Here is a 226,414-nt window from a genome sequence, read left to right on the forward strand (position 1 = left end):
GCCAGGCCGGGCCCGGGAGCGCAGCCCCGGCGGGCGGGCGGGCGGCGACCGCGGCGGAGGGCAACCCGGGGCGGCGCCAGCGGGCCGGGGAGGAGTGGGGGCCCGGCCCCGGGGCGGTGGTGCGGGATGCCACCGCCGCCACCTCCGGGCTGCGTTCGCTCTTCGCGGCTGGTGCCCGTGTCGGGTGGGTGGCCGGGCGCGGGCTTCGCCCCCCAGCTCCCTCTCCGGGGCTAGCCCGGCCGCTCGGCGCCCCGAGGGGGCCGGGCCGTCCGGTGGGGCCGCGGCCCTGTTCCGCGCTAAGAGCTCGCCCTCTCGCGGCTCCCCGGCCCGGCCGCCGCCGCCCCTCTCCCAACCCGGAGGCGCCCCGGGGGCACCATGCAGGCGCAGCAGCTGCCGTACGAGTTTTTCAGCGAGGAGAACGCGCCCAAGTGGCGGGGGCTGCTGGTGCCTGCGCTGAAAAAGGTGAGGAGCGCGCGAGACCCCGCTTCCCGGCTGCAGCCCCTGCGAGGGCGCCGGGCCGGGGCTGGGGAAGGGCTGGGAGGCGGGGCGCGCGCGGAGCCGTCTTTTTTCCCGGTCTCACCGCCTCCCAGAAAGGACGGCGCACACCGAGAGGTTCCCTCACACTCGCTGGCTCTCCGTGTTGACATTCGCCCGGTGTGGTGTGTGGGAAGGCCGCAGGGAGCCTGGGAGAGTTTGTCCGAAGAATCCCACCGCTGAGAGCTTACTGCCCTGCCCCTGATTCAGAGACGAGAGTTGGAGGAGCCTCCGTTTTCAGTGGAGGTCAAAGCAGGCCACTTTTCTGCCTTCTCGGTTTTAGGTGTCCAGTCTGCTCGTCTAAGTGGGCTCCAGAATGCTCTGGCCATAATGCTTGCTCTAAGTAATTGCAGAGCTCGCCTGCCAGCGGGAACAGGGCCTGCTTTGCTCGCCCTCTGTAATCACTCTTCATTCCCCTGAATTCCCCGACTCCTCCGATTCACAGGGGCGGGTGCACATGCCACTGGCCTGCCTGCCTTCCTTCCTTCCTTGCTTTCCTTCCTTCCCTTTCTCTCTCTTTTTCTCTCCCTCCCCGCGCCCCCGCCCCCCCCCCGTGTCTCTCTCTCTCTCAGAATCTTGGTACTGTCATTCGGTTTGTTGATTAGAAATTTTAACATTTCTGTGTTTCTTCGAGTTTGCCACATTGTTATCTAAAGTTATATACCCCGTGATCTGTACTTTTACACGTCTTAGTATAATTAGGAAATGTTGTTACATTTTCAGAGCTTCTGAAGCAACGTTGTGACTTAATAATACACTAAAACATCAGCAGCTGATCTCTGAATGAATATTAAAAACTATCAGATTATTTTTGTTTTCCTTTTACCTTTTCTTATAAATATAGGGATAGCTTTACTCTTTTAATAGTGTTTCTAAATCCCCATTTCTTGTTGCTCGAAGAATGTTTCATGTTATCTGATTTAAAAATATTTTTATTCCTCACTGAGAGTTGAGATTATAGTGTACCTTTTCTTTTAAACATTTATACTTTAAAAAACTGTGTTTTAAGAGGTATCTGATATTTCTCAAAGGCCAGCAACTTTTACTTTCCCTTTTGCGATGTTCTCCCTCTCCTGGTAGCTCACAATGGAACCTATTTGGTTTGTTAGTAGAATTTGCTCATATATTTCAAATATAAGTTACTGACTTTTTTGCTCAGGTATCTGACTAGTCACAGATATCTCTGTGATAATGGTTGTCTAAGAAAACCAAATCTTTGCCATATGCCTTACCTGCTTTATTCATTAGAAATCCTGTCAGGCTCTCACTCTGTTTACTTTTGCTTTACCTGCAAGCTTGCCATCTTAGGTTGTAATAGAAGGGGAGTAGGAAGTCTCAGTGATGCTAGAAGCAGGTATCCTGACCAGGGTGGGGAAGAGACAAAAATTATTGAAAATATATAGAAGAACTAATAAAGCACTATCAGTTTGGGGCTGTTTTGCTTGGAAGCAAGCAGCTCCTATCCCATGGGAGTCACCATTAAACCCTATCAGTTGAGGGTCCTATGAGGTAGTGAAAAGAGCACTGGAGGATTTAGCAGACCAGGTCTAACTCTGCCACACTGGTGGCCCGTGCTGAAATCTGTCCACAGAAGCATTTTTTTTGGCTGGCATAGTGTTGTTTTATTTTTAATGTAATCAGATGCCAGTATTTTCAAATGGGAGGTATTACATAAAATCTGAATTTTGAGCTTTTCTTGGAGAATAGGAAGATCTCTCCACATTGGGCCAGCATTCAAGCAAGGCAGTAAGCTGCTGGAGCTGAGTAAATGGCTGCCCTCTTTAAACAAGGCATCTATCTATCTCAGATTTTCCACAGTCCCCACCAGTCCTCTTTGCTTATTTATATAAACCCGCTTTGACTTTAAGCAGAGATACCCTTGCTTGACAGTAGAAGTGATGGGAGAAGGTGGAAGTGTACACAGTCTCGCTGATGTGTGAGATTCTCCCAATTCTTATTTAAAATATCCACTAAAGATGATTTTAAGCCACCAAAGACAGGTTGAAAATATATTTGGTAGCTCAAAACCTGCATTTTCATCTGCTTGTTAGACATTTCCTGTGGATATCTCCATATCTTCTTTTAGACTTATTGTACTTATTGTATACTGTTTGCAGATGCATCAACTTGTGTTATCTAACCTGAGGCTCTTTGAACATCCAGGTTTTCTTCACCTGGACGGCCTTTTGCCTGGCCTAACACCACTCATCCTCTGGACTCTCTAGACCTCAGATCTTTTCTCAGATCCTCAGGCCTGAGTTGGATAGTCTTTCTTTCAATCTAAATATTCTTTTAGCACCCTAGCCTAGCACTTAACAATTAATTTTAAGGTCCTATTTCTTTCCTGTTTAAGTTCCCCACCCCAACTAGATTGGCTGGTCTTTGGGAACCAAAGACCTCCATGTATACAGTGCCTGCCACCTGGTTGGCACTTAAATTTGAATGAAAGGGTAGGGAAAACCCAAACAAAACGATCAGCTCCCTCCCTTTCACCTATTAAAAAAATTCTTCTTGATTTATTAGCTGTATTATTTTATTTGACTGGTTCAAAACTTTGGAGTCATCTCTGATGACTTATTACTGCCCACACCCAGTCAGAGCCTGTAGCTTCATTCCCCTTGACACGTTCTTTTAATCTATTCCCCCTACTCCCACTGCTCTTGAGTCCCCTTTCCCAGACTGCTGCTGTAGCCTCTTTACTGAGTTCACTGCCGCTCACCTCTCCTTTATCTATTTTTCAAATTTCAGAAGTTATAGGACACTTCTGAATGTGTCACACTCTTGTTCAGAACCGTTGATGTCTTTTGAGGGCATAGAATGAAGTGTATGTTCTTTGGAGTAAACTTGATGGTGGTCTATGGTCTGGCTTCATCCTGCTTTTCTGGATGGATTGCTTACCATAGTCTTTCATATACTTTATGCTTCAGCCAGACTGGACTACTACTTTTCCTGAAAATCCCCAGAAGGTCTCAATAAATCTGTTAGTCTAAGTCCTACCTTATCTATTGCATAAGCATATTGTGCCTACTGCAGACCAAGTATTGCTCTCAGCACTAAGGATTAAAAGGTAATTGACATCATCCAGAAATGACTAAGTTCAAACATGATGGGAAGTGGCAGAAGATGAGTTTGGAGAGGAAACTGATTTCTAGAGAATTTTTTGTATGTTAAGCTAAGGAGTATGAATTTTATCTTGAGGGGATAGATGGCATTGAGGAATTTTAAATAGGGGAGTAACATAAAATTTCAATTTTAGAAAATCCACTTTGGCCATAGAATAGAAAATGGATTGGAGAATAATGAGACCCAAGGTAAGGAGAAAAGTTAGAAGAAGGCTAGGGTTAATAGTCCAGCCAAGAGATGATATGCATTTGAATTAGGATGGACGTGTGGAGATGGATTTTATTTGAGAGATGTTTAAAAGGTAGAATTGACAGGATCTGGTAACTCACTGATTGATTGGGGGACATGGTAAGAGTAGGAGGATTCTTAAGTTTCTGGTTTGAGTGCCTTTAGTCAGGATAGAGAATGTAGGAGGAGAACCTGCTGGGGTGGAAAGAGTGGCATTATAAGATGAGTTTTGAACTTGTTGATTTAAAAGTCATTTTGGGTTATCCAGGTGGACTTGTCAAACTGGCAACTGGTTGTTGTTATCTGGTGAAACAGATTTGGGACTTCCAGGTGTGTGAGTAGAGCCTGAGCATAGACGAAGCTTATATCCTATGAAAGACTTACATATGAACGTTCATGGCAGTTGTGTTCAGCAAAAAATTGGAAACAACCCAAATGTCCATCAGCAGGTGAATTAATAGACAAATTGTGATATAGCCATACATTGGAATACTTCTCAGCAGTAAAAAGGAACGAACTATCGATATACAAGACAACGTTGCTGAATCTCAAAATAATTAAGCTGAATGAAAGAAGCCAAAGAAACCACCCCCTGCCCCCTCAAAAAAACACCATATTATATAGTATAAATGTCTAGAAAATGCATCCACAGTGACAAAAAGCAAGTCAGTAGTTATTTTGGGGGGAGGCTTTTATGTTCATTTGTCTTGATTGTACCAGTAGTTTCAGGAGAGTATACATATATTAAAATTTAACAGATTATACAGCTCAGATATGTGCAATTTATTGTATGTTAATTGTACCTCAAAGAAGGTGTTAAAAAAAGTAGATGAGGCCACCCACTGAAAATGATTAGAGATAAGAATGAAATAAGGCTGGCATCAGAACTGGGGAAATAGAATGGACAGTAGGGTGTAGGGGGAGAGCAGAGGGAAAGGCATGAGTAAAGGAGATTAAGGAGGAAAGAGTCAGGTAGAAAGAATGGGACCCTAGTGTCTGAGAGGCTGAGAATGGAAGGAGTTTCAAGAAAAGTGTCATTAACTGTATCAGGCTATAGAAAAGTCAAATAAGGGGCCTGAAAAGTGTTAGTTAGATTTGACAGCTTAGGGGTCACTTATGTCCAGGCAGTTTCGGTGTGAGGATAGAAGATGGAAGAGCATGGAAAAAGAATAGCAAGAACAGATGAGTTTCTTCAGATTTTTTTTTCCCCCCTAGAAGCTTGGAAATGAAGGGAAAAGAGATACTTCTGTGACAAGAAGGGGATTCACGTTGGGGAAGACACTTGTTTTTTATTTGAAGGTGATGGAAACTTGTGTATGTTAGGAGGCTTTGGGGAAGGAGCTGATCGAGAATGCTAGTGAAGATACTGAACAAGATGAGCTCAGGAACACAGCAGTGGGATTTGCCTTGAATTATTTGCCAGGTACTATTTTAAGTGCCTTGCATGTGTTCTCTAATCCTCACAGTATACTATTATTGTCTCTATTTTATAAGAGAGAAAACTGAGGTTTGGAAAGGATAACTTGGTTACAGAGGTTGCACTTTTAAGCAGTATTGATGATGATCCGCTGCCTCTGGCAGGAGTGACGACATCCTTTCTTCTGAGGTGGGAGGAGGTGAGATAAAATGGGTTTGTAGGTTGGGGAGCAGGTAGTTCATGCTCGGTAGCCACTATGTTCATGATGGAATGAAAGGCAAGATCCTTTACGTAGAGTGAGGAAAGAGAAATGAGTAAGGAGTTTAAGAAGCATAATCTAGTTTTGGAATTGCTGCTGTGGAGTCTGGAGAAGGAGCCAGCCAGTGAATGAGAAAGGAATTGCTCAGCAGTGCTGAGTGTGGAAGTTAGAAATTTGGAGTAGCATTCACTGGTCTAGTGGTTGTGAGATTTTCCTCGGGCAGCACTCATCAGTTTAGGTAAATGGGTAGAGAAGGGTAGTTGGTTGCAGGTGGCTGCAGTAGAGACGAAGAGAATAGAGATATTTCAGATGATTGGAAGTTAAGCTATAAGAGACATAATGGAGGTGTAAATGAGAGCTCCATGGATTAGAAATCTCAATGAGTTAGAAGAGGAGGGTAATGGGAGCAGGTAAGGAATTATTTTACAATTTACACCTGGATTTTATAATTTACATTTTACCGTTTGCTTTATCACATGCCTATCCATCTCTCTATCCATCCACCAATACATCTTACGTTTTGATGGATTTCAAAGTTGTGGACATCGGTACACTTTACCCCTAAACACTTCAGCATGTATGTCATTACCTTAGAGTTCAGTATTTGCGGTTCTTTTTGTTTTTTAGGTAAAATTTACATATAATGGAATACACAAATGTTAATTGTACCACTTAATGAATGCAAATGAATACAACCTATGCCTCTACCAAGATATCGAGCATTACCATCACTCCTGAAATTTCCCTCATGTGCCTTCTCAGTCAGTTCCTGCCCCCAACCTCCAGAAGCAACTGCTCTTCTGATCTTCTATCATCCTACCATAGGTTAATCTTATCTGTTCTAGGATATCATACAAATAGAATCGTACAGTATATATTTTTGGAAAGGCTTTTGAGATTGTGTTTATGAAGAATTCATTCCTTTTTTCTATCATATGAACACGTCAGAAGTTTATCAAGTGGATGTATACCAGGGACGTTTCCAGTTTGGGGCCATTATGAATAAAGCTGCCATGAATGTTCTTATACAGGTTGTGTTGTAGAAATGTTTTCATTTCTCTAGGGTAAATATCAGGAGAAATGGCTCATAGTGTAAGTGTCTGCTAGTTTTATAAGAAACTCCCAGACCTTTTCTCAAAGTGGTAATACCATTTTATGTCCCCACCAACAATGTATGAGAGTTCCAGTTGCTCTACATCCTTGACAGTATTCAGTGTTATTAGTCTTTAATTTTAGTCATTGTGGTGGGTGTGTAGTGGTATCTCATTGTGGTTTTTTTTTTTTTTTTTTTGCGGTGTGCGGGCCTCTCGCTGTTGTGGCCTCTCCCGTTGCGGAGCACAGGCTCCGGACGCACAGGCTCAGCGGCCATGGCTCACGGGCCCAGCCACTCCGCAGCATGTGGGATCTTCCCGGACTGGGGCACGAACCCGTGTCCCCTGCATCGGCAGGTGGACTCTCAACCACTGCGCCACTAAGGAAGCCCAGAAATATTTTGTTTTTTGATGCTATTGTAAATTGTTTTAAAATTTTATTTTCCAGTTGTTTGCTACAAGTATATAAACAACAGGTGAAAATTTGGAGAGCAATAAAGAGAAGTTGCAGGGTGACAGATGTGCCCAGGCCTAGAGAGAATTTAGTCCAAATGGGAGATGAAGTAGAGAGACTTCTAAGGGGAAAGAGAGAGGGAGTTTCAGAAATTTTATATTGTTATCAATTGGAAGTCCTTAAATATGCATTGAGTCCTTCAGTATGCCGAAAATGCATGAAAAAGAAAGGCATTATGAAACTCAAAAAAGTTGTTTAATAAAGATGATATATCTGAATAAAAAACAAAAGCATGTAGCTGACTTTTGTATATTGATCTTGTATCCTTTGACCTTGCTCGTAGTTGTTTTGTAGATTTTATAGAATTTTCTACATAATTATGTCATCTGCAAATAGAGTCTGATATTTATTTCTTTATTTCTTTTTCTTATTTTACTGACTAGGACTTCCATTACAGTGTTGAATCAAAGTAGTGAGAGTGCTCATCCTGCCTTGTTCTCATTTTTAAGGGAAAAGCATGTCTTATTTCACCATTAAGAATGATGTTAGTTTTCATTGATGCTCTTTATCAGATTGAGGATTTCCCTTCCACTTGTAGTTTTCTGAGAGTTTTGGGGTTTTCTAAAATCATAAATGGATATTGAAGTTTGTCAAGTGATTTTTCTGTGTCTCTTAAAATAATCATAAGGTTTTTCTCCTTTATTCTGTCAATATTATGGTAAATCACATTAATTGATTTTGAATGTTAACCTACATTTTCTGGATAAGCCATAGCAGATAGTATTTCATTGATTTCCTGCTTTGTGTCAGTATTCTAGGCACTATGCTTGGTACTTTACTTACTTATCTCTGTTCTACCCATTGACTTTTCAAGGTGGTGATTTTTACAGCTGAGTTTTACAGATGAGGAAATGGATCCTCAGGCAAATTGCTCAAGATCTTGTGACTAATGAGTAGAATCAAGATTTGAACTTAAGTCTGTTTAGCTTCAAAGACAACTCTTTCCACTGTACTGTGTTTCTTCCTTTGGGTAGGCAGTATAATACAGACAATGGTGTTCTAATTGTCCTGCACCTTAGGTTTTAGGGAAGCAGTGTCTTAGGAGGGAAGGAGGCTGAATGAAGAGGGTTTTGAAACTCCTTGAGTTTGGCTGAGAAGCTTAACTCTTTTACATATTGGGGCTCTGTGTAGAATTGCATTTGACAAAAGGATTCTGCTGTATAAAAAAGTAATAATTTTAAAGGTGGTAGATAATGAAAAGACAGCATAGACCATAAAGGAAAGGGCTGAGAAGTAATGGTCTTGGGATGGCAATAGGAAGCTAGGAGACTATCCTTGTATGTTTATATTTGGGAGTGAAGGAAGTGACATTTTAGTGGAAGTGGGAGTTAGCCAGGTGAGGATGAGGAGGAAGTGTGTTCCAAGGGTTTGTGGTCCAAAGAGTCTTTGGAGTCCAAGAGGAGCTCAGCATCTTAGGAATTCTGAGTAGCTGGAGTCTGGAGCGTGGGGCCAGGTCTTGTGAACCAAATTGTTGCATTTTATCTTGTGAGCAGTGAGGAACCACTGAAAGATTTTAAGCAGGATATTGATAATTAGATATGAATTTTGAAGGATCACTGTCTGCTCTGTGGAGCCTGGATTAAATGGCAGCAGAACTGTAGGCAGGAAGGTAGGTTAGGGGACTTTTGCAGCAATTCATGGAAGGGATGATGGTAATCTTGACTAGGGCAGTAGCTGTGGGGATAAAGAAAAGTGGACAGATTTTTAAAAATTTTTTTAATATTTTTTATTTTTTATTTTTCATGTTTAACAATCTTTAATTCAAATGTGAAAGTTCAATACAAGCCGTTCGTAGGGCTTGGGACTCGTTCTTTAAAAAACAAGAATGGAGGAATGCAATAAAATGATCTTTCCATTTGTTCTTCAGAAACTTGCAAGGAAAGGATAGATCATGGGGCCATAAAAGATCCATTTAAGTCATACCCACTTTCTCCCCCTACCAGTAGTCTTACACCCATTCCATAATCTTAATACACATTCCTGAATGAAGATTTACAGTTCAGCTTTGCTTACATAGCCATTTAAAAATACTTAGCACCGGCTTGCTTCCTATAATGCCAAACAAATCAAATCATGAAACTACTTCAATATGCATTTCTTCTTTTTAAAACAAGGGGGTACTTAAATGTAGAAAGCAATACTTAGCCTACAAATACATTTCCCAGAAATGGCATATGCCATTCAAAGGCCTAGACACCCTTATGCTTTCCAAGTGGAATACCTAGCCTAATGTGCATAGAAGCATGAATGGCAAAGTTGAAGATCAAAGTCTTAACTATTTTTTCTATTTATTTGAAGCACAGTAAAAAAAAAAAAATTGGTACACTTTGGAAATCAGTGGCACAAGGTACACTGCCATAAATTGAGGGACAGTATACAGTTAAAAAAAAAAGCAGGAAAAAAGGAAAAAAAAATCCCATTTCAAACACTGCATTCATTACATAATTTTACCTGCCCAGATAGACCATTTACAAATATTAGGTCAATAAACTGCTAACATCCATAAAAAGGTAGCTTTCTTACTAAAATGCAAGAATTTAAAAGATTGGTATCTAAACAAGAAAAGACAAAAACAAACTGGAATGAAAGCCTAGATACCACATTGAAAATTGGGGATTTTTGTTTGGGCCTTCATACTCTTCTCTCCCTCTACCATATCCTGCCGGAGTTCCAGGCCTCATTCCTCTAGGACCCTGTCCACCCACAGGTCCCGCACCTCCCTGCCCAAAGTGCTCAGTACGCATGTCGCTTCATCATGGAACCACTCATTGTTGCCGGTGGAACTCCAGGATTAGCTTCATAACCTATGCCACCACCACCACCTAGAGGTGGAAATTTCTGGCCTCCTGAACCATAGGGATCTCCCATGTTCATTGCTCCTCCACCACCCATTCTCGTGTCTCTTTCTCTCGGGTCCATGTAGCCCATCCGGATCCATGTAGCCCATCCGGCTATAACTTTCCTCTCTTTGGCGTCTCATTTGTTTTTCCATCTCACGTTGACGAATCATCATCTCTTCTTCCCTCCTACGTCTTTCCTCCTCTTGCCTTAATTGCATCTCTTTACGTTTCTGCATTTCTTGATTGTGAAGTTCTTCCATGCGTCTTAATTCTTCCTGGCATCTCATCAGATCTTGACGCAAAAGATGTGCCTGATGCTCATGATAGGCATCTTCCATTTCAAAAAGTGGACAGATTTTATTTTATTTTTATTTATTTTTGGCTGCGTTGGGTCTTCATTGCTGCGCGTAGGCTTTCTCTAGTTGTGGCGAGCGGGGGCTACTCTTCATTGCAGTGCACGGGCTTCTCATTGTGGTGGTTTCTGTTGTTGCGGAGCGTGGACTCCAGGCGCGCAGGCTTCAGTAGTTGTGGCATGCGGGCTCAGTAGTTGTGGTTTGAGGGCTCTAGAGCGCAGGCTCAGTATTTGTGGCTCACGGGCTTAGTTGTTCCGCGGACTGTGGGATCTTCCCCGACCAGGGCTCGAACCTGTGTCCCCTGCACTGGCAGGCGGATTCTTAACCACTGCACCTCCAGGGAAGTAGTGGACAGATTTTAGATTTAGAGGTAGATTGGTAGTTGAATGACAGGGTAGTGAGAGGAGTCAAAGCTGATTCCCAGGATTATGGCATAGGAGTCTAAGTGGTAATGGTGATGAAATGGGGGATACTGGGAGAGGAACACCTTTGGAGGGGAACTAGGAAACCATCAGTACTCTGGGAATGAGAAGGTGAGAGAGAATTGTGATAGGAGGAATTTACACATTGTGGGTAGTCAAGCGTGCAAGCATGGAAGGCATCTTTGTTGGATTGTCCTTATTAATTACAGGCAGGTACAACATGAAGGCCCTGATGATGTCTTTCAATGTACATTTCAAATACCATCTCCTCTACAAAGGCTTTCTACTACAGTTCCATCCCCTAAATAGAATGAATCTCTCAATTTCTTTAGTACTTTATACTTCAGTTTTAGTACTTAATGATAATCTGCCCTTTAAAGTTTGTTTGTATCTGTGGCTTCTCTCCTCCACTATATTGGGAGCTATTTGAGAGCACGATAGACCCTACTCACCTTTGTATTCCCTGTAATGCTTAGCATATTTCTCATGTATAGCAGGTGCTCAGTACATATGTTGAATTGTATGAAGTTCTGATCTTGTCCCCTCAAGAATATACTTACTAAGGAGTTAGTTGAGATCTTTACCAGTCAAAAGGCATTGGAATTGTCATGTTTGGTGTATCCTATTTTAGCAAATAGGGAAACAAATAATTCATTTGAAATGGCAAAATAGAAAAAAAAAAGTAATGCTGCAAGGGAGAAGCAGATGCCAAGATGGGATTAAGCATGCAAGAAATTTATTAGGAGAAGTGCGTGTGAGAGAAAATGAAGACAGGCAAGGAGAGTTGTCAGACTGATGTAAGTCTGACTCCAAGTGAAGGAGAGAGGTAAGGAAGGAAGTCTGGGTGAAAGTGTCGTAGTTCTAAGGAAGTTCACCGAGACCTCAGAAGTCCTTGAGCCAGAGTTGCCTATCACAGAAATTCCTCATCTCCCAGGACTAGGGCTGCCTCAGTATGCCTGTGGTGCTCTTTGACTGGCAGCAGCCAGTGAGAAGTGTGGCCTCCATGCACAGTGATAGATTTCAGAGTGCAGCAGCTGGGGCCCACAGTCAAGTATTTCCCCTGGAGTCAGAGATCTGAGAGGCTCATTCTCATAGCCAGCCAGGGTCATGTCTGTGGCTATAAATTGCCTGATTTGGGAGAATTTAATTACAGTATTCCCTCAGTTAAAGTGGTAATTTGTTCCCCCCAAACCCCTTAAGCTTTAAGAAAAAAATACCTTAGAATGAGTTCTAAAAGTCAAAACTTAATTGTCATTGATATTAATAGTACACAGTTAGCTTTAGTAGTTATCAAATAAAGATTGCATTTCATATTCAAGTTTATTTCATAATTAAACCTTTAATGTACCAAACCACAAACAAAGCAGTAAAGATGAAAGAAAACAATGCAAACGATACGTGTATTATTACTATATGAACTAGTGAACCAGGAGCACTTCAAGCACTTCAGCAGTACCTTGAGTAGTCCAACCATCCAGTTATGAAGATGAGTGCTTGTTGACTTTCCTTTCTAGACTGAGCTACCTCAGGCAGACAAACACAAATCAGTAAAAGAAATTACTCATAAAGTCAAATTCTGGAAATCTCCCATTGGAGTTGGGGAAGGGAGCATACACTGGAGAAAAGAAGTAATTTAAAGTTTTGGTTTTATGGACCCTGAATTACTCAGATATTATTTTTAAAGTAGGTATTTTAAAATTGTAATGGGAAGATGATTTTGAAAAGAGTTTCAAAATTTTCCTGCTGATTTTGACTGGTTTGGTTTTATTCACCAAATTTGTTGAGTATTTATTGTATGGCAAACATTATGGACAACTAAAAAATGAAACATAATTGTTGCTTTTATGAAACTTGTATTTGGTGGTTAAAAGAAAATCTGTAATCTTCCCATATGTGTTAAAACACTCCAATCCTAGTATACAGAAAGTTTGGTTCAGGGTTAAAAATAAAAATTTTAAAAATAGATAAAAAATAAATAAGTCTTGGAATTAAAAAAAAGTTTTTTAAATTAGCAGAGACTTTATTTATTTATTTATTTATTTTATTTTTTATTTTTTGCAGTACGTGGGCCTCTCACTGTTGTGGCCTCTCCCGTTGCGGAGCACAGGCTCCGGACGCGCAGGCTCAGCGGCCATGGCTCACGGGCCCAGCCGCTCCGCGGCATGTGGGATCTTCCCGGACCAGGGCACGAACCTGTGTCCCCTGCATCGGCAGGCGGACTCTCAACCACTGTGCCACCAGGGAAGCCCAGCAGAGACTTTTTGTAATAAGCTAACTTAAATTCCAGTTATTCTTTTATAATTCCTGAAACAAACTTTTCCCTTTCTATATAGACAAGTCCCATTTTCTATTTTACTTACAATCTAAACTATTTGCAAGTAAATTGATTTCTGTGTATGGCTCAGTAGTTTGTAATGGAATGTACTTACTGATAATTGCATTCACAGCTGTTTTGTTTAAGGACTTTGATAGGATTCTGATTTCTGTCCATGTGTTTAATAACTTTCTCTCTTATTTATTGTGGTAAAAAACATATAACATAAAATTAATCATTTTAACCATTTCTAAGTGTAAATTCAGTGCCCAAAACTGCATGCATAAAGTTGTGCAACCATCACCACTATCTATTTCCAAAACTTTTCATCACCTCAAACAGAAACTCTGTACATATTAAGCAATAACTCCTAACTTCCCCCTCCCCCCGCCCCTGGTAACCTCTAATCTACTTTTTCTGATTTTATGAATTTGCCTATTCCAGATATTTCATGTAAGTGGAATCATACAATATTTGTCCTTTTGTGTATGATTTATTTTAGTTAGCATAATGTCTCATCCATATTGTATCAGAATTTAATTCCTTTATAAGGCTGAATAATATTTCATTGCGTGTATATACCACATTTTGTTTATTAATTCTTCTGTTCATGGACACTTGGGTTGTTTCTACCTTTTGGTTATTGTGAGTAATGCTACAGTGAACATTGGTATACAAGTATTTGTTTGAGTTCCCATTTTCAATTCTTTTGGGTATATACCTGGAAGTGGAATTGCTGGGTCACTTGGTAATGCTATGTTTAACTTTTTGAGGCACTGTCATACTGCTTTCCACAGCAGTCACACGATTTTACATTCCTACCAGCAATGTACAAAGGTTCCAGTTTCTCCACGTCTTCACTTATATTAGTTATTTTCTGGGGTTTTGTTTTGTTTTTTTTTGTTTTTAATTGCCATCCTAGTTGATGTGAAATGATACCTCATTGTGTTTTGGTTTGTATTTCCCTAATGACTAATAATGTTGAGCATCTTTTCATGTTCTTAAAGGCCGTTTGTATATCTTCATGGAGAAATGTCTGTTCAAGTCCATCGCCCATTTTTAAAATTAGGTTGTTTGTGTTTTTGTTGTTAAATGTTAGGACATCATTGTATATTCTTGATATTAGACCCTTATCGGCTATATGATTTTTAAATATTTTCTCCCATTAAAACACAACCAAAAAGCTGTCTTTTCAGTTTCTTGATAATGTCCTTTGCACAAAAGTTTTAAATTTTGATGAAATTCAGTTTATCTATTTTTTTCTTTCATTGTTTGTGCTTTTGGTGTCATATCTGAGAAACCATTGCAAAATCCAAGATCATGAAGATTTACCCCTAAGTTTTCTTCTAAGAAATTTATGTTTTAGCTCTTACATTTAGGTCATTGATCCTTTTGGGGTTAAATTTTGTATTCGGTGTGAGTTAGGTGGAACTCACACCAAATACATGTGGAAATCTGTGGAAAATTCATTTCCACAGATGTGGAAATGAATTCATCCTTTTGCATATAGAAATCTGGTTGTCCCAGCACCATTTGTGGAAGAGCTTGATCTTTCCCCACTGAATAGACTTGGCATCATTGTCAAAAATCAATTGACCGTAGATGTATAGATTTATTTCTGGACTCTCTATTCTATTCCATTGGTCTATGAGTCTGTCTTTATGGCAGTACCACACTGTTTTGATTACTGTAGCATAGCATTAGTAAGTTTTGAAATTAGGAAGTGTGAGTCCTACAACTTTGTTTTTCTTTTTTATGATTCTTTTGGCTATTCAGCAATTCCATATGAATTTGAGAATTGGCATTTCCATTTCTGCAAAAAAGGCTATTAGAGTTTGATAGAAGTTGCATTGAATCTGTCGATTATTTTGGTTAGTATTGGCATCTTAATATAAAGTCTTCCTACCCATGAACACAGGATGTCTCTCCATTTATTTAGGTCTTCTTTAATTTTCTTCAGCAATATATTGTAGTTTTCAGGGTAAAATACTTCCACCTCTTTGGGTAAATCCATTCTTAGATATTTTATTCTTTTAGATGCTATTATTCTTTTAGTTGCTAAATGGAATTACAGTCCTAATTTCCTTTTCAGATTGTACCTTGTAGGTATATAGAAACACAACAGCTTTTTGTGTGTTGATTTTTGTTCTGCAACTTTGCTGAATTAATTTACTAGCTCTGGTAACTTTCTTATGGATTCTTTGGGACTTTTCTACATATAGGATGATGTCATCTGCAAATAAAAATAGTTTTACTTCTTCCTTTCCATTTGGATGCCTTTCATTTCTTTTTCTTGTTTGATTGCTCTGGCTAGAACATCTAGTACAGTTTTGAATAGCAGTGGTAAAGTGGGCATCCTAGTCTTATTCCTGATCTTAGGGTGAAAACTTTCAGTTTAGCTGTGGGTTTTTCATAGATGCCCTTTGTCATGTTGAGGAAGTTCCCATCTATTTCTAGTTTTAGGAGTGTTTTTATCACGAAAGGATGTTGGGTTTTGTCAAACGCCTTTTCTGAGTTAATTGAGTGATCATGTGTGTTTTCCTTTATCCTATTAATGTCTATTATATTGATTTTTTTTTTAATGTTGAATTGCTTCTGCATTCTTGGGATAGATCCCAGTTGGTCAAGGTGCTGTTTTAATATGCTGTTGGATTCAATTTGCTAGTATTCTGTTGAGAATTTTTGCATCTATACTCATAAAGCATATTGGTCTGTAATTTTCTCGTGATGTCTTTATCTGCCTTTGGTATTAAGGTAATGCTGGCTTCACAGAATGAGTTAGGAACTGTTCCTTCTTCTTCTGTTTTTTTTGGAATTCTTCACATGTTGGGTAAAATTCACCTGTGTTGCTGTCTGGTCCTGCATCTTTCCTTGTTGGAAGGTTTTTGTTTTTGTTTTTTTTTAATTTATTTATTTTTGGCTGTGTTGTGTCTTCGTTTCTGTGCGAGGGCTTTCTCCAGTTGCGGCAAGCAGAGGCCACTCTTCATCGCAGTGCGCGGGTCTCTCACTGTCACGGCCTCTCCCGTTGTGGAGCACAGGCTCCAGACGCGCAGGGTCCGTAGTTGCTTAGTTGCAACTTAGTTGCAACCGCGGGCTTAGTTGGTCCGCAGCATGTAGGATCTTCCCAGACCAGGGCTCGAACCTGTGTCCCCTGCATTGGCAGGCAGATTCTTAACCACTGTGCCACCAGGGAAGCCCTGTTGGAAGGTTTTGATTAATGAGTCAGGTTTTGATTACTGATTTCTTGTTATATGTCGAGATTTTAAATTTCTTCTTGAGTCAGTTTAGGTTCATTTGTGTGTTTCTAGGAATTTGTTCATTTATTCTATATTATCTAGTTTTTCGGTGTGTAATTGTTCATAGTATTTTCTTACAGTCTGTTTTATTTCTGTGAGGGCAGTGGTAATAATGTCCCCACTTTCATTTCTGATTTTAGTTATTTTTGTCTTTTCTTTTTCTTAGATGGTCTGTAAAAGGTTTGTCAATTTTGCTGGTTTTTTTCAAAGAAGCAGCTTTTGGTTTCATTGATTCTGTCTATTGTTTTTCTGTTCTCTGTTTCATTTATCTCTAATTTTTATTATTTCCTAGCTTTGAGTTTAATTTCTTTTCTAGTACCCCGACATGTAAAGTTAGGTTGTTGATATCTTTTTTCTTTTTTAACGTAGACATTTATAGTCATAAATATCCATCCAAGTGCTGCTTTTGCTATATCCTGTAAGTTTTGGAATGTTGTGTTTTCCCTAAGTATTTTCTAATTTCCCTTAGGATTTCTTCTTTGAACCTTTGGATGTTTAAGAATGTGTTGTTTAACTTCTACATATTTGTGAGTTTTCCAGTTTTCCTGCTGTTGTTGATTTCTATCTTTATTCTTAGTCAGAAAAGATTCTGTCTGATTTCAATCTTTTTAAATTTATTGAGTCTTTGTTTTGTGGCCTAACATATGGCTTACCCTGGAGAATGTTCCATATGTACCTGAGAAGAATGTGTAGTCTACTGTTACTGGGTGAAGTGTTCTGTATATGTCTGTTAGGATTATAGTGTTCAAGTCCTCTACTTCCTTATTGACCTTCTATCTAGATGTTCTGTTACTGAAATTGGTGTATTGAACTAATATTTCTCCCTTCAATTTGGTCAATGTTTACTTCATATCTTTTGGGGGTCTGTTGTTTGTGCATATATATTTATTTATTTGTTTAAAAAAATTTTATTGAAGTATAGTTGATTTATAATGTCATGTTAGTTTCAGGTGTACAGCACAGTGGTTCAGTTGTGTGTGTGTGTGTGTGTGTATGTATTCTTTTTCAGATTCTTTTCCCTTATAGGTTGTTACAAGATACTGACTGTAGTTCTGGGTGCTATACAGTAGGTACTTGTTGGTTATCTATTTTATATATAGTGGCGTGTATATGTTAACATATATGTTTACAATTGTTTTATCTTCTTGATGAATTAACCCTTTTTTCAAAATAAAATGTCCTTCTTTGTCTCCTATAACAGTTTTTGATCTAATGCCTATTTCATCTGATATTAGAATAACCACACTAATACTCTTTTGTTTTCTGTTTTCATGGAATATCTTTTTCCATCCTTTCACTTTGAAACTATTTATACTTTTGTGTATAAAGTGAGTGTCTATAGGCAGCATATAGTTGGATCATGTTTTTTAATCCATCCTGCCAATCTCTGGCTTTGATTGGAAAGTTTAACCCAATTAAATTTAAAGTAATGGCTGATAAGGAAGGACCTCTGCCATCATTTTGCTTTTTTGTTGTGAAATTTTATACCTTTTTTGTGGCTCATTTCCTCCATTACATACCGCCTTCTTTTTTTTTTTTTCTAATTAGTTTGTTGTAGTGAACCATTCTGATTTCCGTCTCATTTCCTTTTGCGTGTATTTTTAAAAAATATTTATTTATTTGGCAGCTCTGAGTCGTAGTTACGGCATGCAGGATCTTTAGTTGAGGCATGTGGGTTCTTGGTTGTGGCATGTGGGATCTAGTTCCCTGACCAGAGATAGAACCTGGCGGAGTCTTAACTACTGGACCATCAGGGACATCGCTTGTGTGTATTTTTTAGATACTTTCTTTGTGGTGAATTACATTTAATGTCCTAAATTTATAACAGTTTAGTTTGCATTGATATGAACTTAACTTCAATAACACAGCTCAGTCTTACCCCCTTATGTTGCTGTCATCACAAATTACATCTTTATACATGTGTATCCAATATCATGGACTCATAGTTATTTTTTATGCATTTGTCTTTGAAATCCTATAGGAAATACAGCAAAGTTAGAAACCAAATGTACAGTAATACTCGTTTTTATATTTGCCAGTGTATTTACCTTTACTAGAGACCTTTATTTCATCATTTGACTTTGAGTTGCTGTTCAGTGTCCTTTCATTTCAGCTTGAAGGACTATCGTTAGCACTTCTTGTAGGGCAGGTCTGATGGTAGTGAATGCCCTCAGCTTTTGTTTATCTGGCAACATCTTAATTTGTACCTCATTTTTTTTTTTTTTTTTTTTTGTGGTATGCAGGCCTCTCACTGCCGTGGCCTCTCCTGTTGCGGAGCACAGGCTCCATACCCGCAGGCTCAGCGGCCATGGCTCACGGGCCCAGCCCACTCCGCGGCATGTGGGATCTTCCCGGACCGGGGCACAAACCCTTATCCCCCCCATCGGCAGGCGGACTCTCAACCACTGCGCTACCAGGGAAGCCCTGTACCTCATTTTTTTTTTTTTTTTTTGCGGTACATGGGCCTCTCACTGTTGTGGCCTCTCCCGCTGCAGAGCACAGGCTCCAGACGTGCAGGCTCAACGGCCATGGCTCACGGGCCCAGCCGCTCCGTGGCATGTGGGATCCTCCCAGACGGGGGCACGAACCCATGTCCCCTGCATTGGCAGGTGGACTCTCAACAACTGTGCCACCAGAGAAGCCCTTGTACCTCATTTTGAAGGACAGTTTTTGCCAGATATAGAATTCTTGGTTGACATTTTTTTTCTTTCCACACTTAAATATGCCATCCTACTGTATTTGGGCCTCCATGGTTTCTGATAAGAAATAAGCTGCTGATCTTATTGAGGACCCCTTGTACATGAAGAGTTGCTTCTCCTGCTGCTTTTAGGGTTTTGTCTTTGTTTTTGACAGTTGGATTATAATGTGCCTTGGTGTGTGTTTCTTGGAATTTATCCTACTTAGATGTTATGGAACATTTTGAATTTGTAGATTAATGTATTTCATCAGATTTGGGGTGTTTTCAGCCATTATTTCCTCAAATGTTATTTCTGTCCCTTTCTCTCTCCTCCTTCTGGGACTCCCATAATGCATGTTCTGGTCTACTTGTTATCTCACAGGTCCCTTAGGTTTTGTTTACTAGTTTTTAAAAAAGCATTTTGAACATATTTAAGTCAGTTGTTTGAAAGTTTTTGCCTAGTTAGTCTGATGTCTGGGCTTCCTTAGCCAGTTTCTCTCAGTTAATTTTGTTCCTTTGAACATGCCATACTTCCCTGTTTTTTTGTATGCTATGTGATTTTTTTTTCTTTTTTTAAAACTGGGCATTTGAATACTATAATATGGTAACTATTGAAGTCAGATTCTTCCCTTTCCCCAGGGTTTGCTGTTTTATTGTTTGTTTTTTGTTTTTATTTGGTTTTGTTTTTGATTGTTGAAGGCTATCAATATGTTTGTTTAATGACTTTCATAAGTGATTGTTTTTTTCAAACACAGTATTCCTTGATGTGTATAATCACTGAAGTCTCTGTTACTTAGCCTGTGTTTCCATAGTATTTTGACAGAGATTTCTTTGAGCTCCAGGAGCTAAAAAAATCAACCAACCAAACAACAACAGAAACCTCTCCCAGTCTGTACAGATTGGCTCTGTGCTGGTGCACTCTTGTAACACCTTGTGAATTGCCAGTGGGACATAGCACTAATAATTAGAGTAAAATTCAGATCTATATCCTGAGATTTGTCCATTGTGCTATGTAAGATAAAGTTTTCTGCTTTTCACAAGAAAATAATTTCTATTTGGTTTGAATTAGTTGTGTCGTAGTATTTGGTTTTTAAAATTCTTAGTTCTTGACTTAACAAGCAGAAGGTACTTTCAGAACCCTTGTTACCCTGTTCCACTGGAGAACCCAATTAAATTCAAGAAATATTTGAGGAGCTTCTGTATGCAAAATCTTGTGATTGGCTTCATAGGGTAGTAAAAGGATAACCAAGATTTTGCATCAAAGTATTTATAATATAGTGAATGATAAGACAGTTCCAAATATAGATATCATTTAAAGAACTAATATAGTATCTTCAAAAAAATAATGCAGCACAAATGTGTAAATCTTTTTAATCATTGGATAAATGGTTGAATTAACTATGTTCTAGATATATACACATACATAACATAACTTTGAGGAGCTAAGGCTAGGGTAAGAAGTACTCCTGAATGGATATAGGCTGCTTCAGTATTTCTTAAACATCTTCGTTTTTTAAAGTAGTAGTCTGTGAAATTCTATCAATTGTACTTTCATTTAAATTAACAAATATACTTTTTTATAAAATCACAAATACGGTTGACCCTTGAACAACACAGTTTTGTACTGTATGGGTACACTTATACATGGATATTTTTCAGTAGTAAATACTACAGTACAACACTGTTGTTGGTTAGTTGAATCTGCAGATGCAGTGGAACCATGGATATGGAAGGCCTGCTCTTAAGTTACATGTGGACTAAACCCCGAGTTGAATGGCCAACTGTACCTTTAGGAAAATTTAAGCTACATGTTATTTACATTAGTTTATTTAGAGTGCCTTTCTCAATATCTGTAACTGAAATCACACCTGTTCATGAGAGATTGAGAGTCTTAGTGGGTGGAAAGGGAGACAGTGGGTTATTTAAGCACATTCAGTGTATTTTGGAGGGTGGCAAGGCTTTGGGCATTTAGGACAGCATGACAAAAGGGATAGAGAGAGGAAGGTGAGACACTGATATCAAAGATGACATTTACATTGTTGGAAATTTTGACTAAGGTCACCTTATATATGGGAAAGGGGAATAATATGCTCTTACTCCTCCCTCCCTCCATTCCTTCCTTCCTTCCTTCCTTAAAAAACCACAGAATTTCCTGCTCTCAGTTTCTAGAATTCAAAGTTCTATCTTAGAACTTTGGTTATGTTATATAATTTCATTAAGTAGATTATAATTTCCTTAAGTAGACTTTTCTGAGATTCTGAGGATTTAATCTCCATTTTATAGCATATCTGTGGGTAAATGTGTTCTCACCATCAAACAATCTCTAGGAATAGCAATCAGTTTATAAATTTGAAATAATTTTGAAAAGATAACTTCCATTAGAAAGTTTCTACCTTAAAATAAGCATTTCAACAATTAGTATCAAATTTACATAACATTTTTGTTTTATATTGTATACTACAGTGTTCTTTTTTAAATTATTTATTTATTTATTTACTTATGGCTGCATTGGATCTTTGTTGCTGCACGTGGGCTTTTTCTAGTTGTGGCGACTGGGAGCGGTGAGTGGGCTTCTCACTGCAGTGGCTTTTCTTGTTGCAGAGCATGGGCTCTAGGCGTGCAGGCTTCAGTAGTTGTGGCATGTGGGCTCAGTAGTTGTGGCACACGGGCTTAGTTGCTCCGCAGCATGTGGGGTCTTCCCAGACTAGGGCTAAAACCCATGTCCCCTGCATGGGCAGGTAGATTCTTCACCACTGCACCACCAGGGAAGTCCCACTACAGTGTTCTTAATTGCATTGCTACTTTACATTTTTACACTTACCTGTTTGCTATTGAACTCATCAACAGTTAGTAATCCATAGTAGCAAATTCTTGAAAATACAATTAATTTATAAACTCATCTTAGTCTTTGGTAATTTTTTCAAATGTTTTTCATATTTACATTTTTTATATAGTTAATATACTTTTCAATATTGAACATGACAAATATAAAAAGTATCCTGTTTCATTTTTTAAATTAAAAACCATAATGCTTTTAAAAGTGATTTTAACTTACAGAACACGATCACAAAATTCAAAGCACAAAAGATTATACATTGAAAATCTTCCATCTCCTCTGCTCCACTTTTCTTGCATTCTACGCAGGGGCAACCAATTTACAAGTTTCTTGTGTAGAGATTTTTCCATGATAAGCTTGTGTATGTGTATATATGTGTGTGGTGTGTGTGTGTGTTTGATACACCGTTTTTAGTACCTTTGTTTTTCCCCCCCCTTTCAGTATATTTTGGAGAGCATAGCAGTTAAGATTATCACCTTTATTCTTTTCTATGGCTTCATACTGTTATTTAGTTGTACTATAATTTAACTAGTCTCTCTCTCTTTTTTTTAATTAGGTCATGTCTTTTATTAACTAGTGTGCAGTTACTTGTCTTCTGGTTTGTTGAAACAATAGGTAAGACAACATTTGCCACAATACTGTGTGTCAAAGTGGTTCACCATAAAAACTCCAGCACCACGTTCATCTGAAGGGCGCTCCCGATGAAGGTGACTGATTTTGCCATTCTCCTCCACCTTATAGTATTTCAGGACAGCCAGCTTAACCTTCTTTCTCTTATGCTTGTTCTTCTTGAGAGTGGTGTAAGACTTCTTCCTTTTCTTAGCACCACCATGAAGTCTCAACATTAAGATGAAGAGTGGACTCCTTTTGAATGTTGTAGTCAAAGTACGTCCATCTTCCAGTTGCTTGCCAGCAAAGATCAGTCTTTGCTGGTCAGGAGGAATTCCTTCCTTATCCTGGATCTTGGCCTTTATATTTTCTGGTGTATCTGAGGGTTCAACTTCAAGAGTGATGGTCATCCCCGGAAAGTCTTCATGAAAATCTGCACCTTGGCAGCATTTCTGCCGCAGATGACAGATCCAAAAGCTAACTAGTCCCTTATTGAGAAATATTGAGGTCACTTTCTGTCTTTTTGTATTATAAACACTTGTAGCAAAAACTTGTATATATGTCCTATCACATATGAGTGAAATGTTTCTTCATGTCTCTTGCCCATTTTCTAGTTAGATTGTTTGCTCTTTTACTGTTGAGTTTTGAGAGGTCATTATATATTTTGGATAGTAATCCTTTGTTGGGTCTGTGGCTTGGAAATGTTTTGTCCCACTACTTACCTTGTCTTTTTATCCACTTTCCAGGGGATTTTTCAGAGCAAAAGTTTTAAATTTTGGTGAAGTCCAATTAATCAGTATTTTACTTTTAAAAAAATATTTATTTATTTATTTATTTTGACTGCACTGGGTCTTAGTTGTGGCACACGGGATCTTTGTTGCAGCATGCGGGATCATTTTAGTTGCAGCATGCGGGCTCCTTAGTTGTGGCATGCGGACTCTTAGTTGCAGCATGCACGTGGGATCTAGTTCCCCAACCAGGGGTCAAACCTGGGTCCCCTGCATTGAGAGCGTGGAGTCTTACCCACTAGACCACGAGGGAAGTCCCTGTCAGTAATTTTCTTTTATGGGTTGGTGTCAAGTCTTAAGTACTCTTTGAATATCCATGGATCCTGAAATTTTTTTCGTGTATTTTTTCCTAAAAGCTTTATAGTATTACATTTTCATTTAAGTCCATGATACATTTTGTGTTATTTTTGTATAAGGTATGAGACTTAAGTTGAAGTGCATTTTTTTGCCTATGGATGTCCATTTGCTCCAGCACCATTTGTTGGAAAGGCAGTCCCTCCTTCATTGAATTGCTTTTGTACTTTTGTCAAAAATTGGGCATATTTTTATGGGTCTATTTCTAGGTTCTCTCTTCTGTTCCATGTGTTTCTCTCTATCTGCCAATGCTACACAGTTTTTATTACTGTAAAATAGGTCTTGAAATGGGGTAGGATGGTTCCTTTCACTTTATTCTTTTCCCAAATTATTTTAGTAATTCTAGTTACTTATCCTTTTCATATAAATTTTAGAATAATCTTGTCAATATCTACAAAAAATCTTTCTTGGGATATTGGTAGGAGTTGTGTTAAACCCATTTATTAATATGAGGGAGTGGGAGAATTGGCATCCTTACTATGTTGAGTCTCCCATTCCATGAACATAGAATGTCTCTGCATTTATATTTAGATTGGTTTTCTTCATCAATATTTTGTCATTTTTAGCATACAAGTCTTGTGCTTGTTTTGTTAGATTTGCACCTAATATTTTGGGTTTGTGGGGTTTTTTTAATTTTTATTATTTTATTTTGTATGTCCATGTGTTCATTGCAAATAGAGTTGATTTTTTTACATGTTTACCTTGTATCTTATGACCTTACTGAATTCACTTATTTGTTCTAAATTTTTATTTTTTTGATTTTGTAGATTCTTTGCAGTTTCTACCCAATCACGTAGCTGACAAATAGGGATGGTTTTATTTTTTCCTTTCAAATTTGTGTTTTTTATATCCTTTTCTTGTTTTATTGCACTGGCAAGAACTTTCAGCACTATGTTCAATGAGTATGTTGAGAGTGGACATTATGTCTTTTTCCCCAGTATAAGGGGAAAGTATTCAGTCTTTCACTCTTAAGTGTATCTTAAGTATACGTTTTTGTAGATGCTCTTTATCAAGTTGAAGAAGTTCCCTCCTATTCCTCTTTCTCTGAGAGGTTTTTTTTCCTTCATGAATGGGTACTGAGTTTCGTCAAATACTCTTTTTTTTATTTACCTCAATTGAGATGAATTATGTGGTTTTTTTTTTTTTTTTTTTTTTGCGGTATGCGGGCCTCTCACTGTTGTGGCCTCTCCCGTTGCGGAGCACAGGCTCCGGACGCGCAGGCCCAGCGGCCATGGCTCACGGGCCCAGCCGCTCCGCGGCATGTAGGATCCTCCCAGACCGGGGCACGAACCCGTGTCCCCTGCATCGGCAGGCGGACTCTCAACCACTGCGCCACCAGGGAAACCCTGTGGTTTTTTTCTTTAGCTTTTTAATGTGGTGGATTACATTGGTTGGTTTTAGAATATTGGTCTAGACCTGCATCCCTGGAATAAACTCTGCTTGGTCATAGTGTATGATTCTTTTTGTATATTGCCAAATTTGATTTGCTAATATTTTGTTAAGGATCTGTAATTATGAAGGATGTTGGTCTGTAGTTTTCCTTTTTTGTTCTGTGTTTACCTGTTTTTTTGTGGTTTTTTTAAATCAGGGTAATACTAGCTTAATAAAATGAATTTGAAAGTATTCCCTTCAATTCTATTTTCTAGAAGAGATTGTGGAAAATTGGTGTTAATTCTTTAAAAGTTTGCTATAATTTTCAATGAAACCATCTGGACCTGGAGAGGTTTTTGGATGTTTTGAAATTACCAATTCATTTTATTTATTTAATAGGTATAGGACTATCCAAATTATATTATTATTATTTTTTTTGTGTGTGTGTGGTATGCGGGCCTCTCACTGTTGTGGCCTCTCCCATTGCGGAGCACAGGCTCCGGACGCGCAGGCTCAGCGGCTATGGCTCACGGGCCTAGCCGCTCCATGGCATGTGGGATCTTCCTGGACCAGGGCACGAACCCGCGTCCCCTGCATTGGCAGGTGGACTCTCAACCACTGTGCCACCAGGGAAGCCCTATCCAAATTATTTACTTCATATTGGGTAAGTTGTGGTAGTTTTTTGTTTTGTTTCGTTTTGTGAGAAATTGGTTCATTTCTTCTAAATCATCATTATATGTTGGTGATGAGTTGTTAGGATTAGAAAGGCTCCCCTAGACACCCGAACAGTATAAGGATGAAACATTCTTCATGGTTTTATGATGAAAATTATAATCTTTTAGCTATTATAGCTCTCTGAAGAAAATGTTCAATCAAAAGATTAAATCATACAAAGCATTTAACATTTTCAAACAGTTGCCTAGTCACAAACTTTTAAAAGAGATTATTCATAGCAGTAAGTTATGTTTATCAAATATTTGAATAGTGTTTCCTTACTGTCCTTTCGTAGTTGCAGGGTGTGTAGAGATATTCATGTTTCATTCCTGATTTATTCCTTATGTTGGTAATTTGTGTCTTCACTTTTTTTTTTGTCAGTCTTGCTAGATGTTTGTTGATTTTTTTAAAATAAATTTTTATTGGAGTAGAGTTGCTTTACAATGTTGTGTTAGCTTCTGCTGTATAGCAAACTGAATCAGTTATACGTATACATATATGCACTCATTTTTAGAGTTCCTTCCCATTTAGGTCACCACAGATCATATACGGTAGGTTCTCATTAGTTATCTATTTTATACATAGTAGTGTATATATGTCAGTCCCAATCTCCCAGTTCATCCCACCTCCCCCTTTCCCCCATGGTAGCCGTAAGTTTGTTCTGTACATCTGTGACTCTATTTCTGCTCTGTAAATAAGTTCATCTGTACCATTTTTCTAGATTCCACATAAAAGCAATTTTATACGATATTTGTTTTTCTCTTTCTGACTTACTTCACTTTGTATGTCAATTTCCAGGTCCATCCACGTCTCTGCAAATGGCACTATTTTGTTCCTTTTTATGGCTGAGTAATATTCCATGGTATATATGTACCACATCTTCTTTATCCATTCTTCGATCAGTGGTCATTTAGGTAGCTTCTATGTCTTGGCTGTTATAAATAGTGCTGCAGTGAACATTGGGGTGCATGCATCCTTTTGGTTGGTTGTCAGTTTTTGATCTCTTAAAAGAACCAACTGTTTCACTGATTTTTCTCTGTTTTTCTGTTTTCAGTTTTATTGATTTCTACTGTATCTTTATTATTTCCTTCCTTTCTCTTGCTTTGCTTCTAGTTTGCTCTTCTTTTTTTGAGATTCTTGAGGTGGGAACTTAGGTTATTGACTTGTGGCTTTTCCTTTTGAGGCTTTTCCTTTTTTTAAATTTCTTTCTCAGCAGTTTTACCTATGTCTCACAAATTTTGATATGCTATATTTTCATTTTTCTTTAGTTCTGTTATATGTATTTTTAAATTTCCCCTGATAATTCCTCTTTGATCCATAGATTATTTATATAAAGTGTGTTGTTTAGAGAGCTGAGTGGCGGCCGTGGATACTCTGGGTGCCTGCTGTGCATGTGTGTGGCCACCTGGTGTGCACAGGCTCTGGCAGCAGCCACAGGCTGGCCAGACTGCGGCAGTTTTCTGGATGACAAACAATGGTCCAGCACGGTGTCTCAGTACAACCAGGAGGCCGGACAATGGAACCAGTTCTGAGCCGCCTGTTGTCAGGCCTGAGGTCCTGTGGTGGGAGTGCCAAGTCCAAACCACTGGACTAACAGAGAACCTCAGACTCCAGGGAATATTTATCAGTGTGAGCTCTCCTGGAGGTCCTCATCTTGACACCAAGACCTGGCTCCACCCAACTGCCTGCCACCTCCAGTGCTGGATGCCTCAGGCCAAACAACCAGCAAGACAGGAGCACAGCCCCACCCATCAAGAAAAATGAGATGACAAAAAAATATGGTACAGACAAAGGAGCAAGGTAAAAACTTACAAAACCAAATAAATGAAGAGAAAATAAGCAACCTATCTGAAAAAGAATTCAGAGTAATGATAGTAAAGGTGATCTTAAATCTAGGAAATAGAATGGAGGCATGGATCAAGAAAATACAAGAAATGTTTAACAAGGACCTAGAAGAACTGAAGAACAAACAAACAGTTATGAACAGCACAGTAACTGAAATGAAAAATACACTAGAAGAACTCAGTAGAACAATTGAAGCAGAAAAATAAGTGAGCTGGAAGATAGAATGGTGGAAATAACTGCTGAGGAGCAGAATAAAGAAAAAATAATTAAAAGAAATGAGCACAGTCTCAGAGACCTCTGGGACAACATTAAACACACCAACATTCAAATTATAGGAGTCCCAGAAGAAGAAGAGAAAGAGAAAGAGTCTGAGAAAATATTTGAAGAGATTATAGTCGAAAACTTCCCTAACATGGAAAAGGAAATAGTCAACCAAGTCCAGGAAGCACAGAGTTCCATATGGGATAAACCCAAGGAGAAACATGCTGAGACACATATTAATCAAACTAACAAAAGTTAAATTCAAAGAAAAAATATTTAAAGCAGCAAGGTGAAAAGCAACAAATAACATACAAGGGAATCCCCATAAGGTTATCAGCTGATTTTTCAGCAGAAATACTGCAGGCCAGAAGGTAGTGGCAGGATATATTAAAAATAATGAAAGGGAAAAACTTAAAACCAAGATTAGTCTACTCAGTAAGGATCTCACTCAGATTCGATGGAGAAATCAAAAGCTTTACAGACAAGCAAAAGCTAAGAGAATTCAGCACCTCCAAACCAGCTTTACAACAAATGCTAACAGAACTTCTCTAGGAGGGAATCACAAGAGAAGAAAAAGACCCCCCCCCACAAAAATCCAAAACAATTAAGAAAATGGTAATAGGAACATACATATCAATAATTACCTTGAATGTAAATGGATTAAATGTTCCAACCAAAAGACACAGGCTGGCTGAATGGATACAAAAACAAGACCTTTATATACACTGTCTACAAGAGACCCACTTCAGACCTAGGAACACATACAGACTGAAAGTGAGGGGATGGAAAAAGATATTTCATGCAAATGGAAATCAGAAGAAAGCTGGAGTAGCAATACTCCTATCAGATAAAATAGACTTTAAAATAAAGACTGTTAAACTGTGACAAAATGAGAGAGTGGCATGGACATATATACACTACCAAATGTGAAATAGATAGCTAATGGGAAGCAGCCACATAGCACAGGGAGATCAGCTCGGTGGTTTGTGACCACCTAGAGGGGTGGGATAGGGAGGGTGGGAGGGTGGGAGACGCAAGAGGGAAGAGATACGGGAACATATGTAAATGTATAACTGATTCATTTTGTTACAAAGCAGAAACTAACACACCATTGTAAAGCAATTATACTCCAATAAAGATGTTAAAAAATAAAATAAGTAAAATAAAATAAAGACTGTTACAGGAGACAAGGAAGAACACTACATAATGATCAAGGGATCAATCCAAGAAGAAGATATATAACAATTGTAAATATTTATGCACCCAACATAGGAGCACCTCAATACATAAGGCGAATGTTAACCTAAATGGGGAAATTGACAGTAGCACAATAATAGTGGGGGTTTTTAACACCCCACTTACACCAATGGACAGATCATCCAGACAGAAAATAAATAAGGAAACACAAGCTTTAAATGACACAATAGACCAGATAGACATAGTTGGTGCTTATAGAACATTCCACCCGAAAGTGGCAGAATACACTTTCTTCTCAACTGCACACCAGACATTCTCCAGGATAGATTACATCTTGGGTTACAAATCAAGCCTTGGTAAATTTAAGAAAATTGAAATCATATCAAGCATCTTTCTGACCACAGTGCTATGAGATTAGAAGTCAATTACAGGAAACAAAACTATAAAAAACACAAACACATGGAGGCTAAACAATACACTACTAAGTAACCAAGAGGTCACTGAAGAAATAAAAAAGGAAGTCAAAAAATACATAAAAACAAACTACAACAAAAACATGACAACCCAACACCTATGAGACACAGCGAAAGCAGCTCTAAGAGGGCAGTTTATAGCAATTCAATCTCATCTCAAGAAACAAGAAAAATCTCAAACAATCTAACCTTACACCTAAAGCAACTAGTGAAAGAAGAAGAAGAAGAGGAGGAGGAGAAGAAAAAGAAGAAAAACCCCAACATTAGTAGAAGGAAAGAAGATTAGAGCAGAAATAAAGGAAATAGAAATGAAGAAGACGGTAACAAAGATCAATAAAACTAAAAGCTGGTTCTCTGAGAAGATAAACAAAACTGATAAGCCTTTAGCCAGGCTCATCAAGGAAAAAAGGGAGAGGTTTCAAATGAATAAAATTAGAAATGAAAAAGGTGAAATTTCAACTGACACTGCAGAAATACAAAGGATCATAAGAGACTACTATAAGCAAGTACATACTAATAAAATGGACAACCTGGAAGAAATGGACACATTCTTAAAAAGGTACAACCTTCCAAGACTGAACCAGGAAGAAATAGAAAATATAAACAGACCAATCACAAGTAATGAAATTGAAACTGTAATTAAAAATCTTCCAGCAGGGGCTTCCCTCATGGCACAGTGGTTAAGAATCCACCTGTCAGTGCAGGGGACACAGGTTCCATCTCTGATATGGGAAGATCCCACATGCTGTGGAGCAACTAAGCCTGTGCAGCACAACTACCGAGCCTGCACTCTAGAGCCCACAAGCCACAACTACTGAAGCCTGTGTTCCTAGAGCCTGTGCTCTGCAACAAGAGAAGCTACCACAATGAGAAGCCCATGCACCACAACAAAGAGTAGCCCCTGCTTGCCACAACTAGAGAAAGCCCGCACGCAGCAACGAAGACCCAGCACAGCCAAAAATAAATAAGGAAATTAAAACAAAAAATCTTCCAACAAAGAGAAGTCCAGGACCAGATGGCTTCACAGGCAAATATTATTAAACATTTAGAGAAGAGCTAACACCTGTCTTTCTCAAGCTCCTCCAAAAAATTGCAGAGGGAGGAACACTCCCAAACTCTTTCTACAAACCACCATCACCCTGATACCAAAACCAGACAAAGATATCACAAATAAAGAAAATTACAGGCCAGTATCACTGATGAACATAGACGTAAAAATCCTCAACAATATACTAGGAAACAGAATCCAACAACACATTAAAAGGCTCATACACCATGATAAAGTGGGATTTATCCCAGGGATGCAAGGATTCTTCAATATACACAAATTAATGTGATACACCATATTAAGAAATTAAAGAATAAAACCATATGATCATCTCAATAGATGCAGAAAAAGCTTTTGACAAAATTCAACACCCATTTATGATAAAAACTCCAGGAAGTGTGCATAGAGGGAACCTACCTCAACATAATAAAGGCCATATATGACAAACCCACAGCCAACATCATTCTCAATGGTGAAAAACTGAAACCATTTCCACTAAGATCAGGAACAAGACAAGGTTGCCCACTCTTGCCCCCTTATTCAACATAGTTTTGGAAGTCCTAGCCATGGCAATCAGAGAAGGAAAAGAAATAAGAGGAATCCAAATTGGAAAAGAAGTAAAACTCTCACTGTTTGCAGATGTCATGATACTATGCATAGAAACTCCTAAAGATGCCACCAGAAAACTACTAGAGCTAATCATTGAATTTGGTGAAGTTGCAGGATACAAAATTAGTGCACAGAAATCTCTTGTATTCCTATACGCCTATGATTCCCTGGTGGTCCAGTGGCTAAGACTCCACGCTCTCAAGGCAGGGGGCCCTGGTTCAACCCCTGGTCAGGGAACTAGATCCCACATGCTGCAACTAAGAGTTCGCATGCTGCCACTAAAGATCCCACGTGCTGCAACAAAGATCCCGCATGCCACAGCTGGGACACGGTGCAGCCAAATCAATCAATCAATACTTTAAAATTAAATAAAAGATAAAATTTGCCTGTATACTAACAACGAAAGTTCGGAAGGAAATTAAGGAAACAATCCCATTTACTATTTCAACAAAAAGCATAAAATACCTAGGAATAAACCTAGCTAAGGAGACAGAAGACCTGTATGCAGAAAACTATAAGACACTGATGAAAGAAATCAAAGATGACACAAGCAGATGGAGAGATACACCATGTTCTTGGATTGGAATAATCAATATTGTGAAAATGACTGTACTTCCCAAAGCAATCTACAGATTCACTGCAATCCCTATCAAGCTACCAATGGTATTTTTCACAGAACTTGAACAGAAAATTTTACAATTGGTATGGAAACACAACAGACCCTGAATAGCCAAAGCAATCTTGAGAAAGAAAAATGGAGCTGGAAGACTCAGGCTTCCCAACTTCAGACTACACTACAAAGCTACAGTAATCAAGACAGTATGGCACTGGCACAAAAACAGAATATAGATCAATGGTACAGGATAGAAAGCCCAGCGATAAACCCACGCACTTATGGTCACCTAATCTATGACAAAGGAGGCAAGAATATATAATGGAGAAAAGACAGTCTCTTCTATAAGTGGTGCTGGGAAAACTGGACAGCTACATGTAAAAGAATGAAATTAGAACACTCCCTAACACCATACACAAAAGTAAACTCAAAATGGGTTAAAGACTTAAATGTTAAGACCGGACACTACAAAACCTTTAGAGGAAAGCATAGGAAAAACACTCTTTGTTATAAATCACAGCAAGATCTTTCTTGAACCACCTCCTGGAGTAATTAAACTAAAAACAAAATAAACGAATGGGACCTAATTAAACTTAAAAGCTTCTGCATAGCAAAGGAAACCATAAACAAGATGAAAAGACAACCCTCAGAATGGGAGAAAATATTTACAAATGAAGCAATTGACAAGGGCTTAATCTCCAAAATATACAAAACAGCTCATGCAACTCAATATCAAAACAACAAACAACCCAATCCAAAAATGCACGGAAGACCTAAGTAAACATTTCTCCAAAGAAGACATACACATGGCCAAGAGGCACATGAAAAGATGCTCAACATCACTAATTATTAGAGAAATGCAAATCAAAACTACAACGAGGTATCACCTCATACTGGTCAGAATGGGCATCATCAAAAAATCTACAAAGAATAAGTGGTGGAGAGGGTATGGAGAAAAGGAACCCTCTTGCACTGTTGGTGGGAATGTAAATTGATAACAGCCACTATGGAGAATGGTATGGAGGTTCCTTAAAAAACTAAGATAGAGCTTCCCTGGTGGCACAGTGGTTGAGAGTCCGCCTGCTGACGCAGGGGACAAGGGTTCGTGCCCCGGTCCGGGAAGATCCCACATGCCGCGGAGCAGCTAGGCCTGTGAGCCATGGCTGCTGAGCCTGTGCGTCCGGAGCCTGTGCTCCGCAACCGGAGAGGCCACAACAGTGAGAGGCCCGCGTACCGCAAAAAAAAAAAAAAAAAAAAAAAAAAAAAAAAAAAAAAAAACTAAGATAGAACTACCATATGACCCAGCAATCCCACTCCTGGGTGTATACCCTGAGAAAACCATAGTGCAAAAAGACACATGCATCCCAGCGTTTATTGTAGCACTATTTACAATAGCCAGGACATGGAAGCAACTTAAATGTCCATCAACAGAGGAATGGATAAAGAAGGTGTGGTACACATATACAATGGAATGTTACTCAGCCATAAAAAGAAATGAAGTTGGGTCATTTGTAGAGATGTGGATGCACCTAGAGTCTGTCATACAGAGTGAAGTTAGTCAACAAGAGAAAAACTAATATCATATATTAACACATATATGTGGAATCTAGAATAATGGTACAGATGAACCTATTTGCGGGGTGGGAATAGAGAGGCAGATGTAGAGAACGGACATGTGGACACCAGGGGAAGGGGAGGGTGGGATGAACTGGGAGATTAGGATTGACATATATACTACCTTGTGTAAAATAGTGGGAACCTGCTGTATACCACAGGGACTTCAGCTTGGTGCTCTGTGATGACCTAGATGGGTGGGATGGGGGAGGTGCATGGGAGAGAGGTCCGAGAGGGTGGGGATATATGTATACCTATAGCCGATTAACTTTGATGTACAGCAGAAACTAACACAACATTGTAAAACAAGTATACTGAAATGAAATGAAATGGGTTGTTTACGTTCCAAGTGTTTCGAGATTTTCCTGTTAACATTCTGTTATTAATTTCTAGTTTGTTTCTGTTGTGGGCAGAGAACATATTCTTTCTGATTTCAGTTCTTTTAAACTTGTTCAGATTTGTTTTGTAGTCCAAAATATATTCTATCTTATTTTGTGTTACTTGGGCACTTACTTGATAAGAATGTGGTTTCCTCTGTTGTATGGAGTGTTTTATGAATGTTGAATAATTCTTGTTGGCTGATGGTGTTGTTGAGTTCTTTCAAATTCTTTGTGATTTTCTGTCTAGTTGTACTAATTGTTCAGATAGGGGTGTTGAATTGTTCAGCTGTAACTGTTGATTTGTCTCTATATTCTCCTTTCAGTTCTATCAGTTTTTGCTTCACATTTTAGAGATGTGTTGTTTGGTGGATACACATTTGGGAATGCTATGTCCTCTTTTTTTTTTCCATAAAGTAAAGCCTTATTTCTTTGTTTTTACTTTATTTATTTATTTATTTATTTATTTATTTAGTTATTTATTTATTTATTTATTTATTTATTTATTTATTTATTTATTTATGGCTGCATTGGGTCTTGGGTGCTGCACATGGGGTTTCTCTAGTTGAGGTGAGCGGGGGCTACTCTTCATTGCGGTGCGCGGGCTTCTCATTGCAGTGGCTTCTCTTGTTGCGGACCATGGGCTCTAGGCGCGTGGGCTTCAGTAGTTGTGACTCACGGGCTCCGTAGGTGTTACTTGCGAGCTCAGTAGTTGTGGCTCACGGGCTCTAGAGCGCAGGCTCAGTAGCCGTGGCGCATGGGCTTAGTTGTTCTGCAGCATGTGGGATCTTCCCAGACCAGGGCTTGAACCCGTGTCCCCTGTATTGGCAGGCAGATTCTTAACCACTGCGCCACCAGGGAGGCCCATGGGAATGCTGTGTCTTCTTGATAGGTTGACCTTTTCATCATTATGTAATGTCCCTTTCTGTCCAATAAATTTCCTTGCTTTGAAGTCTACTTTATCTGATATTAATATTGCCACTTCTGCTTTCCTTTGATTAATGCTTGCATGATATATCTTTTTCTGTTCCTTTATTTTTAACCTATTTATATCACTATATTTGAAGTGACTATCATGTAGATGGTACATAGTTAGGTCATGTTTTTTAATCCACACTGTAATCTCTGCTTTTAATTGCTATGACCATTTTCATGCAGTGTAATTACTGCTGTGTTATGGCTTAGCCTGCGGGGGGTTTTTTCTGTTTTTTTTTTAATGGAAGTATAGTTGATTTACAATGTTGTGTCAATCTCTGCTGTACAGCAAAGCGACTCAGTTATACACATATATACATTCTTTTTTTATATTCTTTTCTGTTATGGTGTATCGCAGGATATTGAATATAGTTCCCTGTGCTATACATTAGCACCTTGTTGTTTATCCATTCGAAATATGATAGTTTGCATCTACCAACCCCAAATTCCCAGTTCATCCGTCTTCTTCCCCCCACCCTTGGCAACCACAAGTCTGTTCTCTTATGTCTATGAGTCTGTTTCTGTTCTGTAGATAGGTTCATTTGTGCCATATTTTAGATTCCACATATAAGTGATATCATATAGTATTTTCCTTTCTCTTTCTGACTTACTTCACTGAGTATGATAATCTCTAAGTTGCACCCGTGTTGCAAATGGCATTATTTCCTTCTTTTTTATGGCTGAGTAATATTCCATTGTATGTATGTACCACATCTTTTTTATCCAGTTGTGTCGGTGGACATTTAGGTTGTTTCCATGTTTTTAGCCTGCCATTTTAGATACTATTTTCTGTTTGTTCAGCTTTTCCTTTCTGTTTTCTTTTTCCTGCCTTACTGTGGGTTACTTGAACACTTGTTAGAATTCCATTTTGATTCCTTTATTGTGTTTTTGAGTATTTCTTTGTATCACTTTTTGTGTGGTTGCTCTGAGTATTACATGATGTATACAGTCAACCCCTGAACAAAGCAGGGGTTAATCTGTGCATAACTTATTGTTGGCCCCCAGTATCTGCTGTTGCTCCGAGTCTCCAGGTTCAATCAACCATGGACCGTGAAGTACTGTAGTATTTACTATTGAAAGATATCCCCCTATAACTGTGGAGAACCATGCAGATCAAATCCACATTGTTCAAGGGTAAACTGCATAACTCATCACAGCTTATTGGTATCATTTCATCAGTTTGATTGAAGCATAGAGAAACTTTATCTCCCTCCCTTTATGAGATTCTGTTTATAGGATGATTGCCTTCGTATAGAACCACATGAGACAGTATTATAATTTTGCTTCAACAATCAAACATAATTAGAAAAGTGAAGAAGAGAAGGAAAGCCTATTGGATTTACCTATATATTTTCTTATCATGTGTTCTTCCTTCCTGGTGTTCTGAAATTCCTTCCTTTTGTTGTTTGCCTTCTGTTTAGATAACTTCTTTTAGCCATTCTTTTAGGGTAGGTCTGCTGGCAACAGGTTTTCTTAATTTTGTTTCATTTGAGAATGTTTTGACTTCCTCTTCATTCCAGAACAGTATTTTCATTGGGTATAGGATTCTGGGTTGATAGCTCTTTTCATTTAGCACCTAAAAAATATTATTTGACTTCCTTCTGACCTCCTTGGTTTTAGATGAGAAATCTTCTGTTATTTTAATTGTTTTTCTAATGTAGGTAAGGTGGTTTTTCCTCCAGCTGCATTCAAGCCAGTCTATTTAGGAAATCTACTCTTGCATGTGTGTATGATTTTTTTGTGTGAAAAAGAATTTTTTTCCCAGCTGAAGTTGTATTACATTGCTCTAAAATAGAAATGACTTAGAAAGTTTAGTAAAATTACTTCATAATGAAAGTACTACTTTTTAGATGGTAATGGTAGTTTTACTTAATTCTTCATAGCAGCTATAGCTACATAAACTAACTCTTAAAAAGGTCTCCAGTGAAGTAAAAAAAATTACATTTATCTATTACCCACCCCACCCCTTTCTAAGCCAGGGTACTTTATATTTTCAGATTCTATTAGCAAAGGTAATTTTTCATTCCACTGACCCTATTTGAAATTTGGAATCGAATATTTCAGTCTTTAATATATGTACTGTAAAATTACCAAGGCTTGAAAGTAGTGAAATCTCTTTATGACTATATTTTAAGTTATCTGTGTTATATTAGCATTTTACCTGAGGTAGTTTAAAACTTTGCCTGGTCGGAAAAGTATAAGTAACCATTTCTGGTTCTTATTTTCAGATCTATATAATAAACCAATTCTAGTTTGCTTTTGCTTTCTTGGATTTTTGTCTTCTATTCAGTATTTAGGTTGAACAATTATGAAGTTGGTAAAAACATAACTTAATGCTCTTATTGATACCTTATTAACAGTTGTATGTGGAGTGAATTCTACCTTTTAGAATGATTAAAGTGTTAAAGGACTCAACTTTTTACAGAATTTATTTTGTTGTTCTACCATTAAGTAACTCTTAATTTTTTCACATAGTCACCACTGTGGGAAAAAAATATCATGCATAAATGAAAACATTTCTTCTGTGGTTTCTTTTTTAGAGTTTGAGTATGTGATGCTTTTTAGCAATTCATAGTACTAAGCTGTTTTAGTCTGGATACTTCGGTTACAGCAAAAATACAAGTTTAAAAATAAAAGTATTTTAAAATACAAGTATTTTTTAAAAATAAAAGTTTTAAATGGTTTACATTTAATAGCCGATATGTTGGTAACTATGGGCATCTTCATATTGGTTTTATAACCTTCTTAAAAGTAAAAAAATAACTTAAAAGATTGAGACCTTCCTGTGACTCACTTTGTGGGATCTTGTTCCCTTTTAAATAGTAATAATCGTTCAGTATTCAAATTCAGATAAAAATAATACAGATACATTTGAAATAAAAGTGAAAATCCCTTCCTCTATCCCATCAGGCTTACTCCCCAGAATCTACATAGCCTAATCTTTTATACTTTAAAATCCTTGTTCTTTCCTCTCAGTAATGAGCTCTTCTCCCTTTTAAAAAATAGAAGCAAACAACAAAAAAAAACCAAACAAGATCTTAAAGAAAAATTCAGTATATTACAGATCACAAAGAAAGTTTTTCTCTTTTTCAGAGTCAATGTGTAGAATTATGCCTCACCTTTACCTGGTGGTACTTGGAGAATCCCTGGGGAAGCACTCAGTTCTGTGCTCATAATTTGAAAACTCCTGCTCCCTTTGTGCTTCTGGTAATTAAAAGCAAGAAATTAGTTGAACATTTTATGAAGGAGACGTACTTCTGGTTTTTAAAAACATGTATTTAAAAAGTAGCCCTATATTTCTAATGTAAATGTTGCTTTGTCAGAAGTGTCAATATTTGGAACAAACTTTGGTAATTAATTTTTAAATAAGTAAGATATAATTCAAACCAGGCTTAGTTAGGATGGGTTTCCAGAATGCTGTCAGAATTCATATAGTGCTACATATAAAGTTATTTTCTATATTATCTAATCAGTTGTTTTAGGCATACTGCTGAAACTACTCCAATGAAAATATATGTTTTTCTTGATTCTTTTCATTCTTTCTTTTCTTTCTCTCTTTTTTTGGGTAAGAGCTTTACTGAGATATAATTTGTATATTATACAGTCCACCATTTAAAGTATATAATTCAGTGATTTTTAGTATATTCACAGAGTTGTACAACCATCACTACATTCAATTATTAATCCTTTTCATCACCTCAGAAAGAAACATTGTATCCTTCAGCTGTCACCACCCCCCCCCAGCCCCAGGCAACCATTAAGCTACTTTCTGTCTCTATAAATTTGCCTAGTCTGGACATTTCATATAAATGGAATCATATAATACGTGTGTTCTGTGACTGGCTTCTTTCACTTAGCAGAATGTTTTAGGTTCATCCATGTTGTAGTATGTATCAGTATTTCATTCCTTTTTATAGCCAAATAATAGTCCATTGTATGGATATACTACATTTTATTTATCTATCCATCAGTAGTTGGACATTTGACTTATTTACATCTTTTGGCTGTTAAGAATAATGTTGCTATAAACATTTGTTTAAAAGTTTTTGTGTGAATGTAATATTTTCAGTTCTCTCAGAGTGGAATTGCTGGGACATGTGGTAAACTTCATGTTTACCTGTTTGAGGAGCTGCTAGACTGTTTTCCTAAGTGGCTGTATCAGTTTGTACTCCCACCAGCAGTGTGTAAGGGGTCCAATTCCTCCCCAGTCTCACTAACACTTAATTATCTTTTTGATTCTAGCCATCCTAGTGGGTATGAAGTGATATGTCATTGTGGTTTTTATATGCATTTTCCTATCAAATAATAATGTTAGACATCTTTCATGTGCATATTGGTCATTTGTATATCTTCTTTGGAGAAATATCTATGCAGATTCTTTTCCCTTTTGTTAATTGGGTTCTCTGTCTTTTTCTTGTTGATTTGTGAGTGTTCTTTGTATATTCTGAATACAAGTTCCTTATCAGATATATGAATTGCAAAATATTCTTCCCATTATATGAAACAGAGCATTCTTATAACATTGTGATTAATACAGAAAAAATAATTTAAAGCTTATATAAACATTTAATTTTCAGTAAGTGAAAATGTTTAGCACTTGAGCTGTTCTAATCATGGGTTCATCATTAATGTTTCAGTTTACTTCAAGCTTGTGCCTTAGGTCAGTTGTTCTCAAACATTATTAAGCATTAGAATCTCTTAGGGGGTTTGTTTTAGTACTTTGCTGGGACCCACTCCCAGAATTTCCTAGGTTCAAGAAGGTCTTGTGTAGGGTCCAAGGTTTTACATTTCTAACAAGTGATGCTGATGCTCTTGGTTCCTGAACCTCTGCTTTAATGATCTCTATGAGCCATCATAAAATATTAGAGAAATACTGATAAGTAGCAATTTCTACTTGTCTACTAGATAAAATTTAGATTTACCCTCCGTATTTGCACATATAATTTGTATATATTTGCATATACATAGTTTCTTATACTATTTAACTATGGTTAAATATTTAACCATGGTTAGTGGCTGAATTATTTAGTTTCTTTCAAAATTCTTGCATACATAAAGTATACTTTTCTTCCTAGGGTTGTCTCCCTACAGATCCTCACAAATTTCCCTGAATTTAAGAAAACATCTAATAATCAAAGAATGTTAGAACTTAAAGGAATTTTAATCATCCAATTAATCCCTTCTCTCCTTGCCTCAGGTAGAGATTAATTAACTCACTTGATCCAAGATTACATAGCTAATTAATGGTGCATATAGGTAGTTCTTAGTTAATTTATTTCCAATAATTCTTTTTTGTTTGAAGAAAAGTACAAATTTATATCAGCTCATATATTTTTAGTGATTTTCAAATATAGATCTCCTTGGTAACATTTCTTTAGATATTGATAATAAAAAGCTTAATATTTTTGAAATGACTTAAAACTTGATTCTGTGCTAAATGGTATTTTATCACTTTACTATATACCAAAAACCCCACGAATTTAGCCTGACAGATAATTAGGCTTTAAAAGGTATGAATTATAGGTGTTTTTGTTTTTTCTTTTTCTCCCAGCTTTATTGAGGTATAACTGACAAAAACTGTATATATTTAAGGTGTACAATGTAATGTGATGTTTTGATATACATTTACATTGTAAATGATTACCACAATCAAGCTAATTAACATATCTACAACTCACATAATTATCCTTTTTTGGGTCGTGAGAACATTTAAGAAGTACTCTCTTAGCAAATTTCAAGAATACAATATAGTATTATTGACTGTAGTCACTGTGCTGTATGTTAAATCTCCAGAACTTATTCATCCTTCATTACTGAAATTTTGTACCCTTTGTATAAGGGGTACATTTCCCCTTATAAGTGTCTTCTCTCTTCTGATTTTAAACATAGGAAGCATATGAGGAAGAAGATAGATGTTAAAAAATGTGTGCTAATGAAATATGGGACAAATTTCCATGAATAAACTCATGTAAAACAGAGTACAGTGAGCAGGTTAATTATTTCTTGGAGACATGTTACACCTATGAGAAAATTCAGAGGAGTGTTGAGAAAAGGACATGTAATAGAAAAAGTATAAAGCTGCCTGCCCTGTGCCCTCTCCCCCCCTCCTCCCAGCGCCCCTCCGTCCCAAAAATCTCCCTGGCCAAGTCTGCTTAAGGGAAAAGACAGTCTTGCTTTCACCAGTCTAGGTTATAGGCTAGTAAATACTCACTTTAATAATTACAGAAATACTAAAATCTTTTTTTCATTTAGCCCTTCACCTTAATAGTTAAGTTTTGGGGGGCTGCCCCCAAATTAATCTGCATTGTGTCTTTTTTTTTAAGTTTTTAAAAAATTTTATTTATTTATTTATTTATTTATTTATTTATTTATTTATGGCTGTGTTTGGTCTTCATTGCTGCATGCAGGCTTTCTGTAGTTGTGGTGAACGGGGGCTACTCTTCTTTACCGTCGGTGTGCTTTTCATTACAGCGGCTTCTCTTGTTGTGGAGCACAGGCTCTAGGCATGCGGGCTTCAGTAGTTTTGGCACGCAGGCTCAATAGTTGTGGCTCACGGGCTCTAGAGCACAGGCTCAGTAGTTGTGGCACATGGGCTTAGTTGCTCTGCGGCATTTGAAATCTTCCCAGAATGGGGCACGAACCCGTGTCCCCTGCATCGGCAGGTGGACTCTCAACCACTGCGCCACCAGTGAAGCCCCAATACTATTTTTTAATTAAAGTATAGTTGATTATGTTAGTTTATATTTACAATATTAGGCATATAACATAGTGATTCTATATTTTTATAAATTATATCCATTTAAAGTTATTATAAAATATTGGCTATATTCCCTGTGCTGCACATTGTATCCTTGTATCTTATTTATTTTATACATAGTAGTTTGTACCTCTTAATTTCCTACCCCTATCTTGCTTCTCCCCCCAATACAGTACTATTGTTACTTATTTTATTGCTTAGTTGTTCCAGCTTTGGCCATTAGGAGCTCTTTCATGTTGGCTTCTGTTGAAAACTGCTTTATGATTCAACTTTTTCCTCAGTTCTTCCCTTTTTTGAGGGATGCCTAATATAGGATCAGTGTTTTATGAAAAGTGGGGTCTTCTGATTAGCCACCTATATCAGAATCATCAAGGGTGTTTAAAAAAAACAAAACCACATTTAACATCACTAATCATTAGGGAAATGAAATTGAGTACTACAGTGAGATACCACTTCACACCCACTAGGATAGCTATTATCAAAAAATCAGAAAACAATGTATTGGCAGGATTTGGAGAAATTGGAACCCTCTTGCAGTACTGATGGGAATGTAAAATGGTACAGCTGCTGCGGAAAACATTATGGTGGTTCCTCAAAAAACTAAACATAGAATTACCATATATTCCAGCAATTCTGCTTCTAGGTGCAAGCATACCTTGGTTTTAGATCACTGCAATAAAGCAAATGTTGCAGTAAAGCTAGTCACATGAATTTTTTGGTTTCCCAGTGCTTATAAAAGTTATGTTTCTATTACACTGTGGTCTGTTAAGTATGCAATAGCATTATGTCTTTAAAAATATACATATATTAGGGCTTCCCTGGTGGCACAGTGGTTGAGAGTCTGCCTGCCGATGCAGGGGACACGGGTTCATGCCTCGGTCCGGGAAGATCCCACATGCTGCGGAGCGGCTAGGCCCGTGAGCCATGGCCGCTGAGCCTGCGCGTCCGGAGCCTGTGCTCCGCAACGGGAGAGACCACAACAGTGAGAGGCCCGCGTACCACACACACACACACACACACACACACACACACACACACACACACACAATATATATATACACATATATATATATATATATATACATATATTAATTAAAAAATAATGCTGTTGGGAAAATGGTGTTAATAGACTTGCTCCACACAGGGTTGCCACAGACCTTCAATCTGTTAAAAAAACAAAACACAAAAAAACACAGTATCTGCTAAGCATGATAAAGTGAGGTATGCCTGTATATACCCCAAAGAGTTGAAAGCAGGGACTTAAACACACATTTGTACACCAGTGTTCATAGCAGCACTATTCACAATAGCCAAAGGTAGAAACAACCCAAATAGTCATTGCTGGATGAATAAGTGGATAAACATAATGTGCTATGTACATACAATGGAATATTATTCAGCCTTAAAAAGAAATGAATGAAAAAATTAATGTAACCTCTCACATCGCTAGGCTAAAGAAGAAAAAAATCACATGGTGATATCAGTAGAGGCAAAAAAAGTATTTGACAAAATCCAACTCTCATTCATGATAAAAACTTAGCAAACTAGGGGTACAGGGGAACTTCCTCAACTAGATAAAGAATAGGTACAAAAAAACCTACAACTAACATCATACTTAATGTTGAGAAACTCAAAGCATTTCCACTAAGATCAGGAACAATGCCAAGATGTGCCCTCTTAACACTGTTTTTCAGCATCATACTGCAAGCCCTAGCTAATGCAATTAAGCAAGAAAAGGAAATAAATGGAATGCAGATTTGGAGAGAAGAAATAAAACCATCATTGCTTGCAAATGACATGATTGTTTATGTAGAAAATCTGAAACAATGGACAAAAAAACAACTCCTGAGAATGGACAAAAAAACTCCTGGAACTAATAAGTGATTCTAGCAAGGTTGCAAGATATAAGGTTAAATTACAAAAGTCAGTCACTTTCCTGTATATCAACAATGAACAAGTGTAATTTAAATTACATAGAATGTAGAATGTATAAAACCAAGAGTGAACGCTAAGGATTTTAGGTGGTAATGATGTGTCAGTATAGATTCATCAATTGTAACAAAGGTACCATTCTGATAGGGGGATGTTGATAACAGAGGAAGCTATGCGTGTATGCAGGCAGATGGTATATGGGAAATCTCTACTTTCTGCTCAGTTTTGCTGTGAAACTAAAATTGCTCTAAAAAATAGTCTTTTGATTATTAGGAGTTATCAGTTTAAAAAAGAATGAAATCTGGGGCTTCCCTGGTGGCGCAGTGGTTAAGAATCTGCCTGCCAATGCAAGGGACATGGGTTCGAGCCCTGGTCTGGGAAGATCCCACATGCCGCGGAGCGGCTAGCCCCGTGTGTCACAACTACTGAGTCTGCGCGTCTGGAGCCTGTGCTCTCCAATGGGAGAGGCCGCGACAGTGAGAGGCCCGCACACTGCAATGAAGAGTGGCCCCCTCTCGCCGCAACTGGAGAAAGCCCTCACACAGAAACAAAGACCCAACACCACAAAAAATAAATAGATAGATAGATAGATAGAATGAAATCTGATATATGCTGCAATGTGGATGAACCTTGAAAAGATTTTGTGAAGCAAAAGAAGCCAGGCACAAAAGGATAAGTGTTGTATAATTCCACTCATATGAGGTACCTACAACAGTCAAATTCATAGAGACAAAAAACGGTTACCAGAGACTGAGGAGAGGAGGGAATGGGGAATTATTGTTTAATGGGTACAGAATTCCATTCTGGGATGATGAAAAAGTTCTGGAGATGGATAGTGGTAATGGTTGCAAAACAGTGAATGTGCCTAATGCCATTAAATTGTGTACTTAAGAATGGTTAAATGGTAAATTTTTTGTGTATTTTACCACAATTTTAAAAAAGCAAAAAACCTCAGGTAATTGTTAAGCATGGTTTCGGTTAGAACCACTGATATATGGGATTATATAATGCAAAGTGGGATAAACTGGATTTTGTTGGTACTATATCTAAAGAGAAATTTGTCAAATTGATGAGTTCAAGTACATACAATCTTCATCTGTTTTTAATGTTCAACTGCTATAATTTGTACCTCACTGCATGTGGTAATGTGAATAGTGACTACTTATAATTATTTAGCATTCTACCACTTAAAGTACTTCTCAGTTATATGACTTCATTTGATCAAGTGTCCTCTGGAGATGGGTAATGATATTGCCTTTTTCAGGTGAGAAACTTGAGATTTAGGAGATACGATTTATCTAAGACAACAAATACATACATACACACATACATACATACATACATACATACATACATACATACATACGTACAGGTAAAGTCAGACCTCCAAGATAGATCTTCTGACAGCAACTCTCATTATTTCCCCCATTGGCAGTCTCCAAGAAAATAGGAGGTCTTGTTTAAGTTATTAGAAAGATCCCATGGATTGAATTGTTTTGTGAACTGAAAAAATGAAGTTTTTAAATGAATCATAAGACTTAATACTTTATTTTGCAGACTATCATTTGACAGCTCTATTGTTCTTACCATACTGCTTAATATTTACAAAATCAAGATACACTGCTTCTATATAAGGAAGTATTTTTATGAAGCAAAAATGTGATACTTTATAATAAATACTAATTAATGCTAGTTATCAGGAAATCTGAAGCAGATCTATCATTCTGTGGTATTGTTTTCTTCTCTTGCATTGAACTAATCTCTGTACCCAACCATTTGTGCATACTATGCTTTTCATTATTCTTTTAGACCTTCCCTGTGAAGAATGTATTCATCACATTTGAGCCCAAGAGTCAGTAGGCTCCCTTCTTTGCCAGGGACATTTAACCATGTTCTAGAATAGTAGAAAGATGTAGGGAAAAGCCATTTCTGATATTCTAGTTTAATACTCATACCCCCATAGCCTTCCTAGCTACCATCATGGAATTGGTGTGGTAAGGGAACTGTGGGCTACAGTTTTCAAAGTATTAAAAAATGCCTCTAGGGGGCTTCCCTGGTGGCACAATGGTTGAGAGTCCTCCTGCCAATGCAGGGGATGCGGGTTCATGCCCCGGTCCAGGAAGATCCCACATGCCGCAGGGCGGCTGGGCCCGTGAGCCATGGCCACTGAGCCTGCGCGTCCAGAGCCTGTGCTCCGCAACGGGAGAGGCCACAACAGTGAGAGGCCCGCATACCGCAAAAAAAAAAAAAAAAAGCCTCTAATTTCTGCTGGATAGTATGGGATCTGTAGGAGGAAAAAAAGTTTTATTGTTTTTTTGTGACATTTTTGTTTTAACAGTGATCTGATATTTACTTCTTGCTATTTTCATAGGAGCACAATGTGATAAACTTATTAAAAATAAAATTCCAGGCTTGTTTACCCATATATTAAACTGATTGTTTGCTAGTTTCATATCTCAAAGATACCTCAAGCATAATGAAGTCCAGATCATCCAGATTATCATATAATCATCTCAACAGATGGAGGAAAAGTGTTTGACAAAATTCACCCTCCATTTATGATAAAAACTCTCAACAAAATTGGTATAGAGGGAGTGTATCTCAATAAAGACTATATATGACAAGCCCAGAGCTTACATCATACTCAACAGGGAAAAGCTAAAGGCTTTTTCCTTAAGATCAGGAACAAGACAAGGGTGTTCACTTTTGCCACTGGTATTGGTACTGGAAGTCCAAAGCAATGAGATAAGAAAAATAAAAGGCATCCAATTTGGAAAGGAAGAAGTAAAACTGTCACTCTTTGTGGATGGCATGATTTTATATTTAGAAAACCCTAAAGACTCCACCAAAAAAATAAAAACTGTTAGAACTAATAAATCAATAAAGTTGAAAGGTACAAAATCAATATACAAAAATCTATTGCATTTTTATACACTAACAGTGAACTATCAGAGAAACTAATAGAGTAATCCCATTTACCGTTGCATCAGAAAGAATAAAATAGCTAGGAATAAATTTAACCAAGGAGATGAAAGGACCTGCACACTGAAAATTATAAGACATTGACAAAAGAAATTGAAGAAGACACATGTAAATGGAAAAATATCCTGTGCTCATAGATTGGAACAATTTTTAACATATTGTTAAAATATCTATATTACCCAAAGCAATCTATAGATTCACTGCAATCCCTATCAATTCCAGTGGCATTTTTCACAGAAATAGAGCAAACAATCCTAAAATTTTTATGGAAGGAACCACAAAAGATCCCAGATAGCCAGAGCAATCATGAGAAAGAACAAAGCTGGAGACATCACGCTCCCTGGTTTCAGAATTATATTACAAAGCTATCATAATCAAGACAGTATGGTATCAACATAAAAGCCATGTAGATCAATGGAACAGAATAGAGAGTTCAGAAATAAACCCCCATATAGATGGTATGTTAATTTGCAACAAAGGAGGCAATAACATGCAATGGGCAAAGGACAGTCTCTTTAATAAATAGTGATGGGAAAACTGGGCTACTAACTTATCATACACAAAATTTAACTCAAAATGGATTAAAGACTTGAATTTAAGACCAGAAACCATAAAACTCCTAGAAGAAAACATAGGCAGTAAGTTCCTTGACATTGCTCTTGGAGATATATTTTTGGATCCGACTCCAAAGGCAATGGCAACAAAAGCAAAAATAAAAAAATGAGCTACATCAGGGTACCCAACCCCCAGGCCGCACAGCAGAAGGTGAGCAGTGGGCGAGTGAGCGAAGCTTCATCTGTATTTACAGCCATTCCCCATTGCTCGCATTACCACCTGAGCTCTGCCTCCTGTCAGCATTACGGTGAGTTGTATAATTATTTCATTACATATTACAGTATAATAATAATAATAGAAATAAAGTGCACAATGAATATAATGCGCTTGAATGTACCACTCCAGCACCCCCGGTCCATGGAAAAATTGTCTTCGACAAAACTGGCCCCTGGTGCCAAAAAGTTTGGGGACCGCTGAGCTACATCACACTGAAAAGCTTATGCACAGGAAACCATTAATAAAAGGCAACCTAGTGGATGGTAGAGGATATTTGCAAGTCATATACCCGACAAGGACTTAATATACAACATATGTAAGGAACTCATACAACTCAATAACAAATAAAACAACCAGTCTTATTAAAAAGTGGGTAGAGGGTCTGAATAGACATTTTTCCAAAGAAGATACACAGATGACCAACCATGCATATTAAAAGATGCTCAACATCACTAATCATCAGCAAAATGCAAATCAGAGCCACAGTCTGACACACCTTATACCTGTAAGAATGACTATAATCAAAAGGACAAGAAATAACAAGTGTTGGTGAGGATGTAGAGAATAGGGAACCTTTGTGCACTGTTGGTGGAAATGTAAATTGGTGCAGCCACTATGGAAAACAGTTTGGAGGTTCCTCAAAAAATTAAAGATAGAACTACCATATCATTCAGGAATTCCACTTCTGGGTATTTATCTGAAGAAAATGAGAACACTAATTTGAAAAGATTCATGCACCCTTATGTTCATTGCAAGCAAGATATGGAAACAATCGAAGTGTCTATCAGTGAATGAGTGGATAAATAAGATGTAGGATGTGTGTGTGTGTATTCACACACACAATGGAATACAATAGCCAAGATATGGAAACAACCGAAGTGTCTATCAATGAATGAGCAGATAAATAAGATGTGGGGCGTGTGTGTGTATACACACACACAATGGAATACTAATCAGCCATAAAATGAATGAAATTTTGCCATTTGCAGCAACGTGGATGGACGTTGAGGGTTTTATGCTAAGTGAAATAAGCCAGAGAAAGACAATTACCATATGATTTTACTTATATGTGGAATTTTAAAAACAAAACAAATGGACAAACAAAATAAAACCAAACTCATAGATACAGAGAATGAATCTGTGGTTGCCAGAGGGGAGGGGGGTTGAGGGGTGGGCAAAATGGGTGAGGGGATCAAAAGGTACAAACTTCCAGTTGCGGAATAAAGTCACAGGGATGTGATGTACAGCATGGTGGCTATGGTCAGTAATGTATCACAAATTTGAAAGTTGCTAAGAAAGTAAATTTTAAAAGTTCTTATTACAAGAAAAAAGGTTTATGACTTTGTATGTGACATATGGTAACTAGTCTTATTGTGGTGATAATTTCACAATGTATACAAATGTTGAATCAATATGTTGCACACCTGAAACTAATTTAATGTATGTCGATTATACTTTTAAAAAGAAGATATCAAGCATAATGAACTGAACTCTTAATCTCCTTGTCCTCGCATTTACTAAAAAATCTGCTTCTTACAGTTTTCCTCATCTTAGTAAATGCATCTGCATCTGGTGCATCTGGCCAGTGATGTGGGCCCTACCTAACCCTCTCTAATTTCATTTCCTTCACTGTCCCCTTCATGTCTGTACATGCTGTTCCCTTTGCCTAGAATATCATTCCTCTCACTTCACCAATCCGCTTTTTACCTAAATTCTACTCACCCTTCAGGTTTCAGCTTTAATCTTTATTTCCAGAACCACCCGGTTAATTTAGGCCCCTTTTGTAGCTTCAGGACATCCTTTAATAAGAATACCAGTAATAGCTGCAGCTAACATTTAGTAAACCTTGACTGTGTACTGGTACATAATATTATCAGAAGGATTAAGTAATTTTTTAGGGTTACTCCATGATAATTTAAAGAACTGAGTTTGAATTTAGACAATTTACCCCACATTTAACCTCTTCACTACTCTGCCTCTTACTGTGTAGTTACTTTTGTGATTACTTGTCTTGTTCCCCTCTTGTACTTCTAAGCTCTGTGAAGGCAGAGACTATGTCTATCTTATATTCCTAGTATCCTAGTTGAACATATGCATAAGTGCATTGTCGTATTTGAGATGTAGCCTCATTTACTCAGAAAGTCTGAAAATTGTTAAAATTTACAAGAATGTCACCTGGAATTCACAGATGACATTGACCATTTTACTTTATAGAAATGAAAGTATAAATGTGGAGAAATCTATTTAGTTCATCTCATAAATCAATTTACTGTTAGTGATTATACGTCAAGGAACCCGATCTATTTGGAGAAGATTGAATTTGAAAGAAAATTTCCCCCTGCCTTTGATTCACTAGATTTTAGAATCTAATGCTTAGAGGTTATGGGCAGTCAATTGGTGAGTTTTATTAGATATTTTAGTCACAAACTGCCATCTGTTGGTATTTTGGGGAAAACTGTCAAAGGATAGACAATGGACACACATGTGTTATGACTTGGTATTCCAGCTTTAAAGATGCCTCTTAGAGATCAAAACTTAAAGTAGAATAGAATGAGTGGGAGCCCTAGGGTAAAAAAGATGGGAATATTATAAAGAGCTCCTACCTGTGTCAGGACATCACTGATAAGGGATTTCTCTTTTGGAAGATTTTTGAGTGTGAGGATTAAGAAAATGCTTTGAAGAAGAACTAAAACTCCATCAGAGATTCTTTTCTTGAGCCAGTTCTTTGTTTTATTGATGGGAACTCTGTTATCACAGAAAGTAATAAAAATTGTCTAGGAAGGCCATACTCATTGTTTTTAAAGCAAAATAAATGAAAGATGATGTAAACTTGGCACTTGACAGGTATTTGGAATTTGATGTGCATAGTTATTTTCTGTGGGAAAGGACTTTGAATGTTGTCTTTCCCATCGCTGATGTACACACAACAGAAAAGCAATCATGAAATTTTTTATTTAAATGAAAAATAAAATGAAAAAATTTAAATCTACATTTTATATTTACATGAAGTGTTACAAAAGTGCATAAATATGACAGTTATTTTCAGTACAGGTTTTTTTGTTTTTGTTTTTTGAGAGGGAGGGGTAGTTTGTTCATTCTTCCCCCCTTTTTCTTCCCTTTCATCCACATTCCTGCCCTGCCAGGTCCTTCTAACCCATATTAATAACCTAGGTTATATTATTCCATATTTTTCTCCATGTTGTCGTGTTCATGTACAGATGTATGTAATACATTATACATACATACAAGTTTGTATGTGTTTGTATTGTGTGTTTGTGGTTTTTTGAGTGTTCCTGTACTTTAAAGTTTTCTGTCTTACTCAAGAACACCTTAAGGAAATCTGTTAAATGGCAAAGCTCTGATTTATTCTTTTTAACAAGTACAAAGTTGTATTAGTTGACCAGGGCTGCCATAACAAAGTACCACACACTGGGTGGCTTAAACAACAGAAATGTATTTTATTACAATTCTAGAGGCTAGAAGTCCAAGATCCAGGTGCTGCCGGGGTGGATTTCTTCTGAGGCCTCTCTTCTTGTCTTATGGATAGCTATCTTCTCCCTGTGTCTTCTCCACAACCCCAAAAATAAAATATAATAAAAAAAAAACAATTTCAACTTTGTTTCCTTAGGTATAGTACAAGAACCTTAAACTAAGGTATTAAACTTGAATTTCTTACCTTCCTGAAAAATATTACCCTCTTCTAGTATTTCCTATCCTAGTGAAATTAGTGGTTCTCCCTCATTGCTGTTCTCACTACCCCCAAAATAATTATCCAGACTTACCTCCTCACTTCTTTTACATCTGCCACTGCTTCTACATTGTTTCAGGCCTTCATTGTATCTTTTTTTTTTTTTTTTTTTTTTGTGGTACGCGGGCCCCTCACTGTTGTGGCCTCTCCCGTTGCGGAGCACAGGCTCCGGACGCGCAGGCTCAGCGGCCATGGCTCACGGGACCAGCCGCTCCGCGGCATGTGGGATCTTCCCGGACCGGGGCACGAACCCGTGTCCCCTGCATCAGCAGGCGGACTCTCAACCACTGCGCCACCAGGGAAGCCCCATTGTATCTTTTTACACAGCCTGCAGCATCCTTCCAACTAGTTTTGCTTTCTTCACTTTCATCTTTGTTTTAACCCATCCTTTATACTGACACCAGAGAGATTCTTCAGCAAATAGATCTAATTATGTCAATGTCTGTTTGAAACCCTTCTATCATTTTCTTCTGCCCTGATCATTTCTCAACTTCTTAGCATGACACACAAGCCTGCCCTTTCCAGTCTTAGCTTTTCCCAGGTGCAGTCTTTGATCCAACTCTTACAGTTTCCCCAATACATCATTTTGTCTTGGCCTCTATGCCTCTTTATATGTTACCTCTTTTAGTAAAAGCCCTACTCCCTTTTCTGCTTCCCTGTTGCACCTTGTTCATCCTTTATAATCCAGTTCAAGTGTGTTTTACTTGTGAAGACTTCTGATACTCCTCACACACCATCAGCAAGGATCACTCTTTTTTTGGTTATCATTGTACCGTAAATATAACACTATTGTAACCTCATAACACTGTGTTAAGTCACTTGTTGACATGTCTAGCTCCTCTGTGAGCTGAACTCTTTGAGGGCAGATGTCATGTTCTCATTTGTCTTCGTGGCCCCAGCAATGAGAGGAAATTGGCGGGGGGAGAAAAATGTTACATACATGGGCCTAAAGGCTAATTAACAAGCCGTAAGAAATGCGAAAATATTTTCAGTCAATTTTGTTTTTGGAAAAAATTCAAGTTCCCTGATTTGTTTTATTATTGTTACTTTTAATTGTTTTTTAAACAAAGGCTTTTTTGCTTTGATTTTTAAATAAACCTCAAAATGAGGAGAAATAAGAACCTAAAACATCATACATTGACTAATTGTAACAATGAGAAATTGATTTAACAGTCCAAATCTTTATTATTTGCTGTGGTAAAGGTTTTGAGCATACCAGTTTTATTTCAAATTCTGTTATATGTTTAAATAAAAGTAGCAGACCTGGGCTCAAGATGTGACAAAGTACAATCCAGAAGGTTTCTAATTCTTCAGAGAGCCATTAGCTAGAAAAGGCTATGAAAGATTCATCAGAATTCAACTTAGTGTTTTCTAGCAGTTTACCCAAGGGGTTCCTGAATACAGTTAGAGGACTCATGGATCAAACAGCTAGGAATTGATATAGATCTAATCCCTTTGCTTTTCCAGATTCCATAAATCTGACAATAATAGCCAAAAGTTGCTTCTGAATTTGTTAGAAATTACTAGAGACAAAATGAACTGTCAAGACAGAAGCCGGCAGTCCTTAAGAAATGTTTAAAATTCAGTGGGTGGTATCTTTAACTGAATATGATGATTATTCCTTAATTGAATATGATGATTATACCTCAAAAGAATTACTGTCATGATCATATAAAATTCTTATTCATGGCTATCATTCATTTTTTAGTGAAGTTTTTGCATTTACTTTACTTAAATTACCTAAGATAAGTGCATTTAAAGAAGCATATGAAGTTTTCTATGTCAGTAAACCTAAGTATAAAATATAATGTTTTTGAAAACTGCATGTAAAGGAAAACCCCCATCAACTTTAAACCCAAGTCTAAGTGCATATTATAATCGCTCTCATGCATACACCCTTAGTGAATGTTAGTTGTAGATAGCTTCTAAAGGCTGTCATAAAATTTGGCAGTGTAACCTATTCTGTATAGTCTTGAATAATTTGGATCATTTGATCTATTAAATATCTTTGAGTACCATTTAGATGGAATGGAACACTTTAGGTGTAACACTATCTCATAGAAGCGTTTTTTTATCCTATCTGTATAAGGAAATGGAATGCTACATCTGTCTGCTCATTAAAGAAATCTCTTAACACCATCTTCCTTGAAAGAATAAAGAGCGAAGTCTGTATTTCAGGAATTGGTGTTCTGCTTGTCTTTAAGCATTTACCATTGTACATGTTTTTCAGTCAGAGATTTTGAAGTATTGTTTTTAGAGAATTAAAATAATTTATTAGTCTCTTGTATGAATAAACCTTATGATTCTGATTTGACAGACTTAAGATGTGATAAAGGTTAATCTCCAGAAATTTAGGTGAACAGTTGGCATCATGCATTATTTTCTATTTAAGCCTAATTCTTTGTTTGATTTATTTACCTGATAGGTTTTATTTGGCTATTAGTAACCATCAACGAATAAAACTGAATTTGAATTTCTAAAATTTCGTGTATCATACAAGGTGTCGAGCTTAATTTAACATTTTAACTATAAGTGATAAGCAGTATCACAGTTTTTGGTTTGTTTTTTTAAACCATAGCATTTCACCACTGTATTTATATACAGTTCATTTGATTCTACGTAATAAACATTGATTTTAGTTCTGACTGCCTTTATATATTGAATGGTTTCTGCCGTAAGGGTTTATTCTCCTGAAATCAACCAGACTTCTAGCATTACCACCACCCCTTTTCACTCTTAATTCTGAGGAAGAGATATTTTCTTCCTTTCACCCCTATAACACAGAGGCTTTGAGTATTCCCTGAATGTCAGGGGTTTAGAGTGAAAAGCAAAGAGAAAATGATTCTGTAAGTAGATAAACAAGGCCTTGCGTAATGGGAGCATCAATAGAGGAAATAGACAAGGGAACATGTAATTATAACTCAGTAGGACAAACCCAATAACAAAAATGTGATACCTAGTACAAGGATTAGCACAGAGCGGAGTGTAAGACCCATAGAGCAGGGGCTGTTTTTTATTCATCTCTGTATATCCAGTATTTAATAGGTTCAATAAATCACTTAAATGAATGAGATTAATTCTGCCTTAGAAAGAGACAACAAGCAAGAAAATCTACCCAAATGACACGAGATCTGGGGTTTGAAAGTCAGATAGGTAGGCGAAACGGTAAGAGAATGAATGATAGCCATGGAGAACAGTGTGCGTGAAAACTGCATGCCATGTTTCACAAACTGAATAGTATGAATTGCTTCAGCATAAAGTGTAAATTGAAGAGCAGTTAAAGATGGAGCTATATTAGTGAAGAATTATACAGTTTCTATGGGTTTCTTTGAAAAACAACATTTAAAAAATATAATCTGATCAATTTACATTTTCTTGAACACTTTCTAAAATGTTTTGAGGTACCTAAGCCACTTCCTCAAAAGGCTTGATATTTTTTATTTATTTATTTATTTATTTATTATTTATTTTTTATTTATTTTTTTTTTGCGATACGCGGGCCTCTCACTGTTGTGGCCTCTCCCGTTGTGGAGCACAGGCTCCGGACGCGCAGGCTCAGCGGCCATGGCTCACGGGCCTAGCCGCTCCGCGGCATGTGGGATCCTCCCAGACCGGGGCATGAACCCGCGTCCCCTGCATCGGCAGGCGGACTCTCAACCACTGCGCCACCAGGGAAGCCCAAGGCTTGATATTTTTTAAAGTTAATTAGAATTATTGTTGATTAAATATTTTCATCCTTTTTTTATATATATAAATATCTTTATTTTTTGGCTATACTGGGTTTTCATTGCTGGGCGTGGGCTTCCTCTAGTTGTGGTGAGCAGGGGCCACTCTTCGCTGCAGTGTGCTGGCTTCTCATTGTGGTGGCTTCTCTTGTGGTGGAGCACGGGCTCTAGGTGCACGAGCTTCAGTAGTTGTGGCACACAGGCTCAGTAGTTGTGGCTCGCCTGCTCTAGAGCGTAGACTCAGTAGTTGTGACGCATGGGCTTAACTGCTCTGCGGCATGTGGGATCTTCCCGGACCAGGGCTCCAACCCATGTCCCCTGCATTGGCAGGGAGATTCTTAACCACTGTGCCACCAGGGAAGTCCCTAAATATTTTCATCTTAATATTTATTATCTCTAGCAATTTAGCTTTATGTCAGATTTTTAGTATATTTACAATTTTATGTAATACATGGGATCGTTTGTGTAATCAGTGATCATTTTATCCATTTTGAATGATTTTACCTTTTCAGATGATAAGATTTATAGTGCTGCATTTACATTTATGACATGCTGATGTTTCTTAAAGTATGACCGCATACTTCAAGCCAAGCTTTAGGGACTTCCCTGGCGATCCAGTGATTAAGACTCCACACTTCCACTGCAGGAGGTGTGGGCTCGATCCCTGGTTGGGGAACTAAGATCCCATATGCTGCGTGGTGCAGCCAAAAGAAAAAAAAGCCAAGTTTTATATAGAAGCCCACTATATAAATAGATACAGTCCATGGACATTCTACTCTTTATGCTGATGGAGCTACTAGGACTCCTCCAAGTTGACAGGGGTTTAGTGGAAAGAGCTTTGGCCTAGATACCAGGAGGCCCAGGTTCAGCATTACTAGTTAGCTACAGGATTGTGGGTGTATCCTTTTTATTATCTACTAAGTAAAGGGACTGAGTGAAATGACTTCTAAAGTCTCTTTTACTTATAAAAGTATGTTGTTTTATAAATCTGTAGCTATATTTTATGTGATGCTGGAGCCTTGAATAGGAATGTAACCCCAATTATAGCTACATTTTCCGGGACTACATCTTGGTGAAACCAGGGGCTGTCTGTACTGTTTTTCATTTGTGAGATATAGTTTCTCTTGTTCAACATTTATAATAAGCTCCTCCCCACTCCATGTATAGTTGAGATTTTGGTAGGATAGGTGGAGATATCTAGCAAGTAATTTGGTATATGGGTCTAAAAGTCAGGAGAAAAGTCAGGACTACAGATAGATTTGGAGTCATCCACGCAGGTGATAAAAATATGGAAGTAAATGAGATTAGTTGGGAGAGAGAACAGAAGAAGGGAGCAGACAGACAAGGGTGGACTCCACATTTGAGGGGTGAGGGAAGATATGGAACTCTATAAGGAAAAAATGGAAAAAGAAAGAAATAAGAGAAGCAGAATAGATTGTGTCACTGATAATAAGAAAAGAGAGTTTAAAAAAGTCGAGAGTGCTCCACCAAAAACAACAACAACAAAAAAAAAACCCACCATAAAGTGTTAAGATTCACTTTTCAAGGAAGATAAGTCAATCATGAAGGTAAAGGGTATCTAAGAAAACAGTTTAAGCCAATGAGGGCATGCAATTCAATGGATAAAAATAAAACTGTTGTCAAAAGTTCCAGGGGGTTTTTTGTTTCATTTTTAAAAGGTTTTTAAAAATTATGCTTAGTGTTGAAGAGGAATCTGTTTACAAGTTTCGCTGCCTACACAGATTAGTCAGAATGTGATGACCTGGTGAACAGAAAGCTGAGAAACATGAATTCTGGGTTCTAGTCCATACTCCATCCATTATTTTAACTGCACAACCATTCAGTCATCTAATAGGGTGAGAGATTTGTAAGCAGATCAGTTACAATCAGGTTGGTAATAGCTATACCCAAAATGACAAAAAGTACTTGGGCAGATGATTTAAGCCTTTTGGGGCTCAGTTTCTTCACCTGTAAAATAATAGTAAATTGTTTTAAACATCATAATTAATGTAGCACCCCTCACACAGTTCTGAATTGTCATGTTATTTGCCTCTAAAATACTTTTCTTTAAAAAGTATTATAAGTGCATATATATGTTCATATGCATGTCTATGTACTTTTAATATATATTTTAAAATTCATTATATGGTATACTTTATAATAAAATTTCTCCATACATTGAGGCTGTCAAACCCTCAGCTAATGAGGCGTATGTAGTAGGACAGACCATACTAAATGCTCTTGGCTAGTGAGTACTGTATACTTTCATCCAATGAGAGATCTGAGAGCTCTACTGTCCTTTAGAGAGTTGAGCATATTTTGAAACATGTATTGTTTGTCTCCTGAAACTGATTTTTCTGCCCCTTTTTAAAGTAGGGAACAGTTTTGACCCATAGTGAGTGACAAAGGGATGCAAGTAAAGACTATCATGCTGGTTATTAAAATGTAAATTTTACCAAAACTGGTGGCCTAAGATGCCTCCAAAGAAATGGTCGAGGAAAATGAAGGTAAAGATTATTGGGCATGGGCTTCCCTGGTGGTGCAGTGGTTGAAGGTCCACCTGCCGATGCAGGGGACATGGGTTCGTGCCCCGGTCTGGGAGGATCCCACATGCCGCGGAGCGGCTGGGCCTGTGAGCCATGGCCGCTGAGCCTTCATGTCCGGAGCCTGTGCTCCACAACGGGAGAGGCCACAGCAGTGAGAGGCCCACGTACCACAAAAAAAAAAAAAAAAAAAAAGATTATTGGGCATTTATGAATGAGTGACCATCAAGTTATCTTCCTGAAGCATAGACAGTCTCACATTGTCAAAAGTGCCCATTTTGTGTCCTTTGATATAGGATGACTTTGTGTTCAACAGACATTTATCAAACTTGTTTTATGTGCCATGTACAGCGCTAGATGCTGGAGTTACTTTGATGAGTAAGATATATCCCAGTTACTTTGGTGAATAAGATATATCCCTCTTGGATTTTGTCATTGGGTAGGAAAGATAGAGTTAAACAAGGGACCCATAGGAAGTCAATTTTGCCCAAGCACTATGTTCACTAAGTGTTCTAATTACAACTGGTTCTTGGCAAAAACCATATAAACTGCATCTTTTATCCCCATCTCAGCCTCTCCCTCCCTCTCTATATTCCCACACTCCAGGATAACCATGGTTTAAGAAAAAAAAAAGGAAATTATGCAATTAAGTATCTGAATCTCTAGAAACATGTTAATAAGCACGTAGGGTGCACGTGGCTGGGGAAAAGGTTAAGAATTCCAGACTTGGGTCATAACATTCAAATCTGTATTTGCAAGCTAGACCATGTTCTTGAATACAAACCCACACTTAAAAAAACAAACTTACGGGCTTCCCTGGTGGCGCAGTGGTTGAGAGTCCGCCTGCCGATGCAGGGGACATGGGTTCGTGCCCCGGTCCAGGAGGATCCCACATGCCGCGGAGCGGCTGGGCCTGTGAGCCATGGCCGCTGAGCCTGCGCGTCCAGAGCCTGTGCTCCGCAACGGGAGAGGCCACAACAGTGAGAGGCCCGCGTACCGCAAAAAAAAAAAAAAAAAATTATTTGTTTCGTTTGTTTAATTAGATGAAACAAGCCTACGTTTTAATTACTTTGTTTTTTGTTTATAGGTTCAGGGGCAAGTTCATCCTACTCTTGAGTCTAGTGATGATGCTCTTCAGTATGTTGAAGAATTAATTTTGCAGTTATTAAATATGCTATGCCAGGCTCAGCCCCGAAGTGCTTCAGATGTAGAGGTATGATAAATTTTGCCTTGTATCTAATATGTGTGTTTATTGTAATGTCAGTGAAGGGGGAAAGAGTTTGCTTTTCAGTTCCACAAAATATATATATGTATTTTAAAAATAATGACTGGATTTATTTTAACTTTGTATTGAGTGTATGATAGCTTGTATATGTTTTTGCTGTCAAACTATTCCATTATTTGCTTTTAATCTAAAATGAACTTTTAGTGGCCTCTAAACACTGCTTCTTGATGCTAGGATGACAAATATACCTTTAAGAGTGGAATTTGTCAAGTGTTTTTATTTGTTTGTTTTTTAAAGCCAGCTATCATTTCAAAAACATTTCAATTAATCCTTTGATCTTCAGTTGCTAGGTGTATTTTAGATAGCAGTGAACCACTTTCCACCAATTGGAAGGGAGGGAAACATCTAAAAATCTAGGAAGGAAGTTCTGTAATCTCCTACAAAGGTGACATGGCTCCTCTTTTTTTAGGGCTTATAGTTTAGTGGAGATACAGGTAGGTATATGGGCGATAACATAATGTGATGTACTATGAGAAAAGGGTATGTGGGAAACGAAAAATGGGTAAACTAATAACACAGGCTTTGGGGCTTAAGGTTAGCTTCTCAGAACAAGAGCCATCTAAATGGAGTTCTTGAGGAGTCAAGATTGAGAGAAGAAAGGAGGTTTGAGTACCAACTATAGAAAACGGGAGATAGAGCTGGAAATACAAAAGGAGTTTTCTGGCAATGATGAAGGATCATTTGACTTTAAACACCTTGAATGTATAGTATACAAATCTTTGCATTTCTGTGACATTTCTTTTGCAGTACTCGTTTGGGCACAAAAAAGATGGTTGAGTTGAATGGCATTTCACCATGCATATATAATGGCAGAACAGTAGGGCAAGAGAATTGTGGAAATTGGTAGTAGCAGTGCTTTACAACCCTTTTCAGGACACACTAGAATGTAATCATGATTTTGCAGTACACAGTGACTGGGGAGGAGGTGTATCTCTGTCTACCCCAGGCCCTGCTCTGTTACCCTGAGGGGTGAGGGATTGGTATATAGTTATATTCAATAGGAAGTTCAGCTGTGAAAAGAGCATCAGAGAATCAAATTGGATAAGGAAAAAAGTGAAATTTAAAAACAGCTGATATTTGAGTGCTTGCTATGGTATCATACACTTGTTTAGACACTTCCATGTTTATGTTTCATTTAAAGTTTTTAGTAACCCCATGAAGATGTTGCTGTCTTTTCCTTTAATAAGGTATAAGGTCCAGAATATAAGGTCTTGTTCACTACCAAATCCCCAGCACCTAGAATATTGTCTGGCACTGAGAAGGCGCTCAGAAATTATATATTGAATGAATTAGTGTGGAAACTGAAGCACAAAGAGGTTAACTAAGTTGCCCATGGTTACAGCTAGTAAGTAGTGAAGCCAAGACTCTAACCCAGAAAGCCTAAGCTTTCTGGGCATAAATTCTACTAAACTATTCTGCCAGGTAGGAGAGGGGAAGGTAGATTGGCAAAACGTGGAGGGAACAGTACTGGATTTCCCAATAAGATCAGAGAGCTGATAACACTAGAATACCTGAGTGATAGAAACAGAAGAATAGATTGAGATCAGAGACAGAGTTGTTAGAATTTAGGATTTCTAAAGTAACATAGTTACAAAAGCAGGATGTGGCCATGTGGTGGTAGCTGGACTAGACATGAAAGTCCCTATAATGAAGTGTTCAAGGAGTTAAGAGGTCAAAATATTTTATGTGTCCTTAATTTAAACAACAGAGTCACACAGGATGATGGCAGGACTTTACATGAGAGTGGAAGAGTGATATTCCAGAATCAGCTTGAGGAGTGGAAAAGATGCTAAATCCACCTTCATGTGGGTTTTGGGACAAGGGCATTTCCTGCTCTAGAAGTCTTTAGGGGAGATCCAGGTTTCAATTGAGGCAAAGAAATACTGAGCAACACTAAGTTACAGAGGTTGTGGATGTAGAAAAGATTGTGTACTATGGAATAGTAATTCACTTTGATTTTTAAAGTAATTCAAAGTAGGTTTATACATTTTTATCCCATTTTTCCATTGAATTATAAGTAAAATACCTTTTATTCATAATTTCCTTTAGGCACTTATTAACATTGGGCTTTCAGAGTAGATCTTGAATAGAAATGGTTGCCTGACTCTCCTTGTTAACAACTCCGTTTGATCTTTTGGACCCTGATTAGGTTCTCCCACAGTGTTCATAAAATGTAGCATCCAATCCTATATGTAGTGTATTAGAATGGGGTTACAGATCGTATCATCATTCTGATGTTAGTATATTCCAGGTATTTGCTAGTTTGAAAACACTACAAACCGAAATTCAGCTCTTTCCAAATAATGTTGTACTATACCTGTGTTTATCTAATTTTCTCCTTTTCATTAATATAAAAACTAACATAATTTTCCAGTATTGAAGGAGATCTCCATGAGTTCTCAAAAATTACTAATGAGTCTCTCAGTCTTCCACTTGCACAGATTTAATCATTATGTAGGTACTCACGATTCTAGATAATAAGGGATATTTCATGGCTTTTTAATACTCAGAAAACTTCTGAGATATTGAAGATATTTACCCTCTGCCCTGTTGTGCTATTTTTAAGCAAGTAACTTGGACGTTTAAAATAGATGTAGCCATGGGATATTCCAGTGAGCTGATGTTGTGGTTGGGAATGGACTTTTTGAAAGAGAATATATGACAGTAATAGAAGTAGCGATCAGTTGTGTAATAGGCTTTGTAATTTCAAAGTACTGTTATAGACATTTCTATGCCCTTCCAACAACCCTGTGGAGTATAGTTATTGTTCTCCTTGTTTTATATATTAGACAGTCAACCCGCAGAATGGTAGAACGGATTTTTTAAAAAGATGGAAATCTAGTTCTTTTCCAATCAATAGTCAAATACCCTTCTTTGTGTACCATTCCTGGAAAGGTATTTATTTAAGAATATGGAGATTGGAGATATTTAGATGAATATAATAGTGTCTTCAGATTCTTTTATCAGGAAATAATTTTCTTTAATTTCTCTAATGCATTTATGGAGCTTTCTTTTAAAATAATAAGGGCCATGACTTTAGCAAGCCCTTCAAATAAATTTTGAGATAAGGGATAATTCATAAAAAAATTAATTTGAAGGCCGTATAAAAAATGTGCTTTAAGAAATAGAGCAGTCTGATTTAGTGGAATATGTGAATTTTACTTATGAAGAATACATTTTGATTACTTTAAAGTATAAGCATAATTCAAAGTAGGGTGGCAATTCTTGCTTAATATTCGGCCCCTAGGGGATTTGTTTCAATGAAAAAATAAAAGTGATTTTTAGTTGACCTATAGTTTTAGGAAAATAGATACTTCAGAAGTGCTTGAAAACTAATGGGTTACATACATATCTATAATCTTGCTTATGCTAATTTAAAAGTTTTGATAAATTGTGCTACAGATTATCACAGACTATGAACTATCGTAGTTCAAATGAATGGGATTTTGTTTTGTTGCTGTAGCTAATGTTCACTAATCCATGGCACCAATATTTGAATATCCACTATTTGTCAGGCAGTGTTCCAGATTAATAAGGTAGTATATATAAACTCCCTGGGAATGCAGAGAAGGGGTATATATTATTTGGTCCTGTCTTTTTAAAATAATGTTTTAAAAGATAGTGTATAAAAATTCCTCCAATCTGGTTTGCTCTCCCTCTCCTCATTTTGTATATTTAGTCATTTTAAAAGTAGAAGTAAAAGCAGTAGTATTTTTTCTGATATATCCCTGATAAAGTATATTTTTATTTATTTATTTAAAATTTTTATTTTATTGAAGTATAATTGAGTTACAATATTATGTTAATTTCTGCGGTACAGCAGTGATTCAATCATACATATATTGTTTTTCATATTCTTTTCCATTATGGTTTATTATGGGATATTGAATATAATAGTTCCCTGTGCTGTACAGTAGGACCTTGTTGTTTATCCATAAGTATATTCTTTTTTTTAATTAATTAATTAATTTTTGGCTGCGTTGGGTCTTCAGTGCTGCTGGTGGGCTTTCTCTAGTTGCGGCGAGCGGGGGCTACTCTTCGTTGCGGTGCGCGGGCTTGTCATTGTGGTGGCTTCCCTTGTTGCAGAGCACAGGCTCCAGGTGTGCAGGCTCAGTAGTTGTGTCACTCGGGCTCAGTAGTTGTGGCTCGTGGGTTTTAGAGCACAGGCTCAGTAGTTGTGGCGCACGGGCTTAGTTGCTCTGTGGCATGTGTGATCTTCCCGGACCAGGGCTCGAACCCATGTCCCCTGCACTGGAAGGCAGATTCCTAATCACTGTGCCTCCAGGGAAGTCCCCCATAAGTATATTCTTTTAAATTTCTTAAGTCTTATTCTTTCGTAATTGTACTTGTTCTTTATTTCTCTCTGGTTGACTAGACATTTCCATTTGTAATATCTTTTTTTCCTGTTTCCCTTTCTTGCCTGTGTGTCCTGTATTTAACCAACTTTAATTTCTTAGGACACTGATAACATTTTTCCTCTCATTTAACTCAGGCTTTCTTGGACTCTTTTTTTTTTCATATATATATATTATATATATATTATATATATTATATATATATATATATATAATATATATATAATATATATAATATATATATATATACTCTTTCAGATTCTTTTCCCTTATAGGTTATTGCATAATACTGAGTATAGTTCCCTGTGCTATACAGTAGATCCTTGTTGGTTATCTGTTTTTTTTTAACATCTTTATTAGAGTATAATTGCTTTACAATGGTGTGTTAGTTTCTGCTTTATAACAAAGTGAATCAGCTATATGTGTACATATATCCCCATAACCCTTCCCTCTTGCATCTTGGTTATCTGTTTTATACACAGTAGTGTGTATGTTAATCCCGGCCTATTAATTTATCCCCACTCTCACCCCCTTTCCTCTTTGGTAACCATAAGTTTGTTTTCTGTGTCTGTGAGTCTCTTTCTATTTTGGAAATAAGTTCATTTATGTCTTTTTTTCTTTCTTTTAGATCCCACATATAAGCGATATCATATAATTGTAATTGTCTTTCTCACTTAGTAGGATAATCTCTAGGTCCATCCATGTTGCTGCAAATGGAATAATTTCATTCTTTTTTATGGCTGAGTAATATTCCATTGTATATATATATATATATATATATATATATATATATACCACATCTTTATCCATTCATTTGTTGATGGACAATTAGGTAGATTCCATGTCTTGGCTATTGTAAATAGTGCTGCAGTGAACATTGGGGTGCATGTATCTTTTTGAATTAAGGTTTTCTCTGGATATATGCCCAGGAGAGAGATTGTAGGATCATATGGTAGCTCTATTTTTAGTTTTTTGAGGAACTTCCATACTGTTCTCCATAGTGGCTGCACCAATTTACATTCCCACGAACAGTGTAGGAAGGTTCCTTTTTTCCATACCTTCTCCAGCATTTATTATTTGTAGACTTTTTGATGATGGCCATTCTAACCGGTGTGAGGTGGTACCTCATTGTAGTTTTGATTTGCATTTCTCTAATAATTAGCGATGTTGAGCATCTTTTCATGTGCCTTTTGCCCATCTGTATGTCTTCTTTGGAATAATGTCTATTTAGGTCTTCTGCCCGTTTTTTGATTGGGTTGTTTGTTTTTTTGATATTGAGCTGTATGAGCTGTTTGTATATTTTGTAAATTAATCCCTTGTCAGTCTCATCATTTGAAAATGTTTTCTCTCCCATTCTGTACGTTGTCTTTTCATTTTGTTTATGGTTTCCTTTGCTATACAAAAGCTTTTTAAGTTTTATTAGGTCCCATTTGTTTATTTTTGTTTTTATTTCCATTACTCTAGGAGGGGGATCCAAAGCGATACTGCTGGAATTTATGTCAGAGAGTGTCTTGTCTATGTTTTCCTCTAGGAGTTTTATAGTATCCGGTCTTACATTTAGGTCTTTAATCCATTTTGAGTTGATTTTTGTGTATGGTGTTAGAAAACGTTCTAGTTTTATTCTTTTACATGTGCTGTCCAGTTTTCCCAGCGCCACTTATTGAAGAGACTGTCGTTTCTCCATTGTATATTTCTGCCTCCTTTGTCATAGATTAATTGACTATAGGTGAGTGGGTTTATTTCTGGGCTGTCTTGTTCCATTGATCTATATTTCTGTTTTTGTGCCTGTACCATACTGTTGTGATGAATGTAGCTTTGTAGTATAGTCTGAAGTCAGGGAGCCTTATTCCTCCAGATGTGTTTTTCTTAAGATTGCTTTGGCTATTCAGGGTCTTTTGTGTTTCCATACAAATAAAAAAAATTTTGTTATAGTGCTTTGAAAAATTCCATTGGTAATTTGATAGGGATTGCATTGAATCCTGTAGGTTGCCTTGGGTAGTATGGTCATTTTGACAATATTGATTCATCCAGTCCAAGAACACAGTATATCTTTCCATCTGTTTGTGTCTTCTTTGATTTCTTTCATCAGTGTCTTATAATTTTTGAAGTACAGGTCTTTTGCCTCCTTAGGTTGGTTTATTCCTAGGTATTTTATTCTTTTTGATGTGATGGTAAATGGAATTGTTTCCTTAATTTCTCTTTTTGATCTTTCATTGTTAGTGTATAGAAATACAACAGATTTCTGCATATTAATTTTGCATCCTGCAACTTTCCTGAATTCATTGGTGAGCTCTAGGTGTTTTCTGTTAGTGTCTTTAAGATTTTATATGTAGAGTGTGATGTCATCTGCAAACAGTGACAGTTTTAGTTCCTTTATTCCAATTTGGATCCCTTTTATTTCTCTTTCCTTTTATCTTAGACTTTTTTCCCCATGAGCTGAATCCTTAATTTTGAAAGTTTGCTTTTCCTTTCCCATTCATTTTTTCTTTAACTTTCTTTCTTTTCCTTCACACCCTAAAGAATCTTTGTAATTTCTAATAAGTTTGCCATTCACATTTTGATTTCCCAAGTGATTTCACAATATTTTCTACCCTTCTAGACAGAAAAAAAAAAATTCTTCTACACATTCTAAGCCTTTATTACTATTAATAGCACTTCAAAAGTACCTCCAGGTCTGAATATTTACACTGAAGTGTAGGAATTTTTATAGATCCTAGAATGTTTCTATTGGAACTGATCATCAAGATTATCTATTTAGACACCTTTATTATGTAAAGGAAAAGACAAAGTTCTGCTAATAAGAGACAGAGCTGAATTGCAAACCTAGCCTCTCTATCTTTTATTTTTCCCAAAGCCACTAAATATCAATCAAGGTGGAGTTTCTCAATTTAAAACAAAACTATTAATCTTGAAAGTGGCATCTTGAAAGAGTATCTTGAAAGAGTAATAGACTTTATTTAATTCATGAATCTTTCATTGATCATTTCTTCTTGGGCTTCTTTACCTTAAATTATATAAGATAATTGTAAAAATAAATTTTATTTTGCTCTAAAATTGTAATTAAATTTGCCACTACAAGAGACAAAGTATTTCTTTCAGTCTGGCCTTTCCATATTCAAAGCATCTTTTTTGACCCTATTAATCTTTCCCATGACCTTTGGTATTACCTCATAAATATACAGTCCAGTAATACACTAATAAGTAAGTTTAAAATGTTTTCTTCATCATTATTATTTTCCTTTTCTTGCCTTCTCTTTTAGCATTCCTGACTTTCCTTCCCCTTCTTTCTCAAAACAATAGATAAACTCAGAGAGTTAGGTTGATAAAATTGAGATGGGCAAGGATTGCTGTTCTGTTTTCTTTCTCTTCTACCTCAACCCCTGCCTACAGTTTGCCTTGTAATACTACTGATGATTTTTCTTCAAAGATGTATGTTAAATGTATTTAGAATTATTAGATTGAGTTCAGCTTCTGTTCTGTTCTGCTGCTTTCTATCACCACTATTCAGCAGTGCTTTTTAGATTCTAAGGCATCACCCCTTATGCCCAACTAACATTTTGATAAGTGAATAGGAAAAATCAGTACATTGCCTGTAGTAAAAGGTCTTGTTTTATGAAACTTTGTTCCAGTGTACTATGTATATGATGTATAAGGATGTAATGTAAAATGTATTAAGAACTTACTATTTCTTACTATGCATTGAGGTCCCCCCCACCAAAAAAATGTTAGTCAGCCATAGGGCTATACTATTATAAGGTTTTAATCATGGTTATACCTATTTATTCAGTTAACCATGGGTTAAACCCATCAGTATGAAATTTTTAATTGGGAATCATGGTAAAGTTAGTCCTAAATCTCTTGTCATTTTTGGATTATCAAGTCTATAGTATTGACTTGGAAAAAAGGAAAAGAATTCTTGTTTTGGACATTCTTTTCCACCCTTTTCCTCCTTCCTTTATTAGTCCTTTTTCACCTGCCGAACTCCCCCAGTATTTTGGACCTTTGTATTGCCTTTATTATATGAGGGTATAGTGTCCTAGCAAATAGCTTTTCAACTAGACATTTGAAAATGTTTGTAAACTCCATTTTTAACTACAATAATTTCTGTCATTAGATTTAAAATGATCACTTCTTATATTTAGAAGCTGACTTATCCTTGAACATAGATGAAGAGAAAATTTCTTAAATTTGAATGGGTTGAACTATTTTCAGTTTATAAATTTGTTATTAACATGTCCTGGAATCAATGTTTCCTTTCCCTCCACAGAATATCACATAGCAATCTCTTTTTCATTTTCCATCTTAATAGCAATAGGAGTGATGTTAAACAGTTTTTATATATTACTAACTAAATACGGAGCAATTTAAAATACATGTTAAAATTGTGTAATAGCGACCTCTACTGGTTTTAATTATGGTATCCTGAAAGTGGATTTTAAAAACTTCAGAGCATGAAAGTACCTTTTGTTTGAAGTGAATTATATTAGTTTATTAAAGTCGGGAAATTCAGCTTTTACATTAACGTGAGTTCTTTCACTTTCAATGGAAATTCTAACTGGATAACTGCTGGATTAAAATGAAATATCTTGATAAAAATTAATAACCTGTGGAAGATTCAAACTCTAATGATAAGCTACAGTGGATTAAAGTGCTGTTGCTAATGTAAACCCTTGATTTCCATGATTTATAAATAGTTTTGAAGTCAAGTACCTTTGCATGATGGATAAAGGAAAAAATTCTTAGACGTTTCAAGTAGAAAATGCTATTTTAGCTTGTAATTGGTGTTGAAAGAAAGGACAAATGAGAACTGGATTTAGATATTTTCTTTTTGAGCTTAGGTCTTGTTCCTTGAAATTTTATATAAGTAATGTTTTAAATAGCGTCTACTCATTCTTGTCATTAGCTTTATCACAGTGAAGTTGAAATTCAGAATGTGATTTTTCCCCTAGTTAATAGAAGGAACATTAAGTCTCTTAATTGCATAATTAAGAAACTAGTACATTGGCAGTTATGGTTTTCTCTTAGCTTAGGTATGTTTGTAGTATAAATTATACTACATGTGAAAGCCTGCTTTTGGTATTCTTTGATTTTAAAAGTAAATTGTAAGTGAAGAACACTATTTAATATATTTGTTGCTTAGTTGTTATTTTCCTATTTTCCAAGGAACGTGTTCAAAAAAGTTTCCCTCATCCAATTGATAAGTGGGCAATAGCTGATGCCCAGTCGGCTATTGAAAAGAGGAAGCGAAGAAACCCTTTATCTCTCCCAGTAGAAAAAATTCATCCTTTGTTAAAGGTAAAGCTGAAATACTGCCTTCTTGCCTTTTAAAAGCAAAATAAAACCCATGATTTTCAAACACAAAGAGTATGTTTTATGGATAATAGAGTCAATTGAAGAGTGACATTCTCTTGTTTTAATTTTTCCAGGAATTTATGTCATGGGGAGGGATGATATAATAGGAAACTATAAGTTGGACAACATGACTTAAAGTAATTTCATACCAACAGTAATAATCAAGCAAATTGAAAGCACTAAGAAAAGTTATAATTGTGGATTTTGTTCATCTCAGATGTTAATAGAACCTCAAAGAGAACTTGTAAAACTCCTTTTTTTGTTGGCTAGACCTAAGTGTCCCTATAAATCCTTCACATAGTTAGATGTGTAGGGACCTCTGTGAGACTGCCATAGGGCTATGTGTAATCTCTGAACAAAAATTCCATAAAGATCACCTATACTATTTAGTCCTATTTGTCATTTATATTAGTCAGTCAGTCAGTTGAGTCTCTCCAGAACTAATAGAAAAAATAACTGCTGGAAACTCTAATAATGTGATTTCTTTTTTATTTAATACAATAGACAAACTATTGATTAACTCACATCAAAAATATAGGTATGATAATAATTAAAACCTTAATAATACTTCTCTGATATCAATAATTTTATGTGTACTATAGTACAAGTAAAATGCTAACGCTTGCATACATTATCTCTAGGTTTTATTATTCAACAGAGTTAATTATTATCATCCCCACTTTGTAGATGAGATAACTGAGGCAGAAAGTGATTAAGCAACTTTTAGTTCACAAGACTCTAAGTGAATAGCATTAGGAAATCCAAGTTTGTTTGCTCCTGTACAAGATTTAAGGCTGAACACTTGGGTGATTAAGACTATCAAAAGGTTACGTTTTGTCCTTTGTTGTTTGAATAGGAATATCTACCTATATCTTACTAACTGGTCTGAGGAAGTAAGTTCAAGTTATAGAAAATTACTAAGCTGTTAGTCATTGCACTTCTTTATAATTCTCTTTTCATGATTTTTATAGCCATACATTGAATTATATTCTAAGAGAATTAACAAATTGAGGTATGTGCATGCTGTATTAATGATTCTAAATGTTGCATTTTAGGGTTTAATTGTGGGTATCATTTCAATTTATTAATATATCCATATCACTATAAACAATAGTTTTTACATATTCTTAAAGGTAAATGCAACCTGTTCCCAACTTATAAGTAAACTTTTTTTTTTTAAGTATAGTTGATCTACAATGTTATATTAGTTTTAGGTGAACAACGTAGTGATTCAATATTTTTATAGATTATACTCCATTTAAAGTTGTTATAAAATATATAAGTAAACTTATTATTTTGAAGGTTTTTTTCTTAATTGGATTGTTTAGAAAATAGAATTTATTTTCCTATAGGAATTGGTCGGCCCCACAAAAGCCCATACTCTCTTTGAAGTCTAATAATAGGACTATTTAATGTGCCCTTAATAACCACTGTTGTTCAGCAAGACATAGCATGAATTTTTTTTCCATAGAAACAGCCCAGATACCAGGAATGAATGTACCACTAGGGTTTTTAGGAAGCCCAGGTTCCTTTGGAAAGAAGGATAGAGGTATAAGGATAGTAGATATTCCCAGATACCAATAATATATTAACTCTTGTTCAGCATAAAGGAAAAAACCCTCATTTGTCATTGTTAATTCCAGGTATTCTGAATTAGGTAACAATGAGCATTTTTCCCCTCCCCCAAACTTGGGCTTCCCTTCCTAGTTTAGGGATTAGCTATTTACTTATCTGTACTTCTTAAGTATTTTACATGATCATAGGTAATTTTGCCTTACCTTTTCTTAGTTTACATTTTCAAATAGCAATATGTATGTTATTCATAGGTGAACTACTTAAAATTAAATGCTATTAATAATCACAGGCCTCAGTAAAAGTTAAGCTAAACTGTATACACTTTTAAAAAAATCAGTGTGTCAAATTTATAGTAAGTAATTTTAAACATGCTTTTCTTTTAATTTTTCAGGAGGTCCTAGGTTATAAAATTGACCACCAGGTTTCTGTTTACATAGTAGCAGTATTAGAATACATTTCTGCAGACATTTTAAAGCTGGTGGGGAATTATGTGCGAAATATACGGCATTATGAAATTACAAAACAAGATATTAAAGTGGCAATGTGTGCTGATAAGGTAGGATACTGATCTATATGTTTTGTTCTTAAATTTTTATTCATGACGTACTGGGTGCTAACATACTACTCAGACAGAATAAAATTATATATTGTTTGTTAGGGCATACTTTTAGTAATCTAATGGCAAGAACTCCAGATATCACTTTATGTAAATAAAGTATTATATATATAGTATTAAAATGTGTTTAAGTATGTCATGTAGCTTTTCTTTTATGTGTTGCTGCATGTAAGGTTAATAACAATAATCTCTTATTAGTGAATTTCTTAAATTTTTATTTGGATTGGAAGATTTAGAAGATTATGGATTTACTTGAAAAGAATATTCAAAAATGTAAAAATACTGGGTTGGCCAAAAGGTTCATTTGTAAGATGGCTCTAGTAGAGCTTAGTTGTCTTTAACTTCATTCGAAACTCTTGTTAGATTGTATTGTGACAGCTGTCATTTCAGTGTGCATTTAAAAAAAACTTATCAAAGTTGGTGGATTTTTGTGTAGCCATTTTAATATTGAAGATGTAAGAAAAACAACATTTTTGGCATATTATGCTGTATTATTTCAAGAAAGGTAAAAATGCAACTGAAACACAAAAAAAGATTTGTGCAGTGTATGGAGAAGGTTCTGTGACTGATTGAACATGTCAAAAGTGGTTTGGGAAATTTCGAGCTAGAGATTTCTCTCTGGATGATTCTCCACGGTCAGGTAGACCATTTGAAGTTGATAGCGATCATATGGAGACATTAAATGAGAACAGTCAACGTTATACCACGCGGGAGATAGCCGACATACTCAAAATATCCAAATCAAGCATTGAAAATCATTTGCACCAGCTTGGTTATGTTAATCGCTTTGATGTTTGGGTTCCACATAAGTTAAGTGAAAAAAATCCTTCTTGACCATATTTCGGCCTGCAATTCTCTGCTGAAACGTAATTAAAACATTCCATTTTTAAAACATATTGTGACGGGCGATGAAAAGTGGATACTATACAACAATGTGGAATGGAAGAGATCGCGGGGCAAGTGAAATGAACCACCACCAACCACACCAAAGGCCGGTCTTCATCCAAAAAAGGTGATGTTGTGTATATGGTGGGATTGGAAGGGAGTCCTCTATTATGAGCTCCTTCCGGAATACCAAACGATTAATTCCAATAAGTACTGCTCCCAACTAGACCAACTGAAAGCAGCACTCGACGAAAAGCATCCAGAATTAGTCAACAGAAAATGCATAATCTTCCATCAGAATACCGCAAGACTGCATGTTTCTTTGATGACCAGGCAAAAACTGTTACAGCTTGGCTGGGAAGTTCTGATTCATCTGCCGTATTCACCAGACATTGCACCTTCGGATTTCCATTTATTTCGGTCTTTACAAAATTCTCTTAATGGAAAAAAATCTCAATTCCCTGGATGACTGTAAAAGGCACCTGGAACAGTTCTCTGCTCAAAAAGCTAAAAAGTTTTGAGAAGGTGGAATTATGTAGTTGCCTGAAAAATGGCAGAAGGTAATGGAACAAAATGGGTGAATACATTGTTCAATAAATTTCTCGGTGAAAATGAAATGTGTATCTTTTATTTTTACTTTAAAACGAAGGAACTTTTTGGCCAACCCAATACTAAACTCTTGAGTTTAATTTCATTGCCTAGCTTTCTTTAGATACTACTTGTATGGTTTTACTATGATTATGTTAAGGACAAACATTTATTGAAAGTTAAGCATATATGCGACTTATCTCATTTGGTCCTTATGATATCCCTCTAAGGTAGATGCTCTTATCTACATTTTATAAAAGGGAAACTGAAGTTCAGAGAGATAAAGAAATTGGTCTAGAATTTTCTGAGAAGTTTCAAAGCCTAGACGTCAACTCCAGATCTGAGTCTTAAGTCATTGCACTGTACTGCCTCAGTAATTTTATTTGATAAAAATGAGTTTTCAGAAAAGAAAATATTTTCTGATGAAACGTCTCACTCCCTTTTTTCCAACTATTATTGATTCAGAATATTCTTTCTGATTGCTGAATCCACTTAAATATATTTTAGTATATTTGTTCTTTCAGAATGTGAAAATCACCTCATCTGAAGGATTTCAAATGTTTTTATTTTTTAATGCATGAGTATTTGATTTTAAAATAGTTATTTTTCAATGAATATAAAATATTTGATACTTTTAAACGAATTGATAAAATATTTCTGAGTATGTAGTACGTACTCACACAGAGAAGAGATGCAAGAGGAATATAGAACGAGACTGTAGATTTGATGAAAGGGTACTTATATTTGTGAAACAAGCAGAAAGTAATACAAGATAAAATATTTTATTGTGTTATAGGGATAATGATGTCAAAGTTCACAGGAGGGAAAAGTTAAGGTTTAGCAAGAGTAGTAATAGTAGACTTCTTGGAAAAAAACAGGACTTATTTTGACCAATCACCAACAAATGTAGGAATTATTCAAATATGAATTATATGAGGCCCTGGAATGAAGTGGTGATGTCAAAGTTAAGAAACAGAGGAAACTAAGAGAGAAATCCAAGACAAGATTTGGAAACAAATTAGAAGTAATACACGGTTAACAAGAGAGACAGACAGACAGACAGATACTTGTATTGACAGAGAACTTGGAAGAGGCAGTTTGTGATACCTGATGTAGAATTTTGTCTTAGAGAAGCTGTGGAGGGGGAAATGGCATTATATCCGAGAAGAGGTAATTGTGTGTCTGCTTATTATCATTTAAGAACTGTATTCAAATAATAGCTTAGGGTGCTTAACTTCAAGTTGGACTACAGATTGATATTTTATTATACTTTTTTTCTATCTGACTGTAGGTATTGATGGATATGTTTCATCAAGATGTAGAAGATATAAATATATTATCTTTAACTGATGAAGAGCCTTCCACCTCAGGAGAGCAAACTTATTATGATTTGGTAAAAGCATTTATGGCAGAAATTCGACAATACATAAGGGAACTTAATTTAATTATAAAAGTTTTTAGAGAGCCCTTTGTCTCCAATTCAAAATTGTTTTCAGCTAATGTAAGTATCATTGAATAAATGTATATCATTGCATGTGTTGTTAATTTTACATGACCACTCAAATTTGAATTTGTATAGCTCATGATTGCTAATTGGTCCATTTTTTAAAAGTAGTGGGATTTAATTCATCATGAGTATGATCAAAAATAAAGTTGCTACAACAGTTTTGATAAATTAAACATCAGAAATTAAAAGACAAAATCTAAACTAGACTGATTGTGTAAGTACAAATGAATTCACAGACTCTTCCATGTACTCCAAAGAATAAAACCTCTTGTTTAGGTGGAGATTTCTATGTTTAATTTGGCTCATTTGCATCATTGAACCAACGCTTCATCAGGGCTGCCTATATTTTTGATGCCATACTTGGCAATGGGGATTCAAAGATGAATAAAAAACTGTTTCTTCTGTCAAGTTTAGTCCAGTCAAGACAGAAATGTAAACTTTAAATTAAATTGCAATACAATGTGGTAATTACCATAAACAGAAGTATGACAACAGTATTTTGGGGAACACAAAGGAAGGTGCCAGTAACTGAAAATTAGAGAAGGGACTTCCTATCTTACAGTAGTAATTAAACCAACCTGATTGGGTCCTGGAGAAATGCTAAGTGAGAACAGTTGAGATTGTCTAAGGGAGTTGCATTCTAGTAATTTCTAGAACTGTAGCTACATAGTCACAGGTGACTGATGGAGAAGTGGTGCTCACAACAGAGGCTGAGACTGGTATTCACTCACTGTTATGGCAATGAGCAGACATTAAAAAATAAAGGAGTAGATTTTGAGTTGCACAAGTCTGTAAATATAGTAAAAAACCATTGAATTGTTCACTTTAGGATGAATTGCATGGTATGTAAATTATATTTTAATAAAGTTGTTTAAAAACAGAAGGTGGTAAAGAATAGGCAAGATTTCTTAGGACACAAAAATCAAGAACCATAAAATTAAAAATTAATGAATTAGACTTCATTAAAATGAAAAAAACTTTTGCTCTTTGAAAAGCATTGTCAGAAAAATAAAAATGTAAGCCACAGATTGTAGGAACCTGTTTGAATTACATAAATCTAACAAAGAGTTTGTATTCAGAATATATAAAGAACTTTTGCAGTTCTCAATAATAAGAAAAACAGCCTGATATTTTAGGTGGGCAAAAAATTTGAACACTTTATAAAAGAAGGTATACCAATGACCAAAAAGCACATCAAAAGATGCTCAACATTAATAGTCATAAGGCAAATGCAAATTAAGACCATAATGAGACACTACTACACACTCATTAGAAAAGCTAAAATTAAAAAGACTGACAATACTGAATGTTGAAAAGAATGTGGAGCAACTGCTTTTGGGAATGTAAAATTCCCACATTGCTTGTGAGAATGTAATCTGGTATAAATATTTAGGAAAAGAATTTGGTAATTTCATATAATATTAACCATAAGCTAGCCATACAACCTGTCAATTCCACTACAAAATCACAGTTGGGTAAAACATCCATTCAAAGTTCAAAATAGACCAGTGGATTTTAATGTACAAAATTTATATAGTTTCAGATTCTACGTTGCATCTAACCTTTAAGAAACTACCATTTATTGACTTGTATAATATCATAAAAAGATATTCACTCCATATATATGAAATTTCCAGAATAGGCAAATCCATAGAGATAGAAAGTGGATTAGTAGTTGCCAGAGACTGGGAATGGGTGTGTCGGGGAAGAATGGAGAGGGCTACTACTGGATACAGCCTTTCTTTTTGAGGTGATGAAGATGTTCTAGAATTTGATGGTAGTGACGATTGAACAGGCTGTGAATATGTGAAAGTACACTTTAAAAGGGTGGATTTTATGGTACGTGACATATCTCAGTGAAGAAACTATGCAGAAAAAGAAAAGGGTATCCACAATTATTTGAATAGACTCCTCCCTTTTCCAACTACGTGTCTTTGTAAAGCTAGATTTTCTTCATATGCTTTAACCAAAGCAACGTGTCACAACAGATTGAATGCAGAAATATACATGAAAAGCCAGCTATCTTCTATTAAACTAGGTGTTAAGAGATTTGCAAAAATGTAAAACAGTGCCATTCTCCTCACTAAGATTTTTGGTTGTTCTAGAAAAATATAGTTACTTTTCATAAAAGAACTCTTTATTGTTATTTTTAAATGAATTAAATGTTTTATAATTTTCTTGGTTTTAATTTCTAATATAGTAAATGTTGATAGTAAATAATTTCTAATATAGTAAGCAAAAGCCCTTTGGAGTTTTCAATAATTTTTACGAGTGTGAAGGAGTCCTGAGAACAAAAAGTTTGAGAACCAGTGACCTAGAGAAATGTGTTTTGCAAACTGTACTTCATTTCCAAAGGAATTCTTTGTCTTTTACTTATATTTGTAAGTTGTTAAAATTTCTCACTGTATCTGCCATGTTAAATTTCATGATTATAAAATGACTTACTGGCTCAAAATTTGTTTTATTATACCACCTAACTGAATTAATGTGTTCTTCATCCCAACAGGATGTAGAAAATATATTTAGTCGTATAGTGGATATACATGAACTTAGTGTAAAGTTACTGGGCCATATAGAAGATACTGTAGAAATGACAGATGAAGGCAGTCCCCATCCATTAGTAGGAAGTTGCTTTGAAGACTTAGCAGAGGTAAGTAATTATACACCAAAAAAATCTGCATCTAGAAGGCCGGACATTTGAATTAAAATTGGAATCTGAATTCTTGTTTCCAGCTAACATAGACATTAACTGCTGACTACTCAACTATATTGCCTCTTCCTCAAAGGGTCATTGTCAACATTTGTTTCCATTATCTCACAAAACTTAGAAAAAGTAGTTTCTCATCATTCTCATCATTATAAAAAACAGATCCCACAGCTGACACTTAATTGGCTATCTTATCAATGAAGAGGCCACAGAACTTGGACCTGAGGTCAAACTACTTGTGTTCCAGTCTAAAATCTGCTACTTAGTAGTTGTATGTGTCCGTGGGCAATTTACTTCATATCGCTAAACCTCTCTATCTATATTTGTAAAAGAAAGATAATAATAGGACCAGGATTTTTTGAAACTTAAATAAAATAACTTTCCTGAAATATTTAGCTAACCAGCTTCATACAGCTACTCAATATATGGTACCTGTGCATAATTATTTAGAATAGGAGGGATGAAGTGAATAGGAAAATCAAGTCCAGGACCTAGATGATTCAGATATCATAGGGGTAGAAAAATGGTAACCTTCTCCTTGATATTTCAAGTGCTAAAATATTGAGTTAGCATTCTGAAATTTCTAGCTCTTGCTTTGTTCTCATTCCAAAATCAACTATATCTTTTATTATAACTCAGGGTCGAGTTTGTAAAACAAAAAATTTAAGACTTTCAGGCAAAATAATATGCTAAGTTTAAGCTTCACTACAGCGCCTCAGTGTTGCTTCAAACATACAGAAGTCATAAAGTATAAAAAGGAATATACATAACTAGACTCAAAAACAAGGATGTTCTTCAGCAAGAGGGAAAGTTGTACTCAGAGGAAAGTTGAGGAATACAAGAACTAATGCTGAGAAATGTAGTAGTAAATTTTATAAGCTACTGATTTTTTTTTTTTTTTTTTGCGGTACGTGGGCCTCTCATTGTTGTGGCCTCTCCCGTTGCGGAGCACAGGCTCCGGATGCACAGGCTCAGTGGCCATGGCTCATGGGCCCAGCCGCTCTGCGGCATGTGGGATCTTCCCAGACCGGGGCACGAACCCGTGTCCCCTGCATCGGCAGGCGGACTCTCAACCACTGCGCCACCAGGGAAGCCCTGAATATTTTTAAAATAAATTTATTTATCTTATTTATTTATCTTTGGCTGCGTTGGGTCTTCGTTGCTGCGCGCAGGCTTTCCTCTAGTTGCGGAGAACGGGAGCTACTCTTCGTTGCGGTGCACAGGCTTCTTCTCATTGTGTTGGCTTCTCTTGTTGCAGAGCGTGGGCTCTAGGTGCATGGGCTTCAGTAGTTGTGGCACACAGGCTCAGTAGTTGTGGTGCACAGGCTTAGTTGCTCCATGGCATGTGGGATATTCCCAGACCAGGGCTCTAACCCGTGTCTCCTGCATTGGCAGGCGGATTCTTAACTGCTGTGCTCCCAGGGAAGCCCGAGCTACTGAATATTTTAAAAACCAAACTGTTTTTTTTAATTTAAAAGGGAAGGTAAACTAAACTTCTCAGCACATAAAATGGGCTTGTATTCAGAAGATAAGAAAAACTAAGCAACTGTAAACTCTCTTTAAAATTTAGAAAAATTTATAGATAATAACAAACTATATTTGATTTTAAAACATTGAGGAAAATCACCAAAAGAATAGAAATACTACCTATATCTTACAATGTACAAGAACTATAGGAACACTTTTTAATCTTTTCCATTGATAATAGGAAAGAATAATGAAGTAAAGAAAAACAGTGATAATGAAAACAAACTACAGTCATCCCTTGGTATCCATGGGGGATTGGTTCCAGAAATCCCCTCTCCAACATCAAAATCTGTGGATGCTCAAGTAACCTCATTTAAAATGACATAGTACAGTTGGCCTTCTGTATCAGCAGATGTGGAACCCACAGATACAAAGGGCTGACTGTAATATGATACAAATAAATCCAGCTACATTATACTACTATGTTAGTAACTCAGTATATGTAAACTGATGAAACTCGCCTATTTAAAAAAAGTACTTATTTTTTATTTTTAAAAGTCCATTTTTTGCAGCTTGTAGAGACACACCCAAAACAGAACCACAGAAATATTTAAAATAAAGGGATTGGGCTTCCCTGGTGGTGCAGTGGTTGAGAGTCCGCCTGCCAATGCAGAGGATACGGGTTTGTGCCCTGGTCCAGGAAGATCCCACATGCCGCAGAGTGGCTAGGCCCGTGAGCCGTGGCCGCTGAGCCTGCACGTCTGGAGCCTGTGCTCCACAACAGGAGAGGCCACAACAGTGAGAGGCCCGCGTACCGCAAAATAATAAATAAATAAAAATAAAGGGATTGAAAAGTCAACATATGAAAGCAAAAGGAAGCTAGTATATAAATATCAATTGATATAATTAGGAAAAGTAAGCTTGGTGGGGAGGACATTAGAGAGGAACACTACCTAAATAGGAAAAGGGACAATGTCATGAAGATATAACAATCATGAATGTATGTGTACCTGATTATAAACCCTCAAAATATAAGAAATAGAAACTGACAGAATTATGAGAAATGGAAAAAAATTTACTATTATGATAGGAAATTGTAGCACATCTCTATCACAAACAGGAAAAAGATTAAGGCTATAGAAGTTAAAATAAGAAAATGAACAGGTTTGATTATGTATATATGGATGATTCTAGATTCATTTCAAGATACCAGTTATATTCACAAAAATTGGTTATAGTAATAGATAAAAAAGGAAGTCTCAAATATTACATAATAGCATACAAACCATCTTTTCTGACTATATGAAATTAAATTAGAAATCACAATAAAAAGTTTTTAAAATACTAGGAAATCTTAAAAATGAATTTCTAAATATCTCATGGATTAAAGAGACAGTGACGATGAAAATTACAAAATACTTGAAATTGAGCAAAAGTGAAAGTACTATATGCAAAACCCTGTAAGATGCAACTAAAGCAATGCATAAAGAAAAACTTACAGTTTTAGACATATATTTTAAAAAGTAGATATAACTAAAAATAAATGAGTAAAGGTTTCAGTCCAAGAAACAGGAAAGATAAGTTAAATTGGAGAGATGGTAATAATAGAAACAACATAAAGGAAGTAATAGAAGAACAGGATTAATGAACTAGAAAGCACACAACAGATAGAACAAAACCTCTGATAATGTTGATCAAGGCAGGAAAAAGGAAAAGCATAAATATTAGGAAGAAAAAGTTATAACTACAGATTGCAACTTTTTTAATCATTCAGGAATGCTGAGATCCATTTGAAAATTTTTGAGAACTGGGATGGAGTGGTTAAGTTTTTAAAAAATATAAAATAGGAAAATTGACAAGAAATAGATACCCTAATTAACTTAAAAACCATTAAAAATTGAATAATCAAATCTATGTTTCAACAAATGACATGAGGCATACACTAAGTATTAGGAGTTTTACCAGTCTTCAAGAAACAGGTAATCTTACTCTTGAAAACTGTCCCCTGCTCCATTCAGTTTAGAAATAGCACCATAAGGTATTCAGAAGTAAACCCAATAAACATACGCAAGATTTTTGTTAAGAAAACCACAAAATAGATTCATAAGGAAGATAAAAAATAGGGACACAAAGGGCAACTCAATTTTTAGGATTATATATCAATACATACATTATCAAAACTGGATAAGAGTAATACAAGAAAAAAATATGAACCACTCTCACATACTGACACAACTGGCAAAGAAAATTAATCAGTTTATAATCTAAATAAAAACTGTGGCCAGTATGATATATCTTAGGAAGTTTACTCTTAAGTGGTTTGAAATTTTTAAAAAGTTAATGTTATATTTCACATTAACATTAAAATCTCAACAAATAAGAAAAAGCATAGAAAAACATTCATTCGGGAATTTCTTTAAAATGTTGAGCCAAGTAGGAATAGAAGGGACCTTTCTTAATCTAATAAAGGATATCTATCAAAAACCTATAAAAGATATATTTAATGACTACGCTGTAGGAGAATGCCACTCACTACTTCTTTTCAACACTCTAATAGAGATACTAGCCAAAAGACAGAAAAAGAAGAGAAAAGACAAAATTGTCCTGTTTGTAGTCAACATAATTGTCTACACAGCAAATCCAAGAAAATGTATATAGTGTTGTAACTATTAAGCAAGTTCAGTATAGTTGCTAGATAAAAGACCAACATAAAAATTGCTAGCATTACTATACTCGGTTCCAACCAAGTGAATGTATAATATTAAAGGAAAAAGGCTCCATTCTCTCTAGAAACAAAACTGTAAGGTATTCAGAAATAAACCCAATAAACATATATATGCAAGACTTTTGTTAAGAAAATCATAAAATAATGATATTCATAAGGAAAATCTGAATAAATGGAAATACCATGTTCATGGAAAGACTCAATATTGTATTGATGCAGTTGTCCCCGAATAATCTATAAATCAGCAAGCTAATCGTAAAATTCATGTGGAAGAATGAAGGGACAAAAATAACAATTTTGAGGAAGAACAAGTTGACGGGACTTGTCCTATCAGATTTTAAGATTTATTACAAAGCCACAGTAAATGCGATTTATTACAAAGCCGCAGTATTAGTTGTAGATACAGACAATTAGTGGAACAGAATAGAGCACCCTGAAAAAAAATACACATACACACGATATGTGACAGATTACATTTTAATCAGTAGAGAAATAACAAACTAATTAATAAATGATGCTGGGTCAAAACTGGTTTTCCATGTGGAAAGAAAATATTCCTTCCTTAGCTCACATCATACAGGAAAAACTCTCAGTAGTTTAAATAAAATCTAAAAATGAAAAGCAAAACTTTAGAAGTTCGGAAGAAAATACAGGAGAACATATTTATCACTTTGAAGTAGGAAGGGTTTCTTAAAGAACACATAGAAAGTACAAACCATAAAAGAAGAGATTAAAATTTTTAAACTTCTGTTCATACACAAAAAAACAAAGTTACGAGAAGCACAAAAGAATGAAATTGAACTCCTTACCTCATACCATATGTAAACATAAGTTCAAAATGGATCAGAGACTTAATATAAGAACTAAAATTATCAAACTCTTAGGAGAAAGCATGGCTAAGTCTTCATGACCTTGACTTTGCAAAGGATTCTTAAATATTACACCAAAAGCATGAGTGAGAAAAGAAAAAAAATACATAATTTAGACTTAAAATATAAAACTTGTGTGCTTCAAAGAGTACCATCAAAAGTGAAAGGACAGCACACAGGATGGGAGAAGATATTTGCAAATCATATGTCTGATAATAGCTGATATATCCAGTGTATATAAAGAACTCTTACAAAAAAGACAGACAACTCAGTTTTTACATGGTCAAAGGATTTGAATAGGAATTTCTCCAAAGAATATATAAAAATGGCCAACAAGCACATGAAAAGATGTTTCGCATCATTAGTCATAAGTAAAATGCCAATCAAAACCATTATGAAATACCACTTCACACTCACTCAGATGGCTAGAATTAAATTTTTAAAATGAAAGGAAAATACCAAGTTTTGGAGAGGATGTGGAGAAATTAGAACCTTCAAACTTTGCTGGTGGGAATGTAAATAAAACGGTACAATTGCTATGGAAAACAGTTCTTCAAAAAGTTAAAGAATTACTGTATGATCCAGCAATTCCAAAAGGTTGCATACTGTGTACTTCCTTTTTTTTTTTTTTTTTTTTTTTTTTTTTTTTTCCTTTTTTTTTTTTACGGTACGCGGGCCTCTCACTGTTGTGGCCTCTCCCGTTGCGGAGCACAGGCTACAGACACACAGGCTCAGCAGCCATGGCTCATGGGCCCAGCCGCTCCGCGGCATGTGGGATCTTCCTGAACCGGGGCACGAACCCACGTCCCCTGCATCGGCAGGCGGACTCTCAACCACTGCGCCACCAGGGAAGCCCTGTGTACTTCCTTTTATATGACTTTCTTGAAATGAAAAAACTATTGAGATGCAGAATAGATCAGTGGTTGCTGGGGGCTAAAGAGGCTATGATGGGAAGGAAGAAGGTGTGGCTATAAAAGGGTGGCAACAAGAGCCATCCTTGTGGTGATGGAAATATTTTATATTTTACTACATCAGTGTCAATGGCCAGGTTGTGATATTGCACTATATTGTACTATTGTAAGAGGTTACCACTGGGGAAAACTGGGTAGTGTGCAGACAGACAGAATCTTTCCGTATTATTTCTTACAACTACATGTGAAATCTAAACTATCTCAGAGTAAAAAATTTACCTAAAAAAAGATATATTTATACAGAGTTTTAAAATAAATGAACTGTAAGGAACTATATGAATCAAATTGGATAAATCATTAAAACAACTTTGAATATAAAAACCAAATTGCAGAAGAATTTATTGTTACTATGTACATTACAATATTTATATAAAATTTGAAAGCATTGCCTTGTTTCTTGATACATATGTAATTATGATATAAAAATATACTTGGAAATAATAAAATTCAAATTCAGGATAGTGATTTCCTCTGGGGATTAGCAGGAGAGGAAATTAGCTTCTGAAAGGGAGCCCAGGAGGATCAATTACATCTGTACTGTCTTATTTCTTTAAAAAAAAAAAAAAGTGAAGTGTTATAAAATGTTGAGCTTTTTTTGAGCTAGATGGTGAATATGGTTGTTAAACTGTTTTCTGTACTTTTCTGTATGTTTGGAATAGTCTATATTTTTAACTGTTAATACACAGTTGTGTGTATCAATAATTAAATTTTTAAGTGAATCCTATAAGTATTGCATTTAACCAGTAAACTGATCATAATATCATCTATTAATTTAGACAAGGATTCTTAGAAGTGCTTGCCATTCTACAAATTTATCCTCAAGAATAAAACTACGTGATAAGAGCTTGGATTTCCAGTTAGTTGTCAGTTTTTTCTCTCTCGAAATTAGCTATTTTAGAATGATAATACTAGATACCATTTATTCACCGCTTATTAAGTGCATATGCTATTGCAGGCACTTTGCGTGTATCTCACTTAATTCCTAAAACAACTCCTTGAAGTAGATATCATCTACATTTTCCAATGAGGAAACTTGGCTTAGAGTAAATGTTGATAGTTTGTCAGAGGTCACACAGCTAGTAAGTAGTACAATCAGAAGTGGAACCTGGGTCTCTCTGATGCTAGAGTCATGCTTTTAAGCCACTACACTGTCTGTATAGTCTTTACTTTATATGTGTAATTGTCATAAAAATTCTATAATAAATTAGAGTTTATTGAAAGGGGAGGAGGACAGACATTATCAGCTCTATATAAGTTCATGAATTCAAGAGACCCAAGATATAAGCATCCAATCACATTTTTATTCCTCTCTCCCATCCAGTCTATTCATAACCTGACTCCCTCCTGCTGTTATTGTTGAAAACCTACTATCCATTCCTGTAAGATCTGCAATGGACTGCAATTTCCATTGTTATATTATTACAGAAATGTTCAGTTGAGAAGACAGTTGAAGGAATTGAAATGGCTCAAGGAATTTAGGATGACTTGGAACTTTATATCCCTATTGCATTTCACAGAGAACAGAACTGGGGTCTTCTGATTTCTGATCTTGTGTTGTTATTATTGAATCTTTCCTTAAAGAAAACAGTCTGAGAAACAACATAAAGGGTAATTTAAAAGTAAACATTTGTTCTGTCATTCACTCCTAACTTCATTCTTCTGCAGTCCTCCACTAGATGTCCTCTTCCTCTTTCTAGAATTACCCTTCATAGAAATGAGCTCTTGCTACAATCTATAACACCATCTTCATAATAGTTTGGGGGTTTTGGCTTTTTATTTTTACCTGGAATAGAGCACAGGATGACGGAGAGTAGAAATCCTACCTCCTGATAAAATCACAATACCTACTCTTTTTTTCCTCAGGAATCATCAAAACCAGTAGATTCTAACCTTTAGAATTGTTTAGTTTATTAATGATTGGTGATGGTAAAATCTTTTGGCAATTTGGATTAAATTTTTATTGTTTTGTGAAAAATATGCCAATGAATTTTAGATGACATAAACAGTTACCTCTGGCTTGCAGAATGTGTTAAGTAAGTCTATGAACAAGAAATAACCATGAGAAAATAAATGTCTGGCACCAATATTCTAAATGTTTATACTTTACCTGTTGTGGATATCTATGTTCTTTATTATTCAGGCTACACTTAGTTTTCCACATCTAAAAATCCCCCCATTCTTTTGACTATGTTTGTTGATAATACTCTACTAGAACCCTTTCATGAGAGGTGTCATATAAGAATCCCATTACTCATCAGAAAGAATTGATTTACTTTCTTAATTGAGAATATTAGGTTTATTCTGTTAAAATTAACAGCAATGTAATTTTGTTTAGAGGCTTTAAAAGAAATATATAATTGTGCAGGCATAGGTGTGCCCATAATTTAATCTTCTTGTGTTTATGGTGGTAGGTCATTTATACTTTACCTTGGAGAAAGATTATTTATGTTTTGCCTTCTTTATTTTCTAAGGAACTGGCATTTGATCCATATGAATCATATGCTCGAGATATTTTACGACCTGGTTTTCATGATCGTTTCCTTAGTCAGTTATCAAAGCCTGGAGCGGCACTCTACTTGCAGGTATAGTAGTTTTTAGATCAAGATATATGATGTCTGAAAAGTAAACTTAAAAATTAAATCACTTTATTTTCTAGTCAATAGGCGAAGGTTTCAAAGAAGCTGTTCAGTATGTTTTACCCAGGCTACTTCTAGCCCCTGTTTACCACTGTCTACATTACTTTGAACTTCTGAAGGTAAGAAAACTTTCTTCTACTTATAAAATATTCAAGTGTGTTACAGTTTTTTACCAGTTCATTTGTGTGTGAATCATTATGTGAGCGCTCATGAACATGTCTGTATCTATTTTCTTTTTCTAGTTAAGAAGCAAATGTAAATGAATCTATAGAAGAGTGGCATATTTTCTCCAGTTTCAATAGTGAATTTTAAAGCAATCATCAGATATTTTTATCTTGTGCCCTTACTTTTTGTTTACATGGTCGAATGCTTGGAAACAACCTTGTATTTATGCATCCAAGTCTCCATTTTGGGACCTCAGCAGATTCAGGGACTTAGATAAGGAACCAGTGTGGGGATAATGCCAAAGTAATGGAGAAGATTAATCACCTAATTTTCGTAGCTTAAGTTTGCAACTGTGTCTATAGAACTGCTTACTGTTACTTTAGAAGCAGTGAACTATAGTAATCCTAGTAAAGAATTCCCATTTGATTAAAATACTCAATTTAAAAAGCACCAAAAAGAAAAAGTTGTGCTTTTTTTTCCCTCTTTTCCTATTATGCACTGAAACTAACTAGGGAAAAGGGAACCTTAGTCTGTATAAATTATAATTCAATAGTGTAGCTCCAGGTGATTTACTTTTAAATATCTTATGTATCTAATGATGTCTGCTTTGGATTATGGATAATATGTCCTAAAAAAAATGAAATTTTTTTCAAAAATTTTAAATAATGAATGAGATAATAAAGATATTCTATTTAATGACCTAACCCCATAAATACAAAATAAGACATGCATTAATACTATTATTATTTCTTTAGTTTTTAAAAGAATGTTTTATTAAAGAAAAATTCTGTTTAATATCATGTATAATAACATGTATTATTAGAAATCAGATTTATAGTTTGCAGGAATACATGAAGGCTCTCTATAATGAATCAATGAATGAATAGAAAGCCTGAATTTAGCAAACTGGAGGAACTCAGATTCTTACATTTTCCTTCCATTTTCCCAGGTGTCTCTACATTGTAGTAATTTGGAGTTCAGTTAGATTTGTTAAGTAGGAATGTTTGAAGTTGGAAAGAACTAAGGAAGTTAAAGGACTTGATCACCAGGCAGAATTATGGAGCTCTTAGCTCTCTGTTCTAGGCTGCGAACAGAATACCATTTATGGTCTTCGGTAATATAGGATGATTATTTTAAGAGGATAATCAAGAGGAAGCATTTGGTGTGTAAAATCGTTCTTTATAAAAATTCATTATGACAAATCATAACCTCAGAATGGGACATTGGCAAACAAGTTTATTATATAGATCCCTCCCTCATAATGGAATCTGTAATAATGAGATTTTTACCTGAGACTACAATGAAATTCTGATGGATTAAAGGCCATATAAAACCTTGAAGCAGTCATTAATTAATAAGTAAGAACAAGAAGCTTTGATGAAGTTTCAGAAGGCTATAAATCCTAACCATCTTAATAGTATAAGAGAAATTAATTATTTACTCCCCCAAGTATAGGCAATTAAATTTTTTTAAATTATAAGTTATGGTAATAAAACTTTTTAAAATTAAATTAATTCATTTATTTTTGGCTGAGTTAGGTCTTCATTGCTGTGTGCAGGCTTTCTCTAGTTGTGGCGAGCGGGGGCTACTCTTTGTTGCCGTGTGCAGGCTTCTCATTGTGGTGGCTCCTCTTGTTCAGAGCATGGGCTGTAGGCGCGTGGGCTTCAGTAGTTGCAGCACGTGGGCTCAGTAGTTGTGTCTCATGGGCTCTAGAGCGCAAGCTCAGTAGTTGTGGCGCTTGAGCTTAGTTGCTCCATGGCATGTGGGATCTTCACAGACCAGGGCTCGAACCCGTGTCCCCTGCATTGGCAGGCGGATTCTTAACTACTGCACCACCAGGGAAGTCCCCCCAGTTTTTATTTTATAATTGCGTCAATCAGCAACTTAAAAGATTTCTACTGGTAAGCACATGTATTCCTAGTTCATATTACTGCCTAAATTTCATTGCAAAATTAAACAGTATATTGAGCAGGAAACTTTTCCCAATTAATTCCACAAATTGTCATCTCTCCTTTTTATTCTGCATTCCCTCAGCACTAATGTACTGTTTGTATTTATTATCTTTAATTTGTATTTGTTGGTATGTTGCTTAAATAGTTTTATTGAGCAGTATTTCAAAGTGTATTCTATAGAATGCTAGTCCCATAAGATACTCTAAATTAAAAGTTTGGGGGAAGGAATTCCCTGGCGGTCCAGTGGTTAGGACTCCATGCTCTCACTGCCGAGGGCCTGGCTTCAGTCCCTGGCTGGGGAACTAAGATCCCACAAGCCACGCAGTGCAGCCAAAAAGAAAAAAATGTTTGGGAGGAATGTTCAGTGGTCAGATATGTTTGGGGAACACTGTATTCTTAATTATACTCCTAGAAATTTTCAGTGTACATTAGAATATTAAAGGCTTTGTGAAATTGTGCAATAAAGCAATCTAAAGCAATTAATTCCCAAATTAATTAGACCATGGAACCCTTTGAAACTGTAATGTATTTCTGGAGGTTACTTTGGGAACCTATCGTAGAATTCCTCTATCAGAAGAACTGAAAGACCTTCTAACACTTAATGGTCTAAGATTTTTTCCAGTAACGTGATTCTCACTAACTCTAAATTTTTTTCCTCTGGGTATTGTCATAACTTCAAGTGCCAGTGTGGACTAGGTGATTCTGGACTCAACAATGATTAAATAAAATCAGCTCAGTGGGAAGCAGCAAAATGCTAAGACGTCAATGACAATTGGTAACTAACCATAATTTATCTATGGCATGGAGTGGCTTTTGAAAGACTAGATAGGACTCTGATTTTTTTTCTGACTCTAGCCTGGTAGCCTACTAGCTGAGTAGCTTGTAACAAGTCACCTCACCTTTTGAGCTCTGGTTTTCTTATCTGTGAAATGCTCTTATCTCACTGGGTGGTTCTGTCAACCAAGAGAACGTATGTAAAAGTACTTCATATGCAGTAAAAAATATAAATACTGAGTATTGTCATTACTAGAAAATTTTCTTCTTGTCTTGCAGATATCTTAAACTAACATTTTACTACCTTCATCTTTCACCATTTCCCCACTTCTCCTGCCTGCCCAAATTTGTATTCCATTTCTTTGCTAATCAGCTCATATCCCTTCACCAGAAGCCTCAGTACCATCTTTGATTCTTCTCAGTCCCTTATTAGCACAGCATCATGATTAGATTACAGAAATGATTCTGGAATCCAGTCTATTCTCCCATTCCACTGACACTGCTTTAGTCCAGACCCTCAGCATGTCTTTCCTGGGTTACTGTAGCAGTTTCCTATATGGTCTTTGTGTCTCATGGAACTCCCAGTTTGAAAAGTGCAGTTGGTGCCCTGTGAAGTGGGACACAAAGTCTAAATTCTTTAGCCTCTCTCCAGCCTCATCTTTCAATATTTGATGTTACTTACCTTATGCTTTAGTGATAAAAAATTTCCAAGCAGCTCTGGATATGTCAAATCTGTTCAGGATTCCATATCTTTCTTTTTTTCTATTTTCCTGGAATTTCTCTTCTATTTCTACCTTCCCGTTTCATCTGAAAAATTCCTGCTTGTCAAAGAGTTTGTTCAAATGTTGGTTCTCCGTCAAGTTTCCCAGGCTGATCCTTTGACTAAGCTCCTTTATTCTCTTCGTATCTCTTTATAGAACATGTCCCATTTTTACTGTCTACCTTGTCATTAGACTGTATACTCCATAAAGAATGGAACTGAGCCCTATGTATCTTTGAATTCTCATGCCTAGTAGTGTTTGGCACTTAGACATTCCATAAATGCTTGTTAAAAAATGAATAGCAAAAATAAACTAAGTTTTCCTTACAATTCCTATAAATGTTTTATATTTGTAGGAATAGTTTAACTGTAAATATAATTACATATATGTATATAATTACATATATATTACATATATATACATAATATGTATATAATTACATTTACTTTGGAAACTTAGAATGCCTTCAACTTTACAAATTCAGAAAATAAAAGTTTAGTTATTAACAGTATGACTTTAATGCCACTGAAACTGGAAAAAAGAAATACTTCCCCCCCCCCCACAGCAAGTTAGTTTGCAGTCAAGTCTTTGGAACCTGTGATTAATTTTTTTTCACATTAAAGCTAATTTTTATGAAGTTAAAAAAATAAAAAAACTTCCTTTGTGTCCTTTTGAAAACCTCATTGTTCCAGTAATTTGATTTTCCTATGTGAAGTTTAATTTGCTTTATTAAACCAATTTAGAGTTGTTTCTTGGGGCTAAGTAAATATGTTGACCAGTATTTTGAAGGTTACCAAATCAGTACATTGTTCAGTTCATCAAAAATGTTAACTTTTTCTTTGTTCTTTAGATATATTATTTTATCCTCTTAGGGTATACTCAGACAAATGTTAGAAAAAAATCATCCAGGGTGATTTTGAGCCAATCAGTTCCCTAGAAAATTACCTGTTCTCTTTCCAATTTGCTGGGTACATATAACCTAGGGGAAAGTAAGTCTCCCTCAATTTAAAAAATCAGGTTCAAATCTATATTGTTATTTGTGCATTAGTGTGTTAGTTTCCGAGGGCTGCTAGAGCAAAGCAACACAGACTGAGTGGCTTAAAAACAACAGAAATTTATTCTTTCACAGTTCTGGAGACAAAAAGTCCAAAATTAGGGTGTTGGCAGGGCCATACTCTTTATAAAGTCTCTAGGGAAGAATCCTTACTGCCTTTTCTTGGCTTCTGGTGTATCCCAGCAATCCTTGGCATCCCTTGGCTTATAAATGCCTTCAGTTCAATCTTTGCCTCCATCTTCACATCACTTTCTTCATTTCTTCACATTCTTCTCTGTTACCTCTGCATCCAAATCTCTTTCCTTTCTCATAAAATGCCAAGTCAGTGGATGTAGGATCCACCCTAATCCAATATGACCTCATCTCAACTTGATTAATCTGCAAAGACCCAATGTTCTTTTTTAAAAAAATTTATTTAATTAATTTATTTTTGGCTGCGTTGGGTCTTAGTTGCTGCGCACGGGCTTTCTCCAGTCGCGGCGAGTGGGGGCTACTCTTTGTTGTGGTGCGCGGGCTTCTCATTGCAGTGGCTTCTCTTGTTGCGGAGCACGGGCTCTAGGCACGTGGGCTTCAGTAGTTGTGGCTCGCAGGCTCAGTAGTTGTGGCTCGCAGGCTCTAGAGCACAGGCTCAGTAGTTGTGGTGCGTGGGCTTAGTTGCTCCACGGCATGTGGGATCCTCCCGGACCAGGGCTCGAACCCGTGTCCCTTGCATTGACAGGCAGACTCTTAACCACTGCGCCACCAGGGAAACCCAAGACCCAATTTTCAAATAAGATTATGTTCACAGGTACCATGTGTAGAACTTCTTTGGGGAACACAGTTCAACCCATTACAGTTAGTTTTTGGTATACTATAAAAATTAAATTCATTTTTGTTTTTGTGATTCTCCAGTGTATATTGGCTTTCTTAAACCCATAAAAATATATTTTTTGCATGGGCCAATTAATCATTTCCTCCTGATCTTAGATTTTAACATTTAATTTCAGTCCAGCAAAAATCTAGTGAAAAGCCAACAATTGCAGTATTTTTCAAATAGATGTATTATAAGCAGCTAAAAACTCATGGGAATTCAAAATTACTAACAATCTTCTGAATAAGACTAAATGTACATAACTGAGGTTGGGGTTATCATGTATGCTTTCCCTTAAATGAAAAAATAATAGAAAATTTAACACTTAAAACCTCCATACCTTTCTTAGGTTTCATTGATAATAAAAAGTACAAGATTAGGAAAATAATTGAGGGAAACATGTCGAGGTTTAATTTTCACACATCACAACAACCCTCTGTTTTTAGGTAAGATTAAATTAAGAACCAATGGAATAGTAAATATTTTAGTGGATGTTAATTCGTTATAACAGTGCAGTGCTTGTCTTGATCACAAGCTTTACTTTAGAAAATAAGAGACACTAAAGACTTTAATATGAATGTTCACATGGTTAGACACTTGCTATATGTTAAAATTTAACATTAAATTTTCTAATATTCCTAGATTTTTGTGTGCTGACTGACTTGAAGAATAGTCCTTAACATTTCCCCTTAGCATCATAAATATTGCCAAAATTGTAGCCCCAAATGCTTAAGTACAGAACTGTGGGAAAGGTTACAGATAAGAACTTAGAACTGAATGGTGCAGTGAGTGGGAAACTTAGGCTTAAGAACTGAGAAATGTTAAAAGTAGGAGACATTTTTCCTCGCAGAGTATTTTTTTTTCAGTATATAAAACAATTGGAAAAGGCAAATATAAATTGTGCTACATCATTCACTTTAAACACCCACTAATGGCCTTCACATAGTGCACCAGAAACTCTTTGTAAAGAAATATGCTCTGAAGACCCCTACTACAGGTATCTTGTATGCATTTGTTAATGGCTTTGGTTTGTTACTTTTTCAGTTTGGGAGCTGGACAAGTATCAGACATCTTCTACTCTAGATAATGTTTTGTCTACTTTTTTCATGTTCTGCATCTGGTTTAATTGCTGTATGTTTCAGACCATTTTTTAATACTGCCCATGAGCTGATGCTTAATACCAGCAATAAGAGGAGATTTAGAAAACATAGCTTCTCTCTGAGTATCATAAAAGTAAGTCCAGAAGAGGTCTGTCTAGCTTCCATTCCTTTGAACTAGCTTTCTAAATTTAGAAATTCTTTTCCAGAAACCGTGGGCTCAAAGCAGTGAGCTAAGTGGTATCATATCTGACCACAGATGTTGAATGCCTAAAGTTAAACATAGAATAGTATAATTCAGGAGCCATTATAAACAAATAGCTGACTAATATATTACTCCAGCTTTAAAATTTTAAATCAGCTAAACTGCTGTGAGGAACATTCAGCTTTGGTGATTTTTTTTTCTCTGATAAGAAAAGAGAGATGGTTTTGAAAGGTATTTTATTCCATAAATGAGATTATCCTAACATTTTTTTAGGGTTGATTTCCTGTTTAAAGTTTCAAACTCACTTCACCTTTCAGATTTTAACTTGCTTTTACATTACTGCATTTTCTGCCATTTTTCTCTCATTTCCTGTTTCTGGAACTCCAGTTACATGTATGTAGAACTACTTTATGTTGTCCCACAGATCTCTGAGACTGTTCATTTTTCTTAAATCTTTGTTCTTCAGAGTGGTAATTTCTATTGATCTGTCAATAGAATTGTTAGTTACTATACTTACTCTAGAATTTCCATTTGGATTTTGTTTTATAATTTCCAGAGACTCCCTATCTGTCCACTCAATAAGACCATGTTTTCCTTTGATTTTTTGAATATGATCACAAAAGCTACTTTGAAGTCTTTCCTAAACCACCCCCCATCTGGGCCCCTTGAGTCAGTTTCTATTAACTGGGTTTTTTTCCTCGAATATGGGTCACATTTTCCCAGTATTTTTGCTAGTTAACAACTCTGGATTCTGTTGTGTTGAGGATTTCTGGGGTTCCCTTTGTGGGTTTTGGTTTTTGTTTTGTTTTGGATTGTTGGGTTTTTACTCTAGTAGTAGACAGTTAACTTTTCTGGACTCAACTGCAAATTTGTCTCTTCTGCGTTGTGCAGCAGCTAATATCTCTGTATCACTTTTTAGGATTTCCATACACTGCTTTTTTAGCTTGACTCTTTCCTGTCTTCCTTACACATGTATGATTTGACAGACTAAATGTTTGGGCAGAGATAGTGTTCAAATTTGGGGGCACAGTATCTGGTTCCCTTACACCTGGAGATTCCCCCTTAATTTCCAGCCACTCTGCCAGCCTCAGGCTCTATTCCCTGGCACCTTAAACCAGTAACTCTTCAGCTTAATGCTCTCTGAGCTGTGTACAGTTGGGGAATAAACTCAGTTTAAGAAAAGCAGAACTTATCCATTATAGCTCTGTCTTTCAAGAGTAGATTCCTCTTTGGTCTCTGCCTACTTTTTTGCTAGACTCCTTGGGGTCTTTTCATGCATGCAGAGTTTAGGAGTCAACCAGGCATTTGAGTAGAGTTTATTCTCAGATTTTGTGTCTCAACCCTTCTGCAATTCATTCACTTCCAGATTTCCCCCTTCAGTTTCCTTTTAAATTCTGCTCTCTTTCATCTCTATTCTGTAAAGCTCCTCTTCTCCTCTCCTTCTTCCTCACTGTCATCATGGGAGGTTGGAGAAAGCCCTAATCCCACAAGTGTACACTTTCTAGTTGCAGCTTTTCAAGAGCAATAGTATTTCTGGCTTATGCTTTCTTTCAGATTTTTTCCAGTGCCTATAAATATTTTTAATCTCTTGTTTAGATTGAATAATTGTTATCTACAGAGGGTTCTCCAGACTTCTTCACTTCACCACCATTACTGGAAGTTCTTGCATTTTTATAGCTCTTCTTCAGTATTTGTTATGGCTTTGCTGTCTGTAACAATAGGAAGGGGGTACAGTGAAGGGCTGCAACTCATATTCCACAAGTAGGCAAGAGAACTGCTAATGTTAGAAAATGTATTCTAATAGATTTAAAGATATAAGTAGCTGGATCCTGTTTAATATACAGTTTGAATATTGGGCATGTTTAAAAATCGGTTGCACTGATTATTTTTTTAATTGCTTTATTTGTTCTTAGATCATCCTTTATCTTTTTCCTCACCTAGATGACTTGCTTGAGCTTAAAATATTCCCATACAGAAACAGTACACAAATTTAATCCAATTAGCAGGAACTCTAAAAACTTTTTACAATTATCTAGGATTGTTACAATCTGAAAACATAATAGTGATACTTAGAAACATATTTCCCTGTTTTACTTTTTTTGCTGTTGTGTTATGACTTCTTCATCAAATAAACATTGTGGTATTCAACTTTTTTTTCCCTTTTTTAGCTGGAAATTCACCAAACTCTCTCCTTTTCTTTAAAAAGCTAAAAATAAACATAAATTTGGCCTTACTGTAAAAAAGTGATTCTAAGTCACAATGAAAGGAGCTTGGTAACGTTATTCACCAGCATTTTGGCCTTTCAGTTATAGTGCAGTTTCTTTCTTCTTTTTCTTTTTCTTTCTTTTTTTAAGGTGTAAGATGTTTTTTTTCATTAAGTGCTTCTCTATTTTAAAAAGTTTTCAGGGACTTCCCTGGTGGTCCAGTGGTTAAGACTTTGCCTTCCATTGCAGGGGGTGCGGGTTCGATCCTGGGTCAGGGAGCTAAGATCCCACATGCCTCGCAGCCAAAAAAACAAAACAAAACAGAAGCAATACTATAACAAATTCAATAAAGACTTTTAAAAATGGTCCATATTTTTAAAAATCTTAAAAAAATAAAAGTTTCCAGAATTTCTAATACTCTAATATTTAACTGGTAATTAATAGATAATAGTAAATAATACTTTTATCATTATCTGTCTCTATCATTCTTTTTTTTCATAAATTTATTTATTTATTATTTTACTTTTGGCTGCATTGGGTCTTCGTTGCCGTGTGTGGGCTTTCTTTAGTTGCGGTGAGCGGGCTTCTCACTGTGATGGCTTCTCTTGTTGTGGAGCACGGGCTCTAGGCGCACAGGCTTCAGTAGTTGTGGCATGCAGGCTCAGTAATTGTGGCTCACGGGATCTTCCCAGACCAAGGCTCGAACCCATGTCCCCTGCATTGGCAGGCAGATTCTTAACCACTGCACCACCAGGGAAGCCCCTGTCTCTATCATTCTTTTGATCATATATACTGAAAAACTTTTTCATAGACAGTTTTAATTCCTATTATATATATTTAAATGTTTATATTAATTGCAGTTTTCCACCTGTCTGGATAGCAAAGAAAGACAAAAGAGATTAAAACCAATTTAGCAAAATCTTAAAAACTGCCAAATACGGATGAAGTATATGAGTATTCATCATTTTATTCTACTTTTAAGTATTTTGTCAATTTTTATAATAAAAATTATAAATACTCATTTTAATTAATTTAAGAAACCCCAAATAAAACTATATAAAATAACTATAAACTTCAGCTAGTATTAAAAAATTGTTTTTTAATTACAAACTTTAAACTCACTGAATCAACAGTAAATATTTTTTGTTTTCCCTTCTCTTGGTCGAATATTTTTAAAATTAATATTTGAAATCTCAATAGATAAAGTATGATGCCATTTACTTTTTAAAACCATAAAATCTTGTCATATGATTTCTTTGGTAATTGCACATTTCAGACTAGAAACTGAACTTACCATCAGTCTGATTGCTAAAACCATTAGAAGCCCATTTTAAGAGAGAAGATACTCTGATAGGTACAGTATACAGAAAGTTGAAGAGCAGATATTTAGCTAAAAACATTAAATTATTACTTTTTAAAAAAACAGCTTTATTGAGATATAATTTACATGCCACAGTGTTCTCTATTAAAATATGCTTTTTTTGTTTGTTTGTTTTCAAATTATTTCTGCTCCCAAGTACCTGTAGGGGAGAAAGTTTTTTCCTCAGCCCTCTTAGAGTCTCTGGCTGGGTCTGAAAAGGAAACTGACAAAGATTAACAGGAGAAAAGCATACAGATTTATTTAATGTAAGTTTTACATGACACAGGAACCTTGGCATACTGAGTATTTTAAACTGAAGGAACTTGACAAAACAGAACCAGGGAGGTCGCTGACCTTCTCCCTCCCTCCTGCTGTTTTCTCAAACTCCTCCAACTTAAAATACTCAGTATGCCAAGGTGCCAAATTGGGGAGTAGTGTGTCCTGAACCCTATCACACCCTTCTCCTCCCCCACTCCCGTCCTATCATTTACTCATGAAGTGTATCTAGAAAAGCAGTGACCTCTTTGCTATCAGGTAAGAAACCTGTCACACCCAAGGTTACTTTTAGCAGCGCATGAAGAAAATCAGGAATTTTGCTGGTCTCAATAGGATTAAAGAGATTCAATGAAGAGAGGGGTATGAAAAAGGAAATGGGGAAATGTAGACTGTTTATTGTCCAACTATCTTTTGAACTACTCTACTTCTTTATTGTGTAAACAAATCAAGTTCACTTTCCTGAAAACTTATCTTTCCCAGCAAAACTATTCTTTCTGCACTCATTCACTCAGTGAAGTGGTCCTACTATCCATCTGGTTACTCAGAATAGAAACCTGGAAGTCCTCAACTCTTCTCTGTCATTCTCCACATCACATCCACTTCGTCACCAAGTAAGTCCTTTTCATTCTTGAAAAGGATCTTCTTTTGGATTCATCTTCTGTTCATTTCCTCTCAGTACTCTATGAGGGCCATGATCATCTCATCTGCCTTCAGTCCTGCCTTCCCCATCCTCACCCCCCCCCATTAGCTGTTTCCTGGGTAACCAAACCAAAGCCATCTTTCTAAAATGCAAATTTGATCACATTAGTCACTAGCTTAAAACCCTTAATGGCTCCGCAGTGACCCAGGTTAATGTTCAAGTTCCTAATAAGGCTTGCAGTCCTGACTTGGTCCCTGTTGACTTCTCCAACATCTTAACTCCTCACCTCTCCCCACCCCCATCCTTCCCAGCCACCAGGTTCTACTCTTCAGCCAGTTTCTCTCAGCCTTGGTCCTGAATAACTCTTTGATTACACATGCTGTTTCTTCTTCCTAATATATTTTTTGTACCTCTGTTTCCCCATACCTAAACCATTCTTATCCTTCGAACCTTATAGTCATTTCCTTCTGGAGGCCTTCCTTGCTATCATCTCTCCCTTTATTAAGTCAGGGGCCCTTGCTGTGTATTTCCAGAGTGCCCTATATTTTCCCCATTATAGCACTTTGTCATTCATCTGTCTTCTCTTTTACACTCTAAGCTCTAACAGCAGTGACCAGATTTGGCTTGCTCACTGTCATATTTTCATTACTTATAAATAATGGATAAATAATGGATGGTTAATTAAATATTTGTTAAATTAATTCTGATTGGAACTTCACTGGCTTCCCCTGTAGATCAGCCCTTTTGAGTTTCATTCAGCTACTATTAATATTCTAAATAGTTTCTAAAAGTGTACATTTAATTATCTCAATAGAACTTGTGACTTTCCTCAAAAACTTAGAGAATTTTGCTTTTATTTCCTAATAGTGAACTGTAAGTCAGGTTATAATTTATATTTTAAGATTTCACTTTTATATTTTCAGCCATTGGCTAATTTAATAAAGATTGTTTCATTTAAATTACAATTATGGATTATGTATAGTGTTATACTATTTATTTCATGTATTATATACCACCTTGGTAATGGTCATCTTGCTTGTCTTGGGGGAAAATAAGGGTTAAGTAAAAGAAGATCAAATTCTGTTAATATCATTAACATCACATACTGGTTGAAATTTTATATATTTTAGGAGAATTATCTGCATATATGAAATCACTTTAACTCAAAAAATAACATTTGGGGGAAAGGAAGGAACTAGTTATGAAATTTACTTCATGATTCCTATCTTTGCTTGTGTTCTCACATTTTGTGATGAACTCTTATATATGTACACAATATTTAAGATAAAGATAAATCTTTATTTTTATGTTCCAAATCTTAGACAATTATAGTGTATATTTCTTTAAAAAAATTTTTTTATTGAAGTCAGTTGATTTACAATATTGTGTAACTTTCAGATGTTCAGCACAGCAATTTAGTTATACTGTGTTTCTTGATTATATATTTTGTCATCCTTGTGCATTGCAGTTTACCTATTTGAATGGAATAGGTTTTATTCGGTGAATATTTTCTAAACAAGTATTTCAAGTCATTTCAGTTCTTTGGGTAGTATATTGAAAAGGACTGAGAGTTGGGAATCCTGGGTTCTGGTCCTGCCTGCCTCCATCATCAAGTAAAATAGCAGTTTCTTTATTCTATAGTATTTCTTGTTGGAGAAAACTAATTTCTAGAAATAAAAACATATGGATTCAAGTTTGTTTTTAAAGAGAGGAGCCATTATATGTTTGTGAATTAGTTGAACTCATATAAATTGCATCAGGTACAACACTTTATTTTTTTATGTGTAAACCAGTCTTGAGTTTTATTTGTCTCCTATCTTTTTCCAGTTTAAAGCTTCTTAAATTTAATACTATTTATCTCTCAGGGTTTCCTTTGGGCATGCAATATACCATATTGACTACTGCCCCTTCTACTTATTTCAAAAGGACCCTCCCCCCCAAAAAAAAAACCAAAAAATTACTGGTAAAAGTGGCTCCTTTCTTTTGAAAATGTAAATTTTATCATCTCTATAGATCGTATGATTTACCATTGTGCTTTAGAATATGATGCTTTGGGTAAGTTTTAATACATTCTCATATACGGCAATGTAATATCAGGACTTGATAATTTTTTTGACTATTTAGTAAACAGCATTTGTAAAATTAAATTGTTGCTGTTACATAATGTTATTAAATAGGCACCCATGAAAAGCATGGTATTGAATATCACTTTGGTAACAAGAGGATGCTGCTTTGTGGAGTCTCATTTACATACTAATTGCCATTGCTTTGTTTCTGTAGCAACAATAAGCCACCCCTTTGATGGTGGTTAGCTTGAATTATTCTGCACCAATGCCCTGTTTAAATCAGCTATGTTAAGTAAAAGAAGCAAAGAATGCTTATAAGGAAGGTCATTTATTACATTGAAATTTGTTTTAGATGCTTGACTAATGCTGTGAAGGTAAATATTACATTTAAAAATTATTTCATCAGTAAAGTTTTATGGTTTTTAAAATAGACTTTGGGTTTGTGCTTTTAAAATATATTAAAAATATTTTTGAGATACCAGTATATTCTGTATGTGAAATGCTATAGTTAATGATAGATAAATGACCCAGAAACTTGAAACATCTTTAGAATAGAAAATCAAATGCATGTCTAAATGGATTTGTTACTTTCAGAGTTCTTTTTATGTGTTAGAATTGTGTGTTTTGTATGACTAGCTATGTTTGCCTGAATTAATAATATTAAATATCAAAGGATAGAATGTAAAGGACTCAATAATATTCTGTTGTGTCAACTCTTTTTTTTTTTTTGCTTTGTACCATATTGACTTAAATATTGAGTGATTAAATTCTGAAACAACTCAGTGAAGTAGTTTACTCTTTAGTGGTACTTTTATTAAACCATCTAGAATTTTGCCCTTTCTTACTGAATATTGCTTTCATTGTTAGATTGTCTGCTGCCTTTGAAGCCTAAACTTGATAAAGTTTATGGTAATATTTTATTTGTCTCCAAAAATTCTGCCATATGAGAGGTAAATAGTTTAGAATCATAGAGATGGAAGATACTTTTAGAGATTACCGAGAGTCCAGCCTTCAGCCTACCATTAATATCCATTAACTAAAAACCTAGTATCTTTCTTTATGAATACTTGGCCATTGGCTTTCTTTAATCTAGCTGGCCATGGTGAAGAGAAATACTATGAGTAAAAGATATTTGCATATTTTTTGTAAGGTAGCTATTTTTAAGTCTCTTATCCTTTAGCAACTGTCTCCCTCCCCCAGCCCTTTTTTGTTGGAAATTATGTGAATAGATTTTTGTTTTACTTAACACAAATGAGACTGTATATTTTTCTAAAGAGTACAGATTATGCCTCAGTGAGTTTTAAATAATGGATATAAGAAATCTGAATAATAAAACCTGATTGTTAAATAGATATTACAGTATATTTATTACTTCTGGAATATTTGAGCATTCAGATATTTTAAGCAAATTATTTTTATAAAAATTGTCTGGAGCATTGAGTAAGAATATGTTTACTTTTCATAGGTCATCAGTACACATGTGTGTGTGTGTGTGTGTTGTGTGTGTGTGTGTGTGTGTATAACCTGTATCAGTTGAAACAAAAAAGGAATTTATTGTTAATCTTTAAGAGATACCTCTCCAAGAACAACGTTCTTAAAGTACTAATGGATAATGAAGCTCTTTGAAAAGTAAACCTTTGTAACTTACTATTTTTTATGGTTTTATTTCTCAAGTCTTTTTCCTTTATGACCAAGAGTAAGTGTTCTTAAATGTTGCACGAAAGCTCTATTAATAAACGTTATTTCTTAACTTTTCCTTTTTGGTGGCCACAAAGAGATTTATAAGGTTACTGAATTATTGTCACTTACTGTCACTCATACCTCAGTGAATTGCTTGCTTGAATTACCGCCACCTAGTTGCATTGATGATTAGTAGTTATTGATGACTCAATTCTTGTTAAGTACAGACTTTCTGTCTGGCACATGTGGTATCTTTAGGCACTAATTGAAAATGTGCTTGAGTTTCACTAACATGTATATTCCTAGTTTTACTCAAAATCTTAACATGTGAATACTGACAAAGTTCTTCATGATACCAATGTTAATTCTGTAGTAGAACTACAAAGGAAAGCAACTTACACCTATATTGTATGTTACCATTTACAAAGTGCTTTCATTTTTAATAACAACCCCACAAAATAGGCAAAAAGTGCTTTCATTTTTAATAACAATCCCATAAAATAGGCAAAGCAGGCGTTTTATAAGCCTCATTTGACAGATAGGAAAAGCGAGGCTCAAGTCAAGTAATTTGCCCCAAGGTCACACAGAAAGTAGAGTCAAATTTTGATCTTAGGTTTTGTGTCTTCAACTTCCTCTCCACTATATTGCATCCTTCTCTGTATATTTATCTTCCTCGGCATTCCATTGCTTACAACCATAATGTGGGAATCAGAAATCTAAGACCAAATTACACACTTCAAAGAAAATCTCATCTGTGTGTCTACTGTGGTGCCAAGACCTATGATAGTAAAAAGATAATTTATGTCCCTCATTTCCTTTCAGTAATATTTATCTGAGAAGCTGCACATTACTGCCTGTCAGAAGGTGTGACATCTGTTAATACTGTTTCTACATTTTTTGTTTTTTTTAATGTAGAAAACTTGGTTGCATGTTGATATGGATAGTAATATAAAGGAAGAAAAAGACTTCTAAAAAGAATAATAGGGACTTCCCTGGCGGTCCAGTGGTTAAGTCTCCACACTCCCAATGCAGGGGGCCCGGGTTTGATCCCTGGTCGGGGGACTAAGATCCCGCCTGCATGCCTGGCACAGCCAAATAAATAAATTAAATATATCTTATGACAGGTTTAAAATTTTTATTGTGGTAGAAAGAGTTAATCAATGTTATCTTTATCCTTAAATAAAATGGGATTATTATTTTTTTTGGCCAGAACTGTTCTGCTAATTCAGATTTGTCACTTTTTACTTTGCAGCAGTTAGAAGAAAAGAGTGAAGATCAAGAAGACAAGGAATGTTTGAAACAAGCAATAACAGCTTTGCTGAATGTTCAGAGTGGTATGGAAAAAATATGTTCTAAAAGTCTTGCAAAACGAAGACTGAGGTGAATATTTTCACTTTTTTTATAATCCTCCTTTTCACCCTGAATATTGTGGTATAAATTCAGGGATCCCAGTTCCCTCCTCAAGTAAACAATGAAGAAAATACTTTTAGTGACAAGCTTGGTCTTTCAGAGGAAGTGACATCAAAGCCAAGAGAATTTGTTATTGTTTGAAAAACCTTTCATATTTGTGCATTTTCCTTGCATACTCCCAGACAAGACCTCCTGAGAGTCAACTGGTAAGCTAAAGGAGAGATAGAGCAAAATGTATTGGGTAGATTTATGTCAACGTCATTGTTCTGTCAAAGTAAAATTAGTAGTGTCTTTTATTTTAGGGATTATGTAACTCAAGGCATTAATTCAGATAATATGCTTCCAGTTTCCTAATTATAATATATACATGGTTTTTAGCTTTAGGTATTGTCTACTTAAGCATTTCTAGATAAATTTTTTAATCTTTCTTTTTTTTCACTATATTGGGCTACTTTTTAATACTTGTCATTCTAAATATTTCATAGCCATGGTAGAAATAATCATTCTGTAGCTAAATTTATAGGGTAGAATTTTGTCAATTGTCAGTTCTTTTTAGAGCACTAAAAAAATGCCTCCACTGTGTTGCTTTAGTTTCCAAAACTGCAATTTTGTAACACTAATATATTTGGAGAAATAGTGAAAACCTTCTCAGTGCAACTTTTTAAAATACACTTTTGCACTGTCATTTATTTACATGAATTGTAGATTCCCTGTCATCTTTGTACTAACCATGTTTTTTCCTTTATCCTAGTGAATCTGCATGTCGGTTTTATAGTCAGCAAATGAAGGGGAAACAACTAGCAATCAAGAAAATGAACGAGATTCAGAAGAATATTGATGGTTGGGAGGGAAAAGACATTGGACAATGTTGCAATGAGTTTATAATGGAAGGAACTCTTACACGTGTAGGAGCCAAACATGAGAGACACATATTTCTCTTTGATGGCTTAATGATTTGCTGTAAATCAAATCATGGGCAGCCAAGACTTCCTGGTGCTAGCAATGCAGAATATCGTCTTAAAGAAAAGTTTTTTATGAGAAAGGTACAAATTAATGACAAAGATGACACCAATGAGTACAAGCATGCTTTTGAAATAATTTTAAAAGATGAAAATAGCGTTATATTTTCTGCCAAGTCAGCTGAAGAGAAAAACAACTGGATGGCAGCATTGATATCTTTACAGTACCGGAGTACACTGGAAAGGATGCTTGATGTGACAATGCTACAGGAAGAAAAGGAGGAGCAGATGAGGCTCCCTAGTGCTGATGTTTATAGATTTGCAGAGCCTGACTCTGAAGAAAATATCATATTTGAAGAAAACGTGCAGCCCAAAGCTGGAATTCCAATTATCAAAGCAGGAACTGTTATTAAACTTATAGAGAGGCTCACATACCATATGTACGCAGGTAAGGAGTATGAACTTGCCTGTCACTTTTATCCTCCTGCTTCAAGCTGATTTTTCTTTGCTGCACAGGTCATTATGCCTAAAATAGAAAGCAAACTGACAGCAAAAGACCTCCACATTATCAGAGTTCATTTTCCTTTGACTAAAAATACCGTCACTTTATATTTCTTTGGAATTTTATAATCTTTCTACCACATTTACATATGTTACTTTTAACTTTGCAACCAGAATTATAAATAAAGTTACTGGGCTAAATTTACCCAGTTAGACAGTGGCAGAAACAAGACTAAAAGTAGTGATAAATCAATCATCACTAGGGTCTAAAAATCTTTTTAGTCCTTTACCTCTTTCTTTTCTTTCTTTTTCATTACTGAGATTATAAAATCAGTAAAAATTCTAATTGATATCCATTACCAAAATTGTGCCGGTAGTACATTATATATACAGCATTGCTTTTTCTTAATTTCCATTCCTAAAATTTATTAAATTTAGCAATCCTGGGAGTCATTTAAGTTTTCAGTGTTTTTTGCTTTTTACAACTGATGTTATTTAGAGAAAGTTTCACCTTAGCAGGGCAATTTTTAGAGACAAACGTAGGAGTTTGGAGGATTCCTAGGGGGTTGAGACATGTTTGTCTTTAAATAGGCTGCATCAAATATAGTGTTTGAGAGTAAGGAACAAATATAATGATCGATTTTTTAAAGTAATTTTATTTCTTCTAATAAAGTAACATGATAATCCAGTGTTCTTCAACTTCCCTACATAGTAGGAAGTTTGACGATTGTAAAATACTGTGGAAAGAGCACTCACTGAATTTAGATTCACACCTTCACTCTATCACAGTTCCTTAAGGTTTTAGAACCTTCGTTTTCATCTCAAAAATCAACATCATAACAGCTGTCTTAGAATATTGTTGGAAAGAATAAATGAAATATTATATGTGAAAACTCTATAAATATAAACTTATTTTCAAAGAATGCTTTTATTACAAAGACATATAAAATCAAACACAACTCTTATAAGTGCCATTCTTAAATAGTTGAATGTGTAAGTTAACTTCCATCCCCCAACTTTTTGCTTAAATATATTTCTATCTCTAGGATATGTGTGTTTCTGGGGAAATTTCTCCAGTTTTTAAAGTCCTTCAAATGGGTTCTCAGTTTTCTCTGGAAACTATTCTGGCACTAGTTGAATTTGGTAGTTCTTTTGCTAGTCTTTTCCATAGTGAAATAATAGTGTTTTCCATAGGCTAATTTTAAAAGCAGTTTGGGCTCTTTAAACGTATACCATTTGGTAGTAGCAGGCAGTAACTGAAACATGTTGAATATAATGAAAGAAGATTCTGGGATTCCAATTTTACTATTGATTTTTCACCTAGAAACTTCTGTAGTCAGTGTATTCATTTTGCTGACCCAAAAATTAAAAATAAATCAAAGTACAGAAAATTTAAATAAGCTGCCGAGGATTCTACATGAAAAATAGATTATTCTGTCATCTTTTTTTACATATGAAACATTTTGAGAGGTACAATTTTCAGTAATTAATATGACTTATCTATTTAGTTGATGACCATCAGCTTCTTTAAGATCTAGAATACAGCTTAAAAAATGTTTTTATTCATTACCTGAAATTTGTAGTTGCAAAAGTTATTTCTTTGCTACTTCTGAAGGAATTTTTAAGGTTATAAAGGTTCAGGTTACTCTTCTAGCCACATTATTCTGATTTTTGTGTCTTGGAAGATTCACAGAGCTTTTTATCATAAACATTCTAAACTATTCATCGTTTTATTTTAAGTACCTTTGTTTTGGGTTCTTAGACTATTTAGAGTAGAATTAATCCTTAGATTCTTATCTATGTGAGGCAGAAGTTTGTTTTTTTTTTTTCCTTTCTGTAGGCAATACAAGTGGCAGGTGCTAAAGAAGACTTACTAGTGTTTACTATCACAAGTCAGTGGTATTTGATTTGGAAAATATTTTCAAATTTCAAAATTTTTAATATAATTGTTTCTTTAAAACTCTTATTGTTAATGATAAAAATTTTCTTTACTGCTTGCTTTATTTCACAAAACTGACTTATGATTATTAATAAGCAGTTATAGAACTACAATTAAATGTTTTTTTTTCAGGGGACTGTGCCTTTTATTTATTTTTTGGATGAGGACACTTCAAAACAAGCAAAACTAGAACAAGCATAGTTTGATAGTTTTTCTTAAGTCTTGGCAGTCTTTTCTCCTTAACGTACACAATGCTAGCCATGTCTGTAGACACAGTACTTTTGCTGTGGTGTTTTATTAGTTACTTTTGATAGTTGCTCTCATTTACATTAATTTTTAGCTTTTGAATAGAATAACTTAAATGGTTTTATTTCTAGTTAATATAAAACAATTTATAGAACTTTGCAAAGTTAGGTGTATTCAAATTTAAATTGACAAGATTTTTTATTTTTAAAATGTTAAAATTTTTCTAAAAATTCCTTTCATTAGTTTCTTGAGGAATAAAAAGCCACTGTTGGGTTCAGAAGTGTTGTAGCTAAGTTTTTTGACATTTTTCTTTCCTATCTTATTTTGAAGCTTAATTGAATATTTTAATTTATGTCATAAATATATTACTAGTGTAACTAAAACCCGTAAGCAGCTTTCATGAATTGTGATTTACCATACACACGGTATGGCTAATAATTAATAAGTATTAATTATTAGCTTATTTGACTTCTGTAAGGTCTGTGACTGAATATATTACTGGCAATATAGAATGTGTTTTTAATAGACCATGTATGAACTTGTAAAATGTGAAAGCAGCTATTTTTTAAGGTCTTTTCCAGCTCAGATGGACTCTTAGTCCTCACTACAATGATAATAGATCAGCTATTTGTTTAAAGAACTGTTGGTCTGCTCTATTTAATTTTGGTTCAGTTGGTTGATACGTATTTTATCAGAGAACATACAGTGCAAGTTGTGGCTTACTGAAACAAAAACTAAAATTTAACTTGCATATTTTTATTACATTGTATAGAATTATAATAAAAGACATTGGCTGTAATAAATGAGAAAAATCCAATAACTAATAAGCACTACTTTCAGACATTATCATAAAAAACAGAAAACTTGTTTAACCTTACTTAATTCAGACTTCATTGTGGCTTCAACCAGCTTGATCACTCAAGTGTTTTAACAGTAATTTATGAAACAGAGCTATAGATCTTAGATGATCAGCCCTTCACTTTATAGACCAAAAAACCCAAGGCCCCTGAAGTTTGTGATTTGCCAGAAATCGTATCAGTTAGTTGCAGAAAGACGACTAGAAATTAGGTTTCTTGACTCTTGAAATAGAGTGTACTTTCTACCATGTTACGCTGACTCATGAATTTTTTCATTTTTAGAATATAATTTTTATTATGTATATTGAATAGTAAAAATAAAGAGAATTACTTTCTTGGTTTGAATTGTCAGTAATATAAACAGCTTCTTCACTTACGGGCAAACACAGGTCTACTATGAAGATATAGTCAGAGTACTGTTATCTTTCTTATTGAAATAGGTAATAAATTCTGACTATAGATAACTTCTATTTTAATGCATAGATTTTAGTTTATATTTAGATGTTGGTCATTATAATTTTAGTTTTTAACAAAATCCAGTCAGTCTATTGGTGGTGTTTGCTCTGTAAATTTAGATGAATTAGAAGGTGCTTAACTGTTGCTCAAAAGAATTGCGACAGGATTTTATGTGGGATCTAATTTATAGTGCCTCAGGTCCAGTGTTTCTGGACATAAAATAATTAGTTAACTACATCAGAACTTCAGAATTCATCTGAAATGGTGTGGGGGGAAATTGTATAGTTAGGTGGATCATTCTGCATCTGGTAAGGATGTGAAGAGACTTTTACCTACAGTAAGAAAGCACAAAGCAATATACATAAAAAGCAGAAGATGAAAGTAGGAATTTCACTTCTGTTACAGAGTTATAGGAAATAATTTAGTGCAAATTAATTATTGAGACTTTAAAACAACATGGGTGAAGAAATATGGTATGTCTGGTTTTGATAGTCTCTCTTAGAGAAATGAGATGACTTTGCGGTAGGGGTCTTTCAGAACTGACATATGGAAATAAAAGTTTTTCATACTGAATTGTGGGCAAAAGGTGTTTCCCATGCATGGTGAATTTCTCTTTTAAAGAAAATGGTATTGAAAAAATTTAAGCCAGTTGATATTTTTCTTTAAAGTATTTACTGCTATTTTATGCCCTCATGTAGAAAATTTGCAAAAAACTGCATTAGATTTCTTTGGAGTTTGTGTCCTGTATAAGCTCAGTTCGGGTGCTTTAACTTTTAAAAAAATCTTTTGAACAATTTTTGATCTATAGGGCAGTGCTGTTCTATTTTTAAACTCTCTGATTTTTTTTTTAAGTGTTTGTGCGTCAGCATAGCGTCTGTTTCCTTTTTTAAGGAATTCAAGAGTGATTGTTTATAAATCCTTGTTGAGGAGCTTATTGTTTCTTGTAGCGTTTTAAATGGCTGTATTAAAGGGAGAATTATCACATGAACAGACATCCTGATTAACGGTGTTTCACTATGGTGGTTGGGGGAGGGGTATTTACATAAATAACTCTATGTAACAAATATTTCATAAATTTATTGACCTTGCCAATAAAACTGTGTTAAAAAAGGATTAAATTTACCACCTCAAATCTAGTATGCTGTATTCTGAACATTAATGTAAATATACTCTAATTTCCTAAGATTTTGAAGAATTGTACAATAAAATATTATCAAAGAAAATAGCTTTAGAATGAGGGAGACAGGCAGCTAGAAGGCCAGCAGAAAAGAGAAAACACGGCTCATATTTGAAATAGCCTGGGCCGAGACCGGGGACTTGATGGTAGAGTTGGCAGGTACTTGTACACACAGAGAGGTTGGGTAGACGGAGGCAGAGCAGCTAGTGAACATGGTGGACATCTGAGTCCAGGGCTTTGAGAGTAGAAAAGAGTGTTACCTAAAATGGTGAAGAAGAAAAACCACAGAGGATGTTTTTGCCATTGCTCATATTGAAATCCATTAGGGGTTGTGTTTGAGAAAGAGGTTTTGTGGAATACATCCACTAGCGATAAACAGAAAGAGGAGAATATCGAAATAGTTGATTTGCATTTTCTCCACAAATATTTGTGCTTATGTTTTAAAACCAAATCAGCCTGGCTTTTATATTTTTAACGCATTTGCCTTCCATCTGTCTCTAAAACATCACTTTATAATACAGGTGGATAACAGAGGCAGTGTAAAACTTAGCTATTATCATTGTCTGATAAATGTAAGTAGGTACTTTGTTTTCCTACAAAATTATATAACCTCTCCTTATTGATGGGTACTTTTAAAATATCTAATTATCTTAGTCCTTTGTATCATCAATAAGATAAATGTTTCCAGTGGTTAGTGTGACATTATATGTGTCACTATCACTGAAATGGGGAAATCAATAGAAATAAAAATAGCTTCTGGAATATGGAATTTTGTGCAAAATTTCAAATATAGATGTTATGTCCTCTCTTAATATAAGTTTTTCATTCATTAGCAATTTCCCACTGCTTTAGAAACTAGCAATAGAGCCTAAATTAATACAAGCCTGGGAATATATGCAGCCTTTAAGATGTTTTTTGAAAGTACTTAAACTCTTGCCAATTTTTCTTGGTTTATTTTTAGCTTCTGCTGGTTTTTTCTGTTGGCAAGACTGCTCTAATTTCTAATGAAGCTAAAAACAACTTAAACTTGAGTCACTTTAGAAGTTAATACAACAGTGATGATTGTGGGAGTGTTTATTTCACCGCCAGCTTCAGAAACTCCTCTTCTGAATAGTGTACAGGAAGGTACAGCTGCTACTTCCTAAAATCTGGAAGAAGGCTTAACAAGAATTACAGAATCACAATTAGACTGCTAATTTCTCAATGACTTTAGTGCCTTTAACCAAGACTAGCAGTTTACAGCTTCATTCTGAATCATTTATGTAAATTTCTACAGTGATTATGTAACTCATGGATTCATTCTTTATATTTAGCTCTCACAGCTTTGGAAACCTTAACAGATCCTTTAATCCAGGGAGGTCAGGTGATATGGCAGAAAAAAGCAGTAAATCAGAAATCACACAATCTAGATTCTGGTTCCATCTCTTTCACTCTATTGTGTGACTTTAGATAACTCTTAGTTACTTCTGTCATATGTAGAAGGGAAAACAGCAGCCGCCCTGCTCACTTCACAGAAATCATATGGAATGAATTATGTGAATGCTCTTTGAATTCATTACGTAACAGACATCAGGAATTGATGTGATCCCTTTTGACTGATGTGGCACTGAGGCACATCATGACTTTCCCAGCATTGTCATCAGTTAATAAAGCACTGAAATGGCCAGAAGTTTTGGTAAAAGATGAAAAGGCTGTTTTAAAATAGTTTGCCTTTAAAAATAGCCAGTTTTCTTAAAACATACTTTAATTCACTTAGAACTTGCTTTTATTGTTTTTCAACTTAAAAGTATCTTTGATATCCCACAACTTTTTAGCCTGACTTAGGTGGCATTTGAGAAGAAATGGATCTGGATATTGATTTTAGACTTTTAGACTAAAATAAACTTTTCTTTTAAAAAAGGGAGAGGTTACCCTTAATTTTGGAACACAGCTCAGGGATATATTTGGAGCATTCTGTACTAAGGGTCTGGCCTCTCCAACAGTGACAGCTCAGCATCTCTACAGTGGCCACTGCTTTTGCTTCCTAAGTACATGATGTTTTGAGTAGCCTCACCTTTACATATAGATTTGCAGAACAGGAAGAAGATTCTTGAAAGGGAGGATTGTGATGAAACCGATATAAATCTCTGTTTTAAAATCTTGTACAGCCTTCTGTTTTAAAATCTTTTCTTCTGGTTGAGACATTAGTCTTTAACGTTTGAGGAACTCTGTAACTGAAGACAAACAATAAAATACCAACAAAGAGGAAATTACTAAAGGATTGTATCTATTTAAATCACTTTTATCAGTAACCCACTCTAGCCTCAGAAGGTATGAAGCTAAAGGAGAAGAGGGCCATTTAAAACCAATATATTTTTATTATGTAAATTTTTCTTTAACTTAAAAAATTATTATAATCTTAAATTGAAGGTTGTCTGATATTTAAATCAATTCATTATCTTGATGACCACATATACCAATAGATTGGAAATAGATTTCTATTTTATGATAAATCCATGAATTTGACTTTGGCCAGGGGGGGAAGTTAATATAGTTATTTTATTTTAATGCTCAATTTAGGGTGATTCTTAGACAGAATCAGACTAAATAGAGATTTTCCATGCAAATGAATTTGATTCTTGCTAAATCCTATGCTAATAACAGACATTGTATTTCTTATAAAGAATCCATAGTGTGTAGCCTAACAAAAATAAAGGTAGTTGCTACTCTCAATAAATTTATCATTAAATTAGAGCTTACCATTCCTTAGTGATGTGAAGCAGGAAAAGGATACTCCCAATAAAAAAACTCAAGTTAATGAATTCTCCCCTCCTCCTTTTTAAAGACTCTTACAACTAAATGTGGACCTTGATGAAATTTGAGTTACAGTGAGTGGTGAGTGTTTTTTTTTATTCCCCATCATGGGAAGATGTCTCCCGCCACCTCCAACTCCCTTTATGCAGATGATAGCCCAGGTCTCTTGTGCTGATGACAGCAGCCTTTCTCCACAACTCTGGGAGAATACTGTCAAGGAGAGACTCAAGTAGGCAGGCCTGGAGAGGTGATCACACTCAGTCAGCTTCCTGTTTTACTTCATGAAGTATGAATGAAAAGCAAATCCTCTCATGGACGGGGTTGAAGACTCCCGCTCTTATGATTGAACTCTCATTGCGTCTGCTGGCAATGAAAGTAATTAAAAGTTGTGAAGAGAGCCAAATCAACATATTCTTACACATTTAATAGTTTTAATAACTTAAAGGTATTTATAAGCATCTTTTAGCAGTTTTAATTAAGACTTTTAGCACATAAAACAATTTAGAAACTATTTAACTTAATCTACATTATAAGATCCAATTTCCAGTTGTATGCTCTATTAACATGATTTAAAGAAATCCAGATAACTAATCCAGATAAACTAGTCTGAAGAGCAGGAAAAGTAATGGGTTATTGCTGTGGCCTTTCTGTGTACAAGGGAGATAAACCAACTGGTGATGTTCTGAGATCCATGTAGCACATGGAAGCTTGCTTTTATGCTCTGCCTTTCTTCCCTTTGTATTCCTGTGGCCAGTAATGCGTTTATTATCAGCTAGTCAGAGTGTGCAGAGGTCAAGAAATAAGTTGATGTAAAATTTTAGTATCAATGATTTTGCCACTAATTTAGGAAGAAACTAAAGTTAGCAGTTGATTTCAAAGTCCAAAGTATTCTGTGTGGTCAAAACATTTCGAGACTTAAAATTGACTATTTAATCTCTTTTGAAAATGTAAATAGTAGTTTTAATCATTCTGAATAAAAGATTTTAATAAGATATTTTTCCTTTTTCTTCATAGATCCCAATTTTGTTCGGACATTTCTTACAACATATAGATCCTTTTGTAAACCTCAAGAACTACTGAGTCTTATAATAGAAAGGTCTGTCAATTTAAAATGTTTAAATTCTTTGTTCTTTTTTTAAATGAGATTGAGCTAAGATATGGAAATATATTGAATGAGCTTTAAGTTGTCGTTCATGAATACTTTAAGAAGAAAATCTCTTGGATGACCATTTATTTTATAATAATATGTTAGCTTTGATTATTTAAATACAAAAATAGGCAGACTTTTTTACATGGAAACTCAGTATGTGAAATTTCAAATTTACAGAATTAATCAAGTTAAAGACTATTAAAATGTAGAATTTAGGCTCTGGAAATTCAAATTTTAATAATTTAAATGTTTTAAACAATTTTTCAAATATACCACATGTTGAGGAAAATAGAGTGAACAAGTACTATAATCAAGAAAAGTGTTTCATGTACCCAAAGAGCAGTCAGCTTTTCAGAACTTACCCTTAAAAAGTTTTATGTTGGCTGATTTAGAGTAATTACACAAGCCAAAAATGAATATCATTCCCTTAACTTTATAATCACACTTATTTTTAGACTTTGCATGTATTCTTTATTACATGTCTAGTTGGTTTTATTTATATTGGCAAGTATTAATTTCTTCTTAAAAAATTAAATCATTAGTCTTTACATTATAGAATCCTCACTTGTCTTCACTGATGTGTATATCCTTAGTATTTTTTACAGTGCTCTCTTGATTGTGCTGACTAGTGAAAAGATTTGTCGTTTTCTGTTTGCATAATTTGATATCATTGATCTTTTCATTAGTTTGTTCTGTTTTATGTTAGGTTTGAAATTCCAGAGCCTGAGCCAACAGAAGCTGATCGCATAGCTATAGAGAATGGAGATCAGCCCTTGAGTGCAGAACTAAAAAGGTTTAGAAAAGAATATATACAGCCTGTACAACTGCGGTAAGCATTAAATAAATAACTGAAGTAAATAAGCTTTTGTTGAATTTTTGTTTCAGAGTTAAATAAGGATGTTTCCCAAGCAAGGAGGAAGTAACATGTAAAATGAGTGAAGTAAAGAGGAATTATCAGAAATTACTGTATAAGTCTTAATTAACGTAGAATTTTGAAAGTGGTAAGCCACTTATAAGATTAAAGTTGACCCTTGAACAACATGGGGGTTAAGGACACTGACCCTTGGCACAGTAGAAAATCCACAGTCAGCCCTCTGAATCTGTGGTTCTGCATCCACAGATTGAACCACCTGCCTAGGGTGTAGTACTGTGGTATAGATTTAGTGGAAAAAAAAAAAATCCAAGTATAAGTGGAGCCGTGCAGTTCAAACCCTGTTATTCAAGGGTCAGCTGTATTTAATTTGGTAAGAGTTACTCTGTTTTCATTTATACCACTCCTTGTGATAAATGTTTATGTCCGAGTTCCCATGTAATTTGATTCTTCTTCTGTGTTAATGCCATAGAGTATTAAATGTATGTCGGCACTGGGTAGAGCATCACTTCTACGATTTTGAAAGAGATGCAGATCTTTTGCAGCGAATGGAGGAATTTATTGGAACAGTAAGAGGTATTTTTTTTTAAGTGCCTTAGTTTTATATGTAATAAAAGTACCAATATGGTGACTATCAACTGACATCACTACTGCTCAGTGTAGTTAAGAGGTGTTTGTAATGATGCCAGCATAACCAACAGGAAAAGTTAAAATTTTTTGCCATTTTTGACCTACAAATTGTTTAATAATCATCCTGTTGATCCAATGAATTTTCATTTAGTAAATCAACTTACTGATATTTTGGAATTGGATAGAAAAAGTCTCAATTTATGCTGTCTTAACACATCTGAAAATATGTGTACCAAAGGACAATTAGGAACTGTTGTGCCATTACAACACCACGATGGAGGTTGACTGGGACACAATTAGGTGACTAGTGCATAACATATCAGAGAGGCAGCAGAGCGGACTGAACTGAGAGCCGAGAAACAAGAGTTCTCTTCCAAACACTGCCACTCATTAGATAACTGACTCTGGCAAAATCATTTTGATGCTTTATACTTCAGTTTCCTTTTCAGTAACATGAGGAGCTAGGCTTGATGATCTCCAGTTCCCCTTCTAGTTTTAAAGGTACTTTGATTGTATAGGTCTAAGGATGTCCTAGACAAACTTGTTTCTATTTCCATCATACACTTTAAATGAGAATCAAAAAATAAAGGATTAAATAATAGTACTTTCATGCATAGTACAGAATGAAGCCACATGAAAAGCTCACACAAAATGAAGGAGTCCTCTGCACTGTTTGGTTTATAAAATGCAAAGTTTGTTAGATTACCAGCTAATGTTGTAGGATCTTTCATTATAAATCTTATTTGTGCAAGATATATCTTTTTTGGAGAGGATTATAAAATAATATTTTGAACTGAAGTAGAACAATAGAGGTGAAAAGTTTCTACAAATAAATTACTTTCTCTTATTTAAAAAGGATGTGAAAGAATATATACCAAACTATTAACAGTGGTTATCCACTTGAAGAAAACTGAGATTGGGATAGGGAATAGGGAAATGGTAAAAGGGAACTTCATTTTTTAATTTTGATCATTTGAACTTTTTATAGCAAAGATATATTCAGGTATCACTTATACGATTTTAAACTATTTTTTAAAAATAAAATATTGACTAAAATGTTTAAACGTTCTTTTTAATGTAATGTTATTTCAGGTAAAGCAATGAAAAAGTGGGTTGAATCCATCACTAAAATAATCCAAAGGAAAAAAATTGCAAGAGACAATGGACCAGGTCATAATATTACATTTCAGAGTTCACCTCCCACAGTTGAGTGGCATATAAGCAGACCTGGGCACATAGAGACTTTTGACCTGCTCACCTTACACCCAATAGAAATTGCTCGACAACTCACTTTACTTGAATCAGATCTATATCGGTATGTAATTTGATGTTCAAGCTGAAAAATCCTTTCAAATGAGTTAACTTTTAAAATGAAATGCTGATTTCTGCCATGTAGGATTGTTATAAGACATAAATGAGATAGTATATGAAGTGTCTTGTAATAAGGCCTGATGTATGAAAGGCTCCTCTTTCACTCCCTCATCCTCTTTGCTCTTATCTGGATTTACAGCTTCTCTCTTTCTGCAGTCACCCTTAGTTGGTAAAGCTAAGTTCAGATCCTGGCTTTACCAATTGTTGGCTTGGTATCCTTGGGCAACTTTAACCTTCTGGTGTAACTTTTATCCCTCTGCTGTTTAGTTTCCTCAAGAGTAAAATGGGGCTAATGATGGTACCTACTCCTGGAGCTGTTGTGCAAGGTTTAAAATAGTCCATACATTTACAGCACGTAGCACATTGCCCAGCACAGAGTAAGGGCTCAGTGAGTTAGCTACTGCCATTGTCATTGAGAACTTAAGTCATTGCCATTTAGCCTTTTATAGTTTTCCTACATTGATATAATTACTATCTCAAAAAAAATGTTTCTAGTTTTAAAGTTGGACTATTTAGATTTCAAACTATTTAATTTTGTAAAAACTAAATGAAAAATGGAACTAAATTTATAGATCTCCCACCAAAAATCATCACTGTTCCCAAAATCAGTGTTAGAATGTATTTTATTTCTTTCCCAGTACCCTTCCCAGGAGGGTTTTTTCCCCCTCCTTTAGGAGGGGAAAAAAAAAAAGATTTATGAATGCAGCGATTACTATACCCTCATTGGACTGATTATTATAACATTATCATTTATTTAAAAGAATTATCCCAAACTACTTTCTCACCCTAATTTGTTAGATAATATTTATAAGTGCTGGGAAAGATACTATGAAGAAATCCCAACCTTGCCCAAAGCAAAATGCTACTGTAAAGCAGTAAAAAAAAAAAAGTACACAGGTACATGCATACAGAGTTTTTTTAAATCTATAGAAAAAGATGCAAAATTATAATGTTTTTGTTCTTGTTTTCATAAACCTTTTATCTCATTTACTTAATAATACAGTATACTAGAGGGAAAAGTATCACATAGAATTATGTCTTGATGATTTTAGCGCTGTACAGCCATCAGAATTAGTTGGAAGTGTGTGGACAAAGGAAGACAAAGAAATTAATTCTCCTAATCTTCTGAAAATGATCCGGCATACCACTAATCTCACTCTGTGGTTTGAGAAGTGAGTATTACTGATCTTCTTACATTTCATAGCAGTTATGTTATAAATTTCACTGCAGTTCTATTTGTCTCATGTCTTGTTTTGTTGTTGTTGTTCCTCTCTTCCTCCTTTTTTTTGCACTGAGTGAATAATTTTCTAATGCAGGTTGGTTTTTTTTTTTTTTTTTTTTTTTTTTTTTTTGCGGTACGCGGGCCTCTCACTGTTGTGGCCTCTCCCGTTGCGGAGCACAGGCTCCGGACGCACAGGCTCAGGGGCCATGGCTCACGGGCCTAACCGCTCCGCGGCACGTGGGATCTTCCCAGACCGGGGCACGAACTCGTGTCCCCTGCATTGGCAGGCAGACTCTCAACCACTGCGCTACCAGGGAAGCCCTCTAATGCAGCATTTTAAGTTACTTTATTAATGATTGTTTTTAGGTTTGCCACATACATCATAACAGAATTAGCTTCAGATTTATGCCAGAATTCTAGTGATATGTAGAAATGTTACTCCTCTGTGGCTCTATTCACTCCCTCCCTTTTGTAGTATTGTAATATATGTGACATATAATTAATGATGTAGATCTAACAATACATTGTTATAATTATTGCTTTACTACCATTTGCCATTATTTTCTTAGCCTGTTACAGCTTTGCTCTCACCCACTCTTTGTGTAGTTATTGGCAATGTATTTCACATACATTACATTTCTCTATGTTATAGGCCCAACAATATATTACATACACATTATTTTATACAATTGCTTTTTAAATCAGTTAAGAAAAGCAATAAGGAAAAAAATAGGCATTTATAGTGTTTTTTATAATCATATAATTACCTTTACCAGTGCTCTTTGTGTGGATTCACATTACCATCTGGGGTCACTTGCTTTCAGCTTGAAGAACTTGCGTTACAATTTCTTGTATGGTGGGTCTGCTAGCAACAAATTCTCTTAGTTTTTGTTTATATGGGAAGATCTTTATTTTGCCTTCATTTTTTAAACAGTACCTCTGTCTTCAAGTTTAACTATTTTTTTCTTCTGCCAGTTCAAATTGACTATTGAGTCCCTCTAGTAAAATTTTTTTTTTTTTTTTTTTTTTTTCTGTACGTGGGCCTCTCACTGTTGTGGCCTCTCCCGCTGCGGAGCACAGGCTCCGGACGCGCAGGCTCAACGGCCATGGCTCACGGGCCCAACCGCTCCGCGGCACGTGGGATCCTCCCAGACCGGGGCACGAACCCGTGTCCCCTGCATCGGCAGGCGGACTCTCAACCACTGCGCCACCAGGGAAGCCCTAAAATTTTTATTTTAACTATTGTGCTTTTCAGATCCAGAGTTTCCATTTGGTTTCCTGTATAATTCCTGTGTCTTTTAGGATCCTCCCTATTGGTGCACATTGTAATCATACCTCCCTTTACTTTTTAAATCATACTTTCCTTTAGTTCTGTGAACAAATTCAGAATGGCTACTTTGAAATCTTTTTTTGTTAAATCTGACGTATCAGGTCTGTCTTCCAGGCAGTTTACTGTCGCCTGTGTTTTCCCCCGGTGAAGCCTGACATTTTAGAGGTCAGAGGGGTAGGGAGCCCTGTGTTCTTAGCTGTCTGGGCTAACTGCCCCCCCACCCTACCCAACCCCACAAGGTTCTCTGAGGAATGAGGGTAGAGGAAGTCTTGGTTCAGACACCACAAACTCTTGCCTCTCTTACTGAATTGTTGTACATTTTCCTGAATAGATGTTTCTCTGTCTTCTTTTTTATTTATTTACTTCTTTATTTGTGGCTGCATTGGGTCTTCGTTGCTGCACGCAGACTTTCTCTAGCTGCAGCGAATGTGGGGCTACTCTTCATTGCGGTGGCTTCTCTTGTTGCGGAACATGGGCTCTAGGCACGCAAGCTTCATTAGTTGTGGCACGTGGGCTCAGTAGTTGTGGCTCACAGGCTCTAGAGCACAGGCTCAGTAGCTGTGGCGCACAGGCTTAGTTGCTCCGCGGCATGTGGGATCTTCCCGGACCAGGGATCGAACCCGTGTCCCCTGCATTGGCAGGCAGATTCTTCACCGCTGCACCACCAGAGAAGTCCCAGTAGATGTTTCTTTATTTGCCATTTGCTCTTAGGGCCATTTCCAGAGACTGCTAGAACTTTATATATATAATTATATATATAATTTTCACCAGTTTCCCTGAGGAGTGAGTAAACAGAACTTCTTACACTGTCATGTCAAAAGTCCATAATCTCAATACAATTTTATAATTGGAGCCAGATATTAGAGTTTTATGTATTGGCCATATTTTGTATGATCTTGACCCATATTTTATAAGGGTGATATGAAGTTTCCACAGATCATATTGGCATTATCAGAACACAAGACCAGTGACATAAAGGAATGACTGGAATGTGAGCTAGCGTGTGGATAAAGACCAGAAAGCAATTCCTAATGAGAAATAAGTCATCTGAAAGTTAGGACTTCCTTCTATTTATGTTATTACTTCTTAGCCCCTAAAAAGTAAAACTTTGGAATTTGCCCGCTAACTGTTGCTTCCTGATTTCTTCTTTATCAAGTCAAATAACTACACTTCACTTGCAAAAGCGCTTTTCCATCATAATAATTAAAAGTTATGTCTATAAAGAGGAAACATAATTCGTAAGACATACAGACCATTTTCATTTCTGTCCTATTTTTTAATATATTACTGAGAAGGCGGCCATTTCCTGATCTTTTTCCTTTCTCTTTTTGCTTTTTTTAATTGTGGTAAGATTTTTTTCAGTGTACAAATACAGTATTATTATCTATAGGCATAATGTGCAGCAGATCTCTAGAATTTATTTATCTTGTGTAAATAAGTGCTAATCAACATGAAAATTTATACATGTTGATTAGCAACTCCCCATTTCCCCCTCCCCCAGCCCCTGGCAACCATCATTTTGTTCTTTGCTTCTATGAGTCTGACTATTTTAGATACCTCATGTATGTAAATCATGCAATATTTGTCCTTCTATGACTGGCTTATTTCACTTAGCATAATGTCCTCAGTGTTCATCCATGTTGTCACATATTGCAAGATTTCCTTCTTTTTTGACTAATATTCCATGGTACATATATTTCTCATTTTCTTTATCCTTTCATTTGTAGATGGACATTTAGGTTGTTTCCACATTGGCTATTGTGAATAGTGCTGCAATGAACATGGGAGTGCTAATATCTCTTTGAGATTACAGTACTTTTGGATAAATACCTAGAAATGGGATTGCAGATCATATGACAGTTCTATTTTTATTTTTTTTTGAGGAGCCTCCATACTGTTTTCCATAGTGGCTACATCATTTTGCATTCTCACCATTAACATTGTACAAGGGTTCCAGTTTCTGCCTTTTCATGGAAGAGGTTCTTGTTCATTTGCCACAGTGGTTTTTAGCCATAGATGTGCATTAGAATTGAAGTCACTTCTGGATAAATCATCCCAGACTTACCTGGTTTTTATAAAAAGCTCCACAGGTGATCTCATTGTGTATACCTAGTTAATATCAACTGAATTTAAAAAAGATGTAAACATATTATACTTGTATCTTACCTTTTAAAATGTCTAGATAACTAGTTAGCTGGTATATGATTTGTAGACATCTAACGCTTTAATGCATAAACATGTTATGTTTAATTTGATAATAAGGCAAATTTATTTTGATAGTTTTGCAGTGTTTTGTTTTTCACTGTTAGATCAGCCTCACCAGGGAATAGTGTAATCCACAACTTTACATTTTTGTTAATGTTTAATATTGATTTATATTTATTTTTTCCATATGTGTATTTTATTTTTTCTTAGATTGAGTTGTTTACTATCACATTATTGAAAACCAAGTTTAAAATATTTTCTTTACTGATAAGTGATTAGTAAATAAAAATTTTTCTCAAATATTAGAAATAGAGAATAAATGCTCACTGAGGAATTCTTTTTTGAGCATAGCTTCCTTTTAGCTATTTACTTGGATATATATGTACTTTCCAAGGATTCTTGGTATTTAAATGTAAAGAGCTTTTGTTTTCATTGACTTTTTTATTCTTTCTAAGTAATTAAAAATTTTTTATTCTGAATGGTGGTAAAATACTTTCATTCACTTTTTAACATAGTGCTTATCTAAAGAGCTGTTCTTAGAAATGTAGGTAATTATTTCTGTATGTCAAAGAAAGAAATTAAGCACTAATCACTAAAATCTTACAATTAGATGAAGAATAAGAGGCAGAGAATTCTTAAATTTGAGAATAAGTTTCCCTAGAACACACCCACATCCTAAAGACCAGCATACATTCAACAAGATGATAGACTGATCAGAGAACTCCAATACTGAGAGAGAATGCACCAAATATAATAGGAAGAATGACTGACCGGTTGACTGTATCAGTCTGGAAGACAGTGACAAGCAGCATGCCTGACTGAAGGCATTGCCTTCTCTTCCATTCACCTACTATTTACCTGCCATTCTGAATACGTATTCTCTACTGTTACACTATAGCTGCCCTCCATTCCATTTTGTTTGCTAAATTCTTTAACTCATATCTTCGTTGGGAAAACTCCAAATTTTTTAATTCACTTTTTGTCTTTGATTCCCAGATGTATTGTAGAAACTGAAAACTTAGAAGAAAGAGTAGCTGTGGTGAGTCGAATAATTGAGATTCTGCAAGTCTTTCAAGAGCTGAACAACTTCAATGGTGTCCTTGAGGTTGTCAGTGCTATGAACTCATCACCTGTATACAGACTAGACCACACGTTTGAGGTAGGTTTGCTTATCTAAAGGTGTTTTTTCCATTCCCTGTTCCTAGGAATCAGGATGTTAACAATTATGACCTTTAATTTTTACATGCCTCATCTGTCTTTTCAGTAACAGCTGAAATGATGGAATTACCTAAATTTTGTATTGAATTGGTTGCTCTTTGTAAATTAGGCAGTCTCATTAAAATGCATTCACAGGTCCTAGCCTAAGTTAGAAGAATAAAAAGATTTCAGCACCTTATTTGTAATATAATGTACAACTAAATGCTCACATACTTGTTTGAGGAATGGCAAGATAAAATAGATTTCTCTCTCACACACACACTTTTTCTTTAAGTTTGTACTAGGGTCTATGAAGATAGTCTCTTTGAAGCAGTATTATCATTCTTAGCATCAAACTGATACTGTTGTGTTCGGGCTTTACTCTAAGCCTGGCATTTTTTGGCAAAACCTGTGATTCCTTTTGTAAACTTATATTCCCTAAACATTATTTTTTTTTATTGTAGCAAATACCAAGTCGCCAAAAGAAAATTTTAGAAGAAGCTCATGAACTAAGTGAAGATCACTATAAGAAATATTTGGCAAAACTCAGGTCTATTAATCCACCATGTGTGCCTTTCTTTGGTGAGCATTTCTTCTTAAATTTTTATCATGTTTCTGGACAAAACAACAGTTATTTCATTAAATGACTGAGTAAACACATGTCTAATATTCCAGCAGAAAATACTTAACAAATATTTAGCACCTGAATCCCCTTAGAATTTTTCTCTATGAGGACTTTTTTAAGATGAAGCCCAATGTGTACATTCCACTTTTTATTTCCATATTGTGCAGCCATTCAATATTGTATAATGCTTACTTCTGTTTTAATATTCATAGAAATCTTTTTATTGACTTTTAGTAAACCAAACACTCTACAGAAGAGGCATGGCCATATTTACCCATACTTGATAATCATGCTGCTTATAAACAGTCTCACATGGCTAAAAATCATAGTGCATGTGCCTTTGGGCCCACACCTTCTACACATCAAAATTTTACCTATTCTTTTTTCCTTCCCTTCTGCACCAGAGTAAGGTAGTGCGTTTTCTTTCTTTTAAGACTGAAACCTACCATCTGAATCTTCTCCCTTTCTATAGGTTCCTCTATCTTATTCCATCATTTATTTCCTGTATTTTATTTATTTAACGTCTTTATTAGAGTATAATTGCTTTACAGTGGTGTGTTAGTTTCTGCTTTATAACAAAGTGAAATCAGCTATACATACACATATATCCCCATATCCCCTCCCTCTTGCGTCTCCCTCCCACCCTCCCTATCCCACCCCTCTAGGTGGTCACAGAGCACCGAGCTTATCTCCCTGTGCTATGTGGCTGCTTCCCACTAGCTATCTGGGTAGTATTTGGTAGTATATATAAGTCCATGCCACCCTCTCACTTCGTCCCAGCTTATTTCCTGTTATTTTATATCTTCAGTATCTCTTTCACACTGGTTTCTTTTCTCTGCTGGTATGTATGCTCTCATGATTCTTCCTCTAAATACTTAAAAAAAGTATGCCCTCAATTACATATCTGGTGTTTAGTCTTTTTAGTATGTGGTGTATTTTTTTCTAGCCTTTTCCTCATCTCTATTTATATATTTTCCATATAGCTTTAAGTTATACTGCATGTAACATTCTTATGTCCTGATATTTTTTCAATTGACATTTTTGTTCAGGCTTTATAACCAACCAGTTTTGTACATATACATATTGTATATAGTTGTAATTGTGTGACAGGTACACATTGTTTACTTTTTTCACTTACCATATCCTAGATATATTGTGTTTTATTAGTCTTTATAATTACCATTTCTAATGGCTACATGATATTCTTTAAAGTTGGTATGACAGTTTATTTAACTGTTACCCTATGACCTGACGCATATGTTGTTTCCAGCTTTTTTGCTTTCCTAAATAATGTTATAATGAATATCTTCATATTTATACCTTTTTTATGTATTTGAGAATATTTTCTTGAGCTAGATATTTTACCAGTCTGCCTTTTAGTTGTTATTCTTTGAAATACAGTATTTTTAAAATTCTATAATCTGTCCATTTTTCCCATTATGATTTCTATTGTTTCTGACCGTAGAAAGTTCTTCCAGTCTAGTAACTTAACATTCAGTCATATTTTCTCCTAGCTTTATGATTTGACTTTTAAAATTATATTTAACTCTTCAATCAAATTGAAGTCTCTTTTAGATATCATATGAAATATTCAAATTTGTTTCTCCACCAGATTGTTTATTTGTTGACCCACGTTTATTGAATAAGTCTTCATCCCCATTTACATATGGTACCTCCTTCTTTAAAAATATTGTTTCCGGGCCTCCCTGGTGGCGCAGTGGTTGAGAGTCCGCCTGCCGATGCAGGGGATACGGGTTCGTGCCCCGGTCTGGGAGGATCCCATATGCCGCGGAGCGGCTGGGCCCGTGAGCCATGGCCGCTGGGCCTGCGCATCCGGAGCCTGTGCTCCGCAACGGGAGAGGCCACAACAGTGGGAGGCCCGCATACCGCAAAAAGGAAAAAAATATATATATATATTGTTTCCCATTAACTTCTTTTTATTTTATTTTATTATATTTTAATTTTATTGGAGTACAGTTGATTTACAATGTTATATTAGTTTCAGGTGTACAGCAAAGTGATTCAGTTATACCTATACATATATTCATTCTTTTTTAGATTCTTTTCTCACATAGGTTATCACAGAATATTGAGTAGAGTTCCCTGTGCTATACAGTAGGTCCTTTTTGGTTATCTGTCATATATAGCAGTGTGTGTGTGTTCATCTCAAGCTCCTGATTTATCCCTCCCCCCAACATTTCCCCTTTGGTAACCATAAGTTTGTTTGCGATTTCTGTAAGTCTGTTTCTGTTTTGTAAATAAGTTCATTTCTTTTTTTAAATTAGATTCCACATGTGAGTGATATCATATATTTGTCTTTCTCTGTCTAACTTCACTTAGTATGATAATCTCTAGGTTCATTCCATTAACTTCTTATGCTAGTGCCCCAGTCTTAATGATTGGCACTTTATAATCAGTGATTCTCAACCAGGGCGATTTTTGTCCCCCAAGGAACATTCAGCAATGTCTAGAGGCATTTTTTTGTTGTTCGAGTTGGGGGGTGCTAGAGGCCTCTAGTCAGCAGGGGACAGGAATATTGCTAACAGCCTGCAGTGCACAGGACAGCCTGCACAACAAAGAAATATCCAGTTTAAGAGGTCAGTAGTGCCAAGGGTAAGACGTCCTGCTTTAGGGACTTCCCTGGCGGTCTAGTGGTTAGGACTCGCCACTCTCACTGCCGTGGGCCAGGGTTCGATCCCTGGTCGGGGAGCTAAGATCTCACAAGCCACATAGCTCGGCCACAAAAAAAAGAAAGAAAGAAAGAAATCCTGCTTTATATTTATAATATTTTCATATATAGTAAGATTGGTTTGTCAACGTTTCTTCAGTATTTTCTTTGCCAATTTTGTCTCTTTATTTTTCCAAATGAACTGGGGTGGGGGAGTGATTCCCCAAAATACAGTTGGAATGATCTATCAGTTAATTTGGAAAGAACATTTATGATAATTAGCTTTTTCCTAGGTTTTTTTTTTTTTTTTTTGCGGTACGCGGGCCTCTCACTGTTGTGGCCTCTCCCGTTGTGGAGTACAGGCTCCGGACGCGCAGGCTCAGCGGCCATGGCTCATGGGCTTAGTTGCTCCACGGCATGTGGGATCTTCCCGGACCGGGGCACGAACCCGTGTTCCCTGCATCGGCAGGCGGACTCTCAGCCACTGCGCCACCAGGGAAGTCCCCTAGGTATTTTTGATCATGAATGGTATTCATGTTTTAATAGTCAATTTCCCTTAATTCCAATAATTATTAATTTCCTGGGATTTTCTAGATATTTAATCATGTCTACCGATAACAATAGTGTTTTTTGATTTTATAAGATCAAAATTTTTTGATTTTATTTCTGTGTTAGGCCTTACAGCATTAGTCACAACTTCCCAAACAAAGGTTAAACAGTAATAAAAAGAAGTTCTGTTTTCATCTCTGTTTCAGCAGGGATAGGTATAATTTTTTTTTTTTTTGGATAGGTATAATTTTGCTATTTGCTTGATTCGATGCTATTTATTATGTTAAGACAATTTCTTTTCATAGTTATCTTCTGTGTTTTTGTTGGCAGTATACATTTACCTTTATAGTTTGCTGTCTTAGTGAGAGCAAAATGATTTTTCTTATTTAGCAAATTAAAATTATAGGTTTGCTAATACTGAACCTTTCTGTTAACCGACATTAAGCCTTTTATATTCATGGTTGATTAATCTTTTAAATATACAAATGAATTCTATTCATTATCATTTTATTCAGGATTTTTGCATCCATCTTTATAAATGAGATTGGTTTGTGGTTTTCTTGTCCTATATTTATCAGCTTTTGTTATTCTGGTTATATTTGCTTTGTAACATGAGTTAAGAGCTTTCCATCTTATTCTATTCCAGAATATCATGAAATGATCTAGCCTTTAAACTTTGAAATATTCCAACAGAAAAACCATCTGGGCCTAGAATCTTTTGTAGTATGTAATTCTATAATAACATTTTCATTTCTTCCTTAATTTTTTTTCTATTTCAGTTTTGTTTGCTACACAGTTGTCTCGTTTCAGTATTTTAAAAGTACTAGCATTCAGTCTATAAAAATGCTACTTTTAAAATTGCTCTTATTTGCAATATGTTTTTCTGTTTCTATTTTTACTTGTTTGTTTTACTGCGTTTTTCTTCCAAACAATAAAAGTTGAAACAGTTATTCTCTCTGATTTTATAGTTTTTATGATGTATTACTTTTTATCATTGTTAATTTATTCCGTTTTCTGAGGATTTTTCCCCCTAAATTCTTGATAAAACTGTTGAGTTCATTTATTTTCTCTTTCTGATAAAACATTGAAGTCTATGCATTTACTTTTAAGTGTGGTAACTATGGTGCCAGTTGATACAGGGGAGCCTGGGAAGGACCTCAGTCTGATGTTCATTTCATTCAACCTGTCAACAAATATTTCTTAAGTACCACTGAGTATCAGGGGCTATGTCAGGTGCTTAGAGAAAAGTGAAATATCATAGTCACTCAATACAGTCACTGAACTTATAGTCATGCTACTCATGATATCCTATGGCCCCTGTTACACAGAGGTGAAATGAAACCACAGGGCCTGTTCACTGGACTCATGTTTGGCCCCTGCTACTCCATTATATCACCTGATTGGTGGGCATTTATTCATACAAACGAACTGTATTCTCTTTCAGATCTTTATGAACTAATGTAATTGATTTTCGTTAACATGTTGTTAAGTGAAAAAGGAAATTTCAGACCTGTATTTAGAGTAGTATTCCATTGTTTTAAAGTGAGCCGTATGATTTAGTGAGTGATTGTAGGTGGTTTGATAGGTGCAGACAGCCTGCCTGCCAGCCTTCCTCCCCATTTCTACTTATCTTCCTGATTATTAAGTCCCTGGTCAGTTCTGCTGCTCTAGGAGATTTTTGCTATTTCCAAGCTAAAGGTTAGCCAGGTAGCCTTTCATGGTTCTGACCTAATAGGTAGATATTATTGCTGCTGCTTAGTTCCATTTCATCTATATGGTCAATTGTAGAAACTTCTTCTAGATTCTTATCCTTAAGTCTGGATACTGGATTTTTTTTCCCCTCTATAGGAGGCTCAGGGGTAGTATCTGACACTTACTTTCTCTATCATCTTAGCAGAATTCTTACTCAGATTTTTTGCTGGCACTGCACTATTTACAGAATAATAAAAGTCAGGCAATTTCTCCTTCTAAGCCTTCACCAGGCTACTGGTCTATTTCCCAATTTTTCTCCATACACTACAATTCTACTACTAGAATTAACATGTATAGGCAAACTAACATTTCCTCTCAGGTAAAAGGATGTAGATTTCTACCTCAACCAAGTCTCACCTCTCTGCACAAAACTCCAAGCCTGTAACATCAGCTTTGCTCTTTTCCTTTCACACTGCTCTAATCTTGTGTCCTCCTTCTGTTTCTTGTCAGTTTGTTTCATCTCCACTCTTGCTTTCCTGTCATTTTAGAATTGACTGTGTGTCTCTTGTATCCTGGTCTAGTCTGCAAATGCTTTCTTTTCTATTCTGAAATAGTGTGCTGCTTTTATTCATTCAGAAATACCTGTTGAATGCCTGTATGTGCCAGGCCCAGGGCTAGGTGTTGAGAATAGAGAGACAAGTAAAACATAGTCTTATCCTCGGTAAGCTCCCTTGAAAGAGCAGAAAAATAAATTATAGTGCTGTGTAGTAAATGTAACACTGTATTGTAGAAACGTGTAAATCAAAGTATGAACAGAGTGCTCTGTGAACCCTGAGCAGCCACTTTTTCCCGAAAAGCTTGGGAAGGGTGTCAGCAAAGAGGTGAAACCTCACCCCTCTTCATCATTTGTCATAATGCTCCGCTTTTTCTCTCCCTAGAACAGCTGTCCCTAGAGCAGGGTATGTAAAATGATCTTTTTTAAAAAAATTAAGCTTTAACAGTTTATAATATTCACGTCTATGTACATATTTGCACTACATTTTTTATTATACATATACACAGAGAGAGAGAGTGCATGCTTAAACATTTTTTTACTGATGTAGTTTATGATCAACAAAGTTTGAACACCACCTCTTTAATTATTTGTTCTCCTTTCAACTAGCCTTTAATTTGTCATAAAATAATTCCAAATTTTATCCTGAACTCTCCCAAAATGCTACTTGTAAGCATTTTCACAACTTCTTTCAAGTATACTTTTAACACCTACAATATCCCACAATTTATTATCCCCATGTTACCCAGGTCAGTCATTACACCACCACCCAGTCAGTCCCTCAAGCACAAAGGTGAGAGTCTTCCTTCCCACTGTGCCTACCCTCTGCCCAAACCACTTAATCAGTTCTTGTGGCATTCACCTCTTAGATATTTATGCACTCCACTCTATCCCTGTGGGCCCTAAGGTAGCCCTCATCATCTCACCAAGATGACGTTTACTCTTATCTGAGCTTCCTGCTTCCAGTCTTAACTCCTTCTAACCCATCTAGCCTCACAGTACAACCAGAATAATCATTCTAGAATGTAAAGATGCTGATAGTCTCCTAATTACCTACTTGGATAAAAAGCTAAGCTCTTTTAAAAAGGCTCTTTGTGACCCTGTACGGGTGCTACTACCCACAGACTCTTCATAGTTGGGCCATCAATTTGTGGCCAATATGGAAAGTTAATTTTGGCTCCCATTAAATATGTGTACTGTCACGGACGTTTGTCAGACTGAACATTGAGCTAAGTGGATCATGCAACTTAGTGTAGAGGAGAATATAACCGACTGCAAGTAAAAAAGCCAGTGACAGGCAGATGTGGAAAATAAAAGAGCCTGTGCTTACTAGAACACATGGTCAATTTGTCTTATGGATATATAATCAAGAGTAGCCTAGGTGCTGAGAAATAGCCAAGTAACTAATACACTGAATAACTGGATGCTTTCTAGAACCAAACAGGCATTGATGTCTATCGTGTTTCATTATTGCTAACCGTTCACTATTGATTTTGAGTTATTTAATCTTGCCAAGAATGTAGCCAGATATTCTCGTATTTAAAAATTTGCCTCGGGAATTCCCTGGTGGTCCAGTGGTTGGGACTCGGCGCTCTCACCGCCGAGGGCCTGGGTTCGATCCCTGGTCGGGGAACTGAAATCCCACAAGCAGTGCAGTGCAGCCAGAAAAAATCCAAACGTTTGCCTCTACCACAAAACCATTTAGAACCACTAATCTATGATTAGAACTAAAGTGCCTGTTGCTTTGTTCATCCCTCTCCTCATCCAGTGGCTAACCTGCAGTGATGGAGAAGGGATTAGAACTACTGATTCCTTGCCTCTGCCTATCCTCATTTCCTGCCACTCTTCCTCCACCCCACAGACCAAACCCCTAAAGTCTAGCCATTTCTGAGTATGCCTCCAAGCTTCACAAAAACCAGTGCCTTCAAACACGTGGCTGCTTTGCTTAGAATGCCCTTCTATCTTATTCTGCTTATTAAGCTTCTATTCATTTTTTGAGATTTACTTTAAGCATATTTTAATCTGTGATGCTTCTGCTACTCCCAACAGCTCAAGGCAGAGTTAGGCACATCTTGTTTGTGCTCTCATAGCATCTTATGCATTAGTACTAATTAATATAGCACTTACCAAATGGTACTGTAGTAGCCCACATTCAACACTCTGAACTCCTTGAAGTCAGGAACTGTTTGTCTTGTTCATCTTTGTATCTGCGGTCCCTAATGCAGTGCTTGGCGTACAGCAGAGACTCAGCAAATGTGTACTGAGCGAATGAACTCAGATATTCACACTTTTTTTTTCCCCAAAGCATCATAGTCAGTACTTCAGAGGAAAAGGCAGAAATAGGATAGGGCAAGAATAGCAACAACAGTATCAACAATCCCAACCACAGCTAATTAAGCATCTACTTTTGTCAGGCCCTATTCTAAGCCGTTACATAAATTTACTCATTTATTTCTCACAGCAACCCTGCTGTCCTCATTTTAGAGATGAGCAAACCAAGGCTAAGCAACGTGCACAAGATCACAAGAGGAGAAAGCAGCAGAGCTGGCTCCAGAACCTTTATGCTAGAACAGAAAGGAACTAAAATGCCTGCTATTTTGTTCATTCTCCTCCTCATCCAGTGCACAAACTGCAGTGATGGGGAAACAGGAGCTCCCTTACCAGGTTGACAATTCTAGAAGTACTGAAGACCAGAATATACATAAATCATATGCAGTCCTGTGTTTGATAGGCTTGCACATCCGCCCACATTTTCATGAGTCAGCCTATCCAAACAGTACTACCTCTGAATTACAAAGCCTAACAACCTCTTGGGGGCCTCAAGAGCTGAGTAAGCAGAAAATATGATCCTCTAAATTTGACATTATCCTGTTTTGCCAAAAATATGTGTTAATAGTGATGGGTTATTCTTAAAGTTCCTTTAACAAAACCATGACTTATGTTAAATAACATATGGGTGTGGGGGTGGAAAATTGGTTATTGCTCCTGAAAATCTATTAATTTTGTTAAACTTGGTCTCCCTTTTTCCTGGGTATTTATAGAACTTAAGTCACAGAAGAATTTGATACTTATAAAAATCTTTCTCTTGATATTTTTACTTAGCTTGTTGTTTTTCATAGAATGGAAATTTGTGCCTTAATTCTTTGGTTATGATGGTTGAGATGGTACAGTGTAATATGCCTATAATTACTGAGAAAGAAAAAAACTAGCCTTTTCCATTTTTATCCTGGAAATAATTTATTATCTCTTCTAGGAATTTATCTAACTAATATCTTGAAAACAGAAGAAGGCAACCCTGAGGTCCTAAAAAGGCATGGAAAAGAGCTTATAAACTTTAGCAAAAGGAGGAAAGTAGCAGAAATAACAGGCGAGATCCAGCAGTACCAAAATCAGCCTTATTGTTTACGAGTAGAATCAGATATCAAAGTAAGTTGAATTATTTGAGGACACATATTTCTGATTAAGTTTAAAACCACCTGATAAGAGGCAGGTTTATTTCGGAGAAAAAGGAAAATAAAACTTAAATAATTCCAATTTTCTTACGTTAAATGTTTTCTTAAATTATTTTCATGAACTTTAAACTGAATTTAAATTATTTAATATTAATAATTGTTTTTCTTGGCATCTATTTTAGAGGTTCTTTGAAAACTTGAATCCAATGGGAAATAGTATGGAAAAAGAATTTACAGATTATCTTTTCAACAAATCCCTAGAAATAGAACCACGAAACCCTAAGCCTCTCCCAAGATTTGTAAGCATTCATACATTTATATTTCTTTTATATTTATATATTTTTTACAGTTGTCATCTATATCTGGTGGTTTATAGTTTTCTATAAAGGCATTTAGAGATGACGTGCACATGTAATGGATAAAAATAGTGAATAAATGCTTAATAAATATGCTCAGGATTATTCCACTTAGTTCCAGGTAAATGGGCACTAATATTAATGTGAATAAATCCTAATATGATAGATGAAGAAGTTGAGCAAATATGGCCAACTTAACAAAAAATGTTATTCAGTATTTATGTTAAGGGCAGGAAATTTGATAATTTATACTAATTCACTTATAATAAATATATGTACTTATATAAGTACTTTTTAAAAAAAAATGACTTATGAGAACTTTTAACCATGAATCATTAGCCATAAAAATAACAGGCTTGGCTAAAGATACTTTTCTGGGGGTGAAATAAAGTTTCCATTCTTTCTTATTACTAGTAACTGCCTGGCCAAGTTTATGTACAGTATCATCATCTCACTGTTCTGAATATAATCCCTCTTATTCATAAGAAAGTCAAGAATCAAGAAGTAAACATAAATGGCTTCTAAGTAACCAAGATAAATCTCATAATGTCTGTGAACCAAAGCTTATGAAATTACATCACAAGAAAATTTCTCAAGGCCTAAAACAGTTTTTTAAAAGATGAATTAAGGGCTTCCCTGGTGGCACAGTGGTTGAGAGTCTGCCTGCCGATGCAGGGAACGCGGGTTCGTGCCCCAGTCCGGGAAGATCCCACATGCCGCGGAGCGGCTGGGCCCGTGAGCCATGGACGCTGAGCCTGTGCGTCCGGAGCCTGTGCTCCGCAACGGGAGGGGCCACAACAGTGAGAGGCCCGCGTACCGCAAAAAAAAAAAAAAAAAAAAATTAAAAAATTAAAAGATGAATTAAAAACAGCAAATTGGAAATAGCTATATAGTATGCTCCAATGAGACACACTGATATCATTGAGAAATGATCACTCTGTAAGAAAAAAAACGCCATAAAACTAACATAAACTGATGAAAACTCAAGCAGTTTAATGCATTTGTATGTAAGTAGCTCAAATGATCCTGATGGCATCACTGTATTACAGCATAGTAGGCTATCATAGTTCATAACAATGATCCTGGCTTTTCTACCAAGGTTGAATTAGTTCAGCATAGTCTAAAAAGCCAGAGAAATATACACCATATCTTAGAAAGATTTCCATCAAAAATATTAAAATAACAAATACTCTGGTATTTATAGGACTAAGGCTCAGTTATTTAAAGAAATTAATTCCCTAATAATTTAGATAGCCAAGGCTTTATGGAAATGGGGTGTTAACTCTTCAACTTGGACACTTTGATTTGAATCATTATGTAACTTCTTTATTAGTGCTTTGTGGTTTTCCTAGATACTAATCGAATTTTACCAAGCATTTATAGAAGAACCTTCTTTTCCATTATGGTGTTGTAAGTGTTGTGTTTCTTTTGATATGTCTACAGCCAAAAAAATATAGCTATCCCCTAAAATCTCCTGGTGTTCGTCCATCAAACCCAAGACCAGGTACTATGAGACATCCCACACCTCTGCAGCAAGAGCCAAGGAAAATTAGTTATAGTAGGATCCCTGAAAGTGAAACAGAAAGTACAGCATCTGCACCAAATTCTCCAAGAACACCGTTAACACCTCCTCCTGCTTCTGGTGCTTCTAGTACCACAGATGTTTGCAGCGTATTTGATTCTGATCATTCAAGCCCTTTTCACTCAAGTAGGTGCTCAAGTTTTAAGTGCTTTAAGTAATTGTTAGTATTATATGTGCTAGAGGTAAAAAGGAATCTGTGTGTATATATATATATATATATATATATATATATATATATATTTTGTAAATTTGTAGGTAAATCAAATGCCATTTCAAAAGCTGTCATTATAGAAATATAAAATAAATTCTAAACTCCAGCAGTTTATCTGTTAGAACAACCCTCTTTAAATGTATTATACTTTACAGATAGGCCTGGTGATGAAATTGGTAATTGAAATCTCATTTGAGCATTTGTTTTCAATTGGTGAATTTAAAATGCATCTCTAACTTCCGGAGGAAACAAAGATAACTCCTAAAATCTGCATGGAATGTCAATCTGATACTTTAAATGCTGCCTCCAAAATTATATTTGAATACTGCTCAGTTCCTGGTTCCTTTCCAACCAAACTCTGTAGTTTCTAATTTTGCAATGTATCGAATTCAAACTCCTACTTAACACTTTTTCAGTCTACACCACCCAGCAGGTGGTGTATAGCGCCGGCTAATACACTCCTTCCTATGCTTTCAAGCCCAGCCATACAAATCTCACAGACTGCATACTGTTGCTCATCCCTTTCCTAGTTCTAAATCAGTGCTGTCCAACAGAAATATAATGTGAACCACATGTGTAACTTTAAATGATCTTTAGCCACATTTAAAAAAAAGCAAAAAGAATTAGGTGAAATTAATTTTAGTAATATATTTTATTTAACCCGGCATATGCAGAATGTTGTCATTTCAATATGAAACCAGTGTAAAAATTTACTGAGACATTTTACAATCTCTTTTTTGGTTCTAAATCTTCAAAATGCAGTATGCGTCTTACACTTATAGCACATCTCAATTTGGACTAGCCACATTCAAATGCTTAATAACCACATGTGGCTAATGGGTGCCAAACTGTACAGCCCAGCCCTAGCCCTTTGAAGAGGCTACCTTTTATAGCTAGAGCACCATGCTTCCATTAATTTTTTAATCAATTTCACGTGGAGCTTTAAATCTCTACTAAGAACCCACAACCTTTTTTCATCTGTTCATTATCAAATCAGAGTTTGAATTCAGTCGGCTTTCACCCTCTCACAACCATTTCCACATGCTCTTCCCATTGGCTGTCCTAGCTCAGTGTACAGTTCAAGTTCTGCCCTAATAGTTGATGTTATAGAATCTAATAGTGAGAGGCAGCATGACGTTATTATTCGGTAGGAGGTTGAGGAGCACTGACGTAGGACTTAGGAGTCCTGGTTTGTCATCCCAGTCTGCTAGTGAGCTTTCTGATTTTCAATAAAATACTTTTTCTGTGCCTTCTGGGGATTAAACTAGATTTTTAAGATTTCTTCCAACTCAGAGAGTCTAACTTAAAAAAATTATTCTTTGGACGTATATTATTTTGAGATTTGGTCCACAATCCTGTTTATTTATTCCCGTGTTGTATATATATTTGTAGTTACCCAGCAGTTTGTCTTATCTTTTTACCACCTAAAGTGTATTTGTTTTAAGAATTACCACACCTTGGCCTTGTTTAGCTACTGAGGATTATGAAGTCATGTTATGCACATAGTAGGCTATCAGATATTTTTTATAAGTTCAAATAAACACCAGGTTAAAAAAATTCCCATTTATTTTCCCCAATTTGACAACCTCCTAAATTAAGTAATAAAATAAAAGCAGCACTTTTCACAGTATACCTGACTTAAAATCCTTGTTTATTGTGACCCATTTAACTGTTTGAAGGGTGTTTTTCCAAGAGCAGTTGGCTGTGATCTATATTATAAAGATTCCCATGAGTGAATTATTGAAATCACATGAAGGCCATTAATTGCAAATTCTATTTCTCTTAGTTTAAGTAGCTAAAAATGGAAGATGTAGAAAAACAGGAGATAAGCCTACTACATTCCCTACTAGTGCTAAATCTTTAAATTATTAGTCAAACAGGGAAAAGGGAATCATTTTGGAATGCAGTGCTCTGGATCAGTGCTTTGTCATATGTGACAGTGGAAGAATATTAACTAAAAATAGCTAGACAAGTGGAGAAACCTTAGGCTTTGTAATCTTAGCCCTGAAGATTTTTTCAATTTCTCTTCCTTTGTGAAAAAGAAAACCCCTATTACTACTCCCTTTGTTCTTAGTAAAAATTGAAAATAACTGATTTTGAAATTAAGTAAGCCAGTATAATATAAAACCATCTGTATGCTCAGTTAGTCCCTTACTTAAAGTTCATTAGTGGCCTGTATATATTAAAGGTCCTCATCTGCTTTTGACCCCACTCTGCTCGACAGATCTGCTAGTGTTATTGCGGGGGGTGGGGGCCGGTGGATCACCAGCACGTCCAACCTGGTACTCACTGTGTTGCCACTAGAGTGAATACCTACTTCCTTGCTTCCCTCAGGGCCTGGCAGGAAAGAGCTGCTATACCTACATTCTTAAGTCATCTGAACATATTCCACTCCATACAATGAGGCAAAAAGTTCCATTGCTTACGTTTTTCAAAAGGCAGAGTTTGACTAGAATTTTTGATCAGTTATAATAGTTCTTTTTTTGCTTCTTACAGTTTTTTTTCCAAAAATAACTTACTTTAAAAACAAAGATTAATTTTTTCAGCCAGTATCTGTTGCATATCTCATTTCTTGCTAAGCAGTGACATACCTTCTCTGTAAGGGCTTGCAATCTTACTGAGATGTTAAAAAAATAATCATAGTACAAAGAAAATCATAGTTAAATGCTTAACCATTGTTAAGTGCTTGATTCTGTTTGTACTATGATTTTTTTCATCTCTCAGTAAGATTGCAGGCTTAACCAGAGAAGATGTATAAGTGCTAATTTATTAGCAAAATGCTAAGTGAGTGGCAAAGACATTAATGCTGTACAAGTTTACACAAAGATGACCACAGAGTGGGCAAGAATGGTCACGGAAAGCTTTGTGGTGAAGACAGAGAGGGAAGGAAACTGGCCACCTACCTACTGCTGCTACATACATCCTCACATTCAGAACCCTGCTCCACACCTTACCCTGACCAGGTCCACCTCTGAGGTGATGATGACAGTGGCCAGGAGAAGGGGAGAGACCACCCAGCTTTGCATCTGTGGCTATAGCATGGAGGGAGGAGGATGAAGTGCTCTTGGTACCTTCCTGTTTGAAGGTTGCCTGGTCATAAAAGGAAGCCATAGGTCTGGCTGGTCTGTGTGCTGCAGATGAGCTTTAGCCCCATCCCTTAGTAGGGAAAGCTTTAACAAGAAAAAATGTATTCCAAGCATTTGAAGCTGGAATGCAAGGCTTTTCCTCATAGAAGATTATTATAAGTGATTAGTTTCTGATTTCATACACTTGCATTTAACAGGCTATTGTGAGTTTAAGAAGTTATTCATGATTTATATAATTTTTTTCTATAGGAAAATGCTTATTCCTATTCCAAGAAAGACTCAATTATAAATTGGAGATTATCTTCAATAGTGGCTTCAACCCTGGTTGGACATTACAATCCCCTGGGGAGCTTTAAAAAATACCTATATGTCCAGCCCACGCTTGAGTTAAGACTGGCATTGGCACGTGGGCATCAGTATTTTTTTAAAAGCTCCCTAGCAGGGTCTAATGTGCAGCCACGATGGAGAACACTGATCTGTCTGGGATTTGTATTTAACAAATTGATACTACTTTTTGATTAATTGGGTTTCACTCCTAAGTCATTATCAATAAATTTGTTCAGTACCTAGCTGACAATTCCTAGTATATATTTCTTGATATATATAATGTTTAATTCTGAGAGTTTTTAAATAGCATTTTCCAGGCAATAAGACCAAGCAATTCGTTTGAAGTGACAAATCAGAAAAGTGCCCCAAGTTTACACATGAATCTAAGCCTGTGCTATATATAAATATGATCAAAGCCAAGTCTACATCTGCGTGCACAAGTGTGTATGCATAGGTGTAATCATTCTTTCTAAAAGCCTGCAGTTGGTAACTGTCATGAGCTTTGTCTTTTGATTTTATTCCTGTATTGTACTAAGTATACGACCATGTTCTTGAGGCCTATCTCCAGAAGGCATATTTATTTCCTTTCCAAGAAAACTGGAAAATACATAAGTAGTAAACACTAGAGCAGATAACTCCCTTTAACCCCTATTATGTTAGTGAAGAGAATCTAATTTTTAGTAAACAGAATCTTTGACACAGCAGCAGCATTATTTAATATCAAAGTATAAAAATGAATTTTAATCTTTTGAGAGCTAACTTATTAGAATTAGCTGGATTGCTACCCTTGGTAACCAGAGCCTCCAAATGAATATCAGTACATATGGAAAGGAGGTAATAGGATAGATTATTTGAAATTGGAGCTGTCTGGGAAATAAGAACACTGTATCTATCTGTATAAGCAATCAAATGAATAATTCCGCCCACTGAACCTGGGACGTAAAATTATCCTCATTCTGAGCAAAGAAGCTAGAAAAACAACAGCCCTAATTATTTGAGTGATTGCCTATTGTGCAAAAATGAGAGAAACCTGAATTTTTAAAAATCAGCTCAGTCTAGTGCTATAGGTATTGCTTTAGTCTCTTGGATATTATCTGTTCAGTATGTTGGTAATATGAGGCAGTGTAACCTAAACACCTATATTGATTTAGAAGCAGTATAGATCTTCTAGCCTTTGTCTCAGTTTTTCTACTTTAATGCTCTTGGGGCTAGTGTTGCTGAAATTAGACATTCAAAAATTATCAGAGTTTCCTATATAAAATGTGTCTAAGCACCAAAACTGCTTAATGATTTTTTTAAGTGTTTAAAAATATAGAAGGAAAAAAGCTATATCACTTTCAAGCTTGTTTGTAATATCCAAAGCTGTAGTTATTTTGTGATGAACATACGCCCCAAGAACATTTCCAAAACTTTATAATAATTATAGTAGTAAGAAATTTCCTTTTATGTTTCACTTTTTATAACATAAATTTATTATTTACTACTTATTTTCACAAGTTTGGTTTTTCAAAATAATCCTTAGTAAATGACATATTTCTATAGGTCCAGCTGAATTCTTTGCTCACATTAGGTTTATACATTTTCTGAAAGTCTTCCTCTAATATACAGGATATTGTATATAGTTTTCTCATGAATGCTTTTCATTTAATTATTATGGCATCAAGTAGTGAATCTAAAAGGAATCTTGAAAATTCCCAATGATATTAATGCAATTTAATTCTTTATCTTTCTCAAAAGTAAGTAGTAATGAGCTTTTGCTAAACTGTTCTACCATTCTTTAAAACTAGAATGACAAAAATAACATTTCTATCATAAATAAATTTTTACAGATGAGTTTGAATATATCAGTGAAAGAAAAAATATATACTTTTTCTTGTTTCCTTTCACAGGCAGCGATACCGTCTTTATCCAGGTTACACTGCCCCATGGCCCAAGTTAGTATATTTGGTTTAAGACTCATAATTTTCGCTTTGGCTTTAAAGATTAAACCAAATGTAACCTTTCCTGCTAAAACTCTTCTTGGGTCTGGCAGTATTGGTACCTTGCTTTGCAGCATCTTAGAAGTGAGGCCTTCACTTGTGCTATCTTTTGATCATAAATTATTTGCTTAAACTTACATATTTTTCATGCTTTTTGTAAAATCTTTTTTCTCTTTTGAAAGAACATTATTATATGGGTGGCTTCCACATTTAACCATTTCTCATTTCCAACTCTGGAGTTCTAAACATATTTTAATGCTCAACTTTTAAAAAAAAAAGCAAGAGCATGCATGCGCATATGAGAATGTTGGCAGCTACGTGCAGTGTCTAAGTCACTTAGCCTGGGAACAGCACAGATTGTAGGCAAATGACTATTATTTGACTTTAGAACAGCTATCTTATCATTGTACCTATCTGTATTATATAATCTAAATACTCATCACTTATAAGCAAAATAAAGTTCCAATGTAGGTATTTGCTTTTAATTTTAAAGTAAACTAACAATTCACAAACTATTCCATAAATTTTAAGCTAATAGATTATTTTTTGTTATTCTTCATACAAATGATTTCAGAATGTGTACAATGGAAAATATTCTTATAAGCTAAATTAACTTACATAATCTCTTAAGAAAAAAGGTAGGTGATCAAAATGTTGTTCATTTAAATAATATCAATACACAAAGTACTCTTTTTAAGTTCTATATTGTTATAACATTTAATTGGCAAAATAAAAACTGTCAATGTTTAAAGGAGAAGAATCTGCCAAATATAATTTTGAACGACCATTTAAGTGTTTTTTCATATCTTTTTCATTGTGCTGATAAACTAGTTAACAACTTACATAAATGTTTTTCAAAGTGTAATTATTTATATGCCTATATTAAGTCCTTGTCATTATAAATGTCTGTAAGATATGTTACAGTTAGAGGCTTTACTTACCTTTTTGGTGCCAGTTTATCAACTTACTCCTAAATCAGGTTCACCAGATTTTAGTGTAATTTCTGTTTTTATTATCAGCACCTGTCTCAGTCATCTTAAATACCTCCATCACAATGAAAATTTTTGGATTAGAGTATGATGAACCTGACTTTGCTTCCCTGCCAAGGAGAACAATATCTAAGTATACTGCGGAGAGACCTCTCCCCCAGACACTAGATTCTCTCCCTGGCATCCTTTGAGGGGATTGCTGGGAGAGACATTGGAGAGAGTGGTTAAGATCAGAAACTATCCCCAAAGACTATCCAGTGAAGGCAAGAAAATTCTGTACTAATAAAGTCAGAGGAAAAAATGAGCCCATCAAAAAAGCTTAACAGAAATTACCATTCCAAAGGTTTTTAATAGTTTGCTGTCTCTCCCAGAAATCTGAGACTCAGATCCAAATAAAAAATTCCAGTAATAGATTAACAGTGGGAATGTTATTTTGTTCAAGAAACATAATAACAGAATATCTTAGGCAGCTTTTTTTCTGAAAATTCTGCTAAGAAATTTCTGCATGCTTTTATAGCAGTTTGCTTTAGTAAAGGAAATACTATTGGTTGTTGATTTATTGAACTGCTTTTGATACTTCTGTACATTTCTTTTAATAAATATAAGCAGTTTCCAAGTTTTTTCAGGATTGATAGATGAAATAAAATTCCTGTGAACTTTTCAAAAAATCTAACATCCTACAGGATCTGCTTCAGTATCATCTATAAGTTTAACCAAGAGCACTGAGGAAGTGCCTGTCCCCCCTCCTGTTCCTCCACGAAGACGACCAGAATCTGCCCCAGCGGAATCTTCGCCATCTAAGGTAAAGTAGAAAACCTTGTTATCTGGAAACTGGAATCATTACAGTTACATTATAATCAATTGCTTGTGTCTTGGTTTAGTTCTAGCTGAATTAATACTCAGAGTATTTGGGCTTAATAGAGTTTAAACAAGGATTAAGTATGGATTTACGATGCAGTAATGTTTATTTCCTTTCTTCTGAAAGCAGTTTTTTGGTAGGTTTTCTAAACCCTTGTAAATCTAAATTATGGGTACTGTCAAGAAAAAAGTTTAACCTGTAATGTAAGAGTAATGCAGTCTCAAGCAGTTCTTTAAAAGATACAAGAGAGAGAAGGAAAGAGGTCTGAAGCTCGATATGAAAGCATATTTTAAATGAAATGGTATCTTAGTGCTAAATATTACCTATCTGAGCCCTTAATAGGTGAATGTGACATGCTTTTAAGTGGGGTTTTCATGAAAATTCTGGGTCAGAAGAGACCTTAAAGGCTCATAATAGCTCTTTTTTCTACCTCTTTGAATTTCTTTCTTTGCCAGTTGTTAACATGACTCAGTGTTCTCAAAGTGTCCAAGAGCAGAGCATCTGGGCAAGTCAGGACACTCTTTGCAGAATATCATGAAATGTTAATATAGTAAGTTTAGAATTGTAAAGTTGACAGGTAATTTGTGTTAAATGGAAATGATCTTATATTAGATTCATTAATAGATAAGCAGTAGCAAATAACAAAATTTTGAGAAAAATAAAAACTTAACACTGAGGGAAAAATAATTTTTTTAATGAATGAACTGCCGTAACCTCCAATTTAAAACATGGCAAAACGACCTGATCCACATCTAGGGTTCTTCCAATAGCATATTTGAAAACCGTGGCTTAATTCTTAATATATTCATGGTGCTACATAAATTAAATTATTAATAAATGTCTTTTTTTTTCCCATTTATGTTAGATCATGTCTAAGCATTTGGACAGCCCCCCAGCAATTCCTCCTAGGCAACCCACATCAAAAGCCTATTCACCACGATATTCAGTATCAGACCGGACCTCTATATCAGATCCTCCTGAAAGCCCTCCCTTATTACCTCCACGAGAACCCGTGAGGACACCTGATGTTTTCTCAAGCTCACCACTACATCTCCAACCTCCCCCTTTGGGCAAAAAAAGTGACCATAGTAATGCCTTCTTCCCAAACAGCCCTTCCCCCTTTACACCACCTCCTCCTCAAACACCTTCTCCTCACGGCACAAGAAGGCATCTGCCATCACCACCATTGACACAAGAAGTGGACCTTCATTCCATTGCTGGGCCGCCTGTTCCTCCACGACAAAGCACTTCTCAACATATCCCTAAACTCCCTCCAAAAACTTACAAAAGGGAGCATACACACCCATCCATGCACAGAGATGGACCACCACTGTTGGAGAATGCCCATTCTTCCTGAGTTCCTCTATTCCAGGATGTACATTTTCCTGGCCCCAAATCCATTGCTGGCAATGGATGCACTGAACGTGCCAGCACTGAGGAGTTAAAATGAGAACTCCAAACACTAACGACTCTACTTCAAGATGCAGTATAAGACAATGAATTTTAACCTAGATGTAATTATAAAGTGAAAATGGTGTTCATTTAGAATATGGAAAGACTGATCTAGAGGAAGTGGACAACTGATTGCACCTGAAAATCAAGTAAAGGGAACTTTTTCCAGCCAGTAGGCAGGAGTCCTCTTTTTGTGAAGTGATCTTTATCATTAAAGGGATGAAAAACACAGTCTAGTGTCCAGCAGGCCCACATGATGACAGTTTTTGTAATTCAAAATATTATGCACTTTTTAAAAAGAAATCTTAAACAGGGATCTTCAAATCCTCCTTTGTTTTCCTTTGCTTTTGTTTGTCCTACTTTAGAATATTTTCTTAAAAATCATTCAGAGGACTGTGAGGAAAGGCTGTGGTACCTGACCTTGTTGGAATCAAGGCCCAGCACTGTACTACAGTCCTGTTTACAGATTATTACAGTGAATTGAATGGGTACCGAGGCTTCACCAAAGAGGTACTTTTTTTTTTTTTTTTAAGAATAATTATACTGATTTTAAGAGCATTCCCCTACCCAGCCTCCCTACACAAACAAAATGTGGTGGTGTTGCCTTCAAACAAGAGAAGTTTTGTGTCATTAACAATGACAGAAGAACTTTTAAAACAATGTAACTGTCAAGTATATGATTTACATTTAGGAGACTGTTAATCTATGCTAGATTGTCATTTTCCCCCCTTTTCCCACAAAAGTTTACTGGTAATCCATGTCATGGCTTGTAGCTGTCCCTCTAACCATACTATGGAAATGCAGTCACCCAGTGTGAAAGGAGTACTTGCTGGGCATCGCTGACACCGTTCATGTTTTACTAATAGTTGAGTGATCAGCATATCTAGAATTACCTTGCATTGCCTAAATCATGTGTATATAGTGAATGTTATATAATATACCTGGCAGGTCTGTTTTAATTTAATTGAATAAAGATACAAATACTTTGTTTGGCTGGCATATATTAAATTATTATATGAGAAAATGGTTGATTCTTATTTCTTTCAGTTGAAACACACAAACACTAAGCATAAAAGCACGTATTGTGGTACGCCTTGGTTTCTAGTTCTGGATGTATGTATTCATCTTAAAGAATGATCTAAAGTTGCAGTTTGGCATGTAGGAAAATATTTGGTTAGAATAGGATGGGTATCTTTTAAGCAGAGCTTTGTAAGGTTTTTAATTTCCTAGGTAACATGTATACAGTCTGTTAAAGTTGATATTAAACATTCTACCTTGCTTGAGGTCTTTGCTCTTTTGGAACTATTCGTAATAGAACATCTACCTACATCATTAATATCATAATATGGATTATTCATGAAGCCTATGTACTGATCTTCTGAGTCTAACAAATACTGTGATTGAAATGCATGCAACTTGTTGAAGAGAAAAAGTGTTATTAATCTCCACTATAGTATCTGTGAAGTGTGCAGTATTCCATCCTTAGAGTCATCAGTTCATCAGTATATGCATGTGTCCTCTGAATAATGAAGCAACATTTCAGCAATTCTGTTAACCATGCCATTAGAGACATTTTTAGAAGTGCTGCATCATGGTGGAAACCTAGTACTTTAATAATTTTCTGTGATATTTATTAGAGCATTTAATGTACATCACAGTAGTACAACATATAGTCCTTTAAGACCAGAGTGTTAGTTGCATCATCATTTAGCAGTCCATCCTGTCATATACTTTATTTATTTGTTAGAGTTGAGTCATTTTTTTTCTAATATTTGTACCATTCGTATTATGGTAGCCACTTTTCTCTTTGTAAAATGTCTCCTTTTAAAAGTCTCCCCCAAAATTAATTTCAAGTCTCCTCTTGTATGCAAAGTGTCCATAAGACCATTCATTCAACAAGTATTTATCTAAGCCTACTTACTAGTGCTGCTACAATTAATCATAATACACATTCCAGAATTTCCATGACTTTTTATTAGACCAGCCGCATCGTCCCTAGGATTTCCCTTTATATGTCTTACGCGCACTTCTCTTTTTAATTACCCCACCCCCACTCCAAATGAGAACCTGAGAAAAGTCCCATTGGAGCCCATTCAGTATCTCTGGCCAGTGTGTTAGCCTTCAACAAGGTAATGACCTCTTTTCAACCTGCCTGATTGTATAAAGAAAAAAAACTCAGATTTGAAGTTCTAATCATTACTTCTCCCAAAGGGAAGCATTCTTCTACCCTCGTGGTTCTAGGCGACCGCTTCACTGTGCATCAGCTTTACATGCATTGTGGATAGAGGATATTTTTATTCTGAAGTGTAAAATTTGGGTAAAAATATTTTCTGCAGTGGTAACTGATTAGAAAAATTCCAGTTGGATGCCCTTAAATGGAGTTGAGAGAACTGTATCCTTGCCTTCTTCACATGTGAAACATTAACTAGCTGGCAAACTTACTCTTTGTAGTAACTAAAACTTCCAGGGACAGGAAGTGGCTGAGAAGACAAATGCATCACCACAAAATTCTGCTTTTGAATTCAGGACATTACAAGACAGTCAATGCAGCGTGACTTTTCCTAAATCACGTTCCAAAATATGGAACATTTCTTTTAGAAATGAAAGTGCTCTTAGATGTTTCATTATCTTTGGATCACAAAATGAAGAAAATATTTCAAGGTTGAATTTACCTAAATGGGCTGATAACCAATATAATAGAAAGGGAGTCTTTTCACATCTAAGTACTTTTAAAAACAGGAAAAGATAAGTATATGTTTCTAAATTTATTGAAAGACAGGTTAATTACTCTTTCTAGATCTCCAAATGTGTTTTAAGACTACAAATTATCAGGAAATGTGCAAACATCAAAAGTTTGCTTCATTAAAGGTTGTTGGGTATCAAATTATGTGTTTAGTAGGTTACTGTGCTCTAACAACTCAAGAATGTTTTAATGTATCTGAATTTAGCAAGGAGCATGCCATGCTAATTATACTCAAATTAACAGAACAGTGTAGTGAACCAGTACTATTTCAGTTGGAGGCTATATTATGGTTCTAAATTCCTTAATGTGTTTTTTCGTACATCAAAAATTAAGCAAACCAAAAATTAGTTGGTATCTATGATCACAATCTTGTCTTAATTCTCAAATTTAGCTCACATTAGTCATGTACCTCATCATTTGTCTTTTCATGACAGCTTAAATTCAGAGTTTTAAGTGGCTCAGCAAAACAGATAATGGAAATGGGGGGAGGTGTCTCAATTTATTAGTGTTATACATATTGAGGAAAACCTTTTTTTTTCCCTCCAGATTCAGAAAGAAAAATTTAACCGTTTATTTCTCGGTATTCTGCTGCTATAGGTAGGTTCACTTATTCTTTTAACCTCTATTGTATGACTGTACCCAAGTGTAGGTCCTATTGTGTTGCACATAAATCTTTACCAGTAAAATAAGCATCACAGGGTTAATACCAGTTTGTCTGAAAGAATTATGCAGTAAAATTATTTATAAGGGAAAGTGATGACTTAGTTTATTTATTCAGTATTTTTCTTTTGAAACATCTCATTACTTTTAAAATCATTTCAAAATTCCTTATACATGAGCCAATGAAATATTTTGAGCGCTAGTTAAGAAAAGCATGAAGTCTATGATAAATCTAAACAAAAGCACTTGTAACTTGTTTTGTAAATTTCATGCCTTATTTTCCATTTTTGACACCATAAAGTGCATTTTCTGTCAACTGTGAGCAAATTTCCCTTTTGCCTTTAATGAAAATAGTGCATTAAGTAGCCAATTGCTGCAAAGTTATAAAGCAAGTTAGCTAAAGGTGGATCACATTGGACTACCACTCAAAGAAACAAGATGCATAGTGGATGGAAGTCACATGTGGTGTGGCTTTATAGGGAGAGTGCACCTGTGCCAGATGCATGCCACTTTCCGTAGCTGCCAAATGTGCCTTTAATTAAGAACATCTCTGATTTTTTTCTTCAGATCAAGTCAGCATTTGGGGGCGGGATCAGGGCAGGGGACTTTGGGGTGCAAATATCTGGTGAAACCCACCAGAGAAGAAGCCTTTGTTTGTCAAAGTGACACGAATAACTTCAGTTGAAACGTCTTTATGTATATATACGTGTATTTGCCTTTGTTTAGTAGCACGGTTATTTGCTAAAATAATTGTCCAAAAAATTGCTCTGTCAGTCTTACTCTGATGTAAAAACAAAGTTTGGTCTATACATCTAATATGGCCTTTGTACCTAACCATGTTCGTAGGTAATCTTTGTACTCTGTGTGCAGCAGTATTTGGTTTGCATTTAAAGTGAAAATAACGGCTGTTATTTTTCTGGCATTACTAAGATAAACCGAAAAATAATAAAAAAAAAAATGCCTTACATAGCCCACAAGTGTATTATTTTTGCATGTATTTATCTTAGGAGGCAATATTTTAATGTCATTAGTGATTCTCATTTTAGCTCATACTTTCCGTAGAAATAGTTTGCTCTTAATCATGGTCTTGCTTTGGAGGTGCTTTTTCCTGTATCACAGTATTATAAAAGAAGTTGAATACTTCCTTCTGTATCAAGCTCTATGATTGTAGTGAGTGGGAGGCCCTTGGGATGAAAATTAGTACTTTAGTGACCTTGGGTGTCACCTGGATGAAGCTGCAGGGGAGGGCTGAGGCATTTGTATTTCATAAAAGAAGTTTTAAGATACCACAGTTCCTTGACAGGCAGGTTTTGCTGAGACCTGCTGGAACATGGCAGCCTGACATTCAGCAGTTCTTTCTAGGCTTGGCATAAAAAGATACAGCTTACAGTTGTACGCTGTAAAGAATTATGCAAATACGAGGTCATTCATGGTGAACTACAGAACGTGAAAACTGATGAATCCTTAAGAGATCTAATACCTTTATTTTAAAATTGAAGTAAGTAACATGACTTAGCCAACATCATGTGACAGTCAGTGATTGAGACCACTGACTCAACTTTGATTGCTGGTATTTGGAGGACTGCTTTCAGGAATAGTCAAAATTCATTGTTGTTTTTTTTTCACCCCTGGTTTAAAGACACAAAATCATCAGTTTGTACAAATTCCATTGGTAGGCCACTGTGAAATCCAAGTATGTATTATTGAGTATATTCTAGATAATCAATTTAAAAGCTATAGGAAAATAACAGTATTGATCAGTCAGACCTGATTCCAAATTTGCTCTTAAAACATCACTTCTTTTCAATTTTAACCAGGTGGTTTGTTTTTTCACTTATTTTAGTCACTAGCTCATCACAGATTCAGGGCACTTAAGACTCTAGGGTTCAGCCACCAGCAGAGCCTACCTTTTTGCAGATAGATGCATGTAGCAAGGAGGGCTTTGATAGAGTACAATTCCAAAACAGTTTATAGCCATTCTATTTTAGGGCTCTTGATTCTTATTGGAGGCAAGAAGAAAACTACAGCCCATTTTTAGAAGCTGGTTTCTCTACCTTCATGACTCATCTAGAAAAGGAAAAATTGTGGTGGTGGAGTACAACAAGCAGGTGCTTTGGAATCAAATTTCTGTGTTCACATTCTGGTTCCATGACTTACTAGATGTGTGACTTTGGAGAAGTTATTTAAATAATCTGAGTCTGTGTTTCTTCATCAATATTTGAGGTCAATAGATCTACTCTTTGGGACTGTTGTGAGGTTTAAAGGTAATACGTATAAAACCCAATGCCTTTCACAGAGTGAGTGCTTAATAGTAACTAAAGTCATGAGGGATATGTTTTCAGAGTTTGCCTGCTTTTAGATATCTTTTAAGAGGTTGATGGTTCATCCTGAAGTTCCCATGATTTGATTCTTTACCATACAGCTTCCTTTGATGTTTACACTTAAATTGGTTTTGAGTGACCTTAGTTATAAGCATTTGTTAAGGGCCCATCTGACTATTCAAATATTTATTGTTTCAGGTACAGTTTTGATGTTAGGAATATAGTGATGAACAAAACAGACAAAAATCCATATCGTGGGATGATTAATCTAGTGAGGAAATGTAGACAATAAGTAATAAGAACAAATAGATATATGTTAGAATGTTGTAACTGCTATGAACAAAAAAGCAGGCAGGACAAGGTGACTGGGAATGTAGGGGCAGGGGAAGTGAAACCTAACCAGGATGGTGAGAGTCAGCCTCATGGAGAAGGGGGCATATGAGTAAAGACTTGAAGGAGGTGCAGGAATGAGACATGCAAGTATCTAGGAAAAGAATGTGTGAAGTCACAGGGAACAGTCAATTCAAAAGCCCAGAGGCAGGAGCATACTTGATATATCTGAGGAATAGCGAAGCTACTGGTATCTGGAGAGGAATGACTGTGAGTGAGCAGGCGGTGCCGTCAGAGGTTTGATGGGTCCAGATCACTTATAATGACTTTAGCTTCTGTTTGAGAGAAATAGAGCCCTTAGAGGGTTTGAGCAGAGAAGTGACATCATCTGATTTACATTTTAATGTTATCACTCTGACTGCAGTGTTCAGAACAATTAGGGGTTAAGAGTGGGACTAGGGAAGCTGGTCCAATAGAAGGCAGATTGGCCAGGGTGACAGCAGAGGAGGTGGTGAGAAGACGTCACTGATAGACTGGATGTCGGGTTTAACAGAATTGTCACGGGTAACTCCCAGATTAGGGCCTGAGCAACTGGAAGGACAAAGTTACCATTAACGGATGTGGGGAAGATCTGGTTGAAGCAGGCTTGGACATGTTAGGTTCAATAAATATATAAGACACCTGAGAGGTGCCAAGGAGGCAGCTGGAGATGTGGGTCTGGAGTTTGGGAGAGAGTTAGGGGTTGAAGATATAAAATTGGGAGCCACTTTCGTAAAGATCATATTTTAAAGCCAGCAGTCCAGATAAGACCACCAAAGAAATGAGTACAGCCTGAAAAAAGAAGAGATCTAAGCCAAGAGCCCTGGGGCTTTGTAACCTTAAAAGGAGGAGAGAGCCGCCTCACTCCCGAACAAGTAGACCAGGAAGGAATGAAGGAGAAAACCAGCGCCTGTTGCATCCTTGAGGCCTAGTGAAGAAATTACTGATATTTCCGAAGAAGGAAGTGATCAGTGCCTCAAATGCTATTTGATGGGGGAGTAAAACGACTAAGAATGGACCGTTCATTTAGCAAGGGTGAAAATCACCGATGCCCTTGACAAGAGTGGTCAGGGGAGTGCTGTGGGTGGAGTGAGTTTAATGAGGAATGGGAGGAGAGACGTGGAGCAGTTTGCTCTTTCAGGTTTTACATAAAAGGAAGCCGTGAACTGAGACAGAGTTAGAACCATCAGGAGAAGGTTTCTTTTGCTTAAAATGAAAGAAATAAGAGCCTGTTTGTATGCTGAAGGGTTTGCACCAGTTGAAAAGGAAAATGTGATGATGAGAAGAGGGGATACGATCTACTGTGAAGTGGAAACAACACACTTAGAAACACAGATGGGATCCACAGCGGTCCTTCACATAGATCCCACAATCTTCAGATGAACAGGTTTACGTACATGAGGAAGAAACACAACACATTCAGTCTTCCTGCTAAGAATTAGAGCACTGAATGCTGCTATCTCTGGAGGCAATGAGACAAGAAGAAGGAATAAAAATATCTCTATAGATATTTAATAAGTTTGATAACATTAAAGATTGTACACTAAGCTCTTTGAAAGCAACAGTAAATTTTGGAAAATAAGTTATTTGGTTTAGGTACGAAAATATTGACTATTTTGAATGTCTGACAATTTTCCAAAACAATATTTTCTGCACTGCTTACAGCACATCCTTATGTTCTTGTGTTTAAAACTTAGTCTGGTGTCACACATCAATTTCTAAATTTTTCCCTTAAAATATAGGTGTCTCTCCATCAATTTTCTCAACGTTTTTTCAACCTGTTTCCCTTTTTGAAAAACTCTTGCCCATTTTTCTGTCAACCTCTCCCTACCACGTGAGATCCACTGGCCTCTCTGCATAGATATTCGGATCCTCACAGGCTGAGTGGGGCATGCACATCTTTAACTTAAATCAGCTCTCAGGATATGAGAGTCCCATGTGTCCCCAGAGCACTACTGTTTTAGGCTCAGGAAGAAAGTTATTAATGGTGATATTTCAAGAGAAAGTCTAGTCTGAAAACTAGACTTAATTTTATTATACAACTTAATGTAAGACAGTCATTTTATCATGTTTCTAAGTGCATGCAATTGATTATGTAGAATATACAGTCAATTTTACCACTTTATTATAAAAAACACTGATCATGTATATATGTATATTTTTAATCAAAATCTTACTATATATAATAGTAAAGGTCACCGATGGTAAATTAAATAATTGAAAAAGAATCATTTGGGTTTTCATGAACTATCAGTTTTCTGTAACCCAAGGTAAGTATAATCCTTTATTCTGTCCTAAAATTCAATCTATGTTTAGAATCTGAGTGCTGTGGTTTATATACTACATCATTCAATTTATTGGTCTAAGAAGTAGTGGCTTTAAAATTTCAGTGGGCCAAAGAATCACCTGAGTGCATTTAAAATGCAGATTCATGGGCCCCACTCTGAAATATTCCAGTAGAGTGGGACTGAAATAGTACCCAGGAATCTGCATTTTACAAGTGCCCTCATAGGGAAGATAGATTAGTACAGACTTGAAGGAGGTGAGAGAATATGACAGACACGAGGTGCTATAGAAACCGTTCAAAGGGTTTTCCCTGAGCAAGAAAGTGGCTTTGTAATTTCAAGCAAACTATGTCATATGATGAAATACCCCACCACGTGGAACCCCGGAGTGTTCGTCCGTAAATCCTCAGCTCTCCAAGGTCCCAGTTCTGGCATCAGAAAACAGGACAATCCTTGCTTGGGGTTCCATACAGACCCCACAAGAACACAGAAGGGACCTGTGGCCACTGCCAGCCTATGCAGAAACAGCCACTTCATCTTTTGGTGGAATGCTTCTTTCTGCTTATTCACTCAAACACTTCCAGGAGCTGTCTGTGCTCTCCTTCTCTGGAGGACTGGAGGCAACAGATTTTATCCATTGCCAAGCTCTTTCCCACCCTGACTTCATCCCTAGTGCAACATTACATTAAATATCATTAATCAATATCATTAAATATCCTATCTCCTCTGTCAATTTACAGTACTACCTAGAAAGATTATGAAATGGGTCAGTACAGCACAGAAAAGAGTAGCAAACTTTTTTCTTTTTAATGGAGAGATGTTTTCTAATGCTAGATGCTATGACAGTGGCAGTGGTGCCTTTACCTGCTTCTGAAGACAACTGTATTTTATTTCCTTGGCGATTGATAGTTTTCTTTAAAAAAAAAATGAAAGGCAGGAAAGTAACGTTGACAACCCGGAAACTCTTTGGCAAATTATGAGTAGAAATTAATTTCTGTGGCCTCTGTATTTTAGAGCACCAACATTAACGTTGGCATCAACCGCTTACTAAGCACCTAGTATTCTAGAGGTGGAAAGAACTTCAAAAGATACGGTACAGCTCCTGCCCTTGCAGAGACTTACATTGTTGTTGGGAAGACAAGACACACAGATCAAAAGATAGACAAGTTACACCACTAGAGGCCACAAAAAGATTAGGAGGCTTAAACTGGGTCTTGAACATTAGCAGAGAGGAAGGAGGCCAGAGTAAAGACATGAAGCAAGAGTGAGCCTGAGCAAGGTGCATGGCTTCCCAGGAAACAGGAACAGCCCAGCTTAGCTGAGGTACAGTAGTTCAGTAGCACTGCAAAGAGGGAGCTGGTAGCCAGAGAGAAAACCTGGAGCTGCACTGGAGAGAGAGAGCCTTGAATGTCAAGTCAAGGAGTTTGGAATTTGACCACAGACAAATCAGAACAAAGAGTTTCACACAAAGCAATATTTGGGAATATTCACATGTTAAGAGATGTGTGGGATTGATGGGGGCAGTTACAAAGCTACCAGAAAAAAATCCAGATATCAGATGATAGAGACCCAGAGAGTAGCAGCATTAATTATTACTAGTTTTATAGGCTACTTTCCTAAAATATTACTAAATTGAGTTGTGCTACAGATGTAGCATCAAGATTTTTCAAAGGGTGTTATCAAAATGAAACTTTGGGATGTATGTGATATTTTTGAAACCATCCCAGTAATTGATCATTTTTATGATAAACAATATGAAGCAGAAAGAAATTTTGTTTTTTACATTTTATTTAAGAGGTTACTGTCTCCTGTTTCACTTTTCATGTCCAGTCAATTTCACACTATGCTTTTAAGCACTGACCCCCAAACATCTTTGGCCTGATAATAGAGAGAAATCTAATTTCAAAGGAGTTCATTAATTTGAAAAGCTTGGCTTCAAATATTATTGGAAACTCCAAAAAGTTGGCAGTGATCCTGTAACTGTTCCAGACGCCTACTGTTCCAAATGCTAATAGATGGGTTCCTAATTAGTCGTCAGACAAGGAGAAGAAAACTTGTAACACAAGTGAAACTTCCCCTGTTTTATCAAACAGTAGTCACTAGAGGAACAGCCCCTGGAGAAGTCAGCTGGAGTACCAAGATTCTGAATGAATAGTAACCTATGCCCCTAATTAGAACTGCGGAGAAATAGAGACAGATTGTTTCAACCTAATTTTTTTCTATTATGATTCTGATGTTTGGGGCGTGTCAAGGATGTGGGCCATCTTGGGCATACCTATGTGGAAAGAGAGTACATTTTATTACCCCATAGCCAGGCAAACCTCATTGCAATGACTTCTCTGCCTGCACTGTAAGACCTTTCTTTACAACTTCTGGAAAATAGAATAAGGTAACGCTAGTGCTAACTTTTCATTCTGGCTTGGTGTTTGTAGCAACCACTGTGTATAAGCCATTGAAGTACTGATGTTGGCGACAAAATGAGTGCTTTTTCCCAGTCCATGTGGTCATGAGTGTGTGTGACACTCAGGATCACTGGTGGATCTTTGAATCCTCAGTACTCAATAAAACACCGACTCTGGATTCGTTCCCATCTGCAGCACAACCCACATGAGGGAGAATGTTTCTTTGGCCTCCCAGTTTCTAGAAAACTCACTGTTCCCTGCACTGATTTTCATAACCATAGAATAAGAGGAATACTACTCTTAAGGTTCTTTTCCTATTTGGAGATCAATATGTCTTTAAGCTTTGAACCTTCTGTGTCATGGTTTAAGCACAAATTTTTCCACAACTCATATTTGCAACATGTAAAGTACAATTCTATTAACTGATCCTTTGCCTTAGGGATGTTAGGTATTTGCCTTGGGGTTTTTGAAAGACATATGGCAAGACAGAACTGGCCCCTAACATAGTGTATATTAGTCTGAGAACACTGGGATGAATTAATACGCTAAATGCCTAGGAAGCATAAAATTCACATCCATGTTAAATATGAACATGCTCAATATTATACTGGGGGAATGACCTCAAGGTGGAAGTTTCTGTTCTTACAAACGTTTATTTTCCTCCAAATTTATTGTGCTTTTCTGTAATGCTGTGAAAAGTCTTCATTTCCCTTTTCCCAGGTGGTGTTCAAAAAGCAAGCTCTCAACCACAGACTAATCTTCATCTTTTCAATGTCTTGTCTGTTGATATAGTTTCATATGTAAGTATTTATATTAGTTTTCCTCAGGGATTTATACATCAGTATATATATATATATATATATATATATATATGTATATATATATATATATTCCTACACAGATATATACAAGCTTTTTATCCTCATCTTACCACTTGACAATACAACTTTAAGTATGTTTTACACAGCTGTTCCTTGGTCAAGGTCATTTGCAAGAGCAAGTCGGTTTCTGAAGAAATCTTGTTTGGTGGGTGAAGGATCCATTGAGGGATTCTCATTAGTTTTTTCCCTGTATTCTGATCCACTGGACCTAAAATCTCAGCACACAGATAAAGTACAGGTTGATTTGGTTTTAATTGTTTTCAAATATTTTATCTATCCAAATTGTTTTGCAATTGTAAAACAGTTGCCTCCTAGATCTGGAATCATTTTTACTTCCCCTGAATTTCATGACTCAGGACATGAGTAACTAAGATTTGCAGTGAACATAAAGAATTTACCTTTCTAATGCTTTATGGGGACAGTTGTGACAATTGTGTATGTCAGTGTGAGAAATTGTGTAATAACATTGTAAAAGGGGAATAAAGGCTTAGAAAATTCAATAAATCCTATTTTGATTCGATCAAGTAACTACTCCACAAATTAGCAAGGCCCTTAAATTTTAAGGGATGGAATTCATTGTTCTCAACCAAGGTTATCAAGGGCCTTTACTTAATTTGGGCATTACATTACAAACTCTTGCTTTTGCTTGTTTTCATTTTAAAATGAAAAATTTATTGAAGCCAACCACACATATATGCTACATTTGGTAGAATGCAGAAATTAGTACAGTAATCAGATTAGGGAGGTTCTATTATCTCAACCACCACATAGGAGGCCAAGCCCAATCAAGAGGCAACAACTCAGAACAGTCCAATGGAGTCCCCAGTCGAGGGTGTATTCTTCCTCTCTCTTGGTTAAGCCAGTTGGGTAATCCATTCCAGCTCTGCACCTTCTCCAGTTTGTTCATGTCAGAAGTCCCTAGAGGGAGGAGGCTTTCTGGAAATAACCTCTGATAAACTAGGCTGGGGCTCTTTGGCTAGCTTAAACCCTGAGCTAAAATGAGTAAAACTAGCCCAGTGACTTAAGAACGAATATCAAAAGACCTCATGCAAGGTGTATGACAGTGACATTAGACATGAAGTTCTTTGTCCAAAGCTCCTGCACAACTGAGCAAGTTCTCCATATGCCAAGGCAGAGTCAGGCATGCTTCCACTATCCACAAAAGAAAGATAAGTTCTTTCACTATCATTGATACGCTTTGAGTGTCCTCATTGTTGCTATTAGATAAGTTAATTACCACTATCATTTACTGAATTAATTGGGCAGAGTTCAGATTCCTTTACATTATTCAAGGAAAGAAGTTGGATCCACACAAAGGCTAAAACCCTGATGTCTGGAAGCCTGATGACTGATTAGAGTTTTTTACTTTTTGCCCTGATATTTGGTATCACAGATGAAACCCTAGCTGCCTACCACACTTTCTACATCTGGTCAGTAAGGAGCACTTTTCCGCTATGTCCCAGTGCATATTCTCTATCCAACCCGAGTACATCTGGGTATTCATTCAATAAGATGACAGCTGGGTGGGGTCAAAGTCCTCTTCCTTTTCAGCACAGAAGACCCCTTGGAACTCTCCCTTGAGACCACCTCCACAGGTCCCACCCTGAAGCTCCAGGCCTTCTCTCAGAACTCCCAGCTACCTTCAGTTCAGATCTTCCCTGGTTAGTACACTGCACCCAAAATGTTAGGAAGATAGATTTTTGACCATGTCATTCTTTCCCCATATCTTCTGTTATCCAGAAGACTAAGAACGCCTAAAGTTTGGGGGGCAGGAAGTAGGAAGCAAGATTTGAATCTGGCTGGTGTTTCTTCTCAATTGTTTTCCCACATGACAGTTTCTCATCAGAAAGTCATTGCTCAAAACTTAAAATCTTTACCTTCCATTTCCCCTCTTAGCTACGTCTGATCTCTCCAAAACCCAACAACATGTCATACTTTGATGGTTCCAACATGCAACTGTTTCGTGTTTACCTGGAAATGGGAAAGCTTTGATGTCACCACCAGCCCCAAGGACCACAGAAATCTTCACCAGTTGCGTTCCCATTTCTGAAACAAATGCCAAAATCGCCCTGTCTAGTTTTCAAAGTCCACAAACTCAGCTTAGTTTTTTCTTTAACTGCTCTTCTCACAAACCACCTTCCCTATGTCTGCAGGTGTGTGAATGGCTCCACAGTTCTTGATATTAACTAACAATTTACTAATGGCTAACTTGTTAATCGTTTTCAAAATCCAGCATTCAACTGTAGCTATGACTAAAAGCTCATTTTTATCCTTTTAAAGATATTTTTAACTGATTTCTTTCTAATGAAATATGGCCACCTCAACTCATGGACTCCTCCAAAGGTGTGGCTCTCGAGTAATGCATGCCTAAATCACTGAGACATAAGCTGCAGAATCTAGGAGAAAGAGCTAGTGTATTTGCTTTTATCCCCTTTCTCGATAAAACAGAAATAGCTTTTGAGTTCCTGGGGCCATTTTGGCTGACTGCAGGGCAGACCTGGGAACACATAAAGGGCCAGGCAGGCAAACGCTTGCTGGGTAAGGGTAGGATGGCTACTAGTACATTCCGACACAGCCATCCAAATATTTGACGGAAAAGAACGGACCTGTCGCTAACTTTCCTTCCACTCAACTGACAGAGATGAAGAAAAATCACAAGTTGGGTGGGTCGTACAAGTAGCAGTTTGCTACGGTAAGCCTTAAAGTTTGTTTGGAGCCGGGGAAGGGAGGAGGGCTGGAATTAGTGCTGCAGGACCCTGTGACTTAAGAAGGGTTGGTTTTCCGATGGAAAGACTCTGCCTTGAAAGCTTTAAAAACATGCAGATGGAGAAGTAAGAGAGCAGGGGAACACCCATCCTGTCGGCCAAGTCAGTTGGCCCAGGTAATCAACAGGGTGACAAATGAACGTTCATTTAATGTATATCTGTAGAGAGGTTACTATGTTCTAGGTACTAAACCTTGTAGCTAGGTTACTCTTACATTTGGATCGTAAGCTCCTAATGACAGTACCTAGAACACTGAAGATCCTTAACTTAGTGACTGATTTCAAATGACCTACTGAGTGACATCTGTAATCAGGTTTAAGTAAGTGTTATCCCTTCAGCCATCTCCTTCAGTTTTCAAGTTACACAAGGAAGTGAAATAGGAAATGAGAGAGAACCCCAAAGTGGGTAAGAATGGAGGAAGAACTTGACATAGGCTCTAAGGAGGTAGAGAATGAAGGTGAGGGTAAAGTTATCAATTGATTCTTTAGTAGTCCTTCTTTCTATTACATGGTCTGTTCCATAGCCAAGGCTGAGTAGATGCAAAGACAGCTGATAGGACACAAAAGAAGTGGACTCACTGACACTCAATCATATGGGCCCCTGGAGAAGTGCTCTCTCTGCAGTGTGTGGTTAAGAAAATAAGAGATTCTGATGCGACTGGTAGAGGGAGGGTGCTGACTGGGAAGGAGACACTCTGAGGCATGTGAGTTACAAAGTGCTAAAGAGGAAGAAATGGGTGAGGAAACAGAATTAATCATTTGGAAGCCATATTCTTTGTCTTCCACTCCCCCCCAGAGTTGAGGATAAAAAGAGAAAGCATCTACATTCCCTGCCCCTAGACTGTTTTACGTAACCCTTTTTCCCCCATGCACACCCCCAACCAAGACTACTTATTAGCCTAAGTGCAAGATTTATATATAAAGATGAAGTAGCATCTGTCTCAGACTTCAGGACACTCTAGATTTAAGTTTTTGAAAGCCTCCAGAGAGATCCTTGCAGAATGGGATAGTCTGCCTACCGTCCTGCTCAAAGGCAGGGGGGCAAGGATTCAGTCCAGCATCAGTCTATCACATTAGGTCTGCTCCTGTCTTCTAAGAATCGTCATTGAAAACTTTTTAAATCATTTAACATTTTCCAACTTTAAGATATGCAGTCTTTATTCTGACCAATTCTGGGCAGCTCTCAGGGACACATGACCTGGCATCTACCCAGGACAAATGTGTCCGAGATAGAAACAATCAGAGCGTCATCCTTTTCCCCAAATATCTTGGGCATTTTTCAGGATTTTTTTTGTTTTATGATGTCAGCTTGACTCTCCCTTTTGAATTCTTGTGGGTAGGAGCATTCGGCCCTCCCAGCCTCAGAGGGAAGAGAACCCTTTCTCAGGTTTTCTGTTGCATCTGGCTCCATGCCTAGCTTCGTCCCGAAGCAGCATTCTGGGTGGGTGGGGCCACCAGCCAAACAAGCCCCTATGGATACAAAATGTGTGTCAGCGCAGACGGGAGTGAGCCTCCAGAGGGCCGTGGGAGAGGCAGGTGGCGAGCCCCTGATGTGACACACGTGGCTTTTCTGGCACTGGTCCCTTTTGGGCCTCTGAGGCCAGCCTCTGACATGACTCCAGTACCCAGGATGAACCACGTCTTGAAGTCCCAGAGCTTGCTGCCAGCCTGGCCTCCCGACACATGGGAGGAGAATAGGCTGATTCTCCTTCTTTCTGCTTCCTCCCTGTACCTGTCCGCATGCCTGGCTTCAGGGTGCAAATTCCTACTAACAGCTGGGACCAACCAAGCCACTCACAATTCCTAGGCAAGCATCTCGCACAGCACATGCATATAATAAAGGATGTTCCATTAATGAGAAGAATCGAGGGTTCTCATCTGAGTTAAGAGTCACTGACCTTTCTGTGCTACACTGGGGCCTCCCTGCCCTTCGTCTCTACTTCAGCATAACGGAACAAACTTTCCATGGTTCTTGGATGAAAATATTCAGCAAAAGCTACTAGAGCTGCTGCTTTATCCCATGCCAAGTCCCCAAAGTGCCCACCGCAGCACCCTGGACACGAGGCGATAAGCAAGCATCACATGATGGTGCTCACAGTTCTACACAAGATGTAAAAAGCCAGGAAAACCTGCCAGAGGGAGCAGCCATCTGTGTGGCGCCACCTTTACTTCCATCCGTATAACACTTCAAATTTGAAATACAAAGGCAGTACCAGGATTGGTGGCAGCAATTGGATTGATGCAGGAGGCACTCATCTATGAAAAAGGATAAGAGGACTAAGGGGATCCATCTGGCCCTCTAAAAGGGATCCCAAAAAGCTGCAAGAGGGCTGAAAGCAGTTAACCAACATGAAAATTTGGAGAGTCCACAGCAAGTGCTCAGCACTGAACCAAGGGCTGTGGGAGGCTATAGAAAGACAGAATCTGGTCTTCTACATGGTGAGTCTTTAAAATTAGAGGTCCCAGGCCACATTAATTTCTTGTTTCAGGTGTTAAAAAGATGTGATCACCCAGACTGATCTACAATAAAGTCAAACTATAGATAAAGCAAATCTCAGGACTAGAAAGCACTCAAGTGGCAATGATCTCCCACCCAGCGTGGCAATCCCTTTCCCAGCATCCCTGACCAGGGTCATCTAGCTTCTCCTTAAGAGAACCCACTCCCTCATGAGGCAGCCAGCTCCAGTTCCAGGCAGCTGCAGTTTTAGAAAGTTCTTCCTCTTACCCACTGCTCCTAGTTCTGCCCCCTGGATACAGAGAGGACAAGCCCACTCCCTCTGCCTCAGGTAACTAGCAGAGTGTTTTCCTGCATCTCTGAAAAACGGGAATTTGTAAAGGAGCCGTGGTGGATCCATTACTCATTGCTCTCTAACAGACAGCACCCAGTCACTATAAATGGCAGTGGGCAAAAAGTGGCTGTTTTCCTGGGAAGTACTGTGGCTTAAAAGTAAAAATAAGTTAAAATAAAAAGATAGGCTCAGGGCTTCCCTGGTGGCACGGTGGTTAAGAATCCGCCTGCCAATGCAGGGGACACAGGTTCGAGCCCTGGTCCGGGAAGATCCCACATGCCGTGGAGCAACTAAGCCCATGTGCCACAACTACTGAGCCTGTGCTCTAGAGCCCGCGAGCCACAACTACTGAGCCCGTGCGCCATAACTACTGAAGCCCACGCACCTAGAGCCCGTGCTCCGCAACAAGAGAAACCACCGCAATGAGAAGCCTGAGCACCCCAACCAAGAAGAACCCCCAATCACTGCAACTAGAGAAAGCCTGTGGGCAGCAACAAAGACCCAACGCAGCCAAAAATAAATAAATAAATAGATAGATAGATAAGATAAAATAAAATAAAAAGATAGGCTCAAGCAGTGTCCTTAGGAGTTTGGAGCCCTCAGAAGATTTCAGAAGCCTAAATCTCAGGGTCAGGCTGGAGAGCTGTCTGCCTCCAGTTCTCTCCACCCTGTCAAACCTGTCAGTAGGGGGCTCTCCCTCCCAATGCAGGGGGCCCAGGTTCGATCCCTGGTCAGGGAACCAGATCCCACGTGCACACCACAACTAAAGACCCAGAGCAGCCAAAATAAATAAATATTTTTTTAAAAAACTTGACAATAGGTACTGGGTCAGGAAAGATCTAAATCTATGACCATAGAGAGAGGGGAACAATTCTCAGCTCATTACCCCCTGAATAAAGCGGATCTAGCAATAGTCATGCATGCACGGGGCTACTTTAGCAAAACTGTAAGGGGACTCATGGAGTGGGGCTGTCTGACTGCAGTAGTTTCTCCCCCTTTCCTTCTTCCAGTCACAACAGGTGGACCCAACAATCAGAGACCTACTAATCTCAGTACTACCCTCCCTATCAGAGAGAAATTAGACAAACCATCAAAAAAAAGTCCTCACTCCAGGCCTGCCCCCAATTCTTCCATCAAGACCATTATCTAAATCAGGAGAAAGTGATTTCCCTGTGCTTCGTCACTTAGCAGCAGCTCTGTAAAGTCAGCAATAGTGTCTTTAACTTTTCCATCCACTAAAATGGTAAGATTTACTGTTTAAAACTCACTTCAAGAACCTCCTCTTCCAAGAGAAACTAAGTAGCAGGCAAAATCTCTCTAAGGGAGAGGGAACAGGCCTGAGGACCAGTGGAGAGAGAGACAGCCGTCTTCCAGGCATGCGATGGCTGGACTGGAGGCCCCCCCACCATCGAATGCTAACGCTCAGCTCTTTCTTCTTACATTTCATGCTGGGGTTTGGCCATGGTCTCCCAGTCTGTGAGACAGTGCTAATAAGTGCGGACCGAAAATGACAGGTGGGTGATTCCACACAGCAAGGACCAAGAATCTTAGAAGGACCACAGGAGGGAGAGGCCTTGTTTTTGCCTCCTATGGAGTATGGAAACTCCATTCAAGTGATTTTTAAACTAGGACCCAAGCCAAATCCATTCAATCATTTCTGCTAGGGAAAACACTGGCAGAAGTCCCCAAAAATATGCACTAGCAACCAGGATGACTATAGGCCCCTACAGGCAGAAGCGCTGTGATGCCTTAGAAAACTTTCCACAGGTGGGGAGATCCTGCTGGCGCACCCATTACACCCAACTCCAATAGTGGATCCCACTCCTCCCAGCCAAAGGGGATTTCCTAGGGGACCTCCTCTGCTCACTCCCCTCAGAACACACGACTTTGGGAACAAGGAAGTAGGGCTAAAAGACAGAAGCAGCAGAGGACAGAGCTGAGTTTGCTTTTACTCTACGAGATCACAATGAGAAACATCTTCACCTGGCAGGAATCGTGGCTACTGGGTGCAGGCACTGAGCTTGAAGCAGTTGTGTGAAACCAGGCTACTTGATACTTATTACTGTTAAAACCTCAAGACTTAGCCCACAGGGAAATGAGTTACAATGCTGTCTTGTCTAAGGGCTACTCACTTCTTTTTAAAGAGCTTGCGGAAGGAGCTGCGAAAGCCCCCTTTCTGGTCTTGCCTGGGGTTTTGATCGCTGAAGGATGTTTGTTCACTTTCTCTTTCTTCCTTTGGACAGAATCTCGTGGCGTCTTCTAAATGCATCTCCTGAAAACACAAAAGAGGGGTGTATTTTTACTCTTTTCCAAAGTTAATATTGATCCTGACTATGGGACAATTTTTTTAACTTGTCACTTTCCTCTCCCAACTCCAAAAGGCTAATGGCGGGCACCCTATTCCAACCAAAGCAAACCTAGGCTAATGAAGAAACCAATAGTTGAAAAGAGGATAATTTTCTGCTGGGTATAGAAGTATTTTCTACATATCAAGGCAAATAGTCTAGAGTAGGGTTATGATATAACCCTATAAAATATAAAACCTATAAAACCCTATAAAATAGCTACTTAACTTTGAACCAAAAAGAGAAGCCAAGAAGTCAAAGCAAAAACCACCGTGAAACGTTCATGAATTGGATCAGTGAATGCTTGCTGATAGAGAGCAAAGAGTGGGGACAAATTTTTTTCAAGAAACATATGGGTTTGACTTTGAGACCTTAACTCAGGGTTGTAGTAGCAGATCTAGAGAGTCTCTGAGATTCTATGAAGATTCATAACTAAACCACGGAGATCAACACCTTAATGGCTTAGTGTAGCGTTTCTGAAAGTGTGGTCCTGGGGCTACAGGATCAACTGGGGCCTTTATTTAAATGTAGACTCCTGAGCCCCAAGCCAGACTATCTGAACCAGAATCTCTGAAGTTAGGCCTAATGTTTTTGCACACTTAGATTTTGAAAACCAGCAGTTTAAGGTATGTGCCAGCCCACCTGCACTTAATGTTTATATGAATCACCTGGGAATCTTGCTAAAATGCAGATTCTAATTCAGTTGGTCACGGGTGGAGCCCAAATCCTGCATTTATAACAAGCTCCCAAGTAATACATTTACTAGTAGCCCAAGGACCATATTTTAAGAAGTGGGCTTTTAGGGACTTTTTAGGACTAAATCTATTAATAGTTTTAGGAAAATCTTTCTGTGGAATCATGATCTTGATAATATCTTGCATTTGTATAGCATTCCATACTTTACGAAGCATATTCACAAACTTTCTTATTTGGCCTTATCCTCACAGCAACCCTGTGAGGTAGGTATAGATTGTCTTATTTCACAGATGAGAAAACTGGAGGCACAGAGAAGCCAAATGAATTGTCCAAAAGCACACAGCTATCTGGCAGCAGGGTCAGGACTAGAACCGGGATCTCCTGACACCCAGTCAGGTTTTCTTTCCACTAAAGCATAGTGTCTTCTTTCTTGACTCTTAGAGACAGAACACTAAAGACTAGGATTTGGTTGGCTCTGAGGGCAAGGGTGGAAGATACACAGAATATATTTGAGGAGTTGGAACCCTAGGAACTTTGCACATCTCAGCAGGAAAGAGCTGATATCTTTAAAGATGGGGCTTTTGAAGGGTTAATCTTTTGCAACTAAAACCCCATCTCGCTCTGATTAATGGTTTTTGTCTATCAATTGTTGAGCTTCCAATTTTTCACACAACTAGGGGAAAAAAGACATTTTTATGAACATGTGAAATAAAAGCATTCTTTGCAGCTTAGACTATACTAGTTATAAGGTTTTGTATGTATATCTCTGCCCATCCCAAGTCTCTTTGAATTGGCACTATTATTTCCTTTCTACTTCCCTTGTTAATGAACTTTTAAACTTTGACACACACCTGTGATTTGTCTAAGAAATTTTACCTAACAGAATTTTATAAAGTTCAGAGTTGAAAATCAGAGGCAGAAGGAAATCTGAGAATCCTGGGGAAACTCAGCAACCTTAGCTGGGCACACTAAGGCGTTTCTGCCCTCTCAGGAAGCAGACACAGACTTTGATTTCTGGAGTCCAGGTGGGTGGCAAGCTCCAAGGCTCTTCATGTTCCTCTGGCCTAATGTCCACCACTCCCACCTGGGACAATATTTACAAGGAAAAACTCACCCTGCCGTTTTTGTAAAAGGCCCATGAGCCTTTTTTCATATTTCCCTACCCCTCTCTTCACTTAGCCAACTTTTAAGCAGCTTTTAAAATTGAATTCAGACGTTCAAACTATCTAGGAGACTTCTCTGACCATCATCACCTTAGGAGGGTTTAAATACCCTCCCATGTGCCTCCACCGTTTATTATAAATCTGTGTTTATGCGTCTCCTTCCTGGGCTAAGCCAGTGGCCTTGGAGGGCAGAGACTGGATGCGCTTTATTTCTGAACCCTCATCACTTGACACAGAGCCTGGTGCGAGGCAGGTGCTCAGTGTTTGCTGAAAAATGAATGAATGAAAGGAGTCAATGATCTTCGATCTCTTCCCACTCACTTGGAAATAGAAACAGGTGGAATGCAGGGCCCTCATACCTGGGAGAAACCCTTTCTCACCTAGGCAAAGGATCCCTAGTGCTGGATGCAAGGGATACGTCGTGCAGGTAAAGGCAATCCTGGACTGTCATTTTCAAGATGTATCAATCAATACAGAGTTGCCCTGTAAACCCTAACCACCACTTCTAAAATGTTTAACAGGTAGGATGGGGGCACAGGTTAAAGCCACACTGTTACTCCATTTAATCAGAAATTGCCTTTGTTCCAATCACGTGCAGAGAAATTATTTGCTCAGGAACTATTAGTCCTTTCATGGATGTGTATTTAAACACCTCTTTAAATCTCCCAAGGCTTGCAGACACCAAGGTTAGATATCAAAATACCAAACATCGATATAGAGGCCAAAGAAGGTGTTTGTGAGTCAATGCTTCCTTGACTATTTTGTGTTGTCCTCGTCCCACTGGAGTCTGCCAAGTAAGGTGACACCCTTTTCCAGGCAAAAGGAAAGCAAGCGGAAATGAACTTTGCAATTTTGCAGGGAGTCCTCAGTGAGACAGGGCAACTTGCCTCCTCCCTAGCTACAAACAAGGGTGCAGGTCGGGAGGTACAGTAGGCTGGCACACAGGGCTCGATATTTTGAACGTGTAAACAAGGGGTGCGCCTAACAGGCAAAGGAATAAACAGACAGGCCTGGGACTTGTGTGCATTGCCCTGCATGTGCAGTGCAGCTGGGAGGTGCCACAGCTTAAGCAGCAAGGCAGAGAACACCTCTAACTCTTTCACTTGGGGTGGGGGGAGGCGTTTTAAGCAGGTCTACTAGGAGTCCTAGTCTTTCGGTCGTCCTACATATATAGGTAAGGCATGCTCCTGTGTCCTGCACTGCAGAATGGGCGCTAACGCTCTCCTCCGAGGGCCACTGATAGTCAAGCCTTTAACCCGGGCTCTCCCTCAACATCCTCGCCCAGCCCGGCCTCTGCGCCCCCGCCTGGCCAGCCTGCTTCCCCTCCACGCTAGGTGAGCCCAGGCTGCACCCTGGAGATCTAGGCCCGGGGTTGCCATTGCTGTGGGTTTGGGTCGGTTTTACTTTACCCTCCTTACTTCCAAATAGGTCTGCTTTTCGCTTTGGGACCTCTGTTGGGGAAAGAAGGTTCTGGGCGCGCCGCGGGCGGAGGCGGCCGAGCCGTGCGGCTGCGAAGCGCGCTCGGCCTTGAGCGGCGCGCGGCCGCCGCTGCTGCTGCGCGTGCTGTAGAGGCGCGGGGCCACGCCCTCGGGGGGCGGCGCGCGCGGGAACTCCTTGAGCGAGCGGCTCAGGGGCTTGGTCTTGCCGTGCGCATGCGCCGCCGCCTCCAGCTTGTAGGCGCCGCTGCTACCCGCCGGAGACGTGGCGCTCTTGGGCAGGGGCTGCAGCGGGTGCTCGGGCCTCTCGGCCTCCACGGCGAAGCTGACGGGCCGCAGGAAGCAGATGTCCAGGCTGGACTCGGAAGAGGCGGGCGAGCAGTTCTCGAAGAGGGCCGGCGCCTGGAAGGGCTCCTCGTCGTAGGGCGCGGGCAGCGCGAAGATCTCGCCGCCGTACTCGAACTCGTCGTAGGCCGCGGGCACGTAGCCGCGGGCGTCGGGCAGGAGCTCGGCCGGGGCGCGCAGGGAGCGCTCCACGTTGCCCAGCTGCTCAGCCGGAGAGGGCTCGAAGTCCATCTCCGGGATGGCCTGCAGGGGCCCAGCGAGCGCCTTCACGTCCTGCTCGGCTGCACAGAACTGCCCCGGCGCCAGGAGGCTCTCAGGCCTCTCGTGCTTTCTGCCCTCTATCTCCCAGTCACTGGGCTTTCCGGGCTGCATGCTCTCCATCAAGCTTTGCTGTTGTTGGCTTTTCTTCACTGGGGGCATCAAATGTCTTTAAAAGGGAAAGAGAATACAAAACAAGTGTGCTTACGGTTTGTTAGCGCACGCCTCTCACCGAGCAGCGCAAGACCGGGACCAACAAACACTGCCTGCTGGATACCACTTAGGTGCAAACTGCCGACTCCCTCCTCTCCGTCCCTCCCAGCCGCCTACGTGTGTTACCTACCAAGCGCCACAGGCTTCTCAGATTAAGGAGTCCCCACGAGCTCTGGTCCCCCAAGTGGGAGAGTGAAAGTGACCATCCGTGAAGGGGATGCCGGAAGTACCCGTCTGAGCCCGGAGGCACTGCTCAGAGATGGCTGGTAGGCCAAGGCTGCTCATCATTCCCCATGTGGAATCTCCGACCCTTCCCACCACTTGTCAAGGCCCCAAGGCACCTCTTTTCTCTCTTCTCTCCCTTTCTTGCCCTAGCAGAGTCATGTAAAATCATGGAAACAACTTTTGTTCAACTCGTGGATCTTAATGCTTAAGAATTCCCAGATGAAGTAAGTGGAGTACAGTCTTGATAACCGTTGAATCTGAATGTTGGTGTGTGGGGTTTACTGTACATTTTACTTTTCTGTATGTTTGAAATTTTCATAATAAACTAAAAATTGCTCGTGGCTACAAAGCATGCTATATAAGTCGTCTCAAACTTCCACCCAAAAAAATATTACTGAAATGAAAAGGCTGTCACTCTGAATATGCCCAATTTCATGGAGGGTTTTTTGTTTAATCATAGATAAAGAATAACATTGGATACTTGGATAGAAGACCCATCAGATTGGATGTGGTTTGCCAGCTCTGCTGGAATTAATTGCCAGACAGATGTGAGTGGACTACGACACACTGACCCAAACTGGTTGTGCTAGTTTATTTATTCATACTTAGTTCTACCACAAACATGCATAAAGAATGCAGATGTAAACGCTAACACTGAGTATCTTTCTCTGGTGGTCTTAAGATGAAAATGAGGTCTCACATTTACAGAGATGAAACAAATAGTGAAATGAAATATTGACTTGAATTCTCTTTTAACTTGGAAGATTCTTGTTGGGTTTTTTTCTGGCTATGTTTCTAACACAGAGTGCAATGGCAGCCATCTTCTTCAGTCTGGATATAATCTCTAGGGATTTCTTTTTTTGGCTCTATTTGTCTCACTTCAAAGTAGAGAGTCACTGTTTTAAGAGCTGAAGTGATCCACAAACTAAAATTCCACTTCCTGTCTCCCACTCCCCACCCAGGAAAGGTATTTTTTCTGTAAGGAGTTCTCTCCTTATAGGACTTCCAGGATTTTCTCTATAGTAAGAAAATCATCCTGGGCTCTATTTATAGAAAAGTGAATGTCTTATAGGTTTTCAGAATGATTATAAAATTTCTCCCTTCTGCCTCCACATTTGCACTTCCATCTCTCACTGACAAGTGTTCTCAATTTTAAGAGATAAGGGCAGAAAGCAAACAGGATTTATTTTGTGTTATTGATCAGTTGCTCCTTCCAGTGACTAATTAGCATTCTAAAAACTGTAGGGATTAAACATTGAAGTAATCTCAACTGCCTACCTCTCACTTCATTGTAGTTTTAGAAAAGTAGCTTCTTGCATGATTTCTAAATTTTCCTTAAGATAATAAAACCCAAAGCAGAAATTATAGCCTAAGGAATTAGTTTCATGAGAATTGTCTATATTTGGTAAATTGGGGGTTTGGAATTTTGAGTTTTGGTTTCCCTTATTCTTCCAGAAGTCCTAGTTTCAAAGGTGGCCAAGTTGACATCCTTCAGAGGTAAAATGAGTTCCAGATATGTAAATAGCCTAATCCTTACCCTGAAGATCATCAAGAAGTTGGCTGAATGAGAATCCAGCTTAGTGTGCAAGAGGGTTGTGTGCAGCGACTTTAAAAGACTGTCAAATCCATCCACTGCCCAGAACAGCTTTCAGAGAAGCTGTCATAAGTGAAGAACAGAGATCATGAAGTCCCTTTCTGAAGAAGCTTCAAGGAGAATTGGGAAGGGCTAAACAGGGTTTAGCCCTAAAGGGTTTCCACCTTTCTGAGGGGTTGTAAAATGCCTTCCTGTCATCTTACAGCACTCCCTTCCACTCTGTCATTGTCCAAACCCAGAGAGACTCATGCTGTAGGTGGAGGGTGGTTATGTGTGATAGAATTGTTGGGAGTAACCTCCAGCCTCTAGGCCTGCTCTTTAACATAAGTGCCGTCCTCTGGGATCCAAACTTTGCGTCAGCTGCTTGCCTGCCACATATGGGCCTGATGGGGCAAGAGGGAGGAAGGAGTCCTGTAGGTCATACTCCTAATACAGGCTGGCCTCTGCTACCCCACACGGACCACCTGGGAGGGGAGGGCATTGTCAGTAACCTTTCCACAGCAACAGGTGCTTACGTGACAGCAGGGCCAGAACTGGGAGCAGGAGAGTAGGGTTGCAGCATCTCTTCGGAGTGGATCCCACTGTCACGGACAGCCTCGGGGCCTGCAGTGGGAGAAGCATCTTGCCCGGCATTTGCACACTGGGAAGCCAGCCCTTTGTACAGCTTCGCCATGGATGACCTAATGGAATGGAGGTAATTATTCTCAGGGTCTACAATGGGAAATCAGCTCTCTGAACACACATTATACCAAGAAAGGCAGACTATTTCTCAGATGAAGCTCAGCTGTGAAGTTCTCGGTCTCTCCGGGGCTCTCTACAAACCAGGTTGCTTACATAATAGAGTGCAAGCTGGATGCTGGGTAGGAGTAGGGATGCTGATTAATTGGCTGAATTGAGTTTGGGGGTAAGGGGAGTATAAGGAGAAGTCATCCATTAGAGGAGCCCTGGCTTGGGACATAGCATGTTTCACTGGTGTAAAGCACGCACAGAAATGATTCTGTTTTCCTCATTGGATTGGGATGAGGTTGAAAGAATTCCAGGTTATTAGGAAGCTTTGTTACGAGTTGCTTCTGTTCCCTCATAAGCCCAGATTTTCCTTAATCAGTCCTTCCTGTTTCCTCTTAGTGTGAAGTCCTTTCAACCACCACCCCCTCCCTTATTTGTTTTATTGTTATCCATAGCACTTAAACCATCTAACTTATTTATTAACTGGCTACCCAGGTCTAGAAAGTAAGCTCCATGTGGCAAAGGTTTTTGTCTGTTTTGTTCTTTGCAGTATATTCAGTTTGCTGAACAGTGCCTGATATACAGTAAGTGCTCAGTAAATATTTCTTGAATTAATGAAAGAAATCACATTCTGGCCTTTAAACTGCAACTTTAAACCTGGCAAGTTTAGTGAAACAACTATTTTTGAGGTGGTTAGCAACATGAGATAATAGAATAGAAGGTCTGCATAAGCGTTAGAGTAAAAGTGCTTATTTTTCTAAATTAATTTCCACCGGGTAGTAAGTACCTCCCTCCTGTAACCAACCAGGTCACCTCTCTTCCCTCCCCTGCTCTCTCTTCTCTTCCGCCTCCATCACTGCATTTCAGCCGCTTTACATTCAATGTGGTTACTTGTGACAAACACTCACATTGACCGTCTGTATCCCTGTTCTCAGAAACCTTTGATCAGCCCTCTAGACTGTATCATCAGAACCTTACTTCTTGAGTTTTTTCCGTTTCTGAATAAGCAAATCCTCATTGCACTGAAACAGCAGGGTGTAGTGTGAGATAAATACTCGCAGGCGTTGAACACACACAAGAAGTAGGTAATAGTCAGGGTGTTCCTGCTCTGTGAACTTCAGGACGTTCTGGATGGAGGAAAAAAGGAAGCAGCATTGCATAGTTAGAATGAAAAGTTGTTTCGTCTCTTCTGTACCTTGCCTTGATCTGTTGTGAGAGTTTGGTAGGCATTTAATCAAAATGATGTAAATAGCCAATTGAATTACAAACTGAAAAGTCAAACTTGCTGTTCTCTTTGTCCATCACACCAAGGGAAAATAATAGTCACTATTGCTCCTGTTCGAGTTGAATTTGAACATAATTCCATCTGAAAAATTAGAAGGATCTACTAATTAGATCTCTGAAGTAATGGAGCCATTCTAACAATTACTCTCTATAGGCACTGCCTTACAACCCAAAGGAGTCAGACCAATGGTGAGAAGGTCAGGCATCAAGGCTGGAAGTGAGGGGATGTTTATGATCAAGCCTGGCCTAGTGGCCCCTCCTGTTACATTGCCTGCTGTGCTATAGTGGAACGTGCATGCTGGTTGGATTTGGGAAAGCTGACAGTTATTGAGTGCTTCCTATTGCCAAGCACTAAGTCCTTTACATTATCTTCTCATTTAATTTTTACCACAACCCAGTTAGATATATGCCATTGTTACTCCAATTAACAAACAAGGAAATCAAAGCACAGTGAAGTTAAGTAATCTTCACTGGGTCACACATCTAATGAGTAGCAGAGTCAGGATTTGAACTCAAGTCAGACAGCAGAATCTGGGCTCTTATTTACTTACTTACAACCTGCTTGCAAGACCTGGGTTTCAGGCCTATATTTTTTTCACTGACCAGGTGTCTTAACTTGGGCAAGTTACTTCTTTGGGTCTCCATTTCCTTATCTAAAAAAATGTTAATAATGATACCTATTTCATGGGATTGTTGAAAAGATTAAATTAGACAATTACTGTGAGAATGATTTTAAGATCTAAAGCCACATACAATTGAAAGTCTTTTTATTATTAATACTGGGCTACTTCTACCTGAGACAAACCCCAAGCATTTCTGAGATGCTTTCACTGAATTACTTAAGAAGATCAGTCAGCAATTAAACCAGAACAGGTGGGTGGTGGGAAGAAGAGGGGCTGGTAGGGGTGCTGATGAGTCTCTCTTTCTCAACTCTACTGCCTCCAAGATGCTACAAACCCTGCGGGGAAATGGTGTGAAGAAGTCAGCTCATCAGCTTCTCCATGCTTCTCCTGTGACACAAGACATAAGCACGATGTATTGTAGACCCTTGGACGCAAGCCAAAAGAAAGTAGTAGTCAGGGGTGAATTTAGATGGCTGTAGAACCAAGGTGGAAGGGACTGAATAGGTATCCAGGGTCTGGCAGGAGCTGCCATAGAAAGATCCTGGATCAGCATAGGTGTGAATTGCTGGTCAATGAAGATAGAACTTCATTTTTGGCATCACGAGCCAAAAATTTTTAGAGAATGAGATTTTAGCTCATACCGCAAGGTGGAGATGGGGTAATCATAACAATCTAAATCAGTTAAACGCTTCTTAGAAATATTAATGATTCCTTGACCCTTCACAGTGTCTTTCATTGGAAGCGAAAAACAACTGTTTAGCATGAAAATCAGTTTAGTGGCTTGACCAGCCATACCTACCTGCAGATGTATCAGATATTCAGGGATGCGCTGAACTATGTGAAAAAACAGTGTATAGATGTCAGACTTAATCTCTTCGTCACCCTGAATGAAAGAAAGTTGGAGTCAGTCTTCAGTGTCCCTCCAGCTCTGGTTGTCAAACCCCATTGTCAGTTCCCCCAGAGTAGGAAGGGTTTACTCTCTTCTCTGAAGAGAATTTTCTTCATCTAGAGTGTCATGCAGCATTGATCTTTTGGGGGACATGCTCAAGGAGACAACTCTTCTCTAGCAGGGAGCATGTCCTATACTTCTTTAGAATCCACCCAAGTTTCCCAACGACTCCCTCCTCCTCCCCACCCTCCAACACCATCTTAGCACAGTGGGCATTCAGTAAATTATGTATGAGTTGACTAAATTCATTAAGGTTCTTCAGCCAGTAATCTTTACAGTGGTTTACGAATAGGCACTAAGGGTGGACTGGAGCCTCATGAGAATGGGGAAGGGAGTATGATTAGAAACTGGTCGGCTGGCCTGGCAGCAGGAAACATGATGGACCTTTTCCATGTCCCTTCCCCTCCTTTCCCTTTCTCAAATATTTGCTGAGCGCTAACACGTGGCTGGTATTGTACTGGGTTGGGAGCAGTAGGGGGTCGAAGTAGAAAGTTAATAGAGCCTCTCACCTCTTGTGAAACTTGATTAACTCTTAGCTTTAGAGCTCCTGATACGGTTCTTTTCTATTGACCTAAAATAACTAGAATTGTCTTATATTTATATATGCTTCTTGAGCACCTAATATATCATTGCAGAAGCAATACTTAAAGCAACATGACTAAAGCCATTTTATAATCTTATAAACTGACAGATACAGGATAACATGAATTTAATATTCAGTTCATATTGTCTGAGCCTGTAAAACCCAAAACCCCTCAAGGCTGCAAGCTGCAGTCTGAAGATCTCTGCTTAGAATAGCTGTTTACTTTGTCTGTATTTCCCATGGAATGGAACAGAAGGTCATTAAGGAACAGCAAAGACCAAAGCAATGGCACTGATCCTTGAGTGGGCTCCTTTGACCCCAGGGAGGAGTGTCAGTGGCTCTGTTCAAGCCATTCCCCAGCCTGGAGAACAAGCTCAGAGTGCATGTGCTGTAGTTTCTGGGCAGATGAGCAACATCATATAGTCACACACGTAACCAAAGGACAGTGCACACATACCTCCTTCAGAACAACCACGTGAACCAAAGAGATGCATTCTGGCAGGTCCCTCAGGTAAGCAACATAATAATCCAAAAAATTATTCTTGAAAACAAGCAGAAAAAGGCATGGTAAGAACCTGGAGACCAGAATGATAACAACTATTATGTTTACAGAGTCATGCATATTAAATGGAGTACTTTGCAGAGATGATTTTAATCATTCATTTAATGTGTTTAGTAAATTTTTTTTATTCACCTTAAAAAATCTTTTTGGTTTTAAGGAAAATATTCCTGTGGATTTGGAAAACAAAACTCAGTATCCCTGCTTTAACGAGAGAAAGTGAAATGATAAACCAAAGCAGAGGGAAGGGGCCATGTAAGTTGAAAAATAATTTTCAAAGCTGTTCAATGATAAAAATGCATATTTTGTTTTTTAATTACTTTCATTAATGATGAAATGCTTCAATCATCTACATCGAAATGAGGAACTTTGTCCAACTCACCTCATAGTTTCTAGACCAGGGATTCTCGACTTTTTCCACTAATTGCATATTCACCTATGGAATATCCCCTCAGGAAAACAGTTCTCACCTTTCAAAGTTATACTCCCATAGATATAACAATTTTCAGCTCAAGAAAGCATACTGAATACAAATGAGTAAATGTGATATTAGAGGGATAGTATTACATCCACTCTATACAAGTAAATAATTTGTAAATTTTGTATTATTAATCACAGCTGAGAATCCTCACTATGCAGAGGTTAACTGCAGGCAAAATCTGGCTTGCAGACCAGTTTTAATTAGCCCACACAATGTTTTTAAAATAAGAAAATTTCACACAAAATTCTGGATTTCCAGCTTCTCTTAAAATATCAGAAGTTCTGGTAACTCTAGTCCTTTTCCCCTGCGTAACAATTGGATAAAGCTGAGTAGCTATTCTTTGTTGAAAGCATATGTGCTCCACTTAAGCTCACTTCCCTGCAGTCCACATTGTTTTACATTCAGCTCACTTCAACTCACTAATGTCACTGTCTGGCCCTATAGGCATTTGAGTTTGCAACTTGTGGCCTAAATCATACTTTCTTTGAAGAACATTATAGAGATTTCAAACCTTAGCATCCTTTCTCCAGGGAAGTGAAAACAAAAAACATTCCAGACAAATAACTGCCCATCACATTTTTAAAAATCTCTAGGAAATGAAATTGTGCTTGAAAGTACATACATATATACAAACTCTCATATATTTATGTTATATGTATGTATGGATATATATGTGCATGTATATATATTATACACAAATACACACACATACATACACATACACGTGCATATTCAATGGGGGCAGTTACAGTACAGTGGAAAGTGATGATCTGGAAGTTAAAAGACTTGGGTTCTAGCCACAGACCTACAAATATCTAGATAGCTGGGTGATTTCAGCCAAGGCTTTTAATTTCTCTGAACTTTATTTCAGTATCTGTAGAATGAGGAGGTTAGACTAGATCTCAGGAGTTCCTCTAACTCTGAAATTCACTGATTCTAGATTCTCTATTAAGAGAAACAGACAAGGGAGACACAGACACATATAATTCAAGTTTATAAAGGATTAAGAAAAAAACTTACCTCATCATTTGTTAACTTAAGGAATAAATCTCCAAGGACCCCTTGGCGTGGCCACTTCAAGACCCTTTCCTGCAGAGCATGAAGCAAATCCAGGTGCTGCTGGACAAGGTACCGTAAAGAGCCAGGGAAGAGGCTTGGAACAGAATAGACACACAAACCAGGTGTAGAGAAGAAAAGGCTCTACAAGAATATATGGAGCAGGTCCCATTTTCCCAGCCATTCAAAATATGTTGAGTCACAGGTCTGCCTTTAGTATTCAAAAAAACAGTCTGTCATCGTCAACCTCACAGCAGATATCCTCAGACTATAGAAAGACCCCTTTACTGATGGCTCCTATACGAATGTTATTGAACTAGTAAAGGGCACATCACTCTAATGGCCTTTTTAAAGCTTACCTGGTACACTTTTATTTACGTGACAGTGGAAATTTTAAGGGAAATCTTTTTCAAAGTTTTAAAGTTATTCCCATTTGATGTGCAAATTGTCTATTCTAATTAATGTTGCAGATGAGGACACTAAGGTGGCCCTGGGTCATTCTCAGCTACTGGGTAGGAGACTGTACTTAGATAAGGAGGAATTTTGTTTAAAGCTGGCAACTGAAAGCTCGGGATGAGGGCATAAGAGTGTTCCTTTTCCCCTTTCCTTCAGTTTCTAAGAAGAATCTGGGCAAGGATGGAGTCTTGCTGGGGGCGGCTACAAACTAGGCCTGGCCTGCTACTCCCAGGAGTTTTGCTGAGCCCCCTTCCTGCACTCACATCCCCCCAGCCATCTCAGTGTGCCTCATTTTTTTCAGAGGAAATGAGGGAAAGAAGAGAGAAGTCAGAGGAGGATGGGGTGGAGAGGAAAGACAGAATCATAGGAGGAAGAAGAAGGGGGATTGGATGGAGAAGGGAGGTGAGCAGCGGCCTGTAGGAGCGAGGAAGGAAGAAGCAGGAAGAGTGAAGTCTTATTGGGCGACAGCAAGGATTTCAGCTCCAGCTTGGTAACTTAGGGAAATTGAAAATAGGTTCCCCTGTGCTTTTTTTTTTTTTTTTTTTCTTTTTGCGGTATGCGGGCCTCTCACTGTTGTGGCCTTTCCCGTTGCGGAGCACAGGCTCCGGATGTGCAGGCCCAGTGGCCATGGCTCACGGGCCCAGCCGCTCCGCGGCATATGGGATCCTCCCAGACCGGGGCACGAACCCGTATCCCCTGCATCGGCAGGCGGACTCTCAACCACTGCGCCACCAGGGAGGCCCTCCCCTGTGCTTTTAAGACCACAAGGTTTTTGGGGGGGTTTGTTGGTTGGTTGGCTTTTTTGTTTGTTTTTTCTTTTAGGTAAGAAGTAGATTTATTAATATCCTTTGTAAAGAGGTTGTAGGAGAATGGGGTGCAAGAGGGGCTTCCCTGGGGCGCAGTGGTTGAGAATCTGCCTGCTAATGCAGGGGACACGGGTTCGAGCCCTGGTCTGGGAGGGTCCCACATGCCGCGGAGCAGCTGGGCCCGTGAGCCACAACTACTGAGCCTGCGCGTCTGGAGCCTGTGCTCCGCAACGAGAGGCCGCGATAGTGAGAGGCCCGCGCACCGCGATGAAGAGTGGCCCCTGCTTGCCACAACTAGAGAAAGCCCTCGCACAGAAACGAAGACCCAACACAGCAAAAATAAATTAATTAATTAATAAACTCCTACCAGCAACATCTTCTTTAAAAAAAAAAAAAAAAAAAAGAATGGTCATGTCCCAGGTCTTGGGCGGGTCCCTGGGACAGGCTGCCAAGTAAGGGTCCTTGGCTTCGCGCAGCAAAGAATTCAAGGGCTAGCCATAGTAGAGTGAAAGCAGAGATACACATCCATAGGCAGAATGCAGTCTGTCTCAAAAGGGGAGGGCGGCCAAGACCACAAGTTTAACAAAGATGAAAGTGATGGTCTGCTTGTTGCTGAGAACCAAACTTATTTGGATATTTCCCCAGGGTCTACTGAGAGTAAATTAGTGGACAGTTGGGGTGCTTTGCCAACCGCAAACAAGCAGACCTTTGTTGAGAACAGAAGGAAGGACGCCAGTTTGAAAGGAGGTGTTTTCAGCCCATCTCCAGGCAAAAAAGACTCCCCCGTGGTCGTAGCTCAGAGAAGACACACAAATGCCAGAATGGGATACCCAGCCTCCTGTGAAAAGATACAAGGATTCCTTCCACCCCGATCTGACCACCCCCTGTGCCTCCACACATGCAGAGCCAGCTGATCCATAAGCGTGGGACGAGAGACCTGTGCTAGGCTGGTGCAGTGGGCTCAGAAGATCTAAGTAATCCCTGTCTAGACCAAAGGGAATTTGGAGGAGTGGCTGGGAGACAGTCTTGACTGGGAGAAGACCTTAAAGCTGATGGAGGAAAGCACAACTGATCAAACTGAAAGAGTGAAACACTGCACCAGCAAAAGATCTAGATGTGAAAGATTTCTCCCCACCCAGAGGCTGACGGTGACTTTGGGTAATATTCCTGGTGTGACACTGAGACATGTTAGGGCACCGTGGTGAGATATGACTTTCTGATGGGTTGTCACTGTAGGTTATATAATATGTCTTGGGTTATCTCTTTTCTTTTTCTCTCCTTCCTTCCTTTCCTGTCCTGTCCTTTCTTTTTCTTTCCTTTCTAGAAAGCTGCCTTCTGCTACACTGTGACCAGTGTACTTGCAGAGTTGGCAGCTGGTAACTTGGTTAGAGTCCAGATGTCTCCTGGACTGTCCACTGGGCTAACAGTAAGGTTTCAGGATGAAGGTCAGAAAAGGCTAAGTCTCCCATGAAGCATCATGGAAGCATGTAAGTTACATGAAGGGCAATGGTTTACAGTGGGTTCTGTACCAAATATTGAAAACAGGCTTTAAAAATTTTTTTTAATTTAATAAGGTTAATATTTGAAATCAGGGAAGAGTGTGGACGAGGTAAGCCAGGAAGTGGAGAGCAGAGGGAGAAAGAAGCAAGAAGCATAGACACACTTAATCTATTTCACTATTTTGCCTGGAGCCAGACCTGATTCCCAGAAGCAAGTTTTTCATTAAGACAAAAGTATTACATGCTCAACTTATTTTCTATTCCTTACCAGGAGTGAGATTATGGCAACATGAGTAGTTTATTCTTTCTAAAGCCTTCAAAGTAATTTCAACTCCCGCAATACAGTACCCAAGCAACGAGAAAAATAAACTAAAAGCAATCAATGAAAATCCAGTTACAGTTTCAAATTAATAACTTAGCTCTTAAGTCAAAACAGCTCCTGAGCTTCAGCTGCAGGGTGAGGCATCGATAATTAAAATATGTGCCACCTGGTGGTGATCTGAAGCACACAGCTCTCTGAGTTCTTGGTAGAGGTGGCCCTGGAGTTTAGCTTTTAAGGCTAACTGGCAGTCCTGTGGAGCTGACTTTGTCCTTCCTGATAAGGGTTCAGACAGGACTGTTTGAGCCTGAGGTTGTGGCTCTGTGTGCGTGAATCATACCGGAAAAAGCCAAGAACTCCAACTTCTGTGATCCTCCTACAGATGAACAACAGCCTGCACGTTCCCCTCAGGCGTCAGCTGGCAGCCTTTGCCCCTGCAGCGTCAGGCCCTTTTAGCCAGGGGCAGGGCTGGCTTGAAACAGCCTGAGGAGACTCCTGAGTGCTTCATGTTTTTCTGCGGAAAACCTGAAGTTTTATTTTATAGGCTTGAGAAGACATGGCAACCTCAGGTTTGAGTGTCAGGTATGTAGTTGCAGTGGGTGTTGTTTTCACCCCCAGGTGACTTTTCAGTGAGGGTAGAAGATGCAGAAGGCCTGCAGTTTGTGATGGGAAAAATAGTAAATGTTAATAAATAATTTTTATCTTTGCATAGGAGGAAAAATGCCAGTAGGGAAGAGGAATAATCTCATTCTGTTTTGTATTTCATTCAGCTGGTCTACTTAAATAAAGTACACCTAGAGGCTTCAGAAAGCTTTAAAAAAAAAAAAAAGAAACATAGTGAGTAAAGGAGGAGGATGAAGATCTAACCCCAGGTAGGAGAAGGGCAACACTGCAAACCCCAGAACCAGAGATTAGCACTAAGAGTACTAAGTTGAAGCTTTTCTCTTCTTGGGCTATGAAAACAAAAAAGAGGGTTGCTTAGCAGATAACTAACATGAATAGCATTATCATGGATATGAGAAATAGCCATTGTCTTACTTTTACTGAGGATGGCATGATAGTTTTAATTTTTTTTAATCTCAGGATTTGGGGGAAAGGCCCACTTCTTCCTCAGTAATGGGTCATGAGAAGTAGAAGTGAGGGCAAGTAGAAAAGAGCTTCCGTGAGCTAAGAATATATCCCTACCTGACAAGTCAGCTGAGATCTGAAGTAAGAACTTATGGGCGGTTAAGAGAGAAGCATAAGTTGTGAAATAGGAAGAGACAAAGTCGGCTTCTGGCTGAGGCACTTGGCATATTGCTGTTAGTCGAGGTGGTATCTTTGCAATCACGTGGTCCTTAGGGAAGCAGTGTGATGTTGAAAGTGCAAAAGACACAGGGTCAGACAGGCCTGGGCTTGAGTTCTGGCACCTATTGGTTTTGTGGCTTTAAAACTCTCTAGACCTGAGTTTCTTCATCTATAAGGTAGGATTCACAGGGTTCTTGTGAAGATTTCATGAAGTTAATATACATGAAGTGCCAAGCATGGGGCCTGGTTACTGTATTCCAGAACAAACAATCCTCTCTTTCTCTCTCCTTGCTCCATCCCCACATTCTCAGAGACTGGAAAGAGATGCTGCTGGCTTAGAATCTTAGATGTGGAGGCAAAGCCCATCAAAAGGTATACGGAGTTTTAGATTGGTTTTTAATGTAAACTGAGCAAGTCTTTGGCAACAGCAAGGTAGCTAGAGGCCAGAGAGACTTCTCAGAGGGCTGAAGGGGCAATCTGGGAGGGTAGGACAAGCTCGATTGGGGTGAAGGAGGGGGAATCAAGTGGCCAGAAGGGAAAGGAAGGACCAGCAAGAATCTAGGTGGCCGCTGAGAGAAAGCAAAACCCAATCCAGAGCCTCTCTTGTTCACAGCTTTAAGTGTCACATTACCCTTTCTGCTCCTTGCTGCTTTCTGTTTTGTTTACTTCATAATTCTTTTCTTTAACAATGAATATTCCTTTTTTTAAAGAAATTTATTCCTTTTTATTTATTTATTTTTTACATTTTGGCCACACCGTGCGGCATGTGGGACCTTAGTTCCCCAACTAGGGATCGAATCCGCGCCCCCTGCATTGGAAGCACGGAGTCTTAACCACTGGACCGCCAGGGAAGTCCCAGTGAAACAATTCTTGAAAATAGTTAAGCCACTGGTGGATTTGTCAGGGAATATTTTCTTACCTCAATCACTCAGATAGGGGGAGCATTGCGTTTTGGTGACTGGGTGTACAGCTGGCAGCTGCAAAGCCAAGTAAGATTGGCGGGGGGAGTGGTGATAAGAATCAGGAAAACATAGTTAGGGCATCCCACGGTTTATGAGCCGCCAGTGTATATTACCCGACAGAATGCTTAGAGTCGCGATGCTGTATTTGTCTCCAGTAGTCTATCATCCAGACTTTTCATTTATTTGGATTGGCCTTTTCCTCAGTTGATCTGGATTATTACATCTTTATTACATTAGTCTTTTCCCACCAAATCATAGTTTCTCTTTCCTGCTTTCTCTCAACAGAGAGGCAAGCAGAGCAAATCTGAAGTTTGGAAAGAGAGATAGATGGAGGAGTGTTGTACCCTTGGGGCTAGCAAGCTGTTGTAACACATCACAGGCCCTCTGGAAGCACTGCGCCACAACACAGGTGCACACACACACGACTCACACGTCATCCAGGATCACGTGAACAAACAATGAAAAAGGTCCAAGTTCATAGCTATATCAGCCCTGTATCATTTATCTAATGGCCACTTCAGGCCTCCATTGCATCCATTCCCTGTACTTTCATGAGAAGTGATTCCAGGGGGTCTTCCAGGATCCCAGTGGAACATGCAGATGGCAACAGACAGGAATGCCTCCCTCACTGTAGCATTTATTCCTCTTTTAGGTTCTTAACAGGCCAGGGACACTGAAAGCCCCAGAGACCATCATTTTCTTATCTGCTCAGAATCTAAATTTGAGACTTGCCAAGGGTTACCTGCTGTCCCTGATATTCTCTTTTCAAAGACTATTTCTGGAACTCTTTACAGGTCCCAGAATTCCCAAAGTGGAAACAATAAACAACTTACCTTAAATTTTAATCAACCTGAAAAGCAAAGGCAATGAATACAAGGATACCTTCTCTCTTTGGAATTCCTCTTTCCATCTGACCCCTGGAATGTTGCCTTGATCTTCAGGATCAGAGAGATGTTAATGACATATTTTCTTTCTGATTCAAGCAGTTCCAAAGCCACAGTCTGTCTTTTAGCTTTAAAAACAAACCAAGGAGGGAATTTTAGTTAACCACTCTTCCCTGAAACCCCATTAAATGTTAGAAAGCAATCAAGAGATATTGAAAGCAATATAAAGAGAAACCAACAAGTTTTTGGAAGATGTAAAACAGAATGGATGCATGTTTATTAATTCAGCAGAGTAAAGGGCACAAAACCCTTTACTTTGGTGTTTTCATCTGAGGATGGGAAATCGGCTAAGAAGCAGAAAGGCTCAAGGATTGGAGGCACCAAGGCACCACAGAACGTACAAATAAGGGGCAATGCTGTAAACAGGAGAAGTAATCTATATAAAGTGCAATTGAACCTCCAGCTCCCCATCCCCATGCCAGATGGCTTCCTCATTTCCACCCGGTGGGAAATGAGAAAAATTAAACTAGAGAAGCCTGAGTCTCTGGTATCTGAGCTAACATCAGAGGGCAGAGTTGAGATGCTTAAGAGTGAAGTAAGTCAGAAAGAGAAAGACAAATACCGTATGCTAACACATATATACGGAATTTAAAAAAAAAAAAAAAAAAGGTCATGGAGAACCTAGGGGTAAAACGGGAATAAAGACACAGACCTACTTGAGAATGGACTTGAGGATATGGGGAGGGGGAAGGGTAAGCTGTGACAAAGCGAAAGAGAGGCATGGACATATATACACTACCAAACGTAAGGTAGATAGATAGTGGGAAGCAGCCGCAGAGCACAGGGAGATCAGCTCGGTGCTTTGTGACCGCCTGGAGGGGTGGGATGGGGAGGGTGGGAGGGAGGGAGATGCATGAGGGAAGGGATGTGGGAACAGATGTATATGTATGACTGATTCACTTTGTTATAAAGCAGAAACTAATAAAAATAAATAAATAAATAATAAAAAAATAATAAAAAAAAAGAAAACAAAGGGACTCAGAGAAGGCTTGCATACGGAACAGTCAGACTCCTCTCAGCCTCTTCCAATGCAGGTCCCAGAATGCCAGCAGCCAGACTTACACTGTCCAGGGAGGAGAGGGGAGGACCTTCCACTGGAGAAACTGAACTGCCCAAGTGAAAAAGATCTACAAACACTGACATAAAGAGGTCACCTATCAAAAAGGTAATTTGCCACCTGTTTAGCAGATAATGAAGCTCACTTATTGATAAGCTTAACCAACACAGAATTTTCAGGTTTATTTAAATTTAGGGCTTTTTTCTTGGATATAAATAATTAGCTAAGAATCCTCAGACATTTAATCAATCTTACATCATAAAAGAAAGAGAAGGAAAAAGTATACACTTATTTTTAAAAGGAGGAGGGGGACTTTCCTGGTGGTCCAACGGTTAAGACTCTGTGCTCCCGGGCCTCCCTGGTGGCGCAGTGGTTGAGAGTCTGCCTGCCGATGCAGGGGATACGGGTTCGTGCCCCGGTCTGGGAGGATCCCACATGCCGCGGAGCGGCTGGGCCCGTGAGCCATGGCTGCTGAGGCTGCACATCTGGAGCCTGTGCTTCACAACGGGGGAGGCCACAACAGTGAGAGGCCCACGTACCGCAAAAAAAAAAAAAAAAAAAAAAAAAAAAGACTCTGTGCTCCCAATTCCAGGGGCCCGGGTTCGATCCCTGGTCAGGGAACTAGATCCCGCATGCCACAACTAAGAGCCCACGTGCCGCAACTAAAGATCACGCATGCCACAATTAAAAGATCTCGCCAGCCACAACAAAGATCCCATGTGCTGCAACTAAGAGCTGGAACAACCAAATAAGCAACAACAAAAAAATTTTTTAAAGGGACTTCCCTGGTGGTGCAGTGGTTAAGAATCTGCCTGCCAGTGCAGGGGACACGGGTTCGAGCCCTGGTCTGGGAAGATCCCACATGCCACGGAGCAACTAAGCCCATGTGCCACAACTACTGAGCTTGCGCTCTAGAGCCCCCGAGCCACAACTACTGAGCCCGCATGCTTCAACTACTGAAGCCTGTGCACCTAGAGCCCGTGCTTGGCAACAAGAGAAGCCACCGCAATGAGAAGCCCACGCACAGCAACGAAGAGTAGCCCCTGCTCGCCGCAACCAGAGAAAGCCCGTGTGCAGCAATTATGACTCAGTGCAGCCAAAAAAAAAAAAAAAAAACTACAATATGATACCAGGACACACCCACAAGCATGGTTCAAATTTAAAGGCTGGTCATACTAAATATTGAGAAGGATGTGAAGCAACTGGAACTTTCATTCATTGCTGGTAAGAGTATAAAATGTTCCAACCACTTTGGTAAACTGCTTGACAATTCCTTTTAAACTTAAACATAATCCTATTCTATAATCTAGAGATTCCACTCCTGTGTATACACCCAAGAGAAATGAGGGCATACACTAAAAAAAAAAAAAAAAAAAAATCTGTACAGGAATATTCATGGCAGCTTTCTTTATAATAGCCCTAAACTGGAAACAATCCATATGTCCAGTATCAGGAGAATGGAAAAATTATGGTAAATTTATTCAATATGATTAATAAAAAGGAATAAACTGCTGAATGAATTACACACAACACATTATGTTGAGAGAAAGAGGCCAGACACAAAAGACTATATATTATAATATTCCATTTATATGGAGTCAAGAACAGACACAATTAATTTATAGTGACAGAAGTCAGAGTAGTTGTTCTGTGGGTGGATATTGCCTGGAAAAGTGCATGCGAGAACATTCTGGTGGTAATATTTCTATTATTAGAAATATTAATATATTTATTATATTATACAGGTCTGTATATCATGACCTGGGTAGTGATCACAAGGGGGACAGTGAGCTTAAGCTTAAGCTTTGTGAATTTTACTCTATGTAAATTAACCATCAATAAAGTACTGATAGAAAAATAGAAGCATGAACTCTTTTTAAAACATGGAAGCAAGCACCAGAAAAAAACTGTCAAAAGAATTTAAAATGGTTGTTACTGGTCTTCATAATAAACCTTTTAGTATTATTTAATTTTTCATGTATTTTATAATAAAAAAAATTTTTTAATTACCTCCCACAAAACAGAGGGATATGCCATTGTCTGACATATATCAATAGTAAGTGCTCAGTGATGATTTATGATTTGAAGGAAAGGAAAGAGGGAAAAAAGGAGGAAGGGAGAACAGACCTTATTGCAGCGTTTGGTGTTTTGGTGGTGGACTCCTGATACAAGATTCATATATTGAACATTCCCTATCACTGAATAAATAGATCACAAAATTCTGCCCTCTTCTCCACTAACCTTATGCCTTTTTTACAAAACACTACATTACTAAATGTCATGGATACCCAGAATCAAGGTGGTGGTCCCAGTTGGCCGTGTGACCTCAGGTGAGTCCCTTTACCTCTAAAGACTTTAGTTTGTTCATCTCAAAAGTAAACCAGAGGCTGGGTGGTCTCATAGGTCCACTGCATCTAAATTGCCCCTTGGGGGCTTCCCTGGTGGCGCAGTGGTTGAGAGTCCGCCTGCCGATGCAGGGGACACGGGTTCGTGCCCCGGTCCGGGAAGATCCCACATGCCGCGGAGCGGCTGGGCCCATGAGCCATGGCTGCTGAGCCTGCGCGTCCGGAGCCTGTGCTCCGCAACGGAAAAGGCCACAACAGTGAGAGGCCCAAGTACCGCAACAACAACAACAAAAAATAATAATAATAAATAAATAAATTTCCCCTTGGGACTTACCAGCTAAAGAGGTTTCACATAAAATGTTTTCCAAGGAGCTGTGTCTGCCCTGGCCAGCTTCCTTGAGTTTATCTGGGTGGTCCTTCGTGACATATTCTTCACCCCATTCTTTACTATCCTTTGGCTGCCTCCACACACCAGGTGGAAGATGGCCCTTGTGTTGGATATCAGCCGAGAGGCAAGACTTAAGGTTTTCTTCTGCTTCTGGAGTTGTTGGGTTCATTCCTGAAAAATAACGTCTGCCATCAAGTTCTGATTGTTTAACGATTATATTTGTTACGAACTCTTAAATATTATGCCTCTGCTTGGGTACAGCTATCCCTTGAGGATTAAATATACCAATTAAGGATTAAAAGCCTCCACAATTGCAAAGCATCACCTTTCTCTGTTTATGGTCTATGTTCTCACTCTTTGTACGCAGTCTCTACTGAATAAGGACTTTTAAAAAATAAATTTATAAAATAGTGTAACTAACTTATAATAGTATGTATTGACTCCTCATACCTGCTGCCTTTCAGGTGAGCACACCAGGGAAGAAAATACAGACAGAGGAGGAAGAAGGGTGCCAAACACAATGTCTTATTTTGGAATTTGTCCTTCTTGGCCCTAATGATGGTAAGTTTCCCAAAGGCAGGAGGAAGGGAGGGAGGGAAGATGAAATAATTTATAAAATTCTAGTGAATTACCTCTTAAATAAACAACTTTTAAATTACATAAACTATAAGGTGTGTGGTCCTCAGAATACTTATGTCATGCTACCTACACCTGTGAGTTCTCAGCAAGTGTAAGTTCATTGGTAACTAAAATGAGCCCGAAGGAACCAAGAATACTGGTTTTGTCTCAAACTTCTCTGCCCCTTCTCTGTCTTTGGGTTTAACTGAGTCACCAACCTAGTCCAGCACACGTCTTGGAATCTTAGTAACCATAGTGCTTTACCTCGCTTGGGTTCTTTCATGCCTGGTTTGGGACTTAGGGAGTAGAAACACGGAAGGTAGAAGAAGGGAAAGGGGGGAATTGCTAGAAGAAAAAAGAGCTCAGAGAAGAGCCACTCACCAGGACCCATCATTCCCTTCACATTGCTATCTCCTACATGCATGGATCTGGCCTCTTGAGCTGCAGAAGAAGGAAAGCTTTCAGTCGGTATTCATTTCACTATCATAGACTGGCACCTTCTATGAGCTAGGAACTGGGATAGACTCACAGAGCTTACCTTTGACTGGGGGAGCCAGCGCAGTTAAAAAAGAAAAAAGAGAATTACAATATAGTATGACAAGTACTATTTTCCCATTTCTAAAAAGATATAATAAGTGGTACTTAACTCATAGATAACCCTAAGAATTAAATCAGATAACATTTCTAAACTGCACACAGCAAGAGTTAATTATCGTGTAACTATGATGGTGAGGATGGTAATGCTGAGCAGAGCCAGAACAATGCTTTTAAAATGTAAGGCAGACCCTGTCAAGCCTCTGCTTAGCCCTCCAACAGCTTCTCGTTTCAGTGCGAAGGCCAAAGATCTTAGATTGATCTTAAGGCCCTGAAATATCTGCCCCCCTCCCCTGCCTGATATTTTTCTTTCTTTAAAAAAAAAAAACCCCACACCTCCTATTGTCTCCCTGTTCATTCTGCTTTAGCCCCGCTGGTCTTCTTGCTATTGCTTGGGCATATCAGTTATGTTCCTACCAGGACCTTGGGGCTGTTCCCTTCCCTCCACCCGATATCCATAAACTAACTTTCTCACTTCCTTCAGGTCTTTACCTGGCACCCTCTCTAAAATTACACCTGTGTTTCCTTATTTGTCATCTTATCACATCTAACACACTACATATTTTATTTGTCTTGTTCATTGTCTGCTTCCTTCAGAACAAGAACTCCAAGAGGGAAGGACTTTTTGTTGTTTTGTTCATTATGACATCCCACCACCTAAATCAGTGCCTGGAGTGGATGGATGGATAGAAGGAAGGGTAGTGGGACGGCTACACCTTGGCTGCAACCTCATGAGAGACCTTGAGCCAGAGGCACCCAGCTAAGCTGTGCACAGATTCCTAACTCAGAAAAACTGACATAATGAATGTTTGCTATTTTAAGATACTGAATTTGGGGTCAGTAGATAACAATGGCACCATTTTATAATTAACAATGGGTAAGCCAACCCTTTCTAAAAGTTTGGTCCTTTGACCCTGAGTTTTAACATAACCTACCACCAATCATATCCAGAATGTCTTACTACAGCACATTATCCCCAAATTTCTGTAGCAACTCAGTAGAATAAACTATGTTATATAAGCCATACCCATATAACAAGGAAGAAAGGAGAATTTGCCACCAAACAGCGAGTTTAAATCCACCTGGGCACTTTGCAAGTATAACTTTTAACCTTTTATCTTGTGAACATGGTCGGCTGCCCCAGGCTTGACATTGATCTGACCTCTACCTTCCAAGTCCATTCTATATTCTTCCCTAACAAGATCATCCTTTTAGGTCGTGCTCTCTATGACACGGAGCAAAGAAAGTAGGACGACCTGTGATGAACCCACTGCCCAGATGGATCAAATGAGTTTTCCCAGGCTGTACCTATTGAGTCTCTAAAATAACTACTCAAATGGGTAAAAACTAAAAATAAAAAAGCAAGTCTGTACTTTGAAGTTAATACCTATTAAAAACCACTTGATTAGGAGTTTTAAATTCAGTTATCCAAAGCACATTTATTGTCTTTGAATATATGAGCCACATTGTTTCTTAAGCCATAAGGGTAGAAAACCACCAGTCCTGCCCTTGAGGAGCTTACAATTGATCTAGAAGTCACTGAGCCTCTTTTGGAGACTTTTGACATGAGACCAGAATAAGAGGAAAATTCATCCAATGTTAATATCTACATTCATGCTCCTTTGTATAAGGTGCTTGCTAGACATTGTTGAGGATACAAAGATGTAGCAAACATGTAATCGAACATGGTTAATGACATCGCTTTAAAGCCAGTCTCTTCAGTACTGCCACATGCAATTATTTTCTAACATCTGTTCCATCATCCCAGATCAGGGATGTGCCTGTGGCTGTTTCAGCCCACAAACAACACCAGATCAGTTTTCCAGACAAAAGGGAGTACAGAGTTAGATTGTCACTGACATCACTGCCTGCCAGTTAGAGCAGATATGAATTTCTCATATCCGTGAAAACTTGAATGAAAAAAAAGGAGAACACACAATTTTATGTCTATGCAGAGAGACAAGGATTGAGAATAATGAAGAAAAGAAAGCAATTTATTAGAGTGAATAATTTTTAAAATTTTTTCTCCTATGGCTGGTAGAGTATTATTGTGCAATAAGTTATTTCCAATCCATTTGAAACTTAGAATACCCAGATTAGTATTTTCCCCCAAAAGAAAATCTTTTAAAATTGGGCAGACTCTCCCCATCTCTTAGATCCCCTGGATTCTTCTACATTCCAGTTACAAAAGGAAAAATTCTGAGCAATACACCATTTTCCTCTAATAAGGATGGATGATGTAAGCCTATTCTCAACGTTACTTAAGCCCTAGGAACCAAGGAAGAACTACTTGGCTAATTCAGTATGATGTGTGAACTGTACCTTTTTCATAGGCCTGAGAAGGCATAAGGTTTGTAAAGTCTTCACTTGGAAGAACAGGTTCAGGGATATTGATGGAACGGAAAGGACTTCCTTGTGCTTGAGCAGGTCCGGCCTGTGAGCCATGTTCTTCTTTTTGAGTTTTCCTAAGGAAGGACAACAAAGGATCTTAATACATGATGGGGTAAGGAGAGCAAGTTCAGAATAGGTCAAGAAAACTTCTGAACCCTACAAAAGTGCTGTTTTTATAAACTAAAAACAGTTAAATACTAGCAGTTTGCATGATTCATTACCAAAGCTGGAGAAAAAAAATCAAACATCTACAAATCACCTTCTAATTGTAATATCTATATTCATATTTTTCTGTTACTGGCTTCCCTGTGGTCAAGATCTTCACAGAGTTTACAGCGGTGTCAATTTGCTTGGGATGATTTACATTCTCTTCGCAAACCAACACAAAGGTAGCAGGAAGGAGCAGGTCCTCAACTGAAAACAATGAACCATTCTCCAGGGTCACACAGATATTATTTCTATTTTAAATCTGATAATGTTAAAACACGTAACAATGAGGATTATGTCTGTTTATTGGTGAAGCTTTACTTGATTCAACCTGGTTGAGATAAATATATTTTATGTTTAACATAAATATATTTTCAATGGTCAAAGTCAAATAATAGTATTAGAGAAATTTCAGAAAACAAATAAAGAAAGAAAATCACTGGTGACCCCACTATCTTAACACAGTCATAATTTAAATATATCTTTCTAGTTGTTATTTTACATGTTTTTACAGTTGAAATTAAATTCTACATGGCACTTTACATCCTTTTCATTTAACTTCCTATTGTATTAAGTGCATTTTCTATTACCATTCATTTTTAGTATTAACCAACTTTTATGCTGCATAACCTCCATCACATGCTAGCCCATGGAGCCCAGTGGCCAGCTGTACACCAAGGGTGGGGAAGGTGTTCCTGGTGCCTTTGTACAAGCCATTGCTTATGGGTTTGCCTTTGGTCAATTTTTTGGTCAGACACTCACTTGGGTTTAACTTTTCGAGATTCTCTTCGCTTCTCCTGTTGAAGCTGTTCAATTTTCTGTTGCATTTCTTCTTGTTTGGAAGTGATGGCCTGGATCATTGACATGGCATTGCTCAGCTCTTCCTAAAAAATAAGAATTGATATGTATTTAACCTGGTGTATGAAGTAGAAGTAGATAACATGATATCTAGTACACAGTAAACTTTTAATACATACTTGTTGAATCAATGAATGAGCGATAACAATTTTACTTCTATTGTAGCTTCTAATTTTAACACAGAGATCCAAGAAAGTAAAAACATGATATAGATATTTTTCCATGAAAATCAGTGGATGGGTCAGAGGAATACTCTTGTATTTGGTTGCTAGGCAAAAAGGCAAGTTTTCTATTTCTGTTACTAAAACCAGGAATCTCTCTTCAGCAGGGAAATAGAAGAGGGGCCCACCTTAAAATAGTTCAGTGAATTCTTCATCTCAGTAACTTTTTCTTCCATGGAACATCTGCAGCTCTTAACCTTCTCTTCCAAAGCATATTCTCCATGTTGAATTCTTGACAGTTCTTGCATTGCTTCTGTGAAGCCAGTTTTGAGTTCAGAGGCTAGAGCCTGCAACTAAATAATACACAAAGAGTGAATTCAGTTTGCTATAAATTATTATAAATGGTATCACTGACACCTCGGACGTTTCTCTTGTTTGAGAAATCAGGCTCTTGAACATGTGCAGAACTCATTTACTAGAAGACTAAAGTTTGGACAACTTAAGGAAACCTTGGCCCCATTCATCTAGGAAGAAGAGGATCTTCTTTATATCACACATGCTGAAGTTTGATAGTGACAAGAAAGCAAGCAATTTTAATTAAGTTGGCAAGTGCTTCTGCAAGCTACTATTTATTCTCACACTTTTGATTAAAAAGAGATTTACTTGAAAAGCAACATATGCGTGTGAAAGACAGTGTTGATCTGTAACTCTTCAAATTCCATGAAAGAAGGGATGTTGAAGAAATTCAGATATTTTTTCCTTAAAAAGTGAAACGATAAAAAGAGTAATAATTAAGCATATCTGAATATTTCTTTGAAAGGGAATAAGTTTTTTTTTTAATATTCTTGGATGATATCATGGAAAAGGAGATAATGGTATTTCCAGTGGCAGGAAATAACTACAACAGTAGAAGTTCAGCACATTGATAGTGATGTGAATTATCTTCAGCCATCAAGCCCAGTTGTGTAGGAATGCACACTGGATTTTTATTGTCAACTTCCAACCATGAAAAGGGTGTCAATTTTGGAGTCAGATAGGGTATAAATCCTAGCACTCTCCTACAAGTACTAAAACCTCAGGCAAGTTGGTTAACCTCTTTGTAGCAGTTTCCTCATTCATAAAATAGCTGTGATAACATTTCACTAGGCTATCTTGAGAATTAAATGAGTAAATGTAGGTAAGGTGCCTGCCACAGCATATGCTTGATACATAAAATGTGTTCAAGAAATTTTAATTCTTTTCCCCCTTTAAGTAGCAAACCAGAAAGTTAAGCACAAACAAATGTAGAGAAAATGGAGCACTTCTAAAGTTCAGTTTTATTTATTGAATAAATGAAAAAAACATTTTCAACAGACAGAAAGTTAAGATAATAATAACAATAAGATAATGATAACATTACTTTCATGATATTTATGATCTTACACTCTGCTAAGCAGAGGAATGCTTAGCTCCAGATTGCTTTTTACAACAGAACTTTTTAGAAGGTTTATTCTACAATTAAAAGTATCCACCAAGTATGCTTGTTTTAAAGGGATGGAAATTAAAGTCCAGGTACCTTAACAAAATTTCTTCAAATGTGTATTTCTAAACACTTTTAGAATCTGATTATCCAAATGGTTCCAAATTGCAGTGGCATCTCCAATTATAAAATGACTTACTCTCCTACACCGTATTTGCAAAATATAGGGTTTTGTGGTTCACTGTGCTTCACAAATTTTTCTTTCGAGGGCTAGGAGGAGGGGGAAATAAGAGAAACCAAAGGGGTCATTCTGAGGGAAAAAGCATGCCCTGTCAAGTGTTTGGAGCTGAAAGATTGGGAAACAACATGAACAATCTGTTTTTCATTCCAGTCATTTTTAATTTTAATTAATCTCTGTGATGGATTTCGGCACATGTCCTAATTCAGTTGTCATGATTGATTAAATCACCAGATCAACTACATTTGATCTGGTAATTTTCATTATATAAATTCATCTTCTGTGAGCAAAATGAAATCGATGGCCATATAAAATCAAAGCAAAACCTAGGCAAGTTTTAAAATTGAAGGAAGGAAGCCTGACATTCACTCACATTTCCTGCTTGAAAAAAAAAAAAAAAAGGGAACCACTTTCCAACAGAAATAGGTTTCATTTTCACTGCTCCCTTAGGTGGATGTGTGGAGTTTTCCCCAGAAGGCAAAAGGAAGCAGCAGGGTCCTGGGGAAAGGATTTTCCTCACCTGTTAGAACCCCAGTTCTCAAAAAATTATCAATACATTTCACTAACAGCCAGGTTGTATAGGGACTTTGGGAATTCTGAAACCATTTAGAGCTACGAGCCCATTTCCTTTCCATGTATTACTTTGAGCTCCCTAGATACCTGCCACTGAAGTAACACTACTGCTTTATAAACGGCTTCACAACCACTGATCAGCCAGGGAGCGGATGCCATAGTGAATACAATCACACACCTGAGACAACAGGTCATTTTTAAGGTGCTTGGGGCTCTTAAAATATTTAGCTGCTACAGACTGGTTTTCTGGTACCAACTGGCCATTCATTTGTGAATAAAAAAATACTCTGAAGACATGGACTTGTCTTTTTTCTGCTCTCTCTGCAGCTTTCTTATTTGACAGCCCGCAGCCCACCCCCAGGATTAGAAATGGGTGTCTACCTTGTTCTCCAGCGAGTTGAACACGTTCCTCATCTCGTTGATTTTTTCATGAAGCTGCTCTAGAGAGGTTATGATCCCTCCATCCTGCCGCTGGAGGCGGGCTCCCACTGGAGGCAGGTGCAGGGAAGACTTGTACTTCAAAGCCTACGGTCCACAGAGGGCATCTTAGGCTCAAAGAAATAGGGGAGGGGAGTCCGAATTCTTCCTATTTCATGCTCTTAATTTCTGTTTCTCAATTTCTTTTACTTTCTTGGCTTCTTAACTCTTCTCAGGATGAATTTTAGTCAATGTCTTCCCTTTTTGTTTTTCCACCAAAGATCCCTCAAACTAAATTTTCATAAATTATGTAAGTTGTTCCAACTTGTTTTTTACACAGACTTCTCTCTTTCCTTTGCTATGAAGCAAATTCAGGGACTGGGCCTGTGCCTTGAGAACTCTGCAAAGTCATAAATGTCAAGATTTGAGAAATCTCCACAAGGTATGCCAAATTCCTGCAACACCTGACTAAAGGCTCTACAGGAGCAAAAGCCCAGGTATTTTGAAGCAGCACATGATGGCAAGGATGGCAAGGTAACTGCTTTGGCTTCCCCCTAAATTGCGGCTGCTACAGAAGGAACAGGTTCTTTCTGCCAGCTGCCACTTCCTAATTGTAGGCCTCTATTAATCCAATGCAACAAATTAATCCATTGCAATTAATTTAACGCAGTGATTTAAAACACAAAGTAGGTGAGTCATTTGAACAGTCAAGAGTAAATTTCCCAAATCTACTCGTCTACACTCCCTGCAGAGGTTGATCCTTAAAGTCATTCTTAGAGGGCACTATTGAGGCTGCTGTGAAGCCCATTGGGCTGGAACTTTATCTTATCCATCCTTGGGTGCACCACAGGTCTAGCAGAGTTAACGTCTCTGGAGTTAGAAGAACATTCCTCAATGGTAAAAAGAGACCGAGGCTCAAACAGGGCTTACAAATCCTAGAAAATGTTCAATGGCAGTTTTGATGATGAAACCTATTACTGCAGGACTGGTTCCCATAGTTTTTCAGTTAGAGTTTCTTTGGGTACATAACTCATTTTCTTAAATTATTTTCATTACAGAGAAAAATAAAGAAGAAAATAGAGAGTCACCTCAAGTCTCATTAATATAACGATTAACATTTTGGCATCTTTCCTTGTAATTTGTTCTGTGAATATAAATGCAGATATTTATATTGTTGAAATCACACTAAAGATATATTTTGATTCTGCCCTCCCTTTTTTTTTTCTTTTGGCTAACATGCTTGTAAGCCCTTTCCCTTAGCCTTCAAATTTTTTTCTAAGTAGGTATTTTTAATGGCTATATAATATTCCATCCTATAGATGTGCCAGAGTTTACCTACCCATTTACCCTTGTTGGAAATTTTTGTTGTTTGTAATTTTTCAATATACAATAATGCATTGGAATAGAATGCTTTTTATTTAAAGATTTGTATGTATTTCAGGTTATTTCCTTAGGATAAATTCCTAAATATGAAATTACTGTGAGTCAAAGGATGTTAGGTTGTATTGACCCAAAGGACAATCTACCGTATTAGAAGGAGACAACATATTTAATTAATTAATAATTATGTAAAATATATTTGACCAGAGGGTTTGAAAAGTTATAACAGTATGGTTGTATATTCTTAGAAACATTCTGTATGATGTGCAATGTCCTAAATTAGTGTATTTGGAGAAACATGTCTCAGACAAGATGTATGAAACATAGGTAGTATAATTGGTGGAAGCTGAAGAGTCTACATTGCTAAGGCTACAAGTGAGGCAAAAACACAGCTGGAGTTCAAATCATTAGTGTGAGGGTTGAGCTAGAAATAAATTGCGCAGTTGCCACATCTGTTGCCTTAATTGGGGACCCCCGACCCCCACTTCTCATGTTAATGGAATCATAATTTTAGAATACATATTCAAAATGAAGTAATCAAGGCTGAAGCAACACAGTGTGACTCTCGAGAAGATATTGGGGTGGACTTGGAGAGGGCCATGTGCAGTGGACCAAGGACAGGAAGGAAAGGGGACAGACTTGGATTCAAATAAAAGGAAGTATGTTAAGCTAAGGAGCAGTCAGCGTGTCCACACTGATTCACCTGGTCCACAGTAATGCTACCTGGAATGAACTGGGAGATAGTAGTGCTCATTCTCCTGTTGCCTTCTGTGACCTGATTTAGGTCATGGTACCTTACTGTTACTGAGGAGGTCACGTCCATCGAAAGAACAGGGAACCAATTTGGGGTACAAACATTTTAACACCTTTACTGCATTTTAACTATTAATTTTCATAAAAGGTTCCACCAATTTACACACACACTCATCAGATCTAAATACTATTAATTATTGTATTTTTTTAATTTGCTAATTAGGTAGTCAAAAAGTAACACTCCTTTTTTTTTTTTTTTGCGGTACGCAGGCCTCTCACTGTTGTGGCCTCTCCCGTTGCGGAGCACAGGCTCCGGACGCGCAGGCCCAGCGGCCATGGCTCATGAACCCAGCCGCTCCGCGGCATGTGGGATCTTCCTGGACCGGGGCACGAACCCGTGTCCCCTGCATTGACAGGCGGACTCTCAACCAGTGCGCCACCAGGGAAGCCCAATGCTCCTTGTTTTAATCATTGTTTCTTTGAGTTTCAACCTTTTCTTCCATTTATTAGCCATCTGTAATCTTACTTTGGAAAATTACGTTCTTTGCCCATATTCTACCGGGGTTTCAGAAGTTTTCTTTTTATTAATTCTATGAACTATTTATACATCATTAAACCTCTGTAATATTTTGGTAGGAATTTTTCCAATTTTGTTATTTGTCTCTGAATTTGTTGAAAATATTTTTACATTGGGAAAATTTTTAATTGTGATGTGATGAACTCTCTAACCTTTCCCTTGTGATTTCTTTTCTTTCTTTCTTTTTTTTTTTGCGATACTAGGGCCTCTCACTACTGTGGCCTCTCCCGTTGCGGAGCACAGGCTCCGGATGCGCAGGCTCAGTGGCCATGGCTCACGGGCCCAGCCGCTCCGCGGCTTGTGGGATCCTCCCAGACAGGGGCACGAACCCGTGTCCCCTGCATCAGCAGGCAGACTCTCAACCACTGCGCCACCAGGGAAGCCCCTCCCTTGTGATTTCTTCCAGTGCTTTTTTACTTAAAAAGACATTTCACATCCAGAGACAAAATAAATATTCACTAATTCTAAACTTTCATGGTTTTTAAAAATATTTAATCTTTCATCCACTTTTGAGTTTATTTTGATTAGAGTATGAATTGAGAATCACTTCTTTCTTTTGCAAAGAACCAGACAATTTTCCAAATACCATTTGGCACCAGCCTAAATGACTGCATCAGACCTCTTGGCTCAAAGCGATATATACATCTCACGATATTCATTCTTTCATTCAACTAATATTTATTGAATATGTGTTGTATTCCAGGCACTATACTTTATTCTGAGAGTTCCGCAGAGAGCAAAATGTACTAATCCCTGCCCTTGGAGCTTACATTCTAGAGAAGGAGACAGACAGTTAAAAAATAAATCAGCAAGTTAATATTTACTATAATGTCAGGTAGGGATGGGGGAGTCTATTGAGAAAATAAAATAAGGAGATAGAAAATGGCTGAAATGTCATATGTTGCCTCAACTTTCGATGTCACAGGATTTTTTTGTTTTTTAATATTTATTTATTTTGGCTGCGCCGGGTCTTAGTTGCGGCATGCTGACTTCTTCGTTGCAGCATGCATGTGGGATCTAGTTCCCTGATCAGGGATCGAACCCAGGGCTCCCGCATTGGGAGTGCAGTCTTACCCACTGGACCACCAGGAATTCCCGACACTTCAACTTTCATATTTTGCTCTCCCTTTTTAGTATAGATTGTACCTATTATAGTTAATTTCTCCCTGCATCCCTCCTTCCTCTTCCTCTTCTTCTTTACTTCTCCTCCTTTATCTTCTTTTGGTTAAATGTTGCTTGGAGTAAACAGACTGGGGCTTAGGAGACATTCTTTTAAAACAAGGATGGGGTTATAATCACAGGATCACAGAGGCCATATAAGCCAACTTCACTTCTACTGCTTCATTTGTTCCTCTGTGAACAGATGTACTTGGATTTGTGATACAATAAGAGAATGAGGCCACCCCCACTGCAGCTATATTTAGCCAACATTCAGGGAGTGACCTACATAAAATCTATAATAGACTTTAAATCATACCTGAGTTTAAAGAGATAGTCACACTCATTCAAATGCCATACAAAGGTCAGATGTTAACAGAGGGGAGGTGGGCAGGGAAGGCTTTTGGAGGTCTTAGACAAGTAAAGCATCAAATCAGCACTTAGTGAAGACTCACTCTGGTTTCCAGACCTTTGTTCAGGCTAGTCCCTCTGCCTGAAATACCCTCCCACATATCCACTTACCAATGATCAACTCGTCCTTAAATGCCTGCTCCAAATCCTTCAGTCAATATTAATTCATCCCTTGTCCATATTCCATAGAATTTTTTTTGTTTTGTTTTTTTGGTTTTTTGCAGTACGGGGGCCTCTCACTGTTGTGGCCTCTCACATTGCGGAGCACAGGCTCCGGACGCGCAGGCTCAGCGGCCATGGCTCATGGGCCCAGCTGCTCCGCGGCATGTGGGATCTTCCCAGACCGGGGCACGAACCCGTGTCCCCTGCATTGGCAGGCGGACTCTCAACCACTGCGCCACCAGGGAAGCCCCAATATTCCATAGAATTTTATCAATACCTCTGTTGTAATTCTTCCAACAGCCTACCTTGTATGAGCTACTTATTGTATGGACACTTAAAAATCAATGAGAATGTCTGTTTCATCTGTTTCATCTCCCTTTAGGCCAAGCAGAAGACTTTGCACATAGTAACTGCTCAGTAAATATGCATTTAGTTGAAATGAGGCTGTTTCCTTCGCCCCTTCTGATTGCTGGTCTGGTTCTAGGAGCAACATGATTAAAATGTTTTCATAATCTTGTGCTGGCTTGCCCTAGTTGGGTCCACAGCAATGATCTCTTGCATGATATTTTTGGGAACAAGTTGTTATTTTCACTTTACTGTTACTTAAACTCAACAAATCTAAGTTACATTTCCCCCAAACTACCTGCTCCTCTGGATTCCTATATCTCTATTTGGGAGACCACTCTTTTTCCTAGTTACCAGGGCTTAAAACCTTAGAGCCAACTTTGAAATCAGCTTTTCTCCCAACCCCTATCAAACCCTGCCAGTTCTTTCTTCCTTCTCATGTATTCCAGATAACAATGTCTTAAGTCTAGAGAGAAGCATGGGTTTCCCTAACCCAAGCTACTTTTACATTACAAATTATGTCAGAATAATCTCTATGATTTTTAAGGACAGAAATTTACTTTAAATCACATGTGGAAGATAGAAGCCCAAGAAATGCTATGTAGAGAGCCAAAGCAGCCCAGTGTGACTCCCGTTGCAAACATATTACATAAAATTTTGCAGAACATTTATCTCCCTTGTAAATCAAATTATTCCCATTGTTTAAAAAAAGATTAACTTTTTTTCTGTTATCGTATTTGAACACTTGCAATATTAACCCCCTTTTATTCTCAGTTCTCCCTGCTAAAATAAGAAACTAAGAAAAATAGATCTCTCACTCCTTCTGACTGAAATGTTATCGCACAGTGTAATAGCCAGGTTGATGGAGGCAACAGGAAGAAAAGCAGCGTTGATGTGGGAGTAGTGGTGCTGTAATTTATAAACCGGATAAGTTGTCCTTTAGTCATCAGTTTTCTCAGAAGTACAATGTGAATGGTACTCTCGTCCCTGCCTATCCCACAGCCTTAAGTGAACAAATACAATGATATATGTAGAAGCTTTTATGAGTGCTAAAAACATTTATATGTAAAGGACAGTCATCACTGTGACACATAGGAGAGCTCAAAACAATCTGTGTCTTTACCTGGTAAATCTGTGTGGAAGGATTATTCATCGGCTTATGTTCATTCTCTCCTGTAGGGAGAAAGAGCTTTGTTTAATCAACACAATTCATTCTATCCCTATTCTCTTCAGACACATGCAGGGAATAAGGGGACTTATAGGATCCTAAATCTGTGCCTACATGACAGGAAGCCAATGATTCAACCAGAACAAAAGATAAATTGGTGTAGGTGATTTTATATTACATCCTAATGACCAAACCATATCTACCTGATGTAACTCTTACAGTAGAAAACCATGCTCTACCGTGGTGGGGAAGTTTCTCAATCAAACTGAATGACGAGTAATCATTAAATAGTCAGAAGGGAATGCCCATGAAGGGTCTCTCTCTTATTTTGGGGGCTGACTGAGGTTTACTTGAGGGGATAGTTCCACAGTCAGGAAGGCATCTATTCAGTTGTCACTTTATTGTTCTCAGGAGGCCTCTGTAAAATATCCCTTACTTCTCCTGCCTCTGATCCTTGCTAAACCTCTGAACTTTGCCCTTCTGTCACTGCCCTGATCAGCTAAGGGAACCTTGCCATCCTCCTGGACAAGAGGGTTGAAAGAAGGGAACTGTCAATGCAAAGGGTCTGGGAATGATGCAGGTAGAAAGAAAACAATACTGTCTACACCAGAGACTGTGAAACACAGGTCAAACACAAAGGAAGTAGTAGGTTATAAAAACCATTTATACCTAGGGAGGAAAAAAGGTTGACCTAGAATGTACCTTTTGGAATCACATTGGTTGGCTCTAAAGATGAGGCAATCCATGTAAAACATGCGGCCCACACGAAGCCCTTTAGTCATGCACTTAGCTACATCTCCTTTGTATGAATTGTATGAATTGAATCACATTGTATGAATCAAGCAGTTTATAGATGAAACCCCTGGTTGCAAATATTTGGTTGTATGAATGTGTATATTGTTCTCCTAAGACATGCGGGTATAGGGAACCCTCCCTTAGAGGAACCAGCCTCGGTATGTTAAGTTCATAAATAATACGTAACCTCAGCCCAGAATTTATACACACTGAGGGCTGTCCCTATAAAATCCAGATGGTTTGAGGTTACCAAAATTCCCCACACAAGCTTGAGTAAAGATTACTTAGCCCATTTTATGCTATGTCCCAACAGCCTGGTATAATGTCAAGAACCAGAACCTGGGAACAGAGACCAGGCTCCCGAGTCAAACGTTGATACGTTGTGGTTTGTAGCCTGACTTCTCTATGACTGTTTCTTCACCTACTGGAGATGATAATAGAACCTACTTTTATATGGTTGATTCTATATGGTAAAGATTAAAAGAGAAAGCCCTATGTTTCTAGGCCAGCCTAGGAGGTGTTGGATGTCTGTTAGTTGAATATGTATCTTGGCCTTATTCAGCAGGTCGTTCTGAGGCAGTCCTAAAGTTATTGCTAAGAAAAGTAACATAACTACTCAAATTGTATGTATACATGTCGCATTTCCTGTTTCCCCAGCACCAAGTCTATGCTCTTCGTGGTCATTCTACTATGATAAGGAAATGAGAATAGTCAAGTTAACATATTACCATGTTTTGAGACAAGGGCAAGACAAGCCCACAACCTACATTTCTTAAATCCTGAACCTTAAAGCAAGACATAGAAGAAATCTAACCTTGCTTTGTTTTGGTTTTTTCCATGGTGCCTGTTGCTTCTCTCCTCCAGCTTATTCTTCAACATTGCATCTTCATTGTCCCTGGATCAGGCCATCCCCTCTTCCTCGGACCTGTCAATTGAAATCAAGAGTAAGGGAACAGGTGAAGTGACTGGATTTACTTTATGTGTTAACTTTAAAAAACTGAAATGAACACAGCTCTTAGAAGCAACAGGCGTTATGTGCAATTTCAGAAGAGTGAAAACATTGTTGAGTAAATATTTGGCTTAAAACTCAAAGGTAGGGCTTCCCTGGTGGTGCAGTGGTTAAGAATCCACCTGCCAATGCAGGGGACATGGGTTCGAGCCCTGGTCTGGGAAGATCCCACATACCGCAGAGCAACTAAGCCCATGCGCCACAACTGCTAAGCCTGTGCTCTAGAGCCCGCGAGCCACAACTGCTGAGCCCACGTGCCACAATTACTAGAGCCTCTGCGCCGCAACAAAAGAAGCCACCACAATGAGAAGCCCGAGTGCAGCAACGAAGACCCAACGCAGCCAAAAATAAACAAGCAAAACAAATAAATAAATAAACTTATATTAAAAAAACTCAAAGGTAAATATCTTGTCAACAAGTATGAAATTCATTACTTAAAATTATGGTAGCTTTTAAGATACTATTTTGGGGATCAAATAAATTAATTTAAACACATTGATTTTATTAGCAGGGTATAGTTTAAGGAAATTAACTTGAGCAGGCATAAAGGCTAATATATCTGTTTCTATTTAATTAAATAGTAAGTTCCTTGATGGCCTTATCCCCACTTTCTGCATCTGGTAGACTTTTTTACACCAGGAGATGCTTGTCAAATGTAGCCTGGCTGCTGTGACCATTAGACATGAAACTGCCAGTTCAGAATGAAATCTAACAAGCAAAAATAGTATCGTGGACATTGGCCCTCTTTTTATCCATCTAGAATTTCCAATGGTTGGGGAATTCCCCAACCTTATGAGGCTTGATCAGAGGCCTCCCATTATATAGAGGCTGAAAGTGCCAGGTTCTCCTAGCCTCCCTTGCAGCTAAGGTATGATGGGCACATGGTACTGCTTTGATACACCCACCCCAATTGGCAGTTGCAGAAGAATTTCCTAAGGCAGATATACTTGATATACTTTCTACTTTCTTAGAAATAGAAAGAATTCTTAAGACAGCAGCAGCAGCAGCAAGGGGGGTGGTGGTGACCATGATCTGGTACAGACAGTTTAGGTAACTCAAGCTGCTGCTGTTCTTGGTCCTTTCCTCACCAGAACAGCTGTACTACATGATTTGGGGCATTGCTGTTGGCCGCATATCCCAAACTTGGTTCTCCAGTCTCCTAGCAATTCTATGAGCTGCCCATATCCTTTCAACAAATTCCTTGGCTGCATAAATTAGCCAGAGCTATTTTTTTACTGCTTTGCAACTAAGAAACCTAATTGAAACAATAAAAATATATTAACACTATCCCAGATTGAGAAGACACAAGTTAAGACTTTGTTCATTGCTCTAGGTAATCCATAGTGATAAAATGCAGATCAGTATTTGCCTAGGGCAGGAGGTGGGAGTTTAACTGGGAAAAGGCACAGTGAACTTTTTAGAGTGATAAAAATATTCTGTTGCTTAATTGTGGTGGTGGTTATACAGATGCATAAATTTGTCAAAATTCATCAAAATGTATATTTTGACTGGGTGCATTTTATCCTGTATAATTTATACCTCAAAGTAGAATTGGTGTTTCATTCATATATTGAGGTCTGTGAAGCAAAATGATAAATTGACAGTCTGGAAGGTTCACATGGATGAAAACCTGGTCAATAGCTACACAGTTATAAATGAGGGATCTAAAGGAAGGCCCAAAGTGAAGGCCATATGCCATTTGGAATCTTGTACATTTTTCATGTGAGCATGGAAGTTATGTCAAGGTAAGGCATCTTCCCTAGCTATCTGAATCTCTTTCATAGCTTATATAAGCATTACTAAGATGAAATGTTTCTGCTCCTTAGCAATTGATTTGATATTTAATGAATTCCATGATGAATATAATTAAATCACAGAATGTTAGAGCCAAAAAGGCACTGAGAAAATTATTTGATCCGTCTTCTTCATTTATAGGAGAAGCAACTGAGGCCTGGAGAGGAGAAGAGAAGTGACCTGCTCAAAGCCACACAGCTTTGAAAATAATTGTTAGAAGTGATTTCTGTTACTATTAGGGGGAAAAAATCTTGAAATATGTGAAGCCATATTTTAATGGGATTTTATGGATAATTAATTCCAGCAGATTTATTGATCTAATCTACAACTAATTAAAAACAAACCCCAAAACCTCCATCTATCTGAGATAAAATGTAAATTTATGCATTTTCAGAGGTAAGACATCATCAGGCTCACAAGTGTACAAATAGTTGCTGATTTCAAGAAGTAATAAAAGGTATGTGGTTACTAGAAAATAAATTAGAAATTTTATTTTATTTATTTAATTACAAAAGCAACCAAACCACATTGTAAAAAATTTTTTAAATATAGAGGGAAAAAACCAACTATAACCTCTACTTAATGATCACAGTCATTTGATTGTATTGCCAGTCAATCATTTTTCTCTTGAAGTTTTACCTGATTGTTAATGGAGCCTACCTATAATTTTTTATCTACTTTTCCACCTACATTATAACATAAGCATGTTACTTTCTTTTACAAATTGGACCATTATTATTCATGTTGTTTTTATTGTGGTCATTTGGGTAGAGGGTACGAGCGTTCCTCCTTAGTCCCAGTCAGTGTTAACAATCTGCTGGAATTCTTCCATTCCTTTCTCCATCCTCATAGAACCACATTCAAACATATATACAGAATATACATATATGGGGTGGAGCTGTCATTGTAGTTCATACTGTACCTCTCTGCATCATCTCTCTCACTTAATACATTGTAGCAGTCCTTCCAAGTTAATTGGTATAGATCTAAAAATCACTTTTAATGGCTGCATAATATCCATGGTAGGAATGACCTGTGTTAATCATTCCTGTATCGATGGGCATTCCTCTTATTTCCATTTTGTCACTGAAACAATGCTGCAACAAACATCTTGGTACATAGAGCCATATATATTGGTGCTTTTATGTATGTAGGGGTTTAATAGATATGACTAGGTTGCTTTCCAAAAAGACTATATTCTTATTTCCTCCAAGAACACTGCATGAGTACCTTTTCTCCTGCATCCCAGCCAATAGTGGACGTTAACGCTTTTTAGTTCTTGCTAGTCAGATGGGTGACAAGTGATATTTCATCTTACTTTTACTAATTTCTAGTGCTATTAAGCTTATCTACATATACTTACTGGACATTTAGATTTACTCTTTAGTGATTATTCCTCTGCTTTGCATATTTTTCTATAGGGTCATCTGCCTTTTCCTTATCAATTAATGAGGGCTTTTATGTAATATAGATTAAATATTTATTTGTCACATGATTTATGAATATTTATCCCATCTATCTTTTTGTCTTTTGACTTTGTAGACACTTTTGCTATTGACACTTTTTTTTTTTTTTCCGGTACGCGGGCCTCTCACTGTTGTGGTCTCTCCCGTTGCGGAGCACAGGCTCCGGACGCGCAGGCTCAGCAGCTGTGGCTCACGGGCCCAGCCGCTCCGCGGCATGTGGGATCTTCCCGGACCGGGGCACGAACCTGTGTCCCCTGCATCAGCAGGCGGACTCTCAACCACTGCGCCACCAGGGAAGCCCTACTGACACATTTTTTTAATTTATGAAGTCAAATACATTTTTTCCTTAATTGCTTCTTGGTTTCTTGAGTTGGTTTTAAAAGCTCTCCTCAGCCCCAGAGTTTTTGTTTGTTTGTTTGTTTGTTTGTTTTTTGCGGTACACGGGCCTCTCACTGCTGTGGCCTCTCCCATTGCGGGGCACAGGCCCCGGACGCGCAGGCTCAGCAGCCATGGCTCACGAGCCCAGCCGCTCCGCAGCATGTGGGATCCTCCCGGACCAGGGCACGAACCCGTGTCCCCTGCATCAGCAGGCAGACTCCCAACCACTGCGCCACCAGGGAAGCCCCCCCAGAGTTTTATGTATATATTTTTTCCTAAATTTTCTTCTAAGGTTTTTATTATTGTTAAGTATTTAATTCATCTAGAATTTGTTTTTATATATGGAGTGAGAGAGTGTTCACTTTCCTTATTTTCCAGATAGCTAGCCACTTGTAGCTACACCAGTTATTACATAAATCATCATTTTGCTCCATGGAATTCAAATACCATTTCTCATATACAGTGAGATCTATTATTTTTCTGTGGACTCTCTATTCCATCCTGATCTATCTAACTATTCCTATTCCAAAATCACAAATTATATGGCTCTTCAGTGTTTGAAAAATATTTGATGAGGCAAGTCAACTATTATTCTTTTTATAATTTGCTTTTCCTGACATTTATTTTTCCATATGAATAAATGTACTACATGATGATTTTACCCATTACAAAAAAATGTTGAAATTTTCATTGGAATTGCATAGATTTATATATTAATGTGGGAGAATTGGTATTTTTCTTACATCAAATCTTGTCATCCAAGAGCAATATAGTTCTTCCCATTTGTCTGAATCTTGTTTTAGGTTTTTCAATCAGATTTTTTAGTTTTCTCTTAAAGTTCCTGTACTTTTATTGTTAAATTTATTCTTAAATAATTTATACTTTTTATTGCTACTGTGAATGGCATTTTTCCATTTCCAATTCTCTCTTGCTGGTTTTCATATTCTATCCCTCTCTCTCTCTTTTTTTTAATATTTATTTTATACATAGCCACATTACTAAATTGTTTTATTAATTATGGAAGATTTTTAAAATAAGTATTTCTAGGTGACTTTTATCCTTATTTTCAAATTTTATACTGGTTATTTCATTGTTGTATTTTATTATATTTGCTAGGGCTTCTAGAATAATGTTTACTAATAATAGTGACAGTGGATATCATTATCCATCTTCTTATTTTAATGTAAATGGCTTTAAAGTCACTTAGAATCATATTTATTTTCTACCTTTGGTAAATAATCTATATCATATTTAAGTAATTTCTCTTTAGTCTTATTTTACTAAAATTCCTTATTAGGAATTTATCAGTCCTTTCAGCAGCTGATAGAATTGCCTTTTTCTCCTTTAATTTATTATTATAATGAATTATACTGATTCCCTGATGTTGAATCATCCTTACATTCCTGGGATATTTGCTTGGTCATAGGATATAGTTTTGTTGATACTCTGCTGGGTTCTATTTGTTAATATTTAGACATTTTTGCATCTATATTCTTGAGTGATTTTGATCTGTGGAGGATTTATTGCTTTTTTTGTTTTTTATTCTATGGGGGGGAATTAACGTTATCCTAGCTTCTTAAAGTGAATCAAAGAGTTCTTTAATCTTTTTCTATAATCTAGAAATTTTTAAATTAAATTGCAATTATCTGTTCATTGAAAGAGAGTAGAATGTAGCTATGAAAACATTTGGTCTTAGTGCCTTTTTAAAAAAGTAGATCCTCTAGAGACTGTCCTACAGAGTGAAGTAAGTCAGAAAGAGAAAAACAAATATCGTATATTAACACATATATGTGGAACCTAGAAAAATGATACAGATGAACCAGTTTGCAGGGCAGAAATTGAGACACAGATGTAGAGAACAAACATACAGACAGCAAGGGGGGAAAGTGGCGGGGGGTGGGGGTGGGGGTGGGATGAATTGGGAGATTGGGATTGACATGTATACACTGATGTGTATAAAATGGATGACTAATAAGAACCTGCTGTATAAAAAATAAGTAAAATAAAATTCAAAAAAAGATCCTTAAACCTTATTCAATTTCTTCAAAAGTAATTGGTCTTTTCGACTTTTTAACTTAATTTTATAATTTATATTTTCCTAGGAAATAATTTCCTTAAGTTTGTCAACAAATCTGTTGATAGAGAATAAGCATCTAACTTCTATTGAACAGCTGCTATGTGCCAAGCACTATGCTTCATGTTTTATTTATATTGTCACCTCTAACTGAATCCTCATATTGGTCCTGTTTAGTTTGGATCATTATCTTCATTTTTTAGATGAGCATATTAAGGCTTGGGAAAATGAGGTAATGAAGTACCCAGGATCACAGATAAGAAGTGGCAGAAGGAAACAGAATTGGAACTCAGATCTCTGTGCTTTCAGAACTGGTGGATTCAACTCCTAAATTTCTCCAAATAGTTTCACAATCATTATATTTAATTACTGAGAAATAGTCATTTGAGGAATTATATCATTGTTTTCTTTCCCTCTCCCCATTATTGAATATTAGGCTCATTCTCTATTTTTCATTATAATTAATGAATATAAAAAAGAATAGAGCTTTTTTCCCCCTTATTTAAGACCTTTTTTAGGCTAAGTTTACAGAAGAGAATTACTAGTTTGAAGGGGATGATCGTATTATTGAGTAATATATTTTGAAAAGTACATCTTAAAAGGGAAAATAACAGGATTACATGGACAAGTACTATGACTTTTTCTGGAAAGAGCTATAGTACATTATGAAATTCCCTTTGAGATCTTACTTGTAGTCTGCCTCATTGCCTATGGGCATCCCTCACTCTCTGGGCCCAGTAATTTTTTACTCTGCCCTTCATAGTCCTTGAATCACTGCCTACCTTTGAATAAATCAGATACTGCCACGTTCTTCTCACCAAGTTAGCATGCTTCTACTCCTCCCCAGCCTTCCTCCTTTCTTTCCATCTTTACAGTAGCAATTCTAGCCTCTAATAACATCCATCTGGGCCTTGGCAGGCGCTTGAAAAAATACTGGTAAGTTTTTAGAAAAAGCCTGTTTGTCTCTAAACCATGTCTGATCATTATATAGAGCAATGGTTTTTAGTCTGTTCTTTGAAGCCCTCGGGTTTTTTTGAGCCTGGCTTGGGAAGAGAGAGAGAAAGCCACCAAGCTGGTGGAGTCTCAGGCCCCCCTTCCCACCCCCTTCAACCAGAGTCTCTCTGTTCTCATCTAATTCACGTACTATAGCTTTGGGGAAGAATTTTCTTTTAAAATGGGTTCCTCCTGTTTTAAAAAGGTTCTAAAATGATCACGATAGAGAAATAAGAATGTTGAAACATTAACCTAAAAAGTTATAGCCAGATTTTTATGAAATTAATTCAAGTAGTAAAATTAGTAATATTAATAAAGTTAATAGAAGCCTAAAGAATATTGAAAAATCTCCTGACCCTCCCCCAGACTGACCTAGAATGTATACTCCACACACAAATGCAGGCATAATACCACAAAAACTTAGGATTGTCTATTACTTTCCAATTACTGCTGTGACAGAAAAGGAAAGTTTGGCACTTTGGGGAATTGAAATTAATTGAAAACAGGCTTCAGTTAATTTCCATTCCAGTGTCCTTTATTGAATGGGTCTTTAGTGCACATTTCTAATTTAGTAGAATGAGAACTTTTTATGTTAGGGGGAGGGTGATGAGGAAATATTTTCCCCTGAAACTAAAATAATTCATCAGGACAAATCTTGCAAATGGTTTCAAAGAGGAAAGTCTACATGATCTTTGTGATATAGAGAAGTACTTTGAAAAAAATTATGAAAGGGGTTGTTTGTTTTTTCCATACAGCCTAAAAGCAAAATATGTTTCATGAAATGATATATTTCATGACCTTGCTTGTACCTGCGTCATAGTTTCCAAAGCACTCTCCCATACATTATCTCACCTGATGATTGTAGCAATGCTGTGCAGTGGGCAGCACACTTTACCATCCATTTTATAAAAAGGGAAACAGTAGCTCTGAACAATTAAGGAAGTAGCTCCAAGTAGAACCATTATTCTTTCTAGTAGTTTCTATCTTTAAATAAACCTCTTCATGTCACAGGATTCCAAAGCACTGTAGTATCAAAAGCCACTTTTACTGTCATTAAAAACGTATCAGTTCCTATGTGGGGTCTGATAGCTATTTGAAAAAACAGATTGAATAAATTATAAAATGAGGAAAGTTTTGACAAGTCTCATGACATATAAGGAGATTGAGAGAAAGAGAAAGAATACAAAGTAGAACAAAAAAATAGGATGTAACCACAGATTCAGAGGCTATGAAATATTGTTATTAAAATTCTATGTGCATTTTATTGCCAATGACTTTTTTTTTAATTAATTAATTTATTTATTTATTTATGGCTGTGTTGGCTCTTCGTTTCTGTGTGAGGGCTTTCTCTAGTTGCGGCAAGTGGGGGCCACTCCTCATCGCGGTGCGCGGGCCTCTCACTATCGCGGCCTCTCGTTGCGGAGCACAGGCTCCAGACGCACAGGCTCAGTATTTGTGGCTCACGGGGCTAGTCGCTCCGCGGCATGTGGGATCTTCCCAGACCAGGGCTTGAACCCGTGTCCCCTGCATCGGCAGGCAGACTCTCAACCACTGCGCCACCAGGGAAGCCCCTTGCCAATGACTTTTAAAGTGAAATGAAATGGACAATTTTTTAGGAAAACATAGGTTGTTGAACTTTGTTTTAAAAACTATAAAGTCAATTACAACTCTCTATAGAAGATATTGAAAGGGGGAGGTCAAATATCTACCACCAAATAAGAAATAACCCAGGATAATATAACAGGAAATTTCTATAAATAACAATGACTGTGTTATTTAATCCATACCCCAAAATAAGATATATATGTTACTAAATCCATTCTATGAGGTTCTGATACCAAATCTACTCTAGGATAGCCTAAATAAATATACAAATATTCTAAATAAAATATCAGAAAACAAAAATACAACACTATGATCAGTGGTTTGTTCTAGGTTATAAAAAGGTCTTGATGCTTAGAAATCTATTAATATAATTCATTAATCAATATAATGCAAAAAACAAAACAAAAACAAAAGCAGAGAGCACAGTATGACCCTGAGAAGCAAAATGATGAGATAAGACAAATTTCACAATACATAAGTACATATGCAGGTGTTTAAAATGAGGATGCCTCAGTGATAATGTAACTTTTTATACCCAATTCCCCCAAATATATATAATAAAATCATCCTTGAATACATAGCAATTTATGATGGCAAAGGCAATAAATTAAAGAAGTAAAATAGGGATCTCACCAGATGACTCAAACAATAAATAGTCTTTTTTTTTTTTTTTAAATAAATTTATTTATTTTATTTATTTATTTTTGGCTGTGTTGGGTCTTCGTTGCTGTGCACGGGCTTTCTCTAGTTGTGGGTCGCAGGCTCTAGAGCGCAGGCTCAGGAGTTGTGGCGCATGGGCTTAGCTGCTACACGGCATGTGGGATCTTCCCCGACCAGGGCTCGAACCCGTGTCCCCTGCATTGGCAGGCAGTTTCTTAACCACTGTGCCACCAGGGAAGTCCCTAAATAGTCTTATTTTGAAAATAGTTCTTGGTCCTCAAGTCAGCCTCTTACTTGACCTTCTCTCAAATATAAGTGTTGCTAGAAACAGGATGGCCCCTGCCACTGAATCAGGTCACAAGGCCATTGTCACATCCTTGGTTAACTGCCTGAATGCTAGTTCCCTCACCAGACTGTAAGCAGAGGGTGTGTTTTATTCATCTTTGTATCCCCTGCTCCTTGCCCCATTCTGAGCTTGTGCTCAACAAATGTTTATGGAAGTGAGTTGAATTCTCATCTAATAGCCTACAGAGAAACATGATTTTTACCATGCATGCTTCACATAAGCAAAAAATAATCAGTGGTAAATATAGAAAGAGTTTAGCTTAGAGGTGATTTTTGTTAGAAAAAAAATTGTTTTATTTTATCAAGCAAAGTTTCACTAGCAGAAATATATCCCCCGCGTCCACCATTGAGCTTGACAAACCAAGAGAGAGTAAATAGGATTTCCTAACAAATGGTCCAGCACCAAAACTGTAACTGATACTCCATGGTTGCCAGCAACCTCAAAGTGCCCAGAGCCAATGAGAAGAGGGGCAAAGCACAGAGAGTGGGCAATTCTGTAGCTCATAAAGCACATAGAGGTTCTTTACATCTGAATATGGAATAGCAGAGGTCCTCTCACCTCCACTCTGCAGGCACGTGAATTTTTTTGTTTTGTCTACCAAATATCAGTCAAGATATTTGCTTGAGTTGCTATGTGTCAACTCAATCAGAAAAAAAAAAAAAAAAAAAAAAAACGAATGCCAGCATGCTATTAACACATACAAAAAAGTCCAATGGCCAGAGATAATTATTTTAAGTTTAAGAATGCCTCATTTAAGACATCAAAACTTATCAAAAGTTTCAGACCGTATTACTTCCAGAAGCTCTTCTGACTCATTAAGTGGCATACATAAAGGTGTTAGAACCTGATTTTGCAAGCCTGGACACTTCAGGGGCTACAGGTCTGGTGAGGATGATGTGCACTATCTCTTTTCTTATCCTGGTTTGACTCACTTTAATTTCAACCTTTTAAACAGGTTCTCTCCCTGGATTATCTGACTAGAAGTTAAGAGCGTCCCGGCGCTCTGTGCAAGAGGCAGAGGGCACAGTGTTACCTGAATAGAAGGTAAATACCTACTTCAAAAGAAAATTGACTGTTGCTATATTTTCACTAGGTCAGTCCTGCTTGGAAGAGAGGGAAGATGGTGAAGGGCAAGAGAGGCTCTTGGGAGAATTTTGCAGGGAAGGAGCCCTGAGCCCCAGAGAAAGCTCCCTCCAGCCCTAGGCGTGACCCTAATTTGCAGAGGGTAAACCCTTAACTAGTCCCCAGGAAATACTCTTGTGGCAGTGGCAGGGCTCACAAGATCTGAATCACGTAGCTGAGCTAGTAGTACTTTGTGAAATAGAGCATCAGTTACCACTAACAGCCTACTTTAGGTGAGAGGGGAAACAAGGTTACTGCTGACACTCCTGGGAGCATATTTTTCATAGTTCAGATGAAATGACATCCAGTTTGGATCTGCCTTTCACACTTTTAGATCTGCTAAAAAGGAAACTAGAGTAAAATACAATCTTCATAATGGCTAATTTCTCACCACCTCCCAGTGAACTCCAGGACTTGGAAATCATAGACAAATCCTGCAAATCTATGACCTCAGTTAGAATAGCCCACAGCCTGTGCACCGTTTACAGGGGTCAGCAATGTTCTCTTGAAACGACAGCATTCTCCCTGCAGAACTAGTTCCCCCACAGGCCTTACGTATTCCTACCTGAGGATCTCAGTCCCCACAGTTCGCCTGCCTAAAACCCTCTGCCCTCTGCCAACCCAAGTCCTGCTCACCCTTCAAAGGGCATATCATGACTCATACCCTTCATAAGCCTTGACTTGGCCATTCTCCTCAACTGTCATCTGTCTTCACTAGGGCAAGGATCATCTAATAACCCATTATTATTAGAGTCAAACAGCATAGTAACCTAGATATAAGAAATATTCAACATTTTTACTGATTGATAACAAATGTAAATTCATCATTAGTTTGATCATTTCTTTTTTAATTTATCCTATTTCATACATGTTCTCCTTAGAGCTAAGGTATACTGGACCCAACCAATGGGTAATTTTGTACCACATCTCGTAAGTTTGGAACGAGGATAAAAGGCCTAGGGAATTCCCTGGTGGGCCAGTGGTTAGGACTCTGTGCTTTCACTGCTGAGGGTGCGGGTTCAGTCCCTGGTCAGGGAACTAAGATTCTGCAAGCCGCTCAGCAGCACGGCCAAAAAAGAAAAGAAAAGGCCTAAAAACATTCCATAAAGAGACCAGAACACATTGGGCACACTGGGTCTGGTTTTGCTAAGAAGCTATATTCTGATTCCTAAATCTCATATTGCACTATTTCAATTTCCTTTTTGGAAAAAGTTGGGACAGGAATAAGGAAATAAAATATAAAATAGAAGTACTCCATCCTCCTGCCTCCAAACTGAATTACATACTTCTCCCATCCCAGATAGTTGGATAGCAATCCTATCCTTCAGAACCTTTAAAAATATGTATGGAAAGACACTGAACAACCTCACTTGAAATCTATCTAGGGCTACTTAAACGTACTATAGCAAATCATTCCCTGTGTAGATCATGCCCATTTCATCTTGTTCTGATGTCATTTGAAAATGGCTCCCTTAACTGAAGGCAAGCTGATCTAACAGGGCACACACATGCTGCCCCACATCATTTCTTGCCCTCGTTGCTATGTACTTAGCGCTCTTGTTAGGCCATCCATTTTGCTTTCTGATGACGCAATCTGTGAACATTTTCCTCAGGCTTCCTACCATAGAACTATGTAAAAATGTTCCCTAAAGAGTCAGGAAGGTAGTGCACCTCATGACCAGCAGTATTGGGGAAAGGAAGGAATACTCGACTGAGATCCAACCCTGACTTCTCACTCACTGTGGGGCTGTGGGAAAGCCAGGCATCCTCTCCAGGCTTCCATTTCCTCATATCTACTATGCGGAGTCTCTCAAAGTCCTTGCAGCTCTGAAATGCTGAGGCTAAAACCCTAGCAGGCCATCTCCAAATATTACTCAGCAATGTGGTGATACGGCAACCAATGGCTTTCCTTCCCAGCCCTCAGTCCAGAGCCTTCCATAACTGTCCCTTTGTTCAATTTAAAAAACAAAAACCAGGGACTTTCCTGGTGGTCCAGTGGCTAAGACTCTGAGCTCCCAATGCAGGGGACCTGGGTTCGATCCCTGGTCAGGGAACTAGATCCCACATGCCGCAGCTAAGAGTTCTCATGCCGCAACTAAAGATCCCGCGTGTCACAACTAAGACCTGGCACAGCCAAAATAAATAAATAAATGTTAAAAAAAAAAGACCCACTGTACCCCAAACCAAAAGGATGCTAAACAGTTCACAATTTCCTAATCCCTATTTCTTCTGCTATGTCATTTTAGCTACCTTTTTAGTATTTAGATCTTTATTTTGAGAGAAGGAAACAAAACTGTCTGTTTTCCTGATCTTTTTCTTCTGCTAAATGAATATCCCTTGTTGGACTTATATTTCTTTCCAATGAAGATTTTCTTTTTTTTTTTAACATCTTTATTTTAGTATGATTGCTTTACAATGGTATGTTAGTTCCTGCTTTATAACAAAGTGAATCAGCTATACATATACATATATCCCCATATCTCCTCCCTCTTGCATCTCCCTCCCACCCTCCCTATCCCACCGCTCTAGGTGGTCACAAAGCACCGAGCTGATCTTGCTGTGCTATGCAGCTACTTCCCACTAGCTATCGATTTTACATTTGGTAGTGTATGTATGTCCATGCCACTCTCTCATTCCAATGAAGATTTTCACTTGGCTGTTCCATGGTCACCTCAAATTCAACCTGTTTAAATCACATCAGTCACCTTCACCCTATCCAGGTACTCCCTTCAGATTTCATTTCTCAGGCTCTGTCACTAACACCACTATTGACCCAGACTTAAGACCTTAGAATGATTTTCCTCTCATACTATGAGCCACCATTAGCGAAATCCTTCTGAGTCTTCCTTTATATGGTTTCTTACATTTTCTCCTTCCTTTTTTAAAAAAAATTTGTTTATTAAAAACATTTTTTTTTGGCTGCATTGGGTCTTCATTGCTGCGCACAGGCTTTCTCTAGTTGCATCAAGCAGGGGCTACTCTTCGTTGTGGTGTGCAGGCTTCTCATTGTGGTGGCTTCTCTTGTTGCAGAGCACAGGCTCTAGAGCGCAGGCTCAGTAGGTGTGGCACACAGGCTTAGTTGCTCTGCGGCATGTGGGATCTTCCTGGACCAGGGATCAAACCCATGTCCCCTACATTGGCAGGTGGATTCTTAACCACTGCGCCACCAGGGAAGTCCCTCTCTGTCCTTTTCATTGTCACTTCTTTGGTTCAACCTGACTGCTTTGTTCCTAAACATCTATAGGAACATCCTAATTAGTTTATCAACAATCTATGCTGCTACAGAACTAGATTATTTTCCTTTAAATATCACTTTTATCATCTTTTGCCCTTGTTCATGCTCTTGAATAGCTCTCTCCTTATTAAAATATACAACAGGGCTTCCCTGGTGGCGCAGTGGTTGAGAGTCCGCCTGCCGATGCAGGGGAAACGGGTTCGTGCCCCGGTCTAGGAAGATCCCACATGCCGCGGAGCGGCTGGGCCCGTGAGCCATGGCCGCTGAGTCTGCGCGTCCGGAGCCTGTGCTCCGCAACGGGAGAGGCCACAACAGTGAGAGGCCCACATACCGCAAAAAAAAAAAAAAAAATATATACAACAAACCTCAAGGTCCTCCACAATGTCCCTGACCTTCCTCTCCAACCTTGTTTCTGTTATTTAGGAGGTATTCCAGCCCCCTAACTCTTATTCGCCACTTGCATTCCTACCTTGTCTCTCCCCTTCCCTGCAGCCTAGTCTGCCCTCCTCATCCTACTCCAATTGTCAAATCCTTACTCATTCCCCAAAGTCTAACTCAGGTTCCTTCCCTCTCTGGGACTTTCACCTTCAGTCCAATAGGAAATAATCCCTGTCGTGGAATATCTGTAGAACTCAGTTGGAACCAAAACCATGATTTTCTGCTGTATGTATCTTATGTTATAGTCTCATTTTCTAAATAGACTTCTTGAGAAAAGAGGCTATTTTTTCCAACTCCCTGTATTCTTGGTGCCTGTTTTATATTCTTACATAGAATAGAAGCTCAATAAAAATTTGTTGACTGAGATGATAAGCCTGCTAAACATTGTCAATAATAACTATTTAGCACATAATCCTCCCCTAATTAATTAGGTGTTAATTACTTACTAATAATCACTTGTTAAGTGTTCTCTTACCTAACAATCTGGCAATCAACAGTCGTGGACATAGAGACAAAGGGAGAAAGAATTTGGCTGCAGGAACTCCCGGCTGGGAGAGTAGAACAAAGGGGTTTAATGCTGTATCTCAGTCCTAAAGGGCATTTTCAGAGTGACAGGGTCTAAAATAAGATGATCTGTGATGGCTTAGCCTTTGTTATATATATTAGATTCTAACGTTTTGGATTTAGAGACAAAGTCAATCCTTTTCTTCTCCACCCATTTTGGAACGGACCTTAGAAACCTCACTGCCTGAGGCTTGCCCACTTCTTTTCTCTTAACACTCAGGGACCTGCCTTTGGCCTGTAATATCTACCACTCGTCTTCTTGGGGATCCATGCTCCTAGTCTCCAAAACAAATATGAGATAGGGAGTAAATGAGCCTGTAGACGCAAGATCTAGGAATCCAGGAAAAACAAAAACAAAAACGAAACCACACCCACCCCTTTGAAAGCAATATTTTCAGCCTGCTCCTTGAATCTTTAACTCCTTCCCACACATTCCTAAGCTGAGGTCCTTCCTCTAGCCTGTGGCTTGTGAAGCTGAGAGAAATACTGTAAATCTGTATGCAAAGTTTACATGCAAATCAAAACCCTGCTTCTTAAAATCCTGTAGATTCAGTTTTCATAGTCTTTTGAATTTACTGTTAATAGCCATAATCCCCATTGGCAAAAATTATATAAATAAGTAGATTCAGTACATTTGAAAAGTCATTAAAATGTTAATATAGAATATTTAGAATCACGGAAGCAAGAAAAGCTCATTTGTGAAAATCCTGGGACCCACAGGATGTGAGGGGAAAAAGCGAGGTTGAAACTCAGACTCTTACGCACCTTCACCAGGGCCCATTTTGCTCCTATCTCTTGACAACTTCAAAGTCTTGTCAAATTTACAATATCCCACAATCATACATTAAGGATAAAAAAAGTTCTAAGGCTCCTGGTCTCTTTAAATGTCACCTCATTAAAAGGGCCTTCCCTGACCACGCACGTAAGAGCAGGACTCAGCTTTCACTGCCTGTCTCCTTTCCATTGCTTCAGTTTTCCCTACAGCATTTTCTACCAAATGACAATGCTCTGTTTATTTGTTTATTGATCATCTTGGCCCATCATCTCCACTTCATGAGGGCTTGGATGTTTTTATTCACTCTGCATTCCCCGAGGTCTGAAAGAGGGTCTCGCACAGAATAGACCCCAAATCAATAGGTATGAAGTAAATGAATGAAACAGTATCAGTATCATGGTTTAGAAAGACCAAACCAAACCACACCTAACCAGAACGACTTGCAATATAAACCAAGGATTCAGCATATGTAGTAAAAAGGATCAGAGCTGAAAGATGACACAGAGATCAGCCAGCCAGACCGTGTCACTTCAAAATAGAGAAAATGAGGTCCATGGTTAAGTGACTTGACTTAAGTCATAAGCTCTTGTTTTGCCAGAAATAATAAAATGGGTCACTACAGAGTTCCAATTTCTTGTACAAATATGGTAATTATGGAATTTGATAATACCGTTTTAATCTCAGTGAGGTGGGCCTCATAAATAAGTGGAATAAAAAAGCTTTCAGGTCAGGCCCTTTGCCCAAATAAACCAACCTCACTGTCACCAACACTATGACTTTATTCCTTTGGATCTTGAGAGATTTTTTAAAAACATACTTTACTTACTGTGCTGTCAGCTAACACTTTAACTAGTTGAGAGCAACACTGAGAGACAAGCTAGGTAGGGGATGGGAATGGGGAATCTGAGCTTTGAAGTACGGAGCATCTAGACTCCAGTCCTAGCTGTATGATTTAAATAGTTGATTGACCCTGGGAAAATTACTTAATCTCTCTGCGAGTCTGATTAGCTCAGTCTGTGGTATGATTATATGTCTCTGGTAGTGATTATTACTATCCTTTGCAGTTTTGCCTAGCACATAGCTGGAAGCTCTAGCCTAAGATCGATAGAGGTGAAAGAAAAAGCAAACTTTGGATCCTCCCGAAGAGTCTAGATTCAACGGTCTTTAAAGGTAGGAACCATATGTTAAGCTTCGTCTGTGGTCTCGAGCACCTAGCTCACAGGTAAGCACTGTGCAGGCGCTGGTTACCGCTTCAGGAGCCAGAATCGAGAGCTTGCATCCAAGGGCGGCAGCCTCAGCCCAGCTGTGGAGAGGGAGGGAGCCCCCCCAGCAATCAATTGCTTGGCAATCTCAGGCCTGAAAATGGGGCTAGAGATAGATGAAGGAGCTGTGCATGCTCCTATCTTTCAGAGGTGCTGAAAGGGCCTGGAAGTGTGAGAGGGAGAAAACCATACTTATCAGGAATTCTCTCAAGGAAAGTATCTTGTGTGATCAAAAGGAATGCTTCGATAAGCATCTTGAGGGTGTGTATGTATGTGTGTGTGTTTAGGGTGGGTGATGGGATATCCTAGATGCAGGCTTGAATAGAAACAGATGGTTGCCAGAAAGCCTTCTTAGAAGGGTGAGTCTGGTTTGCTTGTAGGATTTTTGTTTTGCTGAGTGGTGTAGCCAGTGTGAGGCCAGCGTTGAACCGCTCTTGATCCTGAACAGGAGACTGAGTACTGCCCTTGGGAGTCCTCCTTTCCACTCTACCTCCGTGGAGGAATCCGCCTCTTTTCTATTCAAATGTTGAATAATGAAAGAAAATCTGTTTGAATGAGTGTCAGATTTTAAGCCTGCCTCATGTCTCTTGATCAAGCTCTGCCTATGGGACCTTAATGTTATGCCTGAGTGTGGCTCCCGATATATCCCTGTAGCCAGTTAGACATTAGTTGATATGATTTTGCTACTTGTAACAGCTAATGACTGGACTGGCTGAACTTACTTGATTTGTTTCTCTGTTTCATAGTAATTCAAATAAAACTTCATAGCAGTTAGTATATATGATACAGATGTGTAGATGGTCACAGTTCATGCATTTCCTCAAATCCTTGCCTGTGTACCTTTGTTCCTTCCATCCTCTGTGCCTCAAATATCTTTCCCTATCTAATGAATATTTCTCATCCGTCAAGGCTCAGTTTAAGCCCCTCCTTCTCTATGAAGCCTGCCCTGGTCCTCCAAGTCATCATTAGTTGATCCCTCTTCTACTACATTCTCATACCATATTATTAGTGTCTCTCTCTGTTGGGATGTATACGCAACAGGCCCTGTCTGTGTCCCACACGACACTATAAGCTGCACCAGGACAGGGACTATTCATATTCATATCCATTGCACCTGGTGAGCATCTGGTTCTTATCAAACTAGACTGCTAGACTTTAAGCCTCAGGATAAACATAGATTATCTCTTTATAATAGCAATTTTACTCAATGGTAAGCAATTTTAAAAAGTATTATATATTTTATTTTATTTTTAAAATCAATTTATTTTATGTTTGGCTGTGTTGGGTCTTCATTGCTGCACACGGGCTTTCTCTAGTTGCGGCGAGTCGGGGCTACTCTTTGTTGCAGTCCACAGGCTTCTCATTGCGGTGGCCTCTCTTGTTGCGGAGTATGGGCTCTAGGCGCGCGGGCTTCAGTAGTTGTGGCTCGCAGGCTGTAGAGCGCAGGCTCAGTAGTTGTGGTGCATGGGCTTATTTGCTCCGCGGCATGTGGGATCTTCCCGGACTAGGGCTCGAACCCGAGTCCCCTGCATTGGCAGGTGGATTCCTAACCACTGTGCCACCAGGGAAGCCCTGTATTATGTATTTTAAATGTTCAGATAGTTCATAGAGAGGCATGCAAAATTAGTTTGAGTTTTAAAGGTAAATACATTTATATCATTTGTTCACATTCCTCTGATATGAAAAGTTTGAGAACATTTTGTGGTGGGTACTCAACACAAATTTGAGTTGAATTTACTTAAATTCCAGAGGATGTTTATACTTAATGATTTCTTTCCCTAAAGAAAACAATAGGGAGAGGCTGGTAAAAGGGTACAAACTCTCAGTTATAAGAAGAATAAGGTTTGAGGATCTAATGTATAACATGGTGACTATAGTTGTTAAGATTGAATTGTAAATATAATTGAAATTTTCTAAAAGAGTAGAACTTAAATGTCCCCACCAAAAAGGGGGGGGGGAAATCCTTTCACAATGAATACATATATCAAATCATCACATTGCATACTTTAAATATCTTATAATTTTATTTTTCAATTATACCTCAATAAATCTGGGGGAAAAAGAAAACAACATGGAATCTTATTTATTTTTATTAATAGCAAGGAGAAGCATTTTTTAAAAATAATGAGCTAGAAAGGCAAGCTGGAAAAATCAATGCTATATCACCTAAACTGTAAATTTTTTGTTAACAAAAGTTCACTATCTATACATGTAGACCGAGAAATCTTTCAGAGCACTACCAAATGCAAAGACCAAATGCTTCTTGTATTTTAAAAAGTTCGTATGATACATCATACACACAAAACATCATATATAATATATGTACAAGTTTAGTCTTCAAAGCCTTTATAGCATCTGATAAGTAAAATTTTTATTGAACAATAAATATTTATCAAGGGAAATATCTTTGAGACTTTATAGTCTTACCTCATTTATGAAGTCACTGCCAAGAAGTAGGAGGTGAAACTAATATTGCATTTTTAGGTAGGTATATCAGGTGAAGTACAGACAAATAGAAATGAACTAGCTATGACATTATTCGTAAGCCTGGCTTTAAACCACATTACTTTAAAACAAAATTAGAAAAATAACTATAAAAGCAATACATGCTCAGTGTAAACAAGTTGATAACCTTACCCATTTTACCCTTTTTCTCTTTTCCTACTCTTTGCAAAGTCAATAGGCAACCAATTGGTCCATCAGGAATTACTGTAGGACAGTGGAAGGCAAGATGGTGTGGCAGACCAGGAGTAATACAGACACCCCGAGGGACTGACACTAGCTTGACTGTGCATGTCACTGCAGTGAGGGGGCAGATGTACTGCCCAAATTTTGAGTTTTATCTTACAGATACAGTCTCAGAGCTTCAGCCTCCCAATCTCCTTTGTGGAAGCAGTGACCTTCCACGCAATTCCATTTGAGTTTAGCAACGTATCTTTTTAATAGCATATTATTTCATCAATGATCCCCCAACAAATCTGAATCAAATGGTCTTATCTCCTTTTTATATCTTATTCTATCATCCACATTAGTATTCCCATGATCATTTATTTAGTCATGCATTAATTGTAGACTTCTTACCTACCAATGAAAATTTTGATCAAAATCCTTCAGTGACTCCTAAAGTTCAAACATCCTAACACAATGGACAAAACCCTTCATGATCTGGCCTCTACCTAGCTCTGCAAACTCTTCAGTCACTTTCATATACATACTGGGCTCCTAACACAAAGACAGTCTTGTGGTTCCCTGTCCTTTCTAGCCTCTAGGATTTATAAATGTTGTTTCCTCAGTGTACATCCTTCCCCTACCCTGGGCTAGCTGTCAAACTCCTTGTGTTCTTCAAGATTTCTGTGCAAGTATCACTCTTCCCTTTCTTGACATGTCTCAGTAAAGTCCTTGCTTTTCTGTGCTGCCATAGCATCTTGTCCACACTTCTATTATAGTATTTATGTTAAATTACTAATTTAAAAATCTTACTTCTACAGGATCAGGGGTCCATATACTCTCAGAGTATCCATGAATCCCCTGAATTATAGGCAGACTTTTATACAGATTTATTTCCTTCTGGGGAGAAGGTTCAGAGCTCACATCAGAGTCTCAAAGGAGTCCATATTTACTCTCTCAAAACCAAATTAAGAACCACTGCACTAGATTATGAGTCCTTAGGAAAGAAAGAGTGAATTCTATTCTTTGAGTCTCGATAGTTAGATGCCTAATGTTAGCTGAATGAGCTTTTCAGTTATTATTTAAAGATAGATATTTATACTAGTACAGATATATGGTAAATTCAACCTCCTCTATTCATTGATGTTTTTAAGTAGACAGAAAGTGTGATGCAATGAAAAGCATATTGGACAAAAGGAAAGATATGGAAGGGTTTATACCAAACTACTAACAGTGGTTATGCTTGAAAAGAGGGATGGGGTAGGGGTGGGATGGGCTTAAACATTTTACTTACACTCTTCTGTCTTCAACGAACAAGTGTTTGTTTTATAATGTGCACTTTTTAGATTTTAAATTTAAAAATATTGCTTTGAACTATGGGACTTTTCTCTTAAGTGCATTAAACATCTAGCTTCAAATTCCAGCTCTGTGACTTATTTAGTTTTGTGAGCCTGGAACCTCACTTAATCTTCATAAACCTACTTCAACTGTAAAACGAGGGTAAGACTTATCAATTGCACATAGTTATTATGTCGCAAAGCCTAGTATAAGTAGGAACTCAGTAAATATTAGTTGAATGTAAAGTAAGTGTTGTCATTCTTAAGGTTTTTTTGCAATCCCCAAAGACATCTAAAATAGAACTCAAAACATGGTCATTATTGTCTCAATACTGTGAGTAAACATAACTGCAGTAAAAGTTTGATGTAACATGGCTGGTTTATTAGGTGGCTATTAGCTCTGACTACTAACTAATAAAGGAATCCCACAGTATGTCCATTTGTTTTTGTTTTTAAACAAAGAAGGGTTACAAAATTCTTCAAAACAATTTGTAATATTTGTACTTCAAGAATGAAGTACAGTTATAAAGCAGAAACTAACACACCATTGTAAAGCAATTATACTCCAATAAAGATGTTTAAAAAAAAAGAATGAAGTACAAGTACAAGTACTGGTTTAAACTAAGTAAAGTACAAGTACATTGTTTTAAAGTGGGCTCTCAGTTTATGTGTTCTTACTAGTAATAAGTTCTTTGCAGTTTTCACTCACCTCATGGCCTGTTTCCACCTGTAGACATCACACCATGTTTTGTGAAGCTTTCCTGATTTCTTTAGAGGTTCTATAAAAAATAAAATGCCATTGATAATGACAGGTACCTTGTAATGTATACCATCCTTTTTTCCTATAATTTCATAACCAAAAGTTTTTATTATATATGCAATTGATTGTCTAAATTTTCTAATAGTTAAAATACATAATGTAAAATGTAGAAGTTCTTGTTTCTCTTAGTCTTTTAGTTTTTAAGTCACTTGGTGCTGAGTAGGCACAATGATTTGTATCTTTGGGGTGACTAATAAAAATAAATTCTTATGTATTTAGAAGCATAGCTGGAATACTCTAACATGGCTTAGGGGGCTTTGCTGAATCAGAAGAATTCAAAGCAGTTCATCTGACCTGAAAATAATGAAAGCCAAAAATCTAGAGGTTTTCCTAAGTATCCCACATTAAATGAAATCACCTACATCAAGTGACAAATGAAGTAGGTTTATAAGAGGTTTTTCTGTAGGGGCTAATTGAGGTGATCCACAGTCAAAAGTAAGTACAAATCCTTTTGGAGAACGCTCTATGAATTATATGGTTTTGTGAGCAGTACAGCAGTTTCCAAGCCAGCTGTGTGTTTTATTTATTTTTTCATTATCTGAAGCCTCTTGGGCAGTTTGGCCAAGTCTCTGAATCTCTGGGCTTTCAGTTTCTTGATCTGTATAATAGGCACAGTAGTAATAATAGGCACCTCACAGTGCAGAAGTGAGGATTAAGGGAGATGAAAGCTGAGGGTCAGGGGCCAGGATGCAGGAGTGGGTAGTGGGGGACCAAAGGCTTACTCAGTCACCTTTGTCATTTTGTCTCATCCCTGTCCTTTATCCTAAGTGAATCTGTGTTTATTCCCAGCTTGGCTTGCTCTTTTTTTCCCCTTAGCTTTACAGAAAATTTCTCTTAAAACATTCTTTTTTATGCAAATGCTGTTCTTTGTCCTAAAGGAATATGAGAAGCAATGGATGGCCTTACTGGGTCTGTCAGTCACTGCCAGTTGCCACCCAATATCCATTTTCCCCGTTTCTTATAGTAACCCAGTTAAAAAACCATATTCCCCCTTCTCCTTCACAGGTAGGTGTAACCATGGAGATAGATTCTACCCATGAGTTACAAGTAGAAATAGTGTGAGTGACTTTTGGGAAGTTTCCTTAAAAGAGGAAACACATCTTTTTCTTCCCTTTCCTCCTTCCTGCTGGCTGAACACCAGTGAGATAGGTAGAGTCCTAGCAACCTTCTTGGACCAAGAGGTGAGACACCAAGGATGGCAGAAGAGCAAGATAGAAGGAACCTTGGTCTCTCACACCAAGGAACTGCTTGAATAGCTCTAGATTGCCTATGGACTATTTTTTTTTTAATGTAAGAGAGAAATAACCTTCTAGCTTATGTAAGCCACTATTATTTTGATTTTTCCAACATATACAAATGAGCCCAACCTTAATGATATGGTTCAAACCAAGAACCATTTTTAATTCTTAGAAGTGTTCTTACACTTCCTTTGATACTATGTGTCCTTTCTACATATCAACAGTAGATTTTCTACTCTTCAAAAGCCTCTAGTGTAGCCCTCCAGTCCCTGTTTTTACCCTTTCTCTCTTGCATCACCCATATTTTGGATATTATACACTCATTTGAGCTCCTCAGATAGGAACTTGGAAAATGGGGCCACTCTATTGGGGAAGAAAGAGGGAATTTTGGCTAAAATTAAGTTTTTAGTTTTTTTGTGGATTATAGGAAAAGCAGAGTTCATTTCAACTCAGCAAACATTTATTAAGCACATACCATGTAAAAGGCATTGTGCCGGGTCCTGGGAGGAAATATAAAGATGACGTTGTTCTGGCTTCCAGGAGCTTACAGTCTAGTAGGAAAGATGAGACACACAGATAACTACAGCATATGATGGATTGAGAAAAAATGCAATAAGAAAAGTATAAAGTGCCTAAAACTTTCAGAGGAGAAAAGATGAGTTCCAGTTGTGGGGATTAGAGAAAATGTCATGAAGAAGATAGGATTTGAGCTGGGCTTTGAACAGTATGTAGAAATGGTAAAAAACAAAACAAAACAAAACAAAAAAAAACGGGGTTGTGGGGGGGAGCTCAGCAAAGGATCAGAGGTAGACAGTTACAATGCATCAGTGGATTTAGGGATCCCAGGCAGCATCGAGGATAGTAGAGTAGAAGGTAAGGCTAGACAGGTGGATTAGAGACAGATAAAGGGTGGTGAATATCTTCTTGGGAGCCTGCTCCAAAGTGGAGAGAATAAGGAGTCACTGAAAGATTTTAAGCAAGGGAATAACCAGACCACATGTCTTCAGTCAGAAGATGACTCTTGTGACTGTAGAGGAAAGACCAGCTGCAGAGGCGCTGGGAGTGGGCACCTTTAATCATCCGTGTAAAAGGTAATGACGGCCTGAATTAGGGAAGCGACCATTAGAAAGGAAAGGAGGGCACAGATAGAAGCAATATTTCAAAGGTTACTCCATGAGCTAAATGGATGCTTTGCCCAGGAAAAAGAGTCGGACTGTAATTCCCTGATCCAGAAGTGGAAAATCTATCCATAAAAGAATTTTAAAAATTACTCTACAGTTACATAAACCGGAAAACTAAAAGGAGGCTGAATATGCTGTAATAATGAATTTATTGGTTCTACAATTTTCGCAGAGCCTTAACATTTATTTTCCCGAGACATCAGTTGGGGGTACACTGACTGACCCTGCTAGGAGATGGGGAAAGAATATTGAAAAGCATCTCAGGAAAGAAAGGCAACCATCACTTCTATCCCATTGTTCATCCTTTGCTCAGGTGTTATGGTAAATAGCAGGTGGCAGCGTATTTTACAAGGTAAGGTTCTTTCACTTCTCCTTAGTTATCCCTTTACCCACCCTTATGCACCATCTCTACTCACCCTCCCCCCCCACACACACTCCATAAGGAATCCGGTGAAAATTTAAGAGAAGGAGGTGGCTTTCTAAAGAGCATACGAATTTTCTAATATTTGCCTCTTCATCACTCACTAAAATCATGCCAGCATAGCCCCCCGCAAAATGGAAAGGGCTGGCATAGATTCATATAAGGGCATTGTTTTCTCAAATATCTTTCAGATAAATAACACCCTTCTCCCCCAAATCCTAAATAGCTACTTCCTCATTCTCAGGGGATACATTCTAGAGATTTCCTCCAGTGGACAAATTTGAGCATCTAATCAGCTGCCACTTTGTCTTTTTATTTTTCTGATTATTGAGGAAGACTTAAATAGGTGTTAATACCTAATAATCTCTCTTTTCTCAATAAGAGCAGGAGCTGACAACAAAATAATCATGAACCTACTGATCAGAATAGTGTCCTGTGTAATATTTTGCAAGTTATGGTTCAGTTCATGTTATGTGGGGCACTGAGAGCAATAAATGAAATAAAATCATGAGGATTTTTTTCTTCCATGATTCCCAAGGTGATTCCTGGCACTCTTGAAAGCAGAAGTGATTAATCAAGTCACTGGAGACAAACAGCAGAAATGTGATTGTCAAAACTATGGATATCAGTTAAACTGTGTTTCACTCATGTAAGTTGCGTGTGTGTGTGTATGTGTGCATGTGTGTTGGGAGCTGGTCAATGGGAGAATCAGCATCTTTGACATTGTCTCTGAGAGAAGATTAGCAGGAATTATTAATTTAAAAGATTCTTACATTTAATAAAAACTCAAAACCTAAGAAAAATATTGAGCAACTTATACTCCAGTCCTAAAATTCAAAATCAAATTCCTTAACCTGGGGTCCACAGTCAGGCCATCTGTAAATCTCCTGAAATTATATACAAAATTTGGTGTGATTTTACATTTTTTTGCAGAAAGGGTGGGCTTGTTTCTAAAAATTCTTAGAGTGACCCTTGACCCTCAAAAAGGTGAGCTCCAGTCATTAAAGAAAAACAGAGGGAGGAAGAGGGAGAGAAAGAGAGGAAAGAGAGGAATAAAGAGAATCCAGGAGTCTCATCAACTCTGTCCCAAATCAAATCAATCAAATGTATGTGAAATTTGTACAAGGCACTTATCTATTAACCTTTATATTTGTATTAAAAATTAACAACAGTATGATCATCTTCCTTTCAAAAGCCTCTGAGGTTTCAAGCTGGTTTAGATTGCATTTCAGAGCCCATGATATTAGCAAAAATATAGATATTAACTTAAATTCATGGAAACTAGAAGAAACGTGTGTTTAAAAAGTTATTTCTTTAGTATGAACTTCTGATTGTTTATGCTAAATCCTTCAGAAGTGCCTTTAGTTAAATGGCTATACCATTTGCAACAAATATAATTTTATATTGAAAAGAGCTATAAAAAGGACAAAAGGGTTATACAAAGGCAAATTTCTATATTTTTCAGAATACTATTGTTTCAGCATATAAAGTACTAATTATAGTGGATTACTATTCTCACTTAAGAATAGAAAGCTTTCAAGTGAAACCTAATTCTTCTCATCATGCTCTCAAAACCCCTGCAAAGGATTCAGAATTCTCACTAGTGTTCCTATGTAACTAATTAGCACATATTTTTCTGTACATAGAGGAGTAAACTCTGATAGAATCCTCTATCCCTTTTCTGTGTTACAAAAGTCATAAATTAACCTCCCTCCATTCCTAATCTTTTCCATTCTTTATTCTTAATCCTGTAGAGGCATACACATATTGGATTTATCTGCCATGTAAAACAATCATTCAGTCATCCTTTCTTTAAGATTACTCTCAAATTTTAATTCAGCTTCAACTAAACATGTAAATATGCAAAACTCTTCAGTCTAAATGTTTCATTAGTTAACAACCTGCAAAGACAGATTATGACATCATACAAAATTAAGCAAGAAAATGAATATTTTACAAATTGTTTTAACTTTGAATAAAAAGTAATTTCTTTAAATGACTTCCTTAAATAAAAGTTAGCATATTTTGAATCTAAATTAGTAAGGATTTATGGGATTTCTTCTCTTATGAAAATATTTGCCCTCTCAATGCCTCTCAAAGTACATAAGAGCACATACTTACCCCATGTTGCTTGCCGTGGTTATATCGTCCTCAGATCAAGGCTTATCTGGATTCTGAATTAACTTAAATGTTATAAAAAGAAGCAGTAGAGGTTTGACTTCCCCGGAAACGAGACTGTCATATGCTAACTAGGCTTTTAAATGAGGAAAACTAGTGTCTCTTCTAATTATATAAGCTCCAGGTCAAATTCTAGCATCAACTAATCAAATAACTGAACTGCATTTAGTTTCAAGGAGTAAAAGAGAAAACTATTTAAGAGAAATGACTTTAGTATCTTAGAAAACTGGAGACTTGAGCATTGAAAAGTTACTTATATATCAATAAAATTTAAATAGTTTAAAAGCAAAGTATATATCTTGCTACCTTAAATAATTTGCAGAAAAATATTGGGGAAAATTTAGTTTTCAGTACAGCAGATATTTCTATATTTTCCAGAAGTTTTGAATTTGCATTATATGTCCTGGTCTCTGAAAACATCCTCTCACCTTACCTTAACTTGTCCAGTATTTATCTCCTTATAAATTCCAGTACAATAAAAGTATTTAATTCTAAAGCCATACCAGTTAATGCTAAGCAACATATCCAAAATGTCTAATTTTTAAAATGTATCTTTGAACACTTATAAATAGGGTCTTTTGAAATTAAATACAAAGTTGTTATCATGAGAAGCTATAAAAAATACCATTTTAATTTCAACATTTTAAAAGACATCTCAACCCAAATTTATAGTAGTACAACAAAAAATAAAAAAGGATTTAGCAATGATATATTGAGAAATACAAAATTTCACAAGATTTTGAGGGAAGAAATATTATATAATATGGAAGATATCTATTACATGCACCATCTTGCGGGGGGTCAGTTTTGGAGAAATAGTTTCAGTAAAAACACTAGGGTCTTTATTTTAATTTTTAATATGTAGCTGTCACGTACTGCTTTGGTAATTTCAAAATTATGTTATCTAAAAGGTAAAGAAGCTTTTTAGGCATAGAATATATGAGCACACACTGATCTACTTTTTAAAAATTGAGATATAAATCACCTATGTCAGAGAGAAATTTTCCTCTACCCTTCTAGATTTTTCTGGCTGGTCTAAGAATTACAATGAGTTTGACATGAGACAGATTAACAGGAGAAAATCAAACAAAAGTTTAATAATGTGGGAGGGAATCAAGAAAACTGAACAGCTCACTAAAATGGCCAAAGCCCTCCCTTAAAAACCATATCAGCTAAAGACAAAAGAGGATGTTGAGGGTAGTGGTTTGGGACTTCAGAGGAGGGCAGTTCAAGTGGAGATGGAAACGCAAATGCAAACGCTTGGTAAACAACTGTTTGTTGGGCCCTGCAGAGTGGACTCCGATCTCTATGCCCTGCTCAGCTTCCCCGGCCACACCTAGCCTAAATTGTTTGCCGATACCTCTATTCTGGGAAGAGGTCCTTTATCTACACTCTTTAGGCAGCTCAGGGGGGAGGTAAAAAGAAAGACTTCAGGAGTCTTCTGTTTCTTAAAAATAATCTCCCTAAATTAATCCTCATGCCAGAGAGACACACTTTGGGGTGGCAAATTTTGCTCCCCTACACATAACATACATAAAATTTGCCCTTTTTATATGAACAATGCAGTGGTTTTTCATGTTCACAAGTTGTGCAACCACTAATTCTAGAACGTTTGCATCACCCCAAAGAGAAGCCCCATGCCTCTGAATTCCTCCTCCCTGGCAACCACTAATCTACTTCCTGTCTCTATGGATTTGCCTATTCTGGACATTTCACATAAAAGGCCGTATAATATGTGGCCTTTTGTGACTGTCTTCTTTCACTTAGTACAATGTTTTCAAGGTTGATTTATGTTAGAGCATGTGTCAATACTTCATTCCTTTTTATGGCTGAATAACATTCCATTGTACAGATATATCACATTTTATTTAGCCATTCATCAGTCGATGGACATCTGGGTTTTCAGTATTGGGCTGGTATGAATAGTGCTGTTATAAACATTTGTATACAAGTCAGTTTTCTTGGGTGCATGCTTAGGAATTGCTGGGACATATGGTAATTATATGTCAATTTTTTTTCTTTAAAGATTTATTTATTCATTTTGTATTTTATTATTGCTGCATTGGGTCTTTGTTGCTGCACAGAGGCCTTCTCTGGTTGCGGTGAGCGGGGGCTACTCTTCGTTGCAGTGTGTGTGCTTCACATCGTGGTGGCTTCTCTTGTTGCAGAGCACGGGCTCTAGGCGCG

General features: G+C 37.5%; 2 protein-coding genes and 1 pseudogene across 5 annotated transcripts; 1 reads left to right on the forward strand and 2 right to left on the reverse strand.

Annotated features, from left to right (window-relative positions):
• The first annotated feature begins 282 nt into the window (after positions 1-282).
• SOS1 (SOS Ras/Rac guanine nucleotide exchange factor 1) lies at positions 283-141,115 on the forward strand. Of its 2 annotated transcripts, XM_081253505.1 has the most exons (23): positions 283-462; positions 58,358-58,483; positions 68,074-68,205; positions 70,229-70,393; positions 73,218-73,427; positions 75,940-76,083; positions 84,644-84,754; positions 84,829-84,927; positions 101,145-101,272; positions 102,054-102,709; positions 111,245-111,326; positions 112,087-112,209; positions 112,724-112,827; positions 113,974-114,196; positions 115,305-115,424; positions 120,006-120,168; positions 120,671-120,788; positions 129,547-129,719; positions 129,928-130,044; positions 131,545-131,809; positions 137,197-137,241; positions 138,959-139,077; positions 140,000-141,115. In XM_081253505.1, exons 1-23 carry the CDS (start codon positions 376-378, stop codon positions 140,489-140,491), a joined length of 4,002 nt encoding a protein of 1,333 aa, XP_081109631.1. In that variant the 5' UTR covers positions 283-375; the 3' UTR covers positions 140,492-141,115. The 2 variants fall into 2 exon arrangements, with proteins under 2 accessions (XP_081109631.1, XP_081109632.1); XM_081253506.1 differs by lacking the exon at positions 137,197-137,241.
• LOC308628023 (ubiquitin-ribosomal protein eS31 fusion protein-like) lies at positions 22,218-26,060 on the reverse strand (annotated as a pseudogene). The gene is made up of 2 exons: positions 26,023-26,060; positions 22,218-22,965 (listed from the first exon to the last, which is right to left on the reverse strand). The product of its transcript is annotated as a ubiquitin-ribosomal protein eS31 fusion protein-like (transcript).
• An 11,189-nt stretch (positions 141,116-152,304) lies between the features above and the next one.
• On the reverse strand, positions 152,305-197,503 carry ARHGEF33 (Rho guanine nucleotide exchange factor 33; the record flags this gene model as incomplete). 2 transcript variants are annotated; one of them, XM_081253510.1, is made up of 16 exons in its annotated part: positions 152,305-152,455; positions 159,933-160,072; positions 163,414-164,212; positions 166,591-166,755; positions 167,780-167,928; positions 169,508-169,591; positions 170,698-170,781; positions 172,301-172,433; positions 178,548-178,677; positions 182,346-182,570; positions 183,399-183,458; positions 185,934-186,076; positions 186,972-187,093; positions 187,417-187,581; positions 195,825-195,874; positions 197,479-197,503. In XM_081253510.1, 16 exons carry the CDS (start codon positions 197,501-197,503, stop codon positions 152,326-152,328), a joined length of 2,604 nt encoding a protein of 867 aa, XP_081109636.1. In that variant the 3' UTR covers positions 152,305-152,325. The 2 variants fall into 2 exon arrangements, with proteins under 2 accessions (XP_081109636.1, XP_081109637.1); XM_081253511.1 differs by lacking the exon at positions 152,305-152,455 and adding an exon at positions 153,960-154,293.
• Between the last annotated feature and the right edge of the window lie 28,911 nt (positions 197,504-226,414).

The sequence above is a fragment of the Mesoplodon bidens genome, assembly GCF_964165515.1.
Source record: "Mesoplodon bidens genome assembly, chromosome: 14".
NCBI classification, from domain to species: Eukaryota; Metazoa; Chordata; class Mammalia; order Artiodactyla; family Ziphiidae; genus Mesoplodon; species Mesoplodon bidens.

Excerpts from the sequence above, each read along its gene's own strand:
- SOS1 (XM_081253505.1), top strand. The coding sequence starts at position 376 with ATGCAGGCGCAGCAGCTGCCGTACGAGTTTTTCAGCGAGGAGAACGCG. Across the intron at positions 84,928-101,144 it reads ATTACTTTGAACTTCTGAAG|CAGTTAGAAGAAAAGAGTGA; the intron begins GTAAGAAAACTT and ends TTTACTTTGCAG. Across the intron at positions 120,789-129,546 it reads ACCATGTGTGCCTTTCTTTG|GAATTTATCTAACTAATATC; the intron begins GTGAGCATTTCT and ends TATCTCTTCTAG.